The sequence below is a fragment of the Rhinatrema bivittatum genome, chromosome 4 (assembly GCF_901001135.1).
Source record: "Rhinatrema bivittatum chromosome 4, aRhiBiv1.1, whole genome shotgun sequence".
Classification (NCBI taxonomy): Eukaryota; Metazoa; Chordata; class Amphibia; order Gymnophiona; family Rhinatrematidae; genus Rhinatrema; species Rhinatrema bivittatum.
Window position 1 is genome coordinate 353,116,731 of NC_042618.1, and position 288,358 is coordinate 353,405,088.

The 288,358-nt window shown below is 44.2% G+C and overlaps 1 protein-coding gene across 1 annotated transcript; it reads left to right on the plus strand.

The window, feature by feature from the left end:
• Window positions 1-41,308: 41,308 nt before the first annotated feature.
• ANKFN1 (ankyrin repeat and fibronectin type III domain containing 1) lies at window positions 41,309-211,343 on the plus strand. The gene is made up of 14 exons (XM_029600691.1): window positions 41,309-41,488; window positions 53,649-53,859; window positions 92,538-92,732; window positions 96,298-96,411; window positions 153,718-153,815; window positions 157,443-157,533; window positions 162,331-162,438; window positions 187,058-187,157; window positions 188,954-189,086; window positions 191,505-191,621; window positions 196,779-196,994; window positions 198,445-198,611; window positions 201,205-201,355; window positions 211,152-211,343. Exons 1-14 carry the CDS (start codon window positions 41,309-41,311, stop codon window positions 211,341-211,343), a joined length of 2,073 nt encoding a protein of 690 aa, XP_029456551.1.
• The last annotated feature ends 77,015 nt before the right edge of the window (window positions 211,344-288,358 follow it).

The following is a 288,358-nucleotide window of genomic DNA, read 5'->3' on the forward strand; positions in this document are numbered from 1 at the left end:
CCACAGGTTTGGAAAACTGATGCCGGCATAATTGAGCGTCCGTCTTCCGACCCGCGGGCCGCGGGCACATTTCACTTTTCTTTTTTTTCTTTTTTTTTGGGGCCTCCGACTTAATATCGCTATGATATTAAGTCGGAGGGTGTACAGAAAAGCAGTTTTTACTGTTTTTCTGTACACTTTCCCGGTGCCGGCCAAAATTAACGCCAGCCTTTGGGCAGGTGTTACTTTCTGTATCGTGCAGGAATAACTAATAGAGCCATCAACATGCATTTGCATGTTGCAGGCACTATTAGTTTTGGGGGGGTTGGCCACGCGTTTTCGACGCGCTATTACACTTATTGTATAAGGGGTAAAAATAACACGTCGAAAACGTGCAGCCAAACACGGGCTAACACTGTACTGCGGAGCGCACTGTACTGTTTCGGCCTGTTATTGAAGCGGACTATGTGTGATAGACCAAGAGGCAAAATAATTGGGGTGGAAACTTTTCATTTGGAATGCCTTTGGGTCTATGTGCCATAAAATTAAATATCATTTATATGTAGAAAATGTATTAGTCCAGAATATACTTTTACAATTTTATTTTAGGAAATTAGTCACCATTGTCACATTTAGGGGATATTTTGGGTGGGGTCGTAACAGGCAGAATGACTGTGGCTACTAGTAGTTATCAGATTTCAGGGAACCCAGTGTTTTTATTTTAAGTGAGTGTATGACAGTGAAGCCAAGCAATATCCTTTACTGTGTTCAAAGACCTTGAGACTAAGGATGTGCATGGAAAACATTTGTTTTGTTTTATTTTTTGTTTCATTTCATTTTTTGTTTGTTTCATTTTGTATCTGTCACTTTATGTATGTGCCAAATAGTTATTATATGCATTAAAGTGACAAGCAAAATTAAATAACATTTTTATTGGGGGGGGTTTTGTGTGTGCTTTGAATGGGAAACAACACAAAAATGGAAACAACAAGTGTTGTTATTTCCCTGACATTCTGAAGCAACAACACATTCCTAACTATCAGGTCGATATAGTACAGTGCGCTCCGGCGAAGCACACTGTTAGCCTGTGTTTGGCCGCGCGTTTTCGACGTGCTATTTTTACCCCTTATACAGTAAGGGGCAATAGCGCGTCGAAAACGCACGACCAACCCCCCCCCCCCCCCCCCCCCGAAACTAATAGCGCCCGCAACATGCAGATACTTGTTGATGGCCCTATTAGTTATTCCCGTGCAATTCAGTAAGTAAAATGTGCAGCCAAGCCACACATTTTACTTTCAGAAATTAACACCTGCCCAAAGGCTGGCATTAATTTCGGCCAGCACCAGGAAATTGTACAGAAAAGCAATAAAAACTGCTTTTCTTTACACTCTCCCTTATTTTCATAGCGATATTAAGTTGGAGGCCCCAAAAGTAAAAAAAAAAAAAAGTAAAGAGTAAAAAAAAAAAATTTTAAATCTGCCCGCGGGTCGGAAGACGGATGCTCAATTTTGCCAGCGTCCGTTTTTTTAACCCGTAGCTGTCAGCAGATTCGAGAACCGACACCAGTAAAATTGAGCATCGGCTGTCAAACCCGCTGACAGCTGTTGCTTCTGTCAAAAAGGAGACGCTAGGGACGCGCTAAAGTCCCTAGTGCCTCTTTTTACCCCGGGTCCTCATTTGCATGTTGTTCCCTCCTGAATAGCGCGCACAGGAGATTGGCCTGTGCGCGCGTCGGGAAAGCGGGCACTTGCCGGCTCTCCCGCGACTTTTACTGAATTGGCCTGTCAGATTGCTGTCAAGCAAAAAAATAAAATGGGAAAATCAGTTTAAATCAGATTAGGTCACCTCCTAGGTATACTAACTTGACTCAACTCAACCCTACCAATTTTGATCTACTAGGGTGTAAGATGAATCACATTAGATCTCAGTGATTAATTAGTCTGTCTCTTAAAATTACCATGCAATGAGCTTTCAATAGTAACTGATAGAAAGGCTATGCACTTCACTTTCTGTACACACAAGCTACTACCTAGCCTTCACTTGAGCCATGCCACTGGAAGATTAAATTTTAATCAAGATGGACTCCTAAATCAGTCTGAACGTTTGTATGGGGTTAGAATCAGGCCCGTCACTGAGCTAACTGGCACCCTTGGTAAGCAGGGCTATGAGGAGGGATCCCTCTCCTCACTTTGGGCAAGCTGAGGGTGGGAGAGAGCCTTCTGACCTTCCAGCTGGCTGCAGGGATGGGAATCCTCCGATGAGGAAGCCAGTGGAGGTCCACCTCTGATGACATGGTTGCATACTAATGACTGCAGGATATCCTAAGACTATACTGTTGCTGTAGTAATGGCAGCAGGATCCTGCCCCCTGCTGAGGTGTATTGGCACCTCTCAAGCCTGGCATCCCGGCTGGTCACCCATCTCATCTGCCCCTTCCAATGGGCTTGGTTAGAATCAGAATAGTTACCATAAATTCAAATTTGTTCATCACTCCCAAATATCTAGAATAAGGGTCCAAGTGACTCCCCTAATGCATTCGTATTCTATATTTGGATCCCCTTGGTCCCTATCCATTTTGTCTCTAACTTAAGTCCTGAGTTAGGATTTAGGTAGGAGGTAGGAGTTGGCAGACCATCTCTGAAAGGTACTTCCTGTCAGGATGCCTTGGATTGGTCAGCCAGCCTGCATAAAAGCAGGCAGTGCACGAGGAGCAAGAGTAAAGAGTTGCTGAAGTGATTCCTCATTTTTAGACCTCACTAAAGCTGGCCATTCAATGGACACTGACTCAGTTGAGGGGATTGAAAGAAGAAGTACATATGGACTGTTATTTTTTGTGAAAAGATCAACTGAAGAATTTTGTTGCTAATTGGACTTGAGGGATTTTGGTTACTTAAAATTTGTTTTGGAATGCCCTACCAGTGTCCAGCATCTTCATTAAGAGTCAGAGGTGCTCTAAAGCAAGGACAACACAATGGAAAGACTGAGAGACTTTGAGCGTGGTTTCCATCCCATGAGCCTAGGACCCCAGAGGTTGAAACTTTCTACCCCCTGGAAAGAACCCTGGCAATCTGGGGCCAGTGGACTGCGTGAACTATGAGCAAAGGACAGAGAGGGTATAAAAGTGGCTCCGAGGTCAATAGTGAACCCTCACATTCCGTACGACCATAAAAAAGGGGGTTACAGAGGTTTTTCTCTTATGGTCCCTATAATTGTTTTTCTCATTTTACTCTGTGTACTGCAGTGAACTGCTGTGGCCAAAAAGAAGAAACAGCCATCCCAATGCTTCGATACCACCCAGTAGGTATCACCATGAGAGCAATACCTGGCTATCTCTCTCTTATAGGAACTGAGCACAGTGGGCCAGATCTTAAAATCTACGCCCGATTTTATAACATGCGCGCGCTGCCACGTGCATGTTATAAAATCCGGGCTTGGCGCGCGCAAGGAGGTGCACACATGAGCACCTTGCGCGCGCCGAGCCCGAGGGCAGTCCCGATGGCTTTCCCCATTCCCTCCAAGGCCGATTTCAGAGCGGCCTTGGAGGGAACTTTTTTTCCGCCCCCCCCCCCCCCATCCCTAACTAAATCCCCCCCACCACCTTTGCTCAAAAGGTTACGCCTGCCCGAAGCAGGCGTAACTTGCACGCGCCGGCCGGTTGCCGGTGCGCCATACCCCGGCACAGGCCACTGTGCCGGAGCACTCGACCCCGCCCACGAACCGCCCCCAGACCGCTGCCACGCCTCCGGACCGCCCCTTTTTGCAAGTCCTGGGACATACACGCGTCCCGGGGCTTGCGCGCTCCGCCGAGCCTATGCAAAATAGGCTCGGCGTGCGCAGGGGCAGATTTTCTCGGGTTACGCTCATAGCCTTTGAAAATCTGCCCCAGTATTTGCAATCCTCCTAGCCCTGATCAGCTCAGAGACTTTGTATTTGGTCTCATGTGTGACAATATGCAGTCCTATAGTATCAATAGGTCACTGACCCTGTCCTTGCATTCTTCTCATTAACCTGTGAAAGTACGACAATAGTTAGCAGGACCTACACATTTGTAAGTGCATAGGATTCTTCTGGCATCAAACTCAAGGAAATGAACTTAAAAAAAAAAAGCTTCTGACTAATGTTATACAGTAATATCTTACAGAGGTAGGACAAGTTGTTTCCTAATTTCAGAAACTACCCAAGGGGGGAGCTAGATATTTAATGGTATTTGGCAGATCTTAGCTGCAGGATAGCATGCAGGTGTTTCAGTTTAACTTTTACAACATCAGGGAATTAAGAACCAGACAAGATGGGAGTTGAATACGGTAGAAAAAGCAATAATGTTTTCAACTCAACTGCAAAGAAACTGTAGGGAAGGGAAGAAACGATCCTGGCACAACTTGGTTTTCATTTAGCAACGGAGCCCACATTCTTGCCTTCCTGTGCATGCCTAGTATGCAGCCTTCTGCCCGGACCAGCGAATAGCTGGAGAAGAAGCAGGGATGTCTTATTAAGCACTGCAGGAGTGACCAACACAACCTCCAGTCGTTAAAAATCATACTGCCAAGTGACCAAGGCTCATACTACACACGCTTCTCCTCTTTCTATCATGGGAGGTAACCCTGCTGTCTTCTTAAGCCCCTCACCCTCCAACCCTAGGGTCATCTTTGACGCCTCACTGTCCTCTGCACACATACAAAATCATGTTCCTTCTTTCTCTACAACTTCACAAAAATCCATCCATTTCCTTCTCAAAACAATACCAAAAACTTATCCACTTTCTCCTCACATCTCGCTTAGACCAGGGGTGGACAAACCTTTTTTTTTTTCTTTTTTTTTAAACAGGGCCACATTACTGGCTCTTATCTGTACCAGGGGCCATTGGGGGTGGTCCCCCTTGATGTTCCTTGAACTGGGGGGGGGGGGGGGGGGAGGCTTCCCTGGAAAATGGAGAAAGAAACACGGTGCTATTGTCTTTCTTCTTTTTTTTCCCCAGCAGGTTAGTCCCCAGATTTGAAAAGGAGAAAAAGGTCTTGCTTGAGGATTAAATGCTGACTGAGTCTGTCTCCCCCTCCCACCCACCCCCACCCCCTGACCAAGAATGCTACTCTCTCTCTCCCCTTCCCCCAGCAAGTTACTCCTAAATCTCCCTGGCTGTGTCCAGCCTGAAGATTAACACGCTGGGTCTGTTTCCCTCCCCCCACTCAACATTATTATTCATCTCCTACTTACTTTCAGGGCTGAGATGGGAAGAAGAATTCAGCAGCGGAAGCAGGCTTGAGACTCGGGCTGCTAAGTTTGGGATTGCTAAGCTTGAGGTTGCTCTTTTTGCTTCCAATTGGTTTATGCTCTGATCTGTCTGCCTGACATCATCAACAAAGGCCCAAAATGTCACCCTAGATGATGCATGAACATATGCAACATCAGGTCTTTGTTGATGACGTTGGACCGGCAGGTCAGAACATTGGACCACGGGCCACAGTTTTCCCACGCCTGGCTTAGACTACTGCAGTCTCTTCCTCACCATCCTCCTACTGAACCACCTGTTTCCATGGAACTCAGATCTTCAGAGGGATAAACGTGTTAGTCTGGTAGAGCAAAAATGACAAGAGGCGGGTGGTACCTTATATAGACCAACCAATTTATTGAGGCATGAGCTTTCGAAGACAGATGCATCTGGCGAAGTGTAATATATCTGCCTCCAGTGCTACTATGACTGGGTAAACACTTTTCTCAAGACACTGCATTGGTTCTCCATGTGTTTCCGTATACAGTTCAAAGCTAGCTTCTCATACTCAACTACAAGTGCTTTCACTCTGCAGCTCCTCATTACCTCTCCTCACTTATCCTCCCCAACACCCCTCCTTGTATTCTCCATTCATCAGGCAAGTTGCTCTTATCTGTGTCTTTTCCCACATTCACCAACTTCAATGCCACACTTTCCACCTTGTTGCACCATATTCCTGGAACAGCCTTCCTGAGTTTGTGCTTCATTCATGTCCCGGCTTTTGCCTAAAAACCCACCGTTCTGAGACTGCTTTTAAATCTTAACCTTGGCCTCCCTGATCATAGCCTTCTCCATTTTTAACCAATGTTTACCGCAGTCGTTAAATTTTTCAAAAACTACCTGTGTGTTTGGACTAGATTATGGGCTCGATGGTGTCTGGACTGTCCAGTTTGTGCCTCTGTACGGTGCTGTATGCATCTGGTAGTGCTACAGAAATAATAAGCACTAGTACTACAAAACTTCAGAACACTCAAGTGCCTCCTGATGCCTTTAATAGGTGCTTTGTGATGTCTTCTGGGTGATTCCACCAATGATCAGGTGGACAAGCTATTCATTGCAGGAGTAATTTTAGTGTGTAAAGGGGCATTTGGAAAAGTACCCCAAGGTTGGGTTGCAGAAAAGCCTGCATGGAAGTGATTTTATACACACTTTTCTATGTGCTGTACAAAGGTATTCCCAGTATATTTTGTGAAGTTGTGCACAGGTAGGTTCGTGTGGATGTTTCCACCTGCTTTCTACCAGGCATAAATGTGTGTGTGCCCATGCTGCACCCAGGGTGCCCGCAGTCCCCATACTTTTCAAAGTGGACTCCTGCGGGTAAGCCTGCTTACAGAATTAAGGATGAAGTGCATGTGGATTTCAGCAGTAGGCAGAGCTGTCATAAAATGAGGCTCCCTGCGAGCAATTTTCAGAAGCCATTTACCTGGCTGAATACCACTTTATATGGGTAAAGGGGCTGTCTGAAAAAAGTGTCCATTCTCTAGCTGCCTAAAAGCATGCACAAGGTTCCACAAGAGGTGCACTTTTAGCCACTTAAGTAGAAAGCCTTCCTGAATTTGGGGGTGGATGTTAATGTTGGGGGAGGGAAAATAACTCAGGTAGGCTGCATTTACAAATTTATCTGTGCATCATTTTCCATGCAACAACTATCCACAGAAAAAGCAGGTGCAAATATCTGCAGGCACGCTTGTCCCTCCAGCAGTTTTCAAAGTGAAAGCATGTAGCATATTTTCCCTTGAAACATTGGTGCAGAGACCGTGGGTTAACACCATCCCCACCCCCCACGGCAACAGGAACAGCTCGAAAATTGTCCCCCTATGTTTCTGTATTCAATGAAGATGTGCTCCTATCTTGGCGCCCTTAGCATCTCTGAGTCTTGCATCGGGTGACATGCTACTGAGCTTCAGTTTCAGGCAGGTATCACATGCGTTGTTGCATTTAGAGATTGAAAAAAAAATGCTCCCTATTAAGGAAAGTCATCGTTTCTCCCGCAAGAACATGCAGGGCAGTCACACAAAGCAGCCCCCCCTGTCCGTATGTGCTGCTTTGTAGCGCATGCTTACGCTTCACGAGGGGCTGCGTTCGCTGCTTTCCGAGTTTTAGAACTGTTTACAGGATAGTGGGGCGCTCATGCTGGGAGCTCTCCAGCCAGCTGGCAGGTGTCACCCTCTCTGTGGACATGCTACTGTCTGGGTTGCTATGATCGCAGCCAACTACTGTACGGCTAGCTCCGACCTGGGCTCAAGAGGAAGGGTGCCTTGGCTGCAGTCATGCAGAGCTGGACAGGTTAAAGGACTGCAGGATTTATTCTTGCTGTTAATGTAATAAAGTTGACCGGTTGAGGACGGTGGCAGGGATTTTTTTTTTTTTATTTCTGCTAAGGCTGGGTGATAATTGACTACAATTGCAGCTTTCTCCATTAGACTCTCAGCAGTGGTTATTTAATGGTGCGCCGGTCGGTGCTCAGAGATTATGCAGCCTAAAGGTATACAGAAGTCATGGTGTTCGTGACTACTGAAGGGCTTAACAGTTGGGCATCTCACTACGCTAAGTGCCTGGTGGAGAAACACAGTTGAAAAACGAAGAGCTGTGCCTCTGTTGTGCTACAATGTTTTTCCTTCTGTTCTGCTCTGAAATGAAAGGAGCACCTCGGGACCTTCATTATTTGCTTCTATTAAGCTTCTCCTTTTCTCAGCTATTCAAGCAGTGTAGGAAGGAGGTGCATGTGCTTAGCCCAGAGGCTGATCCAGAAGGCAAAGCTAAAGCTAGTGTGATTTATTGAATGAAGAAACAGGACTGTTGCCACCAATCTACTCCCATTCTGCATCCTACTGTTTTCACTGGTAAGTCAGGGTTTTGTTCTGCAAGATAAAAATGTTTTCTGTTCAGCTCCCTGCAGTCTGTCTCTGCAAGAGATCTGACTTACTGTAAATGATTCCACAATGACACATGGCTGTTTCGTTAGTGCGTAACTGCATAAAAAGACCTGCTTTCCTCTCTGTTTTCTTGAATGACGTAGGAATATAATCTGCTAAAAGTTAGTTTGCATAAATCAATAGCCTCTTGGAATTAACAGTACTTTTTCTAAGCATGCTATACATTCCACTAACTGTACTTAACATTTGAGCAGTGTTTTTGTATTTTAAAAAAAAAAAAAAAGCTTTAGATTACAGAAGTCTATATGATTTCAAGTTTTTATTTCAAAGCATAATCTCTTGACAGGAATATGTGATGTCCAGATGTTGTTTAAAAAGGAACTGGAAACATGACCATGCAAAATCTCGATAGATTCTCTGCACTGTGATTCAAAATATAGGGGAGACTTGTGTCCTTTCTGGTAGGAAGGTGCAAGTTAAAAATGGACTGTTCCAAAGAACTAAGGCTTTGTATCCATGATGCTGCTGATTGTGCTGTACTGTAGGTTGAGCTCTGGTATATTTTTCCCTTGTTCTTTCACATCTTCACTATTTTCAAGAACGTTGCTCCTGGTTTTGTTTTCAATTTTGGATGAAATTTTGCACTGGGGGGGGGGGGGAGGGGGAGAAGGGGAAGGAGAGGGGGAATTAATAGCACTATGCCAAATTGTGTCTTGGTGGAGTAAATGCACATCCAAGCTGCACCACTACTTCTCATTTCTGCAGGTGTATGCACGAGGTAGACTAGTCTGGTTGCTGGAGCTGCAAGGTATAGCAGAGACCCACCATGTCTTCCAAGTTCTGTGCCAGATATAAAGATATGTTCTATGTGTGGGTGCTGCATACTTAAAAATAATGAACCTGACAACCCAATCCCTGCTATGTTTTGGCAGTAAATATATTTGGTTGTTTGTTCAGGCACTAATATTATGTTCTGTTATGCTAATATATTCTACACCGAAAAATGTGCTAAATATGTATTTCTTTAACTTTGTGCAGTCTATAGTACTACATAACTCATCTTACTTAGATGTAGTAACAGACGGAAGGGTATTTGGGATTATTGTGTTTGTGTCTTGATTTCTCCCATCACTTCCCCAACTTTGGAAACTTTTCATAAAATGAAACATGATATTTTGTATGTATAATATTATTTGTTGTGGAGTGAATAGTGGGTGCCCCAAGGGATCTATACTTTTATTTAATATGTTAATAAATAATCTAGAAAAAGGACAATGAGTGGGGCGGTCAAATTTGAAGATGACACAAAATTATTAAAAGTGGTTAAAGTAGGAGCTGATTGTGAGGAATTGCAGGAGGACATTGTAAGACTGGGAAAATAGGCATCTAAATGTCAGATGAAATCTCATGTGGATACTTGCAGAATGATGCACATAAAAGAAAATATTCCTGTGTATGCATACTGCTGGGTTCCAAATTAGGAGTTTTAACCCAGGAAGAGGACCCTGGTGTCATTATGGACAACATGTGGAAATCTTCAGCTCAGTGTGCAGCAGCAGCCATAAAGATAAATATAATATATTATGAATTATTTGGAAAGAAATAGAAAACAAAACTGGGAATATAATACTTCTGTATGGATCCATGGTGTGGCCACACTTTGAAGTGAATTTTCAAAAGATGTGCGTGTAAAAAATAGCACCTATGTGGGTAAAATGGTATATTTGCAAGTATATGTTATTTAAAAAAACCCCAACATACATGCATATATTGGAGACCACAAGTACATTTGCATTTATTAAAAAGGGGTGGGCCAGAGGTGTTCTAGGGATGGGCCAACATTTACTGCATAAAATACTATTTTACAGTGTGCCAAAATGACGCACATTAAGTCTTTTATTTGCGTATATTTAACCTGCTCAATATCTGGTGTAAGTGGTAATAAACATTTTAAAAGTAAAAAAATGACTGGGTCTTGGTGAAATGGGGGGACTTCAGGCTGAAAAGCCAGGAGGGTCTTCACGAGCTGCAGATGGACTGGGCTTACTGGTAGACTAATTGGTGAAACTGGTTATTTCATTAACACACGCATGTTATAAAATCTCCTGACTTACATATGTAAAAGCCAACTTAGAGGGGAAATGCATCTAAATAAGATAAGAAAAACATATCCATGTATCCCTTCAAAATTTGAAGTACAAATACGCAAGTATATCATTTGTGCACACTTATCTGGCTAAATTTCAACTTATCCAGCTAAGTAGTGCCTTTGCTGCTACCTAGACAGACAAATTTGAAGCTATCTGGATAAATAATACTTTTTTTTTTTACTTTTCTGCCTATACCTGGATAAGTATGAAAAGAGCTAATTAGATGGACAAGTAGCACTTTTCAGACTTATCTGGCTAAGTGCCACTACTTTTCTGGATAAGTCCAATCTTGTGCAGCTCTTATTGCACAATGTAATATAAAATACATATTATGTACTTGTATTTTATAACCTGCACATATCATTTGCATACAAGTTATAAAATACAATAGTAAATTACCATGTGCCAATATGCATGCATATATGGAGGCACACGAGCAGTTTTGAAAGTTATCCTCTTTGAATATTGTATGCAATTCCGGTCACTACTCCTCAAGAAGATATATCAGAACTAGAAAAAATACAGAGAAGTGCAACAAAACTTCGTAAGGGATGAATCAGTTCCTTTATGAAGAAAGGCTAAACAGGTTAGAGCTCTTCAGCTTGGAGAAAAGACAACATACTGGGGATATGATAGAGGTTCAAAAGATTATGTGTGGGATGGAACAGGTTAATAGAGATATTTACAGTATCAGATAGTACTAGGACTAGGGGATATGCCTGAAACTAACAGATAGCAGATTTAAAACAAATTTAAGAAAGTATTGTTTCAGTCAATACTTAGTTAAGCCATGGAACTTGTTGCCAGAAAATGTGGTTAAGGCTAAGAGTATAACTGAGTTTAAAAAAGATTTGGACAAGTTTCTGAAGCAGGTCCATAAATATTAGCTAGGTAGAATTTGGTTTCTCCATCTCTTAATTCTTGGAGAAAACATTATGAAAAAGACTACACTTATTGGGATTTGCCAACTACTTCCCGGCAACCTGGACTGGCCTCTGTCAGAGACAGGATGCTGGGCTCAGAGGATCATTCGTCCAACCCAGCATAGAAAGCACCATGGGGAGGAAGAAACCCAGGATACCAACCAGGCTTTATCTTATTTGCCTGCTTCCACACAGATAAAGGCCTAAATCTTAATTTTTCTCTATTTCTCCTTGGTAAAATTTAAATTCACTGGAGTAAATATTCAGTTGGCTACATTTAGACAAATTGTCGGCCACAACCTATTTGTTATGAACCTTCCTGTAGCGGTGCTACGGGAGGCTCCTTACCTCTTCCTGGAGGCCGCTCCAAAGCCAGGGTCTCGCCTGCGAACTGTCCAGGATTTGCTCCAGGGCCTGGGAGGCCTCGATGTCCTTGGGGCCTGCCTGAGGCTGCTTGTGTTTGCATGGACTTCCTGGTTTGAGCCACGCCCTTCTCCCTAGGGGCCGGCCCGCAGCACTTCTGCGTAGTTATAGGGCCAGCTAGGTGTGGGCCTGCCAAACTCCTCCCAGGGAGTCGCCCATCTGCAGCCCTATAAAAGGACTTCAACTTCATTCTGTCTTTGCCTTGCATCAGAGTGACTACCCTCTGGAGGCTCCTGCATGCCAGAGCCTTGTAAGGTCTTCTGTTCTTCGTGGAGCTCCTCGTCTCATCTGCTTTTATACCATGTCTTCGTATCTTGATGTCTTGCCTGAGGTCCCTGACCATGTTCTGACGTTCCATCATGATCTTCCTCGTCCTGTGTCTGCCTGCCATGATGTTCTTCCCTGCGTCTTCGTCTGGTGCTCCTGAGCCTTCCGTTCCTGCAAAGCCGTGGTTCTCGGATGATGTCGTGCCCGAGAATGGAGTGGCCTGCAGGTGGGATTCGTCCCCATGCTCCTGAGCCTCTGTTCCCGCCAGCCATGGGGGAAGCTTCGGATGACACCGGCTTCGTCATTGGAGTTCCTCCTTGCCTGGGTCTTCCCTGTGCTTGTCCCGCTCTTCTCGTGGTCCATGACCAGCCTCTTAGGGCTGTGTAGGGCGTGCAGTGGGACAGGGTGGTCCGCAAATCAGTCCCGCGGGTGGGCCGAGTAGGGCGCCCTGAGAGACAGTGCCAATGTCCTCCTGCCTTACGTCTTGTCTTGTTTGGATCAAGTTCCTCGTCATGCTTGTGATGCCGTCGCATCAACCCAGTCTCGTCCAAGATGCCGCGCATCAATCATAGTCCTGTCTATGTGTCAAGGCCTCCGTCTGCCCTCAACCTCAGGCCGACCTGCTGCTCCTTGCCGATTCAAGCAGCAGGTCCGAAAGGGCTCAGAACAGTCAGAGGACCGTTCCCCTACCAACATCATCTGTTGTTGGCTCTGGGAGCTTGCAGGCCCAACAGAGGGTAAGACCGTGTTTAGCCAAGCTGGGACACGCGTCACCCCTCGGTTCGGCCCTGGATTCGTCTGGGGTTGGGCTGAGGCCCAAGGGCACACTAAACACCCCCTTCTCAACACTATTGGGCTAGGTTGTGGCTGAAACTTTACCTCAATTAATGCAGTTAAAGCATAAGCCAAATAGATTTACATTGGGTGTTCCTGCTGAAAATCCACTTTCTCAAACTCCAATGGTTGAACACAATGCCCCAGCTCCTGATCTTCCTCCATCCCATCAGCATTTGAACAAAAAAAAAAAACCCTGAGTCGCGATGTCCTTCCCTATACAATTCTCATGCAGGATCACTCTCTCTCTCACCCATCCTGTCACCTTCTCCTTCCTCTTACCCAGGGGGTAGGGGGAGGTTGATGGGTAAGAGGAAGGTTGGGGGAGGACAGCAGGTTGGGGGAGGACAGCAGGTAAGAGGAAGGTTGGGGGAGGACAGCAGGGAGGAGATATGCTGTCCTCCTCCCTGCTGCAGGACCAAGTTCCAAGTGCTGCAGGTAGGAGGTGTGCACACCTGTACCTCCTACCGGCAGCACCTGGAAATTAACACCAGAGCAGGGAGGAGGCAAGCATATACCTCCTCCTAACACTGGGGAATGGCCAATGGACCACAAGCAGTAGAGAGGTTGGGAAGACTAGGGATCAAGGGAACTTTATTCAAATATCAGAAGTTTGGGGGTGGCAGGGGGGGGGAGATTGTGGGTCAGGGTCAGTCATGGTCACTTAGATTTAGGCCATTGATACCCATACTCGAGGATAACCTCCTAAACTCAGCCAGCCAGTGCTAAAATGTAACACCAGCCAGTGAAAGTCTTTCACCAACCTAGGCTTGCCTGCAGAATGCCCATAATTTCAGCAGCTAAAATATATTCACCTATTGAAACTAGGAAGTTGTATTTAACCATTCTGCACTGGTAAACTTTTAAAGCCTTTGATCTAGCCAACTAACTCCATAGTTAAGTGGCTTGATGGCATCAAAACTTTACCCCAAGATCTGAACTTAGAGCTGAGGTCAGACAGTATGTAAGAGTTGCACTAATGAATGAATAACAGACCATTATAATAGACTTAATTCACTTTATCCAATGATGGTAAAATGACATGGTAAATTACTCTGAAATAATATAACATGTGGAGACTGTTAGAGAACAGTAGTGCCAGCTAGAGGGTGAGAGGTTCCAAAAGTCATAGATTATGCGCCAAAGCTTCTGGAGGCATTTTTTTTTTGCAAGAGAAGTACCTTTTGAATCTCCAAGCCCTTAGACATGGAATGGTTACTGGATGGCAGCTGACTGGGGCAGCACACCATCTGAGCAATCCATGTGTTTTAGGTAATGGTATAGAAGTCAAAGTCATTGCTCAACAGCAACTCCTTCCAGCCAGGCTCAGGTTGCGTGTGTGCCGAGCTCTGGAGGGAGTTAAAATCTGTGGCCCCTGGCTAAAGGCAGTAGCTGGGCTGCAGATGGTAGGGAGTTAAAAATCACAACAAAACCCTAGGGAGTTGTAAATGAAGGCTTGTGGCACTGATCTTTTGTAAAGGCCAAAACCAACTGAATTGGAAGACCAGAGAATATTGCTAGGTCAAAAAAAAAAACGTATAAAGGCATTATCTTTCAGTTTCCGAGGCACTCAAATGGGGGACATCCAAGATCCATGAATTCTAACTTAAGTATTAAATTCATTAATTGCTGATCATCTCTAGAAAAAGGTGAAACAAACAAAAATGTAGATAAGGTGATACCTTCTTATTGGACAAACAATACATTTCAGGAATGATTTTCAAAGACTTATGCAAGGGTTTTACATTTAAAATCAGCATATACATGCTTAAATAGCCTCTGTGCACAGTATGAGGTCAATTTTTAAAAAGTTGCTAGCATTAAAAGGTTCATATATGCGAGCAATTGGGCAAAGCACAAGCAACTCCTATTTTAAAATACCTTAATTGTGCACATATATGCGCGTATGTGAGCAACCCATCACGTGAAAAAAAGGGGCAGAATTAGGGCATGTCAGGGGCATTCCGGGGTGGGACCAAAATTTACACGTGTAAATACAGATTTTAAATCCCATGCCCACAGCGTCTGTTGGGATGTTACCCGGGCTTATTTACTTCTGCTTTTGATGAGGTGTAAGTCTGAAGAAAACTCATTTTACACCTGAAACGACTGGGTGAGGGGTCCATGTAAACTGGGGGAGTGAAGGCTGAAGAACCTGAGGGGACTTGATGACCTAAAGAAAGACTGGGCAAACTGGTGGACTAAGTGGGCAAACTGTTTCTAAATGTACGTATGCCTACCTCAGTTCTCATCATTTATTTATGAATGTCTAACCTGTACACCGTTATGAAATAGCGATTTTCACATGGAATGACGCCTTATAAAACACACAAATAATTGTATTTATTTATTTGTTCATTTCCTTCATGCATGAATGTTTTAAAATTGGCTCACTTGCACGTGTTAAAGCCAACAAGTCCTAAAGTAACCAGAGGATAAAATATAAAAATAAGGGGATAAAGATTTTTTTTTTTTTTTTTTTTTAGTGATCTGGAACCTGGGCTCTAAGAAAACATTGCTGGGATGTGGCATGTTTTGTTTTTTTGTCCAGTCTCTCTCACTGGGTATGTTGCTGCATGGGAAAGACGTTCAGGCAGCTGTAAGAGCTCCTGTTTCCCTCTCTTTGCTGCTGGGAAAATGCTGACACTGAGATTGTTGTGACCAGAGAAGTAAGAAAATGGTATTTGTTTTGTTTTTGCATGGTGCTGTAATAAATGAGAGAGATTGAGAGGCAAAAGATAAAAAGAAGTAGCTTCAAGCGTTTCTTACCCTATAACTGTACCAGCAGGCAATGTTTGTGAAATAAACGCAGGAAAATTGACATTTATTTATTTATTTATTTAACATTTTTCTATACCGAACTTCATGACAAGCTTCATATCAGGCCGGTTTACATAGAACTAAGGGATTAACTAAGAAACAACCATATAACAGGAAGGCCGAGGCGCAGTTACAAATAACAGGGGGGAAAGAACTTGGGAGGCTAGAGTAGCCTGGAAATAAAAGGATAGAAAAAAACTAGAGGCTGAGAAAGTATGTCTATGCTGTGGTTGGACCGGGCATTTTAGCTGAATGGTTAAGACCAGTGGCGTAGCTATGGGTGGGCCTGGGTGGGCAGCTGCCCACCCAATTTAGACCCAGGCCCACCCAACTGACACCAGAACTGCAAGGCTGTCACGGGAGCCCATCCCCGCGACAGTGAAGAGGAGAACCCATGCCTAGCGCGCCATCGCAGCACACGTGGGGAAGCGGTCCTGCAACCATATGGCCGACCGATCCTCCTGTTTGCGGGGGGGAGCGGAAGCGCCGCGCACAGCTTCCACTTCCACTTCCTCCCTCCAAAGCAGGAAGATCAGCTGGCCTCTCCTGCTATCTTCGGGCCGTACGGCCGACCGATCTTCCTGTTTGGGAGAGCGGAAGTGCCGCACACAGTTTCCGCTTCCTCCCCCCATAGCAGGAAGATCAGCCGGCCTATCCCGCTGCCACCGACCTCCTGCGTACGGTCGACCGATCTTCCCGCTGGGGGGGGGAGGAGAGCGGAAGCGCCGCACACAGCTTCCGCTTCCCCCCCCCCAGCGGGAAGATCGGTCGGCCGTATGGCTCGAAGATAGCAGGAGAACAGTGGCAGCAGGAGTGGCCAGCCGATCTTCCCGCTCTAGGGGGAGAAAGCGGAAACTGTGCACAGGCTTGAATGTGTATGTGTGGATGAGAATGGGAGCCTTGGTGTGTATGTGTGGGTGAAAATCAGAGCCTGGGTGTGTATGGGAGTGAGAATGGAGTCTTGAATGTGTGTGGGTGAGAATGGAAGCTTGAATATGTGGGTGAGAATGGAAGCTTGAATATATGGGTAAGAATGGGTGCTTGACATGTGAGACATCAACCTGGAAATGACCTGGACGAGGTACTTCCTGATTTTACAGAGGTCAGAAGAACTTTTAAAAGTTTATAAAATTGGATCTAAGCAACAAAAGAAAAAAAATTAAAAAGCAGATTCTAGGTGGGGAAAGCCTGCCTGAGATTCTAGGTGGGGAAAGCCTGCCTGAGAAAGAAATTCAAATTCCATATCAGCCTCAAAGTATGTCTCAAAATTCCCAAATTTTCTTTTCTACAACGTCATACAAAGATGGGAGTTGTCCATAGGTCAAAAGTATATTAAACTGGTCCTAAATGCCTCTTTACGCCCGTGCACCGATTCTGCGTGACGTCACGTCATGACGTCACGCCGAAATTGCACGGGCGTACACAGGCGTGCATTCATTCACTGCCGGCGGGGGTTGCTGCGTGCGCCCGCCCGCCGGCCCCCGCTGCCACCGCTGCCTGGATGAACGCGCGCCCGCCGGCTCCCACCGCCGCCGCCTGGACAAACGCGCGCCCGCCGGCTCCCACCGCCGCCGCCTGGATAAACGCGCGCCCGCCGGCCCCCGCCTCGATGACAGCACGCCTGCCGGCTCCCACCTCGATGACAGCCCGCCGGATGAACACGCACCTGCCGGCTCCCACCGCCGCCGCCTGGATGAACGCGCGCCCGCCGACTCCTGCTTCGATGACAGCACGCCCGCCCGCCGGCTCCCGCCACGAACTCGCACCCGCTGGCTCCCGCCAGTAAGTTTACTTTTTTTACACTTTTGTTTTAATTTTCGCCTGCGCCTTGCTTCGGGAGGGGGGGGAACCATCCACTTCCTGGTACCTGTCATTTCAAATGTCAGTTGAAATGACATTTGAAATGACAGGTACCAGCGCACCCAGGATACTGTATAGGCGCTGTATTAAGCGCCTATACAGTAAAATGGGTTGCACGGGCCTAACCCTTCGCCTAACGCTTCGCAGACGCGGCTTGCATTTGCAAGCAATTTAAATAGAGTATCGAGCGGTATGTGAGCAGGACTGTGCGTGCAGGGAACGAGGGTGCGCCCGGCACTGCCGCACTCTTTCTAACGCGGCCTTACTGTATCGACCTGACAGAAAGGAAACAACACAAAACACTTGTTATCTACTTACCTGCAATTAGAGTGTTGATTTTGTCCTGCTGCACCTGCAAGACAGAATTGGGACACAAAGATTCACTTTCTTCATAGTAGCATTGATTACTAAATTCCTGATTTAGAAAGTATAGCAGTTAATACTCAAACCATACTTATCTGATTGTTTTATGGTAAAGTTAGGAGAATCGGTTTTCTTCATTTAAAATATTGGTTAACTAGGAATGGAAAGAAAACCAAGTTGTGTTAACTGTGGAAAACTTAACAGTACTTTTATAATATTTTCGTTACTTGTTGCTCACTGTTTAAACTTGTGATAATAAATCTGAGTCATAGCTCAAAATGTGTAAAAATTTTATCTGCGTACATTCAAGGTTTTTTTTTCTATTTGGGTTCTGCCTTCTCTCTCTTCCCCTGGGAGACTTGCTGGGTGGGTTCCGGACCCCTATTCCTAATATTGGGAGACCTGGTAAGAAGGAGAATTCCTTTTCTTTTTCTTGAGCAATTACAATTTGTGACTCCTCTGACACCACCTGAAACCCCATTACTGTGCCAATGCTGCCTCTGCCACCGCAGTGAGAGGGTCACTACAAATACTCCCCGGAGAGGTGGGGGGGTTAGACTAAGGAAAGATACCGAATGATGGTATATAAAACTCAACAAATAAATAAATAAATAAATAACCTCTTAAAATTAGGAGCATAGATACACGCGTTAGATGTATTTTAAATCATACAATCACACTTGTGTGAATGATTTGGAAGCTCGGCCGGAACTTGTTTCCGGGCGGGCTTGGTAATGTGGGCCCGTGCCGCGGCGAGTAGGGAACGGGGGAAAGGGGGGGGTAAGCGGGGGTCAGCGCGCGGTCAAACAGGAGGGGGGGGTTAGGAAAGGACGCCGAGGAGGGGCCGGCGATTGGACAGTGGGGGGGTTACCAGGGGAACGAGGGGCCGGGTTGGCAGGGGGGGGGGGTGGAGTCGCGGGAGGGGACGAGCTGGGGGATCAGGAGGGCGTGCGCGCGGCGAGCAGTCTCGTGCGGCGGCGCAGTGGTGAGCGGCTGGGGAATTTTGTTCCCTCCCTCCCGCCCTTTATGTTCAACTGTTTGGGGAAGTTGTCGTGTTGTCGCAGCGGGGGCGGTTGGCCCGAGCCGTAATGTTGTTGTTGTCAGACTATGGGGGTTTCAGCTGGTACGGGACGGAGGTTGACAACGGGGGGCTGTTGTCAACGATGGGGGCTCCTTGCTAGCAAGGTGGCAGGAGACCCTGGGGGCCTGGCTCCTTGCAAGTGGGCGGCGGGAGCCCACCCGGGTTCGGCTCCTTGCAAGCAAGTGGCGGGAGTGCGAACCGGGGGTGTGAGGCCGGATCAGTGAGCCGGACGGCTGGTAATGACCATCCTGCCGGGAGCGGCGGATGGTCGGGGTACGGGGATGCTGAAACCCAGATGTAATGTATATTGTTAAATGACGGCTCGGGCCGGTGTATCAATAAAGCTGCGGCCTTATTTAACCCGAATATGTCTATTCGAAATTATTGAGAAGTGAATGAAGGGAGACGAGCGAGTGTGGTCACGAGTGCCCATATTATAAAATTCCAGCGTATATGTGCTCACACGCTCATATGCGCGAATGTGGGCGCCCGAGTGCTCGTTTTAAAGTTTCCTCCCCCATGAATATTCAAAGGAACGGGCATATGCACGCATTGCCACCTGGAAAAGTATGCACAGAGAAAGAGGGAATTTTGAGGGCATTCTGAGACATACCCCCTCATTTATCAAAATGCGGTAAGGCGTTTTCACATGCGTTAAGGACTTATGGCATGCGAAAAGCCCCGTTAACGCATGCGAAAATGCCTTTAACGCATGCGATAGCACTGTATGGTATGGTGCGATGCAAATCCGAAAAAGAGGAGGAGTTAGGGGTGGATTTACCATTCTGCGAAGCCCTATTGCAGTAACTTTTAAACTGGCACAGGGGCACACATTGGTGTATGTGTGTCGGCCTGCATCCAGGGATGCAGCTATTTTATAACTTGTGCACGTATATGTACGCATGTTATAAAATAGCCTGACCATAGGCACATGTGTGCCAAATTTTAAGTGGGCACACAAATCCCGCTTTCTACCATGTAAGTTGGGGAATTTTGTGCACACCCACACCATTCCCAGTTTACCAGTTTGTCTACCAGTTCACCCAGTTAACAGCTTTGTCCTCCAACACCCCCCCCCCCCCCCACCCCGGTTTGATAGCCTACACTCCCCCAGTTACACCAGACCCTTTAAACCCCTCGGAAATGGCTCGATCCATTTATTTTATGACTTACTTGTTATCCCTAACAGAAGTAAAGTTACGCAGCATGGGACTTCAGCTCATGCCAGGGCACATATTTGCTGTGCATCTCTTGGCCAGGCCCTAAAACGCCCATGCCTTGCCAAGACCATGCCCACATCTCTTCCCTTTTTGGAAATTTTTTAGATGTGCGCACTGTGGTATTAACATGCATATCTGGGCACTTTTTAAAATTCGGTTGGTGTGTGTGAGCCTGACTTAATCACGCATCCCCTGATTGATGTGTCCATCGGGCTTTTAAAATTCACCTTAACATTTTTATTTATATTGTGTTGCACAAGAGTATTCACATTCTATGACTCACTTGTATTTTCTGGCAATGTCATTGTGGGCCTCCTTGGTCCAGATGATGAATTACCCCTATGCTTGGGGTGGGGAGTTCCACATGAGAAATTATATTCCCTAATATGATTTATCTTCGGGTTCGTTGCCTGATTGGGGGATGAAACAGGGTTCCAGTCACCTCGATACCACAATTCTGTGCCCTTCCCAAATAACTTCTCACTTGTGACACCACAGACCAGATAAAATCATCACACCAGAATAATACAGTAATTAACCCTTTTACTAGTATTGTGTAAGTAGACAGTAAATACAATCAGAACATTAAATGGGAAAAGTACAGTAGTGAAGTATAATATAAACTTGCAGTTTTCTTATTTTAAATCAAGCAATGCAAACATACTCATATGGATAGTAAAAGAAAATAGAGAAAGCTAATAAAAGGTTGGGGGGGGGAAGCAGTGAAGTACACAGCTTTTAAAAATTATCTTTACCCCCCGAGTACTTAAAAATGGGAACGGGAAATAGTTCCACTCCAATGTCACCAGTTTGTAAAGGGTGCATCCTGTCCCAAACATCAAATTGTGTGGAAAATAATGAAGAAAATGAAGAAGTCCCTCTTGATAGTGGAGCTAGCTAGATGGTAAACCAAATAGATGAGCACTGTAGTGTGTGAAAGGTCTCTCTTTCCTAGGAAGCTTCCCCAAATGGTTCACTTGGTACTAAACAAAGTGGGCCTGGTTTCTGTCTCTTACAGAAAGATCACAGTCCACTAGTTTTTCTTTCCCAGTACCTGAAAAACAAGGGTTTATGCTTGACTTCAGATGAAAGGCTGAAGCAGTTAAGATGAGATACTGAATTTGTGACAAAAGGCAAGGAAATTTTCCCTCCTCTGCTTAAATGCTAAACTCAGTCTCTTAGTTGATCATCCATGTGCTCCTGGGCCTGAATAACTCTGGAGAGGAAGTTTCAGTCTCTCAGCTCCTGGCTCCTCTGTCCCTTGATGTGATTTAACATGTAACTCGGCTAAGAAGCAAGAACAGCTCTATCTCTGTTTTCTCAGAGCACAGACTTCTGTCTCTCCCTCTCAATAATTAGCTCATCAGAAGAACTGATTGCAGGACTGCCAGATGCACTCCTCTCTTCCTGGCTCCTGGCTCCAACTCCTGGACAGCCCTGCCTAGCACACACAGATATAGCCAGCAAATTGCACCTTTTCTACTTTAAATGGTCTCCCAGCATTCCTTTGGCTTCTTCGTCTGCTGGCTATGTAGCCTTTTTCTCTGGGCACGCTAAATAGTACAGCCCTTTTCCCAATTTGTTAACACTCTCAGTGCTGGGTGCTGGTTCTTGAAGAACATTTGTCATTCACAGCAAAACACACAGGGGTTTTTGATGTAGTTTTATATTCCTTCACCTTGGCTGTGGTGGTTTGCAGTCTCTGCAGGGTTGAAAGCCTTTTTTTCACAGATCCAAAACACATTACTCAGATCCAGACACAGCTCAGTCCACATTCTAAGGCTCCAACACATGATAGGTTCATGGGGCTAGGAATGTGGTTTATAGTAGCTTGCTATATCATCTTTTGCTCTGACCTGCTGATTCTGTTTAAACCCGAGAAAGGGAGGATTAACTCCCAGAAGCTAGTCAGGAAATGTATTAAGTCCAATAAAAAGGTACATAATCACCTTTTTATAGGACCCACGCTCTGGAACACCTTGCCAGCCGAACTAAGACTCGAAAATGAGCTTAAAAAGTTTTGAAAAGCTTTGAAGACCTGGCTTTTCGAACAAGCTTACTCAGCCTACCTAGGACAAGACTAATAATAATACCATATTAACATCTAAAGCTTGTCTTTATGCCTATTCTGTTTTTTTTTTATTCTCTCCCTTCCTTTTTAATGTAAAAATTTTATTGTATTTATAATTGTTAATGTATACCTCGTGTTCTATGTGACATTTCTGCTAACCGTTATGATGTATTTTTACAAATGACGGTATACAAAACTTTTCAAATAAATAAATAAATGTACATTTTGGGGCAGATTTTCAAAGGGGTATGCGCATAAGATACTCGTGTACCCCCCGAAAACCTGCCCCAAGTTCCCCCTGCGCACGCCAAGCCTATGTTGAATAGGCTCGGTGGCGCGCTCAAGCCCCGGGACGCACGCAAGTCTCGGGGCTTTCCTGGGGGGCGTGTCGTGGCGGGGTGTCATTCAGGGGCAGGGCTGCGGGCGTGGTTACAGCCCGGAAGTCAAACCAACCTTCAGTATGCTCAGTTTTATGGTATACTGTATTATGGGTTTCCTGGTGGTTCCTGGTGCGCAAACAAAAGTACGCACGGGCGTACTTTTATAAAATCTTCCCCTTTGTTTGTAAACCTTTATTTCCATGCATTCAAGTGAACTAACATGGCAATCACACTATTTGATCAGCTCTAGAAATGCTGCTTATCCAATTCAATTGCCCTGTGGGCCCATCCCCCCACGAGGTTGCCAATAATCAGTTCTAATGCTGCTGGGATTTATTAGCTAACTAAAGAATGCCATAACCTGCATTTATCAGATGACTGTGCTCTACTCTGCTATTTTTGTAAAAAGATCTCCTTCCTGCATTAGAAAATAAATGAGTTGTAAAGTCTTCTATCAGGCAACTGCAGTGTTTGATCAGGGGATCCATAACCAACATGTATACAGATAATTCCATGGAAAATGGAAAGCTTTCATTTTACAAATTTCACTCATACATTTTCCCTCAGAAAGGGCTTTTTTTTTAAAATCTGGAAGTAGAAGTCAAACCAACCTTCAGTGTGCTCAGTTTTATGGTATACTGTATATGGGCTTCCTGGTGGTTCCCTCAGAAATTCATACACACTCCATAACCAGATAATTTGCTGAGATCTCTTGCTTATTATGGGGAAGCACTTCAGTGCTACAGTTGTCACTTTGGTTTTCCTTAGCAGCTTTGACAGACCTGCTGAAATCACATCTGCTTTGTTGGATAGCTCCAAAACAGTATGTCTTGCGGAAATCTGCTGCAAAAAGGAAGTTTACGCATCACCCATTCCATTTGCTTCTTGCTTCTTACCTTGCGCTCAGTTATTTGAGCGCTCATCTGACACCTCCAATAGATCATTGGCATCTGTGAGATGTGCACAGCAGTACCCTCCCCCCACCGAAACAATACAAGCAGAGATCTGTAAACCTCACATGCAAGGTTCATGGGTAGAAGTACTAAACTGGGAAAAAAAATGCCAAGGATACCCCTTCTGTTCATCCTACCACCAGTTTTCTCTTTGAACAGAAAAATGCTTGTACCTCTGGAGTGTCCAACCAGGAACAATGGAAAGAATGGATGAGGTTTTGGCTAAAGAAATCAACCTCGAAATGATTGCAGAGAAAGTGATTTTCTAAAGGATGCCAGTATCTGCCAACCCCCCCCCCCCCCCCCCAAAAAAAAAAAAAGATCATTAAAAATTTGAAATGAAAACAAAAATAAGTGTGGTTCATATAATTTTAGGTAAGAAAGTAATCTTTCTGATCCCTTAATTCTGAAAGAATAGTCTAAAAAACTAGAAAAATCCCTGGGTAGTTTTTAAAAGGTGCGCGTGCACACATGGATGTGCTGATTTTATAACATGCGCACGCTTGCGTGCATGTTATAAAATCCCTTGGACGCGCGCACATGCACACGGGGTTTTATAATCCCTGCGCGCCTGTTTTATAAGATTACGCGTGGCGAAGCAATCAGGCCTCCCGAGTTCCCTCCCAGTCCATTCCAATTAAGGAGTGAAGTTGAAATTGCCTAATTCGTTCTAAATGATTGCATATCCCTAACTTGCGTATATGCTACTTTTACACGTGAAACCCCTTTGAAAATTTATTCCACAGTACTGGGTTCTATATTAGTAGTTAACACTCCAGTAAAGGTCATTGTGGCCAACAAGTTGAAATGTTTAGTTCAGTGTGTGGCAGCAGCCAAAAAAAAAAAATAGAATGTTAAGAATGATTTAGAAAGGAATAGGAAACAGAACTGGAAATATAATAACTCTATATTGAACCATGATGCAGCCATATCTTGAGCTTTGTGTGCAATTCTAGTCACTGTACCTCAAAAAAGATATGTCAGAACTAGAACATGATACACAGGGATGGTAGCCTTTGATCTGGCGTGCTGGCACTCTTTGGTGCGTGTGCATCGGCGTGTAGCCCGATACATGGCCATTCTATAACCTAAGGGGTAGATTTTAAGACCTGCACATGCGTGCACACATGGACACGTGATTTTATAACATGCCCGTGCAGGTGTGCGCATGTTATAAAATTGGGGCTCGGCGCACGCAAGGGTGTGCACAGTTGTGCCCCTTGTGCACGCCGAGCCAGCGCTGAGCCGTGCTGCTTCCCCCGTTCCCTCCCAGGCCGCTCCGAAATTGGAACGGCCTCGGAGGGAACTTCCCTACCCCTCCACCCCACCTTCCTTTCCTTTCCCCTAACTCCTCCACCCCCCAGCCCTAAGCTAACCCCCCCCCAAAAAAAATTGTTTTACCCTGTTGTGCCTGCCTTGGGCAGGCGCAAGTTGCGCGATCCCCTGGCACAGCAGCAAATGGCCGCTGTGCCTGGAGCCTCTGACCCGGACCGCCCACGCCCCACCCCAGGACAGACGCGTCCCAGGGCTTTATTTGCATCGCCGGGCCTTTTTAAAATGGCCCAAAGTGCATAAGTCCGGTTATGTGCGTAGCGCTTTGAAAATCCGGCCCTAAGCACATATATGCACTTCAAGTTATAAAATTGCTTGTCTGCTCGCCCAGGTGCCATATTTTAAGTGGGCATGCAAATCTCACCTCTACCTCATAATTCGTGGTTTTTTAAAAAGGGCGTGCAACCACGCCATTGCCAGTTTCACCAGTTGATCCACTATTCCGCCCAGTTAACAGCTAAGCCTTCCAAACTCCCCTAGTTTATAGCCTTCACCAGCTCCAATAAACCCAGACCATTAAATCACTTCAGTTATGTCTAGGTTTTGTTTTGGTTTTTTTTAGTCTGCACTTCTTCCACAGCAGAAGTAAACTTACTCGCCACTGGACCTGGGCGCGCGCCCAGTCGCATAAGTATTTCTGCGCACATCTCTTGGCCACGCCCCAAATGCCCATGCCCCACCCAAACCATGCCCACGCCTTGCTCCTTTTTGAAAACGTTTGAGATACGCACATATCTGGGCATCTTTTAAAATTCAGTCGGTGCACACTAGCCCAACTGGCGCGCACATCGCCAATTGATGCACGCACCGGGCTTTTAAAATTCACCTTAAAAAGAACTAGAACACTCCACTAAATAATAATACCACCTGTTAAATTATCTCTCTTGCTTTTGAAGGAGGAAAAGACTTCAGATTGCCTGCAGTGAATATGAAAGTCACCTTCCCGGCTTTAAATAATCACCAGTATTAAAAGAAAACTACTAAAACTTTCAAAATGTTGACAGAAAATTTTAAAAAGATCCAAAACTTATCTTAAATATTAACTTCAAATATTTATCCAACATGGCTGATTTCACCAAGGAGGCTACATCAGGGAACCAAAAAATTTGAAATCCAGATATGGACTCGAAAAATATTCATTATATGTAACCATACATCTAAGGTAAATTATGGATTTTTTTATTTCCTGTCAACATTTTGAAAGTTATAGGAGGTTTTTAAAACTGGTGATTATTTAAAGCAAGGATAGTGAATTTTATACTCACCCTAGGCATTCATAAATTTTTTCCTCCTTCAAAAGCAAAAGAGGTTTTTTGTCAGGTGTTAATATTATTTAATGGAGTGCTTCAGTTCTCTTTGTGTATCTATACAGTAATTTCCATAGCCTCAACTTTTGTTTAGAACTGGAAAATGTACAGAAAAAGGCAACAAAATGGATGGAACAGCTCCCTTTTGAAGAAAGGCTAAACAGGAAGATCTTATAAGAGCTGGCAGGATTTTCTCATTTCATACATGCATACAAAATTAAGATAGTGGAAACGAAAAGGATCAGATTGTGTTTCCTTATGAAGTAAACGGAGCCCATCTTACAGAATATACTGTTTCGGGAGCAACACCAATTTACTCAACATTTTACATTTGCCTTAGTCTTCTTATACACTGTTAAACATGATTCTCATATGCTTACTCCTCCCCTCGCTCATCCCCTACGTTTGCTGGTAAATTTCCTTCATGTGCCTCTCAGACATCACTCATTCTGCTTACTCAGTACTTTCTTTTGTTCCTTATAACTTTTGTGGCACCTTTCCTATCTCTCATTCATCCTGCACTCCCCTGCCATTCTCAGCCTTGAGCTGACAATTACATCTTTTCCTCTTCAGGCTTTTTTATTCCAGTTCCTAGTCAACATGCGACAGGTTTCTTAAAGCAATAATTTAACCTAATTCTTCACAGGTTAGGGATCTTCAGCTTGGAAAAGAAATGCCATGCTGGATCAAGCAAACTCTATTGAGCCCAGCATTCTGTCTCCAACACTGGCCAGTCTGGGTCACAAGTACTTGGTAGATCCTCAATAGTTGATCTATTTCTTGTATCTCACTCCCAGGGATAAGCATTGGCTTTCCCCAAGTCTACCTGGCTAATAATTAGGGATGTGCAGAAGGATAAAATTTGTTTCGTTTCATTTTTCATTTCACTGGGACCCAAATTCGTTTTATTAGTTTCATAGGGGGAAAACAAATTAGTTTATTAGTTTCATTCATTTTTCGTTTTGCCATTAAAGTCAATGGGGGAAGTATTTGCAGCCTATTTTTGGCTGCAGAATTGGAGTTTTCTTATCAATTCTAATGAAACGTCTGGGGAGCAATCATCAGAACCAGAAAAGAGCTCTAAGGTACTTAGACTGTGACAAAAAATTTGTTTCAGTTCATTCATTATGGAGGTCAGTCATTGTTCAGGTTATTTGAAATGAAAAAAATTATTTGTTTTTTTGTTTCATTTGCTTTTTTGTTTTACATTAAAGTCAATGGGGGAAGGCCCAGGCACAACACGGACCCAGCGCAAGACCGAGACCAGTTGCTAAGGCCCTGGCTCGGTGCCGAGGCATGGCCTGAGGCCATATCCTGTCACCAAAGCTTGAGCCTCCAATGCTGAGGCCCAGCCCAAAATGGGGTCCACTCACCGAGGCCCAGATCTAGGGAAGAAGTGAAGGACCAAGTCAGAGGCAAGGGGTCAACTGAAGCTGGGTCCCATTGCTGAAGCCTGGGCCTCAGCCTAGGCTTCAGCAATGGGACCCAGCAATGGGCCCTGGCCTTGGGCTGGGCCCTGGCCCAAGCCAGGGCCCAGCCCAAGGCCAGGTCTCATCATGGAGACCCAGGCTTGGGCCTAAGCTTAGACCCAAGACCTAGGCCCGGGTACAATGCCAGAGCTTGGTCGAAACCGTGTCACATCAACGAGGATCACTCCTGGGCCTAAGAATAGGTCCAGGGCTGGCCACATAAATGAAGCCCAAGCCTAGGCCCAATATCAGGGCCTGGCCTGAAGCCAGGTTCCCTCGGTGAAGGCCAGGCCTAGGCCTGAGGGCTAGGCCCAGCCTTGATGCCGGGGTCTGGCCTCAGCCATATACCATCACAAGACTCAGGCACAGGCCTGATGCTGGGGCCCACACTTAGGCCTAGGCCCAGGCCTGGATCTGATGCCTAGGCCCAGCTGAGGCTAAGTAACATCACCGAGGCCTTCACATAGGTTCTGGGGCCCAGGACCAGGCCTTCTGCTGACTTCTTCTTTTGTCGATGAAAAATTACACCATCCGGTAGAAGGATGCACCTCACTGATGTTACTAGGGTGCCTTCCTGCTGACCAGACGGTGCCATATTGCTATACAGCTATTGAAATCTATGATTGTACACCAATATGGTGCCATCCTGTCATGAGGAAAACTCTCCAGTGATGTCACTAAGGTGCATCCTTCCACCTGACAGCATTATTTTCCATCCATTGAAGAAAAAAATAAGAAAGGCCTGTTCCTGGGCATTTGAGGCTCATACCTCAGCAACAGGATACAGCCTCAGCTGGGCCTTGGCAATGGACTTAGTTCTAGGCTTCAGAACTAGGTATGGCCATCAGTGTTAGGCCTGGGTCTAGCTTTAGGCTTGAACTAAAGTCTGGGCCTTGATGACAGGATCTGGCTTCAACCAGGCTCCAGAATCATGCCCAGGCTTAGGCCTGGGCCTCAGCAACAGAACCCAGCCTCATGCCTGGACCTGGCATTGTGCTTTGACCTAGGACTAGGCCTGGACTTTGGCAACTGAACCCAGCCTTGGATGGGCTCTGGCTATGGACTTGGGCCTAGGCCTAGGGCCTGGGTCTAGGCTCGAGCCTTGGCAATGGGTTCCCATCCCCAGCATTAGGCCTAGTCCTTGGCCTAGGCCCAGGCCTCAATGTTAAGACCTGGCTTCAGGCTGAACCATGGGGACAAGACTAGGCCAAGGCTCGAAGATCCTTTTTTTTTTTTTTTTTTTTTTAAACTGCACAAATTTCAAAATTCAAATATAGCCACCTTACTCATTGTTCAGATCATTTATGAATCTGCTAAATACACAGGTTCCAATATAAACCCTTCATTTCATTTGGAAAACTGACCATTTGGTCCTACCCTCTCTTTCCTGTCTTGTATCCAGTTACCAAACCACAACAGGACACTGCCTCCAATCCCATGACTTTCCAATATCCTGTCTAATGAGGGACTTTGTCAAATGCCTTCTGAAAATCCAAATACACACTGGGGTAGATTTTACAAATCTACGCGCGTGCGTACTTTTGTTCGCGCACCAGGCGCAAACAAAAGTACGTGGGATTTTACAAGATACGCGCGTAGCCGCATGTATCTTATAAAATCCGGGGTCGGCGCGCGCAAGGGGGTGCACATTTGTGCACCTTGCGTGCGCCGAGCCCTGCGCGCGCTGCCCGTTCCCTCCGAGGCCGCTCCGAAATCGGAGCCGCCTTGGAGGGAACTTTCCATTCACCCCCGCACCTTCCCCTCCCTTCCCCTACCTAACCCACCCCCCCGGCCCTATCTAAACCCCCTCCCTACCTTTATCTTAAAAGTTACTACTGCCTCGGGCAGTAGTAACTTACGCGCGCCGGCGCGGCAGGCCCCGACACAGGCCGCTGTGTCGGGGCACTCGGCTACACCTCCGTATCGCCTACACGCCCCGAACACGCCCCCGATCCTAAACCACGCCCCCTGGCCACACCCCTGACCGCCCCTTTTTGCAAGCCCCGGGACTTACGCGCATCCCGGGGCTTGCGCGCGCCGCCGAGCCTATGCAAAATAGGCTCGGCGCGCACAGGGGGGATTTAAAAGGGTTACCTGCGTACCTTATACGCGTAACCCTTTTAAAATCCGGCCCTATGTCAACAAGCTCACCTTTGTCCATATGTTTATTTATATCCTCAAAAAAATCTAGTAAATCGGTAAGGAAAGACTTCCCTTTGTAAAAATGTTGTCTCTCCTCATTAAACCATGTCTGGTCAATAATTATGGGGTTAGATTTTTAAAAAGTGCGCCTTCGCGTACTTTTGTTGGCGCACCAGGCGCCAACAAAATTACGCTGGATTTTAGTAGATACGCGCGTAGCCGCGCATATCTGCTAAAATCCAGGATTGGCGCGCGCAAGGCTGCCGATTTTGTGCAGCCGGCGCGCGCCGAGCCGCGCAGCCTGCCTCTGTTCCCTCCGAGGCCGCTCCAAAATCGGAGTGGCCTCGGAGGGAACTCGCTTTCGCCCTCCCCTCACCTTCCCCTCCCTTCCTCAATCTAACCCACCCCCCCGGCCCTATCTAAACCCCCCCCCCCCCTACCTTTGTCGGGGGATTTACGCCTCCCGGAGGGAGAAGTAAATCCCCGCGCGCCAGTGGGCCGCTAGCGCGCCGAGACGCAACCTGGGGGCGGTTCCGGAGGGCACGGCCACGCCCCCGGACCGCCCCAGGCCGAAACCACGCCCCCGGGCCCGCCCCCGAAACGCCGCGTCCCGCCCCCAAAACATCACGCCGATCGGCCCCACCCCCGACACGCCCCCGACACGCCCCCCTCGAAAAACCCCGGGACTTACGCGAGTCCCGGGGCTCTGCGCGCGCCGGCAGGCCTATGGAAAATAGGCGCGCCGGCGCACAAGGCCCTGCTCACGTAAATCCGGGCGGATTTACACGAGCAGGGCTTTTAAAATCCGCCCCTTTGTTTTTAAGAATAGCTTTAACCGTTTTGCCTGGTCTATACTTTTTCGGATCACCCTGGAGCACTTTTTTGAAATTGGTTTCACATTGGCTACCCTCTAGTCTTCTGGTACCGTGAATGTTTTAAGTGATAGGTGACAAATCACCAGAAACAGGTCTGCAGTTTCATTTTTTAGTTCCTTCAGAACTCTGGTGTGAATACCATCTGGTCCTAGTGATTTGTTATTTTTAGTGTGTCAATCTGAGTTATTATGTCCTCCAGTTTCATACTGATATCTAGTCGCTCAGGGTTATCACCATCAAAAAACATGTTTCTGGTATGGATATGACCTGGACATCCTCCTCAGTAAAGAGAGAGACAAATAATTTGTTTAGTTTTTCTGCTATTTCCTTGTCCTCCCTAATCACCCCTTATACTCCTCGGTCACCTAGTAGCCCAACTGATTCCTTCATAGGCTTTTTGCTTCAAATGTGCTTGAAAATGTTTTTATTACTTGTCTTTACCTCTATCACAAGCTTCTTTTCAAATTCTCTCTTAACCTGCTTAATTACTTTTTTCATCTAACTTGCCAGTGCTTATGCTCTTTCCTATTTTCCTCATTTGGATCTGTTTTCCATTTTTTGAATGATGCCCTTTGGACTTTAATTACCTCTTTCACCTTACTATTAAGCCATGCCAGTAGTTCTTTGGTTTTAATGCACAGAGTACATTTTGTCTGGGCCTCAAGGATGATAATTTTAAACAGTGTTCATGCCTCCTGCAAGTTATTAACTTTGTGGCTTGCTCCTTTCAGTTTTTTCCTAACAAATTCCCTCATTTTATCATAATCTCCCTTCTTATAGTTAAATGCTACTGCATTAGTTTTCCTTAGTATTCGCCCTCTAGTGATTATGTCAAATTTTATTACATTATAATCATTATTGCCGAGAGGATCCACCACTTTTATCTCTTACACCAGGTCCTGTGTTCCACTGAGAACTAGTTCTAATACAGTTCCCCCGCTCGTTAATTCCATGACTTACTGCTGCATGAAGCAATCATTGATAGCATCTAGGACCTCTCTTGCATGTCCTGATGTGACATTTACCCAATCTATTCTTCAGTAATTGAAGTCTCCCATTTTTATTTTGTTGCCCATTTTACTAACCAGTCTAATCTCTGTTAGCATTTTGCACTTTTGCAGTCTGTTTTCTCATCTTGGCCAGATGGACAGAAATATATACCCACTGCTATATTGTTCCCTTTAACCCTTGGAATTTCTGTCCATATGGATTCCAGAATGAAATTTGCTCCCTGCCATACCTTTATTCTGCTTGACTCTATGCCATCCTTAACACATAATGCCACCCCTCCACCAATTTTATTTGCCCTGTCATATTGATATAATTGTTATCCTGCTTTTTCACAGTGTCCCAATGGTTATTATCCTTCCGGGTCTCAAGATGCCTATTATGTCTATATCTTCCTTTAGTACCATAAAGTCTAACTCTGTAATCTAATTTTTCAGACTTCTGACATCTGCATGCAGACATTTTAAAGTAGTTTTATTTGTAATTTCTATGTTTATATGTACCTACAACCTGTTTATTATCTGATGATACGAGCAATTTGAAGCCATTTTTATCTTTGTGCTCTGTAATTAAATACATCTGGGTTTTTTCAGCTTTTAAAATTATGTATGGGATGGAACAGGTTAATAGGAAACATTCTATCAAATAGTAATAGGACTAGTGGACAGGTAGAAGATTTAAAATTTAAGAGAGTATTTTTTCAGACAATGCACAATTAAGCTATGGAACTTGTTGACAAAAAATGTGGTTAAGACTAGCGGTGAAGCTGAGTTTAAAAAAGGTTTGGACAAGGTTCTGGAACAGATCCATAAATAATTATTAACCAGATAGATTTTGGTTTCTCCATCTCTTAATTGTTTTATAGAGCAACAATATAAAACACACTTTCATACTGGGATTTGCCAGGTAATTGCAGACTATTGATCACTAATGGAAACAGGACGCTAGGCTTGATGGACCACTGATCTGACCCAGCAAGCCATTTCTTATATTCTTAAAGGCGAATTTTAAAATCCCTGTGCATGCCAAAACCGGGAGATATGTGCACGTCAGGTAGGCGTGCACCCAACGGATTTTAAAAAGCCCCTGAGGACGCACGTATCTCCCTCAGTGCGCAAAAGGAAAAGGTTTCCAAATAGGGGTGGAGTGTGGGCATGGTCTGGACAGGATGTGGGCATGTCAGGGCCTGACCAAGAAATGCATGGGTAAATACTTATGCGTCCTTGCATGCGCCGGGGACCCCTGCCACGTAAATTTACATGTGCTATGGATGGCGTGTAATTTTTAAAACAAACAAATTTAGGAAAACAGTGGGGTTTTAAGGGTCAGTGCTAACAGGGGGGAAAGGAAGGCTATTAAATTAAGGGGGTTTGCAATTCCTATCCCTAAACTGGGCAAACTGGGTGCGAACTGGTAAAATGGCAAATAGTGTTAATGCGCATCCCTTGTAAAATCCCCCCCCACTTATGCGGTAGATGCCAGATTTGCGTACACATGCGTGCATCCATTTAAAATTACATGCATGTGTACGTGTGTCCAGCCTATTTTATAAGGTGCTCATATACCCGCGTGTCTTATAAAATGAACGCGTCTCTAGACGTGGGTCAACAAACGCACACACATGTGTGCCCGCACGCCTGTTTTAAAGTTACTGTCTTATGTTCTTATGTTATAAAATATGATTAGGATCAGAAACTATGTCCTTAAAGAAGAGATATCTTTAAAAGGTACATGGTTCCATTTTCCAAATAGTTAGAAACCTTTTTCAAAATAGGTTCTAGGGCAGAGGTCCACAAACTCCGTCCTTGAGAGCTGCAACCCAGTTGGATTTCCACAATAAATATGTATGACATCTATTTGCATACAATGAAATTAATGCATGCACATAGTTCTCGTGCATTTTTATTGTGACAAACCTGGAAACCTAACTGAGTTGCGGCTCTTGAGAACCAAGATTGGGGACCCCTGTTCTAGACTTTAGGTATGATACAGTAATATATATATATATATATATATATATATATATATATATATATATATATATATAAATTACTGTTTTGTTGTATTACCCTTGCATTTTATTTTATTTATTTATTTATTTATTGTTTTTGTTATACCGAGTTTCATGATAGGCATCACATCAACCCGGTTTACAAATAACAAGGAGTGTAAAGCATAACGTAACGTAAAAAACAATATTTTCAATAAGAACCTTGAACTTTAAATACAGTGAATCAGAAAAAGGGAGAGGGAAAGTTACAAAAAACAAGGAAAATTTTACTTTGTCATGCTTAATAAATAAGAATTTGAAAATTGCTGACTTTGTCTGCAATTGGTTCTGTAGTAATCATATACAAATTTAAAGCATCAGGATGGGCCTAGCCCATTGAGCTGTTTCCTATTGTGCCACTGCTAAATCTACTTCTTCAATTTGTACACCAAACTGCTGCACCACGGCTGTGAACAAACATTGGCCACACTGTGATGGAAATCTTTACCCTAAGATTTTCACAATTTTAATTGTAAAACATTTAAAAAGCACGTTGGAGACGTGTTTACTTCCTATCTAACACAATGTAGATGCATTTCATAGTCTTCTTTTGTCTCGCTATTTTTAATTGATCCTCCAGGTTAGGTGAAACAGAATAGTATTTGCTGTGGGTGAGTCCCAGTCTGACTGGGAGAAGCTAGCATAATGACAGCAGCAGGGTGTAAACTCAATTAGGGGCCGATGCAATACAGTGCGTTCAGCCGAGCGCACTTTAACCCGCAATTGGACGTTGCGAAACTAATAGCACTCATCACATGCAAATGCATGTTGAGCAAGCTATTAGTTAATCACCCGAAATGCAAAAAAAAAAAAATGTGCATCTAAAAACGCAGTTTTACGCTCAGAAATATTGTACAGAAATGCAGAAAATATCACAACGATATTAAGTAGGAAGATGTAGAGAAAAGCAGTCAAGGAGGCACCAGGAGCGCGCAATCAACCTTAGTGCCTCCTTGACAATATGACCCCTAATTTAAATATTGCATGGCACCCCCAAGAGAGGTGCCTGGGGACGCACTAGGAAAGCGGGTGCTGAATACTCAGCGCCTGCTTTCAGAGTTCTTTTTTTACATCGGCCCCTTAGTGCAGTATATAGTGTGGATGGGGTCCTTGACTGAGTGGGAGGGGCTAATATGGTCATATGGACATGTTGTAAGCAGTTCCACAGAGCAATGAGACTTAAAAGAACACTATATATGGCAAAAACAAGCAAGCAAAAATAATCATTGTAGATACATTTTCTGAACATGAATTATCTAATTTTGTTTTTCCACTTCCTTACCAAAACTAGGGCAAAACTGTTGAAATGCATCACAGCACAGAGATGATGGCAGATGGACAGATAGAAGACCAACCAAAACCAATAGGTGCTTTTGTTCATTATAAAATGCACCTAAAATCTTGTCAAAATCCATAAGAAATAAAAGGCATAACTAAATAAGTGGCAACAAATCATCCACTAGATTTAAGAAAATGCTATATTTATAGCAGAAATAGCGCCAGCGATAAAAAAAAAAAAAAAGTGGGCATGGTTAGGATAATTTCCCTGATTCCGCATCACATAGCTAATTTCCACCCATATCACACCCATGCTAATTAATCCACTGTGGTGGGGGAGGGGGGGTTTACAGCAGAGAGAGAGAGAGAGAGAGATTGCAGAGACCAATATGTCACTTTACTATTTATGGCACTGTAAGAGGGCCCACTTTTAACTCGGTGTGAGGGTTTGGGGAGTGGGATAGGTTTAGGGGGGGGGCAGTTTTATATACACAGTAGGAGGTACGAACAGGAAAGAACACATCACTGAAGATTTTCTGCCTTTTGAATCAATGAAAGGTACAAGAGTTGATTTGTACAATGCACTCCTCTACCTAGCTTCACACAAACACAAGCACAGTGGTATAAATAGTAAAGTGACATATTGGTCTCTCTCTCTCTCTCTCTCTCTCTAACAGCATGTGCGATAAAAACCTTTTCGCACAGCTAATGTGGGCACAACGCACAGGAAAAAGGTGTAGTTATTTCTGGCAGTAAACCCGCGTTGCTGTGCGTTACTCTATCACATTTGACGTTAGGAGCCACTCATTACCATTAACTCCTCTCAAACTTCTCCCACTTGTATAGCAAATGTGACATTTGCATACTAGCATGCGTTGCGCTATCTAACACAAAATGATAAATGACCCTGCATGTTAGGTAAGAAGATAATTGTAAGACATTAAGAAGAACAAACCCAATGGACCTCAGGTCTTCGTTCAGCCTAACTCTGTATCAATGCCGTTTTTCAAATTGCTATCTGGCTTACCTTGACATTGTCTCTTAAATTTGCATTCTGTACGTAAGGAATACAATGCCAGATGCACTAATGAATTTTCCTGTTGTGTTTGTGTCCAATGGAAAATCTTTAGTACATTTAGCATGACAGTCTTTATGAGGGCAATTGTCATAAGGATTTACTTTTTGGGACCTGCATTTGGTATGTGGAATGGAAATTCACAAAAGGGATACTCCGACCCCTTACTAGTAAGTTTTTCCCTTTTTGACCAACACTAGGGACTTGCAGATTTTTTTAGACCATCCCTAAAAGTTTCCTTTTCCCAAGGCTGGGATTGGTCAGCTTGGCCCTCTATACGGGGCTGAGCACATGCAAAAGGCAGAGGGTCTTGAAGACAAGCAGGAGTTAAAAGGGGTGTTTTGGCAGTTGTCCCTTGCTAGGCACCCCCCCCCCCTCCTCCTCAAGACTGGGAAAAAAAAAAGGGAAAACTGCTGGAGAGGTTGGCATTTTGGAAGAGAGATTTTCCTTGGTGCTGTTTTTGAGAATTGATCCCAGTTCAGGAGGGAACCCCCTCCCTGCCTGAAGGAAAGAGAGTCTGGGTTTAATTTCTTGTCCTATACCCAGTTGGCATGGGGTGGTTTTTGCATCTGCCTGGAGAAGGTTTTTTTTATTTCTATACCACCTTTCCAGTTCTTATTCAAGGTGGTTTTCAACATTTTCAGATACAATAAGATAAACATAGAAATTCCTATATTTAAATCAACAGATTCAAGAAACTTTATTGGCATGCAAAGCTGTAGCATGCCCATGGCTAATATGTCCTCAGTCATAGGTGTCACTACCTGAAGAGTGCCATAGAGCTGCCAGTACAGAAGGAGTACTGCTCAGTGTTTGTGAATTCCTTAACACCATTTCCAATGGGGGCCAGTGGAAGCACTAGGTGGTGGTCTAGAGTGGCAGTGGTCAGCATTTCCATTGTCCTATCCATGTAGGCCCGGCAGAAGAAATGGTGTCCCATGCCCGTTCGGATGGGAAGATGAAGTTGACACTCATTGCTGTGGTCTGGAGCAGCACAGCCCCACAGGAAGAGGCAACATAGGAGGAGGAGCAGCATGGCCTGTGCTGCTGGAAAGCATCCATTCCCCAATAAAACATAGTTGGCAGGCCACGTTATAGATTTGGAAATCTGGCATTCCCAGTCCTCCCTGTGCTTTAGGATACACTAGAGTGTGATAGTTAATCCTCGCCCGTTTTCCACCCCACAAAAATTTAATCAGCCGCACTTGTAATCTTTTGAGATCAGCAATTTGAAGCCAAATAGGGAGCATATGTAGTTTATATAACAGTTTGGGGACAATCATCAGTTTTATCAATGCACAGCACCCAGAGAAAGTAAGGGGAAGAGGCTGCCAGGACTGCAACTGCTGCCCAATATGGATCAGAGTGTCTTTTATATTGAGCTCGTATAGTGCGTTCAATTCTCTGGGCACCCAAACCCCTAAGTATTTCAACTTCCCAGGTTACCACATAAATGGAAAGGGTCCAATCCAAGTTGCAGAGGGTTGTGGATGCAAGGCAAGGGCCTCTGATTTGGAGAAATTGATTCGGAGACCTGCTATATCCTTGAACTGTGCAAATGTCAGTGTAACCGGCACACTCTGCCTAGGTCGACCAACAAATAAAAGAATGTCGTCCGCAAACATTGCGAGTTTTATGGGGTGTCCACCCAAACTAAGGGGGTCATTTACTAAGCATATCGCACGTGATAATGGACGTTTCGCACGTGAAAAGTCCCTTATCACGTGTGATACCAGGATGGGGATGGAATCGGGGCGACGTCAGTCCCGGAAGATGAGGAGTCGGGGCGGCACCGGGGCTGACGCTGCGAAGACTGCGCTGACAGCGAGGTAAGTACCTTTATCGCTGCCAGTTTCGTGCAGAATATTTACACCTTTTATGGTGTAGTTATTCGGCACGACGCTGGCAGCGATCGCACCGCAGAGGTGCGATCGCTGCTGGCTAGAGCAGTATCGCCCCCCGCTTTGCCCCCCCCCACCCCCATTTCCGCCGGGATTCAAAAAGCCAGGCAGTATTAGTAAATCCAGCCCTAAGCCCCCAAAAGTCTTTATCCTGTCTAAGCTTCTCGGCCAAAGGCTCTACTGCCAGAACAAATAGCAGAGGGGAAAGTGGACACCCCTGAAGCACCCCGCATTGTAGTGGAAAGGGGACCAAAATACCCCCATTTATAAGAAGTCTAATGCTGGGATTTTGATATAAGACTTTTAAACATGAGACAAAATTCCCCGTGATCCATATTGTTGGAGTACCCAAAACATATAGTCCCAGGACAGGGAGTCAAAAGTCTTTTCAGCATCCAAACTAAGAATTAATGCTTCCTCCTGGGAATGACAGTTAAGAGTGGCAATAAGATGCCTCATGTTCTGGACTCCCTGCCTGCATTTGACAAAACCTGTCTGATTGGAGTATATTATATCCGGTAAGATGTTATTAAGCCGAGCTGCCATCACAGCCGCAAGTATTTTTTGGTCTACATTAATGAGGGAAATAGGTCTATAAGACCACATGTCCTGCGGATCCCTCCCAGGTTTTGGCAAAAGGATGATAGTCAAACAATTTTCTTCTTGTGGTAGGCGCTTATCCGCGAGTAGAGAATTATAATATGAGGAAAGGTTCGGCAACAGTGAAAATTTTAGAGCTTTATAGAACTCATTGCTGAAGCCATCGGGACCAGCCGCCTTACCCTTTTTTAGTTTCTGTATTATGGCATAAATTTTAGAGTCCACAATAGGAGAATTAAATGCCAGGAGCATATCTCCAACCGACCTAGGCCAATTGAAATGCTGGAAAAAAGCCTCCGAAGCAACCTGAGAATGCGGTTTGGAAGCATACAGCATCTTATAGTAAGCTACAAAGCTAGCTTCAATATCATTCGGAGTGGTATAATAAGTACTGTCACTACCCTTCACCCCTGCTATAACAGAATTTGTATGTCTAGGTCGTACAGTACTAGGTTAGCAAGGAGTTTGCCCGGTACATTCCCATGCTTAAATAATTGATATTTAAAATACCGTAGTGATTTTGAAGCCCTTTGATGTAAAGCATTATTCAAAGCTTGACGAATATGTTCTGCCGCAAGCTTATTCACCTCAGTGGAGTCCCTCACAAATTTATGTGCATTTTTCAGTTCTTCAGTGAGGAAGGAAGACGGCACAATGACTCACTGGCTACTTTTTTTGTCTGACTGTGAAGTATTTTTGGACTCAGCTGTTGGGGTGTATCGCTCAATGTATTAAAATGCCACTCAAACTGTCCGTAACAATTCTACTGGCTGGGATGCGAGTGCTGTCAGACAGATGTACTAAGGCACAGGACCGATTTGGAAGGATTGCTATCCTGCTAGCGTGCCGCACAATACTTGCATTATAGATTGACCCCTTAGCCATGCCCACAATTGTGGCGTAGCATCATTGTATGATGGAATATGATACTGCTGGAGCAAATGGCTTATATAAGATCATCGACGCCAGTGGATAAGAAGTATGCTGAGTGTTGGGGTACTTATTACTCTCATCTGTCATCCGACTTCCAAAGTAACCTGACTGTAGCAGGCTATCGCGTTCATTGGCAATCGGCTGCTTTGCCTAAGACCAAGTCTTGAGAGGGCCTATATTGCGCATTTTTATTAGTATTTGATAATATTTATGACTGGGGGATCTGGGCCTTCTGGGTTCAGGGAGGTGGGGGTAGGGTTAGACTGTGGAAGTGAATATATGTATGGATGGGAATGCCTGTTAAACGAATGGTATGCTTGTTTAGTTGAAAGTATGGGTTGGACAGGGGTGATATGTGTGGGCTATAGGAGGGGAAGAGGGTGTTAAAATGAAGATTTGCACACCTATTGTTTTGGTTGGTCAGTTGTTGACCTCATTTTGATATGCTTTGTTGTACTTTTGGAACTGCACATCTTCACAGTAAAGATGATTTTGCAAAAAAAAATAAAAAAATCTGAAAAAGCAACAGGTGTGTCCGTGCTGTCTCACCATAGGGGTGACGTCACAGAAAACACGGAAAGACTGCTGAATCTATGGATTGAAGATCAGAACAAATATAAAGTAGATGATAATACAGCAGAAGGCACACAGGCATATCTGAAAAGTTACAATGTGAGCACAGAATGAGCTCTGAAAGGGGAACTTTCACTGCCAGTAGATGATGGTTTCAGAGATTCAAAAGATGATGAGTGGCGAAACAGCAGCCCCTATCCCAGGTCAGTGGAAGACAGTGCAACTGCTTGACATCTTAAGACAGATTTGTAAATCCTTGCAGATAATAATCCCAGTTGCATCATAGTCTTAGGAGTTTCCAGAGGGTAAATGATGTGTTCTGCTGCCACGGGGAGCTGTGCAAGGATCAACAGATGCACAGGAAGCAACTGATGAGCCTCAGGAAGAGGCAGATGGTCCAAATGTCCCCATACGTCTCAATAAAACAAATAAAACTTCTTTGTTTGGATTGTTTCTTGGTCTCTTTATTGTGCATTACTAGGTTCACAGTGGAAGGAATGAAAAAACACATTTCCTATATGGAATTTAAATATATGGAAAGAATTGCGAGAACCTATCTCTTCTGTATATTGAGGGATTTCAATCCATGCTAAAACTAAGTTTTTGGAAAATGCTTCCAGAAAAAAAAAGCTTGAGGTTTACGAGTTTCCCCAGATAATCTTTGGTGTCTCCTATAAACATATTAATGAAGTAATATGGTTCAGGGGCACAGCTATGAGGTGGAAGAGGGACAGTGGGAGCCCCCAACATTTGGCTCAGGCTACCTTCCCCTAACAGCAGGATCAGGTTACATCTGAGTCAGCCCTTAAAAGTGCAGCAGTTAGAGGGCCTGGAGGCTCTGGAATCACTGCCAGCCCATGATCCCCTGTGCTTTGAAGAGGGAAACAACACTGCCCTTGGGCTACAACTAACTAACTCCAGCATTTGGAGGTTTAATTTTATGTATTTTCTTAGGCGCCTATTTTCTAACGGTTTTCTCCCATTCTGTATCTATGGGGGAAATGCGAAGTAAATGTTCCCTAATTAATTGCTTATTTCTAACTTGTTTTGTTCCTTTTTACTTCTTTCACTAACGTTGAACACGTGTAATGTCTGAAAATATATATATTTTTTAAATCCATTGAAAATGGGACCATTTAAGTCTTACAAATATTTCCAGAGATGACATATATTATAGAATGTTGCAAAGAAATAAGTTTTCTATGCAGCTTTAGGGACAATTCAGGGACTCAATTAAGCAATGGCAATTTTTCTAAAATCAAAGGGGTTTGTCCTTTTCTCCAGCAGCATTCATGTGAAGATGACACAACAGATGCAGAATTTGCAGCTGTCCCAAACAAAGAAGACAAGTGCACCATCTTCTCCAAATGCAGCCAAACGCTTGTACCGGAATCTCTCAGAAAAGTTGAAAGGAACTCATTCGTCCTTCGATGAAGCATATTTCAGAGCACGATCTGACCGCTGTAGAAAGACTTCTGTGGTAAGTGGCCCACATTTCATAAACTGTTTGTAAAAGAAATCCCAATGGACAGATTCAAGATTCCCAGTGCTGCTTTGATTACTATGTAACATGAAGAAAACGTTCAGATTACTCAAAGAATCAGAGACTCCTGTTAGGTACTGTGGCTATAAGCTAATGATGTGCAATATTGTTGATAACTCTCCAACTAAAAGACGTGCTTGACTTAAACTTCTGCAGCAATCAGGCTTTTTTCAAATGAGATTTCTCCACCATGCTTCATCAATGCATCGTGTTCAACGGAACAGAACCCGGCCATGCTGGAACAGCTGTTAGTAATGAGGAGCTTATTCTTCTGCTGAGAGAGTTAGGACAAATTGAAGAGTTACAGAAGAGATACCCTGAGGTCCCTATTCAGCCATTGTGCGGCTTGGCTAGTTAGCTGGATAAACTTAGCCGGCTAACTTAGCTGGTCATGCTGCTGAATTTATCTGGCTATCTTAAAGTTGGCCAGATAAGTTTATCCAGCTAATTTTAGGACAGCTTTATGGGTTTGACCAGCGTTAGCTGGATAAGTTATCTGACTAACTCTGAATATAGGAGTTAGCTGGATAACTTATTCAGTTTACTCATCTCCTCCTAGTTACACTCCCAGAATGTTCTTAACTTATCTGGCTGAATTCTAGCCAGCTAACTTATGATCCAGCTAGAATTTAGCCGGAGAAGCAACTGAAAGGCTGAATGCCTCAATCAAAATGCATACTCCTCAGAGAAACCTACATTCAAGTAATAAGGCTCTGTTAACTATTCCAACTATAAAAACAGCACGGCTAACACAAGGAAGAAATAGAGCGATCACTATAGCTGGCCCTAAAATATGGAATGAATTACATAAAATCCTTAGATTACTGCAAAATATTTGTGAGTTCAAAAAAGAGCTTAAAACATTGCTTTTCCAAAAAGCATACACTGAATATCAACAAACACAATAACTACATTTAATAGAAAGTAAGAAACAGCATAACTGTAAGGAATAGCAATGTGACTTTACCTATTTTATGTACTTATTTTATTTGGCTCTTAATTTAATTATTTATCTTATTATTAGCACTAATTAATGCATATGATTTATATTTTAATTGATATTTTTTTATTTTTATTTTACCATGATTTTGAAGACCTCTGTTCTAGTTCCTCTCAGCCATCTCTTCTCCAGGCTGAAGAGCTCTAACCTGTTTAGCCTTACCTCATAGGGGAACCATTCCATCCATTTTATCATTTTATTGGTCACTCTTCTCTGTTCCTTTTCTAATTCTGCTATATCTGTTTTGAGATGAGATGACCAGAACTGCACACAAAATTCAAGGTATGTTTGCATCATGGTCAAGGAAAAGAATGGAGAGTAAAACAGAAAATACCATATCGCTCTGTGGTGCGACCTCATCTTGAGTATTGTGTGCTGTTCTGGTCACCACATCTCAAAAAAGATGTAACAGAATTAGAAAAGGTACAGATCAGGGTGACCAAGATGATAGATTGGAACGATTCCCTGTGAGGTAAGGTTAAACAGGTTAGATCTCTTCAGCCTGGAGAAGAGACGGCTGAGGAGAGCTATAAACCCAAAATTAGCTTTGTAAAATTGGACAGGGCCAAGTCAGGAGAAGTAAATTAGACACTCGGTACTGACTTCCAGCACTAGATGCCAAATGTAGGAAACGGAATAGCAGACCTACATTTAGGGGCCTAAACTTAGGCAACTTTTACGCCAAACATTTAGCTGTAATTTCACCTAACTTAAAGCCTATAAAGCTTTCTTTGAATATCAGCCTCTATGCTTTTACAATTCATTTGCATTCTTTGCCAAAGACCTTCACATCTGTTAGTGCTTAAACAAAGATTTCCCACACCTGACCTGGAGATTCCACAGCCGGTTGGGTTTTCAAGATACCCACAATGAATATGCTTAAGATGTATTTGCATATAAAGAGTTTCTAATGTATGCAAATGTATCTCATGGGTAATCATTGTGGAATCCCTGAAAACCCTACTGGCTGTGAAGTCTCCAGGACAGGTTTGGGAACACTGACAAACTATATGATGCACCTAGAACAGTAAAGAATACTGCATTGGCAAGATCCAGGCTTTGAAATATGTTGGTCCTGTGATTTATACCATATTTTATAGGTCAACCTCTAATCACATCTTAACATTGCTGAGGCATTTTTTTTAATTGGATTTGTCTTTTATACTATTGTCTGAAAATATTATAACAAGCATTTTGGGTAAGGCCTTAATTCTAGAATCTTTTCATGAATAATAGTTCACAAAACAGTATTCTAGTAGGGATATACATTTGTTTCTACTTTGCGTCTAAAAGCAATGAAAATGTTTGTATTCATTTTTTTATTAACAAAATCATCTTTTGACGATCACTTTTAACACCAAAGATCAATAGCAATGACTTCGCAGATTTCTTTAATGAAAATCCACAGTCACCTCTGTCTCCAGTGCCGAGGGTCAGCTGGTCACGTCTTCTGTTTCTGCCTCGCCACCCGACGGGAGAACCTACAGATCTTCCTCCTAAGGTATTCCATCCTCCCATTGGCCCAAGGGTTCACAAGCCTGAGCATAACAAACTAAAATTGTAAACCTTTCCCTCATGGAAGGAAACTACCCAGAATGCCTAAAATCGGCAATCATCAAACCCATTTTAAAAAAGAATAATCTAGATCCAGAAAACCCACTGAACTACAGACCCATAATCAAACCTCCCATTCATTGCCAAAATCATTGAGAAAGTTGTCCACACTCGACTCACTGACCATCTATATAAAAACAACATCCTCCTACCCACTCAATTTGGCTTCAGAAAGCAACTGAACACTGAAACCCTTCTACTTGCAATGAATGACTTCGTACTCAAAGGTTTTGAAAAAGGCCAAAGTTACCTTCTAATCCTGCTCGACCTATCAGCAGCCTTTGATACGGTAATTGATTAATCGTCTATCTGAAATAGGAGCTAACAAAACATCCCTTCAATGGTTCTCCTCGTACCTGTCACAAAGATCCTACCAAGTGCTACTTAATGATTCCCTCTCAAAGAAAATCAACCTAAACACTGGAGTTCCCCAAGGATCCGCTCTTTCAGCGACGCTCTTTAACATCTATCTGCTCCCATTATGCCACTTCCTTTCAAATCTGAATCTAACCCACTTCATCTATGCTGATGATATTCAAATATTAATCCCAATAAAAAAATCACCAGAAGAAACATACAAATTAACAGCCAATTACCTAAACAGTATAAAGGATATACTAGCCAACCTAAAACTCATCCTCAACTTCGACATGACTGAATTAATATTACTAGACAGAAAGAACAACTCTCCTCAAATACCACCACTCAACCTCATGAACCAAAATTTGATCATATCTCCAATCAACCATGCCCGCAACCTTGGAGTAATAATTGACAGAGAACTTTCATTCAAAAACCATATATCAACAGAAATCAAAGACGGTTATCATAAACCTCTTACACTCCGTCATCTAAAACCTTTTCTCTCCAACAATGACTTCAGATCAGTCCTCCAATTACTAATTTTCTCCAACATAGACTACTGCAACTCTCTTCTTCTCAACTTACCTCTAAACACCATTCGCCCACTCCAGATCCTGCAGAATGCAGCTGTAAGAATCCTCACAGCAGCAAAAAAGCATGACCACATCACCCCAACACTTATTTCACTTCATTGGCTACCAATAAGATACAGGATTGAATTCAAAGTCCTATCCATCCTACATAAAATTATATATGAAGAACAAGAAAATTGGCTAAGCCCCTACATACAACTACATACCCCAGCAGAAACCTTAGATCAGCAAATAAGGGACTCCTAAAAACACCACCAACGCACTCAAATCAACTCACCTCAACCCAAAAAAGAGCAATCTCCCTTGGTAGCCCAAAACTTTGGAATTCCCTACCGACTAAGCTCAGAACTCAAGAAAACCTAAAAACCTTCAAAAAGGAGTTAAAAACGTGGTTGTTCAACAAAGCATACCAACTCATCCAATGATCAACACAACATCATCGCCCTCCAATCCAACCTCATGAATAAATAAATGAAATTCATCACATCTAGGTTTTCATAAATAAGAAATGAAACAAAAAACTGAACAAAATCCTTACACTTGTTATCCCCTATGCTTAATAACAGTTTGTACTTTGCATCCCTTGTTTAACCCCCTTTATCCCTGTAACCTTATTTTGTAAACCATTATGATGGCGTTATTTTGACGTTTCTGAATATATAATGTATATAAAACTCATTAAATAAATAAATAAATAAATAAATAAATAAATGGTTGTGTGCAGTAAAAGCTTTTAACTGTGTGCATCAGAAGTTTTGCACACAAATTCCGGCATGGGCACAAAATGCCTTTTGTCTGTGTAATTTATGCACTGTACACACAAACTTCCAAAAATGAAAAAACACAATAAAAGAAAAAGAGAATGAAATGAAAACAAATGAAAATCCCCACTCAAGTGAAGCAAAACAAAAATTTTTGGCCTGCACATCCCTTTATTTTAATGCTTTAAGTATTTTTTTTCAGCATTATGTCAAAAGGAGTCACTTAAACATGTATAAGTTAGAGCTTTAATTACAGCATGAATGAAAAGTACTCTATTTGCAGGAGTTGAGGAGTAGATGTGTCAGCACTGGAAATAAAGTGTACTGCATTGCAGTCAAATAACCCAGCATCTTTGTACAATATTTGGAAAGTTGTGTGACTAAATCCCTTCTCAGCTTCGTTTCTGATACTCATTTGCATGATGTGACAAATATTTTAGTCAGTGACCCCCTTCAGTGATAGGCAATCAGTGACAAGGATATGACTCTGCACATGGGTGAATCCAAGTCAAAAATATAAGTGGCTGAATAAGCAGCTGTTTTATGTACCTGTTGCATTGCTGAGGAAGAAGCGCAGTCATGTTGCAAACAATTGGAGTAAAATTAAATAAATGCTAATTAGAAAAATCGGCAAAAATGATCCCTAAATGTAAAGCATTAGGGCACCGGAGATCCTGCTTTCTGAAACTCTCGATCGAATGGCAGGGCTGGATTGACCTCTCTTGCCCCAGTAGGTGCAGGAGTGGATCGATCTTCCCCTCTGAAGGTGGGGGAGATCAATCTCAGAAGCTGTGCAATTAGGAAGGAAGAACCTCCAAAGAGGCAACAAGTTCAATGGGCAGCTTATTCTCCAGTCCTTTCTCTCTTTGGGCTTCCCAGTCAGAAGGTTTACTTAGACTGGTGCCTACTTTTCTAATGTGAAATCCATCCTTTTCTGATTGCAAAATGTATTAACACATGAGAATATTTCCTGATATTATGCCAAAGGTGCACCATGATTTACAGGTAAAGAGCTTTCTGATATAATTATTGCAGGTCAATTCTGCTTTTCTCCCATAGTGCTTAGAGAGTTCATTATGAGGTCCATGTTCAAAAGCCATTTAGATGGATAACTCAAAAGTTCCCTGTACGTACCAGGATCAGTCCAGACTGCTGGGTTATGCCTCCCCTCCAGCAGATAGAGTCAGAGAAAAGCTGAAAAGCACCCCCTAGATATACCGGTGTGCCACCTGCGATCCCTCAGTATTTTCTCTGACTCCAGCAGATTGAGAGGCATAACCTGCGGTCCTGTTCCTTACAAATTTCATCTGTGATGTACAGGTTTTCTTTCGGTCATTTCTTCTAACCCTGACTAGATCAACTGGTTTTCACTCTGTTTAAAAAAAAAAAAAAAATTTAATATATTTCTGACAGAAAGAGGTCTAGTTTATGTTCCTTTGGTTTTCCTTCAAGTAGGTTTTCAAGGCAGGCTTGGCAGGGCATTGCTCGTCTTCCTCGCGGCCGAGGAGAGGTCTTGCCGCGCGGTCGTCGGCCCCGCCTCCCATAGGGAAGGAGGCGGCGGCCATTTTGGAATTGCTGCCATCTGAAGCGACAGCGTCGGAGGAGGAGGAATCCCCTCCTCCCTCACCGCCGGCTTTAAGCCCGCAGGAATCGCCCGATTTCGGAGCCCCCCCCCCCTCCCGACCCGCGGGGGCCATGTTGAAAAGGTCGGCGCCATTTTCTTCTCAGTTTGTGCTTTTAATGCACAAGGCCTACTTAGAAGCGCAGGCGGGTTGGGAGGTCACCGGGCCTTCTCCTCCTAAGTTACCCAGAGCAGCCCCGGATCAGGAGAAAGCAGGGAATTGTTGTCCCCGTCCACAGGGGGGTGCGGGGGTTCCGGTAACTCCGACTCTGGATTCCACTCTGGACATTCCTGATACCCTCGGGGGGGGTGAATTGGATGGTCAGGCCGCCGTGGAAGGGGATGATCCCCAGGTCCTTCGAATATTTGGCAAGGACGAGCTAAATTATCTGATTTCCCATGTTTTGAAAGAACTGGAACTCCCGGTGCCAAACCAGGAAGCAGACACTTCCCTGGGGGATGTAGCTTTGGCAGGTCTCCGGGACCCCCCACAAACTTTTCCTTTTCATCCCAAGCTGTTTCAGATTGTTTCTAAGGAATGGGAACTTCCGGAAGCTTCCTTGAGAGTCAGTAGGGCTATGGATAAGTTGTACCCCCTACCGCCTGAGTCCTTGGACCTTCTTAAAATTCCCAAAGTGGATTCGGCGGTCACGGCCGTGATAAAGCATACTACCATTCCCGTGACCGGGGGCATAGCGCTGAAGGATCTCCAGGATCGGAAGTTGGAGGTCGTATTGAAGTGCATTTTTGAGGTCGCGGCGTTAGGGGTCTGGGCGGAGGTCTGTAGCAGCCTAGTGCAGAGGGCCACTCTCCGCTGGGTCCAGCAGTTGCTCACGGCCCAGGAGCTTCTGCCGGCTGAAGCGGAGCAGGCTAACTGCGTGGAGGCTGCGGTCGCCTACACGGCGGATGCCTTATATGATCTCCTGCGGACTTCCGCTCGCACTATGTCGGCTGCTGTCTCAGCCAGGCGGTTGCTTTGGCTATGGCGCTGGGCGGCGGATGCTTCCTCTAAGTCACGTTTGGGTTCCTTTCCCTTCAGGGGGAAGTTGTTGTTTGGGGATGAGTTGGACCAGCTCATCAAGGACTTGGGGGACAACAAGGTTTATAAGTTGCCCGAGGACAAGTACCGATAGCCACGATCTTTCAGTAATTCCAGAGGCCAGTTTCGGGGCCAACGCCAGTTCCTTGTGGGAAGAGGTGGTTCCTTTCCCCAAAGCAACAGGCGTCGAGGTCGCAATCTTGGACTTCTTCCTTTCATGGCAGGCAGCCTTTACCCCAAACAAAGCTTCTCAATGAAGGCGCGCGGGCCCATTCCTCCCTTCCTCGCATCGGGGGTCGGTTGTCCCTATTTCGGGAGGAATAGGTCAAGATAACATCGGACCAGTGGGTTCTAGAAGTTGTAAGTCGCAGTTACGCATTGGATTTTGCTTGTCCGCTCCGGGATCTGTTTCTGGTGTCGCCTTGCGGTCCTCCGGAAAAGCAGCTAGTCATAGCACAAACGTTGGACCGGCTGCGGGCCCTGGGGGCGGTAATCCCAGTGCCGTCTGCAGAACGTCAGACGGGCCGGTACTCCATTTACTTCGTGGTTCCGAAGAAGGAAGGCACATTCAGACCGATCCTGGATTTGAAGCAGGTCAACAGGGCGTTGCACGTGCCACGTTTTCGCATGGAAACGCTGCGGTCTGTTATTGCGGCTGTCCACAAGGGAGAATATTTGGCTTCTTTGGATCTAACAGAGGCGTATCTCCACATTGGAATCCAGGAGCAGCACCAGAGGTTCCTGAGGTTCATGGTGCTGGGGGACCACTTCCAGTTTTGCGCCCTTCCGTTTGGATTAGCGACTGCCCCCAGAGTTTTCACCAAGGTTCTGGTGGTGGTGGCAGCTTTTCTTCGCCGTCAAGGGATATTAGTCCATCCCTATCTCGACGATTGGCTCATCCGAGCAAAGTCAGAAGCCTTGTGCAAGCAGGCGGTTTGGTTAGTGGTGGATCAACTTCAGAAGCTCGGTTGGATAGTCAACTTCGCGAAGAGCCATCTGGAACTGACTCAGCAATTGGAGTTCCTGGGAGCCCGGTGCGATACCTCGGTGGGCAAGGTGTACCTGCCACATCAGCGGATGGTCAATCTGATGACTCAGGTGTGCAACCTATTAGACCTGCCTCAGCCTACGGCCTGGGAATATTTACAGGTCATTGGACATATGGCTTCTACTCTAGAAATGGTGCCTTGGGCCTTTGCACATATGCGGCCTTTGCAAAGAGCGCTTCTTTCTCGCTGGGATCCCATGTCCGAGGACTACGACATATCGCTACCATTGCTGGAACCGGCCCGGTCCAGCCTCACTTGGTGGTTGAGCCTGGACCATCTTTTGCAGGGGGTGGACTTGGAACCTCCACCTTGGATAGTCGTGACGACGGATGCCAGTCTGTCCGGTTGGGGAGCTGTATGTCAGTCCCGAGCGGTGCAAGGCAGATGGTCCTCTCATCAAGCCAAGTGGTCCATCAATCGCCTGGAGACCAGGGCGGTTTGTCTGGCCTTGCGTCAACTGCTTCTGCTGGTGCGTCATCGAGCAGTGCGAATTCTATCAGACAACACGACCACAGTGGCTTATATAAACAGGCAAGGGGGCACAAAAAGTCGCCTGGTAGTGGCCAAAGCATCGTTGTTGATGGCATGGGCGGAACGTCATTTATCCCATCTTGCGGCCACTCATATTGCAGACGTGGACAACGTTCAGGCGGATTTTCTCAGTCGCCAACATCTAGACCCAGGAGAGTGGGAGCTGTCGGCAGAAGCGATGCATCTCATCATTCGACGATGGGGGGTTCCGCACGTGGACCTGATGGCCACTCGGCTAAACGCCAAAGCAGCGCGTTTCTTCAGCCGACGGCGAGAGCACAGCTCAGAGGGAGTGGATGCACTAGCGCTTCCGTGGCCTCCTCGCATACTGCTTTATGTGTTTCCCCCATGGCCCCTGGTGGGAAGAATATTAAGGCACATAGAGTATCATCAAGGTCTGGTGATTCTCGTGGCTCCGGAGTGGCCAAGGCGCCCGTGGTTCGCGGATCTCGTCAATCTAGCGGTGGACGGGCCCCTGCGTCTCGGTCATCTCCCGAATCTTCTTCGGCAGGGACCGGTATTTTTCGATCTGGCGGATCGCTTTTGTCTGGCGGCTTGGCTTATGAGCGGAGGCAGCTGAGAAAGAAAGGTTATCCGGAAGTGGTGATTTCTACCCTCCTTCGAGCATGCAGGTCCTCAACTACCTTAACCTATGCTAGAGTGTGGAAGGTTTTTGACGCTTGGTGTGGTGAGTTACAGCTTCCTCCCCAGCGGGCTTCGGTAGGTCATATCCTTACGTTTTTGCAGGATGGTTTGAAGAAGGGGTTGGCCTATAGTTCTCTTCGGGTTCAGGTGGCGGGTCTGGGCTACGTGAGGGGCAAGATTGAAGGTTATTCTCTTGCAGGTCACCCAGATGTTGCTCGTTTTTTGCGCGGGGTTAGGAATGTATGTCCCCCTGTAAGGGCTCCATGCCCATCCTGGAGTTTGAACCTGGTTCTCAGAGGTCTTTGTGCTGCCCCATTTGAGCCTATTAAGACGGCCACCTTGAAGGATTTAACTCTCAAGACGGTATTCCTGGTGGCCATTTCATCCGCACGTCGCATTTCGGAACTCCAAGCGCTTTCGTGCAGGGAACCGTTTTTGCGTATCTCAGAATCCGGGGTTTCCTTGCGCACGGTACCTTCCTTTTTGCCTAAGGTGGTATCGGCCTTTCATGTCAATCAGACGGTGGAATTGCCTTCTTTTACGGAGGAGGAGCTCCGCTCTTCTCAAGGTCGGGATTTGAGGCGTTTGGATGTCCGTCGAGTACTCCTGAGGTACTTGGAGGTTACTAATGACTTTCGAAGGTTGGATCACTTGTTTGTTTTGTGGTATGGGCCCAAGAAGGGTCTGCAGGCCTCAAAGACGACTGTCACCCGCTGGTTGAAGAGCGCGATCGCGTCCACCTACATTGGCTGCAGAAAGTCTGTTCCGGAGGGGCTTAAGGCTCACTCTCTGTGTTCTCACGCGGCTTCTTGGGCTGAAAGCCAGTTTGTGTCTTGCCAGGAGATTTGCAGGGCGGCCACTTGGAAATCCTTGCATATGTTTGCTAGGCATTATCGCTTGGATGTTCGTGGTCCATCGACAGAGTCCTTTGGGAGCAGCGTGCTTCGAGCGGGACTCTCTGGGTCCCACCCCATTTAAGGCAGCTTGGGTACATCCCAGCAGTCTGGACTAATCCTGGTACATACAGGGAAAGGAAAATTAGTTTCTTACCTGATAATTTTCGTTCCTGTAGTACCAAGGATCAGTCCAGACGCCCGCCCAAGTCAGTTTACGGAGAGTCCGCTCGTCATTCTATCTGTTCGTTCTTTTGCAGTGATCGCCACCTATAGGTTATAATTGCATGTGTGCTGCAGATTATACGGTAAGTTGTTCTGAGGTTTATTTCTAGTTTAATATATAGGGTGACAGGTTTGTTTCTGTCGTTAGGCAATGTTACTACTTGATCTGGTCAGTGGTTGGCCTACAAAGGTTGGTTTATTGGCGGAAGTGATTAGTTCCTTCTGCTTTGATATCGAATATACTGAGGAATCGCAGGTGGCACACCGGTATATCTAGGGGGTGCTTTTCAGCTTTTCTCTGACTCCATCTGCTGGAGGGGGGGCATAACCCAGCAGTCTGGACTGATCCTTGGTACTACAGGAATGAAAATTATCAGGTAAGAAACTAATTTTCCTTTAGCCGCCTACATGGCAAGTTTGGAAAATTCAGCCATTTATCTGGCTAAATTATGGCTGGATAAGTGGTTATCCAGCCATAATTTAGCCGGATAAAAAAGGGGCATTCCAGAGAAGAGTTTTATCAGGTTAACATAGCTGAAAATTGGGGATATCTGGCTATGTCAGCGGGATAACTTTAGGTCTGCTGCAGAGCTGGCCTAAAGTTATCAACCTTGTGTGGCCAGATAACTTTCTGCTTACCAGGATATCTTTAAAACATATCAGGTAAGTAGCACTAACAGTAAAAAAAAAAAAAAAAAAAATATATATATATATATATATACATCAATGGACCCGAGGCGCAAAGTATTCCTTCCCCATTATTAAATATAAAATTGCTCTGTCTGCCCAGCACCCCAAACATTACCAGTCCCCTTCCACTCCCTTTCCCCATTGTGCAGTAAAAGGTTTCACTTTCACACCCCCACCCCCACAAGCTCAAAAGAGCATGGACCCTCCTCCCTCACCCCTGAACCCCCCCACCATCTCACCCTCTCTGAGGCCCAAAATACATCCCTACCGAGAACAAGGGCCTTCACTTACTTGCTTCCAGCAGATCTTGCGCAGCATCTGATAAGCAGAAAGTTATCCGGCAACACAAGGCTGGATAACTTTAAAACCTAACCGGTTTTATTGACACATAGCCGGTTAGGTTTTAAAGTTATCTGGCTACATGTAGCCAGATAACTTTAGGCTGATATATTCAGTGGGACATTTCTCCTGCTGAATATATGGGACAAGTTATCCGGTCTAATTTTAGCCGGATAACTTGTCCACTAGCCGACCTATTGAATATTAATTGCCTAAACTTAGATGTATAGCATAACATACATTATAATGGCATGAATTCCTCTCTTGCGTTCTTAGTTCAAAGACACATGATTGCAAATGTTTCCAAATACATTTTGGAAAGATTTCTTTTAATACAGGTAGCCATACAATCTAGAAGGAAGCAATGTATAGTTTGTGCAAAGCAAAATTCCCTGGAAAATGGGCCCATTTAAAATTTGTGTTTAAAGTTTTTGCAGTAATGGCCACAGATTAAATAAAGCCTCAATTGTAAAACCATTACTGAGAGATAGAGATGTAACTGAATCACCTGTTTCCAGGTCTTTTCTCATAAAAGAATGTGAAAATATAAACATTCCCCCAAAAATTGCAAAAGTACAGGACCCACATAAGTGACCATTTTTAAAACACACAACTTAGAACAGAGACAAGCATGCGGGTACTATATTGACATTGAGTTATGGGTTACTAGACATTGGAAAAGGTTGCACTCTGATGAATGCCATTCACTCTTTTCTTTCTTGGTTGACTCCCAGAATTTCCAGTGCAGTGAGGCTCTCTTCGAGGCTGTGGAGCAGCAGGATCTGGACGCTGTTCAGATTCTTCTCTATCAGTACACGGCAGACGAACTGGATCTAAACACACCTAACAGCGAAGGCTTAACGCCGCTGGATATTGCTATCATGACAAATAATGCCCCCATCGCCAGGATCCTTCTGAGGACCGGGGCGAAGGAAAGTCCTCACTGTAAGTTCATGAAAAGCAGGTTCGTCATTCATATGAGACTAATGAGAAGTTTATTGTGGAGCGGGCTTTCAAATGATGTTTCATTTTCTAAGTTGGGTGCACTTGGAAGGCTCATGATGTTCTGCAACTAACAGTGGCTAGACCCAAATACAGTCTGAGTGAATTCTATGCAAAGTTACCCGTGCAACTTGGGCAACTGCATCCCACTCCTGACCACTGCTGTCCATGTTCCCGAGGAGTGGGATAAAAATTGTGTTAAACTGTGCAAAATTTAGTAGCAATAGCCACCTTTGCTGTTTAATCAGATAACTTTTCAGTTATCTGTCTAAATGGCTTTTGAATATGGACCTCCTTGTGAATTGGATGCATGCTCCTTGAAACCAGGACTTATTTGAGTATTTTGACATTTAACCTGACATTAGTCAGGTTTGCATAGGGGTCTCAAGTAACAATAAAAACTAAATTTGGTTATAATACCAGTCAGTGATTTCCCATTCAGCTTTTCATTTAACCACATGCTGTATGCACAAATGAAAGATAAATAACACCTCCTTCTCCCTTCTAAATAGATATTAGATTGCAGTTTTCGATCAAGGAATATAGATTGGCTCATCTCTAATCTAAATTTTGTTCATTTTAGCTCTTTCTATGGACCAGTGAATTCCATGACTGTCAGAGGTAGGCCTCAAGAACTCCTGCAAAACTAGGTAGAATTATGTACTAAGCATTTTTCCTATAGACACGAATGGAGCCTCTGCACTAAAACTCACGCTAAACATTTTTTGTCATGCACTAACTAAATATTTTAACATGCATGCCAAAACATGACCTAACAGGCAATGCACTACATTTTTTTGTGCACGCAATAAAAATTAGGTTTAACTGAACATGCATTCCAACCCAAAAAAGTATACGGTCTATATGCTATGTCCACTTGAGTATTCAATTGCATGAGATGACTATAAAAATAGCATACACCTACTAAACTGATCATGCCCGGTACTCTTCCTCATGGCACTATCTCCTTGCTTCAAGCTTGTATGAACATGGGGTTGGTTGTCAGTGCTGAGGTGAGAAATGAGAGAACAGCCCAGGAGAAAAGGAAAGAAGAGCAAAATAAATAGTCCCAGGAGAGGATAAACAGATGCCTACATGGCTTGTATTGTCTTGTACTCCTTTAATGTATGATCTTTCCTTTGCTTGTCCATTGTTCCAGGACTGTGGGTAAGAGGGTGAGCGAGTGAGTGAGTGAGTGCACACTTTTATCTGTCCATCTTCTAATGTCAGTAAGGATCTTGAAAGAACAGGTATGAGAGGACATCTCTGGCAATATAATGAAGAATGGATGGAGTGAACAACTTGGCATGTGGGTGAGCGTGGAAGGAATGTAAGTAGGTATAGCAGGAAAGAGAGGAGGAGTGGTGATAGGGAGCAGGAGATGAAGATGGAGGAGGGAGGAGGGAGATGGAGGGGTAGCCTAATGATTCGAGTAGTGCGCTGCAAACCAGGGAAACAAGGGTTCAAAAATCCCACTGCCACTCTTGATGACCTTGGGCAAGTCAGTATACCCTCCATTGTCTCAGGAAACAAACTTATAGGGAGATTTATCAAGCTGTGATAGGGCGATAATGTGCATTAAACCGTGTATATTGCAAGTTAAATGCTGTATATTGCATGATACAGCCCTATCGCTCGCTATTTGCAACATCGTGCAATGTTTGGGCCAGAAACTTGCCCCTATTACAGTGAGCTGCTTTGCATGTCATTTGCATATATGAATTTTGCAAATCCATGCAAAACAGCTTATGCATACCTAATACTATGTAACTAAAATAATTCAGCTGACTTAGAAATTTTTCAGCCACATTATTTTATCTACACATTTTTCAGAAAAGCTATTCTACCACGGGAGCTCCGAGACTCTACCATGGGTCCTGAAGCACCTGTGAAAGAATTAGAGCCATATAGCCCAACACGTTTCCCCCTCAAAAGTTACCGGGGGTTCATAATAGACCCCCTCGCCTCCACATCAGGGCCACAATTTGAAGTGGCCCTGCAACCAAAATTTAAAAAAATAGAAAAAATATGTTGTGTGGCAATGACCCAGCATGAGTTGTCAGTAGTCAGTCAATCCCAGAATAATAAAACACATTAAACCTTAATATCAGGAAATTTAGAACATGAAGATCTGTGGCTATGGTTGCATCCTTGCTCTCTTCAAGTATTTTCATCCTCTTACTGTTTCTGAATCTCTCTGGCATCTTCTGTTTCTGTCCCTGTCTCCTCTTCCCTATCAACATCCTCTCTCTCTCTCTCTGTCCCCTCTAATTCATTTTCTATCCTTCTCTGCTCTGATCTCCTCTCTCTTTCTCTCTCACTTTCTCCTCTGTCTCTCCCTTTTCTCTATTCCACTCCCCTACCAACTTCTCCTACTCCAGCAGCCATGTCTCATGCATCTTGAAGCCTACAGTTTATGCCGATAACTGAGCCCTTGAAGTAGCATGCACACTAAAAAGCTAATATCTGGTTCAGGGGTGTCTTTAGCTCTGGTGACATGGGGCCCATGCCCCGAGTCTCTTCCTCAATGCCCCAACTCTCCGGCTGCTGTTGGGTGGTGATAAAGAGAGGCTTGGCCACCACAGACCTCAACCCACAGCAGCTCAAGAAAAGGCCATGGCAGGGCTGAGGGGGAGGTCCCAAATGAGAGAGAGAGAGAGTGTGTGTGTGTGTGTGTGAGTGTGAGAGCATGTGTGTGAGAAAGGGGAATCTGTGTGAGAAGATATGTTTATGTTGAGAGAGCATGTGTCTATGTGTATGTGTGTGTGTGTGAGAGAGATTGTGTATATGAGCATGTGTATGTGTGTGTGTGTGAGAGAGAGTGTTAGTGTGTGTGTGTAAGAGAGAGTGTGTGTGAATGCATGTGAGTGAGAGAGAGAGTGTATGTGTATAGCATGTGTGTGTAAGAGAGAGAAAGGAGGAGTGTGTGTGTGTGTGAGAGAAAGAAAGAGAGAAAGGGAATGTGTGTGAGCATGTGTGTGTGTGAGAAAAAGAAAGATAGCATATGTTTGTGTGTGTATGAGAGAGAGAATGTGTGAGATAGCATATTTTGTGTGTCTGTATGTGAGAGATGTATGAGAGCATGTGTGTATGTGAGAGAGAGAGAGGGAGAGATGGAGTGTGTGTGTGAGCATTTGTAAGTGTGTGAGAAAGGGAAATGTGAGAGCATGTGTGGAGGTGTGGGTAGATGAGAGAGAGTATGTGTATGAGAGAGAAAGATAGCATATGTGCATGTGTGTATGAGAAAGAGGGAATGTGTGTGAGAGACAGAGAATTTAAGAGCATGTGTGATTGTGTGTGTGAATGAGAGAGATGTGTGAGAGCATGCGGGCATGTGTGTTTGTGTGTGTGAGAGAGAGAGATGGAGTGTGTGTGAGAGAATGTGTGAGAGAGAGGGCATATATGTATGAAAGCATATATGTGTGTAGATGACAAAGAAGATAGTTTGTGTGGGGCCCCCCACCACTCCCATCTCTCACTTATCCACAGTAATCTCAGGATGACTAGAACTCAAAAGTTGCCAGGTATGGAGAGCAGGGGATTTTTAAAATATTTATTAGGTTTAATTATAGGGTGTTATTTGATGTGTCTGCTCTTTTGAAATATTTTATATATTTTTGGAAACTAACAATTTTTATATGAGTTTTTAATTATTGGATGTTATTCTTTTTATGAGCTGTTCTGAAATGTGTACTTTTTTTTATAAGTATGGTTTTATTATGATTGATGTTTTATTATTCTTGATTTTAAATTGATGTTTTATGACCAATGGTGATGTTTCTTCTTCTCTATTGTTGCTCTGCATACAGAGTCTGGCGGGTTGCATTTTCCAGTTTTTGACTAAACATTTCTGTTTATACTTTATGGTCTCTTTATTCAGTATTTGAAGTGGGTCTGTCTATGTTCTGCATGTGTGACTGAAGTATTCTGTTATTGTGCAGTTTCTGTGTAGGGATCTGTAGCAACCTGATTTGTTCTGTTTTCATAAAAGGAGGTGTAATATTTTTAGTCTTGCCTTTTTATAGATAGGGCTGTTACTGTTTGAGTTTAACAGTTTGTATGTTTATTGTATGGCAGGTTTACTATAGGTTCTGAGTACAGTTTTTGCAGAGTTGTTGCTGTTACTGAGGTAAAACCTGAATTTGAATATTATTTTTCTTTAGTGACTGGTAAGAGTAAGTATCCTAATTCTGCTCTGCACCCTTTGATGGGGTAGTTTGTGTGAACACAAAGTATTGTAGAACTTGAGGTGCAGGGTTTATATTGGGATTCTGTCCTATCTTGTATAAACCCTATACTTTACTCCTATATAGAATTTTTATTGATTGATGATCTCAAATAATTTTAATGGTAGTTTTACTAGAGGTTGAAACTGGCCAGAAGGTCCTTCTGTCTAGAGATGGCCACTGACATTCATGATAAACAAAAAAGGAGAGCCAGGAATCTCCACCCACAAAGCTAACCAAAAAGAAGGAAATATCCCAAAACACCAAAGAGTTTTTGGGGATTTTGCAAATGATTTCACAAATGATGGAGCTGTCCAGGCGGCCCAATTGTTAAAGGGCATGCTGTCAGGCTTGTTGATGCATTATCAAAGTGATGTAATGAGTGCACAGTATACACATATATATATGAAAATATTCCTTGTTGCAAGAGAGGATTATTAGTCACTTTGCTGTTTTTGGAGATTTCCTTCTTTTTGGTTCACTGACATTCATGCCCAGGTATGAAGAGAGCCACTGGATCCCTGCCAGAATATACGATGATACCCTGATGACAGCTTCGAGGGAATGTAGAATAGAGATCAGTTGTATGATGACCAATCTTGTGTTTTTATAGGATTGCCCTTGGTGGAAGGGGTAAGGGAAAACTGTTGATTGTGATTGAGTTAATTATCAAAATCCTGAGGGGAAGGAAGAGGAGGGCTTATATGCCTGTGTCCTGGATCTTTTAGGTATCTAGCAATGCCTCTGATCTGGTCCAAGGCAGAGGTTAATTGTAGGCATTAGCAAGAGTACACTAAAAAAAAGGAGGAGGTGAGCACACCATGCTATTTCCCAAATGCCTGCTAAATCCAAATTTGTATCTGACTTCCTTCATTTATATGCACCTATATGCTAATTTTAGCACATACAGTAACATAGTAACATAGCTGATGATGGTGGATAAAGACCAAATTAGTCCATCCAGTCTGCTTCTTCCAATTAATGTCTTCTGGGATCAGTTTGGAATGTACACCTGGCCTTAGTACATAGAATGGTAGTCCAAGTATATGCTAAACTAAACTTTCGTGCAGAGCTGTAGCCTATGGCCAAGTGAAAAACTGCGCCTTCACCCATTACACAACACGACACCACGAGTTGGGAGACTGTTCAATGTTTGTACAGCAAGGCCCATGGCCAGTGCAAGGGTATTAGAGGCCCTAGGAAAACTTTACAGCCTTGCACCCCCCAACCCCTTCATATACAATCGACACCCTTCCTATAATGGAACTAAAAAAATTAACTGAAATAGCTGCCCCTAAACTAGCAAAAATCATAAACCTATCTCTCAAAAAAGGATCAATGCCTGGCATCCTGAAAGGGGCTATTATTAAACCAATCATTAAGAAAAAAAAACCTGGACCCCCCAAAGCCTGAATAACCATGGACCAGTATTGAACTTACCACTAATAGCGAAACTAATAGAGAAAACAGTCCAAAAACAATTATCAGAACACCTAGAAAGCAACAACATCCTGTATCCTGCACAGCACGGATTCCGCAAACATTATAACACTGAAACACTACTACTAGCACTGTCAGGCAATATTTTAAGAGGCTTTGACAGCAGAACACATTGCATCCTTGTTTTATTAGACCTTTCCTCAGCATTCGACAAGGTGAATCATGAAATATTGATTAAAAGACTCGAAGAAATAGGGCTGCACAGTAACACACTAGCCTGGTTCAAATCATATTTAAATAACAGATATTTTCAGGTACAAATCAAAAACACAATATCAGAGAAAGTAAATTTACAAACAGGAGCACCACAAGGATCAGCATTGTCCGCAATACCTCCTCCCGTTATGCCACCTACTAGCAGGCCTTGGAATCATATACTATATATATGCAGATGACATACAGCTAATCTTACCCATTGATGACACAATTGAAAAAACAATCAAATTAGCCAATATGTATCTAGACATAATCAAACAACTATTAAACCAAATGGAGCTAGTGATAAACATTGATAAAACCGAATTCCTGCACTTGGAATGAAAAAACATAAACCCAATTCATTCACCATTAACGATTAAGAATAACCAAAAAGTAGAATTAGCAGAAAAGGTACGTAACCTAGGTGTTATAATAGACTCTGAACTAAACCTGAAACAACACATATCACTGAAAATAAAAGAGGGATACGCTAAACTAAAGGTCCTCAGGAAGTTAAAACCTTTATTAACAGTATCAAATTTCCGAAGTTTTACAAGCACTAATTTTCGCGAGCACTGACTATTGCAACACCCTGTTCCTAGGACTACCGCAGGTGACAACACAACCTCTTCAAATATTGCAAAATTCAGCCGCAAGAATATTGACAGGTAAAAGAAAAAGAGATCACATTACTGGAAGACTTGCAGAACTACATTGGCTACCCATTGAACAAAGAGTACAATATAAAGCGCTATGCACAATACACAAACTAATTCATGACAAAAAAGCAAAATCGCTAAACACAGCTCTACGTGTACATGTTCCACACAGAAACCTAAGATCAGTTAATAAAGCACTAATGACTATCCCCTCTGTTAAGTCAGCTAGACTCATACAAGTAAGGGAGCGTGCACTATCTTTGACTGGACCCACATTGTGGAATTCAATGCCTCTGGAGATAAGACTGCAGAAAAACTTCAAACTTTTCAGAGTAAACCTAAAAACCTGGCTCTTTAAACAGGCTTTTTATAAAGAGAATGGAGAAAACAAATAAGATCATAACCCGGCACCGAATATGTAGTTTTTAATTTTTCCTTTTTCTTTCACACCTTTAAATACACCTAAAACTGTTATCTTTATATATGAACTGCAATAGAAACCTTTCAACCTAACAAAATCAATACTCAACAAATAGTTTTATATTGAAAGAACCCTGCCACCGTGCATTGTTGGCACGTCTATAATGTGTTAGCTATTTTAAATTAATTTCTATTACTTTATGTGCCTTTTTGTAAACCATTGTGATGGTTGTTCTACTGACGGTATAGAAAAGATTTTAAATAAATAAATATACAATTAAAAAGTATGCATTTATAATAACAGATGTTACATGAAAAAGAACATTCAAAGCACAGTCTTCTGAGGTAAAAATATCACTTACAATATGTATGTTATATTTACATTCACTGCTGAGGTGCCAACCAGAAAATCCTGCAAAAAAGCAAGAGATACTTGGAACCTATATGGTATTAGGCCTACTGTAATTCATCTTGGACATGGGCATGACCCTCAGAGAGCCACTCAAACAGCAACAACCCTACCTATGAAGGTTAATACTGCAAATATTACACCAGGCCTAAAATAGTAATAAACCCCCTATTAGGAAAACAGAACAATCCAAGCTGCTATAGATCCCTACATAGAAACTATCCTAATTGAATAACTCATTTCACACATGCAAAACACAGATGGACTCTCAAATACAGAATAAGGAGACCATACAGTATAAATAGAAATGTACAGACAAAAACTGAACTGAAACGGCAACAAGCCGAATTATGTACGCACTGCAACAATGTAAAAAAACAGAAACTTACTATTCCTCATAAAACAAAATTAGTAAAAACATACTAATGAAAAGAATAATTAAAAACAATTAGGGCCAGATTTTTAAACCTATGTGCGGGCGTAGATTTGTGCGCACAACACGGTGCGCACAAATCTACGCCCGATTTTATAACAAGCGCGCGGCAATCCGAGGTCGGTGCACACAAGGGGGTGCACACTTGTGCACCTTGCACATGCTGAGCCCTAGGGGAGCCCGATGTTGAGCGGCCTCGGAGGGAACTTTCCTTCCGCCACCCCACCTTCCCCTCCCTTCCCCTACCTAACCCGCCCTTCAGCCCTATCTAAAAAACCCCCGACCTTTGTTGGCGAAGTTGCGCCTACCTCCAGGCAGGCATAGGTTGCGCGCGCCGGCACGACCGCTGTGCCGGAGGCCTCGGCCTGCCCACTCCCCACCCATTTTTTCAAGCCCCGGGATATACGCACATCCCGGGGCTTGCGCGCATCACTGGGCCTATGCAAAATAGGATTCACGCGTGCAGGAGTGGGTTTTCAGGGTTACATGTGTAATATACGCGCGTAACCCTTTGAAAATCCACCCCTTAATGAATACAATAACATTCAATAACTAAAATTAAAAAATGTTCTAAATATCAATACAATATTTCAAAACAGACACATCAAATAACATCCAACAATTAAAATAAGGATTTTTAAAAATTCCCCGTTATCGATACTTTGGGACTTTTGATTTCTAGATGCCCTAAAATTGTCATGAAGTAGCAGGCAGAGAGTAACTGGGGTAGTTGTGCACACACATGCTCTCTCTCATACACATATATGATTTTTCTCACTCCCTACCTACATACACACATACTCTCTCTCACTTTCCCACACACATGCACACATGCTTTCTCACTCTCCCTCACACATGCTCTCTCACTCTCCCACACACAAGCATACATGCTCTCACTCTCCCACACACATGCACACATGCTGTCTCACTCACTCTCTCTCCCACACACAAGCACACGTCTCTCACTTTCCCATACAGAAGCACACATGCTCTCTCTCACTTTCACTCTCCCACACACAAGCACGCATGCTCTCTCTCACTCACTTCCTCCTTGACTTAGCAGGCAGCAGCAGTCTCCTTCTTCAGCCCCCCTTGGCCAAGGGAACGACTTCCAGCCATGGGGCATTGGACTACTTCCAGCAGGGCGCGCTCTTCCTCCTCAGAAGCAGTGCAGCCCCACCGAAATCGACAGTTTGGTAAGTGCTGCCTTAGTAAATGGAAAAGCAGTTCAGCCCTGCCAGAATCAGCAGCGTTGCCAGCGGGGCTGGAAATATTTTCCACTTACTAAGGCCGTGCTGACCATGCTGTCAATTTCAACAGGGTCACGCTGCGTTTTCTTTTGCTGAGGACCTGCCGGCCACACTGCTCTCCTTGGCGCCTTTTTGTAGTAGTGCCTATGAGCAGGGCCATATTGGCCATAGGCATGCTTAGGCTCTGCTTTAGTGCACGGGTTGGCAGCTCCAGTCCAGCATAATATATATTTGCATCCAATGGAGGCAATGCATACAAATATACCTCATACCAATTCATTGTGAATATCCTGAAAACCAGACCTGTTTGTGGCATTCTCGGCCCAAAGTTTCCCCACCCTTGCTTTAGTGCATTGGCCCCAGAATGGGGAAAAATGTTTTAGTATACCTGGCTCTTAGGATGCTTAGATTCTGGAAGCAGAACAATCAAGACTGTGAGCTTGAGTTATAGCAATGATTGTTGTTAGAGTTGTTCTTTTGTTGAGCTGTACAGGATGCAAACTGTGGACAGAATTAGCCTATTGTTTTGGATAAATATTAGTCCTTGAGTTTCATTGGCTTGAACTTTGTCATTACTTTCTATAGTTCTTTTGGGTGCTTAAGCCTTGCTGAAAAACACAGCACAGCTGAGATCAGCAGATTGGTGCAGCTGAGTTCCTATAGTGTTCCCAGTGGAGGATCAGGTGGGGGGGGGGGAACAGGCTACTTGGAGAAGAGAAATCAACTTAAGCTTGTTATACAAACTCAAATGCAAATATATTTCAACTTTACCTCAATCCACCTAAGAAGGATTATTAAATCAGATGGCTGGAATGAGACTGAATTCTCAAAATGAGGAGCACATTTCTGAACATTGTGTCACCTGGGTCTTAATTAAAGCAGCTGTTCAGTGTAGCTGGCAATTGTTTTCCATTTCCTTACGTCTTCTGTTGCATGCATCTGATATTACTAAGCATATCAGAAATTCCTGAGTCGGAACAGTCATGGTCTGAACTTAATTGACAGCTCTATTTGAGCAATTAAATCAAATGAAAAACTGAGGTGCAGTCTCCTCCACTCGAGAACAAGAATCAGAAATTTCTGGGTTTCTCCAGAATAGATACATGCTTGAGAATGGGGACTAATTCAACAGTAGAGGATGAGATTTATTTTATTTTTATTTATTTAAAAGTATTTATATACCGTTTTTCAAAACAAGGTTTTTTTGTCAAAACGGTTTACATTGTAAAATGAAAAATAAAATAAATAGAGTTAAAAATTAAAGATAAACTTAAATAAAATTAAAATACAATAATTGGTATATACCTCATGGTAACAAAAAATCTAAATTAAATAAAGTGGAGCTGGGCCGTAAAAGATGTTTTATGGAAGGGAAAAAGGTAGGAGAAAATGAATGGGGGGGAGGGAAGGCGTAAGGTGGGGACAGGGTGATGTTAAAGATGTGGAAGAAATTATTAGGTTGCTAAATGTTGATTATTTGACGTAGTGTATTGTGGATGAATATTAAATGCTAATTGAAATAAATATGTTTTTAGTGTCTTCTTAAATTGTTGGGTATTGGATATTGAACGAAGTAAATTGGGTATCGAGTTCCAAATGGTGGGTCCTGCTACAGAAAATGCTCTTCTTCTAGTAATATCAAGTCTGGCCTGTCGTGGAGAGGGGATGTCTAATAAGTTTTGAGTTAATGATCTTAAATGACGGGTGGGTTTATATATACGGAGTAATGAGCAAAGCCATGTGGAAGATGAGTTATGTAGTAAGCTATGAATAACAGTAAGAACTTTGTATTTTATTCTATATTTTATTGGTAACCAATGTAAGGATTGAAGGATGGGTGTAATATGTTTTCGAATGGGAGTACCTGACAGAATACGAGCAGCACTGTTTTGAACAATTTGCAGAGGATGAATTATAGAATCGGAAAGTCCTAAATAGAGAGCGTTGCAGTAGTCTAGACCAGAGAAGATTAGAGATTGTAGAATAGTTCGAAAATCCTGATAAAAGAGAAGAGGACGGAGACGTTTTAAGAGTTGTAATTTGTAGAAAGATTTTTTTTGTTAACGATGAAATATGTTGTTTCATGGATAGATCTGAGTTTATGATGACTCCTAGGTTTGTGGCGTGTTGTGTAATAGGAATAGATGTTCCATTTATGGACCAATGTGAAGGTGGACCAATAGAAGTCTCTGAGATAGAGGTTAAATGAACTATTTCAGTCTTAGATGGATTCAGTTTTAAGCGATTATGGGACAACCAGGAATTAATAGTGGATAAGTAAAGAGAAACCATATTTAGAGTATTAGACCAAGATGTTTTGTAGGGAACTAGGAATTGTATGTCATCTGCGTAGATTTTAAATTGTAGACCGAGTGAAGAAAGAATGTGACAAAGAGGTAGAAGATAAATATTGAACAGTATAGGTGATAGTGATGAACCTTGGGGAACACCAGATGGAATTGTGTAAGCATTAGAGGAGTGATGATTAATGTTAACTTGTTGAGGACGATCTGTAAGAAAAGATATGAACCAATTTAGAACTGTACCTGTTATACCAATAGATTTAAGACCAGAGATGAGTATGTGATGATCAACGGTATCAAAGGCCGCTGAGATATCTAAGAAAACAGCAATGTAGTCAGTGTAAGAATCAAAAGCGCGGAATAGGGTATCAAAAGAAGCTAGAAGGAGAGTTTCAGTTGAGTGACCTTTTCTGAATCCATGTTGATTAATGTGAAGAATGTTATTGTCTGATAGAAATTCAGATAGCTGACGTAAGACTGCAGATTCTATTAATTTGGCTAAAGAGGTAAGTGATGCAATGGGTCTATAATTATTGAGATCGGTTGCTTCTTTTGTTTTGGATTTCAGGATAGGTAGAATAGAGGTCTTTTTTAAATTATTTGGAAATTGTCCTGTCTCTAGAGATTGGTTGACTAAAGAACACAAAAAAGTACATGCATGAATACTGAGAGCTTTGAAAAAGGTGCCTGAACAAGGATTTTCAGGAGAGTTTGAGGGCTTTTGTTTCTTTATTATAGCTAGTATGGTGTCTTCGGTTAAGGATGTAAATTCAGACCATTGGTCATTACTGTCTTTATTGATAAAGGTAGGATAAGGTAGTTGAGAGAATTCTTTAGAGATATTTGTTACTTTTGTTTTGAAATGAGTGGCAATTTTGTTGCAAAAGGTAGCATCATATTCGGTGAAATTGTCACTTTGAGAGGTAGTCAGTTGTTTTACGATGTTGAATAGTATGTTTGGGTTACCATTAGCTTTGGAGATTTTATTAGCATAATAGTGTTTCTTAGCTTTATCTATTTCTCTATTGTAACGGCGTAAGGCACAGTGGTAAGCATTTTTTGTTTCAATGGTTTGTTTATGTCGCCATTTACGTTCAAGTTTTCTAAGAGATGTTTTGTATGAGTGTAAAGCTTTTGTGTACCATGGGGAATTTGATTTCTTTTTGTTATTGTTCTGGTGGATTTGTTTAAATAGGGCAATAGTATCCAGTGTAGATGAAATAATACGGTTCCATTTTTCTACTGAGTCTTCTATTGTTTCTGAGATAGTATTAGGTAAGACGGGAGAAACTGTTTCGATAAAAGTATCTACGTTGATATATTTTCTTTTGGAAAATTCTGTATGTTTTTTGGATCCTTGTGTATTATGAACTATATTAATAGAGAATTGAATTTTGTGATGATCAGACCAGGGTATAGGAGATATTGTAATTTCGTCCCTAATAGGAATGGTAAAAAGTGGATTGAAAAATACTAGGTCCAGTATTTGACCTTTAGTATGAGTTGGAGTCTTTATAAGTTGTTCCCAGCCAAGACCGGACATAGAATCCATAAATGAATTTGTAAGTGTTGAGGGGGTAGTAATATGTACATTAAAATCACCTAATAAAATGGTTTTATTAAGATCTATGGGTAGTGTTGCAACAGTTTCTAAGAAACTCGAAAGTTCTATATTCAAACATCCAGGAGGGCAGTAAATAATACCAATATTTAGTAAAGTAGTGGTGATTAGTAGTATTTCAAAAGAACCTGGTAAAGTAAGCTGTTTTTTTAAAGGTTTCAGGGATGATTTGATGATGGCTAGTAGGCCACCACCTCTACGATTTAATCTAGGTTCGGAAAAAGCAATGTAATCGCTTGGAGTTAGATTGTTTACAGTGACTATATCTGAGTTCGTTAACCATGATTCAGTGATTAGGAAGAAGTCTGGCTTATTAGTATGAATAATATCTAGGAGAATAGGAACTTTTTTTCGTACTGATTGTGCATTACAAAGAAAGAAGGAAAGGGTGGTAACTATTGCAGAACATATAGTGGTCATAACCAGTATGAGAGACCGATTAAAATACTGTTTCTTATACCTAGTGTGATTTTTTGGCTGTCCGTTTATATTTTGATATTTTCCTTGGCCTATAATTGTAGGGATTTCCATGGCGTCTGTGATTGAGAGGGGAAGTGCAGTTGTATAACAGATACCTACAACGCTAAACAATGGGGCGAAAACGAAGGGGCAAAACAAAGGGGCAAGCCCCTTTGTCGCGCCCCTTCGTCGCGCGGCGCCTATGGAAAACGCCGGGTTTTAACCAGTCGTCGCCCCCTGATGATGTCAGGGCGGCGACGCACGGCGCGGCGCATGGCGCGCGGCGCCTATGGAAAACGCCGGGTTTTAACCAGTCGTCGCCCCCTGATGATGTCAGGGCGGGGGCGTGACCTTGTTCTCGGTCCGACTGTGGAGGCGCGGGTTCCAGGCAGAATAATGACCAAAATGTCCAGGTAAATCCAACGGGGTAGCAGAGCTATCAGATGGCAGGTAGGAGAGCAGCGGAGGCCCAGGCACGAAGCCCCTCCGCAAAACGCCGCGTTTTAACCAGTCGTCGCCCCCTGATGATGTCAGGGCGGGGGCATGACCTTGTTCTCGGTCCGACTGTGGAGGCGCGGGTTCCAGGCAGAATAATGACCAAAATGTCCAGGTAAATCCAACGGGGTAGCAGAGCTCTCAGATGGCAGGTAGGAGAGCAGCGGAGGCCCAGGCACGAAGCCCCTCCGCAAAACGCCGCGTTTTAACCAGTCGTCACCCCCTGATGATGTCAGGGCGGGGGCGTGACCTTGTTCTCGGTCCGACTGTGGAGGCACGGGTTCCAGGCAGAATAATGACCAAAATGTCCAGGTAAATCCAACGAGGTAGCAGAGCTCTCAGATGGCAGGTAGGAGAGCAGCGGAGGCCCAGGCACGAAGCCCCTCCGCAAAACGCCGCGTTTTAACCAGTCGTCGCCCCCTGATGATGTCAGGGCGGGGGCGTGACCTTGTTCTCGGTCCGACTGTGGAGGCGCGGGTTCCAGGCAGAATAATGACCAAAATGTCCAGGTAAATCCAACGGGGTAGCAGAGCTCTCAGATGGCAGGTAGGAGAGCAGCGGAGGCCCAGGCACGAAGCCCCTCCGCAAAACGCCGCGTTTTAACCAGTCGTCGCCCCCTGATGATGTCAGGGCGGGGGCGTGACCTTGTTCTCGGTCCGACTGTGGAGGCGCGGGTTCCAGGCAGAATAATGACCAAAATGTCCAGGTAAATCCAACGAGGTAGCAGAGCTCTCAGATGGCAGGTAGGAGAGCAGCGGAGGCCCAGGCACGAAGCCCCTCCGCAAACGCCGCGTTTTAACCAGTCGTCGCCCCCTGATGATGTCAGGGCGGGGGCGTGACCTTGTTCTCGGTCCGACTGTGGAGGCGCGGGTTCCAGGCAGAATAATGACCAAAATGTCCAGGTAAATCCAACGGGGTAGCAGAGCTCTCAGATGGCAGGTAGGAGAGCAGCGGAGGCCCAGGCACGAAGCCCCTCCGCAAAACGCCGCGTTTTAACCAGTCGTCGCCCCCTGATGATGTCAGGGCGGGGGCGTGACCTTGTTCTCGGTCCGACTGTGGAGGCGCGGGTTCCAGGCAGAATAATGACCAAAATGTCCAGGTAAATCCAACGGGGTAGCAGAGCTCTCAGATGGCAGGTAGGAGAGCAGCGGAGGCCCAGGCACGAAGCCCCTCCGCAAAAACGCCGCGTTTTAACCAGTCGTCGCCCCCTGATGATGTCAGGGCGGGGGCGTGACCTTGTTCTCGGTCCGACTGTGGAGGCGCGGGTTCCAGGCAGAATAATGACCAAAATGTCCAGGTAAATCCAACGGGGTAGCAGAGCTCTCAGATGGCAGGTAGGAGAGCAGCGGAGGCCCAGGCACGAAGCCCCTCCGCAAAACCCCGCGTTTTAACCAGTCGTCGCCCCCTGATGATGTCAGGGCGGGGACGTGACCTTGTTCTCGGTCCGACTGTGGAGGCGCGGGTTCCAGGCAGAATAATGACCAAAATGTCCAGGTAAATCCAACGGGGTAGCAGAGCTCTCAGATGGCAGGTAGGAGAGCAGCGGAGGCCCAGGCACGAAGCCCCTCCGCAAAACGCCGCGTTTTAACCAGTCGTCGCCCCCTGATGATGTCAGGGCGGGGGCGTGACCTTGTTCTCGGTCCGACTGTGGAGGCGCGGGTTCCAGGCAGAATAATGACCAAAATGTCCAGGTAAATCCAACGGGGTAGCAGAGCTCTCAGATGGCAGGTAGGAGAGCAGCGGAGGCCCAGGCACGAAGCCCCTCCGCAAAACGCCGCGTTTTAACCAGTCGTCGCCCCCTGATGATGTCAGGGCGGGGGCGTGACCTTGTTCTCGGTCCGACTGTGGAGGCGCGGGTTCCAGGCAGAATAATGACCAAATGACCAAAATGTCCAGGTAAATCCAACGGGGTAGCAGAGCTCTCAGATGGCAGGTAGGAGAGCAGCGGAGGCCCAGGCACCATATGAAAAGAATAAGAAAATCCAACAAAAACGAATCAAGTGCACCACACAGTAATAGCTAAAGATAGTGAAAGGGGTGGATTTACCTGTTGGGAGCCCCTGCGTGGGAGCCAGGTAGGGATGAGGGGAAAAGATACATCAGTCCCACTCTAAAGATGCACCATGATGAAACAGGCACTTCTTCCTGTGTCTTGGTGGCAAACTTTCTGAGCAGCAATCATCCCTTTGGCTCTAGAGCCCCTGCACTTCTATGGGGCGAGTACTTCAGTGGGACATCACTACTCAGTCTTGCTGGGATGAAGGTGGTAAAAAAAAAAGAGTTGATCAGTAGATGGACACACTTTCTTTGCATAGACCTGTATAAAATTACAGTACGTTGATCGGGGCAGATTGGCCTGTCGGGGGATCAGACTGGTCACGTGGTAATCTCAGCTCCTGCCGAGTGATTGCTGCGGAATTCGACACAGCCGAGGGAAGTGTTGGCATGGCATAAGGAAGGTCTCCTTGCAGCCCGAGGGAGGTCTTTGCCCAAAGACAGGCCTACAGGCTCGGCAACAGGAAGCATCTGGCAGTTGCAGGGCCACTTCTTCCCACATCCCCTTCTGGAAGTAAGTGAGCAGTGCGGGCTTGGTCAAGGCCCAGAAGAAAGGAGGATGCCTGAGAGGTGTGTGTGTGTATATGAGAGAAAGCACCAGCAAGGGTGTATGAAAGAGAGAGAGCCTGAATATGCACATGAAAGTGAGCCTGCATGTGTGTATGAAAGAGAGAGAGAGAGAGTCTGAATATGTATGTGTGTATGAAAGAGAGAGCACCTGCATGCCTGTATGAGAGAGAGAGCTTACAAGTGTGCATGAGAGAGCCTGAATATGTGCATGAGAGTGAGCCTGCATGTGTATATGAGAGTCTGAATATGTGCATGAGAGTGAGCCTGCATGTGTGTATGAAAGAGAGAGCACCTGCATGCATGTATGAGAGAGAGCTTACAAGTGTGCATGAGAGAGAGAGCCTGAATATGTGCATGAGAGTGAGCCTGCACGTGTGCATGAAAGAGAGAGCCTGAATATGCATATGAGAGTGAGCCTGCATGTGTGTATGAAAGAGAGAGAGAGAGAGTCTGAATATGTATGTGTGTATGAAAGAGAGAGTGCCTGCATGTATGTATGAGAGAGAGCTTACAAGCGTGCATGAGAGAGAGAGCCTGAATATGTGCATGAGAGTGAGCCTGCACATGTGCATGAAAGAGAGAGAGTCTGGTGTTTGGGAAATATTAGAACAAATTATTAGGGGCCCAATTATTGAAAGATGGACTTTTAAGTAACTTGGCTGAATATAACTTTTCTGGCTAAATTACACGGTATATTCAGCAGCATAGCCTTGTCGTTGAATATGCGCATATATATTTGTACTTAGCCGTATCAGTTACAACCGTCTAATGTAGCTGGTAAACATATGTGGCTAAGACAAAATATTGCTACTTAGCTGCATAAGTTATGAGGCTAAGTTGCTCCACCCACAATTTATGCAGCTAACTTTTTAGCCATATAAGGGACTTATGTGGCTAAGCAGCAGCCACTAAATGAAAGCACATATTCAGCATCCGCTACTTAACTACACAAGTCCTACTTATCCAGCTAAGTAGTGCTGAAAGCGCTTTGAATAATGGGCCCCTTATGTTTGTTGGCTATTTTGACATATTTATTTATTTATTTAAAAAATTTTCTATACCGTCGCTAAGTTATATACCATCGCAACGGTTTACAAATAGACACATAGACTATGGTAAGTAAATGTAGGATATCATACATTCTAACAGGTGCCAATAAAGTTCGGTTACAATTTATTCTTTTCATGGTTTTAATATTATGAACGATGTCTTATATCTCTTGATTTTATTGCTTGTTTTGTGAGTTGTGATTATGTTTCTGTTTTTCCATTGTCGCACTGCATAATACAGTCGGGCTTGTTGTGGTTACCAGAGTATGTTTGTGAGTGAGAGAGAATGAGTGAGCCAATGAGCATATGTTTGAGCAAGATGACTATTTAAGCCAGTGGGCCTGTGTGAGTATAAAAGAGAGTGACTGAGCCAATGAGCATATGTGTGAGCAAGAACGAGTTAGTGAGCATGTGTGTGAGCATGTATATGAGAGAGCAAATGAGCCAGTGAGCATGTGTGTGAACAAGAGCATGAGTGTGTGACAGAGTGAGCATGTCTGTGAGAGAGAGCATGTAAACAAGTGAGCATGTTGAGAGACAATGTGTGATCTAGTGAGCATGTGTGAGATAGAAAATAAGGGAGTTTGTGTGAGAATAAGCATGTGTGAGAGAGAGAAGAAATTTGTGCATATCTCACCCATTATTAATCTATGACAGTCTCAGGATGACTAGAATCTAAGGTTCCCAGATACAGAGAGCAGGGAATTTATTTTAGCTTTAATTTTAATTATTGGGGTGTGTTTGCTATTTTGAAATATTTTATCAATGTTTGGGAAATCTAAAAAAATATATTATATGTTTGTAATCATTGGATGATCTTTTCATCAGCTGTTTTGAAATATTTATTCTTTTTATGAGTTTGGTTTTACTATTATTATTGATGCGTCATATTTCTTGATGTTATTGTTTTATGTTTAGTGAGGAATAATATTTGTTTTTCCATTCCATACAGTCTAGCTTGTTGTGGTTTCAATTTTTTGTCTGCATGTTTCTATTTTTACTTTATTATATCTTCATTTTGTATTTGGTGACAGTCTGTGTTCTACATGTATGACTAAGGTGAGGAATTCTGCTAAGCAAACTTGTGGTGTGGCCCCAACTGATTTGCATGGATGGAATGGGGGTCTATAGCTTTGTTTACTCACTGCTGGTCTAGAGTATGCTCTATTTCTTAGTTATTTAGGAAAAATGTGACATTTATTTTAGAGGTATTTGGATTTAATTTTGCCGGGTTTCAGAGTTGATTTGGCGTGTTGATGCATGTCCTGCAGAGAAAGTGCACAAAGGAGTAAGATACCCCTTTTGCGGTTTTGAAAAAATCCCCCAGGCTGATATTTTCTTGCAATCCATCCCTGACATTGATCTGCTTTAAGGTCCAAAATTGGCATTTCCTTGTAACACTAAGAAAAATGAGTGGACTTGGCAGATGTAGGAGGCAGCTTTAAAATCTTGTTATGACTGACATGTTTTTAGCATCAGAATGATGAATCTATTCTTTCAACTAGGTGAAGCAGCTCAAAACACAAATGCAACTGGTTCATGGTGTAAAATCATGGAATCAGTCACTTGAAACCATTCCAGCAGCTATCAGCTGTTATAAGCAAGACTATAGTGCACAAGTTAATGGAGCCATCATCACTAAGGAAAAGAGCACAGAAAATGACTCTGCCCATATCTTCACATTATAATCATAGGCACTTTCCATCCCCTTCACACAATGTTTTAAAATATTTTTTTAATTTTTTAAAATTGCAAACAAAATGTAAACAAACTCAAAAATTTGATACATCAAATCTTTTATCTTAAAAAGATATATACAAGTATGTAACCAGACACTTATCTGAAGGAAACTTGTTCAGGTATATATCTCCAAACAAAGAGCACAATTAGGACCTGTAATCCAACTCGGCAAAAAACAAAAGGCTCCTAAGAATAATGTATAGTGCAGCTCGAACCAATTTAATAAATTTAATTAATTTTATAAGCGCCGCATCAGCAAGCTGTCGACGTGTTCAATCTTTTCGACATGAACCGTCCGGTCTGCACATCATTTGCGGCTAGGCGGCTGTATATTATTGTATCAAACACGAACTGATTTTTTAAGTGTTATCCAACAAGTGTTGTGTCATCCAACTCTCTTGGTATGACCAACCTATTAAGTTAGATTTCTATTTCTATGTCTGTCCCAGATGTTCCATCGAGGATTTACAGTACAGTATAACTCTATGGCGAAAAAGCCTCAACACTGTTTACAAGAATCCTCTGACTTTATCAGCCTAATGTAATCAACCCGACAGCGGCCGGTGTTTTGCTGCGGAGCTGCAGCTTCATCAGGGGTAGTTGTCTAAGAAACAGAACAAATAACAGAGAGTCAGATAAAAACGTTGTAATTATAAAACTACAAATACTTAGCTGGATATATAGACGAGCCGACCTGCTTGTAGTGAACCGATGGTCTCACAAAAACATCTTGAAAAAGCGGGACAGAGACCGCTATGCTCAGGTCTTGATAATTAAATAGCCCGCGCAAAATCTAGCGGGATGATGTCACAGAACGCCGTCATCATGACCACCATAGGTAAACAAGTATAGAACAACATGCCAATGCTTATCCGGGTGATGCTTAAATATCTATATTATCATCTTTAACTCGAATATGTCTGTGGTAATTCAGCTGAGAAAAACTTGTAACTCTAGAGTAGAATTGAGACCTTCAGGTTGAACTGTGTTGAGTTGATGAATCCAGCGCTGCTCTTCCTGCAGTAGCAGGGTGTTGAAATCTCCACCACGCCAAAAAGGGAGGAATTGTGCAAGAACACATGCCCTTAGGGAATCAAAACTATGTGAATACTCCAAACAGTGTGATACAAGCGGAGCTGAAATCCATGCTTTGTTCAAACATGATTTATGTTCAATCAGTCTGGTCTTTAAAGCTCGTCTCATCTTGCCTATGTATAAAAGATTGCAAGGTCATTGTATAATGTATATTACACCTTCTGATGTGCAGTCTGTATGTTGTCTCAGTATATATGTCCAATTGAGTTTAGAGAACCAGATAGCTGATGTCTCTATCATAATCTTACAAACTGTGCATGAACCACAAGTTTTATGTGAGCCAATTTTTTTATTCCGTGATTGTCTGGTAGAATCAGAATGGACTAATTGGATGAAACAACACTTGTTGGATAACACTTAAAAAATCAGTTCGTGTTTGATACAATAATATACAGCCGCCTAGCCGCAAATGATGTGCAGACCGGATGGTTCATGTTGAAAAGATTGAACACGTCGACAGGCTTGCTGATGCGGCGCTTATAAAATTCATTAAATTTATTAAATTGGTTCGAGCTGCACTATACATTATTCTTAGGAGCCTTTTGTTTTTTGCCAGGTATATATCTGACATGAGCTATGTTTCAAAGAGAATCCTCTGCCTTAAGGAAATAATACATGTTCTTTCTATAAAATGATAATCCCTATTGTGATGCATTTCAAAAGATCTAGTGTTCTAACATCACTAGAAAGTGGAGCAATCGAGTGTGTTAGAACCTGTGATCTTATTTGTTGTAGAGTGGATGTGATAACTCAAAAGCGGAAATGGATTCTATTGGTTGGATGATGTAAATGAAAACCTGACCAGCCAAAGAAGTGCACTTAAATAGCCGCTACACGTATAGCAAAGCACCAATTAGAAGTGTATCATATACAAAAAGCAGAGCAGTCATAAGAAAGATAACAACTCCACCTCGTGTCATTTTCACTCCACTTCAGAATTCATCTTCAGAGTCTCTTTCCAATGCTGCTGAAAGAAAAGTTGTTTTTCTCTGTCTCCAGGCGTTGCGACCGTCGCTGCTCGACGCCCTCACTCTGCCCTCTTTAACTCTGTGGCGACTCTCTCCGGGTCTGATGGACAGCTGGCTGCCGTGGCGTCTCCATGCCATCTCCCTCCGGCGTCCCCAGACCGGCTCGACGTTGCAGATACGCCATGTTGCCTGAAGACCTAGGGCGCACACGCGCGCGTGCTCTGATTGAAGTACCAGCAAGAGCACGAACCTCAGGGGCGTCCCCCTGAGATGACATCATCCGCTTCTAATATTTAAAGGTCTCTATTTTGCTAACAAACAATTTAATCTCTTGGGAGCCTCAGACCAATAACTTGGACAAAGCGATGCTTCATCAGTTCCACCTCGTGCATCATTCTAAACTTAAGCCTGGTACCCGAAGAGGAGATCGCCCTTTGAAGGGGGGTACTGTTGTGACCGTCGCTGCTCAGCGCCCTCACTCCGCCCTCTTTACCTCTGTGGCAACTTCCTCCGGGTCTGATGGACGGCTGGCTGCCGTGGCATCTCCATGCCGTCTCCCTCCGGCGTCACCGGACTGGCTCAACGCCATGTTGCCTGAAGACTTAGGGCGCACGCGCATGCTCTGATTGAAGTACCAGCAAGAGCGCGAACCTCAGGGGTGTCCCCCTGAGATGATGACATCCGCTTCCAATATTTAAAGGTCTCTATTTTGCTAACAAACTGAGTTAGCAAGGACTCGCTTTGGCTGTCCAAAGCTACTCTGCCTGGGGTATTGCTTTGGCTACACCTCCCAAGCTACTCTGCCTCCTCTGACTTACCAGAGGTACCCGCTCCTCAGGGGCCTCGCTCTTTTTCTTTCTTTCAGATTACAGATAGGAACCGGTACTCGCTCCTCAAGGGCCCATGTTCCTGGACACTCTGAAGATTCGCTACTGCTTGGAAGCTATCGCTGCTACAAACAATTATGAGTTACCATCGCTCTCTCAGAGCTTTCCCTGGAACCAGGTACTCGTTCCTCGAGGGCCTAAACCTTTCCAGCTCCTGAGCTTCCTTGAGACCTTATGTGAGTTTTGTCATCTAGTTCTGTTCATGAACTCTGCCTACTCTGCCTGCTCACTTTCTACAGTTTCTCAACAGCTCAGCCATTCTGGATCGCTTTTCCAGTACCTGAGGGACTACAGCCCTGCCGGGCATATCAGCTAACTACTGTCACCTCTGGTGGTTTTCAAAAACCTGTTTAATAAAAGAAATAATGTGTGTCTGTCTCCATACTCAAGCCTAGCCGGTGGTCCCTCTCGGGATATCCTCCTGGGGGCGTGGTCATCTGCCACCGGCCCAAGGATTCACCTACAACTATATCAGATTCATTATAGATTGCTACTCCTTAGCAAGACGATATCTGAGACACTACAAGATTGCTACCTCACAGCTCCATCACAGAACTTTCCTAACAGATTGCTTCCTGATTGTTCCTCCCATCAGATAGCAGATCTATAACAGATTGCTAACTCCTCCCTCTTTCAGGAGCCCGCAATACAGATTTCTAACAGATTGCTAACTCCAGTGGATCCAGCTTAATTATGGGATGTTGTTAACTCCAGTGGATCCGGCTTAATTATGGGATGTTGTTAACTCCAGTGGATCTGGCTTCAACTTTGGGAATGTTGTAAACTCCATGGATCCAGCACATCTCTCTGCCTTGCAGGCTATACCGGGCCTGGCTCAACGCATCTCAGAGCAGCAAGAAACTTTGGAGAAACTTACTGCAGCATTTCATCAGCTACACTCACAGAAGATATAAGGCACAGCTTCTAACCAAGAAGGTCAGTTACAGGAGGTAACTTTAAAGACTGCTGTACCACTGGCGGCTCCTATACGCTTTTCTGGAGAAATCCAGAAGACCCGGGGCTTTCTGAACCAGTGCTGCATGCACTTCACCTTACAGCCAACTTTATTTCCCACGGCTCTTTCGAAGACCATCTACATCCTGTCATACTTGGATGGAAGAGCCCTGTCGTGGGCATCTACCTTGTGGAAACGCAAGGACCCTATTTTGCAGGACATAGGATTTATGGACTTGTTTAAATCCATCTTTGATGACTCTGTTCATATTTCTGTTGCCGGTTTTGCTTTGGTGGACTTGAAGCAAGGCAACAGATCACTGGCTGAATTTGCCATAGAATATAAGACTCTTGCAGCAGAACTTCGCTGGGACCCCAAATGTCTCAAGACTCTCTTCTGCAGAGGCCTGGATACCCGCTTGAAGGACATGTCCGCTCGCCAGACACCTTACTCGCTGGACGAATTAATTGCCCTGGCCACTTGGATTGATCACCGGCTCCGAGACAAGGTGAAGGCATTCCGGCCTAAGGTGTTACCTGGGTTGAAACAGGCTAGTACTACCACTGCACCTCGGATGGTTCCAGTAACTTCTGCTGCTGATAAAGATGAACCGATGCAACTTGGTCATGGACACTTGACCTCCAAGGAGAGAAGATTTCGGAAGAAACGCGGCCTGTGCATGTACTGTGGTCAGCCCGGCCATGGTGTCTCTACATGCCCGATTTTGTCCGGGAAATGGATGGACAAGTCCTGTGGAAGGACTGTTCTTAGGCATTACCGCGGCCTCTCCTCCGCTCTCTCTCCCAGTCTCCTTGACCTACGGACCAGTCACGGTTCAGAATCCTGCTCTGGTGGACTCAGGGGTAGAAGGCAACTTCATTCTCTGATGTTTAGTGGAATATTTGAGGATCCCTCTCATCAAATTAAAAGATCCACTACTATTATCCTCTATTCACGGGGAGCCCTTACCGGGCAACATAGCTTGCGAAACCGTACCAGTTACGCTTCACACCGGAGCGCTCCATATGGAAACAATCTTTTTCTTTGTACTGGAAAAGGCTATGAACCCTATCGTCCTGGGGTTACCCTGGCTGCAAATGCACCAACCCCAAATTGACTGGGCATCCCTGGATCTCTCACGATGGGGCCCAGAATGTCATGGAAGGTATCTTAAGGAGATCTCGCCTATCATATGCATGCCTACGACTCCAGCGATGCCAGGACTGCCGCCCCAATACGCATCCTTCGGGGATGTGTTCTCCAAAGAAGCGGCTGATATTCTTCCTCCACATAGGCCCTATGACTGTGCCATAAGACTGAAGCCCAATACCAAGCCACCGAAAGGATGGGTGTATCCTCTCTCAGTTCTTGAGAATAAAGTTATGTCAGAATACATTGAAGAAAATCTCCAGAAGGGATTTATCTGACCATCTAAGTCACCAGGCGGCGCAGGCTTTTTCTTTGTGGGGAAGAAGGACGATACCCTACGCCCATGTATCGATTACCGAGGTCTAAATGAGATCACGATCAAAGACCGTTACCCCTTACCGTTAATCTCGGAGTTGGTTGACAGGCTGCAAGGGGCCAAGATATTTTCAAAACTTGACCTGAAGGGGGCCTACAATCTTATTCGCATACGGAGTGGCGATGAGTGGAAAACAGCCTTCAATACGCGAGACGGCCACTTCGAGTATCTTGTAATGCCGTTCGGGTTGTGCAATGCGCCCGCCATATTCCAAAATATGACGAATGACATCTTGCGGGACCTGCTGTACAAGAACGTTGTGGTCTACCTGGATGACATATTAATCTTCTCCCAGGATTTGGACACCCACATTGCAGATGTCAAGCAAGTACTCCACCGTCTCCGCGAACACCGGCTATACGCCAAACTCTCCAAGTGTGAATTTCTCAAAGACTCTGTGCCTTTTCTAGGCTACATAGTATCGAAAGAAGGCTTTCAAATGGACCCTCACAAACTTGAAAGTATCAAGAATTGGTCTCAACCCACCAGCCTGAAGGCCTTAAGGAGATTCCTGGGGTTTACCAATTATTATCGAAGCTTCATAAAGAACCACTGTTCGTTAACTGTACCCTTGACTGCAATGACTCGCAAGGGTGCCAACGCTTCAAAATGGTCAGCAGAGGCCATTTCTGCATTCGAGAAACTGAAGACTGCCTTCTCCACAGAACCATGCTTACGGCATCCAGACCCCAATAAGCCCTTCATAGTAGAAGTCGACACTTCGGATACGGGGATAGGGGCTGTGTTAAGCCAAGCTGGAGTCTTGAAAACCTTAAGTCCCTGTTCATTCTTCTCATGAAGATTCTCTCCAGCCGAGAAGAACTACGGGATCGGTGACAAGGAGCTCCTGGCAATAAAGCTTGCATTCGAGGAATGGCAGCCTTGGTTCTAAGGCACTCAACATCAAATAACCATCTTCACGGATCATAAGAACCTTGAGTATCTCCGCCATGCACAACGTTTGAATTACACACAGGCCAGGTGGTCTTTATTCTTCAACCGTTTTGATTTTGTGCTTAAGTATTGACCTGGAGATCGAAACACCAGAACAGTCCCACACTGTCCGTGTTGGGACTGTTCCATTATCGTTTAAGTCAAAGTATTCCATGATATCCTGTGATAAGGACTCACAAAATTGCGAGTCTGCAAGAAGACTATTATTTAACCGCCAAAACTTAGGCCCTGGGACATCCGGCACAAGGCAGAAAGTGCCTTGGATGTTAGCGTGATCGGACCACGTAATATTCCCTATCTTAGAGTCCTTACAACATGTATACCAATGTTTGCTTCCCAGCCACAAGTCGATTCGAGAATAAGTTTCATGAACTCTAGAATAAAAGGAATAGTCCCTCTCATTTGTATTTTGCATACGCCAAATGTCCACTAATCCCCAATGTTCCATCAAAATTTTTAATCTTGCCTTATGTGTATTGGTCCCCCCCCTTTCCAATTACTGTGATCCATATGCGTATTTAATATAGTATTAAAATCTCCCATTAATAAAGAACCCTGTATGAAACCACTCAAGGTTTGTTCCAATTGAATAAAGAATTCCCCCTGCTGTTTAGGGGCATATACATTCAAAAGTGTAACCAGAACATTATCTAGTTTAGCCACCACCGCAATAAATCTGCCCTTTCTATCTTTCTTACTATCCAATATCTCAATTCGGAGGCTTTTAGCTATCAGGATTCCCACCCCACTTATCTTTTTATCCTCACAATTAGATGCGAACAGAATGTGTGGGTATGCCTTATCTCGTAGTAGCTTCTCATCTTTTCTTAATAAATGTGTCTCTTGTATAAAATAGGTCGAAGCCTTAAGTGCTTTTGCTTCATTAAATAACAATTGGCGCTTTCTAGTAGAGATGTGAATCGTGTGCCAGATCGTCTTAACGATCAGATTCGGCTGGGGGGGGGGGGGAGAATCTGATCGTTAAGATATGTGAATTGGAATCGTTTCCAATTCCAATTCACATCGCTAATTTTTTTTTTAGGGAGGCCCGCGCTGCTAAAAAAAAAAACCCACCCGACCCTTGAAATCGACCCCACCCTCCCGACCCCCCCAAAACCTTTTAAAATTACCTGGTGGTCCAGGGGGGCCTCGGGGAGAGATCCAGGGGGGCCTCGGGGAGAGGAGAGATCCAGGGGGGCCTCGGGGAGAGATTTCCCGTTCCCAGGCATCAGCTGTTCTAAAAAAAAATGGCGCCGATGCCCCTTTGCCCTTACCATGCAACAGGGTATCCGTGCCATTGGCCGGCCCCTGTCACATGGTAGTATAATAGGGGATGATGAGTAAAGATAGCCAGCGCCATCTTTAAAGATGGCGCCAGCCATCCAGTGCTCCTACCATGTGACAGGGGCCAGCCAATGGCACGGATACCCTGTCACATGGTAAGGGCAAAGGCGCATCGGCGCCATTTTTTTTTAGAACAGCTGATGCCTGGGAACGGGAAATCTCTCCTCGAGGCCCCCCTGGATCTCTCCTCTCCCCGAGGCCCCCCTGGATCTCTCCCCGAGGCCCCCCGAGGCCCCCCTGGACCACCAGGTAATTTTAAAAGGTTTTGGGGGGGTCGATTTAAAAGGTCGGGTGGGGTTTTTTTTTTATCGGGCCATCGGCGCCATTTTAATTAGTGGCAGCCAAAATGGCGCCGATGGCCCGAGAGCGGGAGATCGCGCCGGGACCCCCCCCCCCCCCCCCCCCCACTGGACCACCAGGTAATTTAACATTTTGGGGGGGTTTGGGAGGGTGGGGGAGGGTAAGGAATTGGTTTTAAAGGGTCGGGGTGGGTTTAGGGGTTGTTTTGGTGTGCCGGTTTTCCCGCCCTCCCCCAAATAATTCCCGTGCCCTATTTAACGATACAATACAAATGCCCCTGATGATAAATCGGGGGCATTTGTATTGTATCGTGCACTCTAACAATTTAGGACGATTTTAAAATTATCTGACGATAATTTTAATCGTTCAAAAACGATTCACATCCCTGCTTTCTAGGATGATTCAGGCCTTTCACATTCAGGGATACAATCCGAAAATCAGCCATCATATCTATTCATCTGCTCTTCCCTGGATGGTATCCCCTTCGAGAAGCCAGATATAGTTCTATAACCACCCCAGGTTGTCATACAGTTACATACCACATATCCACCCTTTCAGTCTCCCCCCCCTCCCCCCCATCCCTTACCATCCTTAATGAGGTATTTACCCTCACCTTCTCCATGTGGATGGAATGACGTCATCCAGTGTAGCCTTAAATATACACCCTAATAACAGTGCTAACTGCTATTGCAAATTCAGAAACTGCCCTTCTCATGGCCTCAACAATCAATGCAGGGATTCCCCCAAAATCATAGTCACAGTTGTTCCATCAAGTAGTGAGGGAGGGGTGGAACCCAGATAGCCAATGCTGTGGAGATCTGTGGAGCCACTGAGAGATGAGGGCTGTACTGTGGTCTGTCTCCTCTCCCCTTAGTGTCCAATCATGGTATGGGAAAGGAGATGGGGGCAGGGACACAGCATAACTCCCTACTGTAGGGAGAGAGGAGAAGCTGTAGGGGAGAGGAGAAGCTGCCTGAACTAACCAGACTTTTACTGTATGGTAAGCACTTCTGACTTGTTTCTGCACAGCATGCTTAAAAACCTGGTTGTCCAGTCCAAAACTGGGCAGTTGGCAACCCTGCCACTGTTACTTTTCTGCCCTGGTGTTAGGAATCTGTATTGCAGGCTCCTGAAAGAGGAAGGAGTTAGCAATCTGTTATAGATCTGCTATTTGATGGGAGGAGCAATCAGATAGGAGTTAGGAGATAGGAGTTAGGAAAGCTCTGTGATGGAGCTGTGAGGTAGCAATCTTGTAGTGTCTCAGATATCATCTTGCTAAGGAGTAGCAATCTGTAATGAATCTGATATAGTTGTAGGCGAATCCTTGGGCCGGTGGCAGATGACCACACCCCCGGGAGGATATCCCACCGGCTAGGCTTGAGTATGGAGACAGACACACATTAGTTCTTTTATTAAACAGGTTTTTGAAAACCACCAGAGGTGACAGTAGTGAGCTGATATGCCCGGCAGGGCTGTAGTCCCTCAGGTACTGGAACAGCGATCCAGAATGGCTGAGCTGTTGAGAAACTGTAGAAAGTGAGTAGGCAGAGTAGGCAGAGTTCATGAACAGAACTAGATGACAAAACTCACATAAGGTCTCAAGGAAGCTCAGGAGCTGGAAAGGTTTAGGCCCTCGAGGAGCGAGTACCTGGTTCCAGGGAAAGCTCTGAGAGAGCGATGGTAACTCACAATTGTTTGTATCAGCGATAGCTTCCAAGCAGTAGCGAATCTTCAGAGTGTCCAGGAACATGGGCCCTTGAGGAGCGAGTACCGGTTCCTATCTGTAATCTGAAAGAAAGAAAAAGAGCGAGGCCCCTGAGGAGCGGGTACCTCTGGTAAGTCAGAGGAGGCAGAGTAGCTTGGGAGGTATAGCCGAAGCAATCCCCCAGGCAGAGTAGCTTTGGACAGCCGAAGCGAGTCCTTGCTAACTCAATTTGTTAGCAAAATAGAGACCTTTAAATTTAGCCAGCCGTCCATCAGACCCGGAGGGAGTCGCCAGAGAGGTAAAGAGGGCGGAGTAAGGGCGTTGAGCAGCGACGGTCGCAACAGTACCCCCCTTCAAAGGGCGATCTCCTCTTCGGGTACCAGGCTTAAGTTTAGAAGGATGCACGAGGTGGAACTAATGAAGCATCGCTTTGTCAAAGTTATTGGTCTGAGGCTCCCAAGAGATTAAATTGGGGCCGAAGCCTTCCCAAATCAGAAGGTATTCAAAAGTCTTGCCTCTGTTACGAACATCCAGAATCTCTTTGATCTTAATTTCTAAGTCGTCTTCTGCATTGATGACAGATGGATCTTGAGATTTGGAAGAATCTTGCAGAGTGTTATTGATATCAGCAGCAATGGATTGAGCTGCTATGGACGTCACTGAAGGGTTCAGTGGAAGTGGTGATGTTGAGGTATGTCCAAGATCCACTTCTAAGGATGACTCTCCAGTAGAAGTTGCTGGATGAGAGATGGTGGCATCACCAGCGTAAACAGACTGGCTGGTTGCTAGAGATGTCTTCTTCAGATCTATTATGTGCTGTGGTTCATCAGGCACATCTTCTGAGTGAAACGAGTGGGACACTTTACCTTGGGTGTTCTGATGTTTCTCTGTTGTTTGCCACTTGGACCACTTCCTAGTTCTCCCATCCTGCTTCTTTTTTTGTTATACTGGCGTGTTTTGTCCCAAAGTAAAATGCTAAGAAAAGGTACAAGTTTTCCTCCCACCCCACCTCTTTTCTGGTTCTCCATCTTGCTGTTTTGTTGTATCCCTGTAGGGTCTCAGTCAAGTTCTCCCACCCTTTTTCTCTCTTATTTACACTGTGAGGTTGTGTCCCCAAAAGAAATAATGTTAAAAAAAACTAAAAAAATACAATTTTCTCCTCTCACCTCACCTCTTTTCTTGCTCTACATCTTGCTATCTAAGTCTGCCACTGTTTCTGCTTGGCCTATTCCTGACTCTCTCATGGTATTTTGTAGAACATTTACCACAATGAGTACCATTTTGCTGGTTTGAGTCCCTTGTGGTACTAATCATTCCACTGTTGGTGCTGCCTTTAATGCTCTTTTGGTTCCTTTTGCCCCTCTCATGATGCCTTGCAGGTTTAATGTCTCTGTGCAATACACACTATGCCTTGGGGGGTTTGATGCCTTCATGCTGTTTGTGATTCCTTACACTCTCCACCTTAGGGGTTTTGATGCCACCTTGCTGTTTGCAATTCTCCTCACTCTATGCCTTGAGGTTTTCGATGTCTCTTTGCTGTTTGCCATATAATACTCACTACATATTTGAGGGTTTTGAGGCCTTTGTGCTGGTGGCCCTAAAATACACACTATGATTTGAGGGCTTTGATGCCTCCCTGTGGTGACCTGTCTTGGTCTACGCAAAGCCAAGGCTTTGACCTGGGCCTAGGCCTCCCCAGTGGATCCCCACCAGACCAGGTAAGTGGGGGCCAGGGAGATCCTGGCCCCAGCATTTTTATGGGTGGGGAAGGGAGGCCCCATTTTCCTTTTTTGGGGGGGGGTTTGGAGGGTTTTTAAATGTTTGATTCATTTTTTCACACAAATAAAACAAATCAAACATTCCATGAACTGAAAATCATGGGAAAAAGCCTTACAAAAATAATCCAAAAAAAGAAAATGAATTTTTTTTATCCCTGCATATCCCTAGTATTTATCTACCCCTTTGTCTAAATTTGTACAAATCTTTTGGGGTAGATTTCATAAACTTGCGCAAACGCGTACTTTTGTTCGCACACCAGGCGCGAACAAGAGTATGCGGGATTTCAATAGATACGCGCATAACCGCGCATATCCATTAAAATCTGGGGTCGGCGCGCGCAAGGCTGCCCAAAATCGGAGCGGCCTCGGAGGGAACTTTCCTTCCGCCTCCCCCCACCTTCCCCTCCCTTCCCCTACCTAACCCACCTCCCCCCCCCCCCCCCCGGCCCTATCTAAACCCCCCCCTACCTCTGTCGCGAAAGTATCTTATTTGCATACCCCTTTTAAAATCCGGCCCTTTGTGTGGAGAAAGTTATCTAAATAAAAAGGGGATAGGGTTAGAGGCATGGCATGAGCAAGTTAAAATATTTAGCTAGATAGTGCCATATTGAGCACTATTCAGATAAATATGTGCAGACAGTTCGGTCCACATAAATGGCTGGTTTAAAGTTATCTGGATATTCAGTGGAAACTTTATCCGGGTAAGTTCCACTGAATTTCCTGTTAAAGTTATCCAGATAACTATCCAGATTACTTACCCGCTCATTGACCTCTCAGTGAATATACTGTATGGTCCTTATATACATAACAACATAAAGCCCTTGCTGCAGTTTATAAGAATAATCTCTGGCCCATTTTTTCAATGTTGTGATGCAGTCCAGTGTCCCAAATAATTTAAATGAATGAATGAGTAAATACTTATATATGCACTAAAATATGTATGAAATTTATTTCTGGTGGAAATTACTTTGTATATTAAGAACCACAATTCAGTGTTTTATGGTGGCATTTTTTCTGAAGTAACAGAGAAGTTCAATATCGCTCACTGCCTATGATCTTTCACTCATGGACATGACTAAAAAGATGTCATAGAAAGAAATCAGACAAATAAGTTTGTCAGGCATGATCTTTCCCATGTAAAAACCATCTTGTCTGGTGTCGCGTACTCTTATTCATTTCAAAGTGATGCACGAATGTTTTCTTTAGCAGTGTTTCCATATTTATTAGTTATTAATTTGGCTTAAGGCCTGTTAATTTGAGGAAGCATTTATTCAAGGGTTGGGCTTGCTGGTTTGTGATATTTAACTGTTTACATTTGTTTTGTTTCTTATGTTTTTACACTCGTCATTATGTTGTTTGGAAACCGCCTAGCGTACCTGTGATACTATAGGCGGTTTATAAATATTTCAATAAATAAATAAATAAACGTGCTTCCGGGACCCACAGCACCCAATTATTCTGACACGGGCCCACAGTGCAGCCACTAATTTGCATATTGCTGCTGCAGTGCAGGCACTGCACATACTGCTGATGGATGCAATATGAGGGCACCCTCGGGCAGCTTCCTGCTTGCCTACACAGTCAACTAGGAACTGGAGGAGGGGCAGAGACCGTTTCGGTGTGCAGTGCAGGAAAGGAGAGAGACTACAGTGTTGCTGATTACTATCTATCCCTGGCCCCCAGGGATAGACAAGTGCCACCTGAAGGATAGAGAAGTGCTTTTCACCCCTGCGGCCTGTGAGGGATTGTAGAATGAGAAATGCCAAGCCACTGGTGGAAGGCACGCAAGGATTGAGTGGGAAATTGAGGAGGGGCAGGGAAACCAGTGACTGTGGGGGGGGGAGTGGTGGGGACACAGGCCTGTTGAGGTGGGGGGGAGTAGGAACAGAAGACAGGGAAGATCGAAAACTGGGAGATGCGATGGGGGCCCTGGGGGAGAGAGAGAGAGCAGAGACTTGAGATTGGATTGGGGGGCGGTGGGGGGAGCAGGGCCTGGGAGATTGAGTGGGGGAGAAACGACAGCCCTATTTGGAGAGAGGGGAATTGGTGAGGAGGGTGAGTGAGGACTGGGGGACTGAGTAAGAAAGCAGGAACATGGATTGGGGGAAAGGGAGAGCAGGGACAGGGAGATGGGATAGCGAGAAAAAGATGTCTAGGAAGGAGAACCCTGGGGAATTAGGGATTAAGCTGAGGAGAGTGGCAAGTGGGAATTGAGCAGAAGAGTGGGAACGTCGGGAGAGAGATGAGCAGGCCTTTGGGATTTGAGTGGGATAGTTGGTGGAGAGAGAGAGAGGTGCTGGGGGGGAGCTATGAGTGGATAAATGGAGACTTCGATTGGGGGAAGGGCTAGCATGAGGTCAGACAAAGCAGGAGAGGGCTGGAAGGTCTCCGAAGCATGGTCACTGTGTTAATGGCCAGCTGCATGTACCGGGACATAGGCCTCTGTACATTGCTACTGTAGTATTCTGCGGACACCTTTGATCTTCTTTCAAGTCATAGATAAGTTAGGAGTGAAATGCAAATGTCCGAATCCTGGCAGTAAAACCAGTTATTTCTAATTAGTATGCCCTGCCATATCCAGTGATTCTTGTTGGTTATGACATTTCATCATAGAAATACTTTTAACCCTGTATCCTCTTCAGGTGTCTCTACAATGATGTAACCATTCCTCGATACCAGGGATTACATTTTCTAGTGTTTAGAAACCTGACTCAAGTGCTTGAGTCATCAGGCTACCTTTTGAGGGGAAACAACAGTTTAAAGCACACTTTCCACTTGACCAGATACATCCAGAAGGGAAACACTGAGGCTGTCCTAATTTTACCCTCATTGCCTCCTGCACTTACTTTCTTTGAGAGAGAGAAAGGAGAGAGAGAATAATTGGAATTATGAGTTCCATAGATGCAGTGGGGTAAAACCAGGACCGACACAGCTTGTCCATTATGACCTGAAGTTGCATGTGGTCACCTTAAACTAACTTATAGCCATTTCCATACTTTTAATTTTTTTTTTTACTGCTGAAATTTGTTGTCCGGCTTTACTACACGATGGAGGATCCGGAATTCGTAGACATGGGGACACCAGCTCAGGGCTGAGGTGCTGGAGGAGGATCCTAGGGACTCTCTCTCCAGCCCCTTTTCAAACCATTTTACAAAAACAAGGCATGTTGCAAGGAGTGGCGCACAGCTGGTGGGACTGCCTTGATCAAACAGGGGATATATGATGGCAGGCAAAGGCTGCAATGCCCCGGTTTAATTCCTGTAGCTGCACCGTAGACCTCAGTTGATCACTGGCTTCATTTCAGCTGAGGATCCCCCTGTGTTCAGGCCAGGCCTTCTTGTACTGTTTTTTGCCTCCCACCCCCTTCTGCTGGGAGTCTGTTCCATGTATCCACCACCACCAACAATTCTGTGGAGTAATATTTTCTGAAGGTGTTCTCGCCCCAGCCTCACCCCTTTCTGAGTGCTATGTGATTGCCTTCCTTTCCTCCGAAAGAAATTGAGACATTGGCAACACCTCACTGATACCAAAGGCTGAGCCAGTGGTTACATGCTAGAAATCCACCACACAGGACAGGGAGGTCTTTATAATGTGGATACCAATTTATCAAACTTTGCAATGCACATTCAAAATTTTATATTACATTGCACTGCTTTTTTTTTTTTTATTTAAACCTTCGCAGCCAAAAATCTCACTTTGTAGCTGAAAATTGCTTGGCATACAGAAAGTGAAATGTTGGCGCTCATCCTTTCTTTTCTAGGTGCATCATAGTGTAGGAACGTTAACATCAACGTTGAGGCACTGGACTAAAACGTAACAGTAACACTAGTCATCCTAGACATAAAGCTATCTTTTGTTTTTCTTTATGGTATGGTTTATACATGATTTTTCAGGCGTATGGTTTGGGGGGGGTGGGGGGTGGGGTGGGAGGGGATTGGAGGGGGTACAAATGGGAGTTACTGAGTCAATTAATCAACCCTAAACCATGATACCAACTCAAGACGCCCTTTACCTGTGGCTGAATACACACAAACTTATAAGCTTTCACTCAAGTTGTCAATGCCTATATTTAGAACATTCCCAGTGAGGATATAATGAGACTGTGTTTGTGCGGCTCGGCATTAGCAGACTCTGAAATTAATCTGAAGCTGGTTAAATTAACAGCATTTAGGACCCAGTGTGTCGGTCTCGCTGCTCCAGGAAATTGCACCTTCAGGCTAGTAATAGGGCCAGCTTTTCCACAGGCAGACCTTTCGTGCTGGTACGCCTTTATTGCTTTTTCTGCATCCACAGCACTTACATTATCATTTATTCTGGCCTTCTTTAACCTTCCCAGGGGAATTTTGCATAGCTCGGCTGCTTGGTTAAAGGGGGGGGGGGGGATTTTTATTTTAGCTTTATATTTATTTGTTTATTTTGCTTCGTGACTGAGGCTTTAAAAAAAAAAAAGTGTGGCAGCATTTTAGAGGGGGATGATTGACTGCTGAAGCAACATTCATTAAACCATGACAAATCTACAGAAAAACACAGTCTTGAGTGTTTTAAACAGCAATAAAAAAAAAAAATGGAGACTAAACTAATTTTTCATTGACCTCATCTGTAAATAAATACAGTTTGATGGCAACCAGGGGTAATCATAAAATAGTATTCATTTCCTGCAATTAATGTAAGCTAGCTTCCAAACATAAAATGTATGAATATATACGGGGAATTTTTAAAACGCTTACAGGTCGATACAGTAAAGTGTGCTCCGTCGGAGCGCACTGTCAGCCTGCTCTGGACGCGTGTTTTCCCTTACCCCTTATTCAGTAAGGGGAGGAAAACACGCGGCCCACCCGCGGCACCTAATAGCGCCCTCAACATGCAAATGCATGTTGATGGCCCTATTAGGTATGCGCGCGGGATACAGTAAGTAAAATGTGCAGCCAAGCCGCACATTTTACTCTAAGAAATTTCTTCCGGCGCCAGGAAAGTGCACAGAAAAGCAGTAAAAACTGCTTTTCTGTGCACCCTCTGACTTAATATCATAGCGATATTAAGTCGGAGGTCCCCAAAAGTAAAAAAAAGTAAAAAAAAAAAATTTTGAATTCGGCCCGCGGCTGTCGGGCCGAAAACCGGACGCTCAATTTTGCCGGCGTCCGGTTTCCGAGCCCGTGGCTGTCAGCGGGCTCGAGAGCCGACGCCGGCAAAATTGAGCGTCGGCTGTCAAACCCGCTGACAGCCGCCGCTCCTGACAAAAAGGAGGCGCTAGGGACGCGCTAGTGTCCCTAGCGCCTCCTTTTCCTCGTTTGCACTGCATCACCTCATTTGAATACTGGATCGCCCGCACCGGCGAAGGGCCGGTGCGTGCGCCGGGAGAGCGGGCGTTCGTCCACTCTCCCGCGGTTTTACAGTATCGATCCGTTAGTCGGGATTTATGCATACGTTGCCCGTACACACTTATGTAGACTTCCAGCTGCCTAAAATTATGGGCTTAAATTCATAATGTGCATCAGTTTGGTGGTGTCCAGGGCAATGTAGCCTCTAAGATGTATGCTTGCGCAGCCGCGCACAGTGCTAACCAGGCTGAGCAGCCTGTGCTGCCATGTCATCCACGGGACCCAACAGGAGGGCAGGAAGAGCACGTCCTGTCACTGCCAGTTACTGGCATTTCCTGGCTGATGATCCTGTGCACCACAAGATCATCAGAGGCCATGACATGCTAACCCAGGGGTTTTGAAATGCTGGAGCTGCTGGCACAAATGGCGCAGAGTGGGGGACAGCGGGGGGGGGGGGGGGCCGGGGACAGGCTTCTGCAGCTCAGTCAGGACTGCTGAGGGAGCCAGGGGAACAGATATAGGGGAAGGGAGAAAAGAAGCAGGGGGGATGGATGCCAGGGAAAAGAGATGGAAAGAGACAGGGAGGCAGATATTAGAGAGGTGGGGAAATAGTCAGGGGGGCAGATGCTGGTGAAGGAGGGGAGAAAGAGACAGAGGTGCAGATGCTAGAGAAAAGGGGAAGAGGTGGGGCAGATACTGAGGAAAGGACGAAAAGAGGGGCCTGGTGCTGGGAAGTAGGGGAAAGAGGAAGGAAGGCTGATCCTGAGGAAGAAGATAAAGGTAGGGAGTAGGTAGGGAGAGAAAAATGGAAGGTTAATAGAGGCAAGGGGCAAGAAATGTGGAGAAATTGAAAGAGGCATTATGGGAGAAATTTTAAGGCTGGGGCACAAGTGCAAAGTCTGTGAGTAACTTTTTACCCACAGACCATGCACCAGTTTTCAAAGTGAAAGTGTGTGTATACCTTCACTTTATAAATTATTTCAGGAAAACTATCTGCACGCATTTACACGCATAGGGGCAGATTTTCAAAGGGTTACGCGCGTATATTACGCGCTTAACCCCGAAAACCCACTCCTGCGCACGCCAAGCCTATTTTGCATAGGCTCAGCAATGCGCGCAAGCCCCGGGACGCGAGTATGTCCCGGGGCTTGAAAAAAGGGACGGGGCATGGGTGGACCGGGGCAGGGCGGCCTCGGAGGGAACGGGGAAAGCTATCGGGACTCCCCTAGGGCTCGGCGTGCGCAAGGTGCACAAGTGTGCACCCCCTTGCACGCGCCGACCCCGGATTTTAAAACATGCCCGTGGCTGCGCACGCATGTTATAAAATTGGGAATAGATTTGTGCGCGCCGGGTAGCACACAAATCTATGCCCGCGCGTAGGTTAGAAAATCTGGCCCATATAGTTTAGAAAATACAAAAGAATGTGCGTAGCTCCAACCCTTTATCACCCCTCCCCTCCCAGGAGTGCCTCTTGTCCCTGTGGGTAAACGTAATGCGCACAGAGGATGCTGTGAGCACTTTGGGTAGGCAAACTCCTAGAAGCCTGTTTCTGTGGGTGAAGCACTGTTTTGCCCATGGAAATAACTCTAAAAACAATATTCCCTTATGTACGATGGCCATGTGGAGATGGAGGGTTTGGGGTCTATTTACTAACCTGCAACACGCAGTAATGCGCATTAAACACTCGTTACCATGCATTATTAGTGAACAGGCTCCACTGCTAGTAATGGGAGTTGTAGTAAATTATCAGAGAAACATAATGACAGAAAAAGACCATAGGGCACATCTTCTTTGCCAAGCCACAAAACTGTTTATCTCTACCATCCCGACCATTCCTTTAGACATTCCCCATTCTTTCTTGAATTCCGATAATGTCCTTGTTTCATCCACTGCCACTGCATCCGCCACCCTTTCTATAAAGAAATACTTCCTTAGATTACTCCTGAGACTACCCCCTTTCACCCTTATCCCATGATCCTTTGTTCTGGAATCTATTTTCAGTGCAAAGAATCCTGCCGCCTGTGCAATGATACTTCAGAGGTATTTTAATGCATTAACGTGCCTTGCAAGTTAGTAATGGACCCCTTAGTGTGCATGCTAATTGATAGCGACCTTTTGTGATTCAGCCCCTATATATCCAATATGTAGGGAGTTTAGCTCAGAAAAGTTAGTCACAAATGTGACTAATTAGTGCAATAAAACATGACTTCTCCTGTACTGTGTTTCTTGACTTTAATTTCGGTGTATCTAAGTGGACTAACAATGCAACTTTACACGTATTTTAATGGCACACTAAATCAACTATTCGCTTTACATGTAGAGTAATACTACAGCTAGTTTGCGACAGCAGGAAATAGCCGAGAAGGGACATAAACCACTGATTTCTCTGTATATTCATTCCTTAGTTGTTACTATGGAAAGCAGGTCCGTGCACCTCAGCAGGCTGGTCCTGGAAGCTGAGCAGCGGGTGAGCGAGCTATCAGCACTCGTGCAAAGCGAAGGACTTGGAGCAGACAGTGCAGAGAGGGAAAAGCAGCTGAAGGCCTGGGAGTGGCGGTACAGGCTCTACAAGAGGATGAAGGCGGGCTACGAACATGCCAGTAAGCAGAGCCAGTGATTTCAAAGTTAGAAGCATTCTTTTTACTCGCTATGAAATTAACATTTACATTCTCCATAGTTCTCATTGGTACTTTTTATTTATTTATTTATTTATTTATACGTACAGTTATTAATCTCACTGCCAGTTTGAAGAAAAAGCCAAATTTTTTTTGTTTAACTTCTAAGCTTTTAAAACTTGGTTTTAGTGTTTGTGATGTATCACAAGCAACACTGGGCAGGATTTGTACACTGCTGTTAATATTTACTTCACTTGTCTTCTATTAATTTGCTTTGATGTACCAATGCGAGTCATTCTGAGCCACTTTTCAAAACGTTTAACCAACTAAGGCCTGGATTTTCTATCTTCGCAAAGTTTTCTGAATCGCGTGGTAACAGGGGGCGGGGGGGCGAAGTGGGGGGGGGCGGGCCTGCGAAAGCCAGCAATTGCACCACCGCGGTGTTATCGCTGCCGGCATTCGCACCCAATATAGCCACCGTGAAAGGTGGTGCTATTGGACGCGCTACTGGCGGCAATAACGGGTCTTACCTTATCACCGCCAGTGTAGTCTCTTTGGCATCCGCCCTGACGCCGCCCCGACTCCTCCTCTTCCGGGCCCGACACTGCCCCGACTCCGCCCCTATCCAGCTATTGCACGCGAAAAGTCCCTTTTCGCGTGCAATAGCTGGATAGAACTTGGTGAAAACAGAATGATTCCAGGGACATTCTGGGATGGGCTTCTGATTTAGCCGGGTTAGTGCAGATTTCAATGCTAACCCGCTAAGGTGAGGCAGTGGGCCTGTTGCCAGGCCAAGCAGCCCCCGGGAATTCAAGGGGGGGGGGGGCAGGACCAGCAATAGGAGGGAGGTGGGGCCAGCCACGTGAGTAACCAGCTGACCCACATCTACCTCTGACGACTACAGCAGCGAGATGCCATGCTGGTGCCCCATTCCTTGACAAAGCACATTGGTGCCCAGAAGCAGTTGCCTACCTTGCCCACCCCTTCTAATAGCTCTGTTAGGCAGGCAGCCCCAGCTACCAAAATAGCAGACTTAAATCTAGCCAGACAAATTTTGCCCAGTTAGATTTAGATTCATTTTTTAGCTAAAAGCCTAGCTGTTTATGTTCAGCTGAAAATTCATCCTAAGATAACCGGCTACCTTCTCTGCTTAGTGGATCTTTAAAAATTGAGCCCTGTGTTCCTATGTTCTTTGTAGCTCAAGTAGGTGTTTCAAAAGAAATTCTGCACTGCACGCCTGGGTGACTCGTGTAGACCTTCACCGGCCTGAGGCATTGGAGAGGCACCTCCTCCTTCAGGGGAAATTCCTGGTGCCCCTGCTTGTTGGCCAGCAGGGGTAGTCACGGCAGTGGCAGTCGTCTTTCTTTCTTCCCCCAGTCTGAGTTTACCTCCTCCATGGCACACCTGGGGCCCAACTGGTGGTGAAGGACATGGAATCCAGACTTGGATCTTCAGTGCTATTGCTTGAGCCAAATGGATTCTGGCTCCTGAAGGAGAGTGTGGTAGCTAACCACAGAGTTAGGCACCTAGATGTCTACGTTAGAAAATTGCTCCAGGCACAGCAACTAAATACAGACGTGGTGTTTCACAACACAGTTATATATTTTTAGCCCCTGAAAACATGAGCATTCCGGGAAGCATGTTTGAGTTGGGGGAAGGGAAAATACACGACTATATTTAATTTCCAAGCATAAGGCTTAGTTTCCAGTGCGTAGTCAGCCCACAGATATAGCAAGTGCAAGGTATGCAGGATACTTGTTTTTACCTGTGTACTTTGTAGCTTAAGTTTCAAAGATAAACCACCTGGGTGGATGCTTTCTCTTTGCCTCTAGCCAATTTACTGAAAATTGCCCTCTAATCTGTTTGTTTGTTACCCATTCAGTTTAAGCAGTCCATAATTAATTCACTGAATTACATGATGCCATATAGAGCTTATCTTAAGCCTCCAATACTAAGCAGCTTGAGCCAGATTTAAGGATGAGGTGAAGCTGGTAGAGCAAAAGAAGAGGAAAGATCCCTGCCAGTCAGTTGCTTGTATAATTCTGAACTTGCACACTTTTTCCCAATTTCAAATCCCAACCAAATTCTGGAAAAGGGAAACCATCCTCCAGGAAAAACAAGGTGCAAAAACATAAATGTAACCAAAAAAAAAGCAGGGCTGGGCTTTTGCGAGCATGATTGCAATTCTGGCTGCCCCCTCTCAAAGCAACCAAAAAAAATGTAGTGGAAGTACAAAAATTAGAAAAGGACGTCTAAAATGATCAAGAGAATGGAACAGCTCCCTTATACAGAAAGGCTAAAGAGGTTAGGGCTCTTCTGCTTGGAGGAGATATGATAGAGGTCTATAAAATCTTGACTGGCAAATACAGAAAGGTTATTTACACTTTCAATTAGTACTCGCACTAGGGGACTCTCCATGAAACTAGTTGATAGCAGATTTAAAATAAATTTGAGAAAGTTTTTTTTTTTTTTTAAGTCAATGTACAACTAAACTGTGGAATTAGGTGCGGGAGGATGTTGTCAACACTAGTAGAACAGCTGGGTTTAAAAAGGCTTGAACAACTGCCTGGAGGACAGGTCCATTAGCACTGATCACAGCCAGGCAGTCGCAGGGATTGGCTCCTACCTCTGGGAATAGGCAATAGGAAAGGAATCTTCCGGATAGGTCCAAGAGTAATCCAGACTGACCACTGTCAGAGACAGGTTGCTGGGCTAGATGGCAGATGAACTGATTAATTAATAGTTACTGTTCCTTTTTTCATATAGCTATTGTTCCATGTAAAGGCTATGCCTAAAAGTTCCAAGTTATTTGTAAACCGATACGATGTGCAAACGGATGTCGGTATATAAAAAAATTCTAAATAAATAAATAAATGAACTGTTGGTCTGACCGACGGTGGCAATTTGCACTCCTAATATTTTCATGCCCATAAAGGCTAGATTAAAGATCAAGCAAAATCCTGTGCAGCTTTGTTGACACGCGTTTGCTCTGACACAATTTCTTCTCCAAATCTTTTTCCCCTTTCAGAAGCTGTAGGAAATTAAAACCCATTCAGAGTAAAAGATACTTAAATTTCCTGCTCCTCATTGGCCCAATCCTTAATTCTGCCCCTTAGCAGCCAGTCACAAAGCTGTTCTCTGGCAGCACGTGTCTGTTCCTGATCCCTTAAGGTATTTTTATTATCTTACATTTAGTACTATTGCCCCACCTTCTCCTCCCTCAGCTCCCACAAGCTTCACCCTTTGCAAAAAATAAAATAAAAGTGTCTCCAGAGACCTCACAATCAGTGTTTTGCAATGTGTTACACAAGCACGGGAAGAGCTGATGCTGAAGTGGGTGAAGCTGTAATGGCAACAAACGATTATAGGATAGAGGTGCCAACTAGAGTGTTCAAAAAACAAAAGATACAAAGATTTAGTGAAGAAAAAGTCCATGTTGCCATGAATAAATGCCAGGTTGCCAACGAAACACCTGAAAATTGTTGGCTAATTTTTATTTTTTTTTGCCATGTTGACTTTTTCGCTCCTTTGTTTGTTTTTTCTCTCCTAGGAGCTCCAGAGGTGCCAACCAATGTCTGTCTTATAGTGGCAAGTAGCAAGTCACTCACAGTCACCTTCCAGGAGCCTCTGAGTGTGAACTCTGCTGTTGTGACCAAATATAAAGGCAAGATTGTAGACAAGGTTTCGATGGTGCTGTCTGGAGCTTTGCAAGTACTGTAGTGGAAGATTCCTAACATATTTTATTGGTTTTATTTTCCTACCAGAAACTTCCCTTCCCCCTTTACAAGGCTTTTATAACAACCCGCCTAGCTTATGCATTGCCTACGTGCATTGGATACGTCAATTTTCAGGGTGAACTTATGTGAATACGTTCACTTTGAAAATTATCCCTCAGAATGCACACAAACTGACCCCATACAGACTTTCACCTAATCTTTAGAGGGGTATAACTTACAGGGGCAGACTGGCCTTAGAGAGATGTGCATTCATTTGAAACAACATAGACAAAATCAGTGATATTGTCTAGGTCATTTCATTTCGTTTATGTTTTTTCTATTGTTTTTTATGTGCACTATTGGCAAATAGTGCGCACAGGTATCTAAAACAAACGGCACAACCCAGGGATCCCTGGAGATCCTCTGTTTCATCCCTTCACCCCTCCACCCCTGGAGGTGACCATTTCCCAAGGAAAAGTAATTTTTAAAAATAAAACCCCTGTCCCAGGACCCACCCCCATGTCCAGCCTATCCCCATTGTTAAAAAAAAAAACAAAAAAAAACCAACCCTATCTGAATCTGGCTTCTCCATTTTTAAAAATGGCACCAGCCACCCTTTGCCCCATTATGTGACAGGAGCTACTGGAGCCGTTGGATATCTCCTGTCACACCGTTGCTCCTGTCATGTGACAGGTGCTACCCATGCCATGATGGGTCACATGATAGGAAGGGTGGCACTGGCTGGGGCCATTTTTAAAAAAGGCAGCCGCAGGGTCCGGGAGCAGAGGAGTCAATCCGGCGCCCCAGTAGACCACCAAGTCCAATTTGGTGAGTCTGGAGGGCTCAGGAGGATGGGCCTTGGGGATCTGACTCCCAGGGGAATATTTTTCAACAAAGGGGAAGGGATGGGAAGTGGAGGCAGAGTCTGTGATGGGGTTTCCTTTTCCTTGGGAAACAGCCACCTCCAAGGATGGCAGGGGGGCTGGGACAGGGAGTCTGTGGGGTGTGCACTGTTTGCAAATGGCAATGTTTGCAAATGGCACATACTATTTCCCGATACCAAAATGAAAAAATAACTAAGCTAAAAAAAAACAAGAAAGCTCTCCAATGAAATGACATGATAAACTAAACAAAAATGAATGCTGTGCACACCCCTAATTGACCTAGAGAACATTCAGGCATGCCCTGGTGGGCTGGTCAGGCTGGACATGTGATATCCTCCTCCAAGATCCTGCTGCTCACGCTTCCTCCTTGCTCTCGTGTGTCCCTGCACTCTGGTGGTGGAGCAGTATGGCTGTCTGCACTGAACTTGCCAAATGTAACTTTGCTTTGCCTTCTGTTGCTTTAATTGGGAGGAATCCAAAGCAGGCAGCCGGTCGGCACCAGTTACAGCAGGTAAGCCACACTGGCGCCTCTTTTCACTTGCCTGCCACTATACCCAGATGAAAACATCCTCTGTTATATGTCCCTGGTCCCACGGTAGCGTGGCTCCAGTGCAGCCCTCCGTTCTAACCTTCTTCAACCGCTGCCTCCGCTCTTTGTGATTAAGACAGAAGACTGGCTTTTTGAGACCTCTGTTACTGTCTTAATCAACAAAAAGAAGAGGCAATGGCCAGAGAATGTGGGAACACAGTACCGCATTAGAGTCACGGGACCAGGCGCAGGCTGTGTGGCAGAATGACTTATCGAAGAACAGTACATCTGGAGTACACCTTGCCCTTAACTGCAAAAGTGCCTCAGCCTGGCAATAAAAAAGACCCACTGATGCAAGTCAGGCTGCAAGTACAGTTATGGGACAGGTGCAGGCCTCACGATAGATTGGCCTATCAACTGAAGCACAGCACTTCTGGCGTCACCTCAAATGTGTGCCTGGTGACATTCCTAAAGTGTTAGCAACTCCCAGCCAGGTGACCTTCCATGCTCCAATAATATTCGGCCCTTGCAGGGCTATATGTCTTTAAGAGGAAAAAGCCCAGAAGAAGCTGGGGAATTGGCCCTGAAGATAGTGAAACTTGCTATTTAAGGATCGTAGAGAAGAAATTAGAATGAATTATAGTGTGGCTGACAGCTGCCATTCGCAGTCCTCAGCTAACATTAGGAAAAGGGTGAGACCTGCATGTCCCTATGGCTCTGTGACAAATGGGACTGCCCAGCCACAGCCCCACAGTCCTCACATTTCTCCTCCATACTGGATGCATTTAACTCTGTATTTTCTGCAACTGGTCAGGTTGATGTGAATGTGAAAAGAGAGGCAGGGAAAAGAGGCTTAAATTTCTCCATTGGAGCACAACGATAAGATATTACTGAGAAAACGGGAGCTTATTCTCTCTTTGTAACAGTCCAAGTGACCCCTAAATGTGCTGTGGTGCTCTGCCTCTCCGCAGGCTCAATGCCTCCTAGTGCTCTCCTCTGTCACTGCCTCCCCCCCCCCCCCCATGCTCAAGCATGTAAAAGAGACAGTGAGCATATGTTATGAGTGAGTGTGAGTGTATGCAAGACAGTGAGTGTGTGTATAAGAATAAGAATGTGAGCAAATCATTAAGCATGTGTGTGGGAGTGAGGGACTGAGTGAATCAATGAACATGTGTGCTAGAAACAGTATGAGTCAGTGATGGTATGTATGTGGGTGTATGTGTATGAGAATGTGAGTCAGTATGTGTGAGAGTGTGTGTGGGTCAGTGAGCATTTGCATGTTAGAGAGTATGAGTCAATGAACATGTATGTATTAGACAGTGTGTATATGAGAGAGAAGAGAGAATTCAATCTCAGGGTGATTAGAATCATCAGTTACCTGGTATGAACAGGGTATGTTTTATTATCCTTAAGTTTAATTATTGGGTGTTATGTGATGTGTCTACTGTTTTGAAATATTTTACTTTTTTAAATGTATATGCATGTTTAATTATTGGATATTCTATTTGCCAGCTGTTTTGAAAGTTTTATTATTTTTATTAGTAAAATTTTATTATTATGATTGGTGTTTTATATTTCTTGATTTTATTGTTTGATGTTTTATGAGGAATGGCTGTTTTTTGTTGCACTCCATACAGAATCTGGCTTCTTGTGGTCTCCACCAGTACAGTTCTTGTCTGTATGTTTCTATATGGACTTACGTTCTCTTTATTCTATATTTGGTGATCAAGATGAGATATTTTGCTAATGTGTAGTTTCTGTCTAGAAATCTATAGCAGTTTAGATTGTTCCTGTTTCCTAATAGAAGGCATATTGGTGTTTTAGGGCCTGGTATAATATTTGCAGTGTTGCCTTTTCATAGGTCAGGTTGTTACTGTTTGAGTGCTGGCAGTTAGCGCTGTTTTGGTATGGGAGGTTTACTATATGTCTGGACCTTCATTTTCAGTTTTTATTTTCTTGGGAATCTATCAGTGTTTATTGTAAGAAAAAAGTGGGAGAAAATTAGTTGGGAAAAAACATTTGTCATTTTTTTTCACTGTTCTCCCATTTTTGTTCTTTACAAAAAACACTGATAAATTCCTGGGAAAAATAAAATATAAACTAAAAATGAAGGTTCCTAATTATATAGTAATTGTAATTCCATTTAATTGTGGCTTTCTGAGGACCAAGCCCACATCCAATAGGAATTACAAAAGGCCTAATATCATATGTGTTCGAGTTGTCTTTGCAGGGTTTTCTGGTTGGCACCACAGCAGTGCATAATTTACATATAAGTGATATTTTTATCTCAAAAAACTGTATGCTGTCCTTTTTCATGTAAAATCTGCTTTTATAAATGCATAAATTTTAATTCTATGTGGGGAGGGCTGGAGGGTACAAGGCTTGCATAGGGCTCCTAATACCTTAGCACTACCCATGGCTGCATTAGCTGTACATAGGGAAAACAGGATTCCACCTGGACTTGTTCTGCTTTGGTTCAGTAGTTCTTCTCAGTCTTGGCTGCAGTAGCTATGCATGCAATCTCACCCAGGGCTTAATTTTCTTTTTTTTTTTTTTGTAAGCCTTGAAGGAAACTGACAGTATGGATCACTTCTGGTCAACTCTCACCTGGAGTAAGTAGGTAGAGTAGAATTTGGGGAACCATAAATGGAGTAGACTCTGTGTAGCACACAGTGAATGGGAATGTGCTGTAGTGGGGGGAGGGAGCGTGGAGAAGTGGAGGCAAGCTATGGTCATAGAAGGCAGGGGATGAGCCAGGAGAAAATGCCTATGTAGTGTTAATGAGGCTTCTGTCTGAAGTGGCTGGGCTGACCTCTGAGAGGGGCAGCTGGCTGTGGAACCAGTGAGTCTCCTGGAGAGTAGGGGTGCTGAAAAGAGTTAGGAATGGGAACGGGAAGGAACTAAGGAGGGGGTGGCAGCAAGCAAGAACTTTACATAATGATGTGACAGTGCTGGGGCAGTGGGTACTCACTGAGCGAGCATGTGAGCAGTAGCACTAAAGCAAAATGTGTGTGTATTTGTGTTTGTGTGTATGACTGTAGGTATATGCCAATAAAGTTTCCTCAATCTGAAATCTGTCTCTCTGGGACTGAATGTATGTGTGTCTTTGTTAGAACAAGAGTATGTGTCTGAGAATTTAAATGTCTGGCACAGAGTGTGTCTGAGAGTGTATGTATTTATACCTGAGCTCTGGTTGTCTCATTACTTGCAGTTGGTTCAAGAGCTGCTTAGTTGGCAAGAACCTTTTATACCAGGCTAGGAAATCAGGATATATATATATAATGTGAGTGTGTGTATGTGTATATATATATATATATATATATATATATATATTACAGATGGAACCAAACTTGTAGGGGAGCCCAATTGATTGTATGTTATGTTGTGAATTTTTATATGTTTTAATAGTATTTTGTAAATCATGTGACTCACAGAGGCAATTAATGTGGAAATAAATAAATGGATGGAAGGGGGACTGCTCACTCCTGGCTATAGTGTGCACTACTTTTTAGTTATTAGTAAAAATGTGAAATTTATGTTGGTGATTTATTGGCTCAATTCTGCCAGGCTCCAGGTCACATGATATACCTCTCAAGGTCAGCTTTGTTGGTAAATCCTATCACCAACCCCAATCAAATGTGTGCATACCAGAATGCATGAAATCAGGTTATGAGCAAACATGTATGTGCACAAACTCTGGACAATTTTGTAACAACAGAATATACAATTAAGGGTGACCTGGAAGTTATTTCTAATGTTACATGAAATATATAATATCGCCTTTTTGTAATATTGCTTCAATAAACTTTTGAATGAAAAACAGGTGTGTTCGTATCATACAATAAAGGAGTCAGAGTCCACTCACATGTTCTGGTGCAAGTGTAATTATCACACATTCTTAAAAAAAAAAAAATTCTTTTAAAATTTAAATTAAAAAAATGTGAAAAAATATATAACTCAAAGAGCAATCTTCTATAGAACATTCTTTTGATTAATATGGAAAAAGAATTAACTTCTTAAAACAATGTTACCCTAACTATGCAAAAACTCAACACCCCAACAAGGGGCCCTTGTTTTGCCAAGGGTAGCTTTTTCAGGGGATAGCTTTTGCTGTTTTCTCAAACAACTTGACTTATCAGTGTAAAATTCCAATCATTTTTCAAAATGGTGAATTGTGGATTTCTTATAGACAACACCTACAATTCAAATTACATCATTTTAGTTTCTCATCTTAAATTAAAAAATCAATAAACTTCCAGGACCCCCTTAATTGTATATTCTACCAACTATTATTGGGTGGACTTGTTGACCTTAATTTGTGCATTACCAATTTTATAACAAGCCATTCATGCACATAAACTGTGTTTTATGTGTGTACAAGCTTTGAAAATTACTCCCTATGGGGCAGATTTTAAAAACCCTGCGTGCGTAAATCCAGCTGGATTTATGCGCAAAGGGGGGGGTTACGCGCGTTGAGCCTATTTTGATAGGCCCGGCGACGCACACAAGCCCCGGGATGTGCTTATGTCCCGGGGCTTGAAAAAAGGGATGGGGACGATCCGGGACAGGGGCGGTCTGGGGTGGGGCAGGGCGTGGCCAGACGCCTCAGTAGGGCCTCTAGGCCGGGGAATCGCGCACCGGCACTTGGCCAGCGTGTGCAACCTATGCCTGCCCAGAGGTAGGCGCAACTTTAAAAACAAGGTTCGGTTTGGTTTAGGTAGGGCTGGGGGGCGGGTTAGGTAGGGGAAGGGAGGGGAAGGTGGGGGGCGGAAGGAAAGTTCCCTCCAAGGGCGCTCCAATTTCAGAGCAGCCTCAGAGGGAACAGGGAAAGCCATCAGGGCTCCCCTAGGGTTCGGCGTGCGCAAGGTGCACAAGTGTGTACCCCCTTGCGCGTGCCGACCATGGATTTTATAACATGCGCGCGCATGTTATAAAATTGGGCATAGATTTGTACGTGCCGGATTGCTCGCACAAATCTATGCCCGCGCATACCTCTTAAAATCCGGCTTATGTCTTTTAAATGATAACATGTGGTCTATATTCAAAAGCATTTAGCTGGTTAACTCAAAGGTTATAAGAAAAAGGGGAACACTAATCACACTGAAAAAAGTATTACCGCTTCTTCCTGCATTATTAGACAACGAAATATTATTTCAATTTAGAACTGGAAACAATATATTTTTTAAAATTTTTTATCTGTATATATACAAAAGGACTGAAGCCGCATCAGCAAGCCAGACGAAGTACCTCATCAACCACAAGGTCTCCCGGTCTATTCAATCATTTGCGGTTTCAAGATTTTTTAGTCCTTAAAGTCATTCAAAAGAATTTTAGTAACATCTTCATTATTTTAAATTTTAAATGGATTCCGCTTCGCAATGTTGGTTCATTTCACAAAATTGGCCGGGAGACCTTGTGGTTGATGAGGTACTTCATCTGGCTTGCTGATGTGGCTTCAGTCCTTTCATATATATATATAGACAAAAAATTTAAAAAATACATTGTTTCCAGTTCTAAACTGAAGTAATATTTTGTTGTCTAATAAAGCAGGAAGAAGCGGTAATACTTTTTTCAGTGTGTTCCCCTTTTTCTTATATTAGTATACGAGCTTCGGGAACATACAGGCTCTTTTTTATTATTTATAACTCAGAGGTTAGCCAGCTAAATGAATATTAGGGCACATATCCAGATAAATTCTAGCTGGCTAGTAAATTAGGGGCATTTCAGGGGCGTAACTGGTAGGAACTGAGTTAGCCGGCTAAGTTAACCAGCTAACTCCAATATTCAGAGTTAGCCGGATGACTTAGCTGGTTTAGTCTGGCTATATTCAATATTCAATAATGCAACTGCTGACTTTGCTATCCAGACTGTGTCTGAATATGGACCTCTAGACTCATGAATCCTTCAAAGGGAGTTACATTGCCAGCTGTTCTGAATCTCTTAAAAGTTATCATTAATTCCCAATGATAACTAATGAGAACTGTGAATTGCAGATAGCAATAGAATACATTACTGAGAAGGCCTGATGGGGGTTACAAAAATGCTATTCTCAATTGAATAATGGATGGCCAGGGCAAGATGGAAGACCGTCAGTTTGATGGTGATAGAGCCAAGCAGTCAGCGTCTCCTGCATTGTCACATCAGTATATAGAAAGCTTTGACTTCAGAGCATTTGTTTCACGTACTGGATCCTCAAGACCATCAACCAGGACTGGGTTTCAGGGATAGCAATGAGAAGCAAACTAGCTCAGTTCGTAAACAAGGCATATATAAATGTATCTCATGAACATCCATTGCGATATGAGAGTCCTGAGGACCAAATTTGTAAACTGCTACTCCATGGGCAATATCAATCACATCTCTAAGTCGTGCAGGTTGGAAAATTCCTCCATGTGTTACTTTACGTGAACAGAATCCCGCTGACCTCCCATCAGAGTAGCCTGCCAGGAGGACGGAAATTCTGTTCCATTCTATAATCAACCTTACAATTAAATGCTAATATTTATTTGGTATTTTCATTATTTGTTCAGTTATTCGGGGTGTTTGGACATAAATTGGTCTTGCCATCTGGAGTTTATCATTAATCAGTAAAGAAATAATTCTGCACTCCCAATGAGTTATACAAACTTCTGTTTCTTCATTAAACAATGTGCTATGATCCATATGCCAAAATTATTAGTTCATAAGACATATGGTTTATCCATAGTCAGAAATATCAGAGAAGTGATGACTGTTTCCATTAATTCTTTTTCAGACCCTCAATAGCTCATTCCATATTGTGATAAAGTCAAGATAGGAAATATCTTTTGCATAAGGCACATGGCACATTACTTAATGCAGTCATAGGTATCTGCATAATATATTATGAGCACAGCACAAAATGTTCTCTCCTATTTTCCATCAAAGCTTAAGCTATAGATCTAAGACCACCTCCCCTCTCACCTCATCCCAACAACACCACACTGGATAAATCTGAATGTGATAGATCTCAGAAGCTAAGCAAAATTGGGCCTGACTAATGCCTGAATAGGATACCACCAGGCAAGACCAGGTACTGAAGACTGCAGAAGACAACAGCAAACCACTACAGTCCCTGAAATGGATTTCAATCTCAACATGGTGGGGCCATGATCATCAAAGTCCTTGAGAAGAAGACAACATGTTTACCACCACCACCATTGGAGAAGAACATACTGCTGATCGTCATAGCACCCCAGCTACCCCAAGTTCACATCAAAATAGAAATCTCAGCCAGTAACATCACTAGGGTCATAGGTGCCAGCTCTGTAAGTGCAGTGTGTGCTTGAGCACCCACAATATTGAGCTAACTACTTCACTATATCCTGGAAGGGGTAATTTGTATTGAGTTTAGCACCGCCAATAGTTTTGAAATGTTGGCTCCTATGACTAAGGTCAGATATGTTAAGCAATTTCCATACAGACACATAGAAGGTAATTTTCAATAGCCAATGTAGGGCTGTGTATCATTAGGCTTTGGCAGAATTTGCAAAGTGGACATATGCTGTAGTTACACGATGTTAGGTTCCATATTAGGAGTTACCACCCAGGAAAGAGATATTACATTGAAACCATTGGCTCAGTATGTTGTGGCGGTCAAAAAAGCAAATAGGAATTATTAGGAAGTGAATGGTAAAGAAAATAGAGGCTGTCATAATGCCTCTATATCGCTCCATGGTGAGACTGCACCTTGAATACTATGTACAATCAAGATTGCCGCATCTCAAAAAACATAGTTGCACTTGAGAAAGTACAGAGAAGGGCAGCCAAAATGTTAAAGGGCATAGAACGGCTCTCCTATGAGGAAAGGCTAAAGAGGTTAGGGCTGTTCAACTTGGAGAAAAGATGGCTGAGGGGGGAAATGATAGAGGTCTACAAAATCACAAAAGGACTTGAATGGGTAAATGTGAATTGGTTATTTACTCTTTCAGTTAATACAAGGACTAGGGGCTATTCCATGAAGTTAGCAAGTAGCACATTTAAAACAAATCTGAGAAAATTATTTTTCTCTCAATGCACAATTAAGCTCTGGAATTTGTTGCCAGAGAATGTGGTTAAGGCAGTAGTGTAGATGGGTTTAAAAAAGTTTTGGATAAGCTCCTGGAGGAGAAGTCCATAAACTGCTATTAATCAATAGGAAATAGCCACTTCTTATTGCCGGCATTAGTAGTATGGGATCGATTTAATGTTTGGGTACTTGCCAGGTACCTGTGACTTGGATTAGCCACTGTTGGAAACAGGATACTGGGCTTGATGGACCCTTGGTCTGACCCAGTATGGCATATCTAATGTTCTCATGTTCTTATGCGCATAATTCCGCTTTGAAAACTTCCAGGTTGTGTTGGTACATGCATGAATACATGTTAAGACATTCATAATTTTCTGCTTATACATAGAAACATGGAAACATGACAGCCAAAAATGACCATATGGCCTATCTAGTTTGCCTATCCATACCAACTGCTTAGCTCCACCATTCCTACTTTTTCAGAGATCCCCTGTGCTTGTCACATGCTTTTTTGAATTCAGATACTGTCCTTGTCTCCACTACCAGCACTAGGAGTCTATTCCATGCATCCACTACTCTCTCTGTAAAGAGATATTTCCTTAAATTAACTTATAAGTATGTAAATGTCTCAGCTGTATCTTTCCTATCTCACTTTTCATACATACTTGATTAGATCTTTAGGTCTGTCCCCAAATGCTTTAAAATGAAGACCACTGATCTTTTTAGTAGCCACCCTCTAGATTGACCTGAATTTGAATTTAGATTTGAATTTATTAAAATTTATATGCCACACTTTCAAAAAGCAATTTCATGAAGTTAGCATGTAGCACATTTAAAACTAATCGGAGAAAGTTCTTTTTCACTCAACGCACAATTAAACTCTGGAATTTGTTGCCAGAGGATGTGGTTAGTGCAGTTAGTATAGCTGGGTTTAGAAAAGGATAAGATAAGTTATTGGAAAAGTCCATTACCTGCTATTAATTAAGTTGACTTAGAAAATAGCTACTGCTATTACTAGCAACAATAACATGGGATAGACTTAGTTTTTGGGTACTTGCCAGGTTCTTATGGCCTGAATTGGCCACTGTTGGAAACAGGATGCTGGGCTTGATGGACTCTTGGTCTGACCCAGTATGGCATGTTCTTATGTTCTTAAGGAGGTTTACAAAGTAACAAACATAATAAAATCAAGCACAAGATACAAGTTCAAGGAAACATATACAAAGAAAACTGCCACTAATAGACAAATCTGAGAAAAGCCTTGACTGTTGAAAATTAAAGCGCACTCAGTCTAGGCTGTAAGCCTGTTTCAGTAGATGGGCCTTTAAAGGCTTTATAAACTGGTTAGTGCTGCACATCGTCCTGAGATTGTCAAGTAAGGAGTTCCACAGAATTGGAGCAGCTAAAAAAAAGGCTCTGTCTCTTGCTAAATCCAGTCTTGCCATTTTTCTCTGACGGGATCTCGAGCAGGCATTTTCTCTCATTTTTAAAGGTCTGGTCTCCAGCATAAATGTTTTCTCCGCCCTCTGAAGTGGCTGCCATGAGTACACGGAAAACATAGGTGAAAAATCGTGTTTTGCATATAATTTTTCCCACACAACAGGCAATTTATGTGCATAAAATGAAGTTTATGTTACGCGCCCCGTCCGCGCACGGGTCTGCTCACCTTCATGGTTCCATGGCAGGTCCCGGGTCGGCCTCCCTAGCGTCAGCTGCTAGCACTTCCAGGCCCCGGCGACCCGCGGCGGCGGCAGTCACCGGGCCTTCTACTGTGCACCAGGCCTCTCGCCGGAGCTCGGCGTCTTCAGCGCCGTCGGCCATGCCCCTATGCGTGCGCACACGGACCGCCCGGCCTCTTGTAGGGCCAAGGGCGGGTCTTAGCTCTGCAGCGTGCCCTGATTGATTCTCTGTGTTATAAGAAAGTCCCTGCCTGCACTTCTTTGCCTTGGCAATCGGGTCGGCTTATGCTAGATTGTCTCTGCGCTTGTACTTGCTCCTGCCTTGTTCCAAGTCTCGTTCCAGGATCCTTTTGTTCCAGTTCTGTTCCGGCCTTGTTCCTGCTTCCTAGTTCCAGCATTCTCCTGTTCCTCTTCGTCTGTTCGTTCCCCAGGTAGTACCTCTGGACGGTCTCTCTGGTACTGACTTCGGTTTGCTACTTGACCTGTCTACTTGCCTGCTGCTTGCTTTCAGACTCCAGTCCGCTCCTCGACCTGCCTGCCTGCTTCCTGACTTCAGCCTGCTATTCGACTCATCTGTCTGCTGCCTGCCTCCTGACCTCAGCCTGCCTGTGACCTCATTTGATCTCTGCTTTGTTGACCATTCCTCTGGACTCTGATCTCTGCCTACTTGACCTCGTCTCTAGATTCTGGCTCTGTTCCTAACCTTGTTATCACCTACGCTCTTCGGGTCCTCCTTGTTCCACCTGACCTCCAGTCTCGAACCTGACCGCACTCCCCTTCTGTCTGTGGACACGCCGGACTTCCACTCTCCCAGGAGACCCTGCGAGGCCCACAAGTCCAAGCGGCCCGGGTCCCTACGGGCTCCTCCCAGGGGGGAGGAGCCTCTGTCTCCTTCCATGCTTCACCCCTGAGGGCAGTTGCCTCCTGGTCCCTACCAGGAGGCGCATCTCCACTGCCACAGGTCAAGGGTCCACCCCCGAGTGCAACAGTTTATGCACGTAAAACCTTTTTGCAAATATCTTCATAAAGGGTCAGATATACTAATTATTTCCCATAGGCACAAAATAGTAAAAAAAAAAAAAAATCTTTAGTACATTTAACCTTAAAGGCTTTTATGGCATAGGTTAGGAGGAGAAAGAGTTTGTTGCATTTATGGGGAAGGATGGGACGCAAAAGTCATAGCTGAATTGGAAAGGGGGGCCTGCCTCTAAAGTCAAAGGAGCAGCCACATCAACTTTCTTCTGCCCCCCCCCCCCCCCAATGGTCTGCACCTCCGCCCCCCCTACCCTCCCCCCCCCCCCTCGCATGCAAACAATAGTTTATGCTACCTGTGTGCAGTGCATGGTGAAGCAACCAATCAGACCATCGCTTTTGCTTTCAGCTTTCTCTCTGCCAAACATGTCCACAGAACCCAGGTGGGACGGTTTATAATGTATTTCTATTCTCTATTTTCTTCTTAAAGGCTCCTTGTTTTCCATCAATAAGCTGAATCTGTAATACTTGGTGATACCTTTAATGGGATCAACTAAAAATTAAATTAGTCCATGAGCATCCAGGATCATATAGGTCTCTCCTTCTGACCTGGCCTTAAATACTCAGGTGCAATGATATCGTTCTACAGTGGTTCAATATAAGGCAGCACAGCCTGCTAAGATTCCAGTTTTCTCCAAGACCAACATGGCTAATATAGCTCTGCACACCAGTTATAAAAAAAAAGTACTCTACTGCTTTTATGACCAAAGTGCCTAGAGTTGGTGGCAGCTTGAGGGTAGAACCTGTGGCAAAGTCTAGAGAATTCTGTGGACAGTGGTTCCTGTACAAGTCTGCTGTGCAAAATATACCTGTGTGTGTACTGACATTTAGATAATGAAACATGACTTCATATGGAAAGAAAATGTTTCTTTTAGATATTGAAATCCATGTTATTACAGCTGCTTAACTACTTAGAAGTAATATAATATAACCTCATTGGGGCGCCTTTAAATCTCATTGCTCTTTTGGTGATGGTGATGGAAGTTAGCTTAACATACTGTTCAGATGACAGTCCCCACAAAGCAGACTGCCTTGACCTGCTTGTATTCATTTGGTGTTAAAAGTTCTGTACTCATGATGAATTTCCATATTAAACAATGCTTAATTTTAAATCCAGGTCTCCCCGATGCTTCCTTTCAGCGTGCGAATACATCATGTTCTCTGCACTAAAAAGGAGAGATTCCATTTCAGTGAAAAGATTCTGTAAGGAAATTCTAAAGTGATTTTTTTTGCCTCTGTAGATTTGGGTAAAGAAAATAAGGTCCAAACAGATTATGGGCCTGATGTGCTAAAGGGTTTTTTCCCCATTATGGGAAAATGCAGGGTTGGTAACTTTCAAACTGACGTGTGCGTGCACATGAGCATGCTGATTTAGCGTGCGCGCGTTTATGTGCGCGGCTGCGGGCCTCTTAAAATCCACGCGTCCCGGTCACGCGCGAATCTCCCGGATTTACCACGCTTAGGGCTTTTAAATTTCGCCCTTGTCAGTACCCAGATCTTTATGACCAATGTCCTCAGCACACTCCATATGCTTGAATGAGTATAGAAGACTTTTATAGTACTTTAACAATACACGGCATGGGCATCCTCTAGGTGCATTTATTAGGGTTTCTTCTCATCACTCAGTACTCCATATACTACATCAAATTCTGATATAGCAGATAATGCGCAGTGTAATGTTCCTTGTTTCCAAGTGTAGTGGCCCATCATGGAGGTTTAAGTTGTCCCTCTTGCTAATATTTGTGGCGTCTGATAGAAAAACAAAGATTGAATCTCCACAGGATGTGCAGTGTAACGATTAGGATATTTCCCTACGATTGTATAAATCTTTTATTCAGGAGAGGAGTCCCTGGACATGGAAGGTATGAAAAATAATGGGCATGCTCAGCTAAACTAGGGTGTAACTTTAAAGATCCAGCCTGCACCCTTGGTGGTCTTTATGCATGTTAATTTTCAGTTTCCCTAATCTTTTAATATCGTTTTCTTTCATTATCAGCACAAGCAGCCCCATTTTAATTCATATGCCATTTTATCTCAATCATTTCTCATGGCAGGCTTTATTTTTTTAATGTTGTTAATTCTAAATGATCATCTAACTGATATATACTTGGCAATTTCTCTAGCGCATGATTACTGCACAAACTTTCAGCTGCAACTGAGGCCCATCAGACTTTGCAAACCATAGTTCCAGTTAAACTTTTTCCAGACTGGCTGTGCATCTGATTACCAACTACCCTATCGCATCAGACAGGTTTTGCAAACTAAAATCTGCAGCAGAATCAACAGATCAGTCTGCGAACCTCTTACCGGGTTTGCATAACCCGAAGCAGAAATTTAGCTTGGGAGCCAAACTTCGCCATGCATTCCTCCTGCAGAAGAATGGGATTTGAGATTTGGCCACAGCCTAGGGCAAACAAGAAGTTTCAATTCACATCAGGCCCACTTATGGAATATGATCAAAACAGATATTATTCTAGTTCAATTGAACATGCTTAAGGAGAACACTGATAAGGAGAAGCAGGGGATAAATATGAGAGGCTGCCGGACAACATCCCATAGATAAAAGCCCCTTACAGGAAAATACACAAGTTGATGGCTTATGCTTTTGCTCTAATAACAGTCATTTATAGGCTTGGAATTATGATGCCTGCAACCAGCTGTTGTAATCTGCTTCTCTGCAGGAGATGATTTTACTTTAGAGACACTAGAGCTGTATTCCTTACTAATGCCAGCACAGAATGTAGCCTGTTTCTGTGGCAGGAACAGTGAGAACACAGTTCATTGTTTGCCCATGTGTAGTATGTGCTAAAGAATTCTAAAAGATAAAGAGAGTCTGAGTTTTGTGAGCATTAGTTGAATGCTGCTTGCTATTTCATATTTTCACAAAGTGGTGCCTATAGTTCTCCTGATCTATTTTTTTTATTAAATGGACCTGCTCCAGTTAAGAAGTTAAGTGGGCTCCAAACAAATGTTGGAACATTATCCACCTTTCACTTTATATAATTTCAAAAGAATTTTGCTGTGAAATTTATGAGTAGTTTATACGAGGTTCAGTTTTTTTAAATTTCTATTGAATGTTGTGAACCTTCGTTGATGATCATTTGATATTTTTGGTTTGGAACATTATCCACAACATCACACACTTCTCTTTTACTCCATCCCTGGGACTGATTGCAGGCCAACCCACCAGTTGGGCCCCATGGTACCCCATCTGGGTGTGTGGGCATTCAGCTGGATCTGTGGATATAATCTCTTTGTATTCAGGAAATATCTATATAGCTCTGTTCTCTGAATATGTATCGTTACAATGTTTTTATAGACTGGCTTCCCAACCTAAATAGGCTGCCCAAAGCAGTGTACAAAGTTTTACAATTACAATACATTAAACAAAGCAAATCAGTAAAATATATAAAAACAAACAAGTCAATTAAAATGCCGTTTGCAAAACTCACAAACAAAGAAATCACATCAAAAACACATTGGACACTGAAATACACCCAATCAGGTATTGCCTAGTAAAGGAACCTATCCTCTTAAATCCATCAATGTCCTGTGGAGATTCAATCTTTGTTTTTCTATCAGAATGTATCTGCAACACCTTTGGAACACCTCTGGAGCTTGTTGCATTTTGAATAATTTCAGGAAAGCTCTCAGTTCACTGTACAGCAAGAAACATCTTCCATACTTTCCCAATGAGATAAAGAAATACTTTCGGTCCTCTTGCTTCTTTGGAATATTGCAGTCTTTCTTTGCAGTGCATTGACTTGGTCAGGATTTAGCACAACTACTGCAGAAATAATGCACAGACTAGGAGTGTGCAGGAGGTTTTTTTTGTTTGTTTGTTTCAATTTTTTTTCATGGAGGGGTTTTTCATTTAGTTTTATTTACCTTTTTTTTTTTTTTTATTTAGCTTGTGCTATTTTCATCACTGCTTCTTCTCCCCGCAATAATTAAACCCACCACCATTTTTTTTTTATATGCTCCCAGGCTTACCTGACCTCGATCCTCCCCACCCATATCTTACCCCCATTCCCCTGGGGTCCAAAGGGGCCAGGAGTGATCCCCAAATGCTTCTGTCAGGCCAGTGCCATCTTTCAAAATGGTGTCAGTTGATATGTTGGGGAACATTTTCTCCCCCGAGCCTGCAGCTTGCTAAATAGAGCCGCCTAGGAGCAGCCGTAGTAGGTTCACCAGTTTCACTAGCCGGCTGTATTTAGCAGCTCAGAAAATGGGTGGCATATCTGGTTGGGAGAGTAACTTAGCCAGCAGGTGAATATTTCCTGTGCTAGCCAGCAGGGACAGTAAGTCTCAAACTGATGGGTGGGTGCTCTTTGGCACGTGCATCAGCGTACACCCAGATACATGGCCATTTTATAACATGTGCGCATGTTATAAAATAGCCTGACTGCGTGCATATGTGCACTCAGTTTTAAGTGGGCACGTGCCTATGTGCATAAATCCTGCTTCTACCGCGTAAGTCATGGAATTCTAAAAGGGGCACGTGTCCACGCCATTGCTAGTTTCACCAATAAGTTCACCAGTTCACCCAGTTAACAGGTAGGTCCTCCAAACCCCTCTGGTTTGACAGTCTGCGCTCCCCACAGTTACCCCAGACCCTTTAAACCTCTAGGAAATGGCTCTTTCTTTTTATTTTTTAACTTCCACCTCATCCCTAGCAGAAGTAAACTTTTGCAGCAGGGGATCTGGGTGCATAAGTATTTACACGCAGATCTCTTGGCCATGCCCTGAAATGCTCATGTTCCACCCTTACCACAACCACAGCCTACCCCTTTCAGAAAATGTTTGAGAGTGCATGCTGCGGGAGATAACGCACGCATCTGGGCATCTTTTAAAATTCGGTAGGTGTTCGCAAGCCTGACTTGTGTGTGTATCTCCTGATTTTGGTGCGCACCGGGCTTTTAAAATTCACTTCTAAGGTAGGTACCAGCATTATGGCTAGAGTTAGGAGAACTTTCAACCAGAGCTAGGCTTGCAATTGAAAATGTGCTTAATCTTGGCCGGCAGAAATTAGCCAACTAGCTTCAGTGCTCAGTGGGAATTCTGAAAACTAATCCTTTACCATAATGAGTGCTCCAAGAGCCTATCTTTCAAACCTATTTGCAGTACTGGATTTGCGGACATAAGTGGATATGCTGGAGATTTATCCTACTGCAGTGGGTTGCTGCACAGTTTATAAATTACAGAGTAGTTCTGCTCTGAAAGTACATGTGTTTGTTTCAGTATGCACAAATATTTGCAATGCACTGAAATCACATACTTTTTCTACCTACTTTATAAACATATACACGTATAATTTATGTGCAAAAAAAAAAAAAAAGAATATGACATGGATGCATAAAAACCATGATTTATTCATGGAGGCAGGTATGTTTTAAAGAATACGCATACTGCATACCATTTTGAAAATACTTACATGCGCGGGTACTTCATATCACCAGTTTGCCAATAATTCTGCCAGTTCACCCAGTCTGTCTCCAGACCACCTAAACCTTCTAGTAATTCACCCTGAACTCTCTCCTGTTTACCCTGACCTCTCACCCAAAAACAGAAGTGTTGTGCTCGGGGGTGGACCCTTGTCCTGGGGCAGACATGGAACGCCTCCTGAAAGGGAACAGGAGGTAACTGCCCCCAGGGGGCGGAGCACTGGAGGAGACAGAGGCTGGGAAGGGCTTCACCACTGGAAGCCCACGGTCCCCCCGGGAGGAGCCCGTAGGGACCCGAGCCACTTGGACTTAGGTGGGCCTCACAGGGTCTCCTGAGAGAATGAAAGTCCGGCGTGCCCACTGAGACAGGGGGAGCACGATCGGGTTCAAAGGTGGCTGCTGGTTGGAACACAGAGAACCACAACAGAGTTGGTGACAACAAGGCGAGGAACAGAGCCAGAATCTGGAGACGAGGTCAGGCAGGCAAAGGTCAAGATCCAGAGGTCAACCCGAGGGATGGTCAGCAAAGCAGGGGTCAGGTGCTGGAGGTCTGACAAGGTCAAAGGCAGGCTGAGGCCTTGAGGCAGGCGGAAGACAGGCAGGCAGGTCAGGAACAAGCTGAGGTCTTTGAGGCAGGCAGCAGACAGGCAGGCAGGTCAGGAACAAGCTGTGGTCTTTGAAGCAGGCAGGCAGGCAGGTCAGGAACAAGCTGTGGTCTTTGAGGCAGGCGGCAGGCAGGCAGGCAGGTCAAGAGCAAGCTGAGGTCAGTACCAGTAAAACAGCCCGAGGGTACTACCTGGGTAGACAGACAGACGAACACAGGAACAAGCAGGACACAGGAACTAGGATGCAGGAAAAAGTCAGGAACGGAACTGGAGCAGAAGGATCCTGGAACGAGACTAGGAACAAGCAGGAACAGGTACAAGCATAGAGGCAATCTTAGAACAAACTGACCCGATTGCCAAGGCAAGGAAGCAGAGACAGGAACTTCCTTATAACGTGGTATCAATCAGGGGGCGCCGCGGAGTTAGGACCTGCCCTTGGCCCTACATGAGTCCGGGTAGTCCACGCGTGCGTATGGGCATGGTTAACATGGCCAAGGACGCCGAGCCTCAGCATGAGGCTCGGCATCCTCGGAGTGGAAGGCCCGGCGATCGTCGCCGTCGGACGCCAGGGCCTGGCAGGACTGGCAACTACTGCGAGGGAGGTCGTCCCGGGACCCGCTGTGGAACCATGAAGGTGAGCAGGCCCACGGGCGGGGCACGTAACAGTACCTCCCCTTCTAGGCCTCCCCCTACGCGGCTGTGGTTTCTCAGGGTACAGTCTATGGAAGGTCCTCGGGAGATCCTTATCAAGGATGTTTTGGGAGGGTTCTCATGAATTCTCCTTGGCCCCATGGCCCTCCCAGGCTAAGAGGTATTCCCACTTGCCTCAGCGTCGCCGGACGTCAAGGACCTCTCTTACCTGGAGAGAAGTGTCAGGTTCTGCAGAGATACATGGAGCAGGAGGGTCCTTGCATGAGGGCCAGGAGAGCCATGGCTTGAGCCGCTAGAGATGGAACCATCAGAGGAACAGGAAGAGGCAGTCGGGGCTGCCGTCCGAAGACTACTGCAAACAGAGATGTGTCGATGGCTGCTGCGACAGCACAGGGGAGAAGATCCAACCAATTGTTTTGCTGATCATTTACATAGGAACGTAGGAATGTCTTCAAGGTCCGATTGGTCCTTTCAGCCTGCCCATTGGCCTGGGGATGGTAGGCTGACGTATAACTCAGGGAAATGTTGAACTTTCGACACATGGAACGCCAATACTTGGCGGCAAACTGTGGTCCCCGATTGGATACAATCTTCTTGGGGAGTCCGTGGAGACGAAAGATGTTCTTCAGGAAGAGCTTTGCCAGCTCCGGGGCTGAAGGAAGGCCTGGGCAAGGGGATAAAGTGACCTATTTTCGAGAAGCGGTCGATGATGACCCAAATCACCGTGTTATTCTGGGAAGGAGGTAGATCAGTAATAAAGTCCGTCGAAATGCTGGACCATGGCTCGGTAGGTGCTGGGTGAGGCTGGAGCAAGCCCCAAGGCTTCCCTGTTGGTGGCTTTTGCTGGGTGCAAGTGGGCCATGAGTCCATGTAGTTTCGTGAATCTTGCATCATAGTAGGCCACCAATAGTGCCTTCGCAGCATTTCCAGTGTCCTGGCACGACCAGGATGGCCTGCCAGTTTGGAGTCGTGGGCCCACTTTAAGATGCGTTCACATAGCCCGCGGGGAATGATGGTCTTCCCAACAGGGACTGTGGTAGTCGCAGCAAGGGAAATACAAGCAGGGTTGATAATGAAGCTAGGAACTTCCGGGACATCCTCAGGCTCGAAAGATCTGGACAGCACATCAGCGCGCAAGTTCTTGGAATCAGGACGAAAGCACAAGTTGAAATCAAAACTTTTCAAAGAATAAGGCCCACCAGGCCTGACGGGGGTTCAAAAGTTGAGCCTCTTTGAGATGTTCAAGGTTCTTGTGGTCAGTGAAGATGGTAAATTTATGTTGCGCCCCTTCTAACCAAGGGCACCACTCTTGAAGTGCTAGTTTGACTGCAAGGAGTTCATGATCACCCACGGTGTAACGCTGTTCCATGAGGGAAAACTTAAGAGAATAGAACGAGCAGGGAGTTACCTTGCCCGTGGGGGAGTGTTGACTCAGAACGGCTCCAGCGCCAATAGCTGAGGCGTCGACCGCCACAACAAAAGGACGTTTGGGATCCAGATGAAAGAGACAAGGGCCGGAGCTGAAGGCTTCTTTAATCCTCTGGAAGGCAGTAATTGCTTTGGTGTCCAAACTCAGGTGTTGACCCCTTTCCTAATCATAGCAGTAAGTGGGGCAACTATGGAAGAATAATTCGCAATGAAGCTCCGGTAATAATTGGTGAAGCCTAGAAAGCATTGCAACGCTCGAAGGCCTACTGGCTGAGGCCAGTCGCGGATTCCCTGAAGTTTTTCCAGGTCCATTGAGAATCCACGATCAGAGTTGATATATCCCAGAAAGGGTAAGCGATTCCACTCAAACAGACATTTTTGGTTTTGTTCTGTTTGTCATGTTATTGTTTTAATGATATTGTGTATGTACGCTGTAAATCGCCTGGACCTTTGTGTTAGGTGTTTAATAAATTTTAATAAATGAAATGAAAAAAAATGACATTTTTCCAGTTTTGTGTACAAATGGTTCTCTCTCAGAAGTTGAAGAACGATGCCGAATCACGGTGGGATTCTATGTCCTTAGAGAAGATCAGAATGTCGTTGTCCTTAGGGATCAGAATGTCTGTGTCCTTAGAGAAGATCAGAATGTCGTTGAGGGATATGGCTACGAAATTGTACAGGAGATCTCAAAAGATTTCATTCATGAGGCATTGAAAGACGGCTGGAGCATTACCACGTATTCGTAGTGGCCGTCTCTGATATTAAACGCTGTCTTCCAAATGTCATCAGGTTGGATGCGTACCAAGTTGTACGCACCTCTCAGGTCCAGTTTGGAAAAGATTTGTGCCCCTTCAAGGCGATCGAACAGTTCGCTAATGAGGGGTAGCGGGTATCGATCCTTATCAGTTATCACGTTGAGACCCCTGTAATCTATACAGGGACGTAGACCACCATCCTTTTTCTTCACGAAGAAGAACCCCGCTCCTGCGGGGACATCAGATGGACAGATAAAGCCTTTCTCTAGATTCTCTTTAATATATTCCGACATGGCCTGAGTCTCAGGCTGGGACAACAGATAGGGACACCTTTGGGAGGCATTGTGCCCGTCAGAAGTTCAATAGGAAGTTGAACTTGCGGAAAGGAGGCAAGGTATCCACTTTCTGCTTAGAGAACACATCGCTGAAGTCAGAATGCTGCGAAGGTAACCCTGGAAGGGTAACTGATTTCAGGACGGGTATCATGGGAGATACCAGGTGCAGACAAGTCTTTTGGCATTTTGGGCTTCCCTGTACCAACTGCAGGGATTGCCAATCGAACAGGGGTTCATGGACCTGGAGCCAGGGTAATCCCAGGATTACCGGATGAGTTGAGTGTTTTAGGACGTAGAAGGATGTCTCTTCCTCATGGAGGTTATCTACAGTGAGATGGATAGCCACTGTCTGATGAGTAATGAGACCTGGAAGATGTTCCCCCTGGATTGAGGCAATATGAAGGCTTACCTCTAGAGGTTGGAGAGGTATTTTCAAGAGTTTGACGATGTAGTCAGTAATGAAGCTAACGCTCGCTCCGGTATCGATGAAAGCAGTGGTCGCAAAGGTGTGGGCCTTGATGCCCAGGGATACAGTAAGCAAGAGTTGAGGACCAGAAACAGTTGCACCCAAGCTTGGGACCCCCGCTGGGCTCAGGCGTTGCAGTTTCCTGGACGAACGGGGCAAAACTGCAGACGATGTCCAGAAGTGCCACAGTAAAGGCAGAGCCCCTCCTTTCGCCGATGGAGATTTTCGGTCAAAGACAATCGCCCATGATTCACTTCATAGGTTCTACCATGGAGGAAGGTGATGGTGCAGGAGTCTTCGCTGGAGTGCAAGGTGCACTTGTAGGGCGTACTGGAGGAGGGCGTGGAGCCTTTACTTCTAGGCATCTTTGCTGGAGGCGATGATCAATCCTCCCGGCAAGGGAGATCAAGCCTTCTAGAGACGTGGGAGTCTCACGGACAGAGAGCTCATCTTTCAGAGCACAGGAGACTCCATCTAGGAAGATGGCTTGCAGACAATCTTCTTGCCACCCAAGTTCTGTGGCCAAGGTCCAAAACTCCACTGTGTATTCGGAGAGGGTCCTTGACCCTTGACGAAGGTGGAGTAAGCTATGGCTAGCGATAGCCATACGACCTGGGTCTCTGAAGGTCTGCTTGAAGAGGGCAATGAAGTCAGATAGCTTGGAGAGGATGGGATCAGAACATTCCCACAAGGGAGAGGCCCATGTCAGAGCCTTCCCTTCCAAACGAGACAGAATGAAGGTGACTTTAGTGATCTCCTTCAAAAACAATGAGGGTTGTAGCGCAAACTGCATAAAGCACTGATTAAGGAATCCACGGCAGGAGCATGGATCCCCATTATACCTGGGGGGTGCAAGAAGTGCCAGTGTTGCTTTGGGAAGCATAGTGGCCGAGAAGCCCACCGGGTTGGCCATTGCTGTATCTTTTAGTTGAGAGCGCAGTTCTTCCACCGAAGAGGCCAGCGTCTCTAAAGCTTGATGATGTGGTTTCACTGTGGCGGCCAATCCTGGTAGGGCCCTGGAGGTGGGAGACTCCTCAGAGTCCATGGCCTTGGCAACCTGTTGCACTCGGGGGTGGACCATTGTCCTGGGGCAGAGATGGAACGCCTCCTAAAAGGAACAGGAGGTAACTGCCCCCAGGGGGCGGAGCACTGGAGGAGACAGAGGCTGGGAAGAGCTTCACCATTGGAAGTCCGAGGTCCCCCCGGGAGGAGCCCGTAGGGACCCGGGCCACTTGGACTTAGGTGGGCCTCGCAGGGTCTCCTGAGAGAATGAAAGTCCGGCGTGCCCACGGAGACAGGGGGAGCGCGATCGGGTTCAAAGGTGGCTGCTGGTTGGAACACCGAGAACCACAACAGAGTTGGTGACGACAAGGCGAGGAACAGAGCCAGAATCTGGAGACGAGGTCAGGCAGGCAAAGGTCAAGATCCAGAGATCAGTCCGAGGGATGGTCAGCAAAGCAGGGGTCAGGTACCGGAGGTCAGACGAGGTCAAAGGCAGACTGAGGTCTTAAGGCAGGCGGCAGGCAGGCAGGTCAGGAAGAAGCTGAGGTCTTTGAGGCAGGCGGCAGATAGGCATGCAGGTCAGGAACAAGCTGTGGTCAGTACCAGTAAGACAGTCCGAGGGTATTACCTGGGTAGACAGATAAACACAGGAACAAGCAGGACACTGGAACTAGGATGCAGGAACAAGTCAGGAACGGAACTGGAACAGAAGGATCCTGGAACGAGACTAGTAACAAGCAGGAACACGTACAAGTGCAGAGGCAATCTTAGAACAAACCGACCCGATTGCCAAGGCAAGGAAACAGAGACAGGAACTTACTTATAACGAGGGATCAATCAGGGCGTGCCGCGGAGCTAGGACCCGCTTTTGGCCCTACATGAGTCCAGGCAGTCTGCGCGCGCGTATGAGCATGGTTAATATGGCCGAGGACGCCGAGCCTCGGCATGAGGCCTGGCGCGCAGTGGAAGGCCTGGCGATCGCTGCTGTGGGACGCCGGGGCCTGGAAGGACTGGCAGCTACCGTGAGGGAGGTCGTCCCAGGACCTGCTGTGGAACCATGAAGGTGAGCAGGCCCGTACGTGGGATGGCCGCGGGCGGGGTGCGTAATAAAAAGATCAACAGTCTGATTTCACTTGTGCTAGTCAATTAGCAGGTGTAAAATTGCACTAAGAATTTGGATAATGTATACGTTTAAATCTCTTATAAAATAGCAACTTCCGAGGTGTGGTTCATGACACTGCCCCACATAACCCCTAGACCACCAGATTTTTATGCCAGTAAAATATGCATATGAAACCAAAAACGCACGCATACTTCGATATTAACAAAACAGCATGTATGCAAATACCAACTACGGTACTTATGCACATACGTGTATGCTACTTTTACACTCGGAACCCCTTTGAAAACGTATTCATCAGTCAGTCCAAAAGGTACACTACTCAGTAAATTTGACACAATCTCTCAAAACGAATAAATGAATCACGAACCATGGTGTGCTGACACAATGGCTCCATTGTCACATGATGCCAGTCTGGAAGTAAATTCCAAATTTTTCCAACTAGAATAACATTAAGGGCTGAATTTTAAAAGCAGTGCTGGCGCTAAAAGGCTCCTATACGCGAGTATGTTGGACGCGCGTGAGCGACAGATTTTAAAAGAAGCACTAATTAAGGTGAATATGTGTGTGCGTGAACTATATAAAGGGGCGGGGCATGGGCATGGACATTCCGGAGCGGGGTCAACATTTACGCATGTAAACCCATTATTTTAAAACCAGAGGCTGCAGTGCACGGTGGCTTGATAGCTGCCTATATTTACTGCTGCTCCTGGTGAGGTGTAAGTTTGCAGAGATCTCATTTTAGGTCTAATGACAAGAACGTGAGGAGTCCGGGGTAAACGGAGGGGAGTGCAGGCTGAAGAACCAGAGGGATCTGGATGACTTCGAGATAGACTGGGTGAACTGGGTGGACATACTTGGTAAAACAGGGAGTGTTCTTCATGCGAGCATGTTTTAAAATTCACTTAAAACCTGTGTGTTAAAACCGACAGATAACTTACCTACATGCGTTAAAACCAAAGAGACGCAAACTATGTTTGCTTGAGTAACGGCTTAAAATTAGGGGCACACTTGTGCGCAGTAGGGGTTTAAATCATAAGCACACAACTGCACGCGTGATTTTAAATTCCAATGCATGTCCACTTGCGCACTCATTTGTGCATATATGGGCGCCCGCGCACTTGTTTTAAAGTGACCATCTAAGGGTGTAATATTATAAACCCATTTGAGGATATGTGGTGGATAATTCACTGCTATAGCCGTAGTATATTGACTAGGCTGAAATTCCTCCCTAATAAATTCATGTTGAAAAGGCATTCACCGTTTCAGAACTGTTGGAAGAATAAAACTACCTAGGCACAGATTTTAAAAAATGCCACAGGAGAAAAAAAAAGTATATCCAAGTAACCCTCTAATCCTAAAACTCACAACAGCTTTGAACAGGCCCTGCTTTCTTAGCTGCAAAGGTCTCTGGCTGAAAATTGGGTTTTTTTGGGCTTATTAACTAAGGGGTATTTCCTGGAGAAGGAAATAATGTGGAAAATTATCAGCAGTCACCCAGTCACAGGTCCCCTCTGCAGTTCTGTCTATTCGATAATGCAAATATGTTGTGTGGGGGGAGGGGAGAGTTTAAGAAAGCAGATGATCGTTTACTGAAAAACTGAACGCAAACCTTCTCACCGCCTAATCCAACCCATGCAATAGTTTCACACAGAGACCAAAGTTCTGTTTTTAACATCGGAAATAGTTAAACCTCATCCATTCTGCCTGCACAGAATTTTGGGACGATATCTTTCATGCACGTCTGTCGCTTGATGGCCAATAACAGAGATAAATGCTTCAGAAGTCTTTCTGATTTTTATTTTCCCTTGGAAAGTGTCAACAGTGATCAAGGATGAGTCGTTGAAAAGCTGGTAATGCCTTTTTTTTATTCCACTTCTGGCTCTTACCGACAGGAGAATAAAAATGCATCAAAACCATAGAAAATTATCTCTCTTACATAGCTGTAAGCTTTTGAAAAGTACACGGTGTTACCTGAATGTTTTTGTTTCCTTTCTTAGTAATATAAGAATATTTTATTCTAGAAACGAAGAGCATTTTTCTGTCGTCCAAGCAAACTGATCATTTTTCCACTAGAAATGAAAGACAATAAACTAAAAAAAGACTTTTTTTTTTTTTTTTTGTCACAGAGTGCAAGTTAGTGCTGGAAACGGTGCTGGAAGACCGGCGGGATTCAGCTACTAAATTATGTTGGCTGTCTGAGATAAGGCTCCGCTATGACACGTTTCAGCAGTAATCGGGACCCTGCAGTTTAATCAATATTATGCCGTCTAATTGTACAAGGGCCACAAAGGTTGGACGGAACTTTTTTCCACCTTCTGGTATAATTAGTCTCCACTCAACGGTACTTTGTCTTCAGTCTGTGCACCGAAAGGTGAGCAGGCCCTGGATTCCCTTTAACTCCTAAACCAACCCTTTGAAGGGCACTGCAGAGCTACTTCCAGCTGTTAAATCGATCTCTGTTCCATTGCTCTGAGCTTTCAAAGCTTAGCAGCTCATCAGAATTAAGCACTTAGGTTTGTGGGTTATAGGTGATTATTTGTCAGGGGGGGGGGGGGAGACAGGGTTTTTTTTCTGATTAATTTTTCTTACGGGTAGGAAGCGTTTCCGAACATCAGCCCCTGCCATGTTTGCATGGCCTTTCGGGAAGGGGCGCCAGCTCCGCCAGTGCAGTGCGGGAGGAGCGGCCTCGTTTCCGGGAGTCTGCCCCATGCACGCACTCCCTGTGATCCTCACCGGCTTCTTGTTTGTTTCTCTTGCCGAGTCTGTTCATCCCCCTTTCTTCACCTCAAAGCCACCACTTTTGTTCAGGAAAGTAACCATTTCACAGCTTAAGCTGCCCCCATGCTGGTAGAGAATTTCTTTGATCCTAAACCACTATCTGACTACATTTTGGAAAACTATTTAAGGATTAACCCGCCCAAAAAAAAATACCTTGCATGTAAGCAACTGATGTTCTGTAGGCATCAAGCTATTTGTCTTTTTTTCTTATTTGGAGGAATCCAGCACTGCAGTTATTTCTCCATCACATTAAACATTTGCTTGATAGGATTTCTTGAATTGTATTAAATCTTTCAATGGAAGATTTTAATGTTTGAATACGGTGCATATTTTCTAAAGCAGATTTTTTAACTTTGCCTGCGGTTAGTATTCCTCAAGATGGTTTATTAACAATTTTCCACTTTTGCCTGAGGGGAGCCTTGGAATGTCCTGTTGGTTTAAAATGACATGAAAACATCCACAACATTTCTTGATTAATTTTGTATCATTTCCCATCCAAAACAGCACAAACAAAAGCTAACAAAATATCCTTTTTATGATTTATGTCTTGTTAAGGCATGCTATGTGCAAAAAGTACATGCTTTGTGAAAATACAGCATGCCCTAAAACAAAACAAATGATCTACCTGGGAAAAAAAAAAAAAAGGAAACCGTAAATGGGAAAACAAAACACCATAAAACAACGTTTTGGGTTTTTTTTCGTGCACACGCCTAGTGGTGCTTGAGAGATACTGGGTGGTTTTCTGAATGGCTGGTTCATGAAACCTGAATTTTCTGGGTGGGCAAGTCCGGTCCTCGAGGGCTGCAAACCAGTCGGGTTTTCAGGATACCCCTAATGAATATGCATGAAATAGATTTGCATACAACTGAGGCAGTGTGTATGCAGGTCTCTCTCTCATGCATATTCATTAAGGATATCCTGAAAACCCAACTGGTTTGCAGCCCTCGAGGACCGGAATTGCCCACCCCGACGAGTGTCTGACCAAAAGGAGTCGATATTCCAAGTGTGTCAAAGAAGGACCTGCAAAGTCAACTTAAATGATCTGTTATAGGACAGCAGCAAAGTTGGTGAATGTCTAGATAGGGTTAAGCTCCCTGAAACTACGTGGGCAACGACAGAGACACAGCATGATACCATGAAATTATTCCCCCCTGTTTCCCAGGTTCAGACCCAGTGTGTATTCAGCCCAGTGAATTTGACACAACTTAAAGCAAAATGCACAGCAAGTTCCATCGGAGGCAACCAGTTCCCTGTCTGATTCTAAATTTGAATTGTGCTGCTGGTGATTACAGTATTAAAAAAAAAAAAAAGTGGTAGAAACAAAGAATATAATGGTAGATAATGACCTCAAGGCCCATCTTATCTGCTCATTTTAACTGCTTAGTGCAATAACACAGCCCCTGTGTAATTTCCGGCTTTACCCTCACTTTGCCATCACAAAAGATCCTCTGTGCTTGTCACATGCTATCTTGAATTTCATTACTGTGTTTGCCCCCCCCCCATCACCACCACTGCCTATCGAGAGGCTGTTTTATATGTTTACCCTCCTTTCCGTGCAGAAATGTTTCCATATCTGGCTCCCGAATGAATGTATTTTGTGACTAACATGCCACCATTGTGCAATCCTCTGTGCTAAAAACTACCCTACAGACACTGAAGAATATTGCCTTGATGAGTGGCGCCTTTTTTCTCTGGGATACTTTTACGGTACTGGTAGTAAACATCCCCGTGGGCCTTTAGCCCCTGTCAGTCAACCAGGAAACGCAGTTTCATGCCCACTCTTTAATAATCCAAAATAAATAAACAAAAGGGTACAAAATGAAATAGAGCTCCACGTTAAATGAGAACAACTCTGCATACTCTCTGCAGATAAAGCAGATCATTCATTGATGGTTATGCGCAATTGTTTACCTGCAAGTAGATTTGTAGAGGGCAATTTTCAAAAGCCAGTTACCCATGTAAATGGCTATTTATTTACCCAGGTGAAAGGGCTTTTTGAAAAGTGCTCGCCCTGTATGTGGTGAAAAATATGTGTGAATACCGCAAAGCATAACCTTTAACCCGCATTTTCGTGGAGGTGTTCCCAGGATTGGGTTTGGGTCAAGGCTGACAATAACTCGCATAGTTTTGGATTTTCAAAACTATTCACCTTGGTTTGGTCGGAAAAAATATGGGCTGGAAAAGGAAGGGGGCAGATCTGTGGGCAATTTGCAAAGGGAAACGTACGCAGGTACTTTCTTTGAAACGTGATGCGAAATCCACGAGTAAAGGTATCCGTGGACGTCTCGCCCGCCTCCAACAGTTTTGAAAATTGGCCACATAATAATTATTGGCAGGTAGCATTCTGAGAGCTCTATTGGTGTCGGAAAAAAAATGGAATTTTTGTAGGTTGTGGAACCTTTGATTGGCCCGATAAAGAGTATCAAAGCTTACAAAGATTCCACTACAGCAAATATTATAATTATTCTGTGTTCATTGGTTTGTTTATAATTGTGACCTCACAGAGTGCTACAGACCAAGACCTCCATTTACAGTTGAGCGTGTACGGTGCAGCTCATGTAAGCGAGGTCACCTTGTTTCGGTCAAGGACACATTCATGAGAGCAATTCTCCTGATCTCAAACAGTCTATGTACCTTTCTTTCCCCCTGTCTCCTCCCCCCCACCGCACGCAGTGACGCAGAGAGCAACACTGATACGCTAAACATCCGCAGCCTGTTGTCTAAAGGGAAACTCGGCTTTTGTGAGAGCGTGTTGACTGTCAAGTGATTTACAGGTCCCTTGATATTTCACATCCGAATCAGTCTTGTGGTAGTATAAACAGTTATCAAGTGTCTGCCCACAAGTGGGCCTAAAAACTGAAGGGTTTTCATTTGTCATGTATAATGCTTTTAAAAGCCATCGCTTGACTTATAGCCAGTTAAGGATGTTATGTGTTCTGCATTACACTGTCTATAAAAATCTCTTTACCTGCATGCAGTATATCTACACGACTCGCTGGTGGAATTATGGGGGCAATTTTCAAACTGAACTTGCACTGAGAGAAAGGTCGCACACACTTAGTTACCTGCAGGCTCTGCGCCAATTCTCAAAGCGAAAGTGTGCGCAGCGCTGTCTAAGAGCACAGACTTTTTCCTTCCCCAACCAGAACACGCCTCCAGGAACGCTTCCTGTCAATGTAGCTAAAAGTACATGTGTTAAGCATGCCGATTTTTAGTTGCGTTGAGGGAGGGCAATTTATCAGATAGCTGATTAATGTAAGCGAAAAGGCTTTTAACCATGAAAATCTGAAAAATTCCTTCCCTGTGCATGTACGTGGAGAAAAAAAATATTTTATTTTGGCTTTCATTTACTTTTTTTCTTTATTTAATTTTTTTGTTTCAATTCAATTTTGTCATTTTAGCATGTATTTTTATTTATTTATTTAAAATATTTATTACCTGCCTTCCATGGTTCAGGACAGGGTACAATAAAAACATACACAAAAATTAAAATAACATATAACAGTCATAAATCAAGAACATGACACTAACAACAAATTTTGGCTAAGAGATGTTACAGGCCAGTTTAAATACGTAGGTCTTGAGGAATTTTTTTAAAGGACTTAGGGGGTTATTTTCTAAACCTTTATCGCGTACGCTATTTGTGCGAAAGGCTGCAGCCGGCTGCACCGAGGCCGGCGAAATCGCACCGCCGTGGTGCGAATGGCTGCAGCCTTTCGCAGGCCCGCCCCCCCTTTCGCCACCACCCTCTTTTTTGCTGGATTCATCATTCTGTGAAGAATGATGAATCCAGCCCTTAGGGTCTTTAAGACATCTCAGGTCAAGAGAAAGGGCATTCCAGAGAGTAGGGGCAAAGTCGAAAAGGCCATTTCTCTGATTTCATCCAGATGGGCAAGCTTTGCTGAGGGCATATCAAGAAGACCTTGGTCAGAGAATCACAGCAAATGGGTTGGTGTGTTGAGTTTCAGCATAGAAGAGATCCAAGGAGAGGCAATTTTGTTCAACATCTTATGAATAGTAATTGCAAGTTTTCTCAGCATTCAGACAGGTTAATGCACGACCAGTGGGTTTTGCACCTCCACCAGCAGATGGAGACAAAGCAAAGCTGACGTCACAGTATATATATCCCTGCACTGGCATGAGTCTGCCAGTATTCTCCGTCTCCAGCAGATGATGGACATGCATCTCCCTACTGAGGATTGTTGTTTAAAAAAAAAAAAAGAGAGAGAGAGGAGAAAAGAAGGAGATTAATCATGCACTGCTTCTCCTGAAGAGATATCTTGTGGTCCCTCCTTTAGTCGAGTTCTCCTGAGGTGATATCTCATGATCCCTCCCTCAGTCAAGTGCCTCGGTCCGGTAGCCAGTTTTCCGGAAATGGACTTAGCTGCCAGGAGAGAATCAGCTGAGAGGCTAGCAGGTACAGGAAGCCAAGCATGGCGGGGTAGGCATTAGCCCTCTCCCCCTGCATCCAGAGACCAACTCTACTTGGCCGGAATGGACTGAGCTCAGGTAAGGGGATGTAAAAAAAAAAAAATACATGCAAAATTGAGAGAGATAATTTTAGGTATTCCTCTCCCCCCTCTTCTGGTCTGGTCTCCGAGCCTTGGCATGTCAATCTGATGTTCATTCCCGCCCGAGTCGTGACAGATTGAGCAGCCTTTTGGCTAGGCCCCACTTTCAGGCTTCTCTGAGACGCCGCATGGTAGGCCACGGCGGCGTTTGCGTGCTTTCTTCTGCGCAAGTCTGCCACAAAGCAGTGACTGACTTCGGTTCGCGCCTACGTATGGGCGTCCGTCTGGACCGCATGAATTAGGCATCCAAATTTTGAGTGTCCGTAGTTCATGCGTTCCTCAGATCCTAGTGCCTACTCTTCATTATGAAAGAGTACTCGCTTATGGGATGTCCTGTCTTAAATATAGGCATCCCATAATTGGGCACCCTAATTTTGGGCATCCTGTTTTTTGGACGTCCAGTCCAGGCTTGCTTTATACAGGACCCGCAGTTGGTCGCACAAATGTCAGATGCTTGTTTGTAAGCATGTTGTTAGTGGACGTCTTATCCATGTTGCCGGTAACAAAGAATCCTAAGCGCCTTGCGATTTGCACTGTTTGCCATATTCGGGCATCACAACAGGGTCTTCCCTCTAAATTTGTCAGCACTGCCTGGAGGCTCAGGAAGATTTGTGTCCTGTGGATTTGGCTGAGACCAGTTCTCCCCAGCAGGATGTGGGAATGGGACCAGAGGGGGATCTGTCAGAAGTTTTTGTTGCGCCCTGTTGCGCCGGAGGTGGACCCTTGAGCCGAGGTGGAATTGGTGATACCCTCAGGGCAAGCCCTATGTGTCCCCACCGTCAGTAGGCGGAGCTGGCTGACTGACGGAGGCCGGCTGGAGCTTTACCAATATCAGCCCTCGTTCCCCGCAGGTTGAGCCCATGGGTACTGGGGCCTTCTGGAGTTAGGTGGGCCTCCGTCCGAGGTCTTCTGATGGACGAGGAGAAGGTCAGCCAGGGACCAGCAGTGGTAAGAGTAGCAGGTCTGATCTGAATGAGGCGGAGTCCCAGAGATCCAGGCACCAAATGGAATGAGAGACAAACAGGGGTCGCCTAAGTAAGAACAGGCCGGAGCCTGAGAAGCCAAGTCCAGGATGAGTACAGCAGAGGCGTCATTGAACAAGCTGGAGTCAGGGCAGGCAGCAGGAAAGGTAGAATGATGAGAAAGGCAAAGGTCAAGTCCAAGAGATGATCAATAGCGTGGTCAGGCAAAGCAGAGGTCGGGTCCAGGAGATGATCAGTAGCGTGGTCAGGCAAAGCAGAGGTCTGTGTTGTGTCCGTCGGTGCCCGACGCCCTATCTCCGCCCTCTTTACCTCTCTGGCATCTCCCTCTCTGTCCGTGGGAGGACTGGCTACCGCGGCGTTCTCCTGCCACTTGTCCTCAGGCGTTCCCGGACCGGCTCGACGCTGCAATCACCATGTTTCCTGGAGGCCTAGGGGCGCGCGTGCGGCGCGGCCCCAACTTAAGTACTGGCATTGGCGCGAGCCTCGGGGGCGTCCCCTGAAGATGGCATCACCCGTGACGGATATTTAAGGTCTTGGAATTTGCTAACACATCGAGTTAGCAAGGGTTTCGCTACCTAAGCTTCTCTGCCTCCTCGGACTTACCAGAGGTACCCGCTCCTCGGGGGCTCGCTCTCTCCTTGTTTTTTTCAGGTGACAGTCTGGAACCGGTACTCGCTCCTCGAGGGCCCTGATCCCAGACTTGCTTCGGATACTCCTCTGCCTGGAAGTCTTCACTACCAACTATATCAGCTACATCAGTGAGTTACCATCATTCTCTCTGAGCTTTCCCTGGAACCAGGTACTCGCTCCTCGCGGGCCTATACTTTCCAGCTCATGGGCTTCATTGGGACATTGTGTGAGTGTTACCATCTGCATACCCTGCCTACTCACTATATCTCAGTCTCTCTTCAGCTCAGCCTCCAGGAATCGCTGTTCCAGTATCTGAGGGAGTACAGCCCAGCCGGGCTTACCAGCTCACTACTGTATTCTGTCTACTGTCTAATAAAGAACTAGTGTGTGTTTGTCTCCTAACTCTGAGCCTGACTGGTGGTCCCTCTCGGGATCATTCCCTGGGGGCATGGTCATCTGCCACTGGTCCAAAGATCCACCCTCAACTCTCATATATAGCTACAAATCCCGAACGGGTAGATGTGAATCGGTTATTTACTCTTTCGGATAGTAGAAAGACTAGGGGGCTCTCCATGAAATTAGCATGGGGCACATTTAAAACTAATCAGAGAAAGTTCTTTTTTACTCAACGCACAATTAAACTCTGGAATTTGTTGTCAGAGGATGTGGTTAGTGCACTTAGTATAGCTATGTTTAAAAAAGGATTGGATAAGTTCTTGGAGGAGAAGTCCATTACCTGCTATTAAGTTCACTTAGAAAATAGCCACTGCCATTAGCAATGGTAACATGGAATAGACTTAGTTTTTGGGTACTTGCCAGGTTCTTATGGCCTGGATTGGCCACTGTTGGAAACAGGATGCTGGGCTTGATGGACCCTTGGTCTGACCCAGTATGGCATTTTCTTATGTTCTTATGTTCTTAACTACTATCTGATTGCTCCTCCCATCAAGCATCAGATTCAGAACAGATTGCTAACTCCCTAGCATATCCCGAACAGTCGGGTCCAGGAGATGATCAGTAGCGTGGTCGGGAAAGCAGAGGTCGGGAAAGCAGGCAAAGCAGAGGTTAGTTTCTCACCGCGGCCCCTTTAAAAGAAGAGGAGATGCGCGCGCGCCTAGGGAGGGGCACGGTGCAGGTCAGCAGCATTTCCCCATGGACCGCGTGGGGAGGCCTGCCGCAGAGCATGAATGTTCGTCACGGAGGTAGGAGCACCGGGGTTGGCCCGAGGTCGTAGGCAGCGGTCCCTGGCCACGAGGGAAGTGGAGCCAGACAGTGGAGCAGGCAGAAAAGGGTAAGAGGGCCTGGCTGCGAGCCTGCTGCGGCCAGCACACGCAACAGTTTTGCCTGGCTTTGAGGTTCCCCTAACTGGAATTTCAGCAGGGGAGGACTTCTCAGTGGGTGCTTCTCCGATGCCCCCTGGTTTTGTGATAGAACCTTTTGCTTTTCTTCTTGGGTGGAATATTTTCAAGGGCTGCAGTCCCTTCTAATGTTCAGTAGAACTGGCCAAACCTGGAAGTTCAGGACCGCAGGCTGCGGAATCCTGAAAGTCTGGTGCCGCAGATAAGCATTAGAGTATGCCCCGGCCTGCCGTGGGTTCCTCTGATGTGGAACCCGCTGGCTTGGATGATGAGGGTGATCCTTGCTCCCAGAGGATAGAGAAATCCCTCCAGGTTTGGAGTCATATAGATGGGTCACCGGCTTTAATCTCCCAGACACTGATGATGCTGGGAGTGTCAGGTGTTGGTTCCATGTCTGAGCTAAAGAAAATTCCGTTTTTAGCACCTTGATTGGCCTTGAATAAGGCGCTCAGGAAACAAATTTTAAAGGGGGATGAGCCTTGGTAAGGCTATACCCCTGGATCCAACAGCGAGAGAGAACAGTTGCGTTTTCCAAAAGTGGATGCATTGGTGTCTGTAGCTTTCAAGCAGATGACCTTTCCTGCACAAGGGGGAGCAGTATTGAAGAATACATAAGATAGGAGCGTTGAGGCCCTCCTTACGCAGGACTTGAGGTGGTGGCAATGAATTGCAGTTAGCCTCTTGCTGCACCCTGGTGGCCCGCACTTGTTTGCTTCTATCTCAGGAAGTTAGTAAGACTGGTTTGAATACCAGGGCAGTGATGGAACCAGCTACCGCCATTTTGGTGGATGCAGTCTGCGCCTTGGTCTGTCCCTCTGCCAGATGGGTGGCTTCGGTGTTAGCGGCCATGCATCATTTGGGGCTGAGATTTGGTCAGCTGCTACAATTTCAAAGTCTAATTTTATGAAATTGCCCTTAAAGGATCACACTTTTTCTGGGAGTTACTTGGAGTAAATGACCAATAGGAGGGATGAGTCCCAAGTTCCTCATTTACCAGAGGATTAAAATCAGGCACTGCTCTGTTTTAGCACGAGGGGCCATGCTAGACGTTTCAGATGTTTTTGACTTGGCCTATGACTAGGTCTCAGTCCTTTTGACCCAGGCAGCCCAGATGGGACATAGGCTCAGGTGGTGATGCACCCCGACCCCATCAATGAAGGTGTGCCAACCCACCTCCTTGAACTGGGATTTGCTTGTCTCCTCTTATCAGAGGTGGGTCAAGATCACATCAGACCAGTGGGTTCTGGAGGTGATAAGGGACAGCCATGCTCTCTAATGCTGCATTCCTCGAGATGACTTCATGGCATCTCCCTGTGACTCTCCGGAAATGAGGCTGGCAGTGAAGGTTGCATTGTCAAGGTCCCTGAGCTGGTGGGCCATGTTTCCAGTGCTTAAGTCACAAGAAAGTATGGGCCATTATTCCATTTATTTCATTGTACCCAAGAAGCAGGTTTCCTTTCGCTCCATTCTGGTCCTAAAGGCAGTCAGTAGTCATTGTGAGTGGTTCATTTACACATGGAAACTTTACACGGTGATAATGGCAATACAGTCAGGGGAGTTTCTTATGTCTCTTGATTTGTCAGAGGTGTATCTACATTTTCCCATTCGGCTGGAGCATCATTGGTTTCTGCACTTCAATGTTTTGAGGTGAAATTATCAGTTTTCGAGCGCTATCTTTCGGTTTGGCCACCACACCCAGGACCTTTTCTAAGGCCCTGATGATGTTAGCAACAGTGTCAAGACAGAATGGTATTCTACTCCACCCTTACCTAATCATTTGAATAATTTGGGCCAAGGGTGTGGAGATAGTCTTCAGGCCTCGTGCAAGGTGGTTTCCTTGCTGCAATTTCTAGGTTGGGTGGTGAACTTGGCCAGAATTGAACACAGTATTCAAGGTGCGGTCTCATCATGGAGCGGTACAGAGACATTATGACATTTTCCGTTTTGTTAACCATTCCCTTCTTAATGATTCCTGTTTGCTTTTTTGACTGCTGCAGCACACTGAGCCGACAATTTCAAAGTATTATCCATTATGATATCTATATCTTTTCATGGGTGGTAGCTCCTAATATGGAACCTAACATCGTGTAACTACAGCAAGGGTTATTTTTCCCTATATGCAACACCTTGCACTTGTCCACATGAAATTTCATCTGCCATTTGGTTGCCCAATCTCCCAGTCTCGCAAGGTACTCCTGCAATGTATCACAATCCGCTTGTGAATTAACTACTCTGAATAATTTTGTATCATCTGCAAATCTAATGACCTCACTCGTCATATTCCTTTCCAGATCATTTATAAATATATTGAAAAGCACCGGTCCAAGTACAGATCCCTGAGGCACTCCACTGTTTACCCTTTTCCACTGAGGACCATTTAATCCTACTCTCATTTTCCTGTCTTTTAACCAGTTTGTAATCCACAAAAGGACATTGCCTCCTATCCCATGATTTTTTAGTTTTCTTAGAAGCCTTTCCTGAGGGACTTTGTCAAACGCCTTCTGAAAATCCAAATACACTACATCTATTGGTTCACCTTTATCCACATGTTTATTAACCCTTCAAAAAAATGAAGCAGATTTGTGAGGCAAGACTTTGCTTGGGTAAATCCATGTTGACTGTGTTCCATTAAACCATGTCTTTCTATATGCTCTGTGATTTTGATCTTTAGAATAGTTTCCATTATTTTTCCCGGCACTGAATTCAGGCTCACTGGTCTATAGTTTCCCAGATTGCCCCTGGAGCCCTTTTTAAATGTTGATGTTACATTGGCCACCCTCCAGTTTTCAGGTGCAATGGATGATTTTAATGATAGGTTACAAATTTTAACTAATAGATGTGAAATTTCAATTTTTAGTTCCTTCAGAACCCTAGGATGCATACCATCCGGTCCAGGTGATTTGCTACTCTTTAATTTGTCAATTTGGCTTAATACATCTTCCGGGTTCACAGTGATTTGGTTCAGTTTGTCTGACTCATCACCCTTGAAAACCATCTCTGGAACTGGTATCCCCAACATTCTCATTAGTAAGCACAGAAGCAAAAAATTAATTTAGTCTTTCTGCAATGGCCTTATCTTCCCTAAGAGCCCCTTTAACCCCTCGGTCATCTAATGGACCAACCGACTCCCTCAAAGGTTTCTTGCTTCGGATATATTTTTTAAAGTTTTTATTATGAGTTTTTGCCTCTGGCCAACTTCATTTCAAATTCTCTCTTCACTTGTCATATCAATGTTTTACACTTAATTTGACAATGCTTATGCTTCTTCCTATTTTCTTGAGATGGATTCTTCTTCCAAATTTTGAAGAATGTTTTTTTGGCTAAAATAGCCTCTTTCACCTCACCTTTTAACCATGCTGGTAATCGTTTTGCCTTCCTTTCACCTTTCTTAATGCGTGGGACACATCTGGACAGCGCATCAAGGATTGTATTTTTAAAATAATGTCCATGCCTATTGAACATTTTTAACCTTTGCAGCTGTACCTTTCAATGTTTTTCTATTTTCCTCATTTTATCAGTTTCCCTTTTGAAATGTGGTGTTAGAACTGTAGATTTAATTATTGTCCCCCTTCCAGTTATTAGTTTAAATTTGATTATGTTATGATCACTATTGCCAAGTGGCCCCACCATCATTACCTCTCTCACCAAATCCTGCGATCCACTAAGAAATCTAAAATAGCTCCCTCTCTTGTTGGTTCCTGAACCAATTGCTCCATGAAGCAGACATTTATCACATCCAGGAACTTTATGTCTCTAGCAAGTCCTGATGTTACATTAACTCAGTCAATATTGGGGTAATTGAAATCTCCCATTATTATTGCACTGCCAAATTGGTTAGCTTCCCTGATTTCTCTTAGCATTTCATCATCTGTCTGACCATTATGTCCAAGTGGACGGTAGTATACTCCTATCACTATACTCTTACCCAACACACAAGAGATTTCTACCCATATAGATTCTACTGAGCATTTAGTCTCTTGTATGATCTTTATCCTGTTGGACTCTATACCCTCCTGGACATAAAGTGCCACACCCCCACCAAGTTGATCCTCCCTATCATTGCGATATAATTTGAACCCTGCTATAGCAGTGTCCCATTGGTTTTCCTCCTTCTACCACGTCTCTGTGATGCCAATTATGTCAGTCTCATCATTTACTGCCATACACTCTAACTGTCCCATCTTACTTCTTAGACTTCTGGCATTGGCATACAGACATTTCAAAGTGTGTTTTTTGTTTGTATTAACAACCTGCTTTTCAGTTGATAGGGATAATTTGGAAATCTTTAGTTGAGGTGATTTTTTACATATTGGCAGATGGACTACTTTTGCTTTTATTGGAACCTCTCTGTTGGGATGCCCTAACTCTCCAGTTTCATTAGTATCCTTCAAGGATACATTTCTCCAAACCATGCACTGCTGAGTAACTGTCGGCTTTCCCCCTTGTTCTACTTTAAAAGCTGCTCTAGCTCCTCCACTGACGGTTTAGATCTAAGTGAATGTTTGCAGCATTCTCGTTCAGAAGCAGTTTCCTTCTCATTTCCTTTGCTCTGGAGCATGATAGAAAATGGACTTTGAAAAGGTTTTCTTCTTGTGTTTCATGGCCACAGACTGGCTGCGTGTCCTGGTCTATGTAGATCTACACAACAGAGGCAGAAAGCTTTTTCTAAGTAGGGAACAGAAGGTGTCACTTTGGGGGCCCACCTAGGTTGGTATTTCCTTGGAAATGTGAAATTGAGCTGGATGGTAGGAAAGACCTGCTAAAGATAAGTTGCATAGATTTTTAGTCTTGATTCAGCAGTTTGACAGTTCAAATGGGTCTCAACTGATCAATTGGTTAACTTGGCTTAGGTTAAATATCACCCTAAGACTACTTTTCTATATTCTTCTAGGATAAAAAGATGATTCTGTATTTTCCATAATTTCCAATTAACTTTCTTGAATTTTTCCCATATTGAAAAATATTTGCTTTTATTTTTTTTCCTTTTTATTTGTAACTTTCATTGCCATATGCTTTTCTGTTTCAAGTCTATTTTTGAGATTATAAATATTAAAAATGTAATAAACAAGTAAGATTTTAAAAAAACAAAATGCAAATAAATGTTGAACTGGAAACAACACAAAATGAAGCAACAAATTGTTTTGGTGTTTCCTGTTGCTTTAAATGGCGGCACATCCTTAGCTTGTTCTGTGGCCAAACTCCAGCCTTCGAGGTTGATTTTAAAAGCTCTACGCGTGCCAAAGCCGGGAGGTATGTGAGTATCTCGGGGCCAGCGCACACCACACGGATTTTAAGAAACGCCTGAGTCCACGCGTTTCCCCAACATGCGCACAAATCGAAAAGGAAAAAAGAGGCGTGGTGTGGGCGGGGTCTGAGTGGGATATGGGTGGGACATGGGCAGCCAGGGTCTCTATCGTGAAGTCTGTGTGTAAGTATTTAAGCACACAAGAGCGCGCCAGGGTCCCCAACCACATAACTTTATTCTGCTTTGGACGGCATTGAAGTTTTAAAATTAAAAAGTCAGGGCTACTAGGCAGGGTTTGAAGGGTCGGAGCTAGTAGGGTAAAAGGGAGGCTAGCTAGCTAGGGGGCTTGGGAAGTCTTATCCTTTACCGGGGTGAACTGGGAACGAACTGGGGAAACAGGTGTTTGGCTCGCAAGCCTCGCAAAATCCCCCCACTTACTCGGTAGAGGTGACATTTGTGCACACATGCACGTGCCCATATAAAATTGCACACACGTGTACACGCATACTGCCGATTTTAATACGCACACACATATACGCTCATATGATATGAAATGGCTGCGTCCATTGGCACAGGTCGGCATACGTGTGTATATGTACGTCCATGTGGCTGCTTAAAAGATGCCGGCCCCTGCACATTTTGGGGTAATTTTCAAAGCAATTAACACATTTATTTATTTATTATTTAAAGAGTCTTCTATACCGACATTAGTCGAAACATCACATCGGTTTACATCGAACTATAGGAAGGAAATTACAAAAAACAGGGGAGAGGGGAGGGGGTACAATGAACCAATAGGAAAGCAAGAAAGGCATAGGAACAAATCAACAGGTGAACTAGAGAGCCTTGCAGACAAAATCAGAGTCAATTCAGAACAATATAACATCACAATTCAAGGGTTGTCAAGGATTTTGGGGAAAGGCTTGTTTGAAAAGCCAAGTCTTAAGTTGAGCTCTGAGTTTTTTAATGCATGGTTCTAGTCTGAGGTGGGTCGGGCGTAAGTTCCAGTGCATGGGTCCAGCAATGGAGAGCGCCCGATCCCTCGTAGATGTGAGGTGTGCTTTCTTTAGGGGAGGGCACATGGAGGGACCCTTTGTTTGTGGTCCTCGTGGGTCGATTCGGGCATGTGAGGCAGAGGGGGTTGACGAGCCAGTTGGAATTATGTGAATATATGGCTTTATGGATAATGGTCAGGGATTTATAGAGGATACGGGAAGGAATGGGGAGCCAATGCAGGTCCTTAAGGATTGGGGAGATATGGTCATATTTGCGAGCGTTGGAGAGGGTTCTGGCTACAGCGTTCTGCAGCATTTGGAGGGGTTTTATAGAGGAGTAGGGTAAGCCAAGAAAGAGGGAATTACAGTAATCCATCTTGGACGCAAGTGTAGCCTGGATAACCGTACGGAAGTCACTGGCATAAAGTAGTGGTTTCAGGTTTTTTAAGACCCTCTTTGTAGAAACCCTCTTTGAGAATGGCATTGATATGTTTTTTGAGGTTCAGTTGCTGGTCAATTTGAACTCCCAGGTTCCTTGCGCAGGGCTGCATGTGAAGAGACTTGTAGGCGGGGTCATTTGTGAGTGAGGGATTAGTAGGGAGATGTTGGGAGATGAGGAGCAGTTCAGTTTTGGATGTGTTTAGAGCCAGATGGAGATTGGTAAGTAAGGTGTTGATGGCGGCAAGACAGTTTTCCCAGGATTCAAGGGGGTTGGATAGAGATCCTTGAATGGGTATGATGATTTGCACGTCATCAGCGTAGAGAAAGAATTTGAGGCCGAGTTCCGATAAGAGTTTGCACAGAGGGGTGAGGTAGATATTAAAGAGGGTAGAGGAAAGGGAGGAGCCTTGAGGGACTCCTTGGGAGAGGGTGAAGTAGGTGGACTCAGCATTGCCTATTTTCACAGTGAATCGCCTATTGTCGAGGTAGGATGAGAACCACTTGAGGGCCGTGCCGGAGAGGCTAATGTCAGTTATGCGGGAAAGAAGGTGGTTGTGATTTATAGTATCGAATGCCGCCGAAATGTCCAGCAGAGCAAGAATGTAGCTGTGACCTTGATCCATTCCCCTGAGAAGGTGGTCGGTCAAGGAAAGTAAGAGGGTCTCGGTGTTGAGATATTTGCAGAAGCCGAATTGGGAGGAGTGGAGTAGGTTGTTGGTTTCAAGGAATTCTGTAAGTTGCGAGTTGACGACCTTCTCCATGACTTTTGAGATGAATGGGAGATTGGAGATGGGACGAAAATTGGCAGGATCCTTGGGGTCTAGTGAGGGTTTTTTGGGTAGTGGTTTGACCACGGCATGCTTGAGTGAGTCGGGGACGATGCCTGAGGAGAGGGAGCAATTGATGATATCAGCAATGGGTTTAGAGATGGTGTCAGGTATGGTGAGGAGGGCTTTGGTAGGGATGGTATCTGAGGGGTGTGTTGCAGGTTTCATCTTTTTAAGGATTAATGCGATTTCAGTGGACGAAACAAGGTCAAGGTCGTTAAAGGAGGCCGAGGATGGGGCAGCGCCTATGGTACCAGGGAGCGAATGGGATATCGGGGAAATTCTGAGGAGAATGTTTGCAATTTTATTGTGAAAGTAGCGCGCCAGTTCTTCACATTTGCTGCTGGCTTTGCTGTTGGGAATAGGGGGGGATGTGTGCTTGGTAAGAGTAGACACATAGGTGAAGAGGGCTTTAGGGTTATATTTGTAGTCATGGATTCTTAGGGCGTAGAAGTCGCGTTTAGCTTTGAGGGTAGCTAGCCCTCAAAGCTAAATGCTTTGTTTTATATATACATATAAAATAAAGGTTTAATAAATGACTCGTTATAAAACTGCCCGCAGTTTGTGTGCATAAAAGTACTGCATATTAGATATGCATTTCTGATATTTTTCTGACCACAAAAAATAAGCCTTCTGGAGAATGAAATTAAGACAGAATTTGGTTTTTATATGTATGCTTTTAATTTTAAAATGTATATGCCTTAGCAGGCACAAATTACGCCCTGTGAAAAGCAGGTGTAACTTGGTACAGATGCATTTGTGTGTATTATTTCAGATAATTTTCAAAAGCAAACTTGTGTGCATAAGTTCCTTTTGAAAACTGGTATAACTCGTACACCTAGCAGCTACATAAGTTATCCACGATGTTACAAAATTACCCTCCCTACACAGAGCAATTGTTGTTGTACTGTTTATTTGATATTCATTTATTCTTTTTGTTTGATTGAATTGCTATATGCCATTTACTGTTTAAAAAAATGCAAACCTTCCTTATCCCAAGAAGGTCATCAGCAAACTGGATCCTCCCCTTTTAATAGAATCTCACCAAATATAAATACTTTTTATCATCATTATTCTCATCCAACTTAATGTCAAGGGCCAGAACTGTCTTTCTGCGCACACATTCCAGTGCTTTACCACCCTCGGCGTGCAGAGCTCTTTCCTGGTTTATTGACATGCAAATGCACGGTAGATCTGCCCGTTTTCAAGGAAGGTCAAAGTGAATTTTTGTGACAGGTTATTATTTTGCCGTCAGCTATGACCATTCATCCTTTCGAAACCACCCACTCCCTCCCACCCAGTCATCTTCTTTCCTAGACATGCGGCCAGGGGCCGTCATACCCGGTCATCATGTCCTGTTGCATTCATTAATCACTTGCTCTTACTTGCTCACTGAAGCAGACTAATACGTTAACCACAGATGTACATCTGGCCATTCACATTTTTCTGCGGTGTGTGCATCCATTTCTTAACTCTGTCAATATTAACACTGGTGCTTATATACTTCAGATCCACTGTATCAAGAATACTTTCCTGTTTAAGACCCTTTTACATGTATTATTGCTCTATCAATGCTTTTTTTTTTTTTTTTACTAGGGATGGTGAACCTTTTGATCGTCACGGACAAACATTTAAAATTATCAAGTTGATGGCTACCAACATCAGCAGGACTTTATTTGCTTTAGCTGATAATTGTGCCAGTAACATTTGAGCGCCCGTTCTGTAGAACTGCCACTTCTGATTTATATTCTATGTATTATAAGGGCAACTTTCAAAAGACTTTACCTTGGGAACTAAACAGAACTTTTACCCATGCCACATAGGAGATGGGGGAGAAGGGGGAAGGGCAGAGGCCAGCAAGGAACAGATGGGCATTTCATTTTGAAATCTCCGCATTTGAGTCATAGCGCAGACTTTTCACCCATGAAGCTCCTAAACTACTCAGGACGTCTGAAACGTTTAGTAGTGTCCACTATCCCCCCCCCCCTCCTCACCACTGCCAATGGAGAGTGAAGGTCTAAGGGCCTGATGGTGACATCACTTCCTGCCCAGTGGTGTCACTTCCAATTCACTGCCGCGGACTGGATGGAAACCTCTCAAGGACTGGCTGTAGCCCTTGGGCTGGTTTGCCCACCTCTGTTGTACACTATATTGATCATTTTATTTATTTGATTTATATTCCACAGGCACTTCAAAGCGGATTACATTCAGGTACTTTAGATATTTCCCTATCCCCAGAGGGCTCACAATCTAAGGGCCTGATTTACAAAGGCTTGTCTCCCTTTCTGAGGTCCATATTCAAAAGCATTTAGCTGGCTAACTCACAAGTTGGCTGCCTCCAAAGTTAGCCGGATACTTAGCTGGCTAACTTTGCTATCTGGACTGTGTCTGAAGATGGACCTCCCTGTGTCTAGGGGGATACAGCTTAGTAAATGAGGCCTTAAGATGGTAAATTTTAAACAGGCGCACATGTGCGCACATTCGTCGGCCTGTGCCCAGTTATACAGCTGTTTTATAACATACATGCCTGTATGCGCACATGTTATAAAGTAGCCTGAAAGTGGACGCACATCTATGCACACAAATGCCACTTCTGCTGCGTAAGTGAGGGGATTTTAAAAGAAACACGCACCAATACCATCACCAGTTTTCCAAGTTCGTTCCCAGCTCACCCAGGTAAGGAGTTGAACTTCCAACTCCCCCCAAGATTAATAGCCTCCCTTCTCCCCTAAAACCTCGCTGATGTGTTTAGGTTTTTTTGTTTGTTTGTTTTACGCTTACACACCATCTGTACCAGAAGTAAAGTTATGCCACAAGGGACTCCAGCATGCGCCTGTGCACATTTTTGGGGCTTTTCATTTGTGCATGTAGCAGGAGATATGGTGCATTGGTCCAACTTGTGTGCATATCGCCTTGGTTTGGAGTGGGCCCTGTCTTTTGAAATTCACCTTTAAGTTTGTACCCAAGGAAGTGGAAGATGAAGTGACTTGCCAAAGATCACAGGAACAACAGTGGGATTTGAACCCTGGCTTCCCTCATTCACCCTCTGCTAGGCTACTTCTCCACTCCATACTACTAGTGGGAGAACACTAACAGTTTGTGTGCAAAAAATTCTCTTGGAAACCCAAACTGTTTGTTAAGCACATGGCATGGAACAAAATGATTTTGTACTTAACCTTTGAGCTGTAATTTTAAAAATCATTTTGTTGTAGACACAGAATGGATGAAAACAGAGCTCACTGTCCATGGATATTTTCTCACCATGTGACGTTGTCCCAGTAGAAGTTGTTTTCTGGAAAAATGTCCAGAGTATAAAATTGTTTTTAGGAACTCAAGATTCTGTAAACAAAATAGCTGTTGGTTTATTGGCAAGGTTTTTCATAGGAGACCTTAAAGTAAACAGACCCATGTATGCACCAGGAAAATATGTCACTAACAATAGTTCTCAAGTATGAAATATGTTCGGCACATATGGTACTAACTATCTGCTAGCGGTTCATATCCTCGATGGTAGCCCCAAGGAAAGAAGAACAAAACAGACACATAAAGAATTGTTTTACTCAGAGAAGACAAGGATATTTTCTTACATATCAACATGATGTAGACTTAAATATCAGCATGAAAAACATGGATAGATGTCTTTCAATATCTTTTTAAAAGTATAGATAGATGCCTTAATAGTCAACCACATAGCCCAACAACTTCTGTTTTCTTGCTAAGAACACAAGAATCATCAAAGTGGGTCAGATCAGAAGTCCAGCCAGCCCAGCAGTCTGTCTCGACAGTGGCAAGCAGGAGGCACTGAGGGATTACTGTCCCATTTTTCACCCTTAATGCTAAGCTCAGGAAGTATAATTCATTTTCAAAGAGTAAAACAGTGTTTCACTAACAGAAATGGCCTTTTACAAAATTGCCCGCCTGAAAGGTGGGTAGACGTATGCGCATCTGTCATGCGTGCAAGTAAGTGTACCAAGACTGAGCGGGGGAAGTAGGGGAGGAGTTTACATTTGCACACATACTAATGCAATTTCAAAAGTATGCAGGTAAAGTTTCCTGAAAGAAATCTGCGCACAAGTTATGAGGTGTAGATTGGGAAATATTTTCAACACAAACTTGCATACATAACATGGCTTTGAAAATTGTATACATAACTTGTGCATGTATTTGATTTCAAATTTAGGTGGGCTGTTACATAATTACCCCCAAAATGTATTAAGTCAGGCCATTAAAATGCTACCACTTTTTTTTTGTTTATTTCCCTGTATTTCCTCACACAATGTACTTTGGAGCCATTTGAGGACCCATCAAGTTTCTGTTGGACTCCATTAGAACTGGGTGATGCTGTCATTGGCTAACAGTTCGACAGTGTAGATGATGGACAGGGAATATGGCAAGCTTCCAAAAGCAGGAGTGGTGTGGAACAAATTGATAGGAAACAGTTATCTAGCCTTTCATATGATACTAGGACTGAGGAATGTAGCTGATGGTACATTTAAAACAAATGTAAGAATTTGCTTGCTTGGGGTGTGGTCAAGAGCAGTATTATAGCTGGGTTTAAAAAAAGTTCGGACAAGTTCAGGGAGAAAAAGTTCAATATCAACTATTAGACAGGCAGGGGCGAAGATCACAGTCTCTTGCTGTTGCAAGCTGGGAGACACCAAAAGGAACTTGATCTCCCCATTAGGATCTGTTGAGTGCTTTTTTCCCAGGAAACCCAGATTGGCCATAATAGAACAGGATTCCGGACTCGATGGACCATTGGTCTGACCCAGTAAGGCATTTCTTAGGTATTTGTGGATTAAAGAACTGCATAGTCTTATCCATTCCAAGAGCATTACTATTGTAGTAGGGATCTTATTTAAACTAATCAATATAGGGAATTTACATTCGTTTCAATTATCAGATTTACAATTAGCTAAAGTGCCCCGCCACAGAATAATATGGGCATGAGAGCAATTTGTGTATATCTCTCTGGCGCTCTTTCTCCACTCGTGTATATTATAATTTACTAATAATTTTTCCTGCATATAACAGGTAAGAAAACTGCAGTAACAGTTTAGCAGGAAAAACAAATTGGTTAAATTCTAGCAGTTCTGTGGATGTTTGCACAATTTTTATGTCATCACAATTCACAATCACCCGGATTTCTCAAGGACAAGGTGAAATTCACCCTCATACACCAAGATACCCACTAGATTCTGGTGAGATGTAAATAAACCCGTTTCTCAATTTATGTCTTTTTTTTTTCCATTGATATTGCTACCATGATATTTGTTTTGTTTTTGTTGTCTTGGAATATGACAGTGGGTAGAATTTCCCATAAAAGAATCTACAGGTGACATCAGATCAGTTCGCATTATTCAAACCTGAGAGAGGGGTAACTTTTTTTTTTTTTTAATGAGCTATAAGGGCATCCCGCCTCAAAGATAACGAGGAAACAGGTAACAAAGGACGCACAGTACCTTTTTCTGCACTGTAAAATATAGGAATGCAGGGCGGGGGGGAGAGAAACTTGGCAAAAACAAGGCTACATAATTTAAGGCAGACTTCGTGTGTGTGCCAGCAGTTTATATGAGCTTTATGCAACTGTTTGCACTGATGTTTATTTAAAAATGAGTCCTTATCCTCCTGACCACAGCAATATATGCCTATCTACTACTGGCTTTGAAACACAGAGTGCTTTCATTAAAATAATACACTTACCAACATATTAAATATGGAAAGTTATTTGAAAGTGAAATTATTGGTCCAAATTTTATAAAACAAAAAAAAACAAAAAATTGATTGGAAAACATTGTGAGCTGAGCTATCAAAGGTTTTACTCAGGGGCGCAGAATTTACGTTTGAGCACTGCAAGCCTTGTTTTTGAAAGGGGGTTTCCCTGTTAATTTTCTGCAAGGAAAAATAACTCATTGAAAAGAAAAGAAATCTCTCTCTCTCTTAAAATCATCTTAAGGATCAGGCCGGCTCCGTGACTCGGCGCAGGAAACCTGGGTGCAGTTCCCAGATGCCAGCCAGGCTTGCGGCTGCGGTGCAGGCCGTATTCCTAACCACCGGGCAGTAAAGGAAGGGACGTCTGGCTACTGCACAGTGCTGACACCCGCTGATGTCTCAGGGTGCATGCAGGTCCCAAAAGGAGCCATAGTCTTTTTTTTTTTTTTTTTTTTTTTTTAATCCCTGGCCAAGGGCTGTGACTGAAATGGCAAACAATGCCCTCTTTAAAGGAACAGACGCCCTCCCCCCAAAGTTGAGACCGAGGCTTTTAGCTCAGATGAGCCATAGCTCACAGTAAATTCTGCTGTGCGAAGGAAATTATTATTCTTATAAGCTGAGTTGTTTATTATCAGGGTGAGGTGGGGAGGGCGGGGGGGGGGGGGGAGTAGTGTGAAGATCTATTCATGATGTTTTTCTAAAAGCAGTAGAATTAGATATGAATATTTAGGAGAGTTAACGTAATAAATTGACACTAGAGGATTGATGCCATATGTTCTAATCAAACTCGACACTTTATTTATCTTGTTTTATATTTCAAAATCAGTATCAACAAATTAAGGCAACACCATTAAAATGTTTTTTTCTTGTACTGGCCCAGAAGATCAGTGGCAAGCGCTGTGCACTGCCATGCTGGGGACCTGGGTTTGATTCCCGGGCAGGACTGCTGCTTCCATTAAGCAAACTATGCAGTGGCCTACAGCGCCAAGATTTTGAGGGGGCGGCAAAATCCTGCCAGTGTGAGGTCTAGAGTGGTGCTGTACCAGAGGCAATACTGCCAAAGAGGTTCTGGAGCCATTGCTGTGCTAGGGCTGCTGCCAATAGATAAGTTGGGGGGAAGGGGATGAATAACCGAAGGTTCACCTAGGGCACCAAATAAGCTTGTACCAGCCCTATTCCCGGGTCCATTTTCTGCTCCCCATGGCCAATCAGGGCTTGGGAGGCAGTAAAAGCAAGGTTCACAGCTCCTGAAGGAGAGCGATAGGAGCTATCATCCAACAGTGAAATCTAGTGGCCAGATTTAAGGATTACGTTAGCCAGGTTCAGTAAAAAGTCATGACTGATGGCCCCTGGCCAAGGAACATCACAGAAATGGCTGGGCTGAATTGGAAGGAGGATATAAAAATATGGGCGAAAACACCCAGATAGTTGCAAATGAAAGCTCACGGTGCCATAGACAATAGAGGTGGGCTTTGATTGAAGTGGAAGCACAAAGGTGCAGAAGGAAATTCCCAGGCCCCCCCCCCCCCCCAAAAAAAAAAAAAAAAAAGTTTGTCTCTAGATTGCAAATCATTATTCTAGTCAGCAACAATCTTCAAAGCTTAAGAACATAAGAAATTGCCATACTGGGTCACACCAAGGGTCCCTCAAGCTCTGCATCCTGTTTCCAACAGAGGCCAAACCAGGCTACAAGAACCTGGCAAGTAGTCAAACACTAAGAAGATCCCATGCTACTGATGCCAGTAATAGCAGAGGCCATTCCCTATGTCAACTTGATTAATAGTAGTTTATTTATTTATTTATTTGAAACATTTATATACCGGCATTAGTAAGCATACATCATACCGGTTCACATTGTAACTGAGAGGCTGAAATTACAATCAACGGGGAGGGGAAACAGGGAGGAATATACATAGAGCAGAGGGCAAAGAAATTAAAGCAATCAAACAACTGTAACAGGCTATTTACAGGTATATATATATATACAGGTCTATAAATAAAGGCTTATATATAAAGGCTTAAGCAGGTTACTAACTGGAGTCTATATACAAGTAAGATCAGAAGGTAAGAACTGGAGGGTGGGGGGGGGGAGGTAGGGATTAATCAGGGTAGGCTTGACAGAAGAGCCACGTTTTAAGTTTTTTTCTGAACTTGGAATAACATGGCTCAAGCCTGAGCATGGTGGGGAGGGCGTTCCATTGTTTGGGGCCTGCAATGGATAGGGCGCGGTCTCTAGTGGTGGAGAGGTGGGCTTTTTTCAAAGGGGGGATGGAGAGGGTGCCTATGTTAACTGATCGAATGGGTCGTACAGAGCGTATAGGACGAAAGGGTTCATCAACCCAGTTAGAATTGTGAGAGTGGATGGATTTGTGTACTATAGTTAAAATTTTGAAGAGAATACGGGATGCAATAGGGAGCCAGTGGAGTTCTTTGAGTATGGGGGTGATGTGATCAGCTTTCCGAGAGTTTGTGATGACCCTGGCGATTGCATTTTGGAACATTTGTAAGGGTTTGGTAGTGGAGGAGGGTAGGCCGAGGAGGAGGGCATTACAGTAGTCAAGCTTTGAGGAAAGGGTAGCTTGGACGACAGTACGGAAATCATGATAGTGGAGGAGGGGTCTGAGTTTCTTCAGAATACTGAGCTTGAAGAAACCTTCTTTGAGGATGGAGTTGATCTGTTTTTTTAGATTGAGTTGTTGATCAAGAATTACCCCAAGGTCTCTTACAGTGGGTTGGGACGTGATGGTGTTGAAAGCTGGGTCGTTAGCGATCAGGGGTTTGGGAGGGAAGTGGGGAGAGATAAGGAGCAGTTCTGTTTTAGCGGAGTTTAGGGCGAGGTGGATGTTGGTGAGGAAATCGTTTATGTTGGCAAGACATGTGTTCCAGAATGCAAGGGCATCTGAGAGAGAGTTGTGGATGGGAATGATGATTTGCACATCGTCAGCATAGAGGTAGAATTTGAGGCCAAGGTCTGTGAGGAGTTGGCATAGGGGTGTGAGATAAATATTGAAAAGGGTAGAGGAGAGGGAGGAGCCTTGGGGGACACCTTGGGACAGGGGGTAGAGTGTGGAATTGGCGTTTCCTATCTTGACAGAGAACTTTCTGTTAGATAAATAGGATTTGAACCATAGCAGGGCTAGGCCTGAGATGCCTATTTCAGTTAAACGGTTGATGAGGAGGTTATGATTGATAGTATCAAAGGCAGCTGAGATGTCGAGGAGGGCGAGGAGGTAACAATTGCCTTGGTCCATGCCTATGAGCAGGTGGTCCGTGAGAGAGAGGAGGAGTGTTTCGGTATTGAGGTACTTACGGAAGCCGTATTGGGCAGGATGCAGTATATTATTGTCTTCAAGATATTCAGTAAGTTGGATGTTCACAATCTTTTCCAAAATTTTGGAGAGGAAGGGCAGGTTAGAGATAGGGCGGAAGTTGGCGGGGTCTTTGGGATCTAATGTAGGTTTTTTTGAGTTTTCTAAGGATAGATTCCACTTCTTTAGAGGAAGTCAGGTCGAGGGTTTGGAGGGTGGGTGTAGAGGGGGAAGGTTGAGGCGGGGGGGAAGGTGTAGAGTGTACCATGGAAGGTGTGGGTGTAGAGGGGGAAGGTTGAAGCGGGGGGGGAAGGAGGGGTTGAAGGAGATGGGTGTTGAAATCTGCAGAGGATGTTGGCGATTTTTGCGAGGAAATATTGGGCGATTTCTTCACTCTTGGCGGTGGCTTCGTTTTCAGGGATAGCAGGCTGGGCGGACTTGGTGAGGTTGGCAACATAATTGAAGAGGGCTTTCGGGTTGTACATGTACTGGTGGATCTTGGAGGCATAGAAGTCTCGTTTAGTTTTGAGGGTGGTTATTCTATAATGGTGGAGGGCGGTTTTGTAGCTTGAGGCGAGTTGGGGTGAGGGGGCTTTACGCCAGATTCTCTCTCGCTGCCTAAGGGTATTTTTTAGGGATCTTAATTCTGTCGTGTACCATGGTTGTTGGTTTTTTGTGGATTGGGGTAGTTTGCGCCTAGAGATGGGACATAGACTGTCAGCGATTTCAAGGGTTATACTGAACCAGGATGTGATGGCAGTTTCTGGACTGGAGCAGTCAAGGTTAGTGGAGGCATTGGAGATAGCAAGAGCTAGTTCATCTCCTGAGCAGGGTTTCCTAAAGGTAATGGTGGTGTTGTTTGTAGAGGTGTGGGTAGTGGGGAAGTTAAGAGTGAGTAAAGCTTCTATGAGGTAGTGGTCCGACCAGGGTACCGGAGAGCAGGTGGGGGGGTGGGAAGGAAGGAAGCAATGGTTGATGAATATAAGGTCTAGGGAGTGTCCAGCTTGATGGGTGGGGGAGGCAACGATTTGTCTAAGGCCTAATGCTTGGAGTGCCGTGAGGAATATCTCACAAGAGGGGGTAAGGGGGGAGGCATCAACATGGAGATTGAAATCCCCTAGTATGATGGAAGGTATTTCAAAGTTGATGTTGGCGGATAGGAATTCGATTAAGGGGGAGGGATCCCGTTCAATGGAGCCCGGAGGAGCGTATATAAGACAGATCTGTAACGACGGAGACTTGAAGAGGCCAATTTCTAGTTTGGTGGGTGAGGTGGAGTGGGTAAGTTTGAGGTTGAGGTGTTTCTTGAAGGCTAGGAGGATGCCACCTCCTTTTTTCTTAGGTCTTGGAATGGATAAGAATTCATAAGAGTGAGTCGGTAGCTGGTTCAAGAGGACTATGTCAGTTTCTTTGAGCCAGGTTTCCGTGATCGCACAGACGTCTGGGTTGGCATCAGTGAGGAGGTCATTTAGAATGGGGGTTTTTTTTAGAGAGTGATTGGGCATTGAACAAAATGATGGAGAGGGTAGTGAGTCCTAGAAATTGGTTGAGGGGGGTCGAGAGGATGGGGAGGAGGGACTTGTAAGAGGGGGGTGGTCGGAGGGGGAGGAAATGGGGGCGTCTGTTGTGGGGGAGGTGAATGCGGCGGATGTGTTGTGTGGTCATTGTGGTTGAGGAGGGAAGGGGGTGAGGGGGAGAGGGGTAGGCAGGAGGAGACAGCGTGGGAGTAGGCCAACACGGACGGGATTGAGGTTTCAGTGTGTGTTGCTGAGGGAAAGAGCACAATGCAGATTAAACAGTACGGATTGGACAAAGCAGATTGATACAGAATAGACAATTTAGGTTAAACAGTGTGGATAGCGCAGATGGTACAGTTGGAACACCAGCAAAGCAGATAAGTACAGATTAGACGATATGGGTTAATGCAGATTAAACAATGTTGATAGACAGTGCAGGTAATACTCCGTGCAGGTTGGACAATGCAGTTAATACAGTTTAGGATATAAGGTGGGGGGGTGGGGTGCAGGTTGTAAGATTTAGGAGGTGTGTGTATGCTAGTTAGTAGTTAATGGACTTCTCCTCCAAGAACTTATCCAAACCCCTTTTAAACCCAGCTACACTAACTGCCCTAACCATATCCTCTGGCAATAAATTCCAGAGCTTAATTGTGCGTTGAGTAAAAAAGAATTTTCTCCGATTAGTCTTAAATGTGCTACTTGCTAACTTCATGGAGTGCTCCCTAGTCCTTCTATTATCCGAAAGTGTAAATAACCGATTCACATCTACTAGTTCAAGACCTCTCATGATTTTAAAGACCTCTACCATTTTTTAAAAAGTTTACAACTGGCTTTCAGGGACTGTAAAAGATTTTTAGGCCTCTCCTACAATATTTTGTGCATGCTTGTAGAAACATCCTTGCACTTATAAAGTCTAACTTTCAAACCTGCCTGCAGTACAGCATTTGCAAGCATAAGCGAACATGGGGAGATCTATATTGAGCTGCTGTGATACTTGGCTAGTTTGCCAGAAAAATTCCAGTTAAATTTAGCTGGATAAATTTATCCGGCTAACTTTAGGTCAGCCCTACGGGCCGACCAGAGTTAGCCAGAAGTTATCCAGCTAACTCAACTCTCAGTTACACCCCCAGAACACCCCTAATTTAACCGACTAACTTCATCTGACTATAATTTAGCTGGATAAGTGCCAAAATCACCATTTACATGGATACTTTTGAATTATTTTTTTTAATGACTTTTGAATATGGACTTCACAGAGAGTAATGCTTGTATTTTATAAACTGTTCGATGGAAGCTGCAAAGTTTATAAAATACAATGTATTTTCTGCTCCAAAAATACATGTGTATGTTTCAGTATACGCAACTATTGTTACGGTTGTGGACCCTTGGGCCGGCTGAGACAGTGGATGGTATTCTGTGGAGGCCCACAGCGAGCGTCACAGCCAGGAGACGGCATGGAGGAGACTCAGAAGAGGCTTCACCACTGGAAGTCCGAGGTCCCCCCAGGAGGAGCCCGTAGGGACCCGGACCTCTTGGACTTAGGTGGGACCCTATGCGACCAAGGATCCGGGCTGTGGCCGAAGAGATGGACGAAGGACGGCTGGGCCCAGGTAGTAGAAGAGTCTTCACCCTTGAAAGCCCGCGGCTCCCCCAGGAGGAGCCCGTGAGAGCCCAAGCCACTGGGTCTTAGGAGAATCCTCTGGGCCAGCAAGTACCAGATATCTGCGGTTATGGAAGAAGCCGGAGTCGGAGTCCAAGAGCAAAGCCAGGTCAGAAGCCAGAAGTCAGAGATCCAAACCAAAGCCAGGGACGAAAGCAGAAGACAGAGTCGTGGGACGGAGCCGGGTCAAAGCCTGGAACCCCCAGACCGTCCCTTTTTCCCCTATAAAATACATGGATGAAACCGAAAGTAGGCAATTACTCTCAAAGGTATAAAATAGCATATACGTGTGTGCATGCTATTTACACGTACAGATGCTATTTTTACGAACCAAAACCAGGAGTGGAAGCTGAAGACGGTCAGGAGACGAAGCCAAGTCAAATGCCAGAAGTCAGAAGTCAATACCAATACCAGAAGCGGAAGCCGAGGACGTAGTCAAGAACAAAGCCAGGTCAGGAGTCGGAAGACAAAAGGGCGATCAGGATACCGCAGCAACTCACAACTCAGGGGAACTGAGGAACCTCGTTGCAAGGCGCTGTACTGCTGCAGCTGCCGGGTTTAAATGGCCCAGCAGCGTCTGACGTCACCAGGGGCTGTCCCTGGGTTTTCCCGCCCTGGCCCCTTTAAGAAGGAGCCCTAGCGTGCGTGCGCGCACGCCTAGGGGGCGGGGCCAGCCGGGGATCAGCGTCGGCGCCTCCCTTGCAGGGAGAATGCCGCGGAGGGCCGCGTCTTCGGCCTTGGAGGCCGGAGGGAAGGCGTTCCTGTGGCCGGGCCGGCCGCGTGGTGAGTGCAGGTCCCAGGGCACGGCCCGGAACATAAAACGCATGCTTTCTTTACCCATTTTATTAGCTTATGTGTATATATTTCATGCACAAAATAATCATGACACTGCACGATTAAGCACCCAGAATTAAAAGTGGAGGCAGGTATTTTATAAACTATATGCATGTACTGTTTTGAAAATACTTGCACGAGTACTTGGAATCAGTTCACTCAAGCCCTTCTCCATTTCACCTTATCCTCCAGGACTTTGCTTTGAGCCCCCACCAGTTCACCCAGACCTCCCACCAAGAAACTGCAAACAAGTGCGATTTCACTTGCATGAGTCAATTAGCAGGTGTAAAATTGTACAAACAAGTTCACTAGTTTATACGCGAATATCTATTACAAATTAGCACCTATCACACAAATTGCTAAACCTAGCCTGGAACACCCCTAGACCGTCCCTTTTTCCGCCTATAAAATACATGGATGAAACCGAAAGTAGGCAATTGCTCTCAAAGGTATAAAATAGCGTATACGCGTGTGCATGCTATTTACACGTACAGATGCTATTCTTACTTGCAAAACTCCTTTGAAAATTCACTCCAAACTAGTTTTGAAAATAACTTCATATCAACTTATTTCCTTCAGAAGAAGGGACGGTATGTCTCCTATACGCCCAATCACTGGTCTCCTTCAAGGGTTCAAAACCATCACGCTTCATGCATCAGTTCTCAGGCCATTCATTATAAAGGAACTTGCCTAATGTTAATCTTTCTTGGTATAATTGAACATGACTTTTCCTTCCCATGAATGAAATCTATGGAGATAAGTGTGTTTCTGATACAGAAAATTGCTATGCCGTAAAGACTGTCTGAGGAAAAACAGCGAGCTACTAAGAGAATACTCACTTTTCATGCCACACTATTTTAATTTGTTGATCCTATGACTGGCTGTGTCTGCTCCAGTTGAGTCAAATATTTTTTGAGCTATTTCATAGATCTTGCAGAAACTTCAGCAAGCATAAAGACATCTGCCCTTTTATGGACGGTTGAAATTGTTTTCTGGTAGCACACACTTTGACCAAGGTTGCGTAGCAAAATGAGGTCATCAAATGGGCTCCTGTTTTTCAACATAATCTCAACTGACGTGCAAAAGTATTCAAATCACACTAAATTTACTTAAGCATTCTTAAGCATCTTCTGTTTACAAGACAAAGTTTCTGAGTTGTGTAAACCCTGTACCTTGCTGTTACCAAAACTTGTCACTCCCAAGTGAAAAAGAGGAATGTGATACTAAAATAACCAGTGGAAGTCCATATTCGGCATGTTTGTCCAGCTAAGGACCTCATTTACCAAGCTCTGTCCCCATAGGCACAGAATGGCAGAAAAGCCTCAGGAAATCAGGCCCTAAGTTTGGCACTTAGCTGGACACAATGCCAGGATTTGGAAATCACACCAGTCTGCCTACCTCTGATATAGCAGGATAACTTGTTCTCCAGCTGAAAACTTATCTGGCTATCGGGCCGATACAGTAAAAATGCGGGAGAGCAGGCGAGCGCCCGCTCTCCAGGCGCGCGCACAGGCCATTCTCCTGTGCGCGCGATTCAGTATTTTAATTTATTAAAATTAGGTCTGGCAGTAAAAAGAGGCCCTAGGGACACTGCCGCGTCCCTAGGGCCTCTTTTTAGACGGAAGCGGCGGCTGTCAGCAGGTTTGACAGCAAAATTGAACGTCCAGTTTTCGACCCGCCAGCCACAGGCCCATTTTAAATTATTATTTATTTTTTTTTTTACTTTTTTAAACTTTCGGGACCTCCGACTTAATATCACCATGATATTAAGTCAGAGGTTGCACAGAAAAGCAGTTTTTACTGCTTTTCTGTGCACTTTCCCAGTGCCCGGAGAAATTAGCGCCTACCTTTGGGTAGGCGCAAATTTCTGAAAGCAAAATGTGCGGCTTGGCTGCACATTTTGCATTCTGAATCGAGAGGGAATACCTAATAGGGCCATCAACATGCATTTGCATGTTGCGGGCGCTATTAGGTTTGGGGGGGGGGGGGGGTTGGACACGTGTTTTGGACTGAATAAGGGGTAAAGCTAGCGCATCCAAAACGCCGGCTAACAGTGCGCTCCATCGGAGGGCACTGTACTGTATCGGCCTGTAAGTCGGGGGCAATCCAGAGGTATTCCGGGAGAGAGTGCCATTATCCAACTTAGATAACTCCGATTTTCAAAGTAACACAGCTAATGCTGCTGGATAGCTCTAGGACAACATGAAATTGGCCCTAAAGATATCCGGTTAAACATATCTGGCTAACTTGGAGATAACCAAGCATATTCAGTGCTGTGCCTGCACTGCTGAACTTCCCAGCCAAGTTAGCCAGATAAATGTATCCAGCCTGCCAGCCAGCGGCTGTTTAAGACAGACAAAATGCCTGAGTTTCTGTTTTTCCTAATCAAATCTAATTCAGTATTCTTTCTTATCTCTCTCTCTCTTTTTTGTCTAGTGGAGTGGAGCTGTTCTTCAGACTTTTCTCCTGTGGCTGGAGAAATAATCTTGGACAATCTTCAGTCCTTGAAGTGTGCTATCACAGGGCTTGTAACGGTAAATGCCAAGCTATTCATGTCAGTCATAAGCTCCTTTAAAGCATTGGTTTTTTTCCTTTCTGAACTAAATCATTTTAATGCACATTAAAATGCAGAAACAAAATGAAACATTTTGTTTACATTTTTGTGTCATTTAAGATGGGAAATGACACAAAACGAAACAAGAATTACCGTCGTGATTTCCTTGTCGATTAAAATAGATAGCACATCCCTACATTTTATGAATGGTTTACCCATCTGCAACCACTGGTAAATCTGCTCTCATTAACAGTCAGATTAGCATGCTGGCACTTGGAGTTGAGTTATTCCATCTAGCAAAAACCACTGAAATAAAGACAAAAACTCAAGGATGAGGTGAGCAAGCCAAGGACCAAATGTGCTGATGCTTTGAAGCAATATATTCAGCTTTCAGAGAGATATACATTTAAAGACTTTGGAGAGGTGTTATTTTCTGATCATGTGGCTAATCCTTTTTAAAAGTAGGTTCTCTAAAACAAAGTCATAGAGAGATATTTTGTTGACATTTCCCTATCCCCAATAAACAATGAGGATAACCTTCAAACAAATGTGCATGGGGCATATACATGTATATAGGGCCGCACGTAGTTTTACCATGGTATATTATAACCCGCACATATCACACACATGAGTATTACAAACTGCGTGTATTTGTACCCTACAGCATATGTGCAAATGTAGGCTTCAGCACGAATACGTGCAACGCATTGAACATGAGTATTTCACTACATTGCATGCATGTACTTTTCCTATCTCTGTTAAACATATGCATGCGTATATTTTACGTACAAAAATAAATTGGCACGCACTTAAATCAGAATATAAGCATGCAACTCAATATCTTTTAAAACATGAATACATAAGTGAAATTACCAGTTTTACCGATTACTCCACCAGTTTACCCAGACCTCCCACCCAGCAAATAGTACACAATAAACACGTTTAATATCATTTACGCAAGATTATTAGCAGGTGTAAAATTGCATGAGGAAGTTGGCAAATCTACCTGCGGAAGTGTCTTTTAAAATAGCAACTGAACCGGGTCATTCATCAAGCTGCGATGTGGCCTTATCGTAAGGGAAGGGGAAGAGTGTGGCAGGGGTTTGGGGGGAGTTATCTCCCGGCTTCGCTGCGAGCGATAATATTTTTCACATTATCACCGGCAGCGTTGCGGGAAATAACTATATCTTTTCCCGTGGTGCTACGGGGGTGATAGTGTGCGGTGCTGCCACATCGCGGCGAGCTAAACCGCACCACTGCGATGTGGCCGGCTGCACACTATCGCCCTACCCCCACCTCTTTTTTTTTGTTCACGGGCCATCATTCTGCCCGTGAACAATGTAGCAGAATGATAAATCAGGCCTAAATGTATAAACGCTGGCGCTGCCCTGAAACACATCGTCCCCTTTCTATGAGTGTATATGTGCACACGAAAGCAAAAACATGCAGGTATGTTTATGAGGTTCATAAAATAGCATATGCACAAATAGATGCTACTTCCGTGTGCATATGCTAGTTTTTGCACGTGTAAATCTTTGAAAACTCACCCTAATGATTTTTAAAAATACAAGCTTTTAAAATTTGATATTACACAGCACAGGTTTGTACAAAATTTAATTTATAAGCTGTCATCACTATGATTTAATAAACAAACATAAAGGAAACAAATGATAGATTACTCCCATCTGATGCTTCTCCCCACCCCTTACAGAATTGCTTGGGAAGGGGAGGCCCACTCACCTCACTCCAGTCCTGCCTGTTACACATGCCAGCATAAATTAGCAAAATGTTGAAAGCTACCATATTTGCACTGGAGTAAACACAGTCATGGCAATTAGGTATATTCCATGCTCTCTGTCTTGGCAATAGGCAGCACCATATCTAACACACATCTCTCCCTTGCTCATTCAGTGAAACAGGCTTCAACAGACTAGCCTTGAAAGAGCCTAATTTCATTATAACTTGCACATAAATGGTTCAGTTAACATCAACAGTAAAGGAAGAAAGATCTTAAAATCCATGGAAAGTCCCCATGAAATTCTTTGAGGCTATTTTTCAAAAATATGTTGAGTGGATAACTTATCTGCCTAAGATTAGCCAGATAAGTTATCCTGGATATTCAGCAGGCTAAACATCCCATTGAACAACATTGATTCCCCATCCTACTTGACAATGTATGAAAAATGGTTCCAGCCAGGCCAAGGACCTACCCCCCCCCACTCCCCAAAAAATCCCCGCCAAGCAAACTTAAAATAAGAAATAGACTGGGTCAACTCACTAGCCCCCACCCCTCCCTGGTTAGCCAAAAATCATATAGTAATGCTCCCTCTATCTCCCTCGCCCCCTGCCCCCTTACCTCAACCCTATCCATCCTACCCACCTGGCACCTTACCAAATCCCTCTCAGCCACTGAAATCACAGTACACTTCTACGTCTCCCAGTGGCTTGCAGATTTGTTCTGACAGCAATGCTGGAAGCATAAGCTACCTGGTGTTGCTGTTAAAATAGTATTCTAGTATTCTAACAGCAACTTTGGTAGCTTATGCCTTCAGCATTACTGTCAGAGCAATGCAGAAAGCCTTTGGGAGTGGTCCGAGTGCACTGCGATCCCAGTGAGTGAGAGAGATTTGATAAGGTGCTGGTTAGGTACAGGGGGAGAGGGAGAGGGAGAGAGAAAAAGGGGACATTGCTATCTGCTTTTGACTAACAGGAGAGCATTTTGGGTAAGTGGAGGTATTCAGCCTGGCAAAATCCATTTTTTGAACATTGTTTTAGAGAAAGCAGAATCGGGTCACTTGGCGTGCATGATGCTTTTTTTTTAACAATATCACCTTTTAACCATATATTCTTTTGAAAATAGCCAGTTAAATCTAAAATTATTGGGAATCACACTCCCCGATAGTTTAGAACTGCTCCTGAGGCCAGCTAGAGTTAGCCAAGAAACGTATTTGGCTAACTCCTAATATTAGAGTTCCCCGGATAAGTTTCCCAGTGAATTCATCTCTCCCCCTTCCCCCAGAATGCCCCAAAATGCCCATCACGTATTAGGTTAAATTTTAGCGGAATAAGTACTTATCTGGCTGAAATTTAGCTAGATAAGTGCCGGCGATACTGAAAAGTTGACATTTAGCTGGATAACTTACAAATCATCCTCTGAATGCTGGCCTCTTCGTTTTTCAGATTTATAGAAAACAACATATGACAACAGATAGTTTGTTTTCTCTGCCTACTAGAATATTGCAGACCTTACTAGGTCTCCAGGTTTACCCTTATGTACCTCGCCACAAGGGATCTCCTAGGCTTTTTTTAAATTCCATCATCAATTTTGCCCCATCACCTCCATGTAAAGGTTTGTTCCATGTATCCGCCAACCTTTTCCAGACTCCTGAGCCTAGCCATCTCTTTCCGTCTTCCCCTGTCTAGAATGTCCTTGCCTCTGGTGAATTACTCAAACCAGTGAAGCATCTGAATGTTATCGCCTCTTTGGTCTGATATTTTCCCATTCTCTTCAAGGATGAAGATAGACCAAAGTCAACCCAGTACCTCGTTTTTGAGAATTCTTTTACGTTATGGTAATTCTTTTCTCCCAACTTCATTGCATTCACAGGGTCAAAGTTATTTTGTTCGAGTGGCCGCATGCAACATGAAAGGCTGGAGTCCTCCAGAGGCTGCTTCCCCTGCTTCTGCTGCTCCTTCCAGTAGGTGGAGAGATTCGTTCTTTCACATTTTCTTTTATGCATTGTTTCAACAGAATTGTTTAAAAGGAAAGGCAAATTGTGGTGCAGCATTCTGCCTTTGGTAAATCATCTCCTTCTCTTTTTAAATAATATTAACCCTTTGAAGTCTGTAATTTCTTAACCCCTGTCTTTGGTTCTAACACGTTGACCATATGAAAGTGCAAATTCCAGGAACCAAAGGGTTCATACAGTGCTTCTGATACCTTACTGGATTAACACACATAAGTAAACTAATGGAATGCTTTATGAATTCATCTTTTGGTGTAAATCCCCTGCTTATATTTTATTTAACTTGACCGAAGATACCACACTAACAGGCACAAATTGAGTCAAAAAAGCTCATCCAGAAATTTGGCTATCCAAAAAATAACATCTAGGAATGAAAGTGTTAAAGTGTGCTAATGCTTTTGCAAGTGTTAATGTGCGTTAAAAATGCTGGCAATGCAAGCAATCTAGTTTGTGGACAGTTACAGAACATTTAACGTAAATTAGCTTGTGACAGTTTTAATGCAAAAACTATGCTAATGAGGTAATGAGACGCAAAAGAGCTCATTATCTATTAGCATTGCAAAAAGGTACGCATGCTAATTGCTTCACAGATTCATTAATGCAAAAAACTTACCTATTCCTTGGGATGATGTGGTTGAGTTTTTTGCAGTAACATCCATAGGTGAAGGCCAGACATATTTTATGGTCTGTCTTGCTAACATTGTCATTAACATAGGCTGTTAGTACATGTAATAAACACTGTGTTAATATGCGTGAATGGCTAATGTTAGCACACTGTAGTACATTGGCCCTATAGTCTGAAATGTGTATCTGCTCTTTACAAAATGACTATACAAACTTCATATTTATCAAAAAAAGAGTCATAGAATCCTAATTTTGGAATCCATCACAAGGCCATCCAGCTGGCTCCTTATTTCAAGACAAGCTGATCCATTCCTGGTTTTGTCCCACTGTATGCCTGGACTTGTAGTACAAATTTAGGGAAAGCAGGATCACAAGTCCAAGCATGCATGTGTGAGGGCGAGGGGGCAGGATTAAAACTGTCTTTTGAAAAAGATGGTTAGCCAGCCCATACTATCTTCAATATATGCCCAGCTTCAGAATGTTCTCATTGATCTATACAGACAAGCACATTTTTTAATAATATTCTGCATTGTATGGGAGATAGGCTGGTAGATCATTTAAATGGCTGGAAAATCATAAAGATTTTAAACATAGCTTAAATGCAACCATATGAAATGATTACATTGTAACCATCCATTCAATTTCAGACTGTTTAAATTGACATCCAATGTAGGATCAGACAGTAATTAAATGGAGGGGTATGATACTGACATATAATATCACTTTTCTGGTATCACATTTTAGCCCAGTTGTATATATAAATGCATGATAGTTTTATTGCTATACCAATGTATATTATAAGACAAATAGATGGTTCATCTCCTTTACAAGTAACTTAACCTGGCCGAAAGATAAATGTAAATTCCTTCACTCAGCAACAGTATTTTGAAGTAGAAAGGTACTGTTAAATGATTTAGTTTAGCAAAGAAAGTAAGTCACAGGAGGTGGGGGTTTTTTTCTTATTTTACTGTAGTCATGACTCATTGGCCATAGAGCCAATTTTTTATTTCACTAAAAAATAAAACAACATTCTGGGTAGTTTCAAACAGCTCGTAGTAGACAAAAAAAGGCCCCACACATCAAGTCTTTACAGCTACTGTATATGTGTAGCAAGAGAAATTGTCCCTTGTGAGGAAAATGTCTCCTGGAGGTTGACTAAATCTGGTGTTTCTCAGCTACCTTTTGATGTTCAGCTCTACTACCTGCAAAGCTACTTACAGCAGTGATCAGTCATGGCATTCTGGTAGCTCTGCTGTAGAATAGAATAGAATAATGTTTTGGCCTAGTAACTGATTTCATTTGTGATGTTATCTTCTGCTGGTTAATAATAAAATTACAAAATTGAAGAAACATGTTCAAAGCCTGCCAAGGTCTTCTTAAAACATTTGTTTTCCTGACTGACATACCACTTCTTTACCAGTGAATACAGCAAAGATGTATAGTTACAAATCAGTCACCCCAGCAGCATAAATCAACTTCAATTTTTATTTTTAAGAAGTTTGTGAAGTTTTATAAAGCCAAATGCAATTGCAGGTTATATATTTTAGTTATCTCATTATTACACACACCCACACAATACTTGTCTTTATCAATAATGATACGCAGGTTGTTAATGAAGTATCAGATTGATGCCATGGGCCAATATTCCCACTGTAGACTTTGCTGAAATTATCTGAGAATTTTCAAGGAAAAATCCGTAATCAAACTGAAAAGTTGCTGAATTCTTTTCATCAGAAAGTCTGTTCCAATTTTTGCTTCTTATAGGGTCATTTTTAAGATGACAAACCAAAAGTCTTCATTTGAGGAGGATATAGAGGGCCTGGATGAGTTTTCAAGCTGCGTTTCGATGTGGTCATAGCACTGAGATGTTTTGTTATCTGTTACTGATGACCTATTAAGATGGTTGGATGAGGATGTTTACAGCTCTCCTGGTTTTCTTAGATCTTTCATGTGCTTATGACTTGGTTAACCATGATACGCTAAGGATAGCTGCAAGCTGATGGGGGTAGGGGGCACTGCTTCACGATGAATTACTTGCTCTTTGAAGAAGTAGATCATTTGCAATGAATATAAAAGGGGCCTTATCAGAGCTTTCTAATTTGGGCAATGATATTCCACAGGGTTCTGTGTTATGGACACTGTTCTTCAATATTTTCATCATGCCACTGGGACAGCTAATCTGATTTTTGGGCCTGATTGGCTATATATATATATATATATATATATATATACACAGATGATATCCAGCTGGTTGTTAGGGATGATTTTTTTCCTTGGGAACAAAATAGGAAATTTCAATAAAATTTCCTGATTTGAAAACAAAAAAATGAAAGTTTGCTCATTTTCTTTTCATTTCCTTTTTGAAAAAATTCAAGGTCCTTGTCCACCTTTCCCCCACTCCTCCAAACCCCCTCCCCAGTATTTTAGTCATCTTTCCATTCCATATCCACCACTTCTACTTTTCATGTTGGTGCTGATGACAGTTTGTACAACAAAAACAAAGTAGTGTCAGCCTTGGGATAGAAGTGCCACTTTGAGAAATAGCAGTGGTTGGCCCCATCTGAAGTCAACCCATGGAGTAAGATACTGGAGAGGGAGGCTGGAAGGGGTTGGAAAGGTGGGGGAGAAATAAAGAGGAGCCCGGGCATTTTTTTTTTACGAATATTGTTGTTGGGCGGGGAAGCAGGGACAAATCCCAGACCCAACTCCATTTTTTAAAATTTAATTTTGTTTCTTTGTTTCTTTTATTTCTTTCATTTTGCTTGTTTCCTTTGTGTTAAAAAAGCAAAACGAAAAAACGAAATGAAAAAAATGCAAATGACACCCCTACTGGTCGCACCTATTACAAAAATACTTTATACTGTGATGGAAAATGTTAATCTATGTATTAAGGAAATTGCCAGATGGCTCCAAATGAGCACATTGGCACTTGATGATCAGAAAACTGAAATTCTGAAAACAGGTGGCCCAGATCAGATTGTTCTGCCTCTGTCAGTATGGATGGCAGACAACGGCTCTGTGCTTAGCAGCTCTCAAGAACTTCGGCATGAATTTAGATTCTAATTTGGACCTGGTGGCATCCAAGGCAACTGTTAAATTAAGATTGGTTAGTAGATTGTAGCCATTGCTACATACGAGATATTTCAAGGCTATAATGCACGTGTTTGTTCTTTCTTACCTGGTCTACAGGAGTAGTCTGAACCTGGGTCTACCTGACAGACGTGTAAATGGCTAAAAGTCCAGCATACTGTGACCAGAATGATTTGGGGGCATTGAAGTGCAATGTCATTGTTATGCTTCCTCCATTGGCTCCCCGTTAAAGTTCGGGCTCAATTTAACTTGCTGTTCTGAGTTTTTCATATGTTGAGAGGAACTGTCCTGTGTGCCTGCATAGGAAACTGAGTTACGATGTCCCTGAGTGAGATCTTCGCTCAAGCCAGGCTGAATGCCTGGGGTTCTGACACAGCGGGAAGTAGAGAAGCCCAAGTTAGAAACTAGGGCTTTCTTGACAGGTGCCACCCAATTATGGAGTTAGTTTTCTTTTGGATCTCTGATTCAAATTAAATAGTGCAACATTTACAAAAAAAATTAAAGGTGTGGGTTTGTCCTGAGCCTTGAGTGAACTGCCCAGGATTACCTGTGGTGACCTCCTAGGGTAAGGGAGAGAGTTTAGGCAGAGTATGGTGTTAAGTTCTGGGTATTACATAGGTTTTTCTGAGGTTGGGCTCTGTGGAGACTGGCATTCCTGGCAGTTGATCAATCTGTGGATCGAGAATTTTTCCTGTACAGAAAACAAAATCATGCAAGGTGAAGAGTGGCCAAGTGGTGTTAGTGCAATGGGCTGGAAACCAGGGGTCAAATCCCACTTCTTCCACTGGCTCTCCTTGTGACCTTGGGGTAGTCATGTTCAGTTCTTCTCCTTCTATTACCTGTTGCCTCAGGTACCCACATAGACCCTGATTTACTAAATCTATGGGGATATAGCTTAGAAAATCAAGATTATAAACTGTGTGTATATCCAGTAAAACTATAAAATCATAAGTATTATTATTATTATTATTTATTATTATTGCAATTATAAAGAAGCAGCAAAGCTAAAGCGTTATATTTGAATTTGCTCAACAGACTGGAAAGATTTTGATGGTAGAGAGCCTAGACACAAGGGCCAGATCGAAGCTTTGGAACACTTGCTACAGCAGGTCCGAGAGGCTCATCAGCATTATAGCTACCGAGGTAAGCACTGGGAGCCACCTGGGAGGGGATACCTGTAGCAGCATTGGTATTCTTCTAACTGGGCCCTGCGTTCTCATTTTATCAGGCAAAGAAAGATTGCAATATTGGTATACACCTGCAATACTTTTGGTCTGATATCATGCTTTATCCTTTGACAGTATTTTTTTTTTTTTATGTAGATCATGTGCAAGCAAACACAAGAAAATGAAAACCAAACGTCTTTATTGACTTTAATTTGCAGAGATCGTTTAGTGTTGCAAGGGTGTTCAAAAAACATTTTCCTTATTGCCATGTAACATACTAACACTAGACAAAGTAATTGGCCGCTTCCAAACAGACCAGCTGGGAGCTCGTGTTTTTCCTGCGGGTTCCCAAGTCCAGTAGCTAGAATTCTGGGATATCTTCAGATACCTCGGTTTACAGCTGTACTTCTGGATGCAAATTCTGGCCCTCCGGCGGAAAGAGGTGGTGCAGCAGGGAGTCTATGGGCAAGATTACAGCCATAAATCTGTTAGAATGGTGCTGTCACTAATATGGAAGCCATTCATTCACTTCTGCTGCAGCAGGAGGGGGCCAGAGGATGACAGATACATTCAGGAGTAGGGATGTGAATCGTTTTTATAACGAAATATCGTACGATATTTCTTAATTCGTTATATATCGGTTAAAAAGCGAAACGAACATTTTTTCCCCTGAATTTTCATGAAAATCGTTTTTCGGGTTAGTGCGCGCTAACTCCCATTAGTGCGCGCTAACAAAAAAAGGTTTATTTTTGGTTACATTTTGTTATTTTTTGTTAGCGCGCACTAACTCCCTTTAGCATGCATTAAGCTGAAAAACGATTTTTCACTAAAAAAATAAAATGCCGATCCGTGGGAAAACGAGATTTTCCTGCGGTCAGACGAACCCGAAAGCGCAAATGATCGGGCATCCGATTCACATCCCTATTCAGGAGTGTAATGTGCAGGTGTGGATTAGAAACTGGCTGAATGGCAGATGGCAGCAGGTAGTGGTAAATGGAACTCTGAGGAGAGAAGGGTGATTAGTGGAGTGCCTCAAGGATCAGTTCTGTTCAATATCTTTATGGGTGATATTGTGGAGGAGTTAGAAGGAAAAGTTTGTCTTTTTTTTTTGTAGATGATGCTAAGATCTACAACAGGGTGAACACCTCTCAAGGAGTAGAGAGAATGAGAATTGATCTAAGAAAGCTTGAGTAGGGGGGTCAAGGTTTGGCATCTAGGATTCAGTGCCAAGAAGTACAGTGTCATGCATTTGGGTGCAGAAATCCAAAGGAGTTATACTTTGGGAGGGGGGCAAGAAACTTGGAAAATAAATAAATAAGAAACTGATGTGCATGGACTAGGAGAGAGAAAATGTGGTGATACTGAACCAGTGACCTGAAAGTAGCAAAGCAGTGTAACAGGGTAGTGACAAAGGTCAGAGGCAAACTAGGCTGAATAGACAAAGGCAGCCACATAACCCCTTATGAAAAAGGAGGTGATAATGTCCCTGTACAGGTCATTGGAGAGGCCTCAAATGGAAGGAATACTGTGTTCAGTTCTGGAGGCCCGATTTCAAAAAGGACAGAGATGGTTTACAAGTGGTCAAGAGAAAGGCAACCAAAATGGTGTGGGGTCTGATAGGGAAGTGCAACCCCTATTATTTTGTTTTGGTTTGTTTTTTCATTTGGGGGGGTGTCTTTTTTTTTTTTTTAGATCATTAAATTTTGTATTCACTTTGATTCATTTTCCAAACAAAAAAAAAACAAACAAACAAAAAATATATAAATAAACCAATTTTTTAAAAAAAATGGGCCTCCAGTAGTCCTTGAAAGGCTTCCTGTGGGTTTGTTTACATCCAGAGCCAGCTTGGGTGCCAGAGCCTGCCTGAAGCTGGCCTGGTGCTGAGGCCTACCTAGTGCTGAGACTACCCAATCTGAAGTTCGCATTCCGGCACCATTTTTAAAGCATTGTGTACTGGGCAAAAGCAACTGGATATCACTTCTGCCCATTTTGGAGAAACTTGGAAGGGGGTAAGTGGGGGTAGGGTGCGAGCTCCCTGGCCCTGGCAATTATAAAGGGGGATAGGGAGAGAGAACGAGCTCTGGCCCTGGTCCAGGGCCAGCTCCAGGATGACCCCTGTGCCAGGCAAGGCCATGGCTCCGCTTAGGTCTTGGCACTAGGCCAGCTTCGAGTTGGCCCCCACTCTAGTCCAGAGGCCCATTTTTATTTTTTTTAAATGTCACGAATACAAAAATACTCCCAAATTATTGGATATTTTTCTAGGAGGCCATGTTAGGTTCATAAAAACAAAGCAGAAGCTGATCCAAGATAGCTGCTACTCCCTGTTAACATGTAATTTCCAAACCTACTGTTCAAATGTGAACCGGTATATAAAAGTCCTTAAATAAATAAATAAATAAATAAATAAATAAATAAACAAACAAACAAACAAACAAACAAATAAGCAAGCTGTGCAGCGATAAAAACGAAGAAGAGGATCGGTATATAAAAGGACTTTTATTAGATCTTGCCTGACTCTGGCCGAGTTTCGCTCACCAAGGAGCTGCCTCAGGGGCTACTAAAAACACACATACATAAATATATGTAAAAGCAAATGGATGTACATACATATAAAATTGAACACATAAATAATTCAAAACAGACAATGTATGTGTATACAAAGACATATATTTAAAAAAATGAAATTAATAAAAAACTAAAATGTATATGTATGTGTGTAAGAATATATATATGAATCTAGTGATGGAAGGAGGGGATCCATAGTGGAAATGGAAAAAATGTGACTGAATACCTTCCATCACTAGATTCATACATATATTTTTGTATCTGCCATTGTGATATTCTTACACACATACATATACATTTTAGCTATTTATTAATTTCATTTTTTTAAATATGTCTTTGTGTACACATACATTGTCTTATGTTTTGAATTATTTATGTGTTTAATTTATATGTATGTACATCCTTTTGAGTTTATATTTTAGAATTATTTATTCATTCAATTTTATATGTATGTACATCCATTTGCTTTTACATATATTTATGTATGTGTGTTTTTGTACTTGTTTTTAGTAGCCCCTGAGGCAGCAATTTGGTGAGCGAAACTCGGCCAGAGTCGGGCAAGATCTAATAAAAGTCCTTTTATGTTAGGTTCATTCCATTCAGAACAAACAAAAATGACATTATTTGTTGTATTTTTGGCATTCTTTTGAAACAAATTTATATTCCTATGGTCTGCACCAAAGACATATGGGATAAGACTTGAGGACTTCAATATCTATTAGGGGTGGGAAAGGGAAAAATGTTTTGTTTTTCATTTCATTTTTTTTGGGGGGGGGAGTACCCTCAAATTTATTTTCGTGGAATGTTTATTTTGTTTCCAAAAAACAGAAAAAAAAAGAAACAGGACCTCCCAAGGCCTCCCATGCCCCCCACCCGGAAAAATGCCGGGGCCAGGATCCTCCCCACTCCCACTTACCTGGTCTGGGGGGGATCCACAGATAAGTCCTAGGCCAAGTTTGCGAATTCCTACCACAGCCTAGGCCTACGCAAGGTTGAGGCTTTGGCCTGGGCTTAACCATCAGGACCTTGCATAGGCCTAGACCATGGTAAGTTGCTACAACCTCAGCCTAGGCCCATGCAAGGCCCAGGCGTGGAGGCCTGGACCTGATACCTCGGCCTCAGCCTAACCCCAGGCCCAGGCCTGATGCCACAGCCTGGCCCAGAGGCCGGGTCCCAAAACCTGGGCCTCTGAATAGGCCAGGGCCTGGACTACAGTTGCCAACTGTCTCCAGATTTTCAGGACAGATTGATCCAGTGCTGGTTTTACCCCATTGTATGCTGGGACTTATTCTGATTTACTTATTGCATTCCCTAAGAAAATCACAATTATAAGTACCTGCATGCAGGGGAGTAAATCCAGGACAGGATCAACCTATCCTGAAAATTTGGAGCCAGTTGAAAACCCTAGCCTGGACCTGGGGCCGACACCGCAGCTTAGCCCAGAGCCCAGTTCCTGACGTTAGGGCCTCAGCCTGGACTCAGGCCCGATGCCTGGGCTCAGCCCTGAGGCCAGGTCCAAACACCAGGGCCTCGGCCCAGGATCAGGCACAGGCCCAGAACTCAGTACTTGAGGCTTGTCTTTGGCATCTTCTTTCTTCGGCTCTTCTTCGCCAACTGATGCCATCCACTTGGGACATTGTGCTGAAGTTAATTAACTCTGGTGCAATGACCCCAGCAGACAGAGACAGTTGGCAAAGCAGAGTTGAAGAAAGAAGATGCTGACCCTGCGCTGAGGCCCAGGCATTGGGATCTGGCCTCCAGGCTGGACCCAAGCATCAGGCCTGAATCTTGGCTGAGGCCGTGGAGTTGGGACCTGGCATCCCGGCTTGTCTGCAGTGTCAAGCGTAGGTCTGGGCCCTGGCCTAGGCTGAGGCCCAGGTGTCAGGACCCGGCCTCCAGGCCAGTCCACAGCATTGGGCATGGGTCCGGTCCCTGGCTGCAGCATTGGGTCTTGGTCCAGGCCCTGGCCTAGGCCAAGGCTCTGGTATCGGAACCTGGCCTCCAGTCTGTGCTGTGGTGTCAGGACCTGGTCTCTGGGCCAAGCCACAGTGTTGGGTCTGGGTCTTGGTCTAGGCTGCGGGCTGGGCCCTGGCAATGGGACTCAGCATCAGGACCGAGCCAGGACACAGCATCAGATTTGATAAGTATTAGGCAGTGTGATGTTGGGAAATTTCTCATGCCTGGGTCTTTGAACTGGTCGGCCTAGGCCCCAGCATCAGGCCAGAAACTGAGCCAGGACCTAGGCCGAGACCCTGGAGTCACTCTAAGGCATTGGCTGTGGCCCCTTTGTCGAGCTGTGCCCTATACCTAGGCAAAGCTCAGGCTTTGGATCTAAGTCTAGGCTGAGGCACCAGAGTCATGCTCAGACATATGTGAATGGGTGTGTGCATGGGGAGGGTGTATATCAAGGGGAGGGGAAAGAACATGTCTGTGAGAGTATGTGTGTGTTTGTGTAGGAGGAAGAGAAGTGAAAATGTGAATTAACATGAGTGTGAGGGTGAGTGGGTATGTGTGTGAGAGGAGTGTGGATATGGGAAAATGAGAGGAGTAAAGCTGTATGTGAGCATGTGAGAATATGAGGAATGAGCGTTAGCATGTGTGTGTGTGGAAAGTTATCATGAACACATGAGTGTTAATGTGTGTGTGTGTGCGTGTGTGTGTGTGTGTGTGAGTGTGTATATGTGTATGAGAGTAAGTTTGTGCACATCCGGTCCCGTGCCCCTGCCCTCCCCCCACCCCCAATTCAAGGTAATTTCAGGGTGACTAAAAATCAAAAATTCCCAGGTATGCCTAGTGGTTAGAGAAAGGAAATGAAGAACCAATGAAATGGTAGTAATTTTGATGTACAATTTCTGCATGGTGATAACTGGCACAGAGCATCAGTTACAATACAAAACAGAAAGTATGGGATAATTTGTTCAGAGAATATAAGAACATAAGAAATTGCTATATTGGGTCAGACCAAAGGTCCATCAAGCCCAGCATCCTGTTTCCAGCAAGGCCAATCCAGGCTACAAGGGGGATATGATAGAGGTGTTTAAAATCATGAGAGGTCTAGAACGGGTAGATGTGAATCGGTTATTTACTCTTTCGGATAGTAGAAAGACTAGGGGGCACTCCATGAAGTTAGCATGGGGCACATTTAAAACTAATCGGAGAAAGTTCTTTTTTACTCAACGCACAATTAAACTCTGGAATTTGTTGCCAGAGGATGTTGTTAGTGCAGTTAGTATAGCTGTGTTTAAAAAAGGATTGGATAAGTTCTTGGAGGAGAAGTCCATTACCTGCTATTAAGTTCACTTAGAGAATAGCCACTGCCATTAGCAATGGTAACATGGAATAGACTTAGTTTTTGGGTACTTGCCAGGTTCTTATGGCCTGGATTGGCCACTGTTGGAAACAGGATGCTGGGCTTGATGGACCCTTGGTCTGAACCAGTATGGCATTTTCTTATGTTCTTATGTTCTTAAGTACCTGGCAAGAACCCAAACACTAAGTAGATCCCCTGCTACTGACACCAGTAATAGCAGTGGCTATTCCTTAAGTCACCTGGATTAACAGAAGTTAATGGACTTCTCTTCCAAGAACTTATCCAAACCTTTTTTAAACCCAGCTACACTAACTGCACTAACCACATCCTCTGGCAACAAATTCCAGAGCTTTATTGTGCGTTGAGTGAAAAAGAATTTTCTCCAGTTAGTTTAAATGTGATACTTGCTAACTTCATGAAGTGCCCCCTAATCCTTCTATTATCCGAAAGAGTAAATAACTGATTCACATTTACCTGTTCTAGACCTCTCATGATTTTAAAGCCCTCTTTCATATCCCCCCTCAGCCGTCTCTTCTCCAAGCTGAACAGTTCTAACCCCTTTAGCCTTTCCTCATAGGGGAGCTGTTCCATCCCCTTTATCATTTTGGTCGCCCTTCTTTGTACCTTCTCCAGTGCAACTATATCTTTTTTGATATGCAGTTACCAGAATTGTACACAGTACTCAAGGTGCAGTCTCACCATGGAGTGATACAGAGGCATTATGACATATTGGGGCAGATTTTAAAACCCCTGCGCGCCGGCGCACCTATTTTGCATAGGCCGCCGGTGCGCGCAGAGCCCTGGGACGCGTGTAAGTCCCGGGGCTTCCTGTCAGGGGCGTGTTGGGGGCGTGGCGGGATGACGCGGTGTTTAGGGGGCGGGGCGCGGCGTTTGGGGGCGGCAACGTGGGCGTGGTTTCGGCCCGGGGGCATTCCGGGGGCGTGGCCGCGGCCTCCGGAACAGCCCCCGGTACCAAACCACGGAGTGGGGCAGCCGGCCGACGCGCGCAAAGTTACGCCTGCCGACAAAGGTAAGGGGGGGGTTTAGATAGGGCCGGGGGGGTGGGTTAGGTAGGGGAAGGGAGGGGAAGGTGGGGGGAGGGCGAAGGAAAGTTCCCTCTGAGGCAGCTTCGAAATCGGAGCGGCCCCGGAGGGAACAGGCCGCGCGCGCTGGGCTCGGCGCGCACAGGTTGCACAAATGTGCACCCCCTTGCCCGCGCCGACCCCGGATTTTATAAGATACGCGCGTATCTTATAAAATCCAGCGTACTTTTGTTCGCGCCTGGTGCGCAAACAAAAGTACGCGTTCGCACAAGTATTTAAAATCGACCCCATTTGTTTTATTCGCCATTCCCTTCCTAATAATTCCTAACATTCTGTTTGCTTTTTAGACTGCCGCAGCACACTGGACTGATGATTTCAATGTACTATCCAGTATGACACCTAGATATTTTTCCTGGATGGTAGCTCCTAATACGGAACCTAACATCATGTAACTACAGCATAGGTTATTTTTCTCTATATGCATCACCTTTCGCCTGCCATTTGGATACCTAATCTTCCAGTCTCGCAAGGTCCTCCTGCAGTTTATCACAGTCCGCTTGTGATTTAACTGCTCTGAATAATTTTGCATCGTCTGCAAATTTGATTACCTCACTCATCATATTCTTTTCCAGATCATTTATAAATATATTGAAAAGCACTGGTCCAAGTACAGATCCCTGAGGCACTCTACTGTTTACCCTTTTCCACTGAAAAAATTGACCATTTAATCCTACTCTCATTTTCCTGTCTTAACCAGTTTGTAATCCACAAAAGGACATCGCCTCTTATCCCATGATATTTTAGTTTTCATAGAAGCCTCTCATGAGGGACTTTGTCAAACGCCTTCTGAAAATCCAAATGCACTACATCTTCCAGTTCACTTTTATCCACATGTTTATTAACCCCTCCAAAAAAATGAAGCAGATTTGTGAGGCAAGACTTGCCTTGGGTAAATCCATGTCTTTTTATATGGTCTGTGATTTTGATCTTTAGAATAGTTTTCACTATTTTTCTCAGTACTGAAGTCAGGCTCACTGGTCTATAGTTTCCCGGATCGCCCCTGGAGCCCTTTTTAAATATTGGGGTTACATTGGCCAATGGCCACCCTCCAGTCTTCAGGTACAATGGATGATTTTAATGATAGGTTGCACATTTTAACTAATCTGAAATTTCATTTTTTAGTCCCTTCAGAACCCTGGGGTGCATACTATCAGGTCCAGGTGATTTGCTGCTCTTTAGTTAGTTAATCTAGCCTACTACATCTTCCAGGTTCACAGTGATTTGGTTCAGTTCATCTGACTCATCACCCTTGAAAACCATCTCCGGAACCAGTATCTCCCCAACATCCTCATTAGTAAACACAATTGCAACCCTAAACACCTTACTGGGAAGACTGGATGGACCTATTTGGTCTTTATCTCCTGTTATTTGCTATGTTACTATGTTAACACAAAAGTACTACAGTATTTTTCTCTTTGCTTGATTCAGGAATGTTCCCAGTTTTGTAAACCAATTTCTAAGTTTTGATGTTTCATTCATTTGAGGTTTTCTAGGAGTTGTAGGACAAAACTAGAGCTTCAGTTACATTTTTTATTTTTTGAAGCTCGGAAATTCCAAATTTAGATGCAATTTAGAAGTGAATGATTTTTTAAAAAGTCCCTGACATTTAAAGAACAATTTTTCCAAAGTCAGTTATTTCCATGTTTGTACAGCAACAGGAACAATGTAGCCATAGGCAGTTCAACACAACTTTTAGTATCTACCCACTGGAATCTCCACTACCCACCAGCATTACCTATGGGTTTCTGTCCCACTTTTGCATTTTTATACAGTATTCTGCCAATAGGTCAGATTTAGTCTTACCATGTAATGTTAAAGAGCAGGGCAAGATGTTTGTTGTATAACTTGCTAATGTTCTTTCAATTTTAAATTATGCCTCACAATTTTTGTAAGAAGTAAACAAACTTAAGCACTGGGGGGAGGGGTTATATTCAGTCACTGGTTGGATTGCAAAGCTAGCCAGATAAAGTTATCCAACTATCTTTGGAGGGATATTCAGTGATGCAGCTGCACTATTGAATATAGCTGGCTATCTTAAAGATGAGATTTCTACAATGAACCCCCACACTAGCTTGATAGCACTTAGGTAGAGAGTGCATCAATCTAGGGTGAGAGTACAATGTATAAATCTCATCTTTGTATTCCTTTCTTCACGCCAAATCACATCAAATGTTCACTGATGTGTACTATAGGGATGTGAATCGTTTTTTAACAATTTAAATTATCGTCCGATATTTTTAATATCGTCATTAATCGTTAAAGAGTGCGATACAATAGGAATTGCCCCGATTTATCGTAACAAAAAATCATTAATTGGGTTAGTGCGCACTAACAGAAAATGAAACATTTTGACACTTTTCAGGTCAATTAAGGTCATAGGAAGGAATATGTATTCCTATTGGCTGCCCTCTTATCTATTGATGTTACCAAGGTTCCCACTGAGGTGATAGTTTAATATATGGGGGATGGGAAATGGGAAATGGAAAAGGTTGGTAGCTTGACAAAGGGAAGGGAAGGGGGAGGTGAAGGGCCAAGCAGGACTCCCTGGTCTCTTCAGAAAATCAGAGCTGCTGAAGGCAGGGGCTGTCTCCCCCTTCACATCCCTCTCACCCCCCCCCCCCCACCCCATTCACTGCTGGTACATGGGAGAGAGAAGGGGAGGGGGAGGTGAAGGGCCAAGCAGGACTCCCTGGTCTCTTCAGAAAATCAGAGCTGCTGAATGCAGGGGCTGTCTCCCCCTTCACATCCCTCTCCCCCAAATTACTTCGCTAGTTTGCCCAGTCTTTATCCAGTCATTGTGACCCTGCTGGTTTTTCAGCCTGAACTTCCCACAGTTCACCCACTCCTTGCATCCAGCCAATAGTACACAAGTAAGTTGGCAAATCTACACATGTAAATGTCTTTGAAAATAGCAACTTACACATGTAAATGTTGACCGCCCCCCACCCTGGAATACCCCAAGACTGCCCCCCTTTTTACATATGTATATGTGCATACAAAAACAAAGATACACATGCATGTTTGAGGATTATAAAATGGCATGTACATGAGTAGATGCTACTTACACATGTAAATGCTCATTTTTGCGCATGTAATTCTTTGAAAATTCACCCCATAATGTATAATCATAAAGGTCCATATTCAGCTGCTGGCTGGGTAACTTCACAGGGATTCAATGGCACAGACACACCATTGAATATACTCATCTGTGAAAATTAGCTGGATACATTTATCCAGATAACTTTAGGATTGCTCTTCGGCTAGTCCTAAGGCTATCTGGCTATGTTAGCCAGATGCTGAAAATCGGCATTTATCCAGCTAACTTAGCTAGATAAAAGGGTCCAGCTCGGAACACCCCCCACCCTGTCCCTAAGCTTGTCTGATAAATTTTTAACCAGATAAAAGGTTATCCAGCTATCTCAGGGCTAGTCAGAATGTTTTAAAATTATCCTCCCTGCGTGCGTACTTTGCATGTGCTGATTTTCAAAGGGAAACAATTTAAATTGCAAGTAAAACAAGCATTTCAAAATTACCGCCACTCCCTCTCCACCATTATGAATTTGCTATTATTTCCATGGTTGTTCCCTAGGGATGTGCAGAGGGACGGCATATGTTGCATTCGGTATTCGTATTTGTCGGGGGGCAGATACATTGCATTCGGCAAGGGGGGCCCCCGATACTTTCATGCGTTCATTCTTATTCGTTTCCCGGCTAAAATTGAATTAATTACAAACCCCCCCCCACCCTCCTGACCCCCCTAAGACTTACCAAAACTCCCTGGTGGTCCAGTGGGGGGTCCGGAAGCCATCTCCTGCAGTCACGCCGTGGGCTACCGGTATTCAAAATGGCACCGATAGCCTTTGACCTTACTATGTCACAGGGGCTACCGGTGCCATTGGTCAGTCCCTGTGACAAAGTGAGGGCAAAGGCTATTGGCGCAGTGGCGTAGCGAGGGGTGGGCGGGGTGGGTGGCCGTCCCGGGCGCCGGGTCTAAGGGGGTGCCAAAATGCCTGGCTCTGCCTCAGGGCCGGCGGAACCACTAGGCGAGCTAGGCCTGTGCCTAGGGCGCCGAGACTTAGGGGGCGCCGCGGCAGGCAGCCAGCTCCCGACTCGCTCTGCCGCCCCGCCAGTGTCACCCTCCCGACACCCCCCTAGTGGTCCAGCGGAGGTCCCGGGAGCGATCTGCCACTCCCGGGGCCTCCGCTGCCACTAAGCAAAATGGCCCCGGTGACCTTTAGCCCCTACCATGTGACAGGGGCTGAAGGCCACCGGCACCATTTTGTTTAGTGGCAGCCGAGGCCCCGGGAGTGGCAGATCGCTCCCGTGCCCTCCGCTGGACCACCAGGGGGGGGCGTCGGGAGGGTGGCACTGGGGGGGGAGGCAGGGAGAGTCGGGGGCTGGCTGCCTGCCGTGGCGCCCCTTAAGTCTCGGCGGCTGGTCTCCGGCTGCACCGATCTTCCTTTCTTCGGCCATGTGATCAGCTAGACCGGCTGCGCCGATCTTCTTTCTGTGTGTGTGTGTGAGTGTATGTGTATGCAATGTGATGTATATGTAAGAAAGGAATGGAGCTTCTGTGTGTGAGTGTATGTGAGAAAGGAATCTGCCAGTTTAAAAAAATGAAGTGTGATAATACATATACCTCAACTTTTGTGCTGATTTTGTTGAAAAGTTGGATGAAAGATGAAATTACTAAATTTTAAGAGGAGAACTGCTGGAGAGGGTAAGTAAAGGTGGCTTTTTAAGTTCATTTTTCTTGATTGACTACCATTTTAATTATTGTTTAGTATGTGATGTGTCTGCTGTTTGAAATATTTTATTGGTGTTTGGTAAAGCTTTCAAAATTTGCATTAATCTTTAATTATTGGATAGTCTATTCATCAGCTGTTTTGAAATTATCTTATTTGCACACGCGCTCATAAAAATTAGTGCAGAAAAATAGCACCGATTTCAATGCAAATTATTGATGGAGGGAGGGGGTGCCGAAGAAGTCTCTTGCCCCGGGCGCCAAATTGTCTAGCTACGCCACTGTATCGGCGTCATTTAGAATACTGGCAGCCGACGGCCCGAGTGCAGGAGGTCGCTCCCGGACCCCCGCTGGACCACCAGAGACTTTTGGCAAGTCTTGGGGGGGTCAGGAGGGTGGGGGGGGGGTTGTAGTTAATTCAATTTTAGCTGGGAAACGAATAGAATGAAAGCATGAACGTATCGGAGGCCCCCCTTGCCAAATGCAACGTATCTGCTCCACGACGAATACGAATACTGAATGCAACGTATGCCGTCCCTCTGCTCATCCCTTGCCACAAGTCTTGGGGGACCCCCCCAAGACTTGCCAAAAGTCCCTGGTGGTCCAGCGGGAGTCCGGGAGTGACCTCCTGCACTCGGGCCGTCGGCTGCCAGTAATCAAAATGGCGCAGATAGCCTTTGCCCTTACTGTGTCACAGGGGCTACCGTGCCATTGGTCAGCCCCTGTCATATGATAGGAGCACAAGATGGCACTGACCAATGGCACCGGTAACCCCGTGACATAATAAGGTCAAAGGCTATCGGCGCCATTTTGAATACTGGCAGCCGACGGCGTGAGTGCAGGAGATGGCTCCCAGACCCCCGCTGGACCACCAGGGAGTTTTGGTAAGTCTTGGGGGGGGGTCAGGAGGGTGGGGGGTTTGTTTAAATTCACTCCTTTAGACAGCCGAATAATTTGGTGAAGATTCGTTGTATTCGTGGGGAATCGCGATACGTTTCGCTTCCCCACGAATACAACGAATATGGCCCTATATGTTGCGGATTACCAATACATTGGAAACAAATGCACACCCCTATTGTTCCCCAATCTGTCCATTCTTTGCTATGTACATTGATTTAAAAATGCATAGAGTTCTGCGAGATAGCTTACACCCTTATTTTCCATTTACAGAAATCATATTGAAAGATTAATTACTTTCTTCTGCATTTGTGCAATTTATCCATTTTTTAGATTTCTGCAGCACATGGCTTAGCACCATGCCCTACCCAAGTCTGTGTAGACTGCAGAGCATGTATCACTGCTCATTCACAAAACATCTGTCAAATATCTGTTGTAACTATGGTAATTACTTAAATGTTTCAGCTCAGAATATGGAGAAACACTGAGAGTACAGTTCTTTCCTTGCTATGTAGAAGCACACTAGCCCTCACAGCATTGCCATCCTTTCTATAGATTCCTATAAGTTAGCATGGGGCACATTTAAAACTAATCGGAGAAAGTTCTTTTTTACTCAACGCACAATTAAACTCTGGAATTTGTTGCCAGAGGATGTTGTTAGTGCAGTTAGTATAGCTGTGTTTAAAAAAGGATTGGATAAGTTCTTGGAGGAGAAGTCCATTACCTGCTATTAAGTTCACTTAGAGAATAGCCTCTGCCATTAGCAATGGTAACATGGAATAGACTTAGTTTTTGGGTACTTGCCAGGTTCTTATGGCCTGGATTGCCCACAGTTGGAAACAGGATGCTGGGCTTGATGGACCCTTGGTCTGACCCAGTATGGCATTTTCTTATGTTCTTATGTTCTTATGTTTAGGCCGGTTCATGTTTTCCAATTTATGCAAAGGCTTTTATGTATGAATTGTCCCAGTTTAAATCAATATTTTGACAGAGACCGACAAAAATAAATTATGTATGTTGAAGTGCAAAGTCAAAGTTACATAGTGTTATTACATTTTAGTACTACATGGGTAACAGCTTTTCAAATAAAGGTTATTTTCTCAGATTTTATGGCTCTTATGCTCCCACAGTCCCAGTTGGCCTCTGATCTCCTTGCTGCACCCTATCAGAGGACATTTCACAGAGACAGGACAAGGCTGGGGGAGAAAGCATCTCACATAATACAAACAACCTCATGGGGACCAACTGTGGTCACGGAACATCTTACAGAATACAGGCACACACACCCCACCCCCACCGGACTGCCAAAACAGATTGCAGACCTACAGATAGGGCCCAGGTGAGATCAGAAAGCTATTAAAAACACGCTTAGTTGGTGCCAGATAAAATGTTAATTTTACTCCTCAATGGTTCTGCAATAAAATATTCAATAAATCTGCAGCCGTGAATTTCAGTAAAGCTATCTTTCGGTTGGCTTTGTTAAGCAGAAAGGGAGAACCATAATGCCAGTGGAAGGGACCACAGCAAGTCCAAAAGCTTGTTTACTACATTTCTTGCCCTTATAAGAGGCAGCACTAATGTTCAGCTCCTTCACTTTGAACGGCAGCTCAGTATAAAGAGCGGCACCGGAAGAGGCAAAATCCTCATTCTGTTTGGTCATGCCATGAGATTGATATCCCGCCTGGGTCAGCATTCTGCTGCAAGACATTTTTTTTTTTTAATTTACTGTTTATTGAATTTTCTCAAATAATTACAAAGTCACATACTTTGCACAGAAACAAAGAAAGTTGCTTAACAAAAATACATACATTTTCATAGAAACAATCATTTTTTATCTAGACCACTATTTGCTGGGAGTAGGAAATAGGAGACAAATAATATAAAGGAGCTATAGAAGAAAGCTAAACAAAGAAATAGCATTGACGTGCACCAACCCAAATTTCCTCTTATACCTGGTTAATGGGACTTACTTGAGGAGAGGAGGGAGAGAACATCCTTTTACGAGAATCTATGAACATTTTTAATTGCTCGGGGAAAAAATATACATAAATTTCATTATTTAGTTTGCAAATGCACTTACACGGAAACTTCAATTGGAATGTTGCCCCCAGTGCTTGGGCTTCCTGTCGTAAAGACAGGAAGCCTTTCCTCCTCTCCTGCGTGGGTCTAGCTAGGTCAGGAAATATCTGTATAAACTGACCATGGAAGTTTACACCTAAATTCTGAAAATAGCTACGCATTACAGAACTGAGGTCTGGTTCATACCCAAACGATACTAATAGGGTAGCTCTCTCCACAGTTTCAATTGTGGAGGATTCTAGAAACTGTGTTAAATTTTTTTAAATTCAATTGATGATGTTGAGTATCTCCTCCTCTCACATTTTAGAAAGGGAGGAAGTAAACTCTATTAAATGATGGTAATTTATCTAGTGTGTATTTTCAAGACCTCGGTTAAGTATCTCCTTAATGTCACCCTAGGTTGTTCACCAATAAATTTAGGAAAGTTGAGGTCTGAGACGATTTTCCATGAATCCAATTTTTTTATTTAATACTAATTGTTCCTGTATTATTGTGGATTGTACTTCCAGCCCTTTTTTTTTTTTTTTTTTTGCTCCATCTTCTAGCCCTTGAATACGCCTTTGTTGCTCTTCTAGTTTGGTATTGCAATCTTGAGTGAAAATGTCCACTTTTTGTAAACTAGCAGCAATTTAAAGGGAACACTTTTGTACTTCTGATCCTAGCCGTGCCACGAGCTCCCATATGGAGTCTAAAGTCACTACAGATGGTTTAATATAAAGATTCTCCATTACAATTGGTTGAGGTAAAGGTTCTTGTACTGTAGGGACCGCATCTTCCAAATTCGTCGCTGAATTTAAACTCCCAGGGTCCCCTGTTGTTCCCTCTACATTGCTAAGAGAGCTCACTGGCTCGTTAGCAAAACAACTTCTGGGGATTCCTGCGCATTTGCTGACAAATATTTCCTCAGGACTGAGGGGGCTCAAGGTGACCTCTCCGGATGAGATGGAGGCTCCTTCTCCAGCCACATCAATGGGGATATTTGCCCCTTCCATTTGTGGGTGGGATGCTGTATACTGCGGGATTGTCCGCTGCCCTGGTAGGATCGTTGGAGTGGAAGGATAAACTCTAATTTTCCCTTTCTTTTTCGAGGGCATATCTTATAAGGAAATAATTAAAAGGAGCTTACCCAGGACAGAGCAGTCAGAGCTAGCACGTCGCTTCTTAAATCTCCTTTTTCCTCTGAGAGTGAAGAGGTTTGCTTAGGGAGGCATCAAACCTGCATGATGCCTCTGTAGATGATTTCTGAAGATCTTTTTTTCAGTTTTCCAGACAAAGCCGCGTGCCAGCGGCGTCTAATGCGCCGCAGTAGAGCTGTTTTTAAATGCCCCTCTGTTAGTCCCCGGCTGGTGATGTCACAGGGCGGGGTCAGGAATCAGCGTTCGGGGCTCCATCGGAAGAATTTTCAAATTGGAGCCGGTGCAGAGTGAGTACCTCCTTCAGCCACCCTCTTTCTCTCTCTCTCCTCCCGAGCTCTGCTGCAAGACATTTTTATGACAGATTCCTTCCTTTCTTCTGCCTGAGATAATCTGCTACCTCAGGTCTCCAGTATTTATTCTGAAGGGTAGGGGTATGCAGCCCTGAAATGGTTGCTTCATTTTGTTACCATAGTTTTCCTCACACAAATCAAATTCAAACATGTTATTTTGACTTCAGAGTTGGGAAGCGCCTTTTGATGTCCTGTATAGCAGCACTATTAGCCATTGTGAGGTCTACATTCAAATGCATTTAGCCAGATAAATAAGAAATTACTTGGCTAAATGAAAATTTGGCCACCTATCAGGCTGAATTCTAGCTGGAAAACTATTTGTCCGGCTAGAATTTGGCCAGATAAGTGAGGAGAGTTCCAGTAATGGTCCAGAGGCATTCCAGGGAGGAGCTGAGTTAGCCAGATAAGTGATCCAGCTAACTCCAATATTCAGAGTTAGCTGGATAACTTACCCAGCAACTCTGGTCATTCCATAGAACTGTCCTAAAGTTAGCCAGATAAACCTATCCGGCTAACTTTAAGATACCTAGATATATTCAGTGGTGCACTGAATATACAGCACTAGTTAGTAGGGATGTGCATTCGTCACATCCGTTTCGGTGGATACGAGCTTACCTCACCGATTTTCGAGTACACGTGGGAAATGGAGAGTATGAGATACATGCATACTATCGGTTTTCCCACGTGTACTAGAAAATCAGTGAGGTACGCGCATATGTAACAAATTTATATCCCTAATGGTTAGTTGGATAGGTTTATCTGGCTAACTAGCAGAGCCGCACAGTGGCTGAATATGGACCTCATGGTCCTGGAGAAAAGTGGAGTTTTATTACGTTGTAATGCTTTTTATTGATCCATCCAAAAAGACAAAGAACATAAGAACATAAGAACATAAGAAAATGCCATACTGGGTCAGACCAAGGGTCCATCAAGCCCAGCATCCTGTTTCCAACAGTGGCCAATCCAGGCCACAAGAACCTGGCAAGTACCCAAAAACTAAGTCTATTCCATGTAACCATTGCTAATGGCAGTGGCTATTCTCTAAGTGAACTTAATAGCAGGTTCACTTAGAGGGACCCATGTGGTGTTGATAGCTCCTGTGTCATATCCTTTTTTTTTTGTTTTTTTGTGGTCTTATAGTCCACCCTGGAAAGAGATTGGTCATTTATTGTATCCAGAAGGCCCGAAGTTTCTGTACAAAATGGGCCAACTAATATGGCCAACCTCCATACCACAACTGCCCTGGACCAGTGCTTTCAAGAAGAAAGAGAATTCAGTATTATAAAAAGAAAACAGGCTTTCAAAATTAGTGTTGTTAAAACAAAATAATTGGGAACATATATAATGAAGTTCAAAGCTTTTAAAGGAACGTGTTTCATTCCCTTTTGGAGGTATTCAGATATGATTAAACTGCCCAGGGGATTGCTTTGAAGACTTGATTTTGAATGTTTAATCTCCTGGAAAACTCAGATGATTATAAAAAAAACAAAGTCATTCATTTATCTTCCTAATACTACAGTAAGTATGACTCATTTGCAGCTCATACATACTTTTGACAACTTTACTTGTATAAACTCCTAATTTTTTGAAGAATCAATCATTCCATCTATGTTAACCTCTATTTATGTGAAAAGTAATTGTGTGATGCTTAATTTAACAGGAAGTGCATGCTTAATGAGTCATTTCCCTGACACACAGAGCAGAAACATGGAAACAGAAGTAAAAACCTTATCTTACAGACTCAAACTTCAGCTTTCCCCACTCAGAGCAGGACCCTTCACACTTTTTTAATTTAATGGAACCATCTCCCACCTGACTTCCAAATAACGCCCCCCCCCCATGCCTCCCTTAAATCCAGACAGAAAAACTCTTTCATTTGACTTTCCCTTCATTATCAAACATTCTTTTGTAACATTTTTTGTTCATTGACTTAAGCGTCTTGAATAAGTGCATTACCTGCAGAAAAGGGATTTTTTGTTTTTATAATTATCCTCCTTGCATGCAAATTGTTATCCAGCTAGAATTGAGCCTCATGGGTGGCCAAATTTTAAATTATTCTATGGTGATGAAGACCAACCTGCTGCTACTACTACTACTACTACTACTACTTAATATTTTGTAATTCAATGGGTGTCTTATGTAACTACAGGTCCCATCCCCACCTTCTCCCTACTTATATTGGCTCTTCTCCCTGGTAGAGGCTAGCTTACCTCCACAAGGCTCCCAACTTCCAGCTGGAAATCCCTTCATTACCATGCCCATGCTTATATCTCTGAAAGAACCACATGCCAATGGACGTCTACCTGCCAGAACACAGGTCTCCCCTGGGCTACTGTCTTCTACTAGACATGTAGGCTAAAGTAGTATTTGAGGGGTTTAATAGTAAAGCTTCCAGCTGTGAGCTATCAGGGACTTCCTATGTTTCCATTACCTTGTCACCTCACCCACCTGTTGTTGCGCCAGAGGTGGACCCTTGAGCTGAGGTGGGGTTGTCGCTATCCAGAGGAAGGATCCTGCGGGTCCCCACCATATGCAGGAGGTGTGGGCTGAGGGATGGAGGCCGGCTGGCGCTTCACCAATACCAGCCCTCGTTCCCCGCGGATTGAGCCTTTGGGTACCGGAGCCGGCTGGACTTAGGTGGGCTTCCGTATGTCGTCGTCGATGGAAGGATCGAGAGGTCAGCCCAGAGGCAACAACAGTGGAGAGAAGAAGTCTGTACTGGATGAGGTGGAGTCCCGGAGACCCGGGCGTCAGTAGAACCAAAGTCAGACAGGGGGTGCCTGAGCAAGAACAGGCCGAAGCCTGAATAGGCAAGTCCAGGACATAGACTGAAGGAGTGTCGAGGGCAAGCTGAAGTCAGGGCCGACGGCAATCTGGAAGCAGTGGCAAGCAAAGCTGAAGTCTGGACGAGGAGAGAGTCAAGAGCGTAGTCAGGCAATGCAGAAGTCCGGGCTTGGAGAGAGGCAATGGATTAATCAGGCAATGCAGAAGTCCGGGCTTGGAGAGAGGCAATAGCGTAGTCAAGCAATGCAGAGGTCTGGGCTTGGAGAGAGGCAATAGAGTAGTCAGGCGATGCAGAGGTCTGGGCTTGGAGAGAGGCAACAGCGTGGTCAGGCAAAGCAGAGGTCTGGGTTTGGAGAGAGTCAATGGCAGGGTCAGGCAAAGCAGAGGTCCAGGCTTGGAGAGAGTCAACGACATGGTCAGGCAAAGCAGAGGTCCAGGTTTGGAGAGAGTCAACAGCGGGTCAGGCAAAGCAGAGGTCGTATCCATGAAGGCAATCCAAAGGTAGGTTAGGAGTCAGGAACACAGGAACGAAGAAACCAGGAACAGGAGTCAGCAAGGATCAAGAACCAGGAACGAAGGAGAATCACCAGGAGGCAATGAGTACACAATCAGCGTGGAGACCTGTTGCAAAGGCAATCCTTTGGAGCGGACCTCGGCCTTAAATACCGGAGCTCTGCTGACATCATCATCCAGGGCCGCGGCTAGGTTCCCGCCGTGGGCCCTACTTAAGACTCAATGATGCACAGGTGCCTAGGGAGGGGCACGACGCTGGGTGGTGGCATCTCTCCGCAAGCCATGCCGAGAGGCCCAACGTGGAGCACAGGGAACTGCAGCTGAGCCAGAGACACCGGGGGCGGCCTGATGATGGAGCCGGTGGCCCACCACCGCCAGGGACAAGGAACCAGGCACTGGATTCATCTGAGAGAGGTGAGGGGTCAGGCTGTGGGTCTGCCACGGCCGGCATGCGTAACACCTGTACCACTTATATTGGAGAAGGTCCCCGACAAAGCAAGCTTTCTGAACTTGGGAGCAATCACTTGACGCTAGCTCTGAACTGTCAGTTCCCTCAGTTACTTCCCATGGAGGCCTCAGTTATACTAAATGGAGTTTGTAGGGTAGATGTACCAAATGAGACCCTGTAGATTCTAACACCCATTCATACCACTACTTCATAGGCATTGAAAATGCATATATACAATGAATTTATGTGTGTCCAGGTTCTGTGCAAAAAATTGCTATCCATATTATAAAAGTTCACTTGTAAATTTTATCAGGCCTGGGCTTGAGACAAGGCCCAGGCATCAGGACCCCATCTTCAGATGGGGTCCTGGCATCATCCTGGGCCCAAGATCTGGTCTAGGCCGAGGCCCAGGGATCGGGACCCAGCCTCTGGACTGGGCCCCAGTATCAGGCCTAGGCTTAGATTTTGGTCCAGGTCTCCAAGCTTGCAGTGTCCTACCACGGCCTAGGTCTGAGCAAGGCTAAGGCTTCAGCCTGGGCGTAGGCATCGCCAATGCATTCCCGCCAGACCAGGTAAGTAGGGGTTAGGATGGATCGTAGCCCTGGCACTTTTTGAGGTGGGAGGGATGGGTTGTGGGGACAGGAGGCCTTGGGAAGCCCCGTTTCCTTTTGTTTTTTCCGTGTTTGGGGGTTGTTGTTTTTTAATGTTTGATTTTGGTTTTTTTTAAATGAAAGAAACAAATTAAACATTAAACAAAACAAAATTCATGGTGGAAAAAAATCCCAAAAACGAAAAACAAAATTAATTTTTTACCCCATACACCCCTACATGGTAGTTTGCAGGCATAAAAATATACATTTTAATTTAACTTTTATAAAATGTTTAAAAACTTTATATTAGGTAGGCCAGTTAGTGGACAAGTTATCCAGCTAAAGTTGGCTGGATAACTTGTCCCATATATGCTCTCAGCGGGATAAACATCCCGCTGAATGTTCCAGCCTAAAGTTATCTGGCTACATATAGCTAGATGATGACAAAACACCTAACCAGGTAAGTTTTTTAGTTATCCAGCCTTGTGTGGATGGATAGCACGCTACTTAATCGGATATCTTTAAAAGATATCCGGCTAAGTAGCACTTTCATTACCGAACAAAATAAAGAATCAGAGGGCTGATCCCCTCCCAAGGCGTAATACAAAGACCCTGTCAGACAATGTTCTCCTATCCCCCACCTTCCCCAAACCTTTTTAAAGATTTATTAAGTACCCGCCATTGTATGTCAGGCCCTGGGTTCCAATTGTCCCTTAAACCCATGATCGGGCTGCCTTCCCCCACTTTCTACCCCATCCACCTACAAAGAAGAGTCGTTGACGTTTACGCTTCCAGTGCTGCCTCTGTCAGAGTAGTGCCGGAGGAGGAGCTGGAAGCAGAGCAGAGGGTTCCCTCACTCCCGGCTGGGATAAAAAAAGGTCTTGGGGGTGGGGGGGGAATGGGAAGGGTCAGGGAGCAGGTGCCATGAGTTTTCTTTGAGGGTGGGGGGAGGAAGTGGGGGAGGGGAGGCAGCCCAATCCTTTGGGTTTAAGGGACAATCGGGATCGGGGCCCGGTGTACAATGTCAGGCACTTCGTAAATCTTTAAAAGCTTTTTTTTGGGGGGGGGGGGGGGGGTTAGGATACACGACCTCACAGGGCTTTTGTAGTACACTTTGGGAGGGGAGGAGAGGGAAAGGATTGGCCCTCCAATCCTTTATCTTGTGCGGTAATGACAGCGCCGCTTAGCTGGATATCTTTTAAAGATATGCGGTTCTGTAGCGCGTTATTCGGCCACACAAGGCGGTTAACCTTAGCCTTGATCTGAAGCAGGTCTAAAGTTATCTGGCTACCCTAGCCAGATATACCCGATATTCGGCTAGGTTAGCCGTACATCTCAGCCCCTCCCTGGAGCGCCTCTGAAATGCTCCTTTTTAATCCAGCTAAATTATAGCCAGATAACTACTTATCCGGCTGTAATTTAGATGGGTTACTGGCTGAATGCCCCACGTTTGCCATTTAGACGGATAGCTTTTGAGCTGTCCATTTTAATGGCTTTTGAATATCTGCCCCTGGAAAACCATATACAAATTGTAAAATAAAACAGGAATAGGGTTGATAAAAACTAGGGAGAAAACTGTTTACATAAATTAAAATGGGCCCAGGAACCTCTGAAGGCAAGTCCCAATAGGCCTAGGGGGCTGGGCGCTGTGGTGGTGCCTTATGCTCACCAGCTCAGGAAGGACGGTGAAGCCCTCTTGAGCCGGGACAAGGCTTCTCCACCATATCCACCAGCCTCCTGAGGTCAGCTCACAGCCCATGGACATCCTCCCCCATCCTCTGGACTGCTTCCCTAATAGCTGCTAGAGACTAGCATGTGCTAGTTGAGAAATGTAGTAAAATGAGCACATTGTATAAAAAAAAAAAAGTATGCATACTGGGAAAAAAACAGACAATGCATTAAAATTAAACGAATGAAATGATATACATGGGGAAAAGAAACAACAGCAACATCATAAATATAATACCAAACTACATAACGACACGAAATACACTTTTTTTTTATCCATGCACAGCTCTACATGGGCACGCTAAGAAACTGGTAGCACATTCAAAACACATTTACCAAAAGTATTTGTTTCAGTCAGCGCACAATTAAACTGTGGAATTTGTTGTCAGAGAATGAGGTTAAGTCAAAAAGTATAGCTGAGTTTTAAAAAGGGTTTGGACAAATTTCTGGAGGGTGGGTCCATCATCAATTGCTAGCTAAGTAGATTTAGAAATGGCAACAGGGAGTGTACTCTTCTGAGTACTTCCACAAGACCCGAATTGGCCACTGTCAGAGACAGGATGCTGGATGCGATGAGCCATTGATCTGACCATGTATGACCCTTCTCATGTTCTTATGTAATTTAGCCAGTCCATGAGAGAAAAAAAATTTAAAGCATAGGACTGAATTTTCAAAGACATTACATATGTAAAAGCAGCAAATATTGTAGCAATTTGCAGCTCTATGGAGGGAATTTTCAAAGGAATTACGGATGTAAAAGTAGCAATTTTCAAAAGCCCAATTACACATGCAAAATCCAGTTTTACGTGCATAAATCCTTATGAAAATAATCTTCAAAGGTTTTTCTGGCTAGCTGCCAAAGGGGCCGATGCAATAATTGTGCACAGAAAACAAGCGCTCAGTGTTGAGTGCCCGTTTTCCTAACGCGCACCCAGCCATCTCTCCTAGCTGTGCGTTTAAATATTTAAATGAGGGGCCGCGCTAAAAAAGGAGGCGCTAGGGAAAAATGTGCGTCCCTAGCGCCTCCTCGGCATCGGGTGCACAGGACAGGTGGCTGTCAAGCGGGTTGAGAAAATGACGCTTAACCTACGAGTGTCCGTTTTCTCCTGCTACCGGCATAGACACGCACAAGATACATGGCCTGGACCGTGTATCTTTTGTGTGTATTGGGTGTTCAGAATTTTTTTATTTTCAAAAACTTTTTGTTTTAACTACATAGGGGCGGATTTTAAAAGCCCTGCTCGCGTAAATCCGCCCAGATTTACGCGAGCAGGGCCTTGCGCGCCGGTGCGCCTATGTTCCATAGGCCTACCGGCGCGCGCAGAGCCCCGGGACTCGCATAAGTCCCGGGGTTTTTCGAGGGGGGCAGGTCGGGGGCGTGTCAGGGGGCGTGTCGGATCGGCGCGACGTTTTGGGGGCGGGACGCGGCATTTCGGGGGTGGGCCCGGGGGCGTGGTTTTGGCCCGGGGCGGTCCGGGGGCGTGGCCGCGCCCTCCAGAACCGCCCCCAGGTTGCGTCTCGGCGCGCTAGCTGCCCGCTGGCGCGCAGGGATTTACTTCTCCCTCCGGGAGGCGTAAATCCCCCGACAAAGGTAGGGGGGGTCTAGATAGGGCCGGGGGGGTGGATTAGATAGAGGAAGGGAGGGGAAGGTGAGGGGGAGGGCGAAAGCGAGTTCCCTCCGAGGCCGCTCCGATTTCGGAGCGACCTCGGAGGGAACGGCGGCAGGCTGCGCGGCTCGGCGCGCCCCGGCTACACGAAATCGGCAGCCTTGCGCGCGCCGATCCAGGATTTTAGCGGCTACGCGCGTATCTACTAAAATCCAGCGTACTTTTGTTTGCGCCTGATGCGCCAACAAAAGTACACGAAGGCGCGCTTTTTGAAAATCTACCCCATACTGTTTTATTTGGTTCCTCCTTCTTAGTATTGCAACAATATTATTAGGAGGAATCACAGAAAGCAGGATTTTTCTCTTTTTTCGGTGCTTCCTTGAGTGTGGCATACCTTTGCGCCAGCCTCGGGCTGACTTAATATTTGCCGCGTTGCAAGGGTGCACTGGCTGCACGGAAAATGTATTGGATCGCAGGGATTAGCAAATAACTTCATCTACATGAATTTACATGTGATGAGCACTATTAGCTACGCGCGTTTTGAACACGCTAATCCCCATATTGGATCAGCGTGTCCAAAACGCCCGTCCAATCGCGCGTTGAGCCATGTGCAGCAGCTAGCGCGTGGTATCGCGTCGGCCCCCACATTTAGCTGGTTTAAATGTTTCTAAAATTGTCCCCAGAACAAACTCGTACAAACAGCCAGACACACTTCAATCCCTTAACTTTTCTTTTCTTACAGAAAATTCCAAATTACAGAACCCCAGCCGCAAGCACTCCGTTTCCAGAAGCCTGAAGCACCTTTTCCAATCTTCAAACAAGTTTGTGAAGACTTTAAAACGGTTTGCAAAACGTGGCTAATTTATAGACTGTGTCGTGCTTAAAAGAATGGCTGTGGGTCAGATCTACAAGGGATTTTGTTCCGCAGGCACAGAGTAGGAGATGCTTTTTTGTTAGCATGGCCCATAATCTTCTAGTCTAAATGTGATTCTCAAATAACTTCCATTAGTAAATATTGTCAGAGGTGTATATATTGTACTTCCTTGCAAATTTTGTATGCAATGTACTATAGATTAGCTTTAGTGTATATATATTATTTTGTATACTGCACTTCCTCATATTTATTATATATGCACTATGCTATATTTATTTATATATATATATATATACGGTATAGTGATATATTTATTTAGTATGGGATAGAAGCACTCAAACCCATTGTTTACTTTTCTTTTTCTAATGCATTTGGATGGCATTGTACAGTATAGCTTATTGAAAGACCCTGTTGATGTATAACAGTCATTGATAATAGATCAGATTCATTTAATAGATGCATTTAAAGCTATGTTTTCTATGTATGTAAATCTCTTAGGCCCTCTTCTCCCATTCTGTGCCCGTAACCAATGATGGGAGCCACTGCATGGGGCTGGGGATGCTGCAAAAGCCACATTCACCACCTCTGGGGGAGGGAGGAAGTCACGGTCATCGCACCACAGTAAGACCTAGTGGCCGGATTTGGGGGCTAGGGACTGCAGGGCTTCAGAAGGAGTCCTAATTCATGCCCCCCCTCCCCCCTCCATGCCAGCAGAGGATTATCGCTGCAATGTCCGGACTAAAAAAATCAAGTTGGGAGGAGATATGAAATAGGGGGGGAAAAAGTCCTTTGATAGTTGCAAATGAAGGTCACGGTGCTTAAGGCCAGCCTTGGCTCTGACCGAGCTGGAAGCCCCAAAGGAGCAAGCGGAAATAGCTGGATAAAAAAACCAACAAAAATACCCCCATAAAAACCACCATTCACCTCTGCATATATGAAATTGCACGTTGTCTCTGAGGAAACTTTCATCTGTTGCACTATCAAAGAGCAGCTCAATACTCAGAATTTAAGGTGGCTGATCCTCCGGACAGTTGACAGTCCTCGCCTGGCTGAGGTGGGCAAACGGCACCATAAATTATGACAGCAGAAAAATCGCATAATGAAGCCCATCTGAGTCTGCCCATTTTCTTTTCTTTCTTTCTGGCACAGACTTGCCTTGATCGTCAGTTAAATCCCTTTAGCTTCATCCATTGCTTTTCTAAGTTCCGGTAACTTTGCTTGCCTCTGCCTCATCTATTGATAGACTGTTCAGGGCAATTACTTTGAAAAGCAGAGCTACTGAGTAGAGCCATCCACATGATTCCAATAGATCGGTTCTCGCATGTGGTTCTCAAGGCCCCCGCGCCCTCTTCTGGTTTTCCGCATGCTCGCAAATGAATATTGATTTGATTAGTTTGCATACCTTTGGTCTAAGAACCTGCTCATTTGCATATTGTTTTCTATACCTTGAAAACTAGTCCAGTTTAGGGATCTTGAGGCATGCATTTGCCAATGTGGGTGCTCCCAGCAGCTCTTTCACACTAAAATAGCTCACAAACTGTTTGCAGAGGGGGGGGGGGGGGTCTCACACTCTGATCATGATGGACCCACTCCCAATCCTTTTAGGTTTGAAACATAGGTTAACCAAGAAGGTATTTTTCCCTTGGTGGGATAATAACCTAGAATTTTGGAGCATGAGCAGTTCTCTTGAATACAATGCCTAGAAACATTTGTATTGATTTCCAGCCAGAGAAGGTCTGTAACTGTCTGTCATTTTGCTTCCAGGGGACTCTATATAGCAGTGATATTTTATTACAAAGACAGCATGCTAGTAACCAATGAAGATCAAATACCAATTGTGGAAATAGATGATTCTCATACAAGCTCGATTATGCAAGATTTCCTGTGGTTTACCAAGGTAGTGTAAATTTGTTTCATGCATTTAGTGTGGGTTGATGTCTTTTGAGAGACGTGCCTTGGGGTTGTGTGATTCTGTGCTGCACAGACAATTCAATCATTTGGCGATTTGTGTTGCTACATAATCTGTTCAACGGTTGGCATTAGTAGAAGCAAAAAAAAAAAGATGCAATTGAGAAACTGCTTCGCGTTAAGTTCTCTTCTGTTCTGAATGAAGGTTTATTATTAGAATGGTTGCACAGTTCTACAATGATAGAATTTTATGAAATCTGTGCAATTAGTTTCTTTCAAATGAAAACAAAGAACTCTTTCTTATACAAGTTGTATATATTAGATTATGTTTAAATGACATGTTGGGATATATTAGTTATATAGATAGATAGATACATACAGTATATTAACAATGTATATGGGTATATAGAATGCTTTTATCTTCAGTCATGGCATTTCTTTCCAACTCATATTACTTCCAATAAAAGGAGACATTATTCACTGAGAAATCCCCCCTTCCTCCCAGCTAATTAGTTCTACTAGCTCCTGATTATGCCCCGCATTACTTAATAAGTTAACAAAAAACCTTTTATCAAGGCTTTCAAGAATATTATAAACCATGTGGCCAAAGGTTAGGCAGTCTGAATAAGCCAAAACGTAAACTGTGAGGTCCACATTCCAAGAGATTCGTCTGGGTAACTCTTCAGACAAAACCTGAAATTGAACATTTTCTCTCTCTTACCAGCTAAATGTTATCCAAATAACTTTTTGCCCAGGTAAAAGTTATCCAGGTAAAAAGAAGGAGGGTGGGAGGCATTCCAGGTTTGGGGCTCAAGTTTAGCCATGTAGCACCGCTATTGAACGCTTTACCTGGTTAAGTCTGGTCAGAAAAAAGTGACTTTATCTGGCTAAGTATGGGTCTACTACATTCAGCGGCAGACTTATCAAGGTAAGTCCCTCTGAATTTCTCGTCGAAAGTTACCCCGATAAAATCCCACTCCTCACGCAGCTGAATATGGGCCTCTGTGTGGCCAAAGGGTTAGGCAACTCATAGAGGCTGACTAAAAATCGAGGTAAAATTGTGCCTAAATTATGTCTGAATTCTAGTGGCTCTTGTACAGTGTACAGACACACGCACACACACTAGATGGAAGTCGGGTAAACATCGCAGTGAATTACACTCATTTCTAGGCTGCGCCTTCAGTGCTCATGTACTTCAGAGCAACACAATTGTTTATGCTTGAACCAAGCCTGCCTTGAGTAGCTTCACCTTACATCCATGAACGAATTTAGAGTAACTCCTTCCCTGCCACTCCTTTCATGTTTTTCTTGCTTCCAGGTATATAAATCTTACCTACCAGTTGGGTAGTTCGGTAAAGAGTGGACAAGTTTATGTATATGTCTTTACTTATTTATTTATTTAAGAAACTTTTATTCCACACAAGTACAGAGAGTGACCCCAGAGGTAGAATAACACATTTTAGATCTGGTCATTTTCTATTGTGTCAAGAATGGCTTATGGTCAGATGCACAGACCACAGAAGGAGTTATAAAAGGGATGTCTGCTCATTGTGGACTGCTGAGAACTAGAGGGAAGATGTCACTTTGTCCTGCAAACACAATAAGCAGGGAATAATTATGGTCTGCCCCATTTTGTAACTAGGCAGTGCTCATGTCAGCATGAACTGCATTAAGCCTGCAGACTATTGGGGTTGTGTTTTCAAAAGAGCTATTGCTATGGACACAGAAAAGGAGAACAACGTTTTAAAAAAGCAATTGTAAAGTTGATCCAGAAATAAAACCTTTAGGTCTATTGTCTGGTAAACTTATTTAATGGATCAGATATTATTTAAGTACAAATCACTCACGGTTATTTCTTCCACCCTGCTTTGAAAGCTTTTAGATAGATCAGGCACATGCTCGATAGCCAGATTTCTCACACCACGGCTGGCTGATGCATGTTCTTGAAGTATCGTAATTGCAAAGCATGTTGGGATACTGGTGGGACAGAAAGTGCAGTTAATGTATTACCCGCAGGCAAACTATACACTTAGAAAGAGCGGAACCAAACCAATTCCTTGGAGGTGGTGGAATCTTCATCACTGGAGTCTTAAGAGCAGGTTAGACTATAAAGGCACAGTGGACCCTGCTGAAAGCAGAAAGATGTCACACTATGATTTGTTGAGGACACTTCCAGTCCTTCTTTGTCCCTGCGATTCTGTGAAATGAGAGCAATCATCCCATATCATTGGTATCCTTGCTGTACCTCGTAACAGCACAACGTCAGTTATCTCTTTGGCTGGTCTTTCTCTAGTTTTCAGATTGCAAACCTTGCAGTGCTTTGTTTTAGGCCTTTAATATTTAGCTGTAACAAAAGTGTGCAGATTGGTGTCAAGGCAGAACTGATCTCTGCTGTGCTATTTTACAGCTGTCTTGCATGTGGGATGACATCAGGTGGCTGAGACAGAGTATGTCCATTTCTATGTCTTCATCGACAGCACTTCAGGCCCGGCAGAAGATGCTTGCGGCAGCTGCACAGTTGCAGGTTGGTGCTGCATTATTAAAGCTTACCGAGGGATGCAAGCTGATTCTAATGGGATCCAATTCTCATCTCAAGTACCAGGCTCAAAAGACAAACATTCCTAGCTCTGAACCACTGGAAAGTCATAACCAACCAATATTTCCAAATATTAATAACACTGGCTAAAAAAGGAAGGTTCCTTTTCTTGCTGTTAGCTATGCGCATTCATTCCATACAAATAATTTAGAATGTATTGCTTCATGAAACATTAATAGAGGAGACAATAGGGAACAAAATGTAGCATTTCTGCAATGCAGCTAAATGAATACAGGGTGAGCCACATTTGGAGTACAAACTATGGAGCCTATTTACTGAAGATTTTTTTCCCCATTCTGTACCTATGGGAAAAATGCTTAGTAAATAGGGTTCTACAGCTATTTTTCCAAGGGATGTAACCAGGTAACTACCAAGTCATAAGAACATGCCATACTGGGTCAGATCTGGTTGGATCCTCTGGGGTGAAAATTGTACCACCTTTGAACTCCTACAACAATGCAAATAATTTTAGCCACATTAAAAAGAGGTGATCCTGGGGGTGAGGGTGTATAGGTCAGGGGAGTAAACTATACTTGTACAATGGAATTTTCAACTATAGCAGAAAGTTGTGCTCTATTGACTAGAGCTTCTGTCTCTGACACCATTAGTTATGGGTTCAAATCACTAATTTCTTAAGTTAAAAAAATACATTTTCCCCGGAACGGGTGGTAAAGATTAAATGGTAAAGGAATTTACAGTAACATGGAATAAGCACAGAGATTGCTTAGTTGTAAAAAGTGAAAAGTAGATAGAGGAATCACAACCTTGTAGCATGTGTTTATGTATTTAAAGGGCCCTAGTTGATAAAGTGGATAATATGAAACATTAGAAGTCCTAGCAGAAATGAGGTCACTCATGGAGCTGGTCTGTCAGGCAGTCTACAAATACAAATAATTAACTAGAAGTCATAGTAGAAATGCAGACACTCACCTATCTGAGCCTGACCAGCAGGCTATGCAGGGGACCTAGGAGACCTCCCCCAGAGGTTATCTGAAATCGGAAGTCCCTTAGGCACAAGAGAGAGGCTAGACTAGATGAGGTGAGGACAGATATTATTTACTTTCAGAGGGGAAGGATGTGTATCATGGTGCTCTCTGAGTTAGGCCCCTAGTCTGACATAGGAGAAGAAAGGCACATGCCTTGCCAATTCCTTTAATAGGGCTGGAAGGAAGAGGGCTAGTAAGAAGTTTTTACATTTTTTTCTGGTTTCTAGATTTTTTACCTGTTCCATTCCTGGCAGGCTGTATCCCCTGTCCAGGGTGGTCAGGAGGGTCTGTATACCTTTTCAACCAGCATAAGAGGAGGTGGCAGCACCCTGTTATGAGAAGGGATCCCGAGTCAAGTTTTTGCAAGTTTTGTATTTTTCTACCTTTGGGAAAGGGAGAACTTTTTCTGCCCCCCCCCCCCCTTCTGTTCCCTGAATTGGAGACTTTTAGTGACTGTTCCCAGTATAGGCCTTTCCTCCTGGGAGGAAGGACCATCAAGGGAGATAGAACCTTTGGAGACACCCAACGGAGTTTCTACCTTGGGACACGGGATGCTGCCAGGTGAAGTTCGGGAATGACATGGACCTCATGGATCCAGTCAAAATTAGGATTCCTCAGCCCTCTTATGACAATTATTATTCCACACATTGGAGGATAAGTCAGTTCCAAGCCCCTGCTGGAGGGACACATCCACAGAGTTAGAAAGCATGCAAATCTTGGCTCGTGTAAATCTGGAGACACTGGATGTAACTGGACACTTTATGCATTTACTGATTCTTTTATGAGGTGTTACAGTAATTTTTGATTTGAACACCCATCCACCCATCCTGCCTAGTTTGTAAGTGTAGCTGTCCCAGAGAGTTATGGTAACACACTGACATGTGATATCTTTTCTGCCTAGGCCAAGAAGGTGTGCACACCTTCTTGGCCTACACTTGGGGATCAGAGAGAGAGGGGAATGAGAAGTGTGAAGACAGCCCCATTATAAATTCTTTTCTATGTCCTTGTAAATAGTGACAAACCAGAACAAAGGGTTACACAAAGATTTGTAGAGAGACATGGGAAGGGAGAGGTGATGGGTTTAACTAAAGAGGTGATCTTGTAAATTCATCTGCCTAACTAGATTACAAATGAGGAAGACGACAAACTGACATGGATAAGGAGATATATCTTATAAGCAGTCACGTTGTACAACTAGCAGCTGGGATATATCTTTGCAGTATAGACAGGAATAAATGGGCAACCTGGATGTGCAGTTGGTCTTTGTCTGCCATCATCAACAGCAGGGGTGGCCAACTCCAGTGCTCTAGACCCACAAACACTCTAAGTTTTCAGGATATCCACAATGAATGTGCATGACATAGATTTGCATTCAATGGAGACAGTGCATACAAATTTATCTCATGGATATTCATTGTAGATATCTTGAAAACCCGGCCCATTTGTGGCTCTCGAGGACCAGAGTGGGTCACGCCTGATCTACAGTGTTACTAAGTTACACACATAGTAACTTTAAAACGAGCGCTCAGGCACCCATACATGTATGCAGGAATTTTAAGTCATGCACGCAATTGTGCACATATGACTTGAACTACACCTACCATGCTTATAAGTGTTCATAATTTTAAGCGGTTAGCTGAGCAAATGTAATTCATGTATCTTCCTTACAAATTTATCGTTTGCAACGCACGCAGAAAAGCAGATGAAAGACATTTCCAGTTGACTAATTATTTCACCAGTTTGCCCAGTCTCTCTCAAAGTCATCCAGATCCTTTTGGTTCTTCATCTTGCACTCCTCCCTGTTTAACCAGCCCCCTCACCCAGAGGTTTTTGGCCTAAAACAAGTTTTCTTCAGACTTACACCTCATCAAGAACAGAAGGAAATATGCGTGTTTAAGAGCCTGCTGCGCACTGCGGCCCCTGGATTTAAAATATGGATTTATGCACTTAAATGTTGACCCCACCCTGAATCGCCTCTGACATGCCCTAACTCTGCCCTTTTTTCACATGTGTTGGGTTGCTTGTGTACGCCCATAGATGAGCACCATTGGGCCGTTATAAAATACGAGTTGCTCTCACTCGGCCCAGATGCTCGTGTATATAGACCTTTCAACGTGAGCAACACCACTTAGCTTTGCGCAAATTCCTCCACCAGTACAAACAGGTATAATGTGCAAGGAAATATTTGCGCCTGCAAGCATCAAGCTAATTTTCAAAGATGTGTACATGAGTACATGCAAATTTCATGAGTACCAAAATAGCCATGTAGGTTTCAGCTAGACAACTTACTGAGCATTACCTCCTTAAGGTTCTGGCCTTGGCTTCTCTGCATGGGAGGAGAAGCAGCCTAGCATTTACAACAAGGGGCTGCAGTTCAGGAGAAACCCTAGGTTATGAGTTCAAGACTTATGTCTGCCCCTGACTATATGTGTGACCTTGGGCAAGCAGTTTTTGTGGGCAATATCTCAAAGAGTACTTGATGTTATAGGGGTACTTTTTTAAAAATTAAGGTTCAAAGAAGAATATACAATTGTATAATATAATATTTCATTTTCAACATTTAATTACAACCTTGGCTATTTCCCCGTTATCCCCCTCTTTCCCCCCAATTCTTGACCTACCGTTCACTACTAATATTAGTAGGGATGAAAATTAAGTAATTCAGACCTATTTCAATCAATTTTGTTAGTTATACCATCTCAAAAATGCTTCCCAGACTCTTACCTGTTGCTGCACTTTATCCTTGCGAGCCGCAGTAAAGTAACACATGTAATGTAAGGAATAAACTCTTCGCAATGTAGTCCTTGCCGCTGACTCCATCACTTTCCACCAATGAACCGCCACTTCACATCTAGCGCCCGGCACAGTGGCCATTTGCCGATGTGCCTGGGGATCGCGCGTCGGCACCCTACTTGCACCTGCTCGAAGCAGGCACAAAAGGTAGGTTAAAGATTTTTTGGGGGGTTAGGATAGGGATAGGGGGAGGGCAGGATAAGGGAAAGGGAAGGGAGGTCAGGCTAGGGGGTTGGGAAGTTCCCTCCCAGTACTTATGAGCTTAGTGGTGCTGAATTTGGGCCCCTATGTTTATTGACCCAGAATGGGAAAAAAAAGTCTGAATGATTTAGGCCCTTATATAATATAAAGTCATATTTTTTATATATATATATATATATATATATTAAAGATTTTGGGGGAGTTTAGGATAGTATTATTGAAAGGTACCAAATTGATAGCAATGGAAAGTGAAATCTTCCCTTCGTCCCTAAAACAGGTAGAAAGAACACATGAAGCTTTCCTACCCTCTCTTCAAAAATCTGCCTCAATCCTACATGAAAAAAGTGAAAACTCAGTGCTTTGATTTTCTGGGGTTGCCAGCAAGAATATCAACAATCGGTGATGTTGGCAGTGGTGACTTGTTAACTGTTATCTAAACTGAGACCATTAACACCTTTCAAACAATCCACTAAGGGCCTGATTCACTAGGGCTTTTCTTCCTTTCATGTCTAAGGGGAAAGACTTGCTGAATCAGACCCCAAAAGTGATGGCTGTGTCATTCACTGATATCAGCTAGATTCCCTAGAGATAAAAGAAAGCAAGAGTTAACCAAGGTATGTGTATTAGCTGGAAGTGTATCCAATCAATATGTATTGTGGCTGACCTGAAAACCAGACCTATTTGTAGCTCTCAGGGATTGGAACTCTTTGGCCATAGAAAGTTTTCTGTCCCTGTGACAATCTTCTACTAAGTCACCCAGTCCAAGAGATAAAAGACTCCGGCCCCATGCCAGGCCACTGAGTCATCCAGTTTTCCAAGGCAAAGAGAAATTTGGAACTTACACTCCAATAAACATCAGAACAAGTTTGAGTTGGGTCACATCCACGAAGACCTAGACTTTCACCTAACTCATCTCCCATTATTTCAGTCTGGCTCTGCTAATTTAGATTGTTCCTGAATGTTGAGTCTCTCTCTGCCTCTTTGAAAGAGAAGAACAATGTTCCACAGTTAGGCTTTTGGCAGGCTGAGAGGTATGTGATATGCAAGGAATATTTTGTGTGCTTATTTCCTCATTATAACCAAGAATAATCTGCTTATTTTCCAGAATCTACTTGGCACTCACAACTTAGGCAGAGTATATTATGAGCCAATCAAGGACAGACACGGCAACGTTGTAATAGTTACGATAAGAGAAGTGGAGACGCTGTATTCATTCTTTAATGGTAAATGGATGCAGATATCTAAGCTACAGAGCCAGCGAAAATCCCTCTCAACACCTGAAGAGCCGACAGCATTAGACATTTTGCTCATAACTATTCAGGTAGCACTTGCACAGGGATTTAATTTTGTCGTTTATTTTTATGAAGTGTGTTTGTGAAAATGACCAACTGCTAAGATAACCAGAGTTTGATTTAGATAGTACATAGCATGCATCCTAATTTATGTAATAATAAACTCGGATATTTTTTATGTAAACTTCTTAATTCCTTCATTGGTTGCATATAAAGGCTTATAGCCACAGGAGCATCTCTGTTATCTGTAGCTGACTACTCTGCATTTTGTTGGTGATATTTTCAGATAGCAGTGTGGTCATACAAATAGTCTCTCTTAAAAATATAACAGTAGCATTTGTATTGATACTGTTTTTGTCTGTCCCCATTCCCCCCAGATGGCTAAAGAAACCCTCGCTAAGCCAACAGTTTGTGGGGCACCTCCTTCAAATCACTCTCAGTGCGGCTTGTGGCCAGTAGGAACCCCTCTTTCCCACCCCCACAATAGTGGCAGCCATCTTCCCTCCCTCCCAAAGGCTACGTTCACTGCTTCTGTGGTGCACCCTGGCAAGATTGCCTGCCGTGGATGGGGGATCTGAACCCGGATTGCCCCGTCACAGTGCCCGAGCCATGGGACTATCTGAATTCTTTTTGTTGAACTATCATCGTACATTCACAACCAACACATACAGAAATCTTGGCATGGTCAGCATGTGTGTGGTGGTGGTAGTGTCAAGCTTTTAACAATTTATAGAAATTCAATGCTCATCTACACCTCTCTCACTGCACCCCTTTTCAACCCATAGAAGGGGGTCCCCTGGCATAGATTCCCATGTTATTGCCAAACCTTTTCCCTTTGATCTTCTATTATATGCACAGATTAACTTGCTTAAACCTATGTACAGATAGATAGGTGGATGGATATTAGGGTTGCCAATAAGCTTCAAGTCATAAAAGACAGGCTAAGTACCGTATATCTTGGTTTAGCACCATCAATTAATTTGCAGTTCAGATTTGTCATGTGTTTGTTTTATTATGTTTTATTTTATGTAACAGAACTGTAATCTGCATAGAACAACGTTGTACTGATTTGGGCAGAATGTAAGAACTTTAAATAAATAAATAAATAAATAAATAAATAAGTCTAGAAATCCACAGATCCAATGGTGTAAAACTAAGACTGGATTCATCTGCCCTTTATGACATGGGCCCATTAGCAATCCTAGTAGATAAGTAGATGTTTATGCACCTCATGGGATGTATGCATAAATGCATAATAAATGGCTTTATGAATAATGAATATTGATATATAATAGTCTGGGCTGGGTGCTGACACTGGATAATAGGTATTTTCAACTGTTTCTGGACTTCACCCATATTTGCTCTTGTAATACCTAACAAGTAATTTCCACCATTACCAGAGAAGTTCTTCGTGAAAAGAGACAGGACGTACCCACCCAGCCAATGTAAAAGCAGGCCATTGGTTTCCATTTCTCCTAGGAGATCCTATCCTATCAGAAAAGAAGTCACCAGCGCCTTCTTCCTGGATTGTACTTGGGTTACTTGAAGTTGTGCAGCTCAGTAGATCAGATCAAAGTCCTCGTACCCCAAAGACTCCCAAACGTCCTTTGTCATGTTAAAATACGAGATAATGGTAATGTTTCCAGGTAAGTTTTGTTGGGTTCTTCTGTTCAAGTGTCTTACTAAATTATGATTACTATTCATGCTCACGGAGTGAAATATTCTTGTAATATAAGGACACAGTTTCAAAAAACAAAATGTAGTTTGCAATAAACATACCCTACAAGCAATTAAGAAATATGTTGCATACTAGAAAAATAATTAGGATTCCCATGACCAAATCATATCTTTGCATCCTGCCTTGTAAAGTGCTAGGTTCTCAGGCAGGCCAAGGTTAGGAGTGCTGAAGAAGAGCAGTCAAACCCACTAACACATTGGATGTCAACCTTGGTGCTTGACTCTCCCTCTCCCTCTCCTCCATCCATCCTCTCCCACAAAACAGATTTGATTATTAGGATAACCAGAATAAATATCATGAAATATGCTTGCACGTATGTGGTCTACAAATTGGTCAGTTTTCATTTTGGCTATCCTGAAAACCAGGCCCATTTGGGGGAGAGAGGAGATCACTGAAGACCAGAACTGAGGACCAGTGTGTTCTAAAACAATAGATCCCCTAAAAAGTAATTAATTAAAACTAGCAGTGTATCCTACCTCCCTGAAAATATCAGCTCAATTCTTAACTCCAGATCTTTTTCATAGCTCTCCTTTCTTTGTTGTCCAAACCAATTAATTAAAAAAAAAAAAATCACCTTCATTGCTGTGGAGTGGAGGAGACGTCAGGATCATCAGTTTATCCACTATTTTTTCTTTGCATGTCTCTGGATAATAAAAGAGCAGGTCTATAATATTCACTGCCACAACAGCATCCTGATTACCTTCAACACACAGAGGAGGATAACTTTGTAACAGCCTTCCTAAATTAGGCAGGCTGTAACATGCATAAATTACCCAGATTTTCAAACCGGGCTTTCACACTGAAAGTCTGCTTTCAAAGTTATCCCACCCAATTCACCCGCACACAATTACACCTGCTATTATCTGCACAGAAAATGTTCTGGAAAATGTATGCAACATACTTTTGGAAAATCCAGAAGCAGGTGTCTAACTCCAAATCCCTCCCCATCTCCACCTCTGGGAACACCTTCACTCAATCCACATCAACTTACATGCAAATCGACAGCATGCACACAATTTTACTCGCATAAAGGTGAAATTTTAAATCGGCACATGGGCGTCCATGTGCACGCGGTTCCCGGTGCATGCACACGGATGCGCCGATTTTGTAACACGTGCGCGCCGATACACACGTTATAAAATCCACTACCAGTGCACACATGTGTGCCCGAAGTTATATCAGCACGCGCAGGTGCCGACTCGCACTTACAAGGGGGGTGATTTTGTAACATGCGCGCGCCGATACACACGTTATAAAATGCACTACCAGTGCACACATGTGTGCCTGAAGTTATATCAGCATGCGCAGGTGCCGACTCACACTTGCAAGGGGGGTGATTTTGTAACATGCACGCGGCAACACAATAGGGCCTTCCCCAGTTCCTTCCCAGTCCGCATCAATAAAAGAGCAGACTGGGAGTGACCTTCTTAAACCTATAACCTACCCTTTTCCCCTATCCTCTCAGACCCCTAAACCCCCCCCCCCCTAACTACTGTTTTTTTTGTTTTGTTTTTCAACTTACCTGCTCGTCGGAGCAGCAGTAAATTGTGCGGGCCAGCCAACTGCCACTCACGCTTTAACGGGACAGTGCCTTTTCCGCCCCGCCCAGACCCCTCTCCCGTCCCGTCCCTTTTTTCAAATCCGGCAATTCCATGCTTACTGGAAATACGCACGTGGCTGCAGTGCTTTGGAAATGTACGCAGCCTGGTCACGCACATATCTCCCAGTATTGGCGCACGCCAGCCTTTTAAAATTAGGCCGTTAATAGGTGAGCAGTTTTATAATGCATATTTCTGTGAGAAAAACACAATTTGATCCACTGCCTTTGAAAATTGTCTTCCCAATGATGAGACTAGATTAATAAAGACGTAGCAGAAGAGAGAGAAAAAAAAAGAAAAGCACAAGAGTATCCATCCACTGGAAGTAGTGAAAAATCACCCTTCCTCACCTCTACTTTTCACCCTAAGTTCAAAGACACATAGCACACATCACAATCCACAGTTTGCCATGATTTTTATTGTACCAATTTCTCCTGGTCATTACTGCTGTTGACCTTCCATTGCAAAACGCTCACACCAGAATTTTTAATCCCATGATGACAAAAGTTTGCACAAACAGTGAAAAAAAAAAAAAAAAGCAAAATTATTTGCTGTGCAAAAAATCACTTCTAAGCAGCCTTCCAGGCACTTACTGTAGAATTGTAGTTGTCTGCAAAATGCACCTATTCTGACTCTGAAACTAAACACAGATCAGAAAGAAAAAGAAAGACACCACTGTTGTTAGTAGTGACTGCCAACTAAATTATATATGGAAAAAAGATTGGCGTTTATTGCTGCTTCAAGGGCATGCATGAGAGAGTTATTTTTAATCAATTAACGCACTTGTAAACATTGACATTGGAAGTCTGCTAGTGATTCAGTAGATAACAGATTTGGAACGTCTACAACCATGCCTGCGTACTGAGCTTGTGTTATCTTTCTAACTTGACCCCCCATGGGTAGAGATGAGTGGGAATGGATCCAAACCCTGGCTGGCTCGGAATCGGTGGAAAGTCTGGATCATGCTTTGGACAACTGCAACCAGTCCCTTCTGTATGAGATCCAGGTGGCAGTGAAAGCTCTTGTGAAGCAGGTCAATCTACCTCTACTCCAGGTGAAGCCCTTCAGCCCCCAGTTTTCTACTTCATTTACGTTGGGGGTAGTTTTACAGCAGCCTGCACTGAATTATGCGGGAAATGCATGAGTGAGGTGGAGCAATCTTCAAAGCCGGCTCAGGAGAAGTGGTCCACTTTGAAAATTATCCCATCAAAAATCGCCTGCACACCATTGCACCTGTGCAGAACATTTTCAGGAAAGTTTGTGCACCATACTTTTGGAAAATCCCAAAATATGTGTGTGATTCAAAACCCCTCCCCCCAACGCCTCCTCCGAGAATGACTCTACTCCGTCCAAATAAAACTTACATGCCAACAGGCAGTAGGTGCATAACTTTACCCACATATCGGGCAGGCAATTATGTAAAAGGCCATTTCTGCAGGTACTCCCGACCCCCCCCCCCAAAACTTGCCTAAAGTCCCTGGTGGTCCAGCGGGGGTCCTGGGAGGGATCTCCTGCTCTTGGGCTGTCGGCTACCAGTAAACAAAATGGCACCAGTGGCCCTTTGCCCTTACCATGTCACAGGGGCTATCGGTGCCATTGGCCAGCCCCTGTCACATGGTAGGAGCAATAGATGGCCCGTGCTATTTTTTAAGATGGTGCCAGCCGTCCATTGCTCCTACCATGTGACAGGGGCCGGCCAATGGCACTGATAGCCCCTGTCATATGGTAAGGGCAAAGGGCCATCAGCACCATTTTGATTAGTGGCAGCCGACGGCCCGAGAGGGGGACATCACTCCTGGGACCCTCACTGGACCACCAGGGACTTTAGGCAAGTTTTTGGGGGGTCGGGAGGGTGGGGGATTGTAAATAATTAGATCTGAAGGGTTGGGATGGGTTTGGGGGTTTTTTTTCTGTGTGCCCTTTCTCCACCCCCCCCCCCCCAAAACGATGATAAAACCACACGAAATTTCATGGGGTTTTCCTATCATTTTCAGGGACTCCCCGATGCATGACGAATTAAGAAATATCATACAATACTTTAATTCATCAAAAAAACGATGCACATCCCTAGTTTCCACTCCCCACCAGCAAAAGCAAGATCCTGTGTGTGATAGGATGTCTCTGTGTGAGTACGCATGAGAGGATGCCTATCTGTGTATGAGACAATGAGTGATTAGAAGAGTGAGTGTGTGTGTGCCTATGTATATATATATATGAGAGGGTGCCTGTGTTTGGGGGTGGGGTGGAGGTGAGAGAGAGGAAGCGTGTGTGTATGTGTGTGTGTGTGAGAGAGAGAGAGACGGAGGAAATGTGTGTGTCTTTCTCTTTCACACACAGACACTCAAGCTCCCTCTATCTCTCTCCAAGTGTGTCTGTGTGTGAGAGACAGGGGGAGCATATTTTGTTTATTTCTCTTTGTGTGTGTGTGTGTACCCCCAGTTCACGACAATCTCGGTGACAGTATAGAGAGTGGGGGATTTAAAAAATCCTTATTAGTTTTAATTACTGGGTGTTATTTGATGTCTGCTGTTTTGAAATATTTTATCAATGTTTAGGAAATTTTTTAAAATTTGTGCAGAAGCTTCTAATTATTGAATATTATTCTATTCATTAGCTGTTTTGAAATATATATTTTTTTAGTTTGGTTTTATTATTCTGATTGATTTATATTTCTTGATTATATTGTTTTGAAGAATAGTGATTTTTCTGCTTTTCCATCGTTGCACTGCATACAGAATCTGGCTTGTGGTTTCCAGTTCACTTTTTGTCTGCATGTGTGCATGTGTGAGAGAGAGAGATGGAGGAAGCATGTCTGTGTGTGAGAGAAACACAGAGAAAGTGTGTGTGTGTATATGTCTCTCACACACACAAACACATGCTCTCTCTGTGTTGGTGTATGTGTATGTGTGTGTTTGTGTGCATTTGTGAGCATGCATATCCCCAGTCTACAACAATCTTAGGATGACAGATAAGGAGAGTGGAAGATTTTTAAAATCCTTATTAGTTTTATTTATTGGATGCTATTTGATGTGACTGCTGTTTTGAAATATTTTATCAATGTTTAGGAATTTTTAAAATTATATATTGGAGGGGGGGGGGGGGTGCCAAAGAAGTATCCACCCTGGGTGCCAAATACTTTAGGTACGCCTCTGGCCATGGCCACTGAAATAGCCCCAGACGTTTGCATCTCCTCCCTCCTGCACGGCAGCTTTTCCATGGAAAATATCACAGGTAGAGTTGAAAATGCAATCTGTGCATGTTGTTTCCCTCTCCTGGTAATGTTGCCTCCAAATGCAGCTAAAAGTACATGCATTTGTTGACTTGTTTGTTGACCTTTACATATCCATGTGGACTAAAACAATTTGTTGCATTATGTAATATTTAGCACATCTTTTTCCTACATTATTTATCTTACATGCACTGTAAAGGCAATTGCCAAAAGCCATTTATGTGCCTAAGAAGTTGTCTTGAGAACTGGCTGCCCTTCTCACAGAAGATTATACACACATTCTTCCTTAGGGGTGAATTTTAAAACTCCCCATATCGTTGCAAAGTTTGCAGGTACGTTTTACCCACAGACTTTGCACTAGTTCTCAAAGTGAAAGTACAAGGACGCCCAGCGCAGACAGGCTCTGAACATCTCCCTACTTGCCCATGGCTGCCAGAAGCAGCAGTGCAGAAACCTCAAAAGGTTGTCTGAGCAGAGCCTCGATCCTCCTTGCTTGCACTGTGCCACCCTCCACTGGGATCGTGGTCTACCATGTGCCTGCCGAAACCAGAGCGCTCACCTTTGGGGACCTTAAGCCTCTCCAATTCGTTGATCAACGGGAGATACAGCTCCTCTTGCTTTCCCTTTGAAAACTGCCTTGAGGGAAAAAAAAAAAAGGCATCCACAGAGATCTGCACCCGCGTTTTCTGCGCACGCTTTATCCCCTCCAAACTAGCAGGCCCATGCAATATCGGCACGCAGAAAACAGGCGCTCATGATTGAGCGCCCGCTCTCCTAACCTCCGGGGCAGGCGTTAATTTTTGAGGATTAAAAATGTGCGCGTCGAGCACACTTTTTTTTGTTTTTGGATTGAGGGAGAATAGCTAATAGCCTCACCAAGAAACATTTACATGTGATGAGCGCTATTAGTTACACGTTCGATTGCACGTGTTGCGGTCTCGGTCGCCACGCTGACGCCCGAGGCCTTACCTTCCGCCCGAGTCCCGGGGAGCTGCCGCGTGCTGCCGCGTTCCGCGGCCTCAGGACCCCGGCCGCTGCTTTCCGGGGAGCTGCCGCGTTCCGCGGGCCTGCAGGGCCTTCGGGCGCCATGCGCCGGCTCTCACGCTGCCGCTGGCGTGCCCTCACGGCCAGTCCCGCCCCCAGGCGCGCGCGCGCGACTGTCCTCCACTTTTAAAGGGACCAGCGCGGGAAAACCCGGCTCCTCCCTTCTATGACGTCAGACGCGGCAGGGCTATTTAAGCCCTGCAGTCCCTTCCCTTCTTTGCCTTGCAACGAGGTTCACTACTTCCTGTAGTTCTCAGTTGCGTTCCTGGATTGCCTGTTACCTGCCTGACTCCGCTTTGCCTGACTCTGCTTTGCCTGTTACCTGCCTTGACATCGGATTGCCTGACTTCGCCTGCCTACTGCCTGCCTTGACCACGGTTTGCCTGACTCCGCTTGCCTGCTGCCTGCCTTGACCACGGATTGCCTGACTCCGCCTGCCTGCTACCTGCCTTGACTCCGGTTCGTTAGGTTCGACCTGCTTGTCTTCAGCCTGCCTTGACCTCGGTCCGTGTTCCCGTCCTCTGCTTGCTCGCTGCCTGCCCAGACTCCAGACCGGACTCCACTCCTGGGTTTCTTCGCTCTCACCTAAGTCCCAGCGGTCCGGGTCCCTACGGGCTTCTCCTGGGGGGATCTCGGACTTCCAGGGCGAAGTCTCCTAAGTCCTAGCAACCCGGGCTCCCACAGCTCCTCTGGAGGAGTCTCGGGTTTCCAGGTGAAGATCCTCTTGCCCAGTGGGAGTTCTGCCTACCGACTGTTCCCTCGGTCCGGTCGGCCCAAGGATCCACATCCGGGTTTTCGCCAGCACAACAGTTTGCAAGGCCATGGATCCGGCAGACCTCGCCGGGCTACAGGCCATTCCGGGTTTGGCCCAGCGGTTGGTGCAGCAACAACAAGTCCTGGATTCCCTGGCTGCTACAGTAGAGCGGCTGGCGTCTCGCATGGATACCGAGCCGTCCGCGCCCGTTCCAGTACCGGCACCTGTTCCTGCACCACTGGTAACCCTTCAGACCCCTACGCAGCTCCCAGCGCCCTCTCGCTATGCCGGGGATGCCAAAGCGTGTCGAGGGTTTTTAAATCAGTGTTATGTGCGCTTTGCACTACTGCCTAACCAGTTTCCTACTGATGGTACCAAGGTGGCGTACATTTTTGCCCTTCTGGACGGACGGGCCCTGAATTGGGCTTCCCCCATGTGGGAGAATAATGATCCTGCACTGGGGGACTTGAATCGCTTTGTGGAAGAGTTCAAAGCGGCCTTCGATGAGCCAGCACGACAGGCTTCCGCTACCTCAGAGTTACTTCAGCTCCGGCAAGGGTCACGGACTTTGGCAGACTACGCATTGGAGTTTCGCACCCTTGCCCACGAGGTAGGCTGGCAGGATGAGGCTCTCCGGGGTGTGTTCCTGGAAGGCTTAGCCGGTCGTATTAAGGACGAACTAGCGGCTCGGGACCTGCCGGAGACCCTGAGTTCCCTGATTGACTTAGCGGGTCGTATTGATCGGCGTTTGCAGCAGAGGGCGAAAGAGGGGCGCCCTTTCCGACGTTCGACGTCCGTGATTCCCAGGTCCTCGAATTCGGGTTCGAGTTCGGGGTCACGAGGAGCTACTTCTTCACCTACAACTGCCGCCGACGAGCCCATGCAAGTGGGTCGTTCGTCTTTATCTCCCGAAGAAAGGCAGCGACGCCGGGACTTGAGACTGTGCCTGTACTGTGGAGGAAAGGGCCATTACCTTGCCCAGTGTAAAGAACGGGCGGAAAACTCCCGCGCCTAGGTGTAAAGGAGGAGTGTCCCCTAGGCTGCCTTAGTCCTGCTCCTCAATGTACTATGCCAGTAACCTTGGATTATCCAGGTGGTTCTTTCCTCACGCAAGCCCTTGTTGACTCAGGGGCTGGAGGCAACTTTATTACTAAAGACTTGGTGCAACAGTTGAATCTCCCTACGCGACCTAGGACTCCTGCCTTGCGGATAACCTCTATTCAGGGTACTCCTTTATCAGGGTGCATCTCCACTGAGACCGTCCCGTTAATTTTGCAGACGGGCTTGTTACACACAGAAGAGATTTCCTTGCTAGTGTTGGAGAGAGCAGTACATCCGGTGGTTCTCGGGTTACCCTGGCTTCAGAAACACTCTCCTGTGATTCGCTGGAAAGATTTTCAGATTACCCAGTGGAGTTCGGAGTGTTTCCAATCCTGCCTCCAAGTGAAAAGATTCCAACGGATTCCGCTGGCCCACACCGTACCAGTACTACCGGCTCCGTATGCTGACTTTCAGGATGTTTTTTCCAAGGAAAAAGCGGAATTGTTACCGCAACACCGACCTTTTGACTGTGCAATAGAGTTGCTTCCGGGTACTACTCCCCCACGGGGACGAGTTTATCCCTTGTCTCAGCCAGAGACCCGGGCCATGTCCGAATATATCACTGAGAATCTGGCTAAAGGCTTCATACGCCCTTCCAAGTCCCCCGCCGGAGCAGGTTTCTTTTTTGTTGCCAAAAAAGACGGAGGCTTGCGGCCTTGCATTGATTACCGTGGGCTCAATGCTATCACCAAGAAGAACCGGTACCCGCTTCCCCTCATTCCGGAGTTGTTGGACAGACTCCAAGGAGCACAAGTCTTCACGAAATTGGATCTCCGCGGCGCTTATAATCTGGTTCGAATCCGTCCCGGGGACGAATGGAAGACGGCGTTCAACACCCGGGACGGCCATTATGAATATCTAGTAATGCCGTTTGGACTGTGCAACGCTCCCGCTGTTTTTCAGCACTTAATGAATGAGATTCTGCGTGACTTATTGCATTCCTGCGTGATCGTCTATTTGGACGACGTTCTCATACACTCCCCGGATCTTGCCTCCCATCGGCAACATGTGAGACAAGTACCCCAGATCTTACGAGACCACCATTTGTATGCCAAGTTCGAAAAATGTCTCTTTGAACAAGAGTCGTTACCCTTCCTCGGGTTTATAGTGTCTTCTACAGGTTTCCGTATGGACCCCAGCAAGGTAACCGCCATCAGGAAGTGGCCCCGACCTGAGGGGTTGAAAGCATTACAACGCTTTTTGGGGTTTGCTAACTTCTATAGACACTTTATTCCTCAGTACTCCCGCTTGGTGGCTCCTTTAACCGCACTAACTCGGAAAGGGGCAAACACTCGCCTCTGGCCTGAGGGAGCTTGTGAGGCTTTCGAACTATTAAAGGAGGCGTTCCTCCAGGATACCTGTTTACGCCACCCAGATCCAACACGGCCCTTCTTTGTTGAGGTCGATGCCTCTAACATTGCTGTGGGAGCGGTCCTCTCACAGGTCTCTAACTCCGGACATCTCCTACCCTGCTCCTATTTTTCTAAGAAGTTCTCCCCTGCCGAGTGCAATTACGGCATTGGGGATAAGGAGTTGCTGGCGGTCAAACTTGCGCTGGAGGAATGGAGACAGTGGTTGGAAGGCTCCCTCCATCCGGTTACAATTTATACAGATCACAAAAACCTGGAGTTCCTTAACCAGACCCAACGTCTTAATCCTCGACAAGCACGATGGTCCCTTTTCTTTAACCGTTTTAATTTCATTCTGAAGTACCGACCCGCGTTGAAGAATGTACGGGCCGACGCACTCTCCCGTTATGAGCTTCAGGAGGAGAAGGAAGACCTCCCACAACACATCATAGATCCCGCTAAAATCCAGTTAGCTAGCACCACAGTTTCCACTCTTGGACGAGTGGTGGTTTCCCACAAAGACCGCAGAAGGGTGTTAGCTTGGGCCCATGACTCGCTTTCAGGGGGTCACGCCGGCAGGGAGAGGACGCTCGACCTGCTTAGTCGCTATTATTGGTGGCCTCGAATGCGACAAGACATCCGAGTATATGTTGACTCATGCCCAGTATGTGCCCGGCAAAAACCGCCCAGTGGTCGACCCTGGGGCCTCTTGCAGCCGCTGCCTATTCCCGTGGAACCATGGTCCCACATAGCCACGGACTTTGTAGTGGATCTGCCCCCCTCGGAGGGCAATACGGTGATTTGGGTAACTGTAGACCGTTTTTCTAAGATGATTCGCCTGGTACCCTTGCCTAAGCTGCCCTCTGCACCTGAACTCGCACTCCTGTTCACTACCCACGTCTTCCGGGCTCACGGTCTACCACAGAGTATCGTATCGGATCGAGGGCCACAGTTCACGGCTCGTTTTTGGCGTGCCCTTTGCAGAAAATTTGGGGTCCAATTAAACTTATCCACGGCCTTTCACCCCCAGACTAATGGTCAGACAGAGCGCACGAACCGCACTCTTAAAACCTTCCTTCGCAGTTTTATCTCCGAAAAAGGGAATAACTGGACTTCTCTCCTGCCTTGGGCAGAGTTCGCCTACAACAACCATACCCATGCTGCCACTGGACAAACCCCTTTCCAGATTGTGTATGGACGTCACCCAAGGCCTCCTTTGCCGCTTCCGATTTCCATTCCATCACCTGCTGCCTTAGCCACAGCACGGCAAGTACATCATCTCTGGAAGAGGATTCAACTCAAACTGACCACCGCAGCAAAAAGGTCCCAGCAGTATACCAACCGTCATCGACGACCAGCGCCAGTTTTTCTGCCAGGTACCAAGGTGTGGTTAAGCACTCGGAACCTCCAACTACCTAACCGCTCTCGTAAGTTGGCCCCTCGATACTGCGGGCCTTTTCAGGTTGCGGAGCGTATTGGTACCGTTTCCTACAGACTTCGCCTTCCGTCTTCACTTCGCATCCACAACGTGTTCCACGTATCCTTGCTGAAACCAGTGGTACTGTCCCGGTACCATCATCCTTCCACGGATGCGCTATCCTCCTCTACATCTTCAGAGACTACGTATCAGGTACGAGAAGTCCTGGACGTTCGCTTCCATGCCCGTCGCTGGGAATACCTACTGGCATGGGAGGGGTGTGGCTCCGAGGAGGACTCTTGGGAGCCAGCTCGAAACATCTTGGACAAATCATTGCTCACTCAATTTCATTTGGACCATCCCGGGAAACCTGGTCCTCGGCGGAGGGGGCGTAAGAAGGGGGGTACTGTTGCGGTCTCGGTCGCCACGCTGACGCCCGAGGCCTTACCTTCCGCCCGAGTCCCGGGGAGCTGCCGCGTGCTGCCGCGTTCCGCGGCCTCAGGACCCCGGCCGCTGCTTTCCGGGGAGCTGCCGCGTTCCGCGGGCCTGCAGGGCCTTCAGGCGCCATGCGCCGGCTCTCACGCTGCCGCTGGCGTGCCCTCACGGCCAGTCCCGCCCCCAGGCGCACGCGCGCGCGACTGTCCTCCACTTTTAAAGGGACCAGCGCGGGAAAACCCGGCTCCTCCCTTCTATGACGTCAGACGCGGCAGGGCTATTTAAGCCCTGCAGTCCCTTCCCTTCTTTGCCTTGCAACGAGGTTCACTACTTCCTGTAGTTCTCAGTTGCGTTCCTGGATTGCCTGTTACCTGCCTGACTCCGCTTTGCCTGACTCTGCTTTGCCTGTTACCTGCCTTGACATCGGATTGCCTGACTTCGCCTGCCTACTGCCTGCCTTGACCACGGTTTGCCTGACTCCGCTTGCCTGCTGCCTGCCTTGACCACGGATTGCCTGACTCCGCCTGCCTGCTACCTGCCTTGACTCCGGTTCGTTAGGTTCGACCTGCTTGTCTTCAGCCTGCCTTGACCTCGGTCCGTGTTCCCGTCCTCTGCTTGCTCGCTGCCTGCCCAGACTCCAGACCGGACTCCACTCCTGGGTTTCTTCGCTCTCACCTAAGTCCCAGCGGTCCGGGTCCCTACGGGCTTCTCCTGGGGGGATCTCGGACTTCCAGGGCGAAGTCTCCTAAGTCCTAGCAACCCGGGCTCCCACAGCTCCTCTGGAGGAGTCTCGGGTTTCCAGGTGAAGATCCTCTTGCCCAGTGGGAGTTCTGCCTACCGACTGTTCCCTCGGTCCGGTCGGCCCAAGGATCCACATCCGGGTTTTCGCCAGCACAACAGCACGCACGTTTTGGATGCGCCAATCCCCCGTTTTGCATCAGGGATTATGGACGCGCATATTGAGCCGTGCGCTGCGGCCAGCGTGTACGGTATTGCATCAGCCTGAATGTGCGTTGTATTCTTGGCTCCATCCTTACCCCCAGGAACAGCACCACTCAATGCAGGTGTTGTGGAACGACGCGCATACTTGTACCTGAGGAAAACAGTGGGCAAGTTTCCAAAACCCCTTTTACCTGGGTAACTAGTCATTTGCCCACAGAAATAGCTTTTGAAAATTGCCCTCAAAGGGGGTAATTTTCAGATTGGCCAGATTATGTAGCATATATCATACATGCTTTAAACAATTTTATTTATTCAAATTTCTAGCCCGCTTTTCCAACAATGCCCAAGGTGGCTAACAGCAAAAAATTACCACAGAACAAGATAATTTGTATAGATAAACAATAAACATATCAATAAATCAAGGTTAACAGTGACAATAAAACAATGCAAGACAGTACCACAAACAGTTAAAAAGAAACCTTCCTAGTTTGAATATATGCGTGCTGTTTTCTAGCACTTTGTTAAAGTTCATTTAAGTGCTATTTTATAATTCTCTCAATTTTTTTCTCTCCTCTGCAGGCCAAGCACTTTCGTTTGTATACACATGAGGTGCTGGAGTTGGGCCACAATGTCTCCTTTCTTCTGCTGCTCCCTGCCTCAGACGACGTCTGCACTGCCCCAGGACAGAGTAATCCCTACACCCCACACTCAGGATTTCTTAACCTCCCTCTTCAGATGTTTGAACTCGGTACACTAACTTGTTTCACCTAGAAATGCTAGCCCAAGCTCCTTGTAAATCACAAGGTTGTATCTGTTTCCCTTGTCCCACCAGAGAGTTGATAAATCAAACGTTAGCTTACTCAACAGCCCTTGTACAAGTTACAGAATTAAGCATAGCTACTATGAAATGTGCTATATCCATAAACCCTGAAACCTGGGCAAGCGAGGACTGATTTTTTTGTGGGGTCTCAAGATTAACATGGGCGGACAATGTGGCTAGGCCCCCCAACTCCACCCCATCCCCATCTCTTACTCCGGCTTATGTGTGTCTTCATGGCAATGGCTACAAAACCTATTTAATTTCTGGCAACACTCTTTAATCTCCCGTCTCTTCACTATGTCTCCCTGACCTGAGGCTGCTGTTTCTCTTTCTGCTTTATATACACACAACTGCTTTATACAAGCCTTACTTACAGGACGCGCGTTTTCGATGCGCTAGCTTTACCCCTTATTCAGTAAGGGGTAATAGCACGTTGAAAACGCACATCCAACCCCCACCCCCCCCCCCCCCCCCCGCGAAACTAATAGCGCCCGCAACATGCAAATGCATGTTGATGGCCCTATTAGTTATTCCTGCACGATTCAGTAAGTAAAATGTGCAGCCGAGCCGCACATTTTACTTTCAGAAATTAGCGCCTACCCTAAGGTAGGCGCTAATTTCTGCCAGCACCGGGAAAGTGCACAGAAAAGCAGTAAAAACTGCTTTTCTGTACACCCTCCGACTTAATATCCGAACCCATGGCTGTCAGCGGGTTTGAGAACCGACGCCGACAAAATTGAGCGTCGGCTGTCAAACTCGCTGACAGCCGCCGCTCCTGTAAAAAAAGAGGCACTAGGTTCGTGCTAGTGTCCCTAGCGCCTCTTTTTACCGCGGGCCCTAATTTGAATATTTATTTTACTGAATCGCGTGCACAGGAAAGTGGCCTGTGCGCGCGCCAGGAGAGCGGGCTTTTGCTGTATCGGCCTGTCTGTCAGGCTGCTGAAGAGGAATCAATTATGTAAACAGGCTTCCACCCAGCCCTGGCATTCATACACCTAGAAGGGACTGAGAGGAGGGTCAATAAATAATTACCTGCTGAAAGGAAACAAAGACTTTGATGGCCTAAAATTTTTACAGATCTAGTTCAAGGCCAGTGATGTTTCCCATTCAAATTAGCCTCCTTAAAGGTTCAGGGAATCATGGACTGACAATGGTTCCAGTGCCTCCAGACTTTCTAACTCATGCACCCTCAGATGGGACATGACCCTGCTGCTAGGGGTGGGGATCCGAGCCAAAAGTGAGGAAGCACAGCCCCCCCGAGTCTCACCCATGGCTATGCCTCTCTCTGAAACTGTAAAAACTCAGAGCACAGGGAAGTCAAGCTACAAAACCCATGCACCCAGGATTCTACAATACATGCACATTCAGCCGCATGGGGAGAAGGTGCTCCCTGGCTCCTGTTTTGGTCATGGGAGGGAAATAATACGTGTAGATAGCATTTTCAGATCTATGCACGTTATTTTCCGTGAAAGATCTACCCACAGGAAAAAGCCAATGCAGATGTCCAGAGATATATTGCACCCTTGGCAGTTTTTAGTGAAAGCACACGAATGCGTTCAAGCTGAAACTTGGTGCAAAGAGTGCAGGTAAAACGTGCCGCTGGACTTTGCAGCCAGTGCGGGCGGTTCAGAAGTCATCCCAATAATGCGTACCCCGAATATCCCTCAGCTGCGTCTCCAGTCTCTTGTTATTAGACCTGTTTCAGTCCAGTAGAATCTACCGAAGCAGATTGCCTGTTAAAAGAGCAGAGCAGTTGGAGGAGTACATTGTGTGTTCTCCATCTCAGAAAATCCTTGAAACTCTGAGCCTCAAGACCCGATCAATAAGCGATGCGAAGGTTTTGACGACTGGAAAAATAAGGATTACTGGAGTATGGTCCATCATGAGAAATTCATATCGGCATAGTGGCTAACACAAATGCACAAACTTAGGGGGAGCAATTACATTTTAATTTTAAAAAAGTGACTATAGCAAAAAGCATGAATAATAAACATTATGGGGGGCAATTTTTAAATTGCCGCCATGGCTATAAAGACCCCATTTACATTCCATTTGAAAATTGCCTATGGACAAAGCTCCTGCAAAGATTTGTTACCTTCTTTTTCTGTAGATACTTTTTCCAACCAGAACTGTGCACGTAAAGCTAGATTTTAAAAGGCACGCGCACAATGACGCACCAATTTTATAACGTGCACACAACACCGCGCGTACATTATAAAACACGATTCCCGCACGCACACGGGTGCTGGATTTTAATATCCACGCGCGCATGTGCGGGAAGGGTGGCCTCTCATGCCCGCAAGGGGGAGGGGATTTTAAGAAACAATGCGCGGTGACATGAGTGGGCCATTCCCAGTTCACTCCCAGTCCGCTCCAATTAAGGAGCGGATGAGGGAACTTTCCTATCCCCCTACCTGACCTTCCTCCCTTTTCTCCTCTCCTCCCCGACCCCTAAACCTACCTTAATTAGCCTAATATGTTTTGTTTTCCAACTTACCCGTTCCTCCGAGCAGGTGTAAGTTTCGCGTGCCGGCAGGCTGCTGGCGTGCTGGCGTGCGATACAGAGGCATTATGGCACCTCCATTTTATTCACCATTCCCTTCCTAATAATTCCTAACATTCTGTTTGCTTTTTTGACCACCACAGCACACTGAGCTGACATTTTCAATGTGATATCTACTATGTTGCCCAGATCTCTTTCCTGGGTGGTAATTCCTAAAATGGAACTTAACATCGTGTAACTATAGCATGGGTTATTTTTCCCTATATGCATCACCTTGCACTTGTTCACATTAAATTTCATCTGCCATTTGGATGCCCAATTTTACAGTCTCACAAGATCCTCCTGCAATTTATCACAATCCGCTTGTGATTTAACTACTCTGAGCAATTTTGTGTCACCTGCAATATCTGTGATATTATTTTAACATCTATAATACAGTATCTCAATAAAATCTTGCTGCTTTTAGCACCAAAGCAGTGAGAGATTGCAAGTATGGAATAATAATTATTGAGTTTATGCTGCCAGCTACCAATACTAAGAGGGCAAAGCTCATAGAGATATCAGACATGTAGTTGCAGGTACCACGCGTATCCTTCTATGGAAATAAGGTTTAGACTATCTAAATTATCCATCCTGTGTTAAATTAGAGATTTAAAAAATGTCATGCAGCGGCTAACTACAGATGTGTGCTTGTGACCCTAATTTTTGCAATGAGGTTCTCCTCCTGTGCATTAATGGAAGTAGACAGCATGATATAAATTATTCTTTAAAATCTTGTGATTGGGACTAGGGGACCCTCCATGAAAGTAACTGGTAGCAGATGTAAAACAAATGTAAAAAGGCATCTGGGGCTGGATTTAGACATAGATAACACAGGCGCCAAATTCTGGGACACCATCTTCTGATGTCTGATTTCTGGGGGGGGCAAAATCTCCCACCCCGCTCCTCTGCGTATGGGCATCATAATCTTAAATCCGACCCTGAAGGCATCTTGCCAGTCAAGCCACCAATAAAGCTGTGGACTTTGCCGACTGAGGTCATGGTCAGTAGCTGGATGTAAAAAAGGTTTGGACAAGTTTCTGGAGGATATGTTCATTAACGACTATTAGCCAGGCAGGCTTGGGGGAAGACCATCTCTTACTGCTGAGAGGTGAGAGTGGACAACAGGGAATGAATTATTTCCCTTTTAGGATCTGTTGGGTACTTCTTTCAAGTAACCCAAATTGGTCATTGTAAGAGACAGAATGCTGGGCTCGATGGCCCATTACTCTGACCCAGTACAGCATTTCTTATGTTGTTCTGAGCAATGAGACATATGTCTTGTAAAATAGACTCCCCCCTAGAAAGCGAAATGTGACCTAATTAGCGTGCAGAGAATCCAGTCGTTCTTCTGTTAGACTTACACAATAGTTCACCTCACCAAGTTCAAATCCAAGGAAAGTAGGATTCTTCTTCTTCTTGGGTCCATCCACCAATGCCTTATTTTTTGACACTTCAAGGCAGCGTGAGAGGCAGCGTGTGTGTGTGTGTGTGAGCCCTTTGTGATGCAGCGTAGTTGACGCAGCCTCGAGGGCGAATCCACAAGTCCTACACCGGCAGCTGGCGAATGCGCCCTGTGGTAGGACAATCTGGAGCTTCACCTCTTCAAGCCGCCTCCCCCGCAGGTTGAGCCCTTGGGTTCTGGTGGCCGGCAGGCAGGTCCCTAGGGCAGTAGTGAAAACTAAAGTCCAGAGGTACACCAGGGTCAGGGCAGGCAGCTGGCTAACAGAATCAGGGGCAAGCCAAGGTCGGGACAGATAGCCAGCAAGCATGGTTAGGGCCAAGCAAAGGGGTCAGGTCTAGGTGGCAGACAATCATGATCAAGTCCAAGCAGAGGTTCAAGATCCGAAGAGGGAAGCCAAGGGTGGATGAAGACACACAGGACAAGACAAATAATACAGGGCAAAGCTGGAAGAGATGGGCATGACAAGGAAAGCTGGAGAAGACACAGCAGGTGGAGACAAGGCAGGAAGGCAAGGCTGGATGAGGCAAGACTGGAAAGCAAATCTGGACAAGGCAGGAACCAGGAACACAGGAAGTAGCAACATGCACTGCAAGCAGGAGACTCATTGCTGAGGCATTGGCGTAGAGTGCGGCTGGGCTTTAAATACCCAGCCGCACTGATGTCATCACCCAGTGCCAGGCTACTGTTCCTGCCGTGGAGCCTATAAGTGGCTAAGGAGGAACTCATGGGAGCAGGGCAAGATGATGTCAGCGGCGTCCCTACCGCGTGGAATTTCGTAGCATCCTGAGGCAACTCGTGGGGCAGACCTGTGAGCCATTGAGCATAAGAGGCAAATTCTCTTCAGGTATTGTAGATATTTTCCTATCTCCAGTGGGCTTAAAATCTAAAAGGTAGATTTTAAAAGTGTTGCTCGCACAAAAATGGCCACATAAGTACGTATGTGGACTGCGCGCATGCAATGCGGATTTTTAGAAAGCCATGAAGTACACGCATATATTCCGGTGCATGTGTCAAAAACAAGAGGGTAGAAAAAGAGTAGGGCATGGGCAGAGGATGGCCGTTCCAGGGTGAGGCCAACATTTAGACGAGTAACTGTATTTTAAAACCTGAGACTGCAGCATGTATCGGCTTGTTATCCGCATAAATTTACTGCTGCGCCAGATGAAATGCAAGTCTGTAGATCTCAAGTTTTGGGGCTTACATGACAGGGTGAGTGGTCTGAGTCAACAGGGGTGCATATGCAGGACGAAGAACTAGAGGAGTCTGGAATATTAACTGGGCAAACTGGTGGTCTAATTTGAAAAACTGATTTGTCCCTTGCAGGAGCATCTTCAAAATTCACCTACATACGAGCATAAAAGCCAACAAAGTTCTATGGAAGATAAGCAGGCTACGTGTGCATTTTAAAACACAGGCATACATGATTTAAATTAGCCTATATGTTTATAGGTGAAGCAACAACCAAGGGGGGTAAAGTGACTTGCCCAAAGCCACAAGGAGCACTAGTGAGATGTGAACTCTGGTTTCCTTGGTATATAGCCCACTGTACTAACCACCATTGAGGAGCATATTTCAACGTTTGTGTGCTGAGTTCAGCAAGATCCTATGTTGTGGCGGGGCCATTCTCAAGCAGTGGGTTAACCAAAAGGTGAAGCAAGGTCCTCCTCTTGCCACAATCTCAAGTTTCAGGTAGGAGTCTTCACCTAACCATAATGTATTCCGAGGGACCTGTTGCAGATCCAGAAAAAAATAAATAGCATTTTGCATAATAATGACATTTTCAGAAATAAGCAGGTTTCTTAAATCAGAGTAGAACTGAAAAGAAACCTGAGACAAATACAGCACTGTTTTACTATCAATTAGCCAAAAAGATGTTAGTTAGTCCAATGACAAGGTATCTCCTGCAACTTGTTTGTTGATCCAAAAGAAGTTATAATTGAGAATGCTAACTAAATTCATAATGGCTAAGTATGCCTGCCTAGCCTATGAAGATGCCTTTTCTAGCTTTCCAGTGAAATTGAATTGTGTGACTGAAAGGCCTTATGGGAATTCAGGTTCCTATATGTTCACATACAAACCAAATGTACTGTATTTAGCCACTTAACGAAACACAGACCATGCACCATAAACACACTTATTGCATGTATTGTTCAGCCTTCCCATCCAGCATGGCTGTAAATAAAAAGAGTTATAAAGGCTATTTGCACGAGGAAGGAAAGTGGCATCCTTTGTACCACACCTGTGAGGCCGAATTTTAATCAAGCTATGCCTTTCTGTACACCCTCGTTAGGAAATTATACTCAGCAATTGTAAAAAATCCATTGGTTTCCAGAAATGAGGTTCCATACGGTATGGGTTTTTTTTTTATATGTCGGGGCTTCAATTCAAGGCAAGGAAGAGAGGGGGAAAAATGCGTGCACTTAATCACAGTTGTCAAAGGTCAGCAGACATAGAAGCTCTCTTTTCTACTGGATAAACATGCTCTTGCACCCCAGTTCCAGCTGCGTGAACCTATTCTAAACACACTGGCCTCCCAAGGCCTGCATTACTGAGAGATAGCTCTGTTTAAGTCTTTGAGAAGGAAGGAGATTTTTCTTTAGCGATACACGCTTGGATTATTATTATTATTATTATTATTATTAATACACTGGTCTGTAGAGAGCTGACAGACAAGCAAGACGCCGCTACAACTGTTTAGTGAAATGTTCAGGTTTTTTCTGGCTCTGTAAGTTCACGGGAAGTAATAATAGCTGCCGGAGATGTTATTAACCTGCCCATTCTGACATGTCCATATTTTCACTTTTGACTTGCATAGGTAAATTAACAGCATTTACTTAACTAGGGCTAAGGCTCAAATATTTGGATAGCCTAGGCAGCTAATAATTGGCCCTGGAGTCTGTTCTGTGTACAGAATGCCTCTGTGTGTCCTCCTGTCTCCAAATAAATATTTAGCAAATACTGAGCAAGGCAGCAGTCTCTTACTGAAAGGACCAGCAGGAGCCATGACCAGTTAAGGGCTTGAAAAAGGGAGACGGAAATATTAACACTTCGTTGCTTTTGTCTGCCTCAAGCCTTGCTTCTCAAAAAAGGGGTGTGCTGTCACTTTCAAACGACACGAAAACACCCTGATACATGCTGTGCTGTTCTTAAAATAAAAAGTTATTAAAAAAAAAAAACCCACTGGCAAAATGTATTACTTCATTTTGTGTCATTCCCAATGCCAAACAATGCAAGACGCAACAAAATTTCATTTTGCTTTAGCATTTTAGCCCACGTTAAATAGCATGCAAATAACCATTTCAATGTACATTAAAATCATTTTAACACATGCTATATCATTTTTATGTATGCTAAACGATGAAACAAACAAATGAAAATGAAACAAAACGATATTTTTTTCATACACATTCCTACTTCTTCATCTCTTCAAGCTTTAAGGGAAGCCACAGCATGTCCATGCATGGGACAACTGTGGATTGAAGGGAGGAAGTTGGATATTTAAATAATTCATACAGTTAAGGCTCCAGGGAATTTCTTTGCCCTGGGAACAGAGGATTCTACTGAAATTCTGGGCTCAGCGTCCAAGACGAGGACCAAGCTCTCCGGTAGCTGCTTAAGCTGTACGCTCATCTTGATCATTTGCAGTTATTTTTTGCAAGCTACACAACTTTGTTATAATGCAGGTGTCTGAGCTAGTTCAGAAATTGAGAATGAAGTGAAAAACTGTTACATAGAAATATAGAAATGACAGCAGAAAAAGACCAATTGGCACATCTACTCTGCCCAGTAAGTTCCCACACTTATTTTCCCAGACTTATCTGTTTCACCGACCACCAAGTTCAGGGCCCTTGTTGGTAAGTGTTTGATTCAATTTTCCTGCCACCCCATGCCATTGATGCAGAGAGTAATGCTGGAGTTGAAGTTGCATCAAAGGTGAACATAAGGCTTAATGGTTACGGGTAGTAACCGCCACATCAAACAAGATGCTTGTTTACCCAGACTGCACAGATCCATGCTTTGTTGGATGTTGCCTGAATGTAAATCCTCTTTTCCACATTTCTCCCTGCCGTTGAAGCAGAGGGTAATGCTGTATATGCATTCAAAGTGAAGTATCAGGCTTAATTGGTTTAGGGTAGTAACCGCCGCAATAAGCAAGCTACCCCATGCTTATTTGTTTACCCAGACTGTGTAGTTCAGTCCTTATTGATTGTTGTCTGAATGCAAATCCTCTTTTCCACATTTCCCCTTGCCATTGAAGCAGAGAGCAATGTTGGAGTTGCATTAACCATGTGAAGGCTTATTGAGTAAGGGTAGTAATCACCTGGTAGTAGCCTCCATTTCAGCAAGCCACCCCCATGGCTTGCTGGAATGGAGTTGTGAAAAGTGTCAAGGAGTGCCTCAATATGACCCATTTATTGAAAATTAAGCCCCAATCCTTGTCTATGCATATATGAATTACTAGTAGCCAATCAGAACACGCCTTCAAGTGCAATCCTTGAATAACTGCGAGACATAGCAATAAATTGGGTGACCATGGCTTTTTAAAAATAAAAAAGTAATGCAACCGAGATCAGCTTTTTTTTAATTGAAAATCAGTTCAGAGAGCCTTCGAAGACTACCAATAATGAAGGCAATTTTCAAAGCCATATATGAAGATCAGTAGTGATTTATTCAAGTAAAATGGTTTGACTGAAAATTAACCTCCTTCAGAACAGCTAAAATTAGGCACAGGCTTACCTACCGCACTGCGTGGCAGAAAGAGGTGTCCCTGTGGATTTTCTTTGGTCAGGCGAGGAAAACAGTGCACACACATTTGATTTTCAATCATTCCTTCTCCCACTCTGCCCACACAAAGTAACGCAAGCCTCAGGTTGCTGGCGCTATTTTGAGAAATAGCAGCAGCGAGAAAGGAGCAACTGGGGATGACTCTCGCCCCATTTGGAGCCAACGGATGAGGTAAAATACTGAGGGGGGGGGACTGTAGAGAGTCAAAAGGACGGGGAGAGTTGGACAGGGGCCAGGATATTTTATTAAACAAAACAAAAGGAAAAACGAATGAAATTTCATTCATTTTTCTATCATTGCGTTTTCAAAACAAAAGGATATCCCTACAATTCAGGGAGTTTCTCTTTGAATCTTTCCATAAAGTACATACATTAAAAGCTCCCATTTAATTTGCAACTACGGTATACAGGCTATTTGAAAATTGCCCCCTAGATGACTCAAAGCCATTGAATTAGGCTCAGTATGAACTAAGTGCCAACTGGCTTAACATACCCCTAGTGCTCATTAGTATGTTGTGTTTCGAATTAGCTTCTATTCATGAAAGTACCACATTTGCAATACCAAAAATTATGCTGTTCCTTTTTGGTTTTTCCATCTGCAGTGCATTTTTGCAGTTACAAAGAGAAGCTGATTAGCCTGTATTGTCGACTCTCTGCTGTGCTGGAGCTGGACTCTCTCATTACGCAGCAGTCCCTGCGAGAAGCAATCTCAGACACCGAAGTAGCAGCCACCAAGCAAAGACACCAGCAAGTTTTAGATTACATACAGGTACTCTATTTTTCACTCTTTTTTTTCTTCTCGTGTGAATATGTTAAGGCGACTTACCTCATATAAGACCAGATGCACTAAGCGTGTTTCCCATAGATTCTAAAAGTCCACAGAACAGGAAAGACAGTGGAGGATGATTGCATCTAGTGATTTAAAGATAGTAAAGCAGAGTAAGAAGGCGGTGACCAGAGCCAGAGGGATGCTAGGAAAAGGTATAACTAGCAGAAAAAAAAAAAGAAGCGATTACTCCATTGTACAGATAGTTAGTAAGACCTCATCCAGGGTATTATATCCAGTTCTAGTGGCCATACATCCAGAAAGAAATAGGCAAAGTGAAAGAGGTCCAGAGAACGATTATTAAGATGGTGCAGGGTCTGCACCAGAAGCCTCATGAGATAAGCCTTAGGGGTCTAAATATGTACATCCCATAGGAGAGGAAAGACGGGGGAACTATGAAAAGTATTAAATGTATGAGACGCAAACCTTTCTGACTGGAAAGGTAGTTCTAGAACAAGAAGGCATGATATGAGGCTCTGAGAAGGTAGTCTCAGAAGCGATGAAAGCAAATATTTTTTTTAAGGAAAGGGTGGTGGATAATATGAGGAATGCCCTCCCAGAATGAATGACGGAAGCTAAAACAGTAAAGAACTTGGCAAGGGCCAAGCCAGAGGCTCCTTCGGTGCACAAAAGTGCTAATGTCAGAAGTCTAAGAAGTAAGATGGGAGAATTAGAATGTATAGTAGTGAATGATGACATAGACTTAATTGGCATCTCAGAGACATGGTGGAAAGAGGATAACCAATGACAATGACAGAGAGGAGCACCCGGGAGGAAGTGTGGTGCTTTATGTCCGGGATGGCATAGAGTCCAACAGGATAAACATCCTGCATGAGACTAAATACAAAATTGAATCTTTATGGGTAGAACTCCCTTGTGTGTCGGGGAAGACTATAGTGATAGGGGTATACTACTGTCCACCTGGTCAAGATGGTGAGACGGACAGTGAAATGCTAAAAGAAATTAGGGAAGCTAACCAAATTGGTAGTGCGGTAATAATGGGAGACTTCAATTACCCCAATATTGACTGGGTAAATGTATCATCGGGACACGCTAGAGAGATAACGTTCCTGGATGGAATAAATGATAGCTTTATGGAGCAATTGGTTCAGGAACCGATGAGAGAGGGAGCAATTTTAGATCTAATTCTCAGTGGAGCACAGGACTTGGTGAGAGAGGTAACGGTGGTGGGGCCGCTTGGCAATAGTGATCATAATATGATCAAATTTGATTTAATGACTGGAAGAGGAACAGTGTGCAAATCCAAGGCTCTCGTGCTAAACTTTCAAAAGGGAAACTTTGATAAAATGAGAAAAATTGTTAGAAAAAAACTGAAAGGAGCAGCTACAAAAGTAAAAAATGTCCAAGAGGCATGGTCATTGTTAAAAAATACCATTCTAGAAGCACAGTCTAGATGTATTCCACACATTAAGAAAGGTGGAAAGAAGGCAAAACGATTACCGGTATGGTTAAAAGGGGAGGTGAAAGAAGCTATTTTAGCCAAAAGATCTTCATTCAAAAATTGGAAGAAGGATCCAACAGAAGAAAATAGGATAAAGCATAAACGTTGGCAAGTTAAATGTAAGACATTCATAAGACAGGCTAAGAGAGAATTTGAAAAAAAGTTGGCTGTAGAGGCAAAATCTCACAGTAAAAACTTTTTTAAATATATCCGAAGCAGAAAGCCTGTGAGGGAGTCAGTTGGACCGTTAGATGATCGCGGGGTTAAAGAGGCACTTAGAGAAGATAAGGCCATCGCGAAAAGATTAAATGATTTCTTTGCTTCGGTGTTTACTGAAGAGGATGTTGGGGAGGTACCCGTAATGGAGAAGGTTTTCATGGGTAATGATTCAGATGGACTGAATCAAATCACGGTGAACCTAGAAGATGTGGTAGGCCTGATTGACAAACTGAAGAGTAGTAAATCACCTGGACCGGATGGTATACACCCCAGAGTTCTGAAGGAACTAAAAAATGAAATTTCAGACCTATTAGTAAAAATTTGTAACCTATCATTAAAATCATCCATTGTACCTGAAGACTGGAGGATAGCAAATGTAACCCCAATATTTAAAAAGGGCTCCAGGGGCGATCCGGGAAACTACAGACCAGTTAGCCTGACTTCATAGTGGAAAGTGTTCTAAACATCAAAATCACAGAACATATAGAAAGACATGGTTTAATGGAACAAAGTCAGCATGGCTTTACCCAGGGCAAGTCTTGCCTCACAAATCTACTTCACTTTTTTGAAAGAGTTAATAAACACGTGGATAAAGGTGAACCAGTAGATGTAGTACACTTGGATTTTCAGAAGGCGTTTGACAAAGTTCCACATGAGAGGCTTCTAGGAAAAGTAAAAAGTCATGGGATAGGTGATGATGTCCTTTCGTGGATTGCAAACTGGCTAAAAGACAAGAAACAGAGAGTAGGATTAAATGGTCAATTTTCTCAGTGGAAGGGAGTGGACAGTGGAGTGCCTCAGGGATCTGTATTGAGACCCTAACTTTTCAATATATTTATAAATGATCTGGAAAGAAATACGACGAGTGAGATAATCAAATTTGCAGATGACACAAAATTGTTCAGAGTAGTTAAATCACAAGCAGATTGTGATAGATTGCAGGAAGACCTTGTGAGACTGGAAAATTGGGCATCCAAATGGCAGATGAAATTTAATGTGGATAAGTGCAAGGTGATGCATATAGGGAAAAATAACCCATGCTATAATTACACAATGTTGGGTTCCATATTAGGTGCTACAACCCAAGCAAGAGATCTAGGCATCATAGTGGATAACACATTGAAATCGTCGGTTCAGTGTGCTGCGGCAGTCAAAAAAGCAAACAGAATGTTGGGAATTATTAGAAAGAGAATGGTAAATAAAACGGAAAATGTCATAATGCCTCTGTATTGCTCCATGGTGAGACCGCACCTTGAATACTGTGTACAATTCTGGTCACCACATCTGAAAAAAGATATAATTGTGATGGAGAAGGTACAGAGAAGGGCTACCAAAATGATAAGGGGAATGGAACAGCTCCCCTATGAGGACAGACTAAAGAGGTTAGGACTTTTCAGCTTGGAGAAGAGTCGGTTGAGAGGGGATATGATAGAGATGTTTAAAATTATGAGAGGTCTAGAACGGGTAGATGTGAATCGGTTATTTACTCTTTCGGATAGTAGAAAGACTAGGGGGCACTCCATGAAGTTAGCATGGGGCACATTTAAACTAATCAGAGAAAGTTCTTTACTCAACGCACAATTAAACTCTGGAATTTGTTGCCAGAGGATGTGATTAGTGCAGTTAGTATAGCGGTGTTTAAAAAAGGATTGGATAAGTTCTTGGAGGAGAAGTCCATTTCCTGCTATTAAGTTCACTAAGTCTTAGAGAATAGCCACTGCCATTAGCAATGGTAACAAGGAATAGACTTAGTTTTTGGGTACTTGCCAGGTTCTTATGGCCTGGATTGGCCACTGTTGGAAACAGGATGCTGGGCTTGATGGACCCTTGGTCTGACCCAGTATGGCATTTTCTTCTTTTCTTAGAGAGTGGAAGAATTAATTAGCAGCTGTGTCTGTCTGGCAGGCTGCTAGTAACAACTAGAATTAGAAGTCCTAGCTGAAACACAGATGCTCACATAGCCACATCTGCCTGGCAGACTGCAATGATAGAATTAATAATTAGCTAGTTCTGTTTGGCAGACTGCAAGTACCTTCCTACTATTGAAAACATAGACATTCAACTAGGCAGGTCTATCTGGCAGGCTGCACTTGCCTCATGTTGACCAGATTGGTGCGATGAATTGGTGGTGGCGATTTTCCATCCAAAAGTGCCACAGGGACCTGGGAGTCCTGATTTTCAGTTAACAGCCATGCTGGTGTTGTTGGCTGTTTGGTTTTTTTGTGGGACCTTGTGGTTGGACATGGGAAAGAAGGGTGGATCACAGTGGAGAAAGATGACAACAATTCTGTTGGATAAGGAGTGATATCCTGCAGATGGTGACATTCTATGGCTAGCAGCTGGGAGACATCCTTGGCAGTGTGGGCATAGTAACAGTGAATGATGGCAGATAAAGACCAACATGGTCCAACTAGTCTGCACAGCAAGGTTTTTTTTAGGGTAGTAGCAACTGCCACTTCACACAGACTGCCCCCATGCCTTCTGTTAAAGGTAATAGCAATTACTGTTCGGTGCAGGCTACCCCCATAATTTCTGTTAAGGGTAGTATAAACTGCTGCTCCGTGCATGCTACACCCAAACAGAACAGGATCCTCTGTATTTGTTCCATGTCCTTTTGAATTCCATTACTGTTCTTGTCTTCACCACCTCTTCTCCGAGGGAATTCTATGCATCTACCACACTTTCTGTGAAGAAAATTTCCTGACATTGTTCCTGAGTCTTCCCTCCTGGAGTTTCATATCATGACCCCTAATTGTACAGCTTCTTTTCCATAGGAAAAGATTGCAGTTTGTACATCATTAATTCCTTTCAGGTATTTAAAGGTCTGTATCCTATCTCCCCTATCTCTTCTCTCTTCCCAGGATATACATATTAAGGTCCTTCAGTCTCATCTCATGGCTTTCTGTACAGACCCCACACCATTTTGGTTGCCTTTCTCTGGATTGCTTCCATTCTGTCCTTATCCTTTTTGAGATGAGATTTCCAGAATTAAACAGTATCCCAGCTGAGGCCTCACCTTTATAGTGCCATTATCACTTCCTTTTTAATGCTGGCTATCCTCTTTCAGTGCAGCACAGCATCCCTCTGGCCTTAGCCACCACCTTGTCATGTTGCTTTGCCACCTTCAGATCATCAGCCACTGTCACCCTGAGGTCTCTCTTCCAGTTCGTGCACATAAGTCTCCTTCGAATTGCCATACTCCAAATATATAACTCTTCACTTCTTGGCATTGAATCCCAACTGCCAAACCTTCGACCACTTTTCGAGCTTTCCTAGGTTACTTCTTATTCTCTCTACTCCTTCAGGTGACTGTTGCAAATCTTAGTGTCATCCGAAAAAAGAAACATTTTATCTTCTAATCCCTCTAAAATATTGCTCACAAAGATATCGAACAGAGCCGGTCCAAGAACAGATGTCTGCCAATTTGTAATCCATTCCACCACCTTGGGATCCACTCCCAGGTTTCTCATTTTATTTATGAGCCTCCTATGTCAGAATGTATCAAAAGCCAAGTAAACCACATTGAGTGCTCTTCCTTGATCCAATTCTCTAGTCACCCAATCAAAAAGATTAGATTTGTTTGACAGGATCTTCCTCTGGTAAAACCATGTTGCCTTGGAGCCTATAACCCAATGGATTGTAGATAGTTTATTATCCTTTCTTTCAGCAGTCTCTCCATTAATTTTCCCACCACCGAGGTAAGGTTAACCGGCCTGTAGTTTCCATTCTCCTCTCTGATACCACTTTTGTGAACTGAGACCACAACTACCGTTCCCTAATCCAGTGGCACTACTACCATGTCCAAGGATCTATTGATAAGGTCCTTCTGTGGACCCACCAGCATTTCTTGGAGCTCCATAAGTATCCAGGGATGCATATCATATGGCTCCATGACTTTGTCTACTTTCAGTTTTCCTAGTTCCGCACAAACACTCTCTTCTGTAAATAGGGATATATCTAACTCGCTCTCATCTGTACTCTTAATACTCAGCAATGGTCCTTCTCCAATGTCTTCCTTAGTGAAAACCAAACTGAGGTATTTCTTTAATATTTATGTTATTTCTTCATTAGAGATGTGCAGATGGTAAAAAAAATTAGTTCAGTTTGTTAATTCGTTGCAGAGGAATCTCAATTCATTACATTGATTTCAAAACAAAAAATATTCATTCATTTGTTTCATTCATTTTTCAAAATGAAGTCAATGGGGAAATGGACTCATTAGTTACATTTTTGACATTCTTTCAAAATGAATGCTCATCCCTATTCTTCATCTTTCTTCACACCATGCTCCTTGTCTCCCTTCAATCTTACAATGCCACCTCTAGTCTTCCTCCTTTCTCTGTTATATCTGAAAAATGTTTTGTCACCACAGTTTACCTCTTTGGTGATTTCTTTCATCCAATGGAGCTTTCACCATCCTTATTTCTTTTCTCATCTCTTTCAGCTTCACCAGATATTCTTTCCTGTGCCTCTTTTGTGTTTCTTTGTCCTTTTTGAATGCCATCCGTTTTGCTTTTATTTTCTTAGCCACCACCTTGGAGAACCATATCAGTTTCCTTTTTCTCTCTCCTTTTTTTTTTTTTACATAAAGGTTTGTTGCTTTTAATTTGTCCCATTGTTTTTCCACTTCACCCATCTCCCCCCTGCCTTCTAGCTCCTCCTCAGGGTTCATTGCCATTTTAGCAAAGTCTGTGTTTTTGAAATTTTCGTGTGACTTCCCTCCCTCTTGGCTGTTATATCGAACCATACTTTCTGATGATCACTGGTGCCCAGGTGGGCACCTACCCAGACATTTGAGATACTGTGAGAAGTAGATCCAGTAGCACGCCTCCCCTCATGGGTTCCATTACCATTTCTCTGAGCATAGCCCTTTGAAGCACACCCACAATCTTTCTCTACTTCTGCAACAAGGATACTCCAATCCACATCCATCAGATTAAAATCTCCAACAAGTGATCCTTCTCCCTTCCTTCCCACATTATGGATGTCTTCAGTCAGAACTCTATCCAGTTCTTCTATCTGATTCGGAGGCCTGTAGGCTACACCCTTTATCTCTTATTAAGACAACCCACAGCACTTTTGCCTTTCCCCATGTCCCCACATTTCTGTTGCATGGATATTGTTTTTGATATCAAGAGCTGTTCCTCCTCCACTGAGCCATTTTTCCGCAATAGCAACAATATCCAAGTCCTCCTCTAGCATTAGGGCCTGCAGATCTGGAATTTTATTGCCCAAACTATGAGATTTGTGCTCATAGGCTTTATAGCTTTTCTCACGCAGCTTGCTGCTCTTCCTGGTCGCCTTTTCTGCCCTACCGAGCTGATCTTTGTTAACTTCTCCACCACTCCCTGTATGTATAGGGGGTGACATTCCAATTTTCTTCTGCCAGGATACAAAAAACTGGGCAAACTGGATGGACTAGTTTACCTTTTTCAGCCATCATGTTCTATGTCACTGTGTTAGCATGTTCCATGATAAGACAGCAGTCAATAATAGTAAGGCTTTTCTAGTTGGCACGTTTCCCTTCCCGTTGGTATACGGCAGGCTCTACTTAATCTCCAACTTTCCTTTTTCTTTCCCCACAATTAAGGATCCTCTGTGTTTATCCCAGGCCATTTTAGAATTTGTTTTGCCTCTACCAACTCTACTCAGGGTGGTGATCATTGAGGAAGACCGCAGGAAACGATGGCAAAATATCTGCAGCATTCTTCCAAGAAAAAGTCATAGGTACCATTGTGGGGCAGTGGTTGCTAAACCGTCGACACCTGGAAACAGGTGTAAAGAGGACAGGAAAAAACAACAAACAGCAGTCAGCAGTTTTGACACGGCTCTCTGCTGACGGTTATTCCACACCGCTTCACCCATGCTAGACAACCAGTGCCCTTACTGATGGATACACCTTGAGGCTAGCGGAGAGCAGCACTCAGCAGTAGAGATGTGAATCGTGTGATCGATCGTCTTAACGATCGATTTTGGCTGGGGGGGGGGGAGGGAATCTGATCGTCGCGGTTTTGTTTTGTTTTTTTTTAAATCGTTTAAATCGTAAATCGGGGGAGGGCGGGAAAACCGGCACACTAAAACAACCCTAAAACCCACCCCGACCCTTTAAAATAAATCCCCCACCCTCCCGAACCCCCCCAAAATGTTTTAAATTACCTGGGGTCCAGTGGGGGGGTCCCGGTTTGATCTTCCACTCTCGGGCCACTGCTGCGTTAATAGAAATGGCGCCGGCGCTACCTTTGCCCTGTCATAAGACAGGGCAAAGGTAGCGCCCGTATGGCCGGCGCCATTTTGCAATACAGCCCGAGTGCAGGAGGTCGCTCCCGCACCCCCGCTGGAATTTTGGCAAGTCATGTGGGGGTCAGGAGGCCCCCCCCAAGCTGGCCAAAAGTCCCTGGGGGTCCAGTGGGGGTCCGGGAGCGATCTCCTGCGCTCGTGACGTCGGGGGACAGGAACCAAAATGGTGCCGGCACTACCGTTGCCCTGTCATATGACAGCTAATACATATATTGTGACATCAATCCAATTCAATAATCTTTATTGGTGAAAAATTCATGAAAAATATTCACAATTAATCCATAATACCCCACACAATAGATATAATATCTTTATAAAAACAATAGACAAAATTCACACACCACCCATACTGCACATATACACATACATTCTACATTCAACTTCTCATAAAAATCATTTCCAATTTTCTAAACATTCAAATATAAAGATTCAATATAAATCTTCACATAGCATATCATCAGATGTTAATACATTTCACTTCGTAAGCAGAAAGAGTTATATTGCACTTTAATTCTTGCGTTACAAGAACGTCAATCCTTTTATTCTCCTTTTGTTCTCTCATTAATCCATAATACCCCACACAATAGATATAATATCTTTATAAAAACAATAGACAAAATTCACACACCACCCATACTGCACATATACACATACATTCTACATTCAACTTCTCATAAAAATCATTTCCAATTTTCTAAACATTCAAATATAAACATTCAATATAAATCTTCACATAGCATATCATCAGATGTTAATACATTTCACTTCGTAAGCAGAAAGAGTTATATTGCACTTTAATTCTTGAGTTACAAGAACGTCAATCCTTTTATTCTCCTTTTGTTCTCTCTACATGTTTCGCCTTTCCTCAGGCTTCTTCAGGAGAGTTCTTTCAAACAATCTCCAACTGCTCATGTACAACATCTATCCATAGGGTCTTCTAAAAACATTCATACAAAAAAATGTTTTTAAATATTCAATTAATACATTTTGTATGTAAACTTGATTTTTTATAAAGTACTTCAAAAAAACTCCCATACCTGCACGTCCCAAAAGGCTTGCCCAGACGCACAAATCAGCACATCCCCAACTCTTGTTTCAAAGCATTTCAATTATTCAAATGCTCTAAACACATCTCTCAAAAGTATTCAAACTAGAAGAAAACAGATCAAAATGACTTCAAATAGAAAAATCATTCCCTTAAGAGTTCACCAGTGTGCAAGACAACCAAGGATTCTTACCTTTCTTATCTTAGGCAGAAAAACCACCTTCACCTTATTTCAAAGAGACGCCTCCATCGAGTGAAAAAACGGAAGTGAATCAAACTCTTCTCTTCCATCCTTTTAAACCACACTGCCCCAATCAGAGCTCAACTCAAAACTATCCCCGCCCCTTAAAGCATATAATGTCTAAACCAATTTGCAATGCCACTAAACCAAACAGTTGCCACTCCCAAGCACGCCAGATTCAAACCAATCACCGAAGAAAACAAATGAAAAAACTTTGCAGCCAGAGTACAAGTTCTAGAAACATGTTACCCACTCGATCTTATCATTCAATCCTTTTGGCCACAAAGTCTGTAAATTGAAAATCCATCGCTGTTCCTTCTGCAGTAATATTTTGTTTATATTACCTCCCCGTCTAGCAGAAACCTTCTGAAGTACAAAAAAACGGAGTTCTTCTACCTTATGATTGTACTCTTTTGAAATCCGTGTAGCTTTGCAAAAATTTTTTAGATTAATGAAATTAAAAATCTTTTTTCAAGGTAATGAAAATGTGAGTGTTGATAGTTCAGTGGTTAAAAACCCCTCTAGTTGGATGCCACCGGGTCCTATACATCCTTTAATGGCTGCCTTTGAAGAAGTGGTTGAGCGGGATTTAAAGATTAAAGAGGCAGAGGATCGGTTTCCTTTTTGGAATTTGAGTAAGGAAGAATTTATGGCATTGGAATATCTAAGTAGTGACGAAAAATTGGTTTTTAAACCTGATGATAAGGGGGGATCCCTGGTAATTTTGAATAAAGATGATTATATAAAGGAGGTGAATCGACAATTGGGAGATGGCAGATTTTATAAAAAACTGGAAGGAGATCCGACTGCACTGTTATCTGCGCAGATTGGTGGGGTAATTACAGAAGCTTTGAGTGTAGGGTGGGTAACCATTAAAGAAGCGGCTTTTCTGATGAATCAAAATCCTCAGATACCTGTTTTTTATGTACTTCCAAAGGTGCATAAATCTTTAGAGTCTCCACCTGGAAGACCAATAGTTGCCGGTATAGGGTCGGTTTTAGAACCTTTGTCTATCTATATCGATCATTTTTTGAGACCTTTTGTTCCGTTGGCCAGATCATTTATAAGGGACTCATCGCATTTGATAACAGTTTTACAAATTTTACCTGATGTACCAGAATCTACCTTGCTAATTACAATGGATATTGAATCACTTTATTCAAATATCCCTCAGAGAGCTACAATAGATTTAGTGCAGGAGATTTTGGATACCAGGTTAGATAAGAAGGTTCCAACACACTTTTTGGTAGAATTGGCTACAATAGCGCTCACTCAAAATTATTTCTTGTTTCAAAATGATTTTTACCAGCAAGTACATGGAACAGCTATGGGCGCAACGATGGCACCTGACCTCGCATGCTTGTACGTGTCAGCTTTTGAAGAAAGATTTGTTTATCCATCATTTTGGTACAAGCATGTGAGGTTATGGTGCCGTTACATTGATGATGTCCTGGTTATCTGGTCTGGTACACAATGTGAATTTCAAGAATTTTTTCATTATCTAAATACACAAGATATTAATCTTAAGTTTACTAGTGATGTTCAGAATCAATGGTTTCCATTTCTGGATATGAAGGTGGGAAAGAAGGGTGGAAAAATTGTCACTGAGTTATATCGGAAACCAATTGATAGAAATGGATTGTTACATTTCAACAGTTTCCATCCCAAGCATGTTAGGGAAAATATCCCCGTAGGACAGTTCTTTAGGGTAAGAAGACTCTGTTCTGATGTATCGTCCTTTAAGACTCATGCCCAAGATTTACAAGAAAGATTTAATGCAAGGGGTTATCCCACACGTGTAGTGAAGCAAGCTTATAAAAGAGCTCGATATATTAATAGAGATTTATTGTTACATCCGAAGCCAAAACAGAATGCACCAGCTTTAGTGTGTGTTTTACCTTATTCAAATCGAGTCGGGGACCTCATAGAGGTTGTTAAAAATCATTGGCATCTTGTGAGTGGCTTTATGGGTATGCAGGATCCCCCTATGTTCTCTTTTAGGAGATCTAGAAATTTGAGGGATATTTTAGTTCACTCAGATTTGGGAGGTAGTGAACACTGGAAAGATACAGCTGGTGGGCATTACCCTTGCACTAAGTGTAGTGTGTGCAAACTGTGCTTATCAATGAAAGATTTTTCACATCCTGTTTCCGGGAAAAAATTTTTCTTAAAGCATTTTACAACATGTCAGACAAGTTCAGTGGTGTACGTTGTACAATGCCCATGTGGGCTACTATATGTAGGAAAAACATCGAGGATGGTGAGACTTCGAATCCTAGAGCATTGTAGCACAATTAGAAATGTGGTGGAGACAGCTCCCCTAGTGAAACATTGGCGTGAGTACAATCATAAGGTAGAAGAACTCCGTTTTTTTGTACTTCAGAAGGTTTCTGCTAGACGGGGAGGTAATATAAACAAAATATTACTGCAGAAGGAACAGCGATGGATTTTCAATTTACAGACTTTGTGGCCAAAAGGATTGAATGATAAGATCGAGTGGGTAACATGTTTCTAGAACTTGTACTCTGGCTGCAAAGTTTTTTCATTTGTTTTCTTCGGTGATTGGTTTGAATCTGGCGTGCTTGGGAGTGGCAACTGTTTGGTTTAGTGGCATTGCAAATTGGTTTAGACATTATATGCTTTAAGGGGCGGGGATAGTTTTGAGTTGAGCTCTGATTGGGGCAGTGTGGTTTAAAAGGATGGAAGAGAAGAGTTTGATTCACTTCCGTTTTTTCACTCGATGGAGGCGTCTCTTTGAAATAAGGTGAAGGTGGTTTTTCTGCCTAAGATAAGAAAGGTAAGAATCCTTGGTTGTCTTGCACACTGGTGAACTCTTAAGGGAATGATTTTTCTATTTGAAGTCATTTTGATCTGTTTTCTTCTAGTTTGAATACTTTTGAGAGATGTGTTTAGAGCATTTGAATAATTGAAATGCTTTGAAACAAGAGTTGGGGATGTGCTGATTTGTGCGTCTGGGCAAGCCTTTTGGGACGTGCAGGTATGGGAGTTTTTTTGAAGTACTTTATAAAAAATCAAGTTTACATACAAAATGTATTAATTGAATATTTAAAAACATTTTTTTGTATGAATGTTTTTAGAAGACCCTATGGATAGATGTTGTACATGAGCAGTTGGAGATTGTTTGAAAGAACTCTCCTGAAGAAGCCTGAGGAAAGGCGAAACATGTAGAGAGAACAAAAGGAGAATAAAAGGATTGACGTTCTTGTAACGCAAGAATTAAAGTGCAATATAACTCTTTCTGCTTACGAAGTGAAATGTATTAACATCTGATGATATGCTATGTGAAGATTTATATTGAATGTTTATATTTGAATGTTTAGAAAATTGGAAATGATTTTTATGAGAAGTTGAATGTAGAATGTATGTGTATATGTGCAGTATGGGTGGTGTGTGAATTTTGTCTATTGTTTTTATAAAGATATTATATCTATTGTGTGGGGTATTATGGATTAATGAGAGAACAAAAGGAGAATAAAAGGATTGACGTTCTTGTAACGCAAGAATTAAAGTGCAATATAACTCTTTCTGCTTACGAAGTGAAATGTATTAACATCTGATGATATGCTATGTGAAGATTTATATTGAATCTTTATATTTGAATGTTTAGAAAATTGGAAATGATTTTTATGAGAAGTTGAATGTAGAATGTATGTGTATATGTGCAGTATGGGTGGTGTGTGAATTTTGTCTATTGTTTTTATAAAGATATTATATCTATTGTGTGGGGTATTATGGATTAATTGTGAATATTTTTCATGAATTTTTCACCAATAAAGATTATTGAATTGGATTGATGTCACAATATATGTATTAGCTGTAATTGGTTTGTGATATATGAATAATTAGCCAGGATTGGGTATCCTGTCATATGACAGGGCAAAGGTAGCGCCGGTGCCATTTCTATTAACGCAGCCGTGGCCCGAGAGTGGAAGATCACACCGGGACACCCCCCCCCCCCCCACTGGACCCCAGGTAATTTAAAACATTTTGGGGGGTTCGGGAGGGTGGGGGATTTATTTTAAATGGTCGGGGTGGGTTATAGGGTTGTTTTAGTGTGCCGGTTTTCCCGCCCTCCCCCTTCCCCTCCCCCTCCCCCGATTTACGATTTTTTACGATAAATCGGGGGAATTCCTATTGTATCGTGCCTCTAACGATTTTTGACGATTTAAAATATATCGGACGATTTTTTAAATCGTCAAAAAATCATTCACATCCCTACTCAGCAGCACTGTCAGGCTGGTCTCCAGTGGCTGGCTCAGAAGCCAGTTGCCAGAAAGAGATTCACTAGGTTCTGTCACTGATCCAGAATCCAATCCACAGCTCAGCTCCCTTGTATTGCTGCAGTCTGTGCTGCAGCCAGAGAGGACCATTGCTGCAATGGCCGGACAAGATGGGAAGGAGAAGAGAGAGCAAAAAGGGGGGGGGGAGGGGGAGGGGGAGGGAGCAAAACCCACTCGACTTTAGTTGCTACAAATGAAGATTCATGGTAATGTAACCTCACTTGAGAGTGCCTCAAATAGAGTAGGATACCCAAAGAAGAAGGGGGAAATGATATTTAAAAAAATTAATTCACAATACCAGTTTCAAAAATCACACTTCGTGGACTGGTGCATATATAAGCCGCCTTTGATTTTAGGTCATGCACTGTAAAAATGCATTATCCTAGACTATGAGGATAATTTTAAAAAGTATTTACATGCTTAAAATTGGGTTTACATGTGTAAATGCACTTTAATCATATAAGTGGGCTTTTGAAAATTGCTACAATATATGTCATTGAATTGTCCACAGGTTATTCATGTGTAGGTGCACTTTACACACATAAATAGCTTTTAAAAATTGCTATGCTAGTATGTTACATTTACACATGTAACTCCTTTTAAAATTACGTCCTTAGGGCCTGATTTTAAAAAGTGTTTACATGCTTAAAACTGGGTTTTACAAGTGTAAATGCACTTTACCCATATAAGTAGGCTTTTGAAAATTGCTATACTATATGCCGTTGAATCGTCAATAGGTTTTACACTTGTAAGTGCACTTAGGGCCTGATTTTAAAAAGCATTTACTCGAGTAAAAACCAGGTTTACTGGAGTAAATTCACTTTACTTGAGTAAGTGGGTTTTTGAAAATTGCTACAATATATGCCATTGACTTGTCTATATGATTTACTCACATAAGTGCACTTTACTTGAGTTAAATGGCTTTTGAAAATTGCTACAATAGTAGCTACATTTACGCATGTAACTCCTTTTGAAAATTACCCCCTTTACGCGCAAATGGCTTTTGAAAATTGCTACAACAGTATATTACATTTACACGCGTAACTACTTTGAAAATTCACCCAATTGTGTGTAAAGTAATTGGAGCAGGCCAGATATTATTGGGTTATTTAAACACTTCTTGGTTTGTTAGAGTCACTTGGGGGCCAATGCAATATTTGTGCGCAAAAAAACGGGTGCTCATGTGGAACGCACGTTTTCCTAACACTCGCCCAGCAACCGCTCCTGGGCGCGCAATGCAATATTTAAATTAGGGGTCACGCTAAAAAGGAGGTGCTAGGGAAAATATGTCGTCCCTAGTGCCTCCTCACTATCAGGCACACAGGAGAGGTAGCTGTCAAGCGGGTTGGGAAAACGGACGCTCAGTCTACGAGCATCCGTTTTCTCCTGCTACCAGTATAGACCCACACAAGATAAACAGCCTGGACCATGTATCTTGTGTATGCATTGGATGTCCAGAATTTTTTTTTTCAAAAACCTTTTTTTTAACCTAAATGCTTTCTTTGGATCCTCCTACTTAGTATTGTGACAATACTATTAGGAGGAATCACAGAAAGCAGGATTTTTCTTTTTTTTTTCAATGCGCCCTTGAGTGTGTGGCATAACTTTACACCAGCCCCAGGCTGGCGTAAAATTTGCCACATTGCAATGGGCACATTAGTCGCGCAGGAAATTTTTTGCATTACGGGGATTAGCTAATAGCCTCATCTACATGAAATTTACATATGATGAGCGCTATTAGCTTCGCGGTGATTTGGACACGCATTTTGGACGTTCTAATCAACGTATTGCATCAGGGGTTAAGGATGCGCGTCAAGCCGTGCGATATTGCATCGGCCCCCTTGGTCTCTGGCCTTCTGCCTCACAACATGACCAAAGCATTTTAGGGTAGCTCAAAAAATAAAAGACATCCTGTCATGATCTATGATTTATGTCTTAATGGTTCTCTTGAACGTCTTCAAGCTCAGTTCAGTCATTGGCTAAGCTAACAAAATAAAGCAAATCGAATATCTGAACAATCTTCTATGAACGGAGTAAATATATTAGGGCATAAGTTTTGGATATATTTGTGATTATTTTTTTATAAAGAAGTTTCGATCTTTCTAGCTCCGGGGCTTTATGTTGTAATATTGGGACAGGGCTCTGCCCCTGTCAGTTTTAAGTCTATAGTGAAAACCAGCTGCATATTACCTAGCGGAGAGCTCATCTCAGCTCACCACATTCATCGACCTTCAGTGCTACCCGCAAACCACAAGAACATTTGTGCGATCCCAGATCTTTAACAGTGCTCAAGCTGCTACACACACCACACATGATAATAAGCAGGAGACGCTGTGGAAACAGGGTAGTGTTAGGAACAGGAGCCAGAGAACAAACAGAAAGTCAAACCAAATATTCTTAAGGGCATGGATTTTTAAGTCGACGAGGGCACTGAAATGTTTCAAGTGGCACCCGACCCACGCAGCAAAACCAGCTGTCTGGTATTCGGAACGGATAATTTTCTATCATGCTCATGATCCGTAACAGTTACGTGTGCTAGCTGGCGCCAAACTCGCTACCAGACATAGGGGCTTTGCAATACAACTTGTGCTAAAAAAAAAAAAAAGTTTTAGTATGGTGACTAGGTAAACACTTTTATGTGCACATTAAAATGAAACTTAAAATGCTATGCTAAAAATTTTTTTACTGAGAACATACTCAACAGCGTTGGCCATGTTACTACTATGGATATTTGCACCAATGTAGCGGTCCCACATTAGCTGCCACGAAATCCCCCCATGCTAACCTGCCAAGGTGAAAGAGGCAGGGAGTAGCGGGGGTGTCTCCCCCAACCCCTACATAAATATCGCGCTTGATCAAGAGTGAAGTGCCGACAGGCACTGTTATTCTAAGGTCAGCAAAAGGACTGCGGTGTCACCTGCCGAGGAAGAAAAAAGAGGCACTTCTGGAATGACAGGTGCCCATTCTGGAGGGATGGATGGGGGTGGAGAGACTTGGGCAGCTCCAGAGGGGACCTCTTCATTCTTGCAGGGGGGGTGGCGTGTTTCGGAAGTGTGGTAGCCCCAGAGGGGACATCTCCAGTCTTGCAGCAGGGGAGTTAGGGAGCAGTGACAGAGGGGGCTCCGTTGTTCTACAAGAGGTCAGGACTTTAAATGGGATGCGCAAGGTCTTTAGCGGGAGGTGAAGTCAGCACTATCCCAGAGGTGAAGTCAGCACTTCACCTCTGGGATAGAGGGAGGCTGCAATTCCTCCCTCTATCCCAGAGTTTCACTTTGAGCATTGGGGGATTTTGTGGGAGCGTGGCTGCAGGTTTGAGATAAGTGTTTTGGCTTTATTGAACCGACACTAAATAGTGGGTGAAAGAAAGCATACCAAGCTGTTTAACCTGATCCTGGTAAACCCTCATTTACATTCAGGTATGTGTGCTGATTTTAGCATTCACCCCCTAATGTTGGGGAATTTTTAATATGCACATCAAGGTTTTATTACAGAGTAAACATTTTTTTTAGCATTTGCTTAACAGCCAGGAAGGATAACTTGCAAATAATTGTGCACGGTAGCATATGCATGCATATATGGCCACATGCAGATATACACAACTATTTTATAACCTGTGGGCCAGCTTTTTAAACCTATGCGCGGGCGTAGATTTGTGCGCTCAACCCGGCGCGCACAAATCTACGCCCGATTTTATAACATGTGCGCATAGCCGTGCGCATGTTATAAAATCCGGGGTCGGCGCGTGCAAGGGGGTGCATACTTGTGCACCTTGCACACGCCGAGCCCTAGGGGAGCCCGATGGCTTTCCCTGTTTCCTCCGAGGCCGCTCCAAAATCAGAGCGGCCTCGGAGGGAACTTTCCTTCCGCCCCCCCCCCCCCCCCCCACCTTCCCCTCCCTTCCCCTACCTAACCCGCCCCCCAGCCCTATCCAAAACCCCCCTGACCTATGTTGACGAAGTTGCGCCTGCCTCCGGGCAGGCGTAGGTTGTGCGCGCTGGCCAGGCCGCTGTGCCAGAGGCCTCGATCCCGCCCCCGCCCACGGCCCGCCCTCTCCCTGCCCACTTTTTCAAGCTCCGGGACATATGTACATCCCGGGGCTTGCGTGCGTCGCCGGGCCTATGCAAAATAGGCTCGCGCGTGCAGGAGCTGGTTTTCGGGGTTACATGCGTAATATATGCACGTAACCCTTTGAAAATCCGCCCCTGTGTGGATGATATATGCACGTTTTATAAAATATGCATATCTCTTCCCTGCCGCATACACGCATATGTATGCTTACATGTGAACAACAAAGTTCAACAACTGCGTCAGTTCGTAGAGGATACACAACAACTGATGATAAAGTGAAAAGATCCCCTGAAAGTCATTCAGTGCTGCTTAATGACCATTCATAATAGGCATACCAGCCAAACACAGCCTGCTTTGCCTTCTGTTTAATCATCCGTCAAACAGTGAACTTAAGACTGCGAATACTGTACTCTATTTCGTTCACTCTTTTTATATATTTTTATAATTATTATGCATATAAAATCAACTTAGCTGTAGTGCTTGAATCCTTCATCGTCCACCATCAATAGCCCTGACACGGTCCATGTTTTATGACTGCATCAGGGGGAATACAGGATGATATCTTTCAAACTTCAAAGTGGTGAGGCTTGCGCAATAGGCAAATTACTACAAATAAAACAAAAATACTTAACAAAAAATACTACTCCTTCAGCATAACACACAGAACAGTTTTAGGTGCTGGGCCCACTCACCGTGACAGCATCTCAAGTCCCACTTGGCGCCAAACAGAAGTGGTAAGACACTGGGACAACTATTTATAATGCATTCAGACAGATTTTTTTGAAACAACAAAACTTCTATTAAATAATAGAGCAGCACTCTGTATCTTGATTAAGACTGCTGGGAAAAACAGTTTGTAACTAGAAAATCCAAAATTGCTTGCGGCAAAGTATGCCTCATGATCACCCCCTTGCGGGCATGGATGGATGTATTCCACAATGCCTCAAACCAAGTCCATAAATTGGTGTTTGAATTCTGTACAATGTGCCACAATGGGCACTTGTAATACTGATTTGTTGATTTTCACAGACCTTTTATGTTCTGTGAGCCTGATTTTAAGCATTCTCTTGGTTTTCCCAATATATAGCTTCTGACATAGACATCTGATAAAGTGTACCACAAAAGAAAACTGGCAGCCTGTGCAATCACGTAGATAAATGGTCTTGTGCATGCCTGGGACTTGCCAATTTGGTCCCAAATGTGATTGTGCGCACAGATTACAAAGGCAGAGGGGAAATGACTGATATCCTTGCTTTGTTCAATGTCCACTGAAACAGTCACAATACACGATTGTACCACACAATCCTTGATGTCCTTCCCATGAGAGTAAATTATAATGGGGTGCATATTGAAAATAGGATGCAGGCCCAACATCTCCCAATACTGAAAGATAATTGACACACTGGAATGTGCTAAAGATGGGATCTACTTAGGGTAGATTTTAAAATCTTATTCTTTTATATCGTTTTGTCTCTATTTAATGTATTTGTTTACTTTTAGCCTTGACAGTGAATCATATTGGCAAGATTCTTTTAAAATTAGTTTTACCTTACGCAGTTTGCTAGTGAATCAGTGACTGTACTTAAGGCGATTCCCATTCAAAGGTTCGGATGCCCTGAACGAAGATTCGGACCACGGATGGCAGAGAGACTCCTGGGGGGGGGGGGTAATAGGGATGGGATGTATTGTAACATCAGATATAACTGTTTGTAAGTTTGGGGACATTTCTGAATTGGAAGTCCCCGGTTTTCGTTGTAGTTGCATATAGAAAATCAATAAAAATTGTTTTGCCATAAAATTAGTTTTACCTTCTACTCTTAAGTATTTACAAGTTATTTTATATTGAAGTGATATATTTATTTTCTTAATCATGTAAACCGTTGTGAAAGTATATACTACATGACGGTCTAGAAAAACCTGTTAAATAAATTAAATAAATAAATAAATAAATAAAAGATTGCGCGCACGCTATCTGGCACACACACATGGACATGCAATTTTATAACATGCGTGCCTGGCACCACCCGTTTCAGCAACCCCGGGACTTACACGTGTCCCGGGGGTTTACGCTCGTGGCCGGGCCTCAGAAATCTCAACAAATTTCTGAAGAAAGAAAAGTTCAGGATGGTATCTCTAGGCACCATGCTTCCACTTCTTCAAACAGGAGATTGGCTTTGTTCTCTGGATCTTCAAGATGCTTACCCTCACATTCCAATTTTCCCCCCTCATCGCAAGTACCTGCGCTTCATGATGGGTCATCAGCATTTCCAGTACAGAGTACTGGAAATTCGGACTCACCTCTGCTCCCAGAGTATTCACCAAATGTCTGGCAGTAATAGCAGCACACTTGCACAAAGAAAGTGTCCATGTGTTTCCCTATTTAGACGACTGGCTCATCAGAAGTCAATCTCAACAAGGAGCTCTGGCTTCTCTCAGTCGAACAATTACTCTACTTCACTCCATGGGCTTTCTCATCAATTATCAAAAGTCCCATCTCATTCCATCTCACCTGCTTCAATTCATAGGAGCAGAATTGAACATCATCCTCTCAAAAGCCTTTCTACCCGATGACCGGGCAGAGACACTTTCCCTTCTGGCAAACTCGATTCATTCAAAGACACAAGCAACAGCTCATCAGTTTCTAACCTTACTAGGCCACATGGCCTCCACAGTGCATGTCACTCCGAAGGCACGGTTAGCCATGCAGGTAACCCAATGGACTTTAAGATCACAATGGATCCAAGCCATTCAACCACTGTCCTCTCCAATTCAAGTAACCCACCAGCTACGGTCTTCTCTACTTTGGTGGGCGAACAAGGACAATTTGCGCAAAGGCCTTCCCTTCCAGCAACCAGTCCCACAGATAACTTTAACTACAGATGCATCCACCTTAGGTTGGGGAGCTCACATAGACAATCTCCAAACCCAAGGTACTTGGACAAAACTCGAAGCAACATTTCAAATCAATTTCCTGGAACTTCGAGCTATACGTTATGCTCTGCATGCGTTCAAGGACTGCCTTTCACACAAGACTGTTCTGATCCAAACAGACAACACAGTAGCTATGTGGTACATCAACAAACAGGGAGGTACAGGTTCATATCTCCTTTGTCAAGAAGCTGCACAAATTTGGGACTGGGCCCTGACACACTCAATGTTTCTCCGGGCCTCTTATCTGGCAGGCATGCACAACGTAGTGGCAGATCGACTCAGTCGCCAGTTCCAACCACACGAATGGTCCCTGGATCCCTTAGTAGCGACCAGGATATTTCAACGTTGGGGACAACCAACAATAGACCTCTTTGCATCACACCTGAATCACAAAGGGGACAGGTTCTGCGCTCTGCACAGACAGAATCGCCAACTAGCCAAGGGCGCCTTTGCTCGCCCTTGGAACTCAGGCCTTCTATACGCGTATCCTCCGATACCGCTCATAACCAAAACTCTAGTGAAGCTACAACAGGACAAAGGGTCCATGATCCTCATAGCCTCGACAAGTATGGTTTCCCACACTTCTAGACCTCTCAATCAGGGATCCAATTCACCTGGGTGTAGCTCCCACTCTCATAGCTCAGGATCAAGGTCGGTTGTGCCATCCCAACCTTCAATCCCTATCCCTGACAGCATGGATGTTGAAAGCTTGATTTTACAACCACTCAATCTTTCAACCAATGTATCTCAAGTGCTTATAGCTTCATGTAAACCTTCAACATGAAAGAATTATTCTTCGAAATGGAAACGGTTTACATTGTGGTGCACGGCAAAGAAAATTGACCCTTTCTCCTGCCCCACAACTTCTCTACTAGACTACTTATGCCATCTTTCAGATTCTGGTCTCTGGACGTCATCTGTAAGAGTACACTTAAGTGCAATCTCAGCTTACCATAACAAGTAGAGATGTGAATCGTGTCCTCGATCGTCTTAACGATCGATTTCGGCTGGGAGGGGGAGGGAATCGTATTGTTGCCGTTTGGGTGTGTAAAGTATCGTGAAAATCGTTAAAATCGTGAGCCGGCACACTAAAACCCCCTAAAACCCACCCCCGACCCTTTAAATTAAATCCCCCACCCTCCCGAACCCCCCCCCCCAAATGCCTTAAATTACCTGGGGGTCCAGCGGCACACTAAAACACAGCACACTAAAACTCCGTAAAACCCACCCCGACCCTTTAAATTAAATCCCCCACCCTCCCGAACCCCCCCTCCCCAAATGCCTTAAATTACCTGGGGGTCCGTAGCGGCGGTCCGTAGCTTAAATTACCTCCGTAGCCTTAAATTACCTCCGTAGCGGCAGTCCGTAGCTAAATCGGGGGAAGGGGGAGAGCAGGAAACCGGCACACTAAATCGTGTAGTCTTCAGCCGGCGCCATTTTGCAAAATGGCCGCCGCAAAATGGCGGCGGCCATAGACCAAAACGATTCGACGCAGGAGGTCGTTCCGGACCCCCGCTGAACTTTTGGCAAGTCTTGTGGGGGTCAGGAGGCCCCCCCAAGCTGGCCAAAAGTTCCTGGGGGTCCAGCGGGGGTCCGGGAGCGATCTCCTGCCGCGAATCGTTTTCCGTACGGAAAATGGCGCCGGCAGGAGATCGACTGCAGGAGGTCGTTCAGCGACCCCCGCTGAACGACCTCCTGCAGTCGATCTCCTGCCGGCTGAACGACCCCCACTGAACGACCTCCTGCAGTCGATCTCCTGCCGGCGCCATTTTCCATACGGAAAACGATTCGCGGCAGGAGATCGCTCCCGGACCCCCGCTGGACCCCCAGGAACTTTTGGCCAGCTTTGGGGGGCCTCCTGACCCCCACAAGACTTGCCAAAATTCCAGCGGGGGTCCGGAACGACCTCCTGCGTCAAATCGTTTTGGTCTATGGCCGCCGCCATTTTGCAAAATGGCGCCGTCTGAAGACTACACGATTTAGTGTGCCGGTTTCCTGCTCTCCCCCTTTCCCCGATTTAGCTACGGACCGCCACTACGGAGGTAATTTAAGGCTACGGAGGTAATTTAAGCTACGGACCGCCGCTACGGACCCCCAGGTAATTTAAGGCATTGGGGGGGGGGTTCGGGAGGGTGGGGGATTTAATTTAAAGGGTCGGGGTGGGTTTTAGGGGGTTTTAGTGTGCCGTGTTTTAGTGTGCCGCTGGACCCCCAGGTAATTTAAGGCATTTGGGGGGGGTTCGGGAGGGTGGGGGATTTAATTTAAAGGGTCGGGGGTGGGTTTTAGGGTGTTTTAGTGTGCCGGTTTTCCTGCCCTCCCGCTTCCCCCCGATTTACGATTTTTTGACGATAAATCGGGGGAATTGGTATTGTATCGTGGCCCTAACGATTTTTGACGATTTAAAATATATCGGAAGATATTTTAAATCGTCAAAAAATGATTCACATCCCTAATAACAAGATGGGAGATGCACCAATATCCATACATCCCCTTGTCAGTAGATTTATGAGAGGTTTAATTCATCTCAAACCACCAATTCAGCCACCAGTTAGAGAATGGGACCTGAATTTGATCTTAACAAGACTCATGCGTTCTCCTTTTGAACCCATGAATTCCTGTGATCTTAAATTTCTCACATGGAAAACCTTTTTCCTCATAGCCATTACATCAGCTAGAAGGGTTAGTGAGTTACAAGCACTTGTCACGTACTCACCCTATACAAAATTCCTACATGACAGAGTGGTTCTCCGTACACATCCAAAATTCCTACCCAAGGTAGTTACGGAATTCCACTTGAACCAATCCATAGTTTTACCCACATTCTTTCCAAGGCCTCATTCTCACCAAGGAGAACAGGCCTTACATACCTTGGACTATAAGCGTGTGCTAGCTTTTTACTTAGACCGCACTGCAGTCCATAGGAAATCCACGCAACTCTTTGTATCTTATGATCCAAACAAACCGGGAAAAGCAGTGAGTAAACATACTCTATCCAATTGGCTAACAGATTGCATACAGTTTTGCTACGAGAAAGCAGGCCTTCCTCTCCAAGGGCGAGTAAAGGCACATTCAGTAAGAGCAATGTCAACCTCAGTAGCACACTATCGTTCAGTGCCAATCCTTGACATATGTAAAGCAGCAACATGGAGTTCTCTTCACACCTTTGCAGCTCATTACTGTTTGGACAAACAAGGAAGACAAGATTCAGCATACGGACAATCTGTCTTAAAGAACTTGTTTCCAGTTTAATCTCAACTCCTTCTACATCCAATCTGCTGTGATCTTCGGCTGCCTCATTTTCAACAACAATACATTCTGTTGCTTCACTACAAAATGACTCAGCCTCTAGCTTGCTAATCACCCATATGTGAGGACTAGCATCCTGCTTGTCCTCGGATAAAGCAAAATTGCTTACCTTGTAATAGGTGTTATCCCAGGACAGCAGGATGTAGTCCTCACGAAACCCACCCACCACCCCGTGAAGTTGGGTCCGATACGTTTATTATTTTATTTTTGCTAAAGCTTATTGCTACATACGAGACTGAAGAGAGACCCCTGTGGCAGAGAATATCATGGCATGCCGGGCATGCTCAGTGGCCTCACAGGGCCAGTCAAAAGTTTCTAGAAACTTTGACAGAAAGTTTTCCATACCATATATGAGGACCCATATATGGGGATGTAGTCCCCATATATGAGGACCCATATATGAGGACTACATCCTGCTGTCCTGGGATAACACCTATTACAAGGTAAGCAATTTTGCTATATTGTAGTGCCACACACTATTTTGAGATTCATAAAGGGTATTTCTCTCCATAAGCCATGGTCTTTAAGCTGTTACTCACTTTTGTAAAATAAATCAAAAAAGGAAAAAACATAAAAAAAACTAATTTTAAACCCCAAAGTAGCCTTAATGCACCAGCTCAATGAGTCAAAAAACTCTATAAGGTGCCAGCAAGCCTGATGGTGTATCTGATATCTGAGAACAGATCACTCGGACATCTGAATCATCTACCTTATTCAGAAATATTTTTAAGGAATTTTTAGATGCAAATAAAATGTCTAAAAACCGACAACAATCTCAATCACAGTTTATAAAAGAAGCCCAAGATGGCAGATGTTTCGCAAAAAAATTGCTTCATCAGGGCAGTGTTAATACTTCAAAAAAGGTCGGACTGTTGCCATTCAAAGCATCGGACTCAGCGACTCAGTGCAGAAATTTGTTTTCTATGCTTCCCCCTTTTTTTATTTTTTTATATTACTTCTGGGGTAACTATTGACAGTTGTTTGGTTGTGATTCACTTTTTTGTACCCATACATCCAAATATGCATTCTGTAGATCACTAGAATGTACTGTAAATTGCAAATCATGATCCACTGTGTTAAGCCATTCCACAAATTCTTGTAATTTTTTTAGCAGAAGTTGTCCACAAGAAAAATACATTGTCTATACATATATTTGAGCCACACCGGAATAAATTCAAAAAAATGGGCTCCCATATAGATATTGCTCTTCAAACTGTGATGCATATAAATTTGCAATACTGGGAACCATTGTGGCCCCCATCGCAGTGCCATGTTTCTGTAAATAAAACATATCCATGAATGCAAAATAATTTGCGCATAAAGCAGATACAAGCAGCCGGTGACTGGTTTGCCAGTTACAAGCTTTATTAGACCCCTCAGAAGAGCAGAATAAAAAAAAAAAATTTCAATTCCTCCCACCTAGATTGTCTTCCATCCTCACCACCATCTCCAGAGATCTCAAGGAGAAAAGCTGTGAGTGGTAAGAGAGAGCACCGTGCTAAGAGTGGGCAGAAAGCTCTCCAAGCTGTCCTAGGTCAGTGAGTGGTAGAAACTGGCAGGGTCTGGGCACTAGGTGCTGTGCCGTCTGTTTGTTAAGACTCCTTGCAGATTTATTGTGGGTTTCTAAGCTGGTTTACCTATTGTTTGGAATCCTCCTATGTAATTTTTTGTAACAATTAATCTGTCTGTGTTCTGTACTTTTAGATATTTTGTTGATTGCTTGCATTTTGCGATTTTGTAATATGGGGTGGATTTTCGGAGGATTTGCACGTGTAATCGGGCTTACGCGCGCCAGGCCTGTTTTCAAAAAGCCCGGTGACGCACGTAAAGTCCCAGGACACATGTAATTCCCGGGGCTTTACTAAAGAGGCGGGGCGTGCGCGGGGCAGTCCGGGGGCGGGGTCAGAGGCTCCCGGCACAGCGGCCATTTGCTGCTGTGCAGAGGATCATGTGCCAGCAGTCAGCCAGCACGCGCAAATTACTTCAGCCCCAGGGTTTTAAAACAAGAAAAAAAAAAAAAGGTAGGGGGGAAGGGAAGAAAGGGGGGGAAGGTAAGGGAAGGTGGGGTGGGGGGGTAGGGAATGGGAAAAAGCAGTGCGGCTCTGCGCAGGCTCGGCATGCGCAAGGTGCACAATTGTGCACCCCCTTGTGCACGCCGACCCCCAATTTTATAACTTGCACGCACTAGCGTGCGCAAGTTATAAAATCGGGCATACATGTGTGCATGCCGGGTATCGCGCGCACATGTACGCCCGCGTGCACCTTTTAAAATCTACCCCTATATGTTTAATTGTTAGCCGCTAAGATTTTCAGACTAGCGGACTACAAATTTTTTAAATAAATAAATGAGCCAACCATGCCAATTGGAGCACAAAAGATGAAGGTGTCCGGTATGGTCAGGGTCGTTTATCGAGTATATTTTCCACAGTAGCAAGGGCCTGTTCTTGAAGGATATTTGTATACAATACACAAATGTCCAAAGCAACCAAAATTGTGGATTCTACAACCAGAGGTAATGACCCAAGAATAATAAGAAAGTGAGTAGTATTCTTTACGCACGATCTAGCCAGGGGCACTTCAGATTTTAAAAATTGATCTACAAGCACAGATACAGGTTCCAAGGTTGTGCCTATTAAAGACGCAATGGGTCTCATTCGTTGCATTTTACACACTCGTTTCAAACGAATGTACATCCCTACCCCATGATCCTACCATCTCTCTCAAGCTTAACACTTTGCTAACACATCACCCCCTCCTTCTCCCTTCCCACAAACCCTTTTACTTATACCATCATTTTAATGTAATCTGAGCTTTACTTGGATATTCAGGCAACAAAATCCTTTGTATTAATCTACTCATTTTATAGTTCTCAAAAGCTAGTCAGAGTCAGAAATGTGTCACCTATAACTTCTTTATTGACCTGTATTTCTAATTATTCAAGTAGATTAACACTATTTTATCCATAATGGTTTGATAATTCAAACTTTTTTTTTATGTTTGTCACTGTTTTATTTGTCCCAAAGCAAACAGATGAGATCTGGCGTGTAATGCGATGGATCATGGATGCATTACAGTATGCAAGATACAAGCAGCCAGTGGCTGGTTTGCCAATTACAAGGTTTATAGACCCCTCGGAGGAGCAGAAGGAAAAGAAAACGAATTCCACTTCCTCCCACCTAGATTGTCTTCCATCCCCACCACCATCTCCAGAGATCGCAAGGAGGAAAGCTGTGAGCGGTAAGAGAGAGCACCGTGCTAAGAGTGGGTAGAAAGAAAATCTTCTTAACTTCCCTCCCCTGCCTAAAACAGCTCCATGCTTTGTTGTTTCCAGCCAGCTGTTGAAGTGTCAAGAAATACAGCTGCATTCCGTGAGCTACTTCAGCTATCTGGCTCTGTTACCTTGATAATGCTGAAAATTGGCATTTGTTCAGCTAACTTAACCAGAACACCCCCACTCCACCCCCGAGTCAGCAGGATAACTTTTTATCCGGCTGACTCTGTGCCAGTCAGCGCAGCAGGGTTTTCAAATCCTGCCACTTGTCCAGCTAAGACCGAACCTAGCCAGACAAATGGCACAGAATATTGGCCTTTTAATGCCCTCACTTTATTGTTGGGTATTTTGCATTTAGGGTAAGCGACCTTTGTTGTGGCTTCCTAATTGTTGTATTAGCTTGTACCTTTTACTGGACCAGCAGAAGAATTATCCAAAGATATGGTTGGTCATGAGCTTTCCAGATCTCACAGGTCCCCTAACCAGATAGTTCTGATTATTGTTATCTACATGCAAATAAAAGCATTAGAAGGCAGAATGACTTGCTAGGGTATCACAGGATCAGTTTCAGACTCAATGAACTATAACACTACTCTCCCTGGACTTGGTGAGAACCATGTTTGGCAGCAAAGCTGGCCACAGAGGGATGAGGGTAAACAAGCACTTTAGCCAGTTACCTAGGGAGGTGGTGGAATCTCCATCATGGGATATTTTATAACTGCAGATTAGATAAACATCTGCTTGGGAGAGTTTAGGTAGAATGGGTTGATGGATAGACTAGGTGGCCTCTTGAGGTCCCATCCAGCCCTGTCTTTTGATGATTCTAAGCAATTCACTTATGCAACTTATGACAGACCCTGTGTCCTGCTGCTCCTCCCTATGTCTAAGGGAGTTTTTGTCCAACAGGCAATTTAACTTTATCATCATCTGTGCTCTGATCACTGTGAAACCATGGGATCACTTTAAAGCAAACAGCGTAAAAGTAATTAATCACCCAGAAAATTCTGAAACTGGAAATGGGACATCTTAAAAGGAAGAAAACCTAAAATGAGAGAATCTTTCCGTAAGGAATAATACAGGGTATATAGAGTACTGTTGATTATAAAGAAAAATGGATCCGCACCAGGACAATCATGAGAGTGCCTCCTTCAACACAGGTTTATCATCCTGTCTACTCGAAGTATGGTACTGTACTGCCACATCTGGGTGCTTTGTTCTAGTGGAAATGTGATGATGAGCCATATTTTGAAAATCTACCGACGCGCATCTTTCGATAGTATAATCTGTTGCTATGTCAACAAAAAACATATGGGTGTTTTCAATTTCACTTCCAAACCGAATCATAGAGAATGGTGTTCCATTAGTTCTGAGGCGAGGGCCTGTCATTTAATACTGAAATCGTACAGCCTCTGAACGAGGAATAAAGAGGTGCATAGACCTTAGCCAATAAAATTTGCACTTCTTCGAGATAATGATCATGTCTGATCACAGCGATACATCCCCCAAGCTGACATGAAAAGCATTTTAATAATAGCAACAAAGTCCAATATGTGATTTCATTCCCAATTGAATGGCTATCACTGCTGCTCTAAATGCTTAGAGTCATTAAGTAAGTCTGCTGTGAAAAGAACCAAAGAATAAATTGTCATCAAGGACCTATAGTAGTGCACATAGCCATAACAAAATTAGTAGAATGTGGGGAAACTAGCTTTTGTTTTGTTTTTTTTAATCTATTTAATTTATATTCTGCTTTTCAGGCACTTCGAAGCAGATTACATTTATGTACAGTAGGTATTTCTCTATCTCAGAGGGCTTACAATCTAAAAGGGAGATTTACAAAGCCACAATATTTTATCGCAGGAGAAGTGGAATATCACGGGGGGGTGGGGAGTATTCCCACCATATTACTCCCCTCCCTGGCAAAATATTGTAGTTGTACTGCCACATTATTTTTTTATCATGGAAGAACTCAGCGAGAAAAAATACCATGGCAGGGCCCAAAAAAATGCACAATGGCGGCCCACTTCACACAGGGCCAGCATCATTCTAAAGGGCCCCGAGGTCCAAAAATACCCCCCCCCCCCTCAAAGTGTCAGAATCCCCTCAGGGTTCTTGCAAGACCCCTGCTGCCTATTGAGGCAGCGCTCACCCAAAGGGGCGGATTTTAAAAGGGTCATGCACGTAATATACACGCGTAACCCTTTTAAACCCGCTCCTATGCGCGCCGAGCCTATTTTGCATAGGCCCGGCGACGCGAGCAAGCCCCGAGACGTGCGTATGTCCCGGGGCTTGAAAAAAGGGATGGGGAGTGGGCGGGGCGGGGCGGAACCGAAGCCTCTGGCACAGTGGCTGTGCCGGGGGATCGCGCGCCGGCACTCGGCCAGCGTGCGCAACCTACACCTGCCCAAAGGCAGGCATAAATAAAAAAATAAAGGTGGTGGGGGATTTAGGTAGGGCTGGGGGCGGATTAGCTAGGGGAAGGGAGGGGAAGGTGGGAGGGGGCGGAGGGAACGGGGAAAGCCATCGGGGCTCCCTTAGGGCTCGGCGCGCACAAGGTGCACAACTGTGCACCCCCTTGCGCATGCCGACCCCGGATTTTATAACATGTGCGCACAAATCTACGCACTCGCGTAGATACGAAAATCTGGCCCAAAAAGTGTTAAACCAGAAAGAGATGAACGTTGTACGAGGACGCACCGTGCCCTTCCCACAACACTCTCCTTTGTAGAAAATTTCTCCCTGCCCCTACCAATCTCCCCCACCCCTATCAAACCTCCCCCAATCAATCCCCCAAGCATCAGACTGCCCTCCCCCTGCCAGCCTCATAGGGTCTTCCCTTCCCCAAAAGACAAGATCATCTGTGGGGCCTACTGGGACTCCTCATACCTCCCACCACCCCCTACATTAAAAATAGAACCTGGTGGTCTAGAGGGACACCCCGACCCCTCTACCTAAAGTTTCATCATTGGTGGTACAGTGGCGGTCTGGAGCATCCCCTAGCTTCAGGCCCGGTCAATGCCATAGTTCAAAATGGCGTCAACCGACCATTGCTCCATTTCATTTTTGCAAATAGCATTGACTGGACCCAGAGCTAGGAGGCATTCTGAGCTGCCAGTGCACCACCAATGATGCAGCTTTAGGTAGGAGGTGTCTAAAGGCCCCCCCTAGACCACCAGGGTCTATTTTTTATATAAGGGGGTGGTAGGAGGGGTGGGAAACCCCATTAGATCCCAGGTATGATCTTGCATTTTGGGGAGGGGGGGCCATGGGGTCTGATGTTTGGGGGGTGTTTGATGAGGGAAGATTGATAGGGGTGGGGCAACTTTGATACAAAGGGAAGGGGTATGGGAAAGGGCAGGGTCTCACCGCACAATATTTCTTTCTTTTTCTTACACTTTTTGGGTCGGCACCACCTCAATAAGCAGCAGGGGATGGGCGGAGGTCTCGCACGACCTCCAGGAAGGATTTTATCGCAGCAGGAGTAGTAGTTATTTTGGGGCTCCTGTCAGTTTAAGAGGCCTTTCGTGGACATCAGGATGCACATTAGCGTCACGATATCCCTGTAAAAAAAAAAACTACAACGCCTTCAAACGCGCAAAAATAACGGGGCTCTTTTTTTTTTTTTAATTGGCCTGGTTATTTTATTTGCATGAAATTAACTATGTTTTAGCTAATTTGCATGCATTGGTTAATTTTATGAATACAAATGCATGCAAAGCAGTTAATTTTAATAGGGATTGGGCATTTAAAAAAACACACAATATCACGGGATATGGCTATATTGCGCAAAAATATTGGGGTAGATTTTAAAAGGTGCGTGACAGTTTTATAACAATTTTATAACACGCTGGTGCGTGCATGTTATAAAATCCGTGGGCTGCTCGTGAATGTCCGGCAGCGTGCCCATTGGGGCCTATGTAAAGTTACACGCGGCAACGAAATCAGGCCTTCCCCCGTTCCCTCCCAGTCCACTCGAATTAAGGAGCGGACTAAGAGGGAACTTTCCTACCCCTCTACCTAAACCCCCTTCCTCTTCCCCTTTCCTCCCCACTCCTTTAACCCATCCTAAATGCTTACCATTTTTTTGTTGCACTAATTACTGTTTCCCTGGATTTGAAGTAGTTTGCGCGCATTGGCCGACTGCCGGCACACGCTTACCTGGGACAGCGGCTAATGGCCACTGTCCCGGCCGGCCTCCGTCCTGCCCCGCCCTGTCCTCCACCCAGACCATGCCCCCCAGCCCGCCCCCTTTCAGGACCTGGCAATTATGCACATATTGTCACTTACAAGCGTGGCCGGGCCCTTTTGAAAATGCGCAAGGCACGCGTAGGGCCAGGCCATGCGACAATATTTGCGTGCGTGGCCGATTTAAAATTCGGCTGATTGTTTCCTGCATGTTATAGCCTTATCACAGCTTAGCAAATCTCCCCCTAAATTTGTACCTGAGGGAGTGTGAAGTGACTTGCCCAAAGTCACAAGGAGCAGCAGTAGAAGTTTAACCCTGGTTTGTAGCCTGCAGTTCTAACCACTAGCCTACTACTTCGCCACTTTTTTATTAAATTTACAAATAAATGCCAAGAAACAATATGCTTGACAAGGAAAATTAACTGAAAATGTTACATTACAGATCAAGAGAGAAGGAAAAACTTAATAACGTAATATCAACCTCATATTCCCCAAAAAATTCAGTCCACAATCCATCAAGAATATTCCAGCAAAAATCAGAAAAAGTACCCTAATGCAAACAGAGAGCAAGCCTGCAGATGAAGACCATATGGCCCATCCAGTCTGTCCATCCACATCCCCTGCTTAGATTTATAGGCCCTTCCTTTCCCTCAGAGATCCTCTGTGCTTGTCTCATGTGCTCTTGAATTCTGATATGGTCATTGTCTCTACTGCCTCCAGAGGGAGGCTGTTCCTTGAGTCCACCAGCATTTCTGTAAAGAAATGTTTCCTTAAATTATTCCTCAATCAACCCACTTTATAAAAAAAATTCTTTATTTAACCAGTTTTCTAGGCATACAAAAAAAGAAACACAAAACCAAGACATCAAACACGATAGGCAGGGAAACAGAGCCAAATTATACAGTCAAATACAGTCACAGGTTCACGAGTGAGACATTTTTATACAGACATAGGTGAAGGCTGACCATAATATTTATGATAAATAACCTATATTGGTGTATTTAAAGGAGTGAACATTCAAAGCATACCGGAGTTTATCAAAATCAGCCACTACTCGCAATTGTGCTCTCCAATAATCCATATTAGGATTAAACTTCCAATAGGTAGCAATTGCAAATCTAGCAGCCAACAAGGGTTACCAATTTACGATATTTTAGACGTATTAACAATCCAGTCCATCTCCCTAGAAGCACCAGCAAGGGTGTAATATGCACAGGGATGCCCAATATATCTTCTATTTCCTGCGCCACCTGTGACCAAAATTCACCCACCATCGGACAAGACTACCACATGTGTTTGTAAAAGCCTCTCTCCCCGCAACCACGCCAACATAAAGGACTTTGCCCCAGGTGAGAATTCAGAATAGTATAATGGCCTATGATATGTTCAACATAATCATTTGACCATTAGCTCAATCTGCCTCGTACAAATTGATAGCAGATATTCTTCCAGGCTCTGATGTCTAAATTCACCCCCAGATCTGCATTCCGTGCTTCAGTCGAAGAGGGCGAGATAGTTAAACCATATTTCCTCACACGGATGCCCCTATTCAGTAAAGCAACTCATTTCCTTATAGCCCCTGGATCACTCATGTACTTTTCCACACCATTTAGCTGTCTTGAGGGGCAAGCGAGATTAAAATGTTGCTTCAGAGCCCTCCTCAACTGAAAAAAGGAGGCACGCGATTCCGAGTTAAGCTTAAACTCACTCTCAAGCTCGGAAAAATCCATAAAGATATCATTTTCTCATAATTGAAAAATGAAAACCAGCTCCTTATCTCTCCATGCCTTAAAGATGGAGGAGAAGGTACAGTTGGCCAGAACAGGATTTTCATAGGTGGGTGCGATAGGGGACAACCTCTCTCCATCTATGCCCAAGAATTTTTTAATTTGGCTCCAAACTTAGGGGTACATTTTAAAACACAGCGCGCACGCATACTTTTATTCGCGCACCAGGTGTGAACAAAAGTACGCCGGATTTTATAAAATACGCGCAGCTTTTGTGCAACCTGAGCACGCCGAGCCCTGCGCGCGCTGCCCGTGCCCTCCGAGGCCGCTCCGAAATCGGAGCGGCCTCGGAGGGAACTTTCCTTCTGCCTCCCCCCACCTTCCCCTCCCTTCCCCTACCTAAACCCCCCCCCCCAGCCCTATCTAAACCCCCTACCTCTTTCTCGAAAGTTACGCCTGTGTGAGGCAGGTGTAACTTTGCACGCGCCGGGCCGGCTGCCACGCGCCATGTTCTGGTTCGGGGGCTGGTCTGGAGGCCGCAGCCATGCCCCCCGGAACGCCCCCGGGCCGAAACCATGCCCGCAGCGCCGCTCCCGGATGACACGCCAGCCGCGTCATGCCCCCGACATGCCCCCCGATGACGCGTGGATCGCGACAACCCCCCCCCCCCCCCCCCCCCCCCCAGGAAAGCCCCGGGACTTACACACGCAAACAAAAAGGAGAAATCTCAAAATTTACAAAAAATATAGGTACAAAGAAAATATCCAAAAGCAAAAATTGCATCAATCTGCTTTCTATTCGCAATGCAACAGGGCTCTGTCACCGCAATTTCAAACAAAAATACCCATATTAGAACCTGAGCCAGAAAAAATAAAAAGTATATCATCAATACAGTCAAGTAACCACAAGACTTGCCAAAAGTCCAGCGGGGGTCCAGGAGCGACCTCCTGCACTCGGACCGTCGGCTGCCAGTATTAAAAATGGCGCCGATAGACTTTGCCCTTACTATGTCACAGGGGCTACCGGTGCCATTGGCCAGCCCCTGTCACATGGTAGGAGCACAAGATGGCGCCGGCCATCCAGTGCTCCTACCATGTGACAGGGTCCAGCCAATGGCACGGATACCCTGTCACATGGTAAGGGCAAAGGGCCATCGGCGCCATTTTGATTAGTGGCAGCCGATAGCCCGGGAGCGGGAGATTGCTCCAGGGACCCCCAGTAGACCATCAGGTACCTGTAAAAAGTTTTTGGGGGGGTCGGGAGGGTGGGGGAAGCTAAGGTATTAGTTTTAAAGGGTCGGGGTTGGTTTAGGGGTTATTTTTGTGTGCCGTTTTTCCCACCCTCCCCCAAAACGATAAGAGAACCCCCACGATCAATATCGTGGGGGTTTCCTATCGTTTTGGGGGAGCCCCCGATTTCTGATGATTTTGAAAATATCGTCAGATATTTTCAATCGTCCGAAGCCCGATTCACATCCCTAATTAAAACTGCTAAGATAATAGATGTCTCTTTGCCTATAAAATAGATATGAATGAGAAAGAAACAATTGGATATTGGGTAACTTATGTACAGAGCAGTTGAATTTTTTTTTTTATAATAACTTACAGAGTTACTATTAGGAGTTACCACCCAGGAAAAAGACCTGGGCATCATAATTGATATTACATTGAAATCGTTGGCTCAGTGTGCTGTAGCGGTCAAAAAAGCATACAGAATGTTAGGAATTATTAGAAATGGAATGGCAAATAAAACGGAGGATGTCATAATGCCTCTGTACCGCACCTAGAATACTGAGTGCAATGCTAGTTGCCGCATCTCAAAAAAGATATAGTTACACTGGAGAAAAAACAGAGAAGGGCGATCAAAATGGTAAAGAGCGTGGAATGGCGCCCTTATGAGGAAAGGCTTAAGAGGTTAGGGTTGTTCAGCTTGGAGAAAAGACGGCTGAGGGGGGATATGATAAGAGGTCTACAAAATCATGAAAAGTCTTGAATGGGTTAATGTGAAATGGTTATTTACTCTTTCGGATAATACAAGGACTAGAGGGCCCTCCATGAATTTAGCAAGTAGTACATTTAAAACTAATCGGAGAAAATTGTTTTTCACTCAATGCACAGTTAAGCTCTGGAATTCATTCCAAAGAATGTGGTTAAGGCAGTTAGAGTAACTGTGTATAAAAAAAGTTTGGGTAAGTTCCTAGAGGAGAAGTCCATAAACTGCTATTAATCAATAGGGAATAGCCGCTGCTTGTTGCCAGCAATAGTAGCAGGGGATCTTTTTAATGTTTGGGTTCTTGCCAGGTACTTGTGACTTGAATTGGCCACTGTTGGAAACAGGATGCTGGGCTTGATGGACCCTTGGTCTGACCCTGTATGGCATATCTTATCTTCTTATGTTCTTATGTTAAAAAAGCCGCAAAATACAGGTGTATGTACCCAAGTACGCATGGGGGCAGATTTTAAAAATGTACGCACTCGCGTAATTTTGTTCATGGAACCGGCGCAAACAAAAGTACGCCAGATTTTAAAAGATACACGCGTAGCCATGCGTATCTTTTAAAATCCAGGGTCAGCGCACACAAGGCTGCGCAAAATCGGCAGCCTGCGCGCGCCGAGCCGCGCAGCCTGCCTCCGTTCCCTCCGAGGCCACTCCAAAATCGGAGCGGCCTCAGAGGGAACTTTTTTGTCCCCCCCCACCTTTCCCTCCCTTCTCCTATCTAACCCACCCCCAGCCCTAACTAAATCCCCCTCCCCTACCTTACTGGCAGGCGTAACCTGCGCGCGTTTCTGGCTCTCTGTCCCGGCACAGGCTGCTGTGCTGGAGCACTCGGCCCCACCCCCGGACTGCCGTCATGCCTCTGGACACGCCCCGAATGCCGCACCGCCCCCAACATGCCCCCCGACACGCCCCCCCAAGCAAAGCCCCGGGACTTACGCGCGTCCCAGGGCTTTGCATGCACCGGCGGCCTATGCAAAATAGGCGCGCCGGCGTGCAAGTGCCCTGCGCACATAAATCTGGCAGGATTTACGCGTGCAGGGCTTTTAAAATCTACCCCATGTGGAATAAGGGGTCCAAAATGGTGCAGGGCATAGTGTTCTGGAGCAGGGCCAAGACTTACGCGCGTAGCTCTGAATTTTAAAAATGAAACCCACCGCACATGTTTGTTAGATATCCGTGAAACTTTATTGCTGCTCCTGATGAGGAGCAAATATGTAGATCTTAAGTTTTAGGGCTTATAGGACAGTGGCAGGTCCAAGTCAACTGAGCAGCATGCGGTATGAAGAACCAGAGGGGTCTGAAGGACCTCGCTATTAACTGGACAAACTGGTGGACTAATTTAAAAACTGGGAATGTACCTCGCACAAGCATGTTTTAAAATTTGGTGACATATGAGTGTAAAAGCCAACATAGTTCTACTGAAGACACGTGCTCTAGCTGTGATCGAGTAACTTCTTAAAATTAGGAGCATACTTATGGGTGATTTGTGCATTTTAAAAAATACATGCGTAAGTGCGCACATGATTAAAAATTCTAGTGTATTCTCGCTCATGTGCCTATATGCGCGTGTATGGGCTCACGCATGCTGGTTTTAAAATCGACCTAATAGTGCGCGCTAAGTCAAAATAGTGAGTAGTAAAAGATAAACTTAAAAAATACAAAATTTAGTCATTGTTTTTTATCGTTTCAGTTTAGAAATGATATGAACTGAAATAAACAATGTTGTTAAAAATGAAAGCACATCCCTAATGATTTGTAATTGAAGACCCCTGACCATTTTAGTGGCTGTTCTCTGGACCAACTCTGGCCTAGATTTATCAAAATGCTATAAATGTAGCAGAAATAACATCTGCGATGAAAAAAAAAAAAGGGGGTGTGGTTAGGCTAATTACCCTGCTCCCGTAGGCAATTTCCACACTTGTGCTGAGAGAGAGCGCGAAAGAGCCACAGTATAGAGTCAGTCACTCTGTACATATAGGTACCACTGTAAATGGTCACTTTGAATCAGGGTGGGTTTCGGAAGGTGAGGTGGGGTTTAGGGGGGTGATGATACAGAAAAAGTCTCAGGTATTCATAGTAAAATTGACATCACTAAAGAGTTTAGTGATGCAAGCCTACTGCATGCACAAAGCACCGAAAAATAGGTGTAATTATTTCCAGCGCTAAAATACTCAATGATGAATTTGCATGCGCATTTGCGTTGCGTTATTTATTGCGCGCATTAATGTGCTAACGCAAACTGATACATGACCCAGTCTATTTGGTTTATATTGATATTTGATTACTTACATCATAAAACCTATTATACTGGGAGATGCATCAATCCGCGATAGGGATCTAATGCGCATTAAACAGCATATATCATGTGATATACGCTGCATGATATAAACCTAACGTGGCAATATTTTGCATGGCCCTGCCCAGATTCCCTCCCCTATTACCACGAGTTGCTTTGCATGTGATTTGCATGCATGAATTTTGAAAATCCATGCAAAGCAGCTCATTAATAGGCAATTTCATATTAGTAATAATTTATCACAGCCGACTTAAAATCTGGTCAGCTGTGACAAATTAACACCACCTCCTGGGGCATCATTAAACCTAACGTTAGAGCCCTGGGATCCTAATGCAGATCCTGAGGCTCTCGCATTAAATATAAAGGGCCAAAGCTAAAAAAAAAAAAAACAAGTTATGCGGCAAAACAGAGAAAGTTGAGCGGGGGTCAAGGCTGATCCCCTGTTCATCCCAAGGCTGCCACTCGAGGCAGCACCAATGCCCAGAAGTTGAAAAAAAAATATTAAAGGTGCTTGCACTAAAACTGCCCCTCCCACCCCCATCTTCCCCCTCCAATAGTCAAACACAGTTGGAGGTATAGTGCCCACCCCAATACTTCCCCCTCCCCATCCTCTAAATGTACAAAAAAATCATTGCTTTTCAGTGGAAACCCCCCAAACCCCCCCCCCCCCCATACCACCAGATCTTAAAATGTTGCCCAGGATCCCACGATGCAGCCAGGGGCATCTCGATCCCCAGACCTGGTCAGGTTGGTGCCATTTTGAAAAATGGAGCCAAACGGGCCTAGGACTCCATCATGGTCCTAGGCAATTTGTTAAGGTTTGAGGATGTGGAAGGGGGGTTCAGGGGGTGAGGACCAATGAGTTTCTGTTACATTTGGGGGATAGGGGAGGGGGAGGTATTAGGAGGGGCACTATACCCACTAATGATTGTTTTTGACTATTGGTGGAAAAGATGGGGGGGGCAGTGATAGCCTTTATTTCAATGGAAGGGGGGGCCTTTTCTTTATTGAAAATAGGGTTCGGGGTGGAGGGGGCCGCACCACTCGACTACTTTATAACGTTTTGGTCTTGTGAGCTGCTTGTCCCTCCAGTTGCATCTGCTATGCCATCAGAGATTGGAAATTTCAACGGGGTGCTTCCAATATCCTTTCCACACATCAGCTGGCGAAGGGTAGACCTTTCTCTGCAGATCGACAGGGCCTCGGAGCTGCTGAGAATGCTCCATGCTGTCTCTTTCCACAACACTCCAGATCCGGAGGCTCCAGCAACCACTGCCCACTGAAGCCAGTCATCCATGGGACTGATGCAGAGGGTTCAGCGGGATAAGGTTTACACCTTCCTTTCTCTTTGGTCCATGCTTAAAGAAAATCTTCACTGTTTTTCTCAGCTTCTGCTCCAGCAGGATACTTGATGCTAGGTGTTAAAACTGAAAAATAATGCTTTTATCATAATTGTTGCCTTTTTTTTTTTGCAAGAATGTCAAAGCCCAGAATCTTATTCCTGTAGCATTTTTGCCATATCAACAGTAATGGAATGCAATGCTGTTTTATTTTATGTGCACGCCAAACACAAATCCTATATAAACACACAACACAAATTGCAATATATGAATATACTTGAGACTAAGTCCATCCTGCAAGATAAGGAAGATACAGATGTCCTGGTCTTAGCCTTTCATAGGTTAGATCAGCCTGAGCATAGGATCAGAGAGTAACAAAAATGCATATTAATTATTCTTTAATTAATATTCAGTATTTACATAGTAACATCATTGCACACAGTACTGCAATTGGATAGATGTGCACAGTAAAATAAATCCCTTTGGGACTCTTTTTAATTTGGAAGAACGGGGACCAATAGAATTTCTCTCCAGTGCTTGGTTGTTTGACCTTATAAAAGGGTTTTGCCTTCAGTCACTTTAAACTGCAGTATGTGGAGTCATTATTTTCTGGGGGTGGAGGGTGTTCGTGTTATGCCATCATGTCATTTCATTTTGGTTTTACAACATTTATATCGTTTTCCTATTCCTATGGATATTGTTTCTTTCATTTTAGTGCATGCTATATTTTTTTAAGTGCATGCACTTTACTAAATTTTCTGAATCATGCAAGTTAAATCAACAAACAATATTCTGTTCAACTGTTTTGGATGGAAAATTACACAAAACAATATAAGAAATATTTGTTTTCATATAATTTTAAAACTACGGCATCATTTAACACGTTTTCAGTCCTATCTTCTGGATAGGACTGAAAATATCCTGGTGCATAAGGGATTCTTTCTTGGAAAAATAACAAGTGCCTTCAGTTTCAGTGAGATTCAGCTTGCCAGAAATCCTAGCAACTCCCCTTCTTGATTTTTCAGTGCCATCACTGTTGCACTTAAGTCGAATGGTGACCAGTTTTCAAAGAGCTTTGTTGTTTGAATTTAAAGACAACTCAATAATTTTGTAGCTAAAATTTTGCAAAGAGCACCTCTGCTGTTTGACAATAATATTTAAAAAAAGAGAACTTGTCAAGTCAAGTCAATCCAATCCAAAACCGAAATCGATGGCTGCATCTGCAGAAGCTTGTTGGAGCCCAGCTGCCGGACGTTTCTAAACCTGCTGAAAGACACTTGCACACTGCTGATATTTCTTATGTGCAAAGTGTATGATCTAAAAGCCATACGTTTATTATGAAGGGAAAAGGCATTTCCTTAGCACTACTGGCTAAGTTTTATAACAGACACAAAAAGAGGTTGAATTCGCAAAAGTGAGCAGTAGTGCCAATCGCCAAGGCTTCAACCCTAGCTACAGTCCATTCATGCATCCTTCATACACGGTCATAATTCAAGCACCTTCAAAAATGTTTAAAAATCTATCTAAAGTGAGACTATATCTCACATTCACTTACCTCATGTTTGGGTCAGAAAGGCCTGGACATTCAGCTGCAAACTCTAATGAAATTTCCTTAGGAAATTTAAATATTAATGGGGAAGCAGGTTTGCGAGAGGGATATGGTTGTCTAGGGAGAGATGGGCAGGGAGAGAAGAACATTTTAAAAAATAGTAGCTGGGATGCTATCCTGGGAATTGAGGATAAAAAATCACAAAAACATAGCAAGAATTCTGCATTGCCAGTGCTCCTATATTCATTTCAAAGCTTGTTTAGGCTATTAGTCTAAGTTTTGCAGGAAATCCTCAGGCTGCCAAAATAAGTCCAAGATAGGCTTGACCAGTTCTTAGATTCTCTTTAAAAGACAGCAGAAAGCAAAAAAAAAAAAAAAAAGGGGGGGGAGGGGAGTGAGGGGAATGAACGTCATTGCTAAATCCAAGCAATGCAAAGAATTCACAATTAAATACAATCCAAGAACAGCTCCTTTCCGACCTGAAAAGAACTATTCTCCCGGGTCATCATTACTGAGTGCTAGTGAAGCGGGGGAGACTGTCATCCTCCTTTAGAAACGCACGTGCGGAAGGCAAAGAAAACTACAAAAGCCCTGGAGTACGTTTACAGGAAGCAATTCATTCAAATCAAAACAAACTAAGGCCTTTCTCTGTGCCAGGGCTAACCTACATTTGAGATCTGTTATGCTTAAGGGATTGTGCTCTCGGCACTTCTCTTAACAGACAAGCTCTCTGAGCCCTTCTCCTTGGCACAGAGAGAAACCTTTAAAAGTGCAAGGATTATATATTATCAGCCGAACCCACAATCTTTACTTGAGAAGGTGACTCTAAGACCTCTACCCAGGCTACAGTTTTTCTAGTGAGTCATCCACTTTAACGAATGGACGTTCTAGTATCATTTCAGTTCTTCGAGAGGGCTATATGATCTTTTTTGATTGTTGGGTGCTCAAGGGCCTAAGAAATTAAGAGGGTAACAGCTTGCATAAGTTAAAGTCGGGAGATACTTTCTACCCACAAGGCTGAATTTTCAAAAGGATTGGCATGCATCAATAGGCTTTTAAAAATTGCCTGGGGGAGAGGGGTTGTGTACATGAAAGTTTATGCGTAGCCCACTCATACATGTATTTTTATGTGCACAGTCATTTCCAAATGTACTTCTACAAATCAATATAATATGCGTAAATTTGCATACACACATTTGTGACTGCTATAGAACGGGCGTAAATGTGTGCGCATAAATTTGCACGTGTACTTCTGAAAATAAACATTATGCCTGCCCTAATATTTGCAGCCTTAGGGGTAGATTTTTAAAGGTGCGCGCGTGCACACATGGATGCACCAATTTTATAACATGCATGCGCCGGCACGCTCCAATTAAGGAGTGGACTGGGAGGGAACTTCCCTACACCCCCTAAATCCTACCTTTTTTCTTTTTGTTCTGCAACTTACTTCAGTTCCTGAAGTAAGGTAAATATTAAAAGCTCGGTGCGCGCATTAATCAGGGAGTGTGCGAATATGTTGAGTTTGCGCGCGCTGAGCAGATATTAAAAGCTGCCCAGATGCACGTGTAAATGCCGCAGCGCATACATCTCGGAAGTTTTCAAAAGGGAGCGGCGCATGGGTGTGGTCTGGGCAGGACATGGGGGTTTTGGGGCGTGAAGCTGAGATGGGTGCCTAAATACTTACGCAATCCAGCGCGCGCCAATACACCCTGCGGCGTAACTTTACTTCTGCTATGGATGCCATGTAAGTTATAAAATAAAGATAAATAATGTAGATTGGCAGGGTTTATGTGTCAGGGATAACTGGGGGAGTGAAGGCTATTAAACGGGGGGGTTTGGAAGACCTATCTCTTAACTTAGTGAACTGGGAACGAACTGGTAAAACTGGAAATGGCGTCAGCATGCGCCCCTTTTAAAATCCCCTGATTTATGCGGTAGAAGCACATTTGCAGGCACTTGTACACGCCCACTTAAAATTTGGCGCACTTGTGCACACGGCCAGGCTATTTTAGAACATGAGTGCGTTCAAGGTATAAAATAATCGCATCCCTGGGCACGGGCCAATGAACACCTGTGCACTGGTTTGAAAGTTACCATCATAAAATGAGGTTTGTCCACTTAGATCCTAAGTGCAGATGGCAGTAATAAACTTTTAACTTCATGTCAACAGGATGAGTTAACTGTACGTACTCATGACATTGTACTCCCCAATCCTGAGTGTGTACAACAATAAAACCAATGGGGCAGATTTTAAAACCCACGCGCATGTTATAAAATCCGGGGTCGGCGCGCCCAAGGGGATGCACACAAGTGCACCTTGCGCGCGCCGAGCCCTAGGGGAGCCCCAATGGCTTTCCCTGTTCCCTCCGAGGCCGCTCCGAAATTGGAGCGGCCTCGGAGGGAACTTTCCTTATACCCCCCCCCCCCAACCTTCCCCTCCCTTCCCCTATCTAACACACCCCCCAGCCCTACCTACACACCCCCCCACCTTTATTTTGTTATTTACGCCTGCCTCTGGCAGGCGTAACTTGCGTGTGCCGTCCAGCTGCTGGCGCGCGATCTCCCAGCACGGCAGCTGTGCCGGAGGCCTCAGTACCGCCCCTTTCACAAAGCCCTGGGACATATGCGCATCCTGGAGCTTGTGCGCGTCACTGGGCCTATGCAAAATAGGCTCAGCGCATGCAGGACCGGTTACACGCGTAACCCTTTTAAAATCCGCCCCAATGTCTATTACTTATTCAGTGCTATTAATGCATGTACTGCTGTGCAAGAAAATTATATGGCTATATTGTCCCTTCCCCAACGAGCTTACAGTAGAAACATAGGTACAAGGATTTGCTTGAAATCTCGGTAATTGGTAGACCCAAAACTCAAAACCAGAATTCCCTGGGTCACAGCATTGTGCACCACCTTCTCTGCCGTCCTGCAGTCTTACGCATGGGAAAGGCAGCACCATCGATCCTAACACAATGATAAGAAATAGCTGGTTGGGAGGGGATTTCATGATGGTAGTGGGGGAGGTGATTTGTTATTTATTTTAGTTGTTGAGAGCTGGGTACTTTCTGAAGTTGGGGTGGGTGGGTTGTGTTGGCTGGAGTTGGTTTTTATTGTTTGTGCTGTTTGTGCAATCTGCTTTGGGCTGTTTGAAATTTCAGAATATCAATTGCAATTCATATATTAATTTAAAAAATAAAAGTTCCTGTATTTGTGAAAGTGGGACTGCACAAAAAGTCTTTTTACTGCAGATAAGAAGATGTCACCTAGCGGTTAGAGCAATGGCTGAGAACCATGGAAGCCAGGGCTCAAATTCCACGTCTCCCATTTAAGCAACTTGCGTTAGGACACTTCATCCAATGTCTCAGATACCTATGTAGTAGTAGTATATGAACATAACGGGGTCGATTTTCAAAAGTCCGCGCATGCGTCCATGTGCGTGCAGTTCTTGGTGCGTGCACATGGATGCGGCTACTTTATAATACGCGTGCCGGATTTTAAAGTGTGTGCACATGTGCGGCTGGGTGGCCTTTTCAGCGCACAACGGGGGGGGATTTTCAAAAACAAAGGGTCTGATTTTAAAAAGCATTTACATGCGTAAAACTGGGTTTTACGCATGTAAATGCACTTTACTCGAGTAAGTGGGCTTTTGAAAATTGCTACAATATATGCCATTGAATCGTCCATAGGATTTATTCGCATAAGTGCACTTTACATGAGTAAATGACTTTTGAAAATTGCTACAATAGTAGTTACATTTATGCACGTAACTCCTTTGAAAATTACCCCCAATGTGTGGCGAAGGGAGTATGGTTTTCCCAGTTCCCTCCCAGTCTGCTCCAATTAAGGTGCGGACTGGGTGGAAACTTCCCTATGCCTAACTACCCTTCCTACCTTTTCCCCTCTCCTCCCCTCCACCCCTACCTATTGGATTTTTTGTTTTGTTTTAGTACTTACTGCTCCTTCGCAGTTGAAGTAACTTCGGCATAAAGCTGCTGGCGCGTGCTTCCCCGGGACAGGGCCTAATGGATGCTGCCCTAGTCGGCCCCTGACCCGCCCCACCCCTCTCCGCCCAGATCCCAACCCCTGGCCAGCCCCTTTCATTGGCCCTGCACTTATGTGCATTATGCACATGGCCGGGCCGTTTCTAAAATGCTCTCAGCGTGCGCACAGCCCAGTCACGTACGTAACCCTCAGATTTTACGTGCGCGAGCCTCTTAAAATCCGGGCGAATAAGTAGCATGTTTGTTACATATATGCTACTTTTTAAACTTCAAGAATACAACTTTATTTTCAGTTTAGTGTGTACGTTTTACCATGGGAAAAAGGGGCAGTCTAGTTGATAGTTGATATTTTATAAGAGATAGATGATTATATCTTACCAAAATTATTTGCACACTTTTATACCTGCTGACTGGTGCAAGTGAAATCAAACTTGTCCATTGTCTGCAGATTTTGGGTGGGAGACTTATGGGGGGTTCAGAGTGAAATGCTAGTGGGGCTAGGAAACTGAGAAGAACTGGGTGAACTGGTGGAGGTATCGGCAAACTGGTGATTCCAAGTATGCATGCAAATAAGTATTTTCAAAATGGTACTTGTGCATACTTTATAACATATCTGCCTCCATCTTTACTTCTGTGTGTTTATTCATGCAGTGTTAGTTATTTTGTGCAGAAAATAGACACCATATTTTTATAAAATGAGTAGAGAAAGTATGAATTTTCTTGCATTGGAAATATCCGCGCATAGTGAAACTTTTGCACATACATTCAGAGCAGAAATACGCAGTATTTTATAAACTGTACAGCTCCCACCGTACAGTTTATAAAATACTACCATTAATCTCCGCACATCCACGCACGTACACAAATGCTATACCACAGATAAGTTTGAAAATTAGGCTTCCTGACTGTATGTTTTTTGGGAAAGGGTCTTAGGGTTAGATTTTAAAAACATACGCGAGTGTGTCCATGTGCGTGCGCTACCCAGCACGCGCGCGCGTTATAAAATTCAGGGCAGCGCACGCAAGGGGGGGTTGAAAAGTTCAATTTACGCATGGCAAGGAGATCAGACCTTCCTCAGTTCCCTCCCAGTCCGCTCCAATTAAGGAGCGAACTAAGAGGGAACTTTCCTACCCCCCCTACCTACCCTCTCTCCCTCTTCCCCTCTCCTCCCCAACCCCTTAAAATGCCCTACCTTTTTTTTTCTTTGTTGCTCCTGGTACTGGCTGCCTCCAGCGCTGCCCCGCCCTATGGAGCACCCCCTCTTCGCCCCCCAGACTGCCCCTTTTCTTCGGTCCGGCTCTTGTGCGCGTAACGAGGGTTACACACGTGGCTGGGACCCTTTTAAAATGCGTGCAGCATGCGCAAGTCCCAGTGATGCACATAATCCCCGTGTTTTACGCGCACTGGCCATTTAAAATCAGGCCGTTGGTGTATCTGAATTACTAATGCTGTAAGCTGCACTGAGAACTATTTGGAAAGGTGGGCCAAAATTATTATGAGAGAGGTAACAATCTGAAGGTAGAACACGAAGCCGAATAGGAAGATCAGTTAATTTATAGAAGCCATGCATATAGTTCCATGTTTAGGGGGAAAAAGCTGAGCCAGTCCTGGTTTTATCCCACTGCATGCAGGGAGATGCAATCCTGCTTTTCTCAGGGACCTCAAAAGGATAATCAGAACTAACAACTCCTTGCATGCAGTAAGGTAAAACCATGACTGGCTCAGCTTGTCATTGAGCTGTATGGTCCCCTTAATTATACATGATAATAATTCAAAAAGAATAACTCAGTATCTTTCTGCTAGTGTGCCGAGCAAATTATGTACTAAGGTGCAGTGGGTAGTAAAGCGCATTGTTAGTATCGGGCTGATACAGTAAACTACGCGGGAGAGCAGGCGAGCGCCCGCTCTCCCGGCGCGCGCAGAGGCTACTCTCATGTGCGCACGATTCAGTAACTTAATTTATTTAAATTAGGGCCCGCAGTAAAAAGAGGCGCTAGGGACACTAGCGCTTCCCTAGCGCCTCTTTTTTGACAGGAGCGGCCCCATTTTAAATTTTTTTTTTTAAATTTTTAACTTTTTTTAACTTTTGGGGCCTCCGACTTAATATCGCCATGATATTAAGTTGGAGGGTGCACAGAAAAGCAGTTTTTACTGCTTTTCTGTGCACTTCCCCAGTGCCGGCAGAAATTAACACCTACCTCTGGGTATGCACTAATTTCTCAAAGTAAAATGTGCGGCTTGGCTGCACATTTTACTTACTGTATCTCACGGGAATGACTAATAGGGCCATCAACATGCATTTGCATGTTGTGGGTGCTATTAGTCTCGGGGGAGTTGGACGCACGTTTTCGACGCGCTATTACCCCTTACTGAATAAGGGGTAAAGCTAGCGCGTCAAAAACACGCATCCAAATGCTGGTTAACAGTGCGGGTGGAGCGCACTGTACTGTATCAGCCTGTATGTAAATAATAGCATATATATAATATAATAGTAATTCAGAGGTCCATATTCAGTCACTGGCCAGATTGCAAAGTTGGCTAGATAAACTTATCCAGTTAAAATTGGAGGGATATTCAGTAATGCAGCTGCATTATTAAATATAGACGGCTATTTTAAAATAGCCAGATAACTCTGTCCAGCTAGCTTTAAGACAGCTCTTTGGCATGGCCAGATTTAAGCAAGATAAGTTAGCCAGATAACAGGGATGGTAACTTTTACAGGCGTGCAGGCCTCGACCAGTTCACCCAGTTCTTCTCTGTTGCAGCCCGAGTCCAAGAATGCAACCATTTTATAGCATATACATGTATATGCACCCTGTTATAAAATAGACTAACCACGCACACATGTGTTAAGGGTATTAACTGATGCTCCTTGCAAGTTTCCCCATCCTGAAATACATAGTAACATATATAGTATTGTCGACAGAAAAAGACCTAATGGTCCATACAATCTACCCAGCAAGTTTCTTATAGTAGTAACTGCCACTCCGTGCAGGTTACCCCCATGTGTCTATTAAGGATAGTAACTGCCGCTCCGTGCAGGTTACCCCCATGTGTCTATTAAGGATAGTAACTGCCGCTCCGTGCAGGTTACCCCCATGTGTCTATTAAGGATAGTAACTGCCGCTCCGTGCAGGTTACCCCCATGTGTCTATTAAGTATAGTAACTGCCGCTCCGTGCAGGTTACCCCATGTGTCTATTAAGGATAGTAACTGCCGCTCCGTGCAGGTTACCCCCATGTGTCTATTAAGGATAGTAACTGCCGCTCCGTGCAGGTTACCCCATGTGTCTATTAAGTATAGTAACTGCCGCTCCGTGCAGGTTACCCCATGTGTCTATTAAGGATAGTAACTGCCGCTCCGTGCAGGTTACCCCCATGTGTCTATTAAGGATAGTAACTGCCGCTCCGTGCAGGTTACCCCCATGTGTCTATTAAGGATAGTAACTGCCGCTCCGTGCAGGTTACCTCCATGTGTCTATTAAGGATAGTAACTGCCGCTCCGTGCAGGTTACCCCATGTGTCTATTAAGGATAGTAACTGCCGCTCCGTGCAGGTTACCCCCATGTGTCTATTAAGGATAGTAACTGCCGCTCCGTGCAGGTTACCCCCAAGCCTTATGTTAAGGGCAGCAATATTTACAATCAAAACTGAGCAACTTTTAAACCCTTAAAAAATTACTGCTAGCAACATTTTTACAGGATGAGCAACCTTCCTGTAAATTCAGACAATGCTGCTTGAACGTGCTTTGCTTTTGGACTTGGCCACAGAAGCAGTCCTGTGCTTTATCTTTAATGTCAGCATTATAAGTGACCCAGACTGTAAAAGTCGGGGCCCAGCGTTGGCTGTCTTCAGAATCCAATAACTCTTCCCCCCACCTCCCATTCCAGGCATCCACCACCCTCACCACGAAAAATATTTCTTTATGTTAGCTCTGAGTCTTACCCCTTGGAGTTTCATTCCATGACTCCTAGTTATATTGTTTCCTTTCCATCTGAATTTCTTGCATCAGGTATATGAAAGTCTGTATCATATCTCCCCTTCAACTCCTCTCTTCTAGGGCATGCATGTTTAGATCCTTCAGGCTTCTAATACAGACCCCACACCATTTTGGTCACCCTTCTCTGGCCTGCCTCCATCCTGTCTCTATCCTTTGTGAGATACGGTCTCCAGTACTGAACCCAGTACTCCAGGTGAGGTCTCACCAGGGACCTGTACAAGGGCATTATCACCTCCTTTTTCTTACTGGTTATTGCTCTCTCTATGCAGCCAGCATTCTTTCAGCTTTAGGTATTGCCTTATCACATTGCTTCGCCTCCTTGAGATCTGCAGACACTATCACCCCAAGGTCCCTCTCCCAGTCCTGGTAACACCCATTAATTACCATGGCTCCCATTATTTCTAATGTAATGGGAGCCATAGTAATTAATGGGTGTTACCAGGTGGCGCATCTTTGTAAAGAGAATCCAATGTTTGTAATATTTCTCATGTCTGTATCATATTACTGATATGTAAAACTACATGATTAAGAAGTAGTCTTACTGCAGCTTAAATTGCAAGTGATTTGATGATTAAAAAGCATTCAATTTAAAACATTTTTCTTAATCCTGGGAATCCACAGATCTGTATTTGTGTTAATGAACGGGATCTGTCTCCTGCATCTAAAGGTATTCCTTGCACATTGTTACTGTGAGGATGATAGGAAACAGAACAGGCCTGGCAAATTCTCTCAGATTTAATAGGCCCCCAGTCATCTGAAGGACACCCTGGTTGGCTGGGATGTTACAGTGTTACTGCCGACATCCTACTGTGAGAAGCTCTTTTACTGTTTCTTAATTGGAAAGGTACTGCCTCCCATCCATAGCTTTCCCACAGGAAAAAAAAATAAAACCCTTACCCTTGGAAAAACACAGAAGAGCAAATGAAACCACACAAGTAGAAACCAATTCAGCATGTGCATACTGAAACATTCAGGGCTTTTCAAACCATGATCAATTCTTTCCTGGGCCGTTTAACAATAACCCAGCCATCCTACCCATGCTCCAAGAATACACTGCTATAGAAATGCAGACATCCCACGGCCTTGCTCTTCCAGTTCCGTGCAGGGAAGAAGTAGCCCAGCAGTTAGAGGAGCGGGCTGAGAACCGGGCAAGCCAGGTTGCAAACCCCACTTCGTCCAGTGATGCTCCTTGCGACCGTGGATAAGCCTCTTCACCCTCCCTAGCCTCAGATACAAATGTAAATTGTAAACCTTCTGGGAGAGGGAGCCAGCTCCGGTAGCTGAAGATAACTCATCGAGAGCTTGGGTTTGGATTGGAAAGGTGAGTAATAAAATCTAAAACTTCAAAGTCCTTGGCATATTCAAAGCTATCATGCAACTTCTTCTGTCCCCAGCCCACTCAGAGGAAAGAAAATGGCTGTAAGAAGAGGAGCAAAATCTGGAACCTAAAGACGTGTTTGACAAATTTACCACTGACTGAAACGTTGTGTGGGCAGTTGTGAATTGCCCAGGTTGTTGTAACTTACCTGAGCCCTTTAGATAATTTTAAAATATCCTATAAGGTAGGTATATACAGAGCGCCTGTGTACATTTGCTCCTTTTCTAGCCAACGGAGGGTAAAACAGTGTGCGTGCATTTGAAAATCAAATCTCTGCACATTGATTGGTGATCCTCCCTAGGAAAGCCTCTTTTTAATCCAGTTGGAAGCCTGCATGTTGTGAGAGCCTGCATGAATGGACTTTTATCTTCTCTGAGGAAAACTGTTTTCAACGAAGGGATTTTACCTGGCTCAGTCCCTATGAACCATGTCCTCCATGTGCTCGAATTTGGGTCAAACAAGCAAAACACCTTATTGCTGAGGATTTGGGGGTACTTTTATGATCCTTTATAGCCAATGCTGGTAAAAAGCAGAGCCGAGCTTAACAAGCAAGAGAGTCTATGTTTCCTTTTTCGGGTGCCCTGAGTAATTCAGCTCCAGCTCCATAAATCGGAAGAAAGGAAAGACAATGCTGAGTAAGGAATGGCAGGAGATGCAGGTTAAGAATTGACTGCTGGGGAGAGCGTGAACAGAAGGTCCTTTCCACCGGCCCTGCTGCTGACATCCGAGCGCCCATCTGCAGACATCTTCCTCCTGATGTCATCCTTTTGGAGCCGGGAGAGATAAAACGTCACCATGCAGCAGCGCGCCAAAGCCACACACCAAAGGGGCACATCCCTCAGACCAGTTTGTGAGCATCGACCTCATCACAGTTGTGTGAGTCTTTCAAAGTTATCATGAGGAAGACGAGAAAAGGTAATCTGAGGGGTTTCCCATCCAAGTCCTTTCTTTACCCCTCCCACTTCCCAGCTAACTTTGGAAACTTTCAATCTTCATAGCCAAGTTAATGTGGGTATTACAGAACTAGGAACTTCCACTTCCGTTCTAAACGGAGGCTTCGCTCTCTTTAAGTCCCAACAACCTGATACCGCCACAGGTTCGGAATTTAAACCAGCTGGGACTTTTGTGTTCGAAATGTTGGAATTAAAGTGGTTTCTCCTTCTCCAAGATGGGGTGTCGCATGCTGTTGAAGAAGTTGTGGCATCTACCCCACTGAAGTTTTCCTCAATGGAGAAACCTGCAGTAATTACTATGGATTCATTGTGGACAGCTGTTACTAAACTGGAAACTACTTCTTTCTTCTAGGATTGATTTCAATGTTAGGATCCCTGGGAAGTTTAGCTTCTCATGTTAATGAGCATTCGCCAATGATTTAGGAACAGGCTGAACAATTGGTTGCAGATAGAGAAAAATGTTCAGGAATAAAGGAATATAATGTTGCCTTAATTGAAGCTAATCACCTCTTACATAGGAAGGTTGAAAATTTGGGAAATTATGCTAAAAGATTCAATTTGAGGTTTCTGAAGTTTCCTAGGTGCCCTCTGGTTCCTCCGATTGAGATGCTCAGAAGGGTAATTCCAGCTATTACTAAGGTTTATTATTTATCAGAAGCTAAAGCTGTTTCTTCTGGGATAAAGGTTGGTAATATTAATGGGTTTCCTAGAGGACGCAAACTCAGTTATCCAAGGAAGTGCTACTCTTCTAGTAGCACTTCCATGGATAAGCAGTGGGACCCATAGGGCATAATTTTCAAAGGAGTTACATGTGTAAATGTAACATACTATTGTAGCAATATTCAAAAGCCATTTATGCGTGTAAAGTGCATTTACATGTGTAAAACCTATTTTAAAGCATGTAAATGCTTTTGAAAATCAGGCCCTAAAGCTTCTTTTTCGGTCTTAAAAAAAAATCGCAGTTTTTAGGACAAAAGATCTCAATATTTATGGATGTAGTTAGGGAGACGCAATCTTGTAGGAATTTATTCCTGGTTAAAAAGCAGAGTGTTGGCCCTAGGGGCCATTTTTTGCTGAAATTTCTTTGCAAATGTGTTAAGTTTCAGGGTGTTAACTACTTTTTTTTTTTTTTTTTTTTAATCCTACCCAGCTTGAAAGTTTTTTTCAGAATAAGTCTGTCTCGGTTAGTATGAATGCTGTTACATAAATTCGGGTTCAGGTCTTGAAGATTGGCACTTTGTTTTGTTTTCCTTATGCTTAGTATTTTAACTTGTTTTCTCTCCCCTTTAATGTGGTTTGAAAATAACTTTCAAAACTGCTCGCGTCTGTCCATTTATTCGGGTATATGGAAAGTAGCTAATGCATTTTATAATCAGCATGGAAATGTTATAAAATATGAGTCATATGTGCACACAAATGCTCGCATATGTAAAAATCACGAGCCACACAGTGGCGTAGCCAGAGCTGGTTTTTTTGCAGGAGCCAAAGGTTAACAAGGGTGGGAACTAGGCATACAAGTCTGAACCCTACTAGTTGTATTCTTTTCAATAAAAAATGCCTTAGAGCAGAGCTCTCAAAACTTTTCATGTTGGTGACACACTTTTTAGACAAACATAATTTCACGACACAGTAATTCAGTCTACTAGCAAACCAGAGGTTAAAGGTTAAATGAACAAAATGTATTTCGACAATTTATGTATGTTTCCTTAAATACATACATAAATTTTTGTGGATTATATAATGTTATACACACACTGACCCCCAGGCAGCTCCCATTCATTCTCACACCACTCCCTCCCCACCCCCCAGGCATGCATACATTCATTCTCAGACACACACAGAGACCCCCAGGCAGGCAGGCAGGCTCCAATTCATTCTCACACACACACATACACCACACACAGGCAGGCATCTATTCTCACATAGACAGACTCCAGGAAGACACCCATTCATTCTCATACACAGATACAGCCTCAGGCAGGCACCCATACATTCATACTAGGGATGTGAATCGTGTCCTCGATCGTCTTAACGATCGATTTCGGCTGGGAGGGGGAGGGAATCGTATTGTTGCCGTTTGGGGGGGTAAAATATCGTGAAAAATCGTTAAAAATCGTGAAAAATCGAAAAATCGAAAAACCGGCACATTAAAACCCCCTAAAACCCACCCCCGACCCTTTAAATTAAATCCCCCACCCTCCCGAACCCCCCCCCCAAATAACTTAAATAACCTGCGGGTCCAGCGGCGGTCCGGAACGGCAGCGGTCCGGAACGGGCTCCTGCTCTGAATCTTGTCGTCTTCAGCCGGCGCCATTTTGGAAAATGGCGCCGGCTGAAGACGACAAGATTCAGAGCAGGAGCCCGTTCCGGACCGCTGCCGTTCCGGACCGCCGCTGGACCCGCAGGTTATTTAAGTTATTTGGGGGGGGGTTCGGGAGGGTGGGGGATTTAATTTAAAGGGTCGGGGGTGGGTTTTAGGGGGTTTTAGTGTGCCGGCTCACGATTCTAACGATTTATAACGATAAATCGTTAGAATCTGTATTGTATTGTGTTCCATAACGGTTTAAGACGATATTAAAATTATCGGACGATAATTTTAATCGTCCTAAAACGATTCACATCCCTAATTCATACATATACACCCCCAGGCAGACTCCTATTCATACACTTGCACACACTGAAGGCAGACCCCCTCTCATTTGCCAGCAACCTCAGAGCCTCTCTCATTCCTCTGCTACTGCTGTCACTGCTGCCATGTGGATATTTGGGGAGGTGCTGATTGCTAGGGATGTGAATCGTTTTAGGACGATTAAAATTATCGTCCGATAATTTTAATATCGTCTTAAACCGTTATGGAACACAATACAATACAGATTCTAACGATTTATCGTTATAAATCGTTAGAATCGTGAGCCGGCACACTAAAACCCCCTAAAACCCACCCCCGACCCTTTAAATTAAATCCCCCACCCTCCCGAACCCCCCCCCAAATAACTTAAATAACCTGCGGGTCCAGCGGCGGTCCGGAACGGCAGCGGTCCGGAACGGGCTCCTGCTCTGAATCTTGTCGTCTTCAGCCGGCGCCATTTTCCAAAATGGCGCCGAAAAATGGCGGCGGCCATAGACGAAAAAGATTGGACGGCAGGAGGTCCTTCCGGCCCCCCGCTGGACTTTTGGCAAGTCTCGTGGGGGTCAAGGGGCCCCCCACAAGCTGGCCAAAAGTTCCTGGAGGTCCAGCAGGGGTCAGGGAGCGATTTCCCGCCGCGAATCGTTTTCGTACGGAAAATGGCGCCGGCAGGAGATCGACTGCAGGAGGTCGTTCAGCGAGGGTTCCGGCGCCTCGCTGAACGACCTCCTGCAGTCGATCTCCTGCCGGCGCCATTTTCCGTACGAAAACGATTCGCGGCGGGAAATCGCTCCCTGACCCCCGCTGGACCTCCAGGAACTTTTGGCCAGCTTGTGGGTGGCCTCCTGACCCCCACGAGACTTGCCAAAAGTCCAGCGGGGGTCCGGAAGGACCTCCTGCCGTCCAATCTTTTTCGTCTATGGCCGCCGCCATTTTTCGGCGCCATTTTGGAAAATGGCGCCGGCTGAAGACGACAAGATTCAGAGCAGGAGCCCGTTCCGGACCGCTGCCGTTCCGGACCGCCGCTGGACCCGCAGGTTATTTAAGTTATTTGGGGGGGGGTTCGGGAGGGTGGGGATTTAATTTAAAGGGTCGGGGGTGGGTTTTAGGGGGTTTTAATGTGCCGGTTTTTCGATTTTTCGATTTTTCACGATTTTTAACGATATTTTACCCCCCCAAACGGCAACAATACGATTCCCTCCCCCTCCCAGCCGAAATCGATCGTTAAGACGATCGAGGACACGATTCACATCCCTACTGATTGCTGCTTCTGGCACTGAAGCCCGTTCTGCTGCCTCCTCTGTGCAGGCCCCATGCTATTAAATATTTGTGGGCTTCCACTTCCTCCATGCCGATCTCATACATTGCGAGATCAGCATAGAGAAAGTGCTACTCTTGCACATTCCCAAAGATAACATATGCCAATCACTGAAAAGTAATTTTTTTTTACCTTTGCTGTCTGATCTTAGTTTTCTAATCGGTTGGTCACAGGCTTTTTTTTCCACCTTCCCTTTCTTGTTTTTTTGCCAATTCCTTTTACAGGGTCTTTTTTTTTTCTATTTCTTTTCTCTCCATCTGTCTTCTTCCCTCAAACACAGAATCAAGTTCTCATTCTCACAGCGGCCCTACTACCGGGTTTCCTCCTCTTCTCGGACCACCGCGACGTGGGATATGCAGCAGCCCATTAACGCTGCTCTTCTGTACATGGCAGATGCTCCTCCCCCTTCCTGCCCACGCAGCTCCAGCAATATTTTTCTTCCGGGGCTGCACAGGCAGGAAGGAGGAGGAGTGAACGTTACCCTTTTCTTCGGGCCGTGGTGAGGTAAGCTCCACCACGGCCCCGCTGATCTTCCTGCTGTAGTTCCCTGCTTCCGCCGGTCCTGCTGCTATGTGGTCCGGGCGACACACATTTATACTGCAGACGACACACAGTTTGGAAAGCTCTGCCTTAGAGTGTACACGATAATTGCTGTCTAAATAGCCTGCAACATCTGTCGTGTATCATGAGTGACACTTTGAAATATTTTAACTCAATTATTTCAAGCACTTACCAACACTAAATCTTATACACACTTTTGGAAACAATTCAATTTAAAGGTGTCTCAAGAAACAATACCCCACAACTTAATTCAAAGGTGACCAGACACAAGTGTATTTATAAAGACAATCAACTCAGCACACATCATAATATCCTGCAAAGTATTCTAAAACTCCACTTTATGTTATGACAAAAGAATTATTATAATTTAGCATATATCCTTCAACTCCAAACAGAATAGCATTACTTCTTTCTTTAAATTCTAATACTAATAAAAAAAAAAATATTTCAAAACAGCTGACAGATAGAACATCCAATAATTTAAAACTCATACAAATTTTTAAAATTTTCCCAAGCACCAATATAATATTTCAAAACAGCACACACCAAATGACACCCAATAATTAAAACTAATAAGGATTAGAAAATTCCCCTGCCTCCATACCTAGGAACTCTCTCAGGCTCATACACATGCTCACTGACTCAAGCATTCTCTTTCAGGCTCACAATTATGCTCATTCACACACACACACACACACACACACACATGCTCTCTCTCATGCTCACACATGCTCACTGCTGTACAACATAATACACCTTTGTACTAGAAAGTACAGATTGAAAAAAAGAGCAAGCTGAACGGCTACAGATTCTGACACAGAAACTACACGTTAGCAAAACACCTTGGTCCCACATGCAAAACACAAACAGACCCTCACCAAATACAGAATAATTGACCACAAATTAAAAAGAGTTACATGGAGACAAATGCTGAACTGGAAACCCAAAAAGCCAGACTCATTTCCTACAGTATAACACCATAGAAATAAAAAGAATAGCATTTTCCCTGTACGGTAAAAACCAGAAATATTGAAATGCACATTTCCCAAAATAACACAGAGAAAATCAAATTATTTCCACTTCTCTTCTCAGAGAAACTGAAGCAATACAGTAGTAGTCTCACTCTCCCACTCCTCTCAGTTCCCAGCAGTCTTGATCCCCAGCCCCCTCTCCCCTCCCAGTTCCCAAGGCTTGCTTTCCAGCCCCCTCCCTTTCAGCCAGACTCATATTTAGTGCAAGAAAACAAAAACAGAAACATCATTCCTCAAAATCATAATAGTAAATCATACTAATAAAAATATGTCAAAACAAATGATGAATAGAATACCTAATAAATAAAATGAATAAGGATAAAATATATTTTAAACATTTCCAAAAAATATCTATTAAATATTTCAAACAGCAGACATACCAAATAATATCCAATAATTAAAACTAATAAGGATAAAAAATTTTCACCACTCCATACCTGGGAACTTTTGATTTTCAGTAACCCTGAGGGAAGGGTTAGATCAGCCGCCATAGTTGGTGATTCGATTATTAGGAATGTAGACAGCTGGGTGGCTGGTGGGCATGAGGATCGCCTGGTAACATGCCTACCTGGTGCGAAGGTGGCAGACCTCACCTAGTTAGGATTTTAGACAGTGCTGGGGAGGAGTCGGCTGTCATGGTACATGTGGGCACCAACGACATAGGAAAATGTGGGAAAGAGGTTCTGGAAGCCAAATGTAGGCTTTTAGGTAGAAAGTTGAAATACAGAACCTCCAGGGTAGTATTCTCTGAAATGCTCCCTGTTCCATGCGCAGGTCCCCAGAGGCAGGCAGAGCTCCCGAGTCTCAATGCATGGATGAGATGATGGTGCATGGAAGAGGGATTCAGTTTTGAAAGGAACTGGGGAACCTTTTGGAGAAGGGGGGAGTCTTTTCTAAAGGGATGCGCTCCACCTTAACCAGGGTGGAACCAGGCTGCTGGTTCTAACCTTTAAAAAGGAGATAGAGCAGCTTTTAAACTAGAACAAAGGGGAAAGCCGACAGCAGCGCATGGTTCGGAGGGAGGTATCGTCAAAGGATACTACTGATGCATTAGAATTAGGGCATCCCAACAGTGAGGTTCCAAGAATAAGTAGTCCAAGTGCCTGTAATTAAAAACTCACCTGAGCTAAAAGATTCCAATTTATCCCTATCAATTAAAAAGCAGAATGAAAATACAAACAAAAAACAAACTTTGGAATGTTTGTATGCTAATGCCAGAAGTCTAAGAAGTAAGATGGGAGAATTAGAATGCATAGCAGTGAATGATGACATAGACTTAATTGGCATCTCAGAGACATGGTGGAAAGAGGATAACCAATGGGACAGTGTTATACCGGGGTACAAATTATATCACAATGACAGAGAAGAGCATCCGGGAGGCGGTGTGGCGCTTTATGTCCAGGATGGCATAGAGTCCAACAGGATAAAGATCCTGCATGACACTAAATGCACAATCAAATCTTTATGGATAGAAATCCCTTGTGTGTTGGGGAAGATTATAGTGATAGTATACTACCGTCCACCTGGCCAAGATGGTGAGACAGACAGTGAAATGCTAAGAGAAATTAGGGAAGCTAACCAAATTGGTAGTGCGGTAATAATAGGAGATTTCAATTACCCCAATACTGACTGGGTAAATGTAACATCAGGATATGCTAGAGATAAAGTTCCTGGATGGAATAAATGACAGTTTTATGGAGCAATTGGTTCAGGAACCAATGAGAGAGGGAGCAATTTTAGATCTAATTATCAGTGGAGCACAGGATTTGGTGAGAGAGGTAACAATGGTAGAGTCACTTGGCAATATTGATCATAATATGATCAAATTTGAATTAATGACTGGAAGGGGGACAGTAAGCAAATCCACAGCTCTAGTGCTAAACTTTCAAAAGGGAAACTTTGATAAAATGAGAAAAATAGAAAACAACTGTAAGGAGCAACTACAAATGTAAAAAGTGTGCAAGAGGCATGGGCATTTTTAAAAAATACCATCCTAGAAACACAGTCCAGATGAATTCCACACATTAAGAAAAGTGGAAGGAAGGCAAAATTATTACCGGCATGGTTAAAAGGTGAGGTGAAAGAGGCTATTTTAGCCAAAATATCTTCATTCCAAAAATTAGAAGAAGGATCCAACACAAGAAAAGAAGATAAAGCATAAGCACTGACAAGTTAAATGTAAAACATTGATAAGACAGGCTAAGAGAGAATTTGAAAAGGAGTTGGACGTAGAGGCAAAAACTCACACTAAAAACATGTTTATTCAAAGCAAGAAAGTCTGCGAGGGAGTCAGTTGGACCATTAGATGATCAAGGGGTTAAAGGGGCACTTAGAGAAGATAAGACCATTGCAGAAAGATTAAACAATTTCTTTGCTTCGGTGTTTACTAAAGAAGATGTTGGGGAGATACCCGTTCCAGAGAATGATTTCCTGAGTAATGATTCAGATGGACTGAACCAAATCATGGTGAACCTAGAAGATGTGGTAAGCCTGATTGACAAACTGAAGAGTAGTAAATCACCTGGACCGGATGGTATACAGCCCAGGGTTCTGAAGGAACTAAAAAATGACATTTCAGATCTATTAGTAAAAATTTGTAAACTATCATTAAAATCATCCATTGTACCTGAAGACTGGAGGTTGCTAATGTAACCCCAGTATTTCAAAAGGACTAGAGGGGCGACCCAGGAAACTATAGACCAGTGAGCCTGAATTCAGTGCCAGAAAAAATAGTGTAAAGTGTTTTAAAGATCAAAATCACAGAACATATACAAAGTCATGGTTTAATGGAACACAGTCAACATGGATTTACCCATGGGAGGTCTTGCCTAACAAATCTGCTTCACTTTTTTGAAGGAGTTAATAAACATGTGGATAAAGGTGAACCGGTAGATGTAGTCTTTTTGGATTTTCAGAAGGCATTTGACAAAGTTCCTCATGAGAGGCTTCTAAAAAAACTAAAAAGTCATGGGATAGGTGGTGATGTCCTTTTGTGGATTAGAAACTGGTTAAAAGACAGGAAACAGAGAGTAGGATTAAATGGACAATTTTCTCAGTGCAGGGGGGTGGGCAATGGAGCACCTCAGGGATCTGTATTGGGACCTGTGCTTTTCAATATATTTATAAATTATCTGGAAAGGAATATGATGACAGAGGTAATCAAATTTGCAGATGATGCAAAATTATTCAGAGTAGTTGAATCACAAGCAGATTGTGATAAATTGCAGGAGGACTTTGTGAGACTGGAAAATCGGGCATCCAAATATCAGATGAAATTTAATGTGGATAAGTGCAAGGTGATGAATATAGGAAAAAATAACCCATGCTATAGTTACACGATGTTAGGTTCCATATTTGGAGCTACCACCCAGGAAAGAGATCTAGGCTTCATATGGATAATACATTGAAGTCAGCTCAGTATGCTGCGGCTGTCAAAAAAGCAAACAGGAATTATTAGGAAGGGAATGGTGAATAAAACGGAAAATACCATAATGTCTCTGTATCGCTCCTTGAATACTGTGTACAATTCTGGTCGCCGCATCTCAAAAAAGATATAGTTGCGATGGAGAAGGTACAGAGAAGAGCAACCAAAATGATAAAGGGGATGGAACAGCTCCCATGTGAGGAGAGACTAAAGAGGTTAGGGCTGATCAGCTTGGAGAAGAGACAGCTGAGGGGGGGATATGATAGAGGTGTTAAAAATCATGAGAGGTCTAGAACGGGTAAATGTGAATCATTTATTTACCCTTTCGGAAAATAGAAGGACTAGGGGACACTCTATGAAGTTAGCATGTAGCACATTTAAAACTAATCAGAGAAAATTCTCTTCCTCTCAACACACAATTAAACTCTGGAATTTGTTGCCAGGGGATGTGGTTAATGCAGTTAGTGTAGCTGGGTTTAAAAAAGGTTTTGATAAGGTCTTGGAGAATTCCGTACCTGCTATTAATCAAGTTGACTTACGGCCCGATTTTAAATGGCCGGCGCGTGTAAAAAACGGGGCTTACGCATGCGGCCAGGCCTTTGTGCACACCGTACGCATTTTAAAAAGGGCCCAGCCGTATGCATAACCCTTGTTACGCACACAAGAGCCAGGCTGAAGAAAAGGGGCTGTCCAGGGGGCGAGGAGGGGCGTCCAGGGGGAGGGGGGCGGAGCTGGAGGCAGCCGGTACAGCGGCCATTTGCTGCGTTGCTGGGGGATCACAAGAACTTACGCCAGCTCAGGAGCTGGTGTAAGTTGTAAAACAAAGACAAATAGGACGAAGTAGGAAATATAGACGATATTTTCTATTTCGTCGCAGTTCGGGGGGGGGGGGTCGCCGAAATGATAGGAAAACCCGCGAAATTTCATGCGGTTTTCTTATCTTTTAAAAAAAAAACATTTTAAAAAAACACCCCAACCCTTCAAATTTAATTAATTGCAACCCCCCACCCTCCCGACACCCCTCCCCCAAGACTTACCGAAAGTCCCTGGTGGTCCAGCAGGGTCCGGGAGCAATCTCCCCCTCTCGGGCTGTCGGCTGCCACTAATCAAAATGGCACCGATGGCCCTTTGCCCTTACCATGTGATGGGCTATCGGTGCCATTGGTCGGCCCCTGTCACATGGTAGGAGCAATGGATGGCCCACGCCATTTTTTAAGATGGTGCCAGCCGTCCATTGCTCCTACCATGTGACAGAGGCCGGCCAATGGCACCGATAGCCCCTGTCACATGGTAAGGGCAAAGGGCCACCGGCGCCATACTGGAAGCTGACAGCCCAAGAGTGGGAGATCACTCGCAGGACCCCCTCTGGACCACCAGGGACTTTCAGTACATTTTGGGGGGGTCGCGAGGGTGAGGGGTTGTAATTAATTAAATCTGAAGGGTTGGGATGGGGTTTTGTTTTTCAGTTCAGGTCAGCCGAAAAAAAAATCGGCCCGAACCACGGGAAACGAAATTTCCCGCGGCGGGCCGATAACGAAGGCCGAACCAAAAGGGGCAATCCTGCTTCCAGCTTGAGTGGGACGTTCTCAGAGAGTTGGAGGGGGGGATTGGGATGAGGTGGGGGGTGTCCAGAGTCACTTTCTTTTAAGATTAGGTAGGGATGGGGGACCCAGGAAATGGGCCCCAGTGGATTTTTTTTTTTTAAAGGGCAAAGGGCAGAGAGATTGGGAGGCAGGGTTTGCAGATCCCACCAAATGTTTTTGGTTTGTTTTTTTGGGGGTTTTTTTAAATGGCAGACATCCAAAACAACAGAAACTACAAAAGAGAGTCCCTGGTGATCTAGTGGTTAGGATTTGACAAAATATCATGTGGTTTATGTCATTTCAGATGGAAATCACAAATGTCATAAGCAATGTCATTGATATTTCCATGTCCATTGCAAACAAAAGCATAGCCCTAACACACAGAGCATAAGGCTGTTAGTCGCTAAATAAGAAGTAGCATTTTTAATGTGATATCCCCTCATCTTTTTTTGTTTTTGTCTTTCCAGATTCCCAGCCCTGCTCCGATGAAGACGGCTGCTCAGAAGTGTTTCTCCCAACCGACAGTGACTACGACTCCAGTGATGCATTGAGCCCCAGGGAGTTGGACTTGGTGTACTCCTCGTCGCACGACCTCTCTCAGCAAGTGGTCAGCGGCCTAAGTGGCAGTGCCCCAGACGTTCTCCAGGTGCACGACGTAAAGCCTTGCCTGTCTCTGAAGGACGGCAGCGCTGCCCTGGACGCCAGCACCGAATGCTGCACAAAGCACGTGGCCAGTCTCTCTGTGTCAGGATTCTCCTCTTCCAAGAGCACGGAGAGGTCTGCCCAGTCCAAGCAGCCCACGAGCCTCGTGGGGAAGAAAAGAACACCCAAGCTTCAACACTACAACTACTTCAGTCGGTACCATCGCTGGCTGCGGGTGCACAGTGAGACCCAGTCCTTATCGCTCTCTGACGGGGTCTACACGCAGCATCTGTCCCATGCAACAGATCGGCCACAACAGTCTACCTCTGGTGAACCAATCTGCATTCCTGTCGATGGACCTCGGAGTACTTTTTTACCTCATGCCACCAGCCTGCCAGAAGATGGAAAGTCCAAGCACAGTGACTCCAAGTCAAGGGTGCGAAGGATATACGTGGAACCCTACAGACAAATGTTGCCAGACGAAGTGAGCAACGCATGGAGACTGAGTATAGCCGGGTCACAGTCTGTGGAACAAGATCCCAATCTGCAGGTGGACACGGAAGAAGATGCAGATTCTGATGAGAAAACCAATTCTCAAGGATCAGAAGTGTTTAGCAGCACGCTTTAAAAAGATTTGTAAAAAAAAAAAATATATTAATAATAATAATAATAATAATGTTCTTATAGCACCCTTTTTCTCCTCAAAACCCACCCCAAAAAAGAGTCACGTAAGGTAGTTACGTGCTTCAGCACTGAGAAATCACATGAATTTAAATATCAGCATTAGGCACTTTACGCAATCATAACCAATTTTGCTCATGAGAGAGCCGTCAACTCAACATGTTCTCAGTCATTTATGGTTCTTGATAAAAGAGAGCCTGGCATCACAGAGCACATACCTATCAATCTATAGCCCAACTGCAGGAGAAGATGACGAGCTTCAGTAAGTTTATCCAGTATAACATAAGCATGCAAATCTGGGCCCTAGCACAACATTAAATGATAAGTCTGTGTTATATCATTGGCCGATGGATAGTCCTAGCTATGTAAAACAATTAGAATGCTATCGTTGTCACATCCAGGCATGGCAGAAATAAGGGCCTGTGCAATAAAGATTAGTGTGCATGTTAAGGCTGTTTTGCATATGCTACCAATAGCATGCTATGCAATAAGGCCGTAATGTTCACATTAACACGTCCCTCAATTCATTAACATGTAAGCACTAAAAATTTGTGCTTTACCTGCAAGTAAATGGAGGAAGTGTCATATGAAATTAGCCTTTATCAAGCCCATGGAGAATTTAGCATGGTATGCTGCCTTCCACCTACTATTTGCCTTGGATCCAGTAATGGCAAAAAAAAAAAAAAAATTAACACCTGCCTCAGACGAAGTGTTACATTTTTTCTACACAAACAATGACCCAAAATCCCCAATGCTAACTGGCGCTTTCACATCGGGCTATTAGCATGGAGGATTTCCTCTCCACTGAATCCTGGTGAAAATGTGCTCCCTCCCCCAAGCAGCATCAACCCTTCTGCAAAAACGTTCCCCAATAAGCATCTCCTCCCCAACCTGCAAGGCATCCCTCTCCCTCCAATGGCAAAGTGCGATCCACCCAACTCTCCAGAAGCATGTCTTACTGTTCCAAGGGACTGAATAGTCACAAGCAGCAGAGGCCTAAGAGCCCTCTTGCCCACTCTTGTTGACCACTTGGGGTGCTTCATCCCAGGGTGCTGAGTGCCCCTAGCAGCATCATTCATTGGTGGCAGCAGGGCAGACTGGGGAGACCTTACTGTAATGTAGAACCTGAGGAGTGAAAGAATGTGTTAAAACCTAGCCTAAATGATCTCACTCGCTATCCAGAAACATAAACCCTGGTTTGTAGTACAACTGATCTTATTGGGGAAGTCTATTTCACAGGCTCTGCCTTTAATAGATGCTGCAGTTTAAGGAAGTAGCTTCAAGCAGCAGGCTAGTGACCACTTAATGTCTTCTTTAAGCATAACGACAACAAAATTAACCTATGACAAGTGCACACGTCATCTGGCCATTACAATAACCCGAAGCTACATGAAATGAGGCCCAGTAAAAAAGTACCCGATTATCCGGTACACAATATTCAAGTTCACTGCACAGATTGGGCCATCCCTCAAGCATGATGTGTTTCGGCTCTTTAACTTTGTTTTGCTTAGACGTAGTACAGCTTTGTCTGCAGGTAGTTTCCTAGGCAAAACTGTGAAATATTGAATTCTGTTTTCCCATTGGCACATCCAGCTATAGTTTATGTACACATTTGATAGCAAGTTGCCATCCTCAAGACTGGCAAAAAAGAAAGTAGCTTAGTCTTTTTATTTACTGGGAGCCCAATACAAGGACAGCAGCCAAGTGCTACAGGGGCATTCACTGATGAAAGATGGAATTCTGTGGGCATATTAACTGGAAAGGAACAGATATTAATGAGTTCATTTCCAAGAACCCCACAGAAAGAATTTAAAGTTAAACAGGAGGAGAAACAGGAAACTGAAAAGGAAGCTACCTTATTTTTTTGTGCAGGTTTGATGTGACCAAGGTGACGGTCTTAATTCACATGGATCTAGCTTTTTTGCTACATTAAGTGCAGAGATGTGTGGGCTATTACCAGTTCTGCCCTTTTCTATTTTCCTGACAGTTGCTCATAAGGTGCTCTTCCAAGCAATCATTGTTTGCAGCAAATGTTTACAAAAAGTAAATGACCATCATACATCTGTATGAGGGCTGTACAAGACAGCCTTGTATTTTTATTTCCTGTAACATACCCGGCAGCTATAATCATTGATCATATGTGAGGAAGGTGCTTGCTATAATTCTTCTACTGAATTCCCACAAAAAAAAACAAAATTGTATATTTTTCTTTACATGTAAAGTTATTTGTATCTAAGATATTCAGCTCACCTTGAAATAAGACTGTGTAACACAACTTTGTTTAGTACTTATCTTAGATGATGATCAAAATCTCAATATTCCAGGAGATGGAATATGTAGATGTAAAAAATAAGGTGCTCTTCTAAACAATCATTGTTTGTAGTAGTTGTTTATAAAACATTGGTTCAAAGGTGGTTGATAACATCCATGTACACCCAAGGACTTTCTGAACATCTACTTGTACAATCTCCCGGAATATTGAGTTTGACCAGCATCTAAGATAAGAACTAAGCAAAGTTGTATTACACAATGTCTTATTTCAAGGTGAGCTGAATATTTTAAATGCAAAGAAAAATATTTTTTAAAATGTTGAGGGAATGCAGTAGAATTATGGCAAGCACCTTTCTCACATCTGACCCATGATTATACTTGTCGGGTATGTTACAGGAAATAAGATACAAGTCTCTCTTGCGCAGTCATCGTTTCGATGTATGATGGTCATTTACTTTTTGTAAACAATTGCTACAAACAATGATAGTTTAGAAGAGCACCTTATTTTTTGGATAGTGACTGAGGACTGATATCCTTCTTATCCTTGAAGGCTAAGCCATTATTCTGGAAAGATAAGACATTTTTTCGTAGTGGTGGATGAGGTCTTTTGCCATTGGGGTGAAGGCTATCAGGGAGGCAAATACCATAAATGAGATTACCTATCAAGAGGGAATGCCTATTAGGGGGGGGTATGCCTTGTGAGGTGGGGGGGACATGTCTATTGGAGAATGAGAGATTGATAGAGCTCAGGAGAGCTGAGGGGGAGGAATTTTTTTCATGCGGGTTTGGGAAAGAAAAGATCTCCCATGCTAACCATCTAAAGTCAAAGGTTTGGTTAGCATGGGGGATTTTAGGACAGAGCTAACGTGGACATTAACACTTTTTTATGTTAATATCCACATTAGTACTGAGACCATAATATTGAGGGCAAGTTTTACCATGCCCTTGGTAAAATATTATGCATAGCACATTAAGTCCCATTTTAACGTACACATAAAAATTTTACCAAGGTGAACAGACATTTTTGCCTCAAGTTTTATTGCATCTGTCCCATAGTGGCATATAATTCATGTTGCTATACAATTCTGATTTGTCAATGTAATGAACAATACATATGCATCTTCCAGTCATGATAGAACCCACCCAGCTGTGTGCTGCTGTTGCAGTTGCGTTTCTCAGATATTGGAAGCCACTTAGCATTGGGCCTTCTGCCTTCCAAGGTACCTGAGACACGTATTTGTAAGACAGCAAAAAATGCCCAGCCTTGTTTTATGGCTGCAGTATTCACTTAATTCTGACTAGCCCAAATATTGATGAGTTTCAGCTTATGTCAAACGTTAGCACACTCAGTTTTTGTGAAAAACGACAATTTTTTTTTTTTTATTTTGAGAACTTCTAAGCAAGTTGAGGAATAGTATTTAATAAGAAGAAATGTATTACTTGGAGAAAGAATGATATAAGTTCCCAGTTGCTCTGCCTTTTCTTTCAAACTTTCTCTAGTTGTACTGTGGCCTCTAACATGTACAAGTAACACACTCATCCATAGTAACTCATGTCTTCCAATAGAGACATCACATAAATATCCCTTTGCCTTTCTTTGTGTCATATCATCCATGCCTCTAGGTGTCCATTATCATTCAGAGATGCGCAACAATTTTTTTTTTTTTTGCAGAGGAAGAAATCTGCATGGAACAGAAAATCCCCTGAGTCAGTTCAATATGAGAAAAAAAACGCAGTGGTCTACATGTCTTCAGATATGTGGTCACTTCTCTGATTAAAGAGTCCTGAAGCCCTAGTGCTAATCTGATTACTCCCCTTACTGGAATGTACCAGAAATCACAAATATCACCATTATTTGCCATCAGGGCAGAAGGTTGGGATTTTGTTAGACAGACTGGGCCTCATTTACCAAAAAATTTTTCAAGGTTTTTATCTCTGCAATTGAAAATGTCTTCATGGGCAACAGCAATATCCAATCACTCCTGTCCCCTCCACTGCTGCTATTGGAAATGATGCCAGCAGGCCAAGGCCGGAGCCACTGTTAAATTTTGCCACACAAAATGGTACCAGGCAGGCTCAGGCTGACACCATTTTGTATGGCAGAAATGAGTAATGGAGCCAGCCTCAGGCTTCTGGCACTATTTTTCATAGCGGCAGTGGTGACCAGGGATCACTCCTGCCCTGTTAAGAAATTTTCTATAGTGTAAGAGGGTCTGGAGCTGAGGGGGTCTCAGGAGTATATTTTGGGTTTTTTGGTGGCAGACTGGCAATCTTTCTTTTTGTAATGAAATGAACAAAAACAAACAAAATTTTGTTCCTTTTTCTATTGCTTTGTTTTAAAAATGAATTGAAACAAAATGGGAAATGTCATTAAAATGTATATGCTGCCTTTTTTTTCCCATGGCAGTTTACATTTTAAAAATGATGTAACACATCATAAAAAGTGCAACACATAGCTCCCCCCTTTATATGACACCCTCTTGGCATGATCCCTGCTTAATATGTAACAATCTTATCGTGAAAGGAGCGGGCGCGTTCCTTTCCAAATTATTACTTGACCAAGAGAAAAAACACATGGCTCCAGCACCATCAAGATGAGGTGTTTTGGGGGTTTTTTTCAATTCCTGATTTTCTCACCTCCCAACCAA

What these genes read in the sequence shown, in the direction of transcription:
- ANKFN1 (XM_029600691.1), top strand. Translation starts at nt 41,309, where the DNA reads ATGACACAACAGATGCAGAATTTGCAGCTGTCCCAAACAAAGAAGACA. An exon ending in GCTGTAGAAAGACTTCTGTG is followed by an intron (nt 41,489 to 53,648) that starts GTAAGTGGCCCA and finishes GTTGACTCCCAG; the next exon opens with AATTTCCAGTGCAGTGAGGC. An exon ending in TCAATCTACCTCTACTCCAG is followed by an intron (nt 201,356 to 211,151) that starts GTGAAGCCCTTC and finishes TCTCCTCTGCAG; the next exon opens with GCCAAGCACTTTCGTTTGTA.